Source organism: Aythya marila (genome assembly GCF_965140915.1).
Source record: "Aythya marila genome assembly, chromosome: 3".
NCBI lineage: Eukaryota > Metazoa > Chordata > Aves > Anseriformes > Anatidae > Aythya > Aythya marila.
Window position 1 is genome coordinate 73,475,805 of NC_139044.1, and position 288,358 is coordinate 73,764,162.

Genomic DNA, 288,358 nt, shown 5'->3' on the forward strand with positions numbered 1-288,358 from the left:
CAAGCCTAAATAAAGGTCCTGCAAGTGTAAAGTCTCTCCTTGCTGGTTTTGTTTCAGAAGAGTCACATCATGAGTATATTATTTCACTGCCTCATGCCTTATAAGGGACATTTTTTAATGACTAGACGACACAATTTAACAAACTTTTTCATATCATAGAGAACAAAATGCCATTAAAAAAACAAACAAACACTCAAAGCAGAAAATGCTGAAGCTCTTTCTTTCCATTTCATTAGGAGAAACAAACACTATTTCATTATTTTTTATTCTTTTTTGTTGTCCTCAATGTCAATTCCTACTTTAAGGCCAGTGTGTTCAATAAGACTTCTCTGATAATTTTTCCCCCACACCAAAGAACCCCTTTTTAAAACTGTACATCTTTTTAACAGACTTGCTAAGCTTTCTTCCAAAAGCTCCCTATAGTTTCTTCTCCCTTTCTTTTGGAATTCAGAGAAGGTAATTTGGAGTGACTTCAGTCTGTTATGGATTTTGAAAAGATTCCAGAGGCACAGGCAAGACTAAAACAAGCTGGCAGAATCGATCATTTTAAAGTTTTAGCCTTTAGTTTAGACAATTTTGACAATAATGCTGAAAGAATGTTGGAAAATGTCACAGTCCAGCAAGGAAACTGCTGTATAATGTGTGGTGAATAAATAACACATGAAGAGACACTGGTAAAGGAATCCTGGGGAAGATGATACCTTCAGAATGTTGTCACATTATTAAACCCCAATTTCTGTTCCCACTTACACAGAACTATGTCTGCAGCAATTTCTCTGACCTAATGTCAAGATTGGATTCTTTATTCCCATACATGAGTTTTTACAAAAGGCTCACCTCAGTGAAGTTATTTCAGTGAGAAATAGAGACAGCTCGGGCATTTAGTAAGGGTATACTAGGAACTGAGAGGTCACTGTGACTGTGTTTCACCTGAGCAGTGGGTGCATGACACAGACTGCCAGCACATCTCCCCTCATTGCAGTTGGCAGTGTGAGCCTGGCTACTGGACATCCAGGTGCCTGGGGTTCTTCCCCATGAAAACTATAGGGAGGGGAGAAAGAGGGTTAAGGCATTTCGACACCCCCGTTTGGTTTTCAGATATGGTTGGAATGGATCCTGAGAATGTATATGCCAGAATATGTATCTGTTCATTTGATAAAGTCAGGAAAATATAAATACAATGGCTTGCATAATCTCACATGAAATGTCATTGGGTCTCACAAGAACTGAGTTTTGTTAAAGGCAAGCCTTAAACCATCAGGATAAATTACTGAACATGCTTAACTGGTCAATTCCACAGCAGAAATATGTCACTGGTTTCTAATAAGCCTAATTTGATCATATATGAATTCTTTCACTTTGTAAAGGGCTCAGACTGAGCTGGTGATTTTTTTGTAGCACTAAGAAAAGCAGATTTTTTTTTTTTCTTTCTTACCATACACTTTCTTTTATTCTGTGAACATAAAACAAGTATTTGATTTACACTGGCTGAGCCAGCAATACTAGCCTAACATTTTTCCCCATATAGGATAACCCTACATTTATATTGCTAAAATAACAAAACCTCAGCATAAAGTGCAGACAGCAAAAAATCATAAAGGCAGCACTTCCTGGCTTTAGGGGAGGACAGTATGTGCTATTTTCTTGCCTGTTTTTCCTCATTGTTCGCAAGCTCTGAGTTCGTCACCTGTCATCTTTCATGGGGCATGAGCTTGGCAAAGTCCAAATGCCACACACTGCTATTTTTGCCAGCAGGAGAACTCCTGGGTCTCTGAATGGCTGTCTAGAAAAATTGCTTTTTATGATCTTTTGGTTCAGTTGGCTCTGCGGTGGAGGCCTGCTACAATTGTTTGAACAGTTTGCAATGAAGAGGGCATAAGGAATAAATGTTCTCTGCCTCCCTAAGGATTTTTAGGAATGCATCTGCCAATGTTAAATGTCTCAGAGTTTAATTCAAAGAGTGAAGTGATCTGTCTGACAGTATGCACCTTATCCTCAGAATTTAAAATACATACTCCCTTAGGTTGTTCAGGTTATGCATTTATTTTCGCTTCCTGTTTGGTCTTGGCTCTCTGAGGATTGTTCACTGTCCAAATGAACTCCTGAGGTAGGTATAACATAATATGTACTTCTCTCTGCCTGACGCATGGTTTGGACAGTTTATGCATAGATTTGCCCTCAGGCTCCATTGGGATTCTGCTTGAGATGTCTCAGTGCATCTATGCAGGGCTAAGCAAGCCTGTTGTACCATTTCTGGTTACTTCAGCCTTCATATGGCCATTTGGTTAGCTCAAGCAGCACCAACATTTTCCTGTTTGGTTTATGGCTTGACATTCTAATATTGCAATGAGACAAATTCTTAACTCATCCTTCGCTGGAAAAACTTCTTTGATCTTAGTAAAATAATAGCAAAGTAACAAACTCTCCAATACTTACCTTCTACCTTGAATTGCATTTTCTCAGTCCATCAGTTTTTCAGTCTAGTAGATATGAAAGAACTAGGCACATTTTTAGTGCTAGACAGAAAACTAAAATTTCAATTAAAAAAATATTTTTACTGAATAATTTTTAACGAATATTTCAGTTTAAATTGTTACAACTTCATCTCTTTGCAACTTCTTGCTGCAACAGGCACAATTAATAAGGATGTCAGATTTTAGACTTAAAAAAAATAATATTCTGCATCCCAAACAAAATACTGTTACCACTGGCAACCTTATTGGCTGCTCTAGCAGACAGGCCAGGTGCTGGAGGAGCACGAAGAGCAAACCACTCTCAACGCAGGAAATGACTCCTCTTTGTTAGGACAACGTGGGAAGGATTCTTAAGTTATACATGCATTGTGTAAAACTGCAGAGCCACAGCCTCTAACATAGGTTATTCTACAGTAAATTACTTTTAGAGCAAGCCAGAAATAATCAGAACAAAGCAGTCTATAGCTGCTGTCACCATGCCTCCAATGGGAACTAAATTCACTAAACTGGATTGTAAGAAATAGCAGGGGGCTCAGTTCCTTTTCACTTGTGTCTGAATAGCTGGCTTCACCCTTCAGCTAGGTTCAGGCTGTATTAACCTGTTGAGGGCAACAGTCATCTTCCCTTCAGGCTACAGGGAAAAACTTTAAATCACTTTTGTTAAGAAGTAGTGAGAACTGCAGAGCCATTCCCTGTCAAAGCAGTGCTTTGTGAGCTAAAGGGTGGAGTGAGAAATGGGCTAACAAATGATAAGAGGGAGGTATTGTCTAGTGGAGCCCTTTTTGTCCTCAAAATGCCTCTAGCCTGAGTTCAGGAGAAGAAGGAAATGAGGGATATCCTGAGTGCAGGCCTCTTGGTTTACCTGGATGCTAGCACAGCACACAAAACACACTGAATGGAGATGTGTTTGTCCATCCCAGGTGTTATAAATCAAGTCTCAACTCAATTTGAATTTTGTAATATTTATACTTATAAAAGGTATAAAAGCTATAAAAGGTATAAAAGGCAAGTAAACAGCGCTGGGTGTGCGGGGATTCTACTCTCCACCAATATGCACACACAAACATCAAACATTCTAAATATACAGAACATTGCTTTACATACTAAACCCAAGTATGCCTATACATACATACAATCAGGAAAGAACAATCCTTTAAGTTCCATGACTTAACAGTCTCAATTTTCCATTCCTTTTATTGACTACAAACAAGTCTCCATTTTCCATTCCGTTTGAACAATATGTCTTGCTTTAAGTTGTCAAGCAACTCGGTCTTCAGGCCTTATGTATCCCGTTCTTCCCATATCGAAGGAAAGCATACCCATCTCCTTTTCAAGGCCAATAGGCCTGGGTCAAAAGACACGTCCAGGTCACCAGGGGGCGTAACAGCAAAAGCCTGCGATGGCTGTAGCAGCAGAGGGGCCGATGGCATAGCAGTCGGATCAGTAAACGAGCCCACAGCTCCCTCACTGTCTGGCAAGCCACACGTTTCTGACTGTGGTCCCACATGGCTCTTTAAGGCCTCAGAGATTGCTCGCCAGGTGCCGAGCAATCCCACTGCAACCTTGTCGGTTTTAGTTGCAGAGTCCCACACCTTGACCTCCATTTGGTCCCATAATTCAGGATCGTAAACTGTCCGATTGTTAAGAAGGAGAATAAGCTGTAAGGTTACCAGGACAGTCTTTGTTCCTAAGGACGTATGATTCCCCATAATGCGCAGCTGCTTACCAGCGAGGGGCAGCTGTGTGCATGGGTCAGCTTCTCTCGGCTCTAGCTTCTTCCCAGCTCCGGTGCGCCCATTTCCAGCGACTTTCTGTACGAGCTTCTCTGAGCAGTTTGCTGAGTGTGGCCGAACCTATCTTCATGAGGCGATCAGTGTGCCTGTTCCCGTCCTAGTCTCCGTTCTAATAGCCTGCTCCTCTTCATTCCTTCTTTCTGCCTCCCCACTGACAACTTAACTTCATCACATCGTGTTGCCTTCTTTTTTTATCTTGAGGGCAGGCTCCCCTCTTATACCCTTCTCTCCACAGTAGTTCTTTTCAAAACAACTTTTCATTGGTCAAACATCTTTGAATATAACAACAACAGCAAACACCCAGAAACTTCCATGCCTTAATGGCTGGAGAACAAGCAACCCGAGACTGCATGGAGTCTTCTGAATCACCTTTCTTTGTTCCCTCTAAACTCTTTTATATTCCTGATGGCGTCATTGTTAAGAGTCTAATGTTATCTCAACCACGGGGCTTTCCAACCCCCATGGCCACATTCCCAAATCTCCCCCTTCTTTATTAATATCAACCATCTTCTGGACACGAATTACCACTCCGTATATAACACAGGTGTGTTGGTTTGACTAATCCTCATGCACAACAGAGTCATGCACAGCAGTGAGCTGCATCACTAGGATGTAGGTCCACGTGTCCAGAGGGACCCTCTGAACTGACCAGTAGCGAACACTAGATCAGGAGACTTGAAGTGTCAGGTGCTGGGCATCACCTGAAGCTGAGGGGAAGCCATGCTGCTGCTCTAGGACTGAGTGAGGTGCCAGCTCTTGAGCTACAGTGGGGATTGCAGGGGTGAAAGCATGAACAGCACGTTGATGAGCCTTGAGTAGTCACTCTGTCACCAATGCCATCATGCATCTTCCCAGCCCAGTCCAGGATGGACTCAGGCTTTGCTGCCAGCACAGACTGCAGTGAGTAGCTCTGCTGGTCCTCAGTAGACTAGTGGCCACTGGAGAACTGTAATTGCTGTGGTTGCTCTCCCTCAGATCCCCCCTTCTACCCACCATGAACACACAGATCCTGACTAGCTCCAGGCCTCCAGGGACCTGCATTGTGTTACACACACACAGACAAAAGTTCTTTGCCATTACAGCCTTGTTTTCCTCTCTTTCAATCCTCACTCATCTCTGGTCTGACACATGAGCTGAAGTCTGAGAAAACCTCCTGCAATATATTGCTCCTTCTCTCCCCCTCCCCCCCCCCCCCCCAACACTGCCTAGAGCTTCTGTCTCTGTAAGTAGACTGACAGGAGTACAGTGGTTCACTCAGGCTGCAAAGGCAATGAAAAAATGATCTTTGTCACTAAAAAGAATGGCAAGTTTATCTTCGCCAACATTTTGCATTACTGTAGCACTTTAAACCTCCTACAGTTGTCTATATTTATTGCCTGTATTTCATCTCTTCTCTGCTGTGCCTCAGAAACATCTGCCTGAGAGGTCATCATTTACTCAAGAATATAATAAAATATTTTACCGTGTTTTATTTTGAAATTATACTGAAGAAATGGTACCTTGATCTAGAGGAAATGGAAGATCATAAACCATTAATTATTTAGTTCAGTAGTTGATGCAGGAAAATATTTTTCTCTGAAGATTCCAGAATGAATGAGGGATCATTTTCTGGTTTTGTAATAGAATTACATCAATCAATGGAAAAACAAAAAACAAAAACAATTCATTGAAAAGCAATTACTTAGCAGGTCTCTGACTAAAAGGCAAAAACTTACAGAGTGAGTAAGAAAAGGTAATGGAAAATTTCTTCCTCTTAAAAGCTTATCTGCACGAAAACATTACAGGCAAGGTAAAGCAGATGGGGCCAGCATACAAAAGATGCTGTCCATGACTCACCTGTCATGGACATAGCCACCCTGGTCTGGGAAAACAGACCAGCAGTACTGAATCACACACTGAACAAGGCCAAAGGCTTTCTAATGTATTCTGTATTTACTACAACCATATGTTGTTCAGGAGGAATTACACAAAAGAAAGATATTTATACAAAGTTTTTGTTAATGTTACATATTCCTGTGCCTGCAGACATTGATCCATCTGTAAACTTGGTTTTGAATAAATTATTTAGCAATAATCAGTCACATGCAATCAAGAATAAATCATTGGTTACATATTTAATTGTACTGTCATAGTTCATCTTGGATTATAAATAATCCATGGGCTCAGGTACAGTAACATTTCTATCTCAGCAGAAACATAGACCACTGAGAGCAAAATCCTCTCACTTTTGTGGAAAATTCACTCACAATATAAAAAAAAGACTAATGGCAGCTCTCGCCACAAGACCATACTATAACTAGAGGGCAATCTCTGAAGCTAGGAGGTTGTTTTAAAACAAATATAATAGCTCTTACACAGTGGATAGAAAATATTAGAAGAAGGTTGACAAAGTGGGGTGAGGAAAGAGAAGCAAGAGAATTTCTAGTTAGGAGAGTATCAGTCACAGTAAGCATGGTTAGATCCATGAATATGTTGCTCAGAGAGGCCTCATAATCTCTACCCTTGGAGATTTACAAAGCTCAGAGACAAGGACCTGACCAACCTGATCTAGCATTGAAGTTAACCCTGCAATGAATGAGCTGGTCATTGGACTAGGTAACCTCCAGAGATCCCTACCAAGCTGAATTAATTTGTGATTATACATACTTCTGGAATTTGCTTCTAAAGGGGCTTGAGGGATTCAGATCATATCAGCAGAATCAAAAGAGGATTGGATAAATTAATTGAGAACATGTCCATAGATGTATGGTAAAGATGTGCCTTCTAACATGGATACTGAATGGGCAAAGGGAATAATAGATAAAATAGTGCTCATGCTATCTTCCTAAGTGGCACCTCATATTGACATAGCCAAAGGGAAAATAAAGGGCAAATGAATAACTGGTCTGATCCCATATGGTATTTATTTTTGTCATTTATTCTTCTTATTTAACCCATTTCTTGGTGGCAACGCTACTGCTTCTGTAACTCTAACACTTCCTGGATCTTCCACTGTAGTCCTGATGCTCAAATGAGCTGTCTCAACTACTTTGATCTCACTGTTTTCTAAGTCTCTTCTGGTTTTCTCGAAGTGCCTTAAAAGCCTATCAAGTCTGACTACATGGAGTGAAGTTCCTCATAGGAAATTGAGAACTGATGGATTAATCTGTGCTGTCTTTAGTCTCATGATATTCAAGCTTCATTTATTCATTAAAAATAAAACAAACAAAAACAAACAAACAAACAAAAAAAACCAGCATCTCCTTGCATTGAATAACTACAAGATACTGCCCCCTGTAGTGACTTGGAAATATTGTAGTATTGGTTGTGACCTTGAGGATGATTTTGGACTTATCTGACATCACACCAAACTGTCTGTGATATGTCACTATCGATCTCTGCGTGGGTATTAGTGTACTTAGATATGGAGCTGCTAGAAAGCTGTGCATATGCTGTTTCAATACAGAAATGGAAGAGGACCTATGAAACAAAGAGCTATGATATGAACCTGTCACATGTAACATTGCAGGTGGTGTTCAGTGCAGATGTGAGTAAGTTGGTACAGACTCTAGTGGACTAAAATTTACTGGCAGACGTCAGAGCTCCATATTTTAGGGTTAAGCCTCTTGCCATCTGAAAGAACAGTTTGGAGTTTTAGTAAAGAAGCAGTTTGGGCTCTACCTCTACTCCAGCCCACAAACAGAATCAAATTCAGTGTACATTTAAAACTGAGCCAAAGGTTTTTCATGCATTAATGAAATGAGCTAAAATCGGATAAAAGTTTTAGGTATCAAAGAAATACCTATATCTCAGTATACATTTATTATGAAAAGCCCGTAAAGAAATGTATGTATTTAAACTTGTGTATGAGTCAAACTGACAACTTTTTAGCAGGCCCTGAAGTGCCCTCCCTAAGGGGAGTTCTTTCTTGAGCTGGCATCTGACTCCTGCACTCTCTAAAAGGGTTAATCTATACCCAGGTTTCTCCTGCCCTGAAGTAGATATTGCAGTTTTCTGAGCTATGAATGCCTCCTGGAACTTCTGCTAGGCTAGCATGAAATAACAGACTCTCTAGAGCAGCCCCATCTGTCTATAACATAATGATTCACACATTATTCCTCAGTAAAGGGTAGGGGAAGTCATCACTCTGGGAATTTACAATCCCCTTTGGTCGTCCACTATGCCAGAACCATAACAACAGCTTTCATTATTGTGCTCTAGTTTAAATGGATTATCCCTTTTATTGCTGGCTGCAGTTGCAGTTCTCAGAAATAAACCAAAAATTATTCATTATATTAAAAAATTCTCCAATCTTCATTAATGTTGCTCTCTTTAGTGTTATTTATTGAATGATTAAATTACCATTAGCAGATGGTAACTGAAGTATATAAAATGCAAATGCCTACAATATCAGGCAAGCATATTTTACTGACAAAATTTAATACAAGTGAACATCATGATTGCTCGTTTTTGTGCACAGAATGGAGGATAATGGGGATGCGTACCATGTCTCACTTAGATTAATTAATCTATTTATTCAACAAATCAAGTTGATGCCAGTAGTTTAGTTAACAATATGGAAAGATAGGTGATATTAGAGCATATGTTCTGGAGTTAAAATGAACTTTGTTGCTCTATAATGGAACTTTTTCCCCATGTTTCTTTATTTTAATGGTACACCATCAGAAGCTTAAGGCATATTAAAGAACAAGGCTGTAAATTGTTTCTCAGTTTTATTCTGAAACCTAGGTAATCTCGTTTTATAGAGAAGACTCAAAACATTGAGATAAGGACTCTAAATACTTGAATAATAAAGAAAATGTTCTTTTTCATGTCACCAGGGTCTTCTACATTCCCCATGCAGTTTGTTTGAACATGTACCCCAAACTCCCATTAACTGCAGTTGGGATTAAACAAGCCATATACATTCAGAGTGGTAGCCTTTGCAGATTATAATATAAAGGTAATGGGAAAAATATGGAATATCCCCATTGTCTCATTTCCTGATTCAGCAGGATTAGTTCTTCCTTTATGCATCTAATTCAGCAGGATATATCTGAAGAGTCCTGAAAACATTAGGGTAACCACACAATAGGGACCCCCCGTGCATATATTCTTTCTTAATTTACCTGGGGCTCAGGAAAGATCCTTCAGATTACAGAGACAAACGAAAGTGCTCATTTCAGTGGGTATAGCAGTTGCAAAAACAACTACACTTTCTGTGTTCTTCCTTTCTTCTCTAACCAGCCTGTGATGTTATATCCTTTGCAAACCACAAAGCCAGTTGACTAGTGCACAGGGCACAGAATTATTACTTCTTGCATGAGTAGAAATTTGTGATGCAGACTGGATGTCAGAGGTTTGCATTTGCTTAGTTGCATATTGTTTGTGACAAATCAAATGGAGGCAGTCAGCAATGAGGAGAATGAATATATATGAATACAATGATAACATAACCGAACTGTTTGCAAAGGCTGTATATTGCATATTCATTGGGATAAAAACATAGGTGATGAAGGAGAAGTTTCAGTTAGCTAACATGCAGATAGTAAGAAAAATCAGAGTAAATGTTATCTAGAACATATCTATATAGTGTTGCTGTATGTAAGCTATTTCTACTGCTTTAAGAACAGATATGGATTATTTTACTTGAGGGAATTCATTTACTTTAAACAAACAAAGAAGCAAACAAACATTCTACTGCAACTGCACATCTTGCAAAGCATGTAGTATGGCTTCATGTGGCTCTGCATGTAAACATGCCTGGCTGCTGAGCACTCCCTCCAGCTATGCTTGCATAAGTTATACTTTCATTAAGTTATACTTACATTAGGACTTTTCAGGTCATATCCCAGAGGCTGTAGCATTGAGGAAAGCAGAGCAAGCAGAGCACTTTTCTTTCTCAGAAAAGTGTGGGTGGGCAGAGAAAGACTGTCAGCACAGGAGAAGTATAGCTTCTGCTGTTCCCTCAAAGGCCAATATATTTGCCACTTGAATTTTAGCCAGGATCCTGAGGGGTTTGTCCATACTGCCACAAGGAAGAAGAACTGCTGAAGGATTGAGAAAGAGGTTTTTGTGCTCAGTAGAGCCAGAAAAGGAGTAATGTTAGAGCTGGAAAATAAACTGAGAACTTGATTTCAGGGTAAAGTCATATTAAGCATTAATTTGTTGTTGTTGTTGTTTTTTTTTTTTTTTTTCGTTTTTCGTTTTTTGTTTTTTTTGGAAGAGCTGAAAAATATAAGTATTTAATTTAAATTCTAAAGAGTTTGTTATAGCAAGATACAACAATAGCTTTGTCTGGACCAAATGAACAATAATTAACTAAATTTGACATAATTAACTCAATTAGATCCTTTCTCCCCATTTAACTGCAGCTTATTTCACTTTCAAACAGTGGCTACTCAAACTTTTTTGAACTGAGCAAAAGCAATTTCTCTGTCTCAGCAGGGGTCTACAGCTGCATCATATTTCCAGGTAGGTCCTGGGAAACCCTCTGGTTATACTGGCTGTGCCCTCCCAGCTGTTTCAGTAGAACAAATAAACATAATTTGCAAAGATTAACTATTAGATCTCTGGCAATCTGGCTCCTGAATGACTGAACATTCACTCTGACTGCTGAGAAGATTTAAGGGGCAATATCCCACAGCAGAGGTTCAGTATTTAGCAGCCAGGGCAGAGGTGCAGATGGTTACCTTTCTCAGTAGCATGGCTGTATGCCCAATGCCTGCTGCAGGCTACAGCAAAACTGTGAAGGTCTGAAAAATACACAGTGTAAATATTGTGCAATAAAAATAACAGGGAGCTGAAGAGTTTAAGGGGTCAAGATGAATGGTGAAGTGATGTTGCTGGGGCTGACAACGTGTAGTATTTTACTCCCTATCTACTGTACAGCATTGAAAGGAAAATAAGTGATAAATACTGTGCCAAGGTCATTTTCATGATTTCATCCAGTTTCTGGAAGAAGTAAAACTAAGCACATTCTGGAATAGCTGATCATGCCATGCTGAGATGTACCACAGAATGCTAAGAGTAGGACCTGGATAACCTGAAAGATTGTATTTTCCTAAGATGTCAATGGATGCAGTCAAGCAGATAAAGCTCTAATACCACCAAAACTGTTGCAGAGGATAACTTGTTCAAATCCTAAGAAGCATGGACATCTTCTCCCATGTAACCTGTTTATATAGATGTGTGGCTGGTCACTGCATGTGACCTATGATGAGTCAAAGTGAGGGCATGCTTGGGATGCTAGAGGCACTGAAAAGGGAACAAAGTCCCATTCCTGATGATGCTGACAATTTTCTCTTCTCCCTCATGCTGATCTGCTTAGTACCAAAGACACTAGTAACTATTACTGGGTTATTACTAGTAACTATTACTTCTCTCCTCCTGCCCTTGTTTTGTTTTCATCACACTATATAATGAAGGGGCAGTAATGAATTCAGCCTGGCCTCCACTCAGTAATAATTATGTGCTGTGGGTTTTTTTTTTTTTTTTTTTTTTTTTTTGATATATACAATTGTATGTCATTTTTACAGGATTTGGGTTTCTTTTTCTATCTAGACTGCAAAATGTTTATATCAGAGAAGCCAAGGCTGAAGACATGCATTGCAACTTAAAGCTGTAAGATATATGAAGGTCTTAATGTTTTGGGAAGGGTTTTACAGTTTTGGCCAAACCTAGTGGATATTTCTGAACACAGTGGATATTCTGAACATAGTGTGGTGACAGTCTCCTGTAGGTTTTCTTTTTTGCTACTGGAAATTTTCTGCCCCATCACCTCTTTTGCATGTATTGCATCAATGGACAGTGAGCAGTGAGACTACGGGAGAAACACTTTGACAAAGCTCCATGCAGCAATCCATCTAGCAGGTGTCATTTAGGTTTTGCTGAAGTGTGAGTGACAGGGCTGAGCCCAGATATGGCTTTTTGTACTATAGCAAAGTATCAGCCATTTTATAGTACAAGAATCTTAGTTCGAGTAAAATCATATGCAAATCTCCAAAGTTACCCAGATCAATGTTCTAATCTTTTCTGGCCTAGGTTTCTTTATTTAAGAACAGCCTCACTTCTACATGAAATTGCTTAGCAAACTGAATATCAGCCATAAGCGAATTAATGCCCTGAAGAAAATCTCTAAGATTTTGTAGGTTAGGATATCAAGATTGCTTTAGTTAAAATGAGAAATCTGTCTCTTATTGCAAAACTAGTTTCCCATTGTATTCCTTGAGGGGGAGCTCCAGTTAATGAAAAGAAGTGAGGGTGAAATACATGGAAGAAAAAAAAAAAAAGATGAAGTAAAGGAATATTTTTTAAAGATGCTAATAAGCCAATTGATGGAACAAATCTCTCACTCACATGTAACAAGCTTAATTTTCTAGCTGATACACTGCTTTTCCAGCTGTTCTCTCTCAATTAGTACACTGTAAAGTTCTGTAACAAGGATTTCAATGTCATCTTCGGGGGAGCACAATAGTGCAATCAGCTTCTGTTCTCTCAGCTCTTGATATTTGCATACACTGACTTTCTAAGACTCTTCCAACTCAGAAAGAATATATTACTTTTCTGCGTTTTCCCAGCAACCCTCCTGGCAATAAAAGTTTCTGTGAATATAGTTTTTTTTTTTTTTTAAATATATTTTATGACACAGAAAGAGAAACCTGTTAAATCTTTCTTATTTTAAAGAATATTATTCTTCTCAGCCCTCAAGAAAAAAGATGCAAAAGTGCTACAGATTCTGCATGGAGTACTAACCCATTTCCTTTTGAATATAGTACTACATTTTAAGAGGTTCAGAGGTTCTCACAGTAAGGTAGAATCTTACAACTTTTTCTCTTACTGAAGAGAAAATGTCTCTTACTGAGACATTTTCCTTTTGTTTCTCACTTTTTTGTTTGTTTGTTTGTTTTGTTTGTTCTTCTACTTGAAGGTTAGTTTTAATGCTATTATAATTGCATTCCAGGTGTTAACAATTACTGAATTCTCTACATCCAAGATAAAAAACAAACAGCCAAAACAACTACAACAATAACAACGAAAAACATATTGCCTTGGCCGTCTGGAAACAGATTATCAGCACAGGTGTGCCTGAGCATTAGTTTTACCTTTATAAACATAAAAGGTAGAGGAATGGGTTCCATAAATATTAATTTACTAAAAATTGAGATTTTATGGATTCCCATCCTTATTATGATTTTTTTTGCACCACCTCCCCCCCCCAAAAAAAAAAAAAAAAAAGTTTTTGGATAGGAAAGCCATGAAACACCATGCTATTGATTTACTTTCATATCTTGTGCAATAATACATAAGTAGCAAGTATTTTAATAATTTTATGGCCTTTTCAGTCACAAGGTTACTGTAATATTGCTTTGAACAGCCTTTGGGTAGCGAAGAGCTTGTGTAAAGCTGGAAAGAAAGAAACCTTTATTTCTTTAAGATATATCTATTCCTATCTGAATAAATGCAACAAGATTAATTTCCCTTATGACAACCTGAATATGCTGTATTATTCTTTTACCCATTTTCACTTGCTTTCCATATACAAACACAGGGGGGTTGTGCAGTCATAAGGGAATCATTAGTCTACAGATGCACTTTACTCTTCATTTAAACTTTATTTATTTATTTATTTTTACCTAAACTCTTCATTTGCAGAATATATAGTCAAACACATGTCTTTGATCACGATGATCCTCGTAAGGGGGTGTCGAGAGGCAGGAGACCTTTTCTCCATTAACACTAGTGACAGGACCCGTGGGAACGGGGTTAAGCTGAGGCAGGGGAAATTCAGGCTGGACGTCAGGAGGGGGTTCTTCACAGAGAGGGTGGTTGCACACTGGAACAGGCTCCCCAGGGAAGTGGTCACTGCACCGAGCCTGTCTGAATTTAAGAAGAGATTGGATTGTGCACTTAGTCACATGGTCTGAACTTTTGGGTAGACCTGTGCGGTGTCAAGAGTTGGACTTGATGATCCTTAAGGGTCCCTTCCAACTCAGGATATTCTATGATTCTATGATGATGAGGAAGGCTTTATCAAGAAGGTTGAGGAAAGTTGCCATGCTTACAGGGCTACTTAGCATCATGAATCTTGCCTCTCAGCCAAATGTTCTGAAAATGAGGAGCAAAAGAAAAGCAAAATGCTCATTTGCCTATGCACAAATCAAAAGCTCATCACCTGCTCCATAGCAGTCTTCCACAAACATGTACAGCTGCAACAGCAGTTCCAGCTCCTGTTGTGTTCACGAAGTTCATCACAGTGCAAGATGTCCTCTACTACAGCAAGAATTTCCCCTCTGGACAAGTCTACAGCTCATTGCCTCCTGCCAGCCAGAGCTCAGTGGGACTAGAACAGCTCATTGTTACCTGCTTGCTGCTGTGGTTACAATGGTTGATGTTGAAGTCCGGCAAGTGTTTTGGATGCAGCTGTTTGCTTTCAGAATGTGGTCATGGTGATAGTCAGTGCCATCAGTTGTACCCATGCAGACAAGAAATAGCATGTACTCCAGCTGTGGTTGATATTACCAGGAGTAGAAGGACAGCACAGTGTTAACTGAAGTGAAAACCCTGAAGACAGATTTGTGTAGATTGTATAGCCCCTAACTGATCTGTCTGGGTTTGTTGTATTGCATTGAGTAATAAACAGCATTATGCTTGTGGATTTTGTGTTTCATTGAATAGTTGAATCTGAGGACCTGAAACAAAGTTGCTTGCACAGGTCTTTGAACATGTCTGGCATTGAAGACAGGTAGTCTTACTGCTGCTTATCCCAGTTTTCCAGCACAGGATGACTCCTCAAAGAGATTCTTGTACTCCTGTCCCTGAAGCAGCTCCTACCATTAACTTTTCCACCCATTTTGTGTTGAACTACTCTAAATTACAAAGAGGTTTTGGATATTCCTTTTGAGCATGGCCAACACATTCCTGTGACTGTAGTGGGAGAGGGTTGAGACCTCTCACCTTCATGTGTTAGGGAATGTAAAGTGATAAATTTCCAGTTAGCAAAGGTTAAGGGATAATCTGTTTGGCTTAGACCTGAGAAAAAAGGCCAACAGAGATTGTTCTTAATTGTGAATGTTACATACATCTTAAGCATATTCTAGCTTCTCCGTATTCTTCATACCCTGGTATTATAGTTTACATATATACCAATAAAGAAGAGGTTTGGAGAGTGTTTGTGGCTACAAGTCACTGCCTTGACATGGGGAATGCTAGCAATATGGACCATGTTGAGATAGTGCTCTAGAACAATTTTGAACAAACAGATTTGATGCAGCTTAGATTACTGATAGAAATGTAGGCACACTGCTCAATAGGTTGTTTTCCTTCTAACAAATTCCTGATGCACCTCTTATTGCATCAACATCCTTATTTAAATGAGGCATTCTAGTTTCTCAGTTTTATTTTATTTTCTAGAAGTTTAAAGGATAAAAAATAATTTTGTAATGATTTATTATTTCCTTAAAATATATTTAAATGGTACATAGTTTGTATTTATTGTTTTTCACTTTTTCCTATATGACTATTTTTTTCTTTTTTCTTTCTTTTTTTCTTTCCTTTTTCTTTCTTTTTTTTTTTTTTTTTTTTTCTGTCTTTCACTTCACACAAAGGTGAGATGTTGTCTGTGAAGGATGTGTCTTGCTGCACATAGATTTGTCAGCATTTCCTGGCATTAATTATTTCCTTGATGAACAACTCAGCAATGATAAATTGCTTGTCTAATTTGCTCTGTAACTATCATTTTAAATAGGTGCGTGATCCAACTCTTGAAGTCTTATTATCAATAACCTAAAACTCCTAATGTTTCTCAGCCATGAAACTCTCTGAGAATTTTCATTTGATTATTAGGCTGTAAACAATGGCAAATTAGTCTTCTCCAACCTCAAAGTCCAGAATGTTTCTGCAGGTTACTGCACAACATGAGCTCTTTTGAAAATACTGTTTTAATGAAAGATCTCATCAGCCACGCCCTTGCTCCAGTTATATTGGGAATTTTTTTTGAAGTTTTAGGACATTTCTTTCCATGACTGTAGAAGAATAGAAAAACTGCCTGACAGTCCTCTACAAGTAAAAGCATGAAATGATTCTGTGATGATAGCACTGTAGTTCTTTCATTGTAAAGTCAAACTGCTGGTCCTAGCTGTCTGTGGTAGAGACTGGAACACAGTGACAGCATATTAATGCTGACTAAGTGGTCACATAGTAGTAGGGCTAGCTGCAGCATTCAGGAATCTTTGAGCTTTTACCCCATGACAAACATTGACAAACATGCAGCATGACCTAGATTTTGGCTTAATTTCTGTGGTTCCATATACTTCTACCTTGATAACTGCAGCAGTGAAACCTTTTAGTACCATTGGTCCAAGAGGCTAGGCATACTCACAATCTGGCCCTAACTCTTTGGTATTTCACTGACTTTGATGTTAAAAGGTTCCTGTGTATAGTTCTGACTGCACAGTTGGTAAAAATCTCTGGACCATGGATTCTGACTTTCCATGCATATGCAAAACCCAATAATACAAGAAATCAATAAACAATAAGCTTACTAGTTTGGCATCTAGCATCACTCACAAGCAAACATAAATCAAACAGAAATAAAAGGCACCAAAGAGAGCTGAAGTAGTCCTTTCCTTTGCAAATGTGTGGTTCATTAGGCATACTGTACAAATTAGGTTTAAATGTGTAAACATGAAAAATATGAAGGTAAAAACGTTATTTTCCTTTTATTTTCAATGTAAACATATATTCTTTCTATGGATTAATGCTTATCTCCTGAAAATAAGTACTGGTAATATCACAAAAGTATTTTTATTTGAGAATATTTACTTTTATTATATTTTTTATTTTATTTTTTATTATATACATATTTACTTTTATTTGAACTGTTTTTCTCTGTTATGACTGCTGCCAATCTTCAGATTTACCTATTAGTATGCTGTTCAAAGATGAGCATAAACAGCTGTTTACATAATGGTACATAGAATAGAGTGGAACCCTTTAGTTTGATTTTCATGATAATTTTGTATGTGTTGTAGTTCAGGTATGAGTTGTAAGTATATTCAGGAAGGATTCATACAATAAAAACCATTTATTTTTCAGAACATGCATGTAATTTGCTCATATATGTTAGTTATTTCTTCACAGACCTACTTTGCAGAGATTAGTTGTGTTATAACTCAAGATAAAACACTTCTGATATAGATATTTTTTCCAAGTTATTTTTGTTTATTTAAATGAAAATCTGCTTGTTATTGAAAATAAAAAATTGCTTTCACAAGTTTTGCTGTTCATTTCTATCAACATTTTTGACTTTGGTATCATTTTATAGAGACATTCTTACATTTATGCTTATATTTCCCACAGTTTGGCCTAAAGATTTTTTTTTGAGGCATTTTCCTATTCTCATTGAACAAAGAAATGTAAGGACAGATCTCTTAACTGCTAAGATGTTATTGCTAAAAATGGAGCAATACTTTGCATTTAATACATTTTTTTTTGGTGAATAATTATATTTTGCTCTCCAGATTTCCATCCACTTTTTTTTTTTTTTTTTAAATGTAATATAAATATAAACATATATCTATCTATATATAAGCACACACATGTATATATACACTACTTTACTAATTGTTCTGATTCAAGTTATCTGCTCTGAAGGATCCATGAAGTCTTTCATATCCCAAAGAATTTTCAGGTTCTTAGTTGGAAGCATGGAATATTTATATTCTCTTTCTTTACATTTGCCAGTTACTGATGTGGTGGTAGAGTTACTGTATAAAGAAACTCGATTGCATTTGCAATTACACATGGAGAATGTGGTTGATGGGAAAGAAACCCTGAAGCACCAGTGGAATCTCTCCTGACCCCAATACTCTTCAGACCTGATTCTTCTAAAGCATTGAACACCATGACTACAACTTGTTCTTAAATTCTTAAAGTAGAATCACCCGAAGAGGGGTCATGGTGATTATGTGGTTAATGGCACGCTACCTCTGGGAAGTCAGGTGTTTGATAGACAAATGACTGAAAAGTTGCTTTTGGTAAAATACGCTGATCAGAAGGAAAATTGAGACTACTGCAATGTTAGCAGGTGAGTGTGTAAATCTTCAGCCCAAAAAAAGAAGTGTTACCATCTCCTTTGTTAGGTAGGAGTTGTCCCAGTCAGTCATGCCCGCTAGCTAAATCAATACTATTGACTAGAGCCAATTGTAATTTGGGACCTGTGAGAACAGAAAACAGAAGGTATCTCAGTTTTTAGCTCAGTGATGGATCATTATTGCTTTCCTATCCCCTTTTTGAAGTAGCAGAAATACTCCTGTGTATTTCTTTTTGTGGTGATGTTTTCTGGCCTAATGTGACATTTTGGCCTTTCAACCATATGTCTGTTTGACCTTATGAACTTTTCAGTTTATAATATTTCACCATCTGGCTCCAATCCATTTGCACAAACATTAACTTTCTGTTACTACTTTATCCACCAGTTTCTTGAGAGAAAAAAGAAGAAAAATAACTACATATCTATAGATTCACAAAGAAAGAGCTGCACATCCATGCACACACACATGTACATACACAAGCACACACATTTCATGGAAGAGGTATAATTCACTGTAAGATCATTTAACACACTCTCACTACCTCCATGAATAGATCAAAATGTTGATGGAGATAACAGTTTGACTTCTAAAAACTGCAAGTTTTTGTTGTTTTGTATTTAAATACTTAATGCTGAAGCTATATTATTGGAGCTAGAAGACATTTTGCAGTTTGGTAAAAGTCCAGCAAATATAAATGTTAAGGGAGAAAAATTCTCAAAAATCTCTCTCTCTCTCTCTCTCTTTTTTTTTTTTTTTTTTTTTTTTTTTTTTTTTTTTTGTAGCCTCTCACTTCTCTGATACATGTCTAATTCATTTATTCCTTACTGGTGTGCATTGTCAGGCATGTATGTTACTGAATTTACCTGGTATAAACTACACTGTGCAGAAACGAGATTTGCACTTTGTAGAGAAGAAAGTGAGGCACAAGTTACCTTCTAAAGGTCATATGGGGAGAGTGAAGCAGAGCCAGAAATTCAACCCATAGCTCCTGCATTTTTAGGCAGAGCCTTAACAGTAAGATGAGCCTTCTCTTTTATCAGATCATGTATGTTTCTTAAAAACCAGTAATTTCTAGCTTGAATGCCTAGGGTTAGAAACATAAATCCATATTTGTGTGTACTTTCATAAATATCTTGCCTTTCAGCTTCTTCTCCGGTGTTGCTTCATTTGAGATACTGTTGATGTTTGCTTTAAGTTGTTAAATATATTCTGGAAAGTGGGAAAGCTGTCTGTACACATTTTCTTCCTATATTCTTATTTGTAATGTAGAAATTGGCACTAATACTAATCTTGTGGAAGGGTTCATTTTCTATATTTAATTAGGCAATCCCATATAGATATTCATAGAAGTATCATTGTTCTCAAAAGCTTATACTACATTAATTCCAGACAAATTTATTTCATTTTTCTCACAACTCCTAGCCCTTCACAACCACTGTAAAACATCCACAATCCTGAAATTGTTATTATGCTATCTGTATCCTTTTCATCTACTTAAGACTAATGGGAATCAACTTCCTCTTACTACCTTCTAAGTGAAACATGATTATACCTCTCTTCAAGAGGGCTGCCTACCCTTAAATCAAGACATTTTCTTCTTTTTTTTATTATTATTTCTTTATTATTATTATTATTTTATTTTAAGTGTTCCCATCTGATCTCTAAAAAATGGTAACTAATGCTTTTCTAAAAAGGTGTTAGACTAACTGTTTTATAATCTCTGGAATACCCATAGGATTTTATCTGAATTATAATGTTAAACTAGTCCATTTTCAGTCTTCAGATATCTCTGTTCAACTTCTATTCAGTGATCTTTTTAAAAAAATTGCTACTGAAATTTTCACCAGTTTGCAACTACCATTACCTTTAGAAATCTTAGGTATGACAGCTTATGTCCATTTTCTTGGCTCACTTAACTGGAAAAAAAAAAGGGGGGGGGGGGTTGAGAATCTCAAGTCTTACTCTCAATGGACAGTGACCCTGTCACAATAATCATCTTTAAAGCAAAGGGTTGAAAATGGCATGAAGACTAGATTTGTCTCTCTCCTTTTGTTCTGCTTTGTCCTGTACTTATGGGTAGCTATAGATAAATTCACACTGCTCTTGACTATTTGATATTATTAATTGAGGCTTTTAGTCAATAGGGCTGTCTAATAAAGGTCTTTCATGTGCACTAAAGGATAAATCCTGAGGCTTCTTCATTAAAAATAAATAAATAAATAAATGATGTGCTCTTAGAATATGTGCACTTATTTATTTATTTGTTTATTTATTTTTGTCCTGGAAATTTTAACCCAGTGCAAGCAGTTTTGACCCAGCCATGACTTAAAGGTCCTACCCATAGAGTTAAGGTATGTGGATGTTCGGCACTTTCAGTAAGTCAAGTGGAGTTCCTACTCCAGCTGAGCTGCCAAATGTTTGGATATCTTAGCATTGTCAGCATAACTGCTGTGCCCAGTGGAGATAACTCTTGTGGTGAAGACTTTTGCAAAAGAACAGAAAGACAGCAACCCCCAGACAGCTATGAAAACCAACTTTCATCCTGATAACTGATGGTTCTATGTCCAAGTCAAGGCCAATGACAAGTGGTGTCCCTCAGGGGTCTGTCCTGGGACCAGTTGTGCTTAATATATTTATCAGTGACATAGCATGATTGAGCGCACCCTCAGCAAGTTTGCAGGTGACACTAAGATAAGTGGTGCATCTGATACAATAGAAAGAAGGAATGCCATCCAACGGACCTGGAAAAGCTTGAGAATTGGGCCCCTGTTAACCTAATGAGGTTCAACAAGGCCAAGTGCAAGGTGCTGCACCTGTGTTGGGGCAATCCCAGACATGGGCACAGACTGGGAGAAGAACTCATTGAGAGTAGCCCTGCAGGGAAGGACTTGGGGATTCTGATAGATGAAAAGCTTGATATGAGTCGTCAGTGCACGCTTGCAGCCCAGAAGGCCAACTGCATCCTGGGCTACATTAAAAGAAAAGTGGTCAGCACGGGAAGGAGGTGATTGTCTCCTTCTGCTCTGCCCTTGTGAGGTCCCGCTGCATCCAGGTTTGGGGCCCCCAGCACAAGAAGGATGTGAATCTGTTAGAAAAGGTCCAGAGGAGGGCCACAAAAGTGATCAAGGGGCTGGAGCACCTCTCCTAGAAAGAAAGGCTGAGAGAGATCGGGATGTTCATCCTACAGAAGAGAAGGCTCTGGGGTGACCTCATTGTGTGTTTTCAGTACTTAAAGGGGACTTATAAAAATGGAGAGAGACTATCTTCTCAATGAGATAAAGACAGGATAAGGCAGAATGTTTTTAAGATAAAAGAAGGGAGATTTAGATCAGAGATTAAGAGGAAATTCTTCACTCAGAGGGTGGTGAGGCACTGGCACAGGTTGCCCAGAGAGGTTGTGGATGCCCCATCCCTGGAGGTGTTCAAGGCCAGGTTAGATGAGGCCCTGAGCAACCTGATCTAGTGGGTGACCTATGGGGGTGGGGTGGGGTGTGTGGAACTGGATGATTTTTGAGGTCTCTTCCAACCCAAGCCATTCTATGATTTGATTATATGATTCTATGAACTGATCTGGCAGATAGCACTAAAAGGACTTCTGCAAAATCATATAACAAAATTGGAAGGAGAGTTGATGATACTGAAGGAGACATAATATAAATGGTCTTGACAATGATGGAGCAATTCTGCATACAAACTGATTTTTTTTTTTTTTGACATAAAAAAATTTTTTTTTCAATAAAAGAGTGATATATTTTTGGTCAAAGTGACAATAAAATACAGTCACTCTGTAGCAGTAGCTGGCTTCCTGATTGTTTATTCTCTCACTCATTTTTATGTCACCTGGAAATGGATAGGGAAAACTTTTAAGCTCATCAGTGCTGGTAAAATATTAAATAGCTATTGAACTTTGTGTTTAAAATTATAATTAATTATTAAATAATAGTGTAAAATATCATGCTAATAAAGTTCCAATCAAGTTTTGTTCAATTTGATGACCTTTCCAGCAGAATTGCCATCAGGCATAATCACTAATTCTGATTGTTACTTCGTCTACTTACTTTTTTTTTTTTTTTTAAAGAAGATATCCCTTCCATTCTCTGTGTAGATTTAGTGGCTTGAAACAGATGCACAGCAATGCTACATCACAAGTACAATTTATGTTGCTAACTGAAATTCTTATTTTCAAAAAATTCATGTTCTTGTGACACAGAATAATCTGAATCTCTGTGATAGGTAATGGGGAGTAAAAGTTTTTCTTTATCCTAAAGCACTACAGTGCATTTCTGTAGTGGGGTTTGAGGATAAGATCATAATTTGAAGTCTTAAGGGCTTTTATTTTTATTTTTTATTTAGTTTGTGGGTTATGATTTTTACTTCATAGCTTGACCTATTACTCAGGGATTTTATCTTAGTTATTACTCTGGCCTTTGAATAGAAAACAAACATCTCTGCTTCTGAGCAATGAATAGACAGCTCTCTACTCACCATCATCATCATTATTATTGTTAATTATTAATTTGAATTACAAGTGTATTATTTCTTAAGAATTAAGACTACCTTCCTTTGTAACAGCTTAAAGTCACTTAATTATGAATCCCATTTGACAGGTGTCTTATGAACAACAACAACAAAAAAAGCAGCTGCTATTCCAAAGAGATCTGTGTGAAGCACTGCCATGCTTATCTGTTCTATAAAACTTGGATGGATGGTGAGAGTTGCCAGTGCAGACAGACTTTAGATTACACAAGCTGAGGAAGTTCAAGCCTAAGTATCCAGCTTTTCAGTCCCTCTGCTGGACATAGACTGAGAAGCAGGAAGGGTTGTGAGATTGCTCAGAGAAAAGGAAGTGTTGTGAGATTGCTCAGAGAAGAGAGGGAAGCCTGGCTCTCACAGCTGAGCTCTGAATCTGGATCTCTGAAAAGTTTGGCTCACAGAGCAACAATGGAAAAACAAACAAACAAACAAACAAAACCCTTTGTATGAAGCTGAACATGACTGCTTTAGGTAAGTATTAAAACAATTACAACAAGTCTTTGCTAGGCTTCTGTGTTCTTAACTAGGAAAGCAGAATAGTTAACTTTCACTCTTGAGCTGAGTCTCTGCCCTCATTCACACAAACCTAAGTGTGCAGAATTCAGCAAGTCTCATCAGATAACACAAGCCTGGAACAGGCAGCAGGATTATATAGTTACATGACCTACATTAGAGATGAGTACCTGGAGAAAAAACTATCAAAAAGAGCAAACTACAATATGCATCTTCAGTTTATTTTAGCTCTTATTTTTGTTAAATTTCATGTCCAAATCTTTCTTTGGTATTTTTCGTGAATCAGAGAACTCATGCCTTGGATTATTTATCAATTTATTTTCTCTAGTATTTCCTTTCTCTGGAATACCTGTAAAAGACATTCTGATTCCTCTTAAATGTGTTGACTGGCATTAAAATGTTTTGCTTATTTCTATTGCTTACACTTTACCCTCACATATGGCAACTAGTATATTTTTTTCTCTTTTCTTTTCTTTTCTTTTTTTTTTTTTTTTTCTTTTCATATTTATCATACTTAAAGTGACATCCTTTTACTCCTATTTCTTGTCAAATTGCATCAATGTTTGCTTCTATATATTCTTTCTTTCCAAAGTGTCCTGGTTTTGTCTAGGATAGAATTTTTCTCCTAATAGCTGGTAGAGTGCTGTGTTTGGGATTTAGGGTGAGAATAGTGTTGATACCATGCTGATGTTTTAATTGTTGCAGAGCAGTGCTTACACTAAGTCAACGACTTTTTGGCTTCTCACACTGTCCTGTCCTTTAGCCAGTTTGGGTCAGCTGTCCTGGTTCTGCCCCCTCCTAGCTCCTGCTGCACCCCCAGTCAAGTGTTTGACACCATATCCCACAGTACTCTGTGACTGGCTGCTCGTGACTTGGATGAATGGTCTGTTCACTGGGTGAAGAACAGGCTGGATGGCCAGACCCAAAGAGTCATAGTGAATGGAGTTCAGTCCAGGTAGCCTTTTCTAGCCTAGATGATTCTATTCTATATTTACACACTGGCTGAGTATGATAAGTATGATAGAAATCAATATTGGCAAACCATATTTAGTACACAGCCTTGACCTGTTTTTGAGGATATATTGTTTTGAATGTCTCCAGCAGCTGGTGCTCCCCTCTTTTTCACATCCAGAATTTCCCTTTTCTCTCTGCAGGGCTATAAAATAGGGCTTTACAGAGCTATCTCCCACTAATTTTACTATAGGTGCAGCAGATAGAGACTTACATTAAAGGCAGTTGTATTTCATTCTTTTGGGCTCTGCTTCTATCTTGGATTTGATTTTTATATCTGTGAAAGAAAATAAACTCCTTCTGGATTCTCAGACTGCATTTACAAAAAACTGTAACAAAATAGCTGGAATCAATTGAATATAAAGTGTTACTGCACCTTCAGCTTGATTATATGGAAAGTTGTGCAAGTCAAAAGGACACCAGATCTGTTGAATTGTAACTCATTAAGAGCAGTAAAGGAGATGAAATTAGATCACCAGCGGTACTCAGATCAGCTCCATTTATTTATTTATTTATTTTGTTACTAGGTTTGAAGATTGCTTGATGGATATCAGAGCAGTTCTGTTTCTTTACTGCTTGACCAAACTTCTCAGAGTACTTAGGTTTCCCCATACCATATGAACACATATAATTCTAGCCCTGCAGTTTACTATTCAGAGATGCAATATTGTAGAGTACCTGGCCTAATGTCCCTTCTTGAAATAGTTGTAGTGTTGGTTTCATTGCACAGACTGCTAATGTGTTGCTAAGTTTTGATGGTCCTAAGCTAGCTGTTAACTCACAGATCTAGAACCTGGTTTCACAACCAGTTCAAGGCTGTCACTCCAAGACGTGGGGTAACTGCAGCTCATTTTTTCAATGTCTAAACTTTGTAACCACCTTGTGGAATTTGTGACCCAGCAGTATGTGCTTAGGTTGCCCTTAATGTATGCATGGGCAGTGCTTTCCAGTGATTCAGCTACCAATACAGACCACACCAGCAGTATCATTACAGTATCTTACCTCTCCAAGATTTCATGGCAAGATCAGTGGGTGCTGAGCAAATCTAGCAAGCATTCAAACATGCATTAACGCTATGCCAACACTTCTGTTTTACATTTGCCTGTATTCATGGTTACCTTTCATTCCAGTTTCCTCATTTTGGAGGAATTTGAATGATTGTCCCATATGTTCAAAGAATATCCTAATCATGGTACAGGTAGAAACAGCCTTTGAATGTAGCTCAGTACATTTTTTGGATTAGGCAAAAGCACTGGCAAGAAGGGTCTTGCAGGCTAATTCTTAGCAACAACTAGGAAGAGAAAGACTCTGTAATTATATCCTATTCCTGTGTTCATTCCTACTGTCTTATACAACATGTATAAAATGTATTGCTGCTTGTCGTAGTTTTGGCAGGGATAGAGTTAATTGTCTTTGTAGAGGCTTATATATATATATATATATATATATTTTTTTTTTTTTTTTAAATGAATTTAGTTGTTGTTGAGCAGTGCTTTACACAGAGCCAAGGCCTCTCCTGCGGTGTCTGAGTACATATATTCTGGATTGTTTGTAATACCTAAGTGTCAGAAGTAGAAGTGAATATGACAGCTCTGAAATACTTAATATGAATTTTCAGTATTTCATATTAAAGCCTGTGTGGCTTTGCAAAAGGAAATTTTACAGGATCTGAAATATAGAAGAACTTCTATGATTTGCTGTACTTGTTTCACTTTTGGTATCAGCAGAGAGACTGGCAGTCTACCATGGCAGACCACATGCATGCAGGTGGCAGTTTTGGACTCCAGGATGGAAACATAGTCAGACTTTTACCCTAATCAGCACCGAGTGCAAGTTTCTCCTCCAGTTAATGCTGAGGCCTTTCAAAGCAAATTGATTTAAAAGAGCCTGAAGGTGTAACAGTAACTGCCCACAGTATTGGATATGAATTGTTAATTACTACCGATGGCAATGATAATTACATGTGGTTACCTTTTAGAAGACTGACTTTACCATTCACAAAAAAAAAAAAAAAAAAAAAAAGATAGGCTGTCCCTTTTGATTCATACCAAATGTGATACTTTTCCTTTTTTAAGACAAATGATGATTTCATTTCACCAACCTTATAGGTCTGGACTGCTTCTTTACAAGGCACTGTGATACACCACAACCATACAAAGTAAACAGATTTTTTACTGTTCCTAAAGCCTTATTAGTAGTGGAGTTACACTGAGGAGCTTGGAAGAGTTGGTGAGATTTTTTTTGAAGATGAAGTTAGTAGTAATGCTGCTGTTAGTCCCACCTCTTATGAAAGGCCTATCACTTTTTCATATAGTAGGGAATTGTAAATTAATTCTTCTCTGTCTCCATGGGTTTGGAATAGAAATGATGCCTTCACAGTTCAATGAAGTGGAAAGTCTTTCATCAGTAGAGAATCAGCCAAGGAATTGGATGGCAAAGGCCTCATACATTACAAAACAGTTGTTTGCAATTAAGGCCAGGAGTAAGATGTGCATGAGTCTGTCATGTTTCTTTTTGCTTATTTAATCAGCCTGAGGCATAACATTAGATGGTTTGAAGTGCTATTGTTTCCTTGTCACATCCTATGATTTGCTGTGTATTATATTTACAGTATATGTAATGTACTAAAGGACAACAAACTGTTCAAAATATAGTCATTTCATATTTTGCCTGAATCCTGATCAATAACCAGGACATTTTCACAGAAGCATTAACCTTCTAAAGCACTGACCACTGCTTATAGGGGAAGATTATTTTGAAAATTGCCAGAGGGAATCAGTTAAATACAAAGCCATCAACAGGATGAAATGCTGTGTGCCACAGTCTTTCTCTGCAGTCACAGTGGCAGAGACTGTGCCTCTTTGTGACAGCCTCTGCTAATGTCTCAAATAAATCTTCTGTCTCAAATAAATAAAACGTACATTTCAGTGAGAGCTGTGGATCACTGGGCACTGTGATAGAGAAGTTTGTAGCTGATATAAAGGTAAATAGAGTCAAGGCTGAACAGAAAGCAAACTAGTTACAAGCTAAAAAGTCGGGTAGTTTGGTCAACATCTGCTTCAAAAGTCACACTGCTGCCAGTTTTAACAGAGATCTCAAAACAGCAGGTAAGCTTATTAACAATATGCTGACCAAGGTTCAACAGATGGATGATGGTGTTCTAGTCGTTTCTGTGCTTTTCTTGCACATGTCAATTTGAGCCCTAGGAAAAAGGCTGGTATCCAGATTGATAACACATGGATGTTCTCTAAGGGCTTGACTCTTTCATCAGTGCACTATTGCAGAAATAATTGAAATTCCTTTCTCTATAAATGTAAATTAAGTTAGTGATAGCTAGTACTTCTGAAGGTGGATTTACTGTATCTGTCTCAAAGTTGTCAGAAGGTAAATCAGGCTTTAAAAAATGGATTAACCAGAGCTGATCAGCTGGTAGAAGTGTTATGAAATATCATACATCCAGCATCTCCACAGAGAAACTAGTAAACAAAAGAAAAAAGAGCTCATGGGTAGTGATGACAGTGAGCCTAGGCATATCTCTATTTCAGTACTATGCCTGAGTCTTCAGTAACAAAATTAAGTCCTTATAAGGTAATTTGAGACTATTTAGATCCATGTTGCCAAGGTTTATATATATATATATTTTTTTTTTTCTCTGTGAAATAAATCTTACATGGTGGATTCTAAACAGTGACAGTGAAATAGAAGATTAATAGCACTGTAACCTGGTAGCAAGTTGGTCTCCTTGGAGTTGACAAGTAAAGTAAGAATTTTTTTTTTTTAGATTTCTATTTAAAAAATCTATTTAAAGCATCTATCTGAAGTTCTTTGCAAGCAAGTTCTTGAAAAAGTCAAATTTACTATTCTTTGTTTGGTTCCTGCAGTTTTTCACAAATTTGAGAATGAAGATTGCTCAAAAATCTCCAATAAGATTGAAATATTGTGGCAATTTGTATTTATTTATTTACTTATTTATTAAAAGAATTAGAGGATTTCCAATGGAGGGCAACAAAGGTGGTGAAGGATATAGAAGGCAAGGTATATGGGGAGCAGCTGAGACCACTCAGGGGTCTTAAAGGGAAGGTACCTGAGGAGCAGCTGAAGTTCCTTGGTTTCTTCAGCCCAGAGAAGAGGAGACTGGCATGGAGCTGGGACAGGGGATAGTCAGGCTGAGGGTTAGGGAAATGTTCTTCACTCAAAGGGTGGTCAGGCACTGGAATAGGCTCCCCACAGAAGTGTTCACAGCACCAAGCCTGCCAGAGTTCAAGAAACATTTGGATAACACTCTCAGACATAGTGTCTGATTTTTGGGTGGTCCTGTGTGGAGCCATGAGTTGGACTCAATGATCCTTGTAGATCCCTTCCAACTCAAGATATTTTATGGTTTTATGATCCTGTAATAAAGAAAGCCATAGCATTTTCAGAGTGAATTAGGAGGGAAAATAAAACTTCTATTGCCATATCATTATGTTCATCATCAGATTTTAAAAGCACTACCCAAACTTTTCCAATACATTTTGTACATCTATTATTGCAAACTGGTAAAATAGGAGGGCATAGAGTGCATCTCTGGAACACTTTTTAGTGGGCTCAGTGGGTTTCTGAGTGACTACATAGGACAGGAAGGCACTCGCTGCTACTTGTGATGATCACGCTCTCCTACTGAAGAATTCCAATGACTGAAGACTTGGGGCTTGGAAATGTCTTAATTCTTTCCTTGTCTTTATGCCCTCTCTGAGGCATTAAATATTGGTCACTTTTAGTGACAGATCCTGGTTTGAGAAGAACTTTGCACTGACTCAGAACACAGTTTTACCAATGTTACTCAATTTTTAGATCAGATTATTATTCTGCTTGCACAGTAGACCAAATCAACTCCACGTGGAAGGAGCAGGTGAGCATGAAAGTCAGTGCACAAAAGAGGGGAAGAGCACATTTTGTGGGCAGGGATGTTGAGATCTTAGCAGACAGCAAGTGGGTTGACAAACCACCATGAGATTGTAGGCTCATTCTACAAACCTGGTTTTCAAAGCTATTTTTATACGGCCAGAAGTAGCTGTGTATCCCATTGTAAATAAAAGCAGAGAGACCATTCCCTGTAACATTCAACTCCTGAACTCTATTTGAAGCAGGGTCATTTGTGAACTTCCTGATCACTGAGGGCTTCTTAGTCATTGTGCCAGAACCAGCAGCAGGGATTTGTAAGACTGCCATTAATGAACTAAAAATTAAAGCTAGAAAGACTAAAACTCATGAAATTTCTGAGTTTTGGAGCTTGAAGAGTGCATGACCATTTAAGTGGTAAATTCTTATCTGTTACAAAAGTAATGTTTGAAAAACTCATGCAAGAAAGTAATTTGTTTGCAAAAAATTCCTGGTAAATTTATAGGAATGTTATTCTCTCTGTTATTAATATTTGATTGTTTACAGTGAAATAGATCTAACTTCCTAAGCCATGATTTCAATAAACTTTATTAGCATCTTTGAGCCTATATTGAGGACAGGGAAAGGAAGTTTCTCTAAAACTTTATTCTCATGATTTTTTAGGTTGATTGAACTTTTACTTTTTTTTTTTTTTTTTTTTTTTTTTTTTAATTGTGATCTACACATTGGTCTTACATATAATCAACATCAGAAGGCAAAATCAGTGTAATTTAAACACTTACCATGTACATTCAGGCATTCAGGCACGATATTTTTGCATTCATTTAGCAGTGCGTACATTCTGAATATATCCCTAAGTCATTACAATCCCAGTTTATGTAGCTACTAATATAATTTGGAACTTCAAATAATTTGAATAATATGCATTCATAAAAGAGGTTTTAATGGCTCTATTGCCCAAGTTTATGGGTATACCTCAGGTTCTTGCTGTGGAGTACACTGTGCAGGAGATACTACCAACTGTGAATTTCTTGAAAAGAGCATCGCTGAGTTCTATTTTCTGAAGATTGCCTACTATGGAGTCTGCATTAGTATATCCTCTACCACTCAACATCCCTGCTGAGGTCATCCAGGATAGGAAAAAGAGAGATTTGTTCTAAGTTACTTCCTTCTCTTCTCTGATCTGAAGGCTTCAATCAGTTGCAGAGGCTTCCAATGTGTGTTAGGTCAAGTAGCCAGAGAGCAAACACACAGTAATGCTTCCACAGCTTGGGTTTGGTCAGTGACTGGACTGGCTTGTGACCCTGGGCTTGGACCTTCTCTGTGGTCTGTGTAACACTGATGTCAAGAAGAACATTAATGGTGGAGGGAGATCCTGGACTACTCCAATGAAATATGATGCTGCAAACCTCATCTCTCCTCTATTCTCAGATATCATGGCAGAAAATAATGCCATTAAAATATAGGAAATATGTTTTCATCATAAGTTTACTCTGCTTTCCTTAGGAAAAGACAGTATAATGGGTTAATGGCAAATGAATCACTGATCTCCAAATGTCAGTCCCCTAGCTATCTATATACTGATTTCAGAAAATACAATTTTAAATTTATCTTTCATTTTCTTTTATGCTGAAAATTGTTGTTCTATAGAGTTTAAATAGCAGCTGGGACAATCTGATAAAAATGCACAGAAATATTAGAAGTTTTAATCCAAACATTTATCAGAGCTGTGAAGCCTGCAATTTTACAGTACAGAAAATACAAATGGGGCAATGTCTTTAAAGAACTTGAATGACATAAGTTAACAGCTGCAACTTAATATAACTGTGCATCACTCTGCAATCATAAACTCAAGCTCTGAGCACTCTTCCCAGTCTGAACACTCATGATCAATTTGAATAGAAATGATTCACCCAGGATTTTGGAAGCAAAGCAAAGTGGCTGAAATAAATTATTCACAAATTGCTCATGAGGTAAATACTATAAGGTCAGAACTTCTCAAACCAGTTACGAATACTGCAGCAAAACCCCCATAAACCTGAGTGTGCTTTGGGTGTTATACTGAATCTGAGTATTAAGACTCGTGTTTGACACTTTATTTTCACTAGGTAATGTCAAAAAGACTTGAGGATATTGCACTGAAGTCTCCATGAAAGTGAATCAGTATCCTGCTCTTCTAAGCTTCTTAATGATCCCTCTTACCTGCCCTGATCCCTCTTACCTGCCCTGTTATTCCTGACTATTCCTCTGTGCTTTTTTGAACCAGATTTTTGAACCAAAACTCAATCAGATGAAGGGAGTATACAGCATGTGGAAAGAGGGACAAGCCCTTGGGAAGAATATAGGAACATTGTCAGAGTATACAGGGATGTGATGAGGAAGGCCAAGGCCCATTTGGAATTTAATCTGGCAAGGGATATCAAGGACAACAAGAAGGGCTTCTTCAAATACATCGGTAGCAAAAGGAAGACTAGGGAAAATGTGGGCTCACTGCTGAATGGTGTGGGTGCCCTGTTGATGAAGGATACAGAGAAGGCAGAGTTACTGAATCAGCCCTCGGAAATCTCAGATCCTAGAGACAACCGAGGAAGTCTGGGGAAAGAGGGACTTCCCCTTTGTTAAGGAAGATTATGTTAGAGATCACTTAGGCAAACTTGACACCTACAAATCCATTGGCTGCAATGGAATGCACCCACAAATTATGAGGGAGCTGGTGGATGTTATTGCTAGGCCACTCCAACATCTTTGTAAGGTCATGGAGAACAGGAGAGTTGCCTGAGGACTGGAAGAATGTCACTGTCACCCCAGTCTTGAAAAAGTGTAAGAAGGAGGACCCAGGAAACTACACACTAGTCAGCCTTACCACTATCCCTGGAAAGGTAATGGAACAGCTCATCCTGGATGTCATCTCAAAGCATGTGAAGAATAAGAAGGTGATCAGGAGTAGTCAGCATAGATTCACCAAGGGGAAATCAAGCTTAAGCAATTTTGTAGCCTTCTATGATGAGATTATTGTCTGGGTAGATGAGGAGAGTGCGGTGGATGTTTTCTATCTTGACTTCAGCAAGGCTTTTGACCCTGTCTTCTATAACCTCCTCATAGGCAAGCTCAAGAATTGTGGGATAGATGAGTGGACAGTGAGGTGGATTGAGAACTGGCTGGATGGCAGAGTTCAGAGAGTTGTGCTCAGTGGCACAGTCTAGTTGGAGGCCTGTAGCTAGCAGGGTCCCCCAGGGGCAGTACTGGGTCCAAGCTCATTCAATTTAGTCATCAATGACCTGTACGATAATAGAACAGAATGCGGCCTCAACAAGTTTGCTGATGACACAAAGCTGGGAAGAGTGGCTGAGACACCAGAGGGTTGTGCTGCCATTCAAAGGGAAATGGGGCTGGAAAGGCTCATGAAATTCAAGAAAGGCAAGTGCAGGATCCTTCACCTACAGCACAATAACCCCATGCACCAGTATGGGTGGGGGCTCACCTACTGGAAAGCAGCTCTGAGGAGAAAGACCTTTGCAGTCCTGGTGGACAGAAGGTTAACCATGAGACAGTAATGCTGTCTTGTGGCTGACAAGGCCAATGGTATCCTGGGGTGCATTCAGAAGAGTACTGTCAGCAGGCTGAGGGAGGTGACTCTCCACCTCTTCTCAGCCCTGGTGAGGCCACACCTGGAGTTTTGTGTCCAATGTACAAGAGGGATGTACAATGTACTGTCCCCAGTACAAGAGGGACACGGAGCTACTGGAGTGAGTCCAGCAGAGGACTACAGAGATGATGAAGGGATGGGAGCATCTGTCATATGAGGAGAGGTTGAGAGAGCTGGGCCTGTTTACCTTGGAGAACAGAAGGCTGAGATACACATCTTATCAATGTGTACAAATATCTGAAGGGAGGGTGTCAAGAGGATGCAGCCAGTTTCTTTTCAGTTTGCCTAGCGACAGGACAAGAGTCCTGTCAAGGGTGTGATCCTGTGCAGTATGCTCTAGGTGGGCCTGCTTGGCAGGGGGTTTAGAACAGATGATCTCTGGAGGTCTCTTCCAACCTCAACCATTCTGTGATTCTATGATTTTTCTAAGATATTGCCTACATTTGTCCACGTGTCTCCAAGATTGCAAATGAGAAGCTGGAGGTAAAGTAAGTTGATTTCAATAAGCAGTCTTTGCCTTTTAGACCACAGTCTCTGAGTTAGTTTGTTGTTATTGTTGTTGTTTATTTTATTTGTCTGTTTTTCTAGGTAATTCAAGGAGATGTTGTTTTCAAAAGAGTATTTCAAACTTTGAGGTAACTTTTCCTTTTCATTGCAAATATATCAGCCCTTGGCTGGAGCCTGTTGACAGTAAGTATTACAACATACTCTTAAGCCAGTAAGTATTACAAAAGCCATCTGGAATCTGACTGCTCACCTTAAAATTATGCAAATTTTTGATTGGTTAAAGTCTTCTCTTTGTGCACTGTTAGGTGAGTTAAATGTTTTAGTCTTTATGCATGGACGTGGGCAGGATAAATGGCTGTCATGCAGGAAAACAGTGAGTAGTATTGTAGCTACTGCAGAAAATTTCACATATGCTTTACTGTGTTGTGTTGGCAAGTCTGAATCAGCATGAAGAAAGGGCACGTTGCTCACATGAAGAAAGGGCATGTTGCTCACAGTGCTAGCACATATGATTAAAGATACAGCAAGACAAGTACCAATCTCTCACAAGAGATTTAAAAATCACTTATTTAGAAAACCGATGCTTCCAAATCACTGAGCAAGATAAACAGCCCACAGGGAAAACTTGATCTTATTATAATCCGAACTACCAACTACTCTGCTATTGTAGGTCAGAATTTTCAGATGTTCTGGATACCTTCCAAAACCTGTGTCCTTACCAATCTTTAGGGGCTATTTTTAAATTGCTCTTTCTTTCTTTCTTTCTTTCGTTCTTTCGTTCTTTAGTTCTTTCGTTCTTTCGTTCTTTCGTTCTTTCGTTCTTTCTTTCTCTCTCTCTCTCTCTCTCTCCCTCCCTCCCTCCCTCCCTTCCCTCCTTCCCTTTCCTTCCTTTTCCTTCCTTTTCCTTCCTTTTTTTTTTTTTTTTTTTAAATTATTATATATATATATATATTTTTTTTTTTTTCCATAAGAGTAATGCAATGTATAAGGCATTGAAACACTCATTTCCTCTATTAATTTCTTGTAACTTACTGAATGGATACATGAATTATACGTTTACACGAGTAATAACAACACTGTGGTTGTTTCTGAACAGATGCATATGCTATCGTATAAAAGCAGAAGAATCACAACAGTTTTGCCTGACTTCTGAAACATCACCAGCTTTCAGTGATGAAATCTCTATAACTCCTAGTCTGCTTTGTTTGACTGTTGTTTTGGTTTCAATGGATGTTCTGTGTTTCTGATATACCTGTTTATACCAACAGTTTACAGTCATTCTTTAGCCTCATGGGCTACTGCAACTGAATTAATTATTGCAAAGTGCTGTAACAGAACAGCAATAATGTTCTTTGAGCTGTGTATAACACCGGATTCCCAGACGGTTGAGTTTTTTAATAAACTCAACTTCAATTCATGTATTGGTTTTCTCGACTGTCTAGAAACCAAATATACACATGCAACTCTTACATGTACATGCACATGATTTATCTGGGATAAAGCCCCACAATGATGTACATCAAACAAAGGTAAAAATCAGTTGCACATATAGTTAACTTTAATCCATTCCATTTTTAAATACCACAATAAATTTAATTTTCACAATAAATTAAATAGCCATATTCAGTTTACAAAATAGAATTACTTAGTGTGAAACCAGTATTTACAAACATTGTACACTATGTACATGATGTTTATCTTTGTCGACATACAAGCATAGAAGGAAAACTTATTTGACCTTTCTTTGACACATGATTGACATGCTACAAGTGACACTATGGTCCATACATTAAAACAATAGTGCAAACTCACCACAGGAACTCCAAAACAATGTAGTTTGTATGAGATAAGTTATTCATTTCAAATAATAAGAAAATAGTACTATCCACTCTCATTGTAAAAATTCAGCACTATATTTAAAGTGTCAGTATTCCTTCAACAATATACATACCAAATATAGCCTGAATATTATTCTTTCTCACAGCTTCACATACTTTTGACATGAATTTGTATGGCATAAACTAACATTCTGTTTAGGTCAATAATTATGTCACACAAACACTTCACCAAGCAAGAGGAACACTGACCCTTTTAATGGTGTCTGACTTTGTTTCCCTAAATACCTCCTTTTCCTTTATTAGTATATCTGAAAAGACACAAATATGTCGATGGTAAATTATGTTAGTTACTACTCTGTAGAAAAAATTTATCCCACCGTATATTTGGTCACACACTGCATATGTACATGTATGCATGAAAAGAAGTCACTTTGATAGCCGTGTCTATGAAAAGTGCATATTTTAGCAGAGACATTACTTCATGTCTCAGGTGCAACAGAAAGTTTTGTATGAAGTTTGGGTTAGGGCCAGTTAAAAGTCCTCCCAGTGATCTGGTAAAATTTTTGATTAAAAGGATGAAAGAACTTGCGCAATTTGGTAATGACAGAGGTATCCACCTCTGGATGAATGCGTCCCTTGCTACCTGCCAGGCACTTGTTAAATACAATATTAAATCGCAAACAATAAAACCCTCTGGTGGCATTGAAGTATAAATTGTACTGACTTATCCTTGGAGGAAGATTTAGGAACTTCTCAACCAGCTGGAGTTCTGGTAGTGGTTCTGTGATGAGCCTGTCTCCATCTACTATATGAAATTGTTCAATTGGAAAGTATTTTAACCACCTCTCCAGATGTTTTGTGTAGATGCTGGTTCTCACTGCTTTGTACTTAGTGTTCACTTCGCAGGTATTAGGATCAATTGCCAGCTTCTCAAATTTGTAGTAGGTTTTGTTCTTTCTTTCCTTGCCTTCCAGCACCTGAGTATAATCAGAAATAGCTCTTGTGGTGGGTTCCCTGACAATGATCAATAACTTGATAGACGAGTTCATTTTGTAAATCCTCTCAGGTACTTCCTCAGTGATAAAATATGCAGGGCTTTTCTCAATTGTTATTTGATGAGGGTAAGAAAAAGGCATTTTTTTCCGGTACCACTCAATCCCCTTGGCATAGTTCTCATCATTGTCAAAGAAGTGAATCTCCTGGGAAGCTTTGACCACTGCAGGGTGAAGGTTCAGCATCTCTAGCAGTGCGCGGGTGCCTCCTTTCCGCACACCAATGATGATGGCCTTGGGAAGCTGCTGAACCAGATTGTGCAGTCGTATTTGCTCCTTTGTGGCATTGCCTTTTCGGAACTCGTGGAGTAGCCCTCGCTTGAACTGCAGAGCTCGCAGTGCAATTTCTTCCTGGCCACGGGGTCCAAACTGACCATCGACGGGGCAAAGGGGCTGCAGTCTGTAACCAACAGAAGATGTATTTGTAAACAGAAGCCAGCTTTTAAGACAAGTTTTCTGTACAGCTCATAGAAACCTTTTGCAAGGTGATGTTTTTCAACTTTTCTTTTATTCTGCCAGAGATTAGTAATTAGTGCAAATGGTTTGATTATTTATTCTGGTATTTTGCTATGATCTGTCTGAATAACCCCTTCCTTCCTTCTTCTGCTATTTTCAAGCATAGGCACTGTGATTACTGTTCTTGGAGCTTCTTGAACCTTACCTCACCTCCCACATTACCAACTAATTTGAGATTGCTTCAGCAGTTCTTAAAACATTCTAATATGAATTTTATGTGGTCATTTTGATCCAAAAATCCAGCTCATCTAAGTACTGTCTTTCCAACACTAGTCCTATTCTAGCCCAAATTCTTTCCTCTACTTCCCATTGCATTATTAGCTACTGATCCAGTTAGCTTTTTTAGTGAAGATGAGAAAAAGAGATTAAAAACAACTCTCTAGGCATCAACTCTCAATATTTTCCCTCCTGTTTAGAAGATATCCATTATTTTTTCCCGGGACAAAATCAGAGAGACCAAGGTTTTGAATCAGACATGCTTAGTGAAGAACAAAAAGAAAAATAAGAGAAATTTTCAAAAATACATTTATTGCATCATTATATCTATGATTTTCTTATCACCATTTGTGTATCCTCTCTCTGAACCAACCATTTGTGCTTTAGTGTTTCCTCTGTTACCCCTGTTTGTCTGAGCCATTCTTTTACAATCACCTGCAATTATTTCATGTAATTTCTACTTTTCTAATGCTTCCTTATTGTATTTGATGTCAAGGAATGTAAGAAATGAGTCAGTAAGAAAAATATTAAAATTTTGCTCCTACAGGACCTTGAAAAATCCCTCACTTCCACTCCCAAATCAGTGCTTTGCTCTTTATACAAGTCAATGTTACACTGAAGATGAAATCAGTACGTAGGCAGAACTTCCAAGGTCCTACAGAAAAAAAAATAACATTAATAATTTTGCAGAGCCATGCTCTCCAAAATTAAAGATATCTAAGAACAAAGGTTGCCTAGGCAATTCTAATATGAGCTCACTGTGCAAGTATATTATGATACATTTTTTAAATTACATGACCACATGCTATTATTTTTTCACAGGACCCCTGCCTCAGCCAGTATACCAGATGGGTAATGCTCATTAATAGCTGTTTAGGTATGCAGTATTTATTCTGGTTCCTCAGCATGTGGCCCCTCACTCATTTACTGTATATTATTAAAACCTTGCTTTCAGGACAGAATTATTTATTTCTTTGTGGCATTTCCATCCATCACTGCTTGTTGGGGTCTCCTATTTGACACTGATGCTAGGACAATTGATGCCTGGGACAAAGTAAGTTTGATCCCTCTGCATTACCCAATAGCTGCTTCCTTGGCTATCCAGATGCTGAGAGATATACCCCATTCAGGCAGAGCTGGAGAAATAACCCAGATGAAATTGATGGGTTCACATGAGCTTTAGATAAATCCTGCAGACTAATGACAAAGTGTGATGAGAAGTGAGTATCTGCTATTTCTTTTCTTAAGTTTCTGTTCTCTTCATTTGCTCTCTGCCATCTACTGAGTAAGAGCCTGACTTGGTCACAAAAATTGTTGCAACATGGATGCTAACCTGCCTGAAAGCAACATCTTAAACTACTTGACTGTGATATTATTTGGTCAGACTGTGGTGTGGCTAGTAAGAGTCTTTCTGCTGCAACAAGGTGGCAATTAAAAGCATAAGAAACAGAAGTTGCAATTGCTATCTCTGTTCTTCTATTCCCTCTCCTTCTGTGTATTTGTTATTTGTTTTCAAGCAAAAAGGATTCCACAACAGCAGTTCCAGACCCATCTCAACTAATTTTATCTTTTTCCCTCAAAAAGACAGTTAGCACTGCCTTCAGTATAACACAACAGCTTGTCAAACAGGGTGGCTTCCTTTAAAGTAAATAAATACTTAAGATATCCTGTAGCCTAAGGGAAAGATTGGATGTTGTTAAGAGTTCTTCCTCAACACTTTACATTTCAGTATTTTCACTCTTTCCCCTTTCTTCTTCTCTCTCTAAACAATAAGAATATCCTTTAAAACACCATGGCTATTGAGGGAGTAAACAAGCATCAACTCTGGGTAGTTGAACTCTGAGATACAACTGTTTACCATACTAATATTTTTGCTTCTCTGAGTATTTTTTTTCCCCATTAAAATAACAGAATTGTTTGTGAAGAAAGAATATGTGACATTTATTGTATCATTGAAGCTGTTCTCCCAAAACAGTCAGTTTCTCAAACAGCTATGATAAAACTTCACAAATATTCTTCTTGAGAAAATCCAGCATAGGCAATCTCAGAAAACTATATTTTTGATAAATATCTGTCCTGTTTTTTGGCTAGGATAGAGTTAGTTTTCCTCCTAGTAGCTGGTAGAGTGCTATGTTTTGGATTTAGGATGAGAAAAATGTTGATAACACACTGGTGTTTTAATTGTTGCAGAGCAGTGCTTACACTAAGCCTTCTCGCTCTGTTCTGCCAGTGGGCAGGCTGGGGGTGCAGCAGGAGCTGGGAGGGGACAGACCCAGGACAGCTGACCCAAACTGGCCAAAGAGATATTCCATACCATCTGACGGCATGCTAAACAATTAATACAGGGGTCTGGTTGGGGTGTGGGTACCAGCTGTTCAAGGATAGGCTGGGCATTGGTCGGCATCAGGTGGTGAGCAATTGCATTGCGCATCACTTGTTTGTACACATTGTTATTATTATTATTATTAATATTATTATTATTATTATCATCATCATCATCATCATCATCATCATCATCATTTATTTTCTGTCCTAATAAACTGTCTTTATCTCAACCCACAGGCTTAATTTTTCAGATTCTCTCCCATGTCCCAGAGAGGGAGGGGGGAAGGGTGAGCAAAAGGCTGTGTGGTGCTTAGTTGCTGTCTGGTTTAAACCATAATGATATAAAAACAGCTAAAATAAGTCTAGGTAGGCAATCTTAACAAGTAGTGTTGCTGCCTTCACTGTCTCTCCTTATCCAAATCAGTGGCTAATTTGGTCCCAATACAAATATCACAGTGGCAGGAGATTAGGAGACTGGTTCCAGCATAAGCAATTTGGAGCATCAGAGTTGAGTGTGGAGGCTCCTCATGCTGACAGTAAGAGAATCAAGCAACTTGAAGATTGATCCAGATTTTCTCAAAACTTCTAGGGGAAAAAAATTGTTTGAATTTCTACAAGTGAAGTAGCTCCATGCACTCAGGATCCCAAGGACAGGGAACTTCCCTGGTGGGAGGTGCTCAGTTGATCAGACTTTATGACTCAATGAATCAGATAAGCTATCAGTAATTTTCTAAGAAAACTCAAATAATTCTTGAGGCTGTTAAATAAGCAATCTCTAGATCTCTTCAAGTTTGGACTGTGCCCTAGTGCAGAGGTGGAACATTTCCAGTTAATTAATACTTGTCTCATGTTTTCTAGTGATTCTTTTCTCTGTTTTTCATAACAAGTGCAAATAAAGGGCTTTGTTTTCACAGTGTGTTTTTTTTTTTTTTTCCACATTGGGTAATGCAAGAAAATTAAACTGATTTTTATTGCCATTGGCAACATTATATATGAAACCTGCGGAATTCACTGCCACAGGAGGTCGATGAGTCAAATACTGTGGTGAGTTAATTTTATGGCCATCAGTAAATTCTGTAGATGTGCAAGCATAGACAATAGCATAAGGTTAATTAGATTTCATGCCTTCCAGCACAAAATATACTGTTTCAGGGACCAATAAGGACCTCTGCCTCCATTTCTGGAATCATCTTAATCTCAATGAAGTTTTCACCTCTGGAGCATCAGAGATGCTTTGATCACCAGGGGAAGAAAGATAAATCCTGGGGCTTAATTTGCAATATAGTTAGTCCTAGCTGAGAACATGGCCTCCCTCTTCTTCTGAAGTGGGGATAAGCAGATGAAGAAAGCAGGTAGTAACCCTCGATGGAACTCAGTTGATGTTAGGTATCTCTATTTTCAAACAATTTTCCATGCATTGTTTATTCAGTGTTGTGTCACATGTTTGAACTCAACTAATATTTTCCATGTTTTTAAATAAGATCACTAATAAGACACTCACAAACCGTCTATCAACTTCTGGCAATCTTGAAATCTTGTTTCATTCATTCTTTCAAAACAGCTTTTTCTATACTGTCTTTGTATAGCACCTACAAGAGTAATCCCAGGTCATTGTGAAGATAGTAGAACCAGCAAGGTCAGTTTAGGTAACACCATGGTTACACTGTCAATAACGAGCCAAAAATTGGCCTGGTCAAAAGTGCCAAATACTCTTTGATTACCTCTTCTGGACTTTATACTGCTCTTCAGGAAATCACTTGCAGAGACAATTTACTTATTTAGCACTTTCAACTCTAGAAAATACTGGCTAATTAATGCAGTTAAAATTCTCAAACCCTGCAGCAATCGTTCAAGTGAAATAGTATTCAAAACTTGACGAGCTACTCTGCAGGCTCATACTTAATTTTAACTACCACTGTAGCACATTAATTGCTAGCTCGTAAATTTAGTAAAGATGGTATATAAATACATCATAACTGTTTTGCTGAAAGTAGAGGTCAACACACAGATGCACATAGACTAAAATGAACTACCGTAATGGCATTTTTACTGGATGTTGTATTATTTCTTCTCTGAAAACAAGTGTCAATGTGCTTAGAATACAAATGGGCAGACAGAAATACTTTGACAATGATGACCTGCAACTTAATTTTTCTACTCTGTTCTCCAAAGGGAAGGAAAGACCAATGAAAATCAGTATTAGGATGGACAGCCTTTCAATATATGAGAAGGAAGGAAGGAAGGAAGGAAGGAAGGAAGGAAGGAAGGAAGGAAGGAAGGAAGGAAGGAAGGAAGGAAGGAAGGAAGGAAGGAAGGAAGGAAGGAAAAATAAATCAGACCTTTTAAACAAAGGCTCAGACAATCTGAGCACATTTACAATTAAGAGAGCAGCTACTGAATGACTTACCTATCCAAGCTCCCAACTCTGGCAACTAGATATAGGAGACTTCCAATAGCAAGGCTGCCTAGCACAAAGAGCTTCTGTCTCAGCAACGCCTGCTGTTTGAATAGCATGGCCCTCCATCAATCTTCAGGACTTCTTCAGTCTGCAGAGACAAGAACATATAAAGCTCTCATCAGAAAACAATATGCAGGGTGATGTTTTTAACAGGCTTTTGGTCGGTTGTTGCAAGTAATTAAGCCACATTTGCAAATAATCTTTCAAAACTGCAAAATGAGTAGTTAAAACTTGTTTATTTGTTTATTTGCTACTGTTTCTGTCTCACATAGTAACACCAGGCAGTGCATCTGGACAAGGGAGATAATTCTGTAAGTTATGTTTCAGCTACAACCATCATCACTAGGGCTCTCTAATAGTCACAGCTTAGGGCTTGGCTGTGTTAGAGGTTTGTATAGTAATAGCATCAGCAACTGGGCTTGAAGATCCTGTGCAAAGAGTGCATGGGGCAGGTTTACTGTGTCTCTATTATATTATTAGAATGTTAACCGTACAGAAATCTAAACTACTACATTTCCTGATCTGTGCCAGCAAGTTCTTGGTGTCAGACCTGAGAAGCATGTAGCTAGGCTGGGCACATGGATGTTTTTTCAACAGCAGTGTGACAGTGTGTGACATATCCTGTCAACTCTCCTTGCGTGTCAGCTTTGGCTGGAGAACCCCCTAAGCACTACATCTGCCTGACACCAGCCTTGGCTGTCACCTTAGGACCTGGTGTGATGCAAACTGTTGCCTCTGAGCTGAGAATGTCCTTACTCATTCCCAGCTTATAGGAACAACTAAGCATGGACTTAAATTTCCTTTTCTGATGTGTGCCAAAGATTACTAAAAACCCACTGTCCTGGTTTTGTTGAGATCAATTTTTTTTTTTTTCCCTTCCTTCCATACTAGCTCACAGAGTGCTATATTTTGGATTTGTGATGAAAATAGTGGTGATAACACACAAATATGTTACCTGTTGCACAGCAGTGCTTGCAAAGAGCCAAAGACTTTCCTACTTCTTGTGTTGCCATGCCAGCAAGGACTGTGGGTATACCAGGACCCATGACGGAAGATATCCAGGACAGCTGGCCCAAACTGGCAAAAGGAATATACCATGACTCTTCCCTCAATATTAGGTTGGTACTTGGGACTGCAGACCTGTTTAGAAGACTCATTAGACTGGATGCCTAAATACTTTGTTACTGAGAACTGAAGAGAAAGATCATTCCTTCCCTTCAAAGCACAGATAAAGATGATGCTGTTCTTCACTCTGTTCCAGTCTTGGACTTTCTTATAAATGCACAAGAGACTTAAGTTACAAGTCCCCTCACTGGCTCATATCTCCTGTCTGCCAGATGAATGTTTTAATCACCAAATTACTTCTGTTGATATAAAAAACAAACATAAACCACTAATTTGTCTTTCCCTAGACCAGGGAATATTTCATGTACTGTGGATCAGTTTCAACAAAAGCAGTTTTTTTTTTTTTTTTCCCTTCTGAATTTTAACAACTTATTTTAAATGATTTTTTTGATGTCAAGCCTCTTATGTTTTGTGAGTAAATCTCCCTTTGCAGTTCACTTTATTTTATTTTATTTTTTCCCCACCCTTGGGATTGCATCAAGAAAGACAGGGATAGATTATTAGAAGTATATGACTATATGCAGAAGGTATTAAACAAAGCCAAAGCTTACAAATATTTATTTGTCCTGCCTGACCATACTGTCATATTTTTCGGCCCAGGAAGCTCTCACAGGATTCTAGGATATAGTTTGGCAGCTATCACAAGCCAGAGACCATTCACTCCCAATAACCAGCATTCATGCAGCCTGTCTGCCTCAGTGCTAGGTGAATTGAATGGTAGGTCACTCCATATGGATTGTCTTCAGGGCAGTAGGATAGTCAGACTCAAGCACATTTAATTTATTGGTACAGAGAAAGCCTTTGTAACTCTAACCCATCATCTCTTGCATGCAACAGTGGAGCTCTGAGTCCAGCTGAGTCTGTAATACATGTCTGCTGAGTTAATAATAACAATAGCTCCTTAAATAGTCAAGTCATAGCTACATATAACCTATCATACAGAACATATTGCTTTCCACATAGATAAAAGCAACTCTATAATAAGAACGTTTAAAGATCTTTTTGCAAAAAGAATCATATAAAACAGAGTAAAAGGAGTTTGCAATGTAAGTAGAAAGACAGGAGTATTATAATCCTTTTAAAAATAAATGAGAAACAAAGGTAGAGAGAGATTAAGTGATTTTTTCAAGGTCACAGAGAAAACCTGTAGTCATAGTGAGATTCAGTGTGAAGTGTCTGCATTCCTATCTAGTACCTTAACTACATGATAAGTTTTTTTGTTTTGTTTTGTTTTGTTTTTGTATACTTTTTCTTAACAGCAAACAAAAGATATAAAAATGCTGTATGGAGAAGGAATGCTAGAGATTCAACAAGGCAGAAAGAAACAGTTGAAGATTAATAATTAAGAATAATGCACAGATACTTTATCACTGTTAATATGCTACTGTCAATTACTCTTTTAATTTATTTAATTAAAGAAGAAGGAGGAGAAAGACATGATGATCACGATGAGAATACCAAATTTTCACAGGCTTCCAGTTTTAAGTCCTTCAGTGCTACTCTCTCTAAATAAAAGTATAATGTCTATGTTACAACAATTGGTTCTGAACTTCCTCTCTCAGAAACAGCCCTCTACATGAAACAAAAGTGCTCTCCACATGTCCTCCTTCACACACTCTTGGACTATAGTTAATTCCTCTTTGCAGGTCTCCCTGAGGCTAAGGAGGTCTTCAGGCCATAATGAAATCAATTAAAGACAAAACTGAAGACAAGCTGTTTCAGGAAGTAAGTTCCACATGGTCTTATTCATTCCATATTCACGCGTGCAATAAAATTCAATGAGAAAAACAAAAACAGAAACAACAACAACAACAACAACAACAAAATGTTTCCTTTACTCTGTGTTTCTATGTACCTGTATTTCCACATATGAAAACCTGTTTGGCAGAATATCAAGTATTGAACACTCACTAGAAATGCAAATGTAACATTATTTATTTGATTAAGTATTTTTTGTTATTACTTTCAGCATTTAAAGTCTACAGAAGGAGCTTTATTCTAGAGAGGCTGTGCCCCCTATAATACTTTTCTCAGATGTTAGCTGTTTTCATAAAACAAAATAGAGAAAAATAATATCTCAGCTTCAGAAATGGCTACATCTTGCACTGGATGTACCGAGACAGCTCCATGTGACAGAGAAGACCACTGAAGAAACAGTGCTATTTAAGCCACAGAGTTAATGCAACCAGAATGTGGTTAAGGTGAAGGTCCCTAAGGCAGAAATGTTGGAGACTAACACAGCAACACTTAAAAATGGAAGAAACAAGAATTCTGGGACGCATTATAAGCTTCACAGTTTACTGTAGGGAATGTGCACTTTTAAACCTAACAAGAAGCTGGAAGGCAAGATAAAATGTAATCCAAAGTGACAAGATTTTAGCAGTTAAGCAAATAAGGATTATATTTTTGGAATTTTGATCTCTGTCTTAGGGACCATGACTGAACTCACACACCAGGTTCTGAGCAGCAGCAGGAGGCTTGGGAAAGCAGCAGGCAGAACTTTGCCAGTAACTGGATTCTGAATGTCCTACCAAAAGAGGTGACAGTATACTGCTGCAAATCTCCAGTGGGCTTACATCACAAACACCTATCTTGAACAATCTAGTTAAATATGAAAATAGACAAAGAAAGTCATTTCCTGGATATCCACAATGCACAAGAACAACATAATTCACAATTTAGAACATGTAATTTCTAGAAATGAAACTGTGCTCAACAGAGAAAAAAAAAAAAAAAAAAAAAAAAGATGATTGAGATGTTTTGTGAATTTCAGATGAACAACTAACCTAACCTGTTAGATTGACATGGAAAAGTTAAATAAAAAGGCTTAATTTAGTGTATTGATGCATATGCCTCACTCAGCCCCATTTCCCCTGGGAGAATGCAGTGAGAAGAAGGTGTTTATTGAATGAATTGCCAAGAGAAGACAGAGGAAGACCATGTAGAACTATGATAATAATACCATCTGAAAAGCAGATGGACTATTCCTAAGGAGACAATGATTGTGGTTAGAGGAAGATGTTGCAAGTGCTGGCCAAATAGAGCAAATTTTTGGTGAACTCTCCCACAAATTAATTTTAGGTTCAAGTTACGTCAAAGTTAAATTAAGTTTAAATTAAAGATGTAAAATATAAGTAAAATCAGAAGCTTTATAAATACTTGCTAGATTGGTGTGGAAGTAAAAGGAATGTTTTATGGGATATGGGGCTGACAATATCAGGCAACAGCATCATTCACTCTGGTGGACGTGCCAAAGACCTGAAATGACAATCCAGAAGAAAGCAAGCAGACAGTGACATAAAGCAAGTTACACAACAGGTGCCAATTAGACTGAAGAAGGCATATGCCCTAAGTGTAATTTTAAGAAGCAAGAATACCATGATATTTCAACAAATGAAATTAAAATTACTTAGGACATTAAGAATTTTCCAGAGTACCGAGACAGAAACATGGTGGCAGTGAAACAAATTGCTTTCCCTCTGTGAAAGAGAAGGAATTATAACCCCCTATGCCACTATACAACATCATTGACTAAAATTATTGAAAAGTTCAGTGTGTTAGTCAAAAATTTAGTCCATTGGCTAACATAAATGGGTGAAAATGGGAAAACAAAACAAAACAAAACCTTATCAACAATGATGTCACCACTGATATAAGTCTGAATTTGATAACAAATTTCCAGAAGCACTGAAACCAGTTGTTGCTATAATAACCTTTTCCAAATAAACAGACAATGAAGCAACAACATCATCAGAAAGTTGTTTGAAAATTATCAGAGGGAATTTTTTAGACCCCCAGGGCAGAGATAAGAAGATGCTAAGTGAATAAAGCATGGTTGACTATGGAGAGAAGTGTAAGAAAGAAGGCAACATGAAATCCTTGAATAAGCAGGTTGAAGAGAGTCTTGATGGAGTGATGTGATGTGCTAAGCAAAGTGAAGTACAAACCACTGACAAATACGCACAAAGGAGGCTGAAGAAATAATACATAAGATTTGTAAAAATTGAATTTATCAATCATTTGGCTTTTAAATTATTATTATTATTATTATTATTATTATTATTATTATTATTATTATTATTATTATTATTATTATTATTATTATTATTATTATTTGGCACACCAGCAGGGGTCATCTGTTGACCAACAAATATTTGTCTTCATGCATTGCAAAAATATCTTCGTGTTTATGTAGGATTTAAACAGTGACTGAGAAAACAAGTCATGGAACTGACCACTTGGCACATTTCCATTTCTTTTGCTTTTGCATTATGTTTCTAGGAAGTTAACTACAGCTTCTTGCATTTGTCACTGTCAGTAAAATTCATACAAATCAAGCACTTAGTCTTTGTACAAGGTTGGAAAACTCATAGCGTTTGGGAAAGAATTAAATTTATCCTTCAAATTGTGTGCATCAGCTTATGAGCTCATGATCTGCATGCTCTGGCAGAAATAGCCAGTCATGCACCTGCTCTTCTTTTAGCCTCCTCTTCTTCCCTTTTTGCAAGGTCACCACTGATAACAGCCTAGGCCAGTGGCAAAGAAAAGGTACACACTCTGTATTTTTCGCAGTACCCTATGCTTATACAGTTTAATTGCAACAATACTGCTGCATCATGTGAAATGCACTAGAGTTTCAATGATCATGATAAAGCATAATGTGACATTTCATTAGAGAGAGGGTTTTTCATTCCTAATAGAATTGAATAGCCTAAGAACTGGCAATTATTATTTTATTTTTATTTTTATTTTTATTTTTATTTTTATTTTTATTTTTATTTTTATTTTTATTTTTATTTTTATTTTTATTTTTATTTTTATTTTTATTTTTTTATTTTTATTTTTATTTTTATTTTTATTTTTTATTTTTATTTTTATTTTTATTTTTATTTGTTAACATTGTACCACAAAATAAATAATGAAAACAAAAATCTTTGAAAATATGAGTTTTCTGTGGGAAGGACAAAGGTCTGAGCCTGTACAAAAGGGAATTTCAATTTTAGTTTTTCAAAAATCTTCCTTAGTAACTCATACTTGCAATATCAAAACAAAACAAAACAAAACAACAACAACAACAACAACAAACACAACAATTTAATTGCAGATGAGTAATTACATTTCTTTAATTCATTCTTTTTCTCTCTTAAATACTATAGAATGAAATGGGATGAAGTAATGTTAGTACACATTTCAGGACCTGAAGGAAGAGAAGATGGAAACCCTTTCACTACAGGGAACAAGTTCACAGATTCACATAAATGTCCCTGCCTTCTAAACATGTCCTTTTCTCCTCATAACTCATATTGACTGAAAAAGTGAAACAGTGGAGAAGAAAATGTCAGCAAAGCTGGCAGAAAATAGTAGTGGATGCAGATAAACTCCAACATAAAGATTTCGTATAATCTTATGCCACTGCTGTGACAATAACTTAAAAATACCTTTTCCTATCTGCTATTATAGAGTTTTGACATTTACAACTGCCTTTAAGCTGCCCTTGAAGCCAGTTCTTTGTGTAACAAAGGTGTAATATATTTTCTCTAGAAAGTTTGTTTTACTCTGGGATACCATCCACAAACTCTGCATTTGAATGCAGATATTAGGTAAACAGATACATGATTCTTTCACAGAAGTGAGCACACTATCAGTGCTGAAGGAAAACGTTTGTGATTCATATCCAAAATCTGTCATGGCTGGCTCGGGTGGTATGCCTGGATATCTGGGTTCTCTGAAGCCTACAGAGAATAGTAGAGGATACTTATTTAGTCCATTCTCCATAGGTCATCTCAGTCTAGACTCCCTTAGTGTTCATCTATATGTAGTTTTACTATCCCTAGATATTCAATGTGTCAAATGACAATAGTAGACAAGGTCATAACCAGGTCTTTTTCTCATTCCTTTCTCAGTCTGACCTATTTTTTTTTTTTTTAAATCTCAGTGAAAGACATTGAGCAAAGTGGTAATCGAAAGAGAGAAACAACTGCAAAGCTGCCCTGTGCCAAACAGATCTGCTGCCAAACTGTCAGAGTAGTTAGGAATCTCAGACTCTTTGATGCCCTTGAGGTCTCAGACACATCTGCTTAGGAAAACTGCCTTATTGCCTCTGAGCCAGCGAGGCAAGTGGCTGTGTTCTGCTGAAAGATGACTAGGCTGCCATGATCCATGCTTAGCTACAGTGCTCCAGGAATACTTCCAAGCACATAGATCTTAATAGGACTTCATTAGTCCAAAATACATATGCCTGTCTCCTTGCCAGCATCCTGGAGTATATTACCCTGCATTGCTCTTCATAGAGCATAAGATTAATCTGATAGGGTTAGCCCTTTTCTTCGTATTAATGGTGTTTCCCCAGCTACTTTCCTTCTGAAATCAGCACCTTTCTTGTCTGCTTAATTTCTCAGGAATATTGGAGCTGATGATGCTGTGATAGAAAACCTGTGGAATTGGATTTCTGACTGTGGAAAGTTTATAATAGATACTAATTTCACACTTTTCAAAAGAGAATGCCAGCCTCATTTCTTCCGTCTAGCATTATGACAGCTGCAACCAAAAATTGACAGAGAAGAACTAGGGAACATTGGCACTTTAGGAATCAACAGGGAAATACCCATGAATTGTCCCAAAAGAATTAGGGAGGGCTCCTCCAAAAAGGTGATACAGCCTATAGCCCAGCTATTTTGCCCCTATACCAATGTACAACAGATGGGAAACAAGCAGGAGGAGTTGGAAACCACTGTGCAACTAGAAAACCATGACCTAATGTCTGTCATGGAAATATGATGGGACAAATCTAACAAAAGAAACACAGCAATTAAGGGCTACAAGTCTTTCAGAAAGATAGGCAGGGAAGGAGGGGCATGGTGTTGCTCTCTGTGTTAAGGAAGGGATATATTACGAAGAGCTGCCTCTGAGAAACACACAGAGACAGGTTGGGAGCTAGAGTGTGAAAAGTTAAGGTCCAGATGAATAAAGGTATGGTTATGGTCTACTAAAAGCCACATGATCAAGGGGAGCCTGTTGACAAGGCCTTCCTGCTTCAGCTACAAGAAGCACTGAGCTCACAGGCTCTCATCCTGATGGGGGACTTAATCCCCTGTCTACTCACTGAGAAAGCTACACAGGAGGCTGTAAGTGATCCAGGAGTGTGTCAAGGATAACTTCCTGATCCAGGTTTTAAACAGACCAGCCAGACGAGAAGCATACTGGACCTGGTCCTCACCAGTACATATAAACTCATGAAAGAGGTTCGAACTGGAGGCAGTCTGGGCAGCAGTGACAAAGCCCTAGTTGAGTTTGTGATCTCAAGGAATATGAGACTTGCAAAAAGCAAAGTCAGGACCCTGAACTTTGGTAGAGCAAACTTGCAGCTATTAACCTAGTGGATGACATCCCTTGGGACACTGTCCTTAGGGACAAAGAAACTGATTAGAGCTGGCAGCTCTTTAAGGACTTCAGAGTGCAAGATTTGGGTTTGTGACTCTGTGATCTGCTTCTTCTGCAGCTGCAGATTTCCCTGTGTATCCTGTGGAGCAGTCAGCTCTCTCTTGCCCACCTGCATATCCTTATGTAGATCACTTGCTCATCTCTTTTCGCTTGTCCAAACTTATATCTGGGACTGCTTCACTACGGATGAAAAAACACCACACTAATTAGTATAGAGCACACATTCTGGATCAGTAGCATCAATCTTTTACTCAGACCCTTAATCTGAGCCATCTTCAGCTCAAACTACTCTCCAAAACCTCGTATGAAGGTTTATTTTATATATATATGTATATGTATATATATTTCTTTTTTTCCCCCCATGGATTCACCACTTTATCTTAAATACTTCAGTGGTCTTTCCTCTGGCCTTGGCAAATATAACTTTGCTCCGTTCACACCTATTCTGAACAATGTTGCTAAGATCATTTTTACAGCTTGTGTCTCTGACCACACCACATTTGTCTAGGTATCCTTTACCTGTCTTCCCTTCCTCTCCATGCCTTTCTGTATATTTTTATTTCTTCATGTTCCATGGATTTTGTATTGGGGGCACAGGGAGAACAGGAATGTAAAACTAGACCCCAAAGACAACTCAGTTAATTTTCAAAATGTAAATTCTAGATGCTTATTCCTCTGTAAGTCCTGGTCATAACATCTCCCTAAGTAGTGCTGCTTATTTTAATGATGAAATCTAAGTGAAAATATCAATGCCAGTTTAACCAGGGACTTGTTACAGCACCTTCATGAGAAAGGGAGACCTATTAACAGTTTTCTCTGAAAATGAAAGAGCTGTGATTTTCTGCTCTGCATGTGTTTTAAAGACCCATAATGCATTGCTATATTGGCCTGAGTGACAGCTTACAGTCCCCATTTGGGAGGAAAAAAGGGGAAAAGGAAAGACAGCTCATGTCTGTAGCAACCAGGTGTTACAGAACTGCACAGTGCCAGAGAGTTCCCTATAAATGAGCTCTCTGCTTGCTAAGCAGTCCTGTTTCCCTTGCACAGCCCATTCATCTTCCTCCCACTGGGCAGCATGAGCTGCAGAATTAACTGCTGTCTTGGGGCTATGTTCACTATCTTGCATGTATCCAGCTTGGCAAATAAGCCTGTACCACGGTTTTAAATTAAACAAAGTAACAAACAAAACAAACAAAAAAGTTAACCAAAACCTCTTTGTACATCCTTTACTGGTGGGTTTCTGAGGCAAGAAAGATGCCAGCAGAGAGGTGTGCTTCTGATCCTCACTGCAATCACACCTGAAAAATCTTAGGCTGCTCCTCTGCTGGCAGGAGATGCCTTCTCTATCTGTCTCTTTTGAGCGACTTGAATATTTTTGGTGTACTATTCATGGTCCTTCTCTTATCCTGACTTCACACTAATGCAGCTTGATTGGCTTGCTAGACTAAGTTTAGCTCCATGGAACAGAGAGAATCTAATCCTTCCTTTATGGGTGATTATGATTTAGCATCACTTTCCTAGAGATATATTTGTTTATTAAAGTTAACCTTATTTTTCCCTTATCTAACATAGTGACTTACACCACATGGACTATCCATATTTTTGGATGTAGACAAATTTTGCTTGCATGGTAATATATGTTAGAAATGATGCCACAGCTAAGGATCATCACTTGCATACCACGTAAGTTAGTCATGAATCAGTGAAAGAAGAGAGAGAATCAATGGATTTAGCTAGATGTGAACCTCCAGTGATTTATCCAGGAATTTGAAATAACCTCTGGCCTATGCAGTTCACATTTGTAGTGGTCATTACTCAAGATATCTGTCTGGTTTGGCTACATTTGCCCCTGAAATTCATTTACAGAACTTATATTATAGTGCCTATTAGGGATATGGGCTGGTGGTAGCCTCAATGCTGATTATTTTGTACTAATATAGGAAGCTGTAAAATAATCTGCACAATTTCAAATATATTGTAATGTATTGTTGGCTGAGAATTAACTGCAAAATATCTCAATGCTTTGTTTAATTGTCTTTGAAATGTAAAAAACCACCTCCACATGTCAACTTATGTTCAAAAGAACTTGCATTAAAAACAACTGTGCTACATGTATGAAATAAAGTTAAACTAATTCAATTTCCTATGGGGGAAAAAAAAAAGTTCTCCAGTGTTTTACAACTAGTGGAGACATCAGGGAGTGACATGTTATAAATGTCTCAACAGATGGAAGATTTGATCTAATAATGTAGAAAAAGATACTCACAAATAATTTATTTGTCAATTGGTGGGGGAAAAAAGAGTGAATAATTTATTTGGTCAATATTATTCAATCATCAATAGAGCTGGTAGAATAATTTATAAATTTTCTTATGAATAATTTATTCACCAATTGATGGTAGGAGGAAATTAATGAAGTAAACAATATTCTAATAACACTGAACAGGCTCTTAGACTCAGGCAGGGCAGCCACACAGGATCTGAGGAATGGATTTTGTTCTCCTCAGCCTGATGACAGGCTATGCACCAATGCAGCACATCACCAAAGTGCAGCTGCTCTGTAGCTGCTTCTGCAGTTTGCTGGTAGCAATCACCTTTCCCATCTACCCACCAAGGCCAAGAAATCACCAAAGGTGCCCTGACAGTGCTGGGTGGTTTCTCTGTCTTTGGTGGGGAGCAGCTTGGAAATTTGTCATGTAGTAGTCTGCTGGTGTCTGCAGACCGTCTGCTTCTGACACATGCTAGCAAAGGCTGCAGGTGCCATCACAGCCCTTCAGCAGCTTGAAATGTGTCACACGGTTGAGAAATGTGCTGCACCCTGCTTGTGCACGCAAAGTAGGAAGCAGAGGGTTTCCTTCAGAAAGCCACAGGGCAGTGTCCCTTATTTCCAGACAGACTGCAAAAATAAAAAGTAAAACTCCAAGATAATCTAGGAGAAAAAAACTTAACAGCTTAAACTATTTCATTGTACATCCTTAAAGGGGCAAATCATCAAGCTGCTGAGATCCACAACAGATTTTAAAAGTCTGGTTGTGCAACTGAATCGTGCTGCGCATGAAATCACATGACAAAGTGTTGACATGTAAAGAGTTAAAAATACCCCCCTTGACACCCTGTCTTTTCAAATATGACTTCACAGGCTTGTTACTTTGACAGCTGAAATCATTTCAAGGCAAATCTTATTTGAAAATAATTTCTAGATTTGTGTGTGTGGGGAAATTTAGTAATATTTATTAATATCTTTCTAATGTGGCTGTGTGAGATGGAAGTTTCTCAATGTGTAATGCATTCAGAAACATCCCACTGCCTTCAGACAGAATCCACAGGTTTGCTCTGAGTTCGCTTTATGGCCATTGAATGGATCATTTACAAATCCAGTCTGAACATTAACCAGGAGCTGTAAAAGAATATAATTAATAAAAATAATTTCAACATAGCTTCTGTTGTACTGTAATCTCACTTTGTAATAGCTGGCATAAAGACACAAATAAAAACTAAGCATGAGGATATGAGCATTTTTTTTTTCTTTCTATCTTTTCCCATTTTCAAAGTGCTAAATTTAATGGTGGATATATGTGTAGTTTGGGATGAAAACAGATGCCCTTTATGAATAGACTAAGTGGAGGAATCAGCTGGCTTATGCCCTCTCTCAACTGTTACCAGGGTTTTTCTATCCTTTGTTCCTTTGTTAAATATAAACTGTAAGCAGTGAAAATCAAAAAAAAAAAAAAAAAAAAAAAAGGAAAGTTTATGAATTATACACGGTCACAGAGTTTATTAGTGCTCTGTGCTCAGCCTCTTGGGAGTCACTGGAAGAAGAGCTTTGAGCAATTTCTAAATTTTCATATGGGTTCTCCATTTCTTTATCTCATCCAGCTTTTGATATGGTGCATAAATTATTTATCAGGGCTACCATTATTTCGTTAGCTCGCGTTGTCCTCTGGCACCATGTCTGTAGAACGATATTCATTTTGCATTTGCAATTACTAAACTTAAAAGAAATCAGTTAATTCTTCCTCTCTTCAGTTCTCTCATTTAACAGAATGATGTGTGAAGGACTGGGACGGAAAAAGAATTCCATTTTGACCTTGAATCCTAATTACTCTTTTCATCCTGGCATTTCACCAGAAGTAACTGAAGTTTATGTGGGAAATATTTCTATTTTCCTTTCTCTCTTTCTTTTTTTAATGAGAAGATGTGATAGGAAATAAATTTTTCCACATCATAAATTCACCATTAAAGCTTTAGTGAATTATGTGCTATGCTGGTTAAGTTCAGAGAAGGATCCTCTTTTATATACTTCAAGTCTGTCTCCTGGAAGTTAATTTTTGAAGTATTTCATCTCATAGCCTGCTGGTTGCAGTAAAAGAGACACTAGTCTTTTCCCCCACCAGAGTGTACAATATGTTCACAAACAAATGTTGATTCTGATTCTGCTGAGCACTGCTGCATCCCCACTCAAGGCCACTGTCAGGACTGGGGCTGGATGGTTGTGATGCGCTCCTTCCCCTGTGCTGACAGCCACCCAGGTGAAGGACTCGCCTCCTCTCTGCAATAGGCACTGCTTTCTCAAACGCAAGATCACAGTCTAGAAGAAATAAGCAACATTATAGTGTTACCTAAGATAATTTTACCAGTAGCAGATGTGGATTAATTCATCAATTTCTTTCAGGTAGCAGAGTCTGACCTACAGGTTCCCTTAATTCTTCAGTCCTTAAAGATGCTTCTTTCAGGACTCCATGAAAATTCTTGTTGTTACCTACCTTATTTCTCATTAGAAATATTTATTTTCTTAAAAATCAATGTCCTGTATTACTTCCCTGAGCAATTCTTCTTGAGGGGACAGGAACTTTTAGTCTTGTAAATTTATTAATTGTATTGCGTATGATCAAATTTAATGTATCTAGTAGTCTGTGGGACTGAGTACCCTTAATAACAATTAAGAATCCAAGAAGGTGGGATGATGGCAGGGGCCACATTGTTGCTAACAACAGAATCAAACCCTGGAGAGTGTGGTATGAGAAAGGGTACCTCCTTACTCCAATTTATTGGTCTTATTGTTATCTGTTTAATAGTTATCTACGGAATATGAAGTTGCAGAGATGTCTTTATGTTGTGTTAGGTCAGCACAGGAAGTTTCTAACTTGTTTTATAAAATGTAGACATAAAGTAGGTACAAAGGAACCATGGAGTTGAAGTTTTATATATGAAGAGAACCTTGCTCTCTTCTATTGCAAAGGATTGTTGTTACATTTATACGTAACGTTTATTCTTTCCTTCCCCTTTGAATTTGTAGATATAGTTTTTGCCTCTGAAGGGTGTTTGTTCAGAGCCCTTGACAGATAAAGCTACTCGCAGAAGAGATGTCAGATTAGCCTCAGCAGAAGAAAGTTTCTCTAGCTACACCTTGTCAGAGGAACAGTTCAGCGCCTGAGAACCATGTCTGCTGGGATTCCAGGAGCAATATTTTTTTAATGCAAATACACAACTCCTAGGCAGAAAAATGTTTCCCTGATGTGAGGCCACTGCTCTCCCTGCTCTCTTCACTCCAGCTGCCTGCATTTTTTCCAGGAAGAAGCTTCTGGGCTTCTGCCCAACCTGCCCATGCTCCCAGGCAGCCCAACTTCAGGCTTTGTTCACACTGCTGTGTGAAGAACAAGGATGATTAAAAAGAAATCAACCCTCTACACACATTCACACTTCTTGTCCTAAGCCCTCACAGCTCTATCAGCATATGCTGCAGAAACCAGCCACAGAACTATGAACATATTTGTACCCTTTGATTCACCAGGCAAGAAAGAAAAAAAAATCTTTTATCTCTTAGAACACTAACAGCTTCTTTCCATCTATGAAAATAACAAACACTTGCTTTGAAATGAAGTCTGTCAGCAGAATATTAATGGAAAGCACTTCTGCAGACTAGTATCTAGGATCTACTCTGCAGTGTAAAGGTAAAAAAAAAAAAAAAAAAAAAAAGAAAATAAAGACAACCACCCAGTTGTCTAGTTGTCTCCTATCAGAGAGAGACTGTTCTGCACAACACTGTGTGTCCTGTTACTTCCAAGGTTACTGCAGGGACCAGCCCCAGCACATGGAGTTTCTCTTGTTACTGCAGCCTCTGTAAGGATATAAATATTACACAACAACAGCAGCTGCTAGGCTTATCTCTTGAACAAACAGAAGATAATGCAATTGAGTTCGCTTTTGGCCAAAGAAGGTCTACTCAGAGGGTAACATAATGCTTTGGATAAAATTGTGGATCAGATTATTTGACACCAATTTAATACTTGGGATTCGAGAGCAGGCAGTTGCCGCTACCGTGGTGTCATTCCTATACATTTCCCTACAGTGTCCCAAGCCTTGATGGCTGCAATGTTGTGATAACAGGACAGTTCCTCCTGCCTGTAACTGCCTCTCAAATTGCAGCTTGGAAAACATACACTCCATTGACAACTTCTTCCTCTGCTCAGGGTTACCATTTTTCCACCAGATCCTTCCCCTGCCAGCTAACAGAAGTAATCGAGCTGAGACCTCTGTTGTGACTGGCAGTGCATTGAGCTGTACCAGCCATCTGCTTTATAGAAAGGCAGATGTGTTTGAAATTTCTGTAGAAGAACAATACTATTATTATTTCTAATTAATAGTCTACAAGGACACAAAACCATTCAAAATCAAATTAAATCCCAATCAAAAAAGTCAAGAGTGATTTCTCATTGATTGCATTTTAAAGTCAACCGAGTTGAATTTTTTTTTTTCCACAAGATATAATAGCTTAGTGATAGGTGTTTTTCTAGTGAGATTGAAACTGAAATGACTGTGCTTTTTTTTTTTTTTTTTTTTTTTTTTCTGTTTTCTTTTTCTTTTTTTTTTTCTTAATTTTTTTTTAATGTAATCAATTGTTTAAAGGAAGATCTATTTTAATTAGAATGGCATAGCAAGGTCTGTCAAGCTTATGCTCCTCTGGAAGTTTATTATGAAGTTGTGCAGAAAGAAAAATGTTCTGTGTGTTTACTCTCTCCCAAAGGGCAAGATGAAGTTAAAATGAGCCTTTGTGCCTGCTAGCATATACAGACCCCATGGGTCTCCTAAATTCCTGCTCTGCAAAGGCTGCTGCATACTGAGAAAAGGAAATATCATCGCCTTTCTTCAGAATGGCAGATTAAGTTTTCCCTGGTTCCTCCTTTCTGAGGATCAGACTCTAACATAACATATATGGATGCTAAAGAGCCCAGATGGCTGGTTCAGCTTTAAATTAATAACATCAGCACTCCAGTCAGATGGGGGATGATACAGTTGTTAAGTTTGTTCAACCCCACCCCTTCTGTGTGTTGCACTAATAGTTTAATTTAGTGCTGCTTGCATTCCTCTTGCCCAAATTTAAGGAAACTGTTATTGAATAGCAGTTGCCTGTATTTGGCCACGAATACTCAACATTAGAAGAAGGGATGCTGCGCCTTGTTTCAGACTGTGACAGTTAAAACTCTTGAAAAGCTGTAAAAATATATCTAACAATATTGGAGTTAAGTCTTTTGATGCTACAAGGAGGAGATGTTGTAAAAGTCTGAGTCTCCAAATTCCTGAACTCTTGGTTGCTCATGACTGCATTTCAAGGGGATGTTAGTAAAGGAAAAAAAACCAACACAGTATGGAGCAAGCACTCTGTACTATGCAGGATGAATGAACAAATCCCGAGTAAGAATGATCATGGATCAGTGGAAATCAATACTACAGGACATTTAATGGTGATGCAGGAAAATCTGTATCACTGTGAGTGAATCCTTGGAAAAACAAATCAATATTAAGCCAGTCATTCATTACAGAATGACCATGAAAATGATGTGGTTTAAGTATTAGAATCTAAAAACTGGATAAAGGCATACAATATTCTCCACAGCAAAAACAAATAAATAAATAAATAAATCCACATTTCATTGTATTTGAACAATCCAACTTACATTTTGGGCAGAACCAATATTGAATCTTTGGCACTTGCCTAATGGAAAGAGTGACTTGCAGAGGTGTCTACAATAGCAGAGACGTTATCCTATTAGAGAGGGCCATGGACAGCTGTTCCTGTTTACAGTATAAATTATTTTTTCTCCCATTGTTTCCTTATGTTCTTGAAGGGCATTTAAAATTTCCGGGGAATTAATACATATTTCTTCCTTGTTATTTCATTCAAAATATGAGGAAAGACTGAAACTGGCTTTAGTATGTGTTATGTTCCAGTCTTCCTGATGAGGTGACATCTTTCTGTTGTGGGTCTAAGGCTGCATTCCTAAAGGACAGTACTTTGCACTGGGCTCTGTTACGCTGTCAGAGCTCCAAGCCTATCCTCCAGAGGACTCTTTAGCTCTCTGAGGAATATACCTATATACCATTAACTGTTCTTCTCAATTGTAAAAGTGGTAGAAAACTCATTATATTCTTCTTGCACTATGTTTTCCTTAACTAAATTATATTTGCCACTGTAAAAGACCTATTGATTAATTTAATAGATCTTTTGTTCTTTCTACAGATTGATGTCTTACTTGTTATCTTGCCTTCCTGTGCATTCTTCACTTCAGTCTATTTAAGTATTCTGAAAGCTTTATAAGATTTTTAAAATTCTTTATTATTTTGTCCCTCATGTATCAGTCTGGACAGGGGTGAAATCACACAGGCACTCAGCAACTACCAGCCACAAACAGGTCCTCTCCCCCCCTAGGGTAGTGTCTGGTGCAAAGATGACAAGTGCCAAAAGGATTTGTCACTCAGAAAACTGACATCAGGAACACTGGGCTAAAAGTTGACTCCAATCCCCAACAGGACTGCGTACGAATATATATGATTTTCCTTTGTCTTTAACAGAAAATATTCTGACAGCACTTCTTGGTTCTCATCTCTCTTTCAGCTGGAGCCTTGGGAAGCCAGTCTAGGTGTGAAGCTGTAATAAATCCTGAGGACCACAGCAGAGGCAACAAGAAAACAACTATTATACCAGTGTGATAATATAATGGGTAAAGTGATGGGGTAGGGGAAGCAGGACATAACACTTGATGATAAAAGTTCTCCCTGGTCAGTGTCCTAAATGTCAAAAGTGTCACCAAGCAATTTAATACAGACAGCAATCTGACTTCAGAGCTACATGGTGGAAAGTCATATTCCCCTGGATGGTAGTCTTAAATCACTATCTCAGCCTGCACAGTTCACACTGTACTGAGTATCTAGGCTTTTTACAAATTTCCCATCTGCATACCGCAATTTGCTTGTTGATGTTTAGACATGATTGACATAATTTGACAATCTGGCTTATTAGTTTGCTTTGTAACTATGTAAAACACTGACAATGATTACCCCAGTTGACTGAGGACATGTTTCCAGTGACACAGTAAACAAACGTAGCAAAGGAGGCTTTTTCCAAGTGATTGCTCCAGTCCCCTAATGAGAATGTTAACTTATTTCATCAGCTCTGCACTACACCAAGCTTCCTAATGAATCCTGAAGCCATGCAGCTCTGTTTCTGTTTCTTCAGCTTGGGGTACAGTAGCTAGAATTGTGTTCCAATGGTCTTTTCTCCCATCTTCAGCTGTGTTATAATGAAGCCACTTTTTTTTTTTTTTTTTTTTTTTTTTTTAGATTGCCTGCACAAGGGCATTTCTTTGAAAAAGAAAGTATTTCCAAAATTTAGTTTCAAAACCAAGCAAACTCCTTAGAGGAGTGCTTATAAAAAAAAAAGTGCTTATATAAATCAGTGTCTCTTAATGGAAAGAACATGATGAGAGAATGAGTAATGATAGCTAAAAAAAAATAAGAATGAATCAACCTGCTCATTAACCTGCTTGCAGAGTAAATCCTCTGTGCTCTGAAGGCCAGGATTTAAGACAGTTCCTTTAAATCAAAGTTTTTTTTTTTTTTTTTTTTTTTTTTTTTTTTCTTATGAATACTGTTCTTCTCCTCCCTTCTGTAAGTTATATTTGGGTCTTCAATGGCTATATGTAGGGGACATTTTTCAGGTGACTGCAAACATCACTGCTGATTTATATGGAGGAAATAACACATGGTATTCCCAGGGGAGAAAATCATTACCTTGGTTTTGGTGCATCTAATTACAATAAGCCTCAATCACACTCACCATCTACCCTAATTATCGAGGGAATTGGCAGTGTTTAACAATGAAGGAAAGAGTGCTCCCATGTCCAATTAAGGTTTTCTTTGAGGATTAATAAATCATGTCTCATCAGCCCCACTGACCCAGAGGTGTTAATCTTCACCTTATCACTCTAATCTTGAAGTAAAATTCTGCAGATCAAGAGCAACAGAGTGGTTGAGTTAATTGTTCCATTAAGTTGATGAAGTCTTTATGCCCATGTCCAATAATATACTATTCCCTAAGCATCTTTCCAGGCTCTGCTACAGAACAGAAAACAAATAATATAAAGAGTGCCACAGCCATTGGTTGCAGGCAAGCAGTGGTTTGGACTCTGATCTGTACCTGTTTTATATGACTACTGATGCTACATTCACACACTGCAGCAAGAGAGTGAGAAGATGATATAGAGTGAAGAGAGGTTTTAGCACATCTAAATGCAGTTGCAAAAAGAAGTAAATCATATAGTCAATAATGTAAAGAAGACTTAACTGTCATCTGCCCTGTAAACAGTATCCTTGATTACAAGGCATAAACAATAATGTTTTATTTAAGGGCAAGTATCCAGATATTTTTCTGGTAAGTTTTTCTTATTGACAAACCTACAGTAATCATGGAGAACACAGGAAATTGAGTTAAAATATGCTCCTAACCACTACAACAAATTAGAAAACAAATTTTAACTGCCTTCCCAGTCTACTTGTATTTGTTTGTGTTTCTAAGTACTCAGTCATGTAAGATTCTTTTGGCATGAATATTCACAAACGTACTGAGCTCACAGTAAAAAAGCAATTTCATAAACATTTATTTTCAAGAAGTTCCTCTTCACTATGAGAGCTGAGAAGGAAAGGAAATGGGAATTGTTACCTTTCAGGGCATGGGTCAAATACTTGTGTCACTGAACAAAGGAAGAGGGCAAAAAATGGGATCAAAGACAATAATTTCATGGGGTGGGTAGAGGGGTGAAGGGAGGTGGACTGGATTTGTGAAAGGCTTTTTAATGTATAATCTTTTTTTTTGTTTGTTTGTTTTTTTCCTATTCACACATTATTTCCTTCCCCCCTCTGCCTCTTTTCCTTCTACACAAAACACAAATCTGATTTTCCTCTTGCCCCTCAGTCTAGCCCCAAAGCAATGAAACTCATACTCTTCCAGGAGTGAAAGACTAAAAATGCTGTATTGGATTCAATAGCACAGGAGCATGTGCTTAAAACAAGACAGGCATTAAATGAGGGTTAAAGAGTTAGTTGAGAGGAGATAAAAAAGAGTAATATTTTTCCCCTTTCTGTCAAAAATACAAGCTTTATATATATATATATTCTGAAGCTCAGGTAAAGCCTCTTATGCACTGAATTCACTTCTGAATAAACACCTAAATAAGAAAATACAGCATTAAACAACATGACTGATAATGTTTTTCATAAAGATTTCTCAGAGAATTTTGAACAGTTCTCTTAGCTGCTATTTCATCCATATTATTGTTTCTTTTTTCTTTTTCTCTTTTTTTTTCTTTCCATCTTGAAGATATTTCAAATTTTAGAATGAAAACAGATAAGCTATTATCATGTCTCCTCTCTATGTCCTGTGCTAAGAAATGGGATATACCATTATACTGACTTCAAAGCACTGCATCTGTAAAAATGACAAGTGACTTACACATCAAAGCGTGCACCTAATAAAGCACCCCCACCAGATCATTAAAATGATTATTTTCACCAATAAAGTTTTGGGATAACTTGATTTGCCTCTTTCCCACTACTTGTCATCTTCTCTGCCTTCCAAAAATTTATTATTCAATAAAATACAAGGCATGCAATATTCCCAAGGTCACTCTACCATTCTCCTTCAAGACCTCCACTAAAACTCTCTTGTAGTATAAGAGTATGAAAACAAACAAAGAAACAACAAAACAAAAACAAAACAAAACACAAACAACAACAACAAACCACCACCGCCACCGCCACCAAAACACAAAATTAATCCTCCCTTACCCTCAAGCCTAAGAGGATTCAAACTCACATATCTTACCTCCCAAGAGAATTACAACCTTTCCATTTATGGGCTGGTGTCATTATGTATGTGCATGCATGTGCAAATGTACAGAGACAGAGGGACAGACAGAACACTGCACTACTTCTAACAAAGCTGTTTTATTTTACATTAAATAATTAAGAATTCCTTGGGCTAGAAAGCAGGACAGAGCATGACTAGAGGCAGCAATTAGGACATTCAGCAAGGACAGGGAACACCTCGTTTTTGTTCTTTGCTTCAAAAAATACTCATTATTTAAATCAGTGACTGCTCTAATTTAAATACGTAGCCGTGTCTTTGCCCCTAGACTGGCTGATGAAGCATGTGAGCCCTCGTGTTCCATGTGACTAGTTAGGTACATCAGAAGGACTTCAAGAAAAAGAAGTATTTTTTAAGTCTGCTGCACTGGGGCAGTTTCTGGCACTGGGTATTTGCTAGGGCATGATTTTGTCAGGTCACTGCCTCATTGGGTAACCACAAAATTCAAACACATCTCAGAAAACTCAGGATTCAGTAACAGCTGTATTACTTTTCTGCTGCACTTGTGTTTGACTGGTTCTTCTCACAGGGTGGAAGAGATGGTAAAACTATGTCAGTATCTTTTTCTGGGTAAGCTTTAAGAAAAGCAATGGCACTAGTTCCCCAGGTAAGAATCCTAGCACAAATTGTGAGATATGTTCATCTGATTCATGTCAGTTTGGAACAGTGCTAGGGCCGCATGGTATGATGAATGTGACCTTCTGTCTTACACACCCTTGTATAACCACAAGTCTAAGAAAAACAGAGTGGTTAATGTATATAATTCTTTTATCTTGCAAAGGAATGTTTTAGCAATTTGTGTCAATAGAGAGATTGAAGGGAAATGTATTTGTAGGTTATTCCTTGAAGTCTCTGATATCTGGGGGGTTTCAGAATAACTGCTAACTATTATGACTATTGCATGGGACACTATACAAGTCTCTGATATCTGGCCAGGAGATTAAGGAGACAGGGAGAGCTGAAGAACAACTAAAAAACAAAGCTTGCAGGGGATGTTGCACAAGTCTCTGACATACAGCCAAGTTGGACAATAGAGAGGGGGGAGGAAGACTATGAGCCTTCAGCATGAGAGACCCCCAGAGACCCCCAGAGGGACCACCGGAGACTGATACGCATGCTCCAGTAGGAGGGTTTGGATTCCGGAAACTAATTATAATAACCCTGTTTTTTTTAGAAGTAGTAATGAATATGTATCAGCCTAGGAGCATAAAAATCAGCTGCTTGATGTAATTGGTGTGCGTCTTGGTGGAGCAGAGACTCCTGGTGCACCCAGTGCTGTTTGCTTACCTCTATTCCTTTAATAAATTGTAAACTTTGATTATAGTCCTATTTTGAAGACTGAGCCATCTATTACAAAACCAAAGGTGAATTCTTAAACGAAACAATTGTCTACCCATTTTTCTAGTCACTCTGGTTCACAGAAGTACCTTCAGAACATACCTAAGGTTGGAGTTAAGGGTTACAGGATTAAGTACTGCCAACACTTAGGTAACTCAACTGGGTTATCAAGATTCAAGTCCATGCTCCAGAACAAATAATTAATCATAATTCTCTATTTGCATTAGGTGAATGGATGAAATATCATAGAAATATGTGAAATGTGTCTGGTTCATCAAATATAGAAGGAAGGTTTTGGCACCTAGCTGTAGGGCAGAATGTATGTCCAAGAATATTGAGAGAAAGATGTCCCTCTAGCCAGAGGTAAATGATCCTTTCCCCTTCATTTAATTCCTGGTTTGTCTAGGTACTTTCCTGTGCAGTTCCAAGGTGGAGCACTGCACCAGGGATTGAGGACTCCAGGAGATGTTAATTAAATACTCTACATATCAGTACATGTCTTCTACCTGAATCTAGTTAGGTATAACCTATGTCCCTTCTATTTAATCCTTCAGAAGTATAGAAGGAATATATGTTTCCAAAGTTGGATGAAACCATACAGATTATTTTCAGTTATTGTTCTTAGAAAACAGATGTGTGAGACAGCACTGGAAATTGTTGTGTTGACAAAATAAAATCAATTATGCAAAGAACATTATTATGAGACAAGTAAAATGTTTGTAAAGTAGTTAATGTCAGATTGTTCCTATTCATGCATTTTTAAAATAGATTTATAAAATGCATCCAATTCATAAGTGTTTTACCTTTCATACTTTTTGTTAATTTATTTTATATTAGAATTCCACTAAGTGATTATCTCTGCACATTTTTTACATAGCAGTAAAATAATTTTATATCTTCTTCCATATCCCTCTGCCTCAATTTTAATAATAATAAGTCTGATAGTTATAAATACAAAACTGAAAGCAACCTGCCTGACAAACTAGAATGCATAAAAAATCTGAGTGTCACCATTCTTTCCTAATCTGTGACAAATTACACCAAGTTTGTACAAGATATTACCTTCTTGTTTCTTCTCTTAAAACAAAACAAAACAAACAAATCAAAAACAAAAGCCTCTACATTTATGATTCTCATTTTGTTTCGCAGCAAAAAAGTAAATGAAATTAAAAGGGACTAAAACCTGTTTAAAGTGATGAAAAATGAAAAGGGAACCTTGTGAACACCTTTCTTTCAATTGCTTTTATTTCATCAGCCCATACAACTGGGCATCTATCTATAAATCAGTTGCAGACTTTAAATTCAGTTTGCTGGAGCCATAAAAATGATTTATTATTATTATTATTATTTTTATAATTTTAATCAGCAGGAACCTGAACCACATCAATATGAAATTGATAGGAGTATTTCCACAAACCGAAACATACTTCGGGCTACACTTCTAATTTGCTCCAGAATTTTTCTTGTTTTGGGACACACTTTTCCCCTAGTGGCTGGAAGACTACCAGGTTACTTCTGTGGTACTTGATCTGTTTTCCTGTACAATTTAGAATATTGGACCTGCGGGAATGGGGTTAAGCTGAGGCAGGGGAAATTTAGGCTTGACATCAGGAGGGGGTTCTTCACAGAGAGGGTGGTTGCACACTGGAACAGGCTCCCCAGGGAAGTGGTCACTGCACCGAGCCTGTCTGAATTTAAGAAGAGATTGGACTGTGCACTTAGTCACATGGTCTGAACTTTTGGGTAGACCTGTGCGGTGTCAAGAGTTGGACTTGATGATCCTTAAGGGTCCCTTCCAACTCAGGATATTCTATGATTCTATGATTCTAAGATTTCTATATTTTCAGTTAGAAATAATTCTTTTGTCATTCTGGGGAAACAACAGTTGAGGTGAGAAAGGTGCCAGCTGCAGAATCTGGCACTCAGTAGAGATATGGCTTGCAGGGATTCCAAGAGGGCAAGCTAGAAATTGTCAAAGTATCTAAAGCCTTGAAGAAATGCCAATAAAGTAAATAACATTTATCTCAAGGTTGCCTCCATACTAAATACAACCCTTCTTTGTTGTCTTTTGTCAATTCTTAGAAGATCTGAGTTGCAATAGACTGTCTACCACATCCTGTTGTCACCTCTAAGCAAGGTATAAAAAATTAGTTCATTAGCAGGATTCTTTGTCAAAGACCTGGAGGAGTATTTCTTGCTAAGATGTAGCAAGGTAGAAATTTTAGTTAAAAGACCTAGTAGTAGTTTTTAATCCAGTAGAAAAAGCTATAACATTGATTTAGTGACAATTGCAGTTTGTATTTGATTCTTTACAGAAAAGAAAAAAAAAAAGGGGGTGGGGTAAAGGAGAGGAGAGGAGAGGAGAGGAGAGGAGAGGAGAGGAGAGGAGAGGAGAGGAGAGGAGAGGAGAGGAGAGGAGAGGAGAGGAGAGGAGAGGAGAGGAGAGGAGAGGAGAGGAGAGGAGAGGAGGTAACTGTTATCTGTATTTTCCTAAACTATTTTGTATATCCCTAGCTGAGGATGATGCAAACTCAACAAATAGTATATTTGGATTACATCTCCAGGATCACCCCTTTCTCTTCTGTTAGCATTCACCCAACAGAAAGGATCTTGTAGGGTCTCTTGCTGTAGACTCCAACTTTCCAAAGGGAAATTCTTTCTGTGTCTACTCCATCTGAGTGCATGCCTCCCCAGGGATAGCAGGATTCCCTTTCTGCCTTTTTTCTGTCCTTGGTTCTTGTTGAGTGCAATTTATATCAATACACATTTTTATTGCAAACAACTACTTTTTTTTTTTTTTTTTTTTTTTTTTTTTTTTTTTTTTTTTTAAATTGGGTTTGCTCTGCAAGTATTAGACTACAAGCTTGGTCTGGAAAATTTGTCCTCTCTAACATTTGATTTATTCTCTTTGTCATTTATTTTTCCTCACCTATCTATTTTCTCAAAAAATAAATTTTGTCAACATTGCTGCTCGCAGCATGGTGTCCATACTACCTCAGTAAAAGAAGGAAGTTTGATGTCTGGACATATGTAGTCTTGTGGAAAGGGGTCTTACTTCACTCACTGGCAAGCTTAGAAGTATAGCTAACAGTATTTCCCAGGGGGTGGGGGGTGGTCTTGTTAAAAAAAAAAAAAAAAAAAAGAGAGAGAGAGAGAAGAAGAAACAGAAAAAAAAAAATCAATATTGACTCTTGACACATTTTCATTTACATCCCTGCATGGCTTTCAGTCTGGGCACAAATCAATAAGCAGCTTTTAACACTGCTCAACTAGTTTGTTCTATGTAAAAGAAGAGAGATTTGCCTCAAGTGGCTTGTTTTTCCCTTTGGGCTCAAGGCAGGCTCTCTGCCATTAACACAGTGTGGTTCTTCAAAATGAAGTTGAGTTTATTTGACTGCTCTTTCTGTGACTGATCAGAAGAGCTTGAACTGTAATATTAATCACACAATGTTTTCTTCATCACCACTTACAGTCAATTGACTTTGTACTTAGTGAAAGCATCTCAAGCAGCCAACTCGATGTACCAGAGGGCAAGAAGTCAATAGGAGGAAGAAAGATTTAGTTTCAAAATACACATTACACAGCCTGTGGAGCTGCTGCCACTGAAACTCTGGGCGGTTTATCATGCTGCAGATGCGCTGCTATTACATGTTTGTTATTTGCATGATGAAGGCGTCTATATCATCTTAGTTGTTTTCCTTGAATAAGTCTCCTCAATCAGCTGCAACTTCAAGATCAGTTCTGCATGGGAGATGAAGAGACCAGATAGTTTCTCTAAATTGAGCTGGGTTCAAATACTACTTAGTTTCAATTCAACTGTCCAGATTTCAGCAGAGAACTGACCCATGAAGCAGACACCTTCTGTTTCAGCCAGACTGATGACTGTTACTCAAATGCCAGGCATATGTCATGCTAATACTACTACCCATATGCTTAACAAGTGCCAGTTTGCCTAAGCTACCATTAATATTTCATAGCCACTTGCATACAGTGGGCCTTCTAAAACCACGTCTTTAATATACATCAGATTTTGAAGATAGACTAGGAGTACAGATGCCCAGAGATATAACATAATCACGTTTTCCTGAAGTCTCAGCACATCAGCTCAGAGTATTTCTAGCTCAGGAAGCCTCCACAGAATTTTCCATGCTAAACAAGTGCATATAACACTCCAAAAAACAGCCTAGAGGGTACATTTATTGCATGTAATAACTTAGAAATGTTTTTTGCTGTTTTGTACTCTGTGGGAGGTACAACATGCCATAAACTGGGCAATCATGACCTTTTTTTTTTTTTTTTTTTTTTTTTTTTTTTTAAATGGAACATTTTAAACATGCACAACAAGAGAATTCCCACTTGTATAAATTTGCTCATTGACTGATTTCATTGCTTTCTTGGGGATGTAGTAGTGCAGAACTAATGTAACACCTAGCACAATGCTGACCCTTTGTCTTCTTTTCTTTTTCTCCCTAATTATGTACATGCATAGATATATGTAGTAATAAAATAATGTATAATAAATTAATATGTGTTCATACTGAACGAGCTTCTTATCACCTTATTAAGCAAACCATATATATATATATATATATATATATATATATGTTTTCTTTTGTGAATGAACCAAAGCTTATTGAATGGATAGAATTAGTATAATTTGAATAGAACACATTGAGAATATTTTCCTTGAGACAGATTTTTTTGGTTGTGAATTTTTCAAAATTTCCATTGACTGGCACAAATTATGAAGCGGCTGTCAGTCTTGGACCATGCAAATCAGTTTTTATTTGACAATCTAAGTTTTCTTGACATTAGTCTCTTAGGAGTTTAAAGTTACAGGACAACATGTGTTTCCCAGTGGAAAAGAACAGACTCGTAATAAGAATAAAGAAGGACTTTCAAGGACACTCACAGAGAGAAGATAACAAAGGCTTTCTTTAAGTCTGTATTCTTATTTGGTTGGGAGGGGGATGTTAAAAACATATTATATCAAAACAGTGAAGAAAAACAAATAAAAATAACTGTCCAATTAAAATATAACTGAACATTAATCTGGAATTCAGCTCTGCATACCATCAGTTTTTCACTATTCTTTTTCCCTCAGATCTTAATACAAATAACAACATGCACTTGTTCTCAACTTTGTCCTCTGACATTTACAAAATAGTAGGAAAAACTCATATTAATTGCTTAATTAGGAAGCATAAAGGCACATTTCCTGTGGAACAGATCTGTTTCGATATGACTTGTACACCATGTACTAGTACCAGACGCATAAGGCTTGTACTGCTACTCACCAGAAAGCCCATTAAATGACAAGTCCATAAGAACACTCCAGCTGTTTTACAATGTTTCACCAAGAGGGGTTGAGGCAAATTACCCCTGTTTAGTGGGACTGGCTATCACATAACAGTTAGAAATGCAGACAGTGCACAATACAGCGATCAACACTGTGCTACAGGGCAGCAGCAGTGGGAGGTTGGGAGCCGAGCACTCCTCAGCAGCCCAGTTCTTTCCCTATCAGGTGACAAACAGTGAGCACACCACAACGATTGCAATGCCTTTGCTCAGCTTCCTCCCCACACCTTCTGAAATTCACCGACTACTTAGACACAAAGTATGAGAAGCACTTTTATGTCAAATTTATAGCAGAAATAAAATTTCACATCTATTATAAGAATACTTACAGATCCTGTGATTGTTTTTATACATCTCTGGTGTTATGTACTTACAAAATACTTTCTGAATACATGTTATATAAAATATCAAATGAGCATTATATATCTGTTGATAGAATAAATTGTAACATACAAGATCATCAAAGTAAATTTAAATTTTACGTTCTTGTCAGTTAAAATTAAATTAAATTTTACTCCTTAATTACTGAGAAATAGACTAGTATTGAAGAACTTTTCCCAGGACAGAAACTAATTGCTCAGGGGAGAGCTGAAGGAGATGATGGGCACTTGGAGCTGTGTATAGAGGACAGGGTGAGACTGGAGCTGTCTTCTGGAAGCTTCCAGCTCTATTGCATTAAGCTCAACATGATGGACTATTTTAACTCTGTCTATCCTAGTTCAGAAGTGTAATCTAACAGAGGTAATACTAGGCAAAGTTTCAATGGCAGTGGGGTGAGGCTAAATTGCTCTAAATCTGAAATAGAGCCTAACATTCTTTTCTGGCGACCATACCACTGAAGTGCAACATACGTTTAAGTGGACAGTCAGAGTTCAAACATATGCAGTCAGGCTGGTATTTCACAGAGGACTGCATTTGGAATGAAAAAGAACATGAGGATAAGGCCATGGGACTTTTTCACCATCTGTGATAATCATTCAGAAAAGGCCTGGCACACAATCCGCAGAAGAAATTTTCTCTTTGGGTTACAATTCCAGGATTAACTTATAGGATTCAAGAATTAATTTTTATTTTATTTTATTTTATTTTATTTTATTTTATTTTATTTTATTTTATTTTATTTTATTTTATTTTATTTTATTTTATTTTATTTTATTTTTTTTATGCCTTATGATTGTTCACAGAGGCGGATGATTTTTGTGTGTGGCATAATTCTCGGAATAAGTTGCCATTCAGTATAAACCACTACCCAAAAAATATTTGCAAATGACCAGACACAAGGTAGTACTTAGGCTAATTTCCAGTGCAGTACCCCATTATAGGCTGTCCCATTCTTTCAAATCACATTTCCTGAAATGAAAGATTAAAGACTGTAAAACCTGCCTTGGGTATATCCTGCTGCCTGATGCTACTGTCCCTTCACAGATCATGCTTAACTCAACACTGGCTTTTCTGCCTCCAGGCAGGCAGGGTCAGACCCTTGTTTTCAGGACTGTTATTTCTGCTAACACTGAGAGAATCAGTGCCAAACTATTCATAGCAGTTTCCAATGGAGTCCAAAGCCTGCTAGATTTTTTCTTTCTACTTCTTCTCCCTGTCCCTGGAAATGAATGGTATAAAACAAACAAGAAGCAAGACAATAAAAACAAAGAGTACTATTTTGGAAGAACCTTTCTGATGGGTAAATTAGCTCTTAATCCTCTTGTTTGTTTGTTTGTTTTATGCTCAATACATGACACTTCCAGACTAGAATGCTTTAAAATTCTTATGTAAAAAACATTTAATCCTATTCATTACATGTTCTCAAACATTTCTTTTGACAACGAGCTTCACTGACTAATTATTTATTACTGAGTCAGCTGGGGCTTGCAACACCATTGTTATTAATCAGATCAGGTGTTTTCATTTACACTGAAATGCAATTGGAAAAAAAAAAAAGTCCATTTCAACCATTATGATCCCTGTACAGACATGAATGTGGACTGAACAGAAACCTCTGCAGAGCTGAACATTTCTGGCCTCTATGGAAATGTCAGAAAACCCAAGACAAAGTCCTGCTGATGACTTCTCTGGTTTGGCTTTAAAGGTCAGAAAAAAAATAATTCCAGCCCTGAGACCACAGAATCCAATGATAGTCAAGATACATCTAAAGGAAAAGTATTTGGGGAGCATCCTCTTTTTCATTTGTTTACCATTGTTAAAGAAATCTTAACTTTCAAAATTTTGCAGTTGATTAACTTTGGTGTTACAAAGAGGTTTATTTTGTTCAAAGCCATGGGCTCTAGTTAGGATAGAAATTTAGTCATTGAAAGCTAGGATAGAAAGTTAGGCATCAGAAAGTTTCAGAAAGAGAAGGCTTTTGTGAGAGCTTTTGATTTAAACTTGAGTTTGAGGCATAGGCAATCTTGGACATTTGGCAGTTGTATTAGCATCAGGTGTCTATCACTGACTGCTGTCCCTTGTTCCACTCCAGCCAGGCTGGCACATCACCTGTTCATAGAACTGTGCCACAGCCCCTTCCATGCTCTGTGATCACATCTATCAACTAGTTATAAGCTGTGTGTGACATATTGAGTCCTGGAGCAGGAGAAAAGCTGCCACAGAATCATAGAATGGCTCAGTCTGGAAGGTATCCCAAAAATCACCTAGTTCCAACCCTCTTGCCATAGGCAGGGATGTCACCCACTAGATCAGGTTACTCAGGGCCTCATCCAACCTGGTCTTGAATGCCTCCAGGGTTGGGGCATCCACAGCTTCTCTGGGTAACCTGTTCCAGTACCTCACCTCCCTCTGAGTGAAAAATTTCTTCTTAATCTCTAATCTAAATTTCCTTTCTTTTAGTTTAAAACCATTCCCCTTTATCCTGCCGTTATCTCTTTGAGCAGAGTCAATCTCCATCTCTTTTATAAGTCCCCTTTAAGTACTGAAAAGCCACAATGAGGTCACCTTGGAGACGTTTCTTCTCCAAGCTGAACAGCCCCAGCTTTCTCAGCCTGTCTTCATAGGAAGGATACTACAGCCCCTTGATCATCTTTGTGGCCCCCCTCTGGACTCATTCAAACAACTCCACATCCTTCTTGTGCTGGGTGACCCAGAAGTGGATGCAGTACTCCAAGTGGGATCTCACAAGGGCAGAGCAGAGAGGGACAATTCCCTCCCTCCACCTGCTGGCCATACTTTTGATGCAGCCCAGAATGCACTTGGCCTTCTGGGCTGCAAGTGAGCACTGCCGCCTCATGTTGAGCTTTTCAACTGCCAGAACCCCTGAGTCCTTCTCTGCAGGGCCATACTTTGCTACTCAACAAGGCCTGCATGCTCACAGGAGCAGTATCCCTCTTTTTGACTTGTCAGCAGCATGGCCCTCCATTGAGATGTTGCTGCGTTATGTGTGGAAGAAGTGGACAGGAGAGATCTGCTTTGGATAACCCAGACAAGAACCCATCTGTTTATTTTTATTACCCTCATCCAGACACATGATGGGAAGCAGGTCTATACGAGTATTATCAATAGGTATAGAAATAGACAAGTAGGTGCAAAGGTACAGATGAACATTGCATATCCTACATTTGATGAGATAACTATGTTCTTTTAGCTTGGGTAAAACTTACAAAGCAAAGTAAGGATAGCAGACATGGCTACCCAGCAATGAAAACTTGTTTAGGGTGAAGATATTAAGGTGATATTTTAGCCTACTTTTATGCAGGAAGGGAGTCTTTAAAAGACACACAATTAACTGAACTCTGCATTGGTTCAGAGCAATTAAAAATCTGAAGTTGTTAAGAGCTCTCTGTAGAATAGTGACAAAAATGTAATGACATCTCTTCAGAGTCCAGGCACTAATAACGATGCCTTTATTTTCGTTATGCTTCTCAGGAGTGAGAGATTAAGAGAACAATTTTCCTGCCACAAGCAGACCTAAGAATTAGAGAGTACAATATTGCATTTTTATACTGCACAAAAAAACTTTTAAGATAGTTCTCTAGAGACATAGTGTTAGAGAGATGGATTGTCCACTATAAGGAATATAGGCTTACATGTCATAACATGAGTATTTATTCTAGCATATTCATACCAGTCACACATGTGGCTGGATGCACAACTCCTTCAAGCTATAGAGAGATATTCCACACACTAGTAGTTCTACAGAGCTGTATTTACATGGTGACAAAAGATGTTGAAGTCACAAAATGTTATTACCATTGAGTGGCACCCACCACTGCATTTGGACTAATAAATAAAGCAGTCTGTGATCTTGGAAGTAGTTTTCACCCATACAGCTAAATACTTTTTAAAAAGAGGTGACTATTTTTTCTTATTAGGAATAGCTGGAATGGTGCTGGGGCACTGGCTTAGAGAGTGTTACTTGGCAAGAACCCAAGTGGATGTCGGAAAGCACACAAGCAATTAGTGAACAACTGAAGGATAGTGCTTGAGCCCCTGTCCTGGCACTTAGTGATGTAGGTGCAGTCTGTGCACTTAGTGGTGTAGGTGCAGCCTGAAGCTTTCTTTTCTTTGTCAAATAAAGTTGCTCTTGGACTGGGAATACTGGGGGTAAACAGGCTGTGGGAAAGAAGAGGACTACAGAGATAAGAAAGACCATATGCTGAAGATAAATATTCACATGATCATATTATGCTAAAGACCTCCCAATGACCATCCAACAAACAGTCTGAGTCCTTCACTGAGGTCTTGGACCTCTACTGAGATCAGATAATCTAGAGGGTGAGGAAGGTGAGCGAGAGAAAAAGAAATGAAATTTCCATCCAGCTCTCTGCTCATTTCTTGCCTGAAGGAATTATACTAAATATATCAAGTACTACAATACCTTGTACTACTATTTTTTGGCATTGATTTATTGAAAGGTTCATATTTTTTTTGCCTACCACTAACTTGTACACAGATGGTGGCTTGGTGAATGGGCATCAGTTATTTATATGTATCAGGTAAGCATAAATAAACATGAAACAGATCCCTTCAAAGAAAAAAAGTTTGCAGTTTTGCAGTATTACAGTTCTACAAAATAAAAAATCTCCTGTGTTTGCCAGACCTAGAAGCAAATTGGTTGAGAATCATCAAATATGTTTACGTAGGAAATAAGTTTGTGAAAGGCAGGGATACTTTTAGTTCAATTATTGAGCTCTTCTCTAGAAAGAATAGATTAAAGTGACATTTTAGTTTAATTTTATATTTCCCATGAAGGCTTTCTCCTAACAATCATTTTTTGATGAAATGTCCATTTCAATTTTAAAGAGTTCTTGACAGAAGATTTACCCACCTATTTCTGAAGAAGGAAGATTAATTTTTTAATATTATGATTATTTTGGTTTATTATTATATAGTTGTATTAATATAACCTGGTTTTAGAAAACATACAATACATGGTAGAAAGATGTAAATGAGAAGCCATTTCGTTCATATTGGTATTAAAATATGCAAAATGAACTCATTATTTTGAAGCTGCAAAACTACCAGATATGTGTGGAACAGTGAGGCAAGTGGGGCTGTTAGGGTAAAATGCTGCACAAGCTGCTAAACGGAGGCAGCTTGTGCTGCCATTCAGAAGCACACCAGCTGCAGATCTGCCGAGTTGCTGACACTGTTACAGCCGCATCATTGCTCTCTACAGCTTTTATCAAGAGTAGAGTATGTGCACTTTGGACCAGCAGAAGGAGCTCCTCTGACAGCACCCTGGGGGGCTGTAGTTTCATACTTTGCTTTTCCCTCAGTACACAAGGATAATACTTTCTTTTGCTTCTTGCAGGAAAAACTACTCCTTCAAACAGACTTACCATGATGTTTCTTTACAATAGTGTCTTCCATTTCTGTTTCATCCTACTCTTGAAATTGCAAAAGGAATGAGAATTTTGGAAATTTACGGTAGATAATTCAGATATCCAGTTTCTAATGCTCCTCTTTGTGTGTTTATTATTGTTCTGTCCCTCTCTGTGATAACAGATGTAGTCCCTAGAGACTAGATGTCTCACTACAGACAGCACCTCAGTGAGTCCCCCTGTGATGCTTGCCTTTATAGCCCATCTTCAAGGTGATCAGAATAGAGAAACACATGTGCGTAAGTACAGAATGTAGTTCACAGATTTTAATTTTCAGAAGACAGTTGTTTCCTAGCAGGGAAAGAAAAAAAATAATATATAAGTGTAGTGGAGAGTTAGATTAGGGATTTGTAGTGGTTCAAATTCCTAGAGTTTTTCCTCCGTGAAAAGTAGGAAGGTAACAAAGGACTTAATATATACAATTATATACATATATATGTACATATATACACAGACATATGTAAGGAAAGGTCTGTATATATTTTAAAATATTTGCTTAGAAAATTATATCTGTTTCTATTTAGTTCTGGAGATACCTCATCCCTATATCATAACAAGATCCAATACAATGTTATCACCTAATTTGGATAAATAATATTTTTCGCATGTACCTAGGAACACTGGAAAAAGGCTCTTATATTTAAAATGACTAACTCTGCTGAAGCCATGTTGAAAGATTTCAAGCTGTGATATTTTCTTTATCTCTTATGTCATTTAAAATGTCTTAAAAAATATGTACATCTTACTAGAAAAAATGTAGTGGAGTTTTGGCTTCTGTTAACTCAATGGCAAGGTAGGTATTCTGTTTTCTCCTTTCAGTTTTCAAGTTCACACTTATTGCCCACTCTTTTTTTCTGCCACCTCCTTGTATTTATTTTCTGCTGTACTTCCTGACATGACTTGTGCTTACACTAATTGGACATCTAAATCACAGTGAGAAATTTACATGCTGTATTCTCTAGCTTTAAAAAATGCCAAACTAGCTGAAATGACAAAAGACGTCCAGTCAAGGAAGAAAATATGATGTTTTGATAACAGGATATATAAACCTTGTTATGATCTGTTAATATTGTGACCATTTGGATAGAACAGATTAATGGTATTTGGATAAAACATAGCTCAGAAATAATGTCTTTCTTTTATAAATTCTACAGAAAAAAAATAAAAAATATTCTGAAGTAAAGGTGACAACTCCCTTCGAACCATGCTTGTTGCCCTTATAAGGGTGATATTTCTGTTGCCCTCAGTAAGGGATGTTTTTACATTCTGTAGTGCACTTTCAACTTTTTATAAAACATCTGATAACACTCAGTGATTTATTATAATTGCTTTTATTTAAAATGAAGCCTCATTTCCTATATGCATGTGATTAAACTGGAGAAACAGAATAAAATAAACTCACTCAACATATCAGTAACTGACAAACCAGATTTAATAGCTGGGGAGAATAGCTTGCAAACATTTTTGAATTATTCTCCAAAAGTAAAGCTCAATGTTGAAAGACAATCTTTTAAAATAGATTTTAGCAATATCATGATTTTTGAGGCCTCACTAGATATTCTGTCTGACCTCACTGAATCCAAGTAAATCTTATGTCAGAAGGCTATTCAAAAGGTTGTGGATGTGAAAGGCTTGACATGGTGTTGTGGGCAAAAGAGGAGACCATGAAGCCTCTTCCTCAATTCTGGCACTGGAGGATACTTCACCAGTTCACATCCCAGAGAGCAACTGGGCAGGGAAGGTGGAGCTGACCATTGGGAGGGATCCCATGAAAGAAAAAGCTGCAAAGCGCTGGGGCCATAGAGATACTGAACAACAGTTCTTGAGCATTTGCATCAGTCCAGCTTGATACCTGTGGCTTAGTTGTTAAATCTTTTGGAGATGACTCGGGCAAATATAAGTTCCCTTGTGGTTTTCTGTTGACAGATATACAGTTTTAAATAAATAAATTGATAACAGCATCTGACATCATCAGCTTGTTGATGGAAGTTTTATCTTTTGGCACAAATATTATCTTTAACCACTATATAATCTGGCTGAAAAAAAAAGAAAAAAAAAAAAAAAAGAAAAAAAAAAGAAAAAAAAGGAAAAAAAAAGAAAAAAAGTATAACACTGTGTAAAATAAGATGAAAAGAAGAATAACAGAATACAATGGACATTAGCAGGGAATGACAGTCATTGCATTTAAGATACTTTATTAAGAATCAGGACATCCAAGTCCAGTTTCCCCTTTTACCTAATTATTTATCAGCTTATTGGGGAAGTGACTAAGTCTATCTGTGCCTCAGCACCATATCTTAAAATATTTCCTTTCTTCATCTCATCAAATTAGATTTGAACTGCTCACGTTAGAGACTTTCTCTAGCTATCTACAATGATTAACATAAAGAGGTCTCTTGTACTGAGTGCACTGGCTACATCTGCACTAGTAAATTAAATATTGACATCATACCTTCAATAATATGAGCCTCTAATAGTGGTCATCTATACCTTTAAATAATGTTTTTATATGATACATTCAAATGGCACATAATTTATATAAAAGGAGAAACATTGTCATATATAAAATACTCAAAATACATATTATACACATGTAACAAATTGTATATTGAATTAAGAATATAAAACAATAAATTTTACTTATAGTATCATTTTTCTGTCCCAAGATACATGGCTAGATGTTTAGCCATAATGTATTTAACTTCACAAGATGTTGCTGGTTCATCTCACTTCATAATATAAGCCAGGGTAATTAGCTGCACATTATAAATGCTTTATGTATTATTATCGTTTATGTTGTTTGACTAGTACCATATTTTACCTTCTAACATTTATTAATCTAGTGAAAAAGACCTCCTGTCAATAAGATAGTACTGGACATAAAAGAAAAATGGTTCTCCTTTTAGTTAAATAAGACTCTATGTTACAAAAAAACATGAATTCTCTCTCTGATGTAAATAAACCCACAGCAATTTCAAGGAAGTTATTGCATGAACTCCACACTGAATTTTGTGCAGCCATTTGGGGAAAGAAGTGAAGTGATTTTCTGCACTGTAAAAGCAACTTCTGTCACTTATAGCTACTCCTGGAAAAGACTGCATGGTGGTATGGATTTGATTAGCTCATCTTCTTTTGACTCAGAGACAGGGAAAATGAATGACTAATCACTTCAGGTTGCTGTTTTTACACTGAGGCTATTAAAGAACCAATTAAAAAAGTCAGACAGAAAGCTATATAAATGTGATTATGTTACAATGCTAATACAAGGAAATGTGTAAAGATAATTATTCTGCAGTACAGATAATTCCAACAAAGACTAATCAGAAGACATATCAAACACCCAGGAATCACAATTCTGCCTGAATAATTTTTAACTGGGATTTTAAAAACTTCACATACATTGTGACATTTTAAACAATAATTAGCTGTGACTCTTTCCTTCTTTGCCTTGCATGACATTGCCCTGCAGTTCACAGAAGCTCAGTTTGCACTGTGTTCTGGCGTTAGTCACATCTGGGGTGTAATTCAAAACAGTTTGGAATTTCTCTATATTCCACTGGCTGGTAATAGCTTCGTAGGGACTACCCAACTGTGGACTATAACAGCACTGCACACACAATAGTGTGTGGGCTAGAGGGGAATGCACCTCTGCATCAGGAGATGCTGAATTAGACTCCAAGGCTAGGAATAACAATGACCTTCCAGAAACCCAGGTATAGAAGGGAATACAACAAACAGTAAGTTGAAGTAGTGCCATGCCACCCTTTGTGTCTGATTTCTAGAAATGGGCAGAAAACAGGAACAAACTCATTTATATTGTTATCTTCAAATATATTCACCTTTCTAATGTTCATTTTGAAATGCTGAAGAGCTTGCCGTGTATGCAACTCCTCTTGACCCACTGCAACGCATTTCCTTCTCCCCTTCCTTGTCACCACTCTTTTGTCTGAGTCCTCTCTGCAGTGGTGCTCAGAATAGAGCCTGCTTCTCTCTGCCAGTAACTCGCATTTTATCTCAAAACATGACTCAGTATCGTGCTCTCCTTCTCTTTTTCATTATTTATACCATGTGCCCTACACAAAGTCATATTATTCAGCTCTGAAAACCCTGATGCAATTCAATTCACATCAAAGCAGCCTGTTTGTCAGCTGCTCCATCACCTAAAAACCTCCATATTTACTGTCTGACCTCCCTGAGCAGATCTGCTACTTCCCTGCCTTCTGCCACATGAAAAAAAAAAAAAAAGAAGAAAAACCAAAAACACTTCTGCCATGCTACTTGCAGGGAATTGACTGATTTGATACATAAATTTTCTCTTGTCTTCTCTTTTTCACTGCCTGCTGACTTTTTGTCTCTTCAGCATGTTTGTTCCTCAGGGCAGAAACACTGCTCAGAAAGCATTTAGCATGCACGGAGTGGCGCTTAAGTAATAATTGCCAACTTCACTGTGCACCTAAATGCATAAGGCACCACTGATAGTTTCTGCTTTATTCCAAAATGTATTTTTATACCCGTGCTTTAAACCTTTCAAGAAACAGCATTTTCCCAGCAAATGATGCCCTGTGTGTGAAATAAAACCTTTGAAGAATGGCTTGCTGGGAGCCGTTAATCAAATAATTTAAGGAAAAATTGAAAAGTTTCTCAGCATCTGCCAAGCCCCCATTAACTCAGATGTTGCCACGAGCTGTTTCTTGAGGTGTACAACTCTATTTTTTTTGTTGTTGTTGTTTTTTTTTTTTTTTTTGACGAGCAGAAGGTGTAGCCTGAATGGGCTGTAAAGGTGATCTGAGTTGCAGAATAAAGTACAGTAGCAACATCATAAACTCCTACAAATTGCCGTCTTATATCCTAAGGTCACCAAAAAAGATAAATTCTAAAAATAATTAGGCCTTGATATGACCTGCTTCATGGACTATACCTTTCACTATTTTTTTAATCTTAATTAGTATTTAGCATTTATGCAAGTCTCTGTGATTTAAGATGCTGAGTGATATATGAGTTCAACAGAGTCCTCAGCTGAAGGACAAGTATTTTAGTGAATGTGAGACCTGACCCAAAGGCTATTTCCAGCAGTTTGTCATTTAGTACAGGGAAGGTTAGGTAGGTTACAGTGATATATGATCTTTCATGCTCTGAACCTAACAGCACAGTTGAACTGCTCCTATGGACTTTCATTAATTGTATGCAGGTCTTATATATATATATATAAAATTGCAAATGTTTTAACCTGTGACTGAAAGAGAAGTGAAAACTTAGCCATTAGGTTTGGTCAGTCCACCTAAGCTCCATGATCATATAAGCCTGAATGCAAATTCTTGCTGAGTTTATTTTGCACCCATCTGTATACCAAAAGGGAGAGTGGGGAAATCTTGGCGAGGGCTCTGGGTGGACTCCTGCCAGCATGCTGCATTAAGCAGTCGTGGTAGCAGAGTAGCAGCCAGGGGGACAGCGGTGATAAACAGCACCTGCAAGTGTGCTGCAAATGACACTGGTCTGTGAAAGGGGTGGAGAATAAATGAAAATGGACAAAATATGATGAAAATGGCTAAAAGCCACAAGCAAGAAAGACATATGGGTAAACTTTTCTGCTTACAGGAACAAGTCAGTGGAACAATTCTCTTCTTTTCATGTATACATAAAAAATAGAGCTGTTAAAATTTCAAACAGTGAGAAATGAACATTTTTTTAAACAAGCAGTGTTATGAAAAATTCTGTTTTATTCCTCATTGTTGTCATTTTCCCACATCAACATTTTCCGCTACAAGAATGATAAAAAAAAATAAAAAAGGAAAGAAAATCTGGAATTGACTTACTTTTCTCTAGCCAGCTGAACAGACACCATCAAAAACAAATAAACAATTATTTCAAGTGGCAGTTCATAATGTAGATTATAATCACAAATATTTTCATCAGTAATGTCCCCCCCCCTTTTTTTTTTTATTGAAATCTTTTCAGATGAAAAATTTCCAACAAGCTCTAGGTAAAATATTAAGGGCCTGATTCTCCCAGTAAGCTAGTGAGGCATTTCTGTTCAGCTCGAGTTGCCTTGCATAAAACAGCTGAATGGACAGCTAAGAGTCTGCTGTGTACTCATGTCATCGTGGGTGTTAATATAGCAAGTTTCCCAATGGTGACATACCCTTAAAAGCATCTTAGAATATCTAATTGTAAGTCAAATAGACATTCAGGTACATATGGAGAAGAGTGAGTGGGAAATGAAGCAATGTTTTGCTAACCTTTGTTTCAAGGTCATTTTAGGTTCCCCCTGGTAATAGCTGAAAAAAGTGTGCAGTTTTTGTAAAAAACAAACTCAATCCCCAAGACGGAAAACTTCTAAGAGCTAGAAATTTTGAAAACCAACAACTGTTTTACAGAAAGCCAAGAGACATATCTTTCTTTTGTCCATGCTTTTTGTTCAATCCAGAGACAGAAGTCTGGGGGGCATCCATGGAATGGCACTGCTTGTTTCACCCAGATAAGCTATGGTAGTGAGAGCAGGATTCAGGTATGACATTGAAGAATATACCCCAGTTTACAACCTCTTCCCATTGCATGACACTAATTTGATAATGGAATAATGGTTAGAATTCCCTTAGTCTTGAATAACCATTTCCCATAATGGTTTTCCAAAAGTGAGTAAAATAAGATGTACTTGCTTCTTAATATTGTCAGGCTGATAATCACTAGATGCTTTTGACCTTGCTGCATGCAGCCTCTCCTTTGCTCTAGGACTTTAAGAATTCATTTCTTAGAATTCATTTCTTAGAATTCATTGCCAAGTATGGGATGAATCAAGTGCATTATTACAAGCAACTTAGCATCTTCAGCTTTGGAAAGCAACTATTCCACAGTGCTTTCCACCCCCTCACAACAGACATCTGCATTTCTTCTATATATAGACCAAATAAAAAGCTTTTGAAGGAAGGAAGAGCCCCAGCATGGTAAGCAGCTGCAGAAAATCATGCTGGGAAGCTCCCCTTTTCATGAGTGATTCCTCCTTACATCTGCAGAGTTGTTGATTTACTGCACCTTTTGGGGGGCAGTGGAGACCACAGTGGTGCTGACCACACCTCTTGTTTTCAAATAAGTTGGGCAGCAGCGGTCTTTCACTCACTTGTATCAAGGTAAAGAGGAAAAGTTTTGCCTTTTTTTTTTTTTTTTTAATTTGATTTAAAGTACATGAGACAGCAATATTTCTAGATTCCTCATCTATTACATTATTGTTAACTGAGGTAAATGATGTCCTGCTTATACAGCATGAAACTTTCCATGAAAAACAAACAAACCCACGTGCAATTCACTGTATATCCAACCAGACTTAGATGTGAAAAACCACGGGGCAGAAACACCTTTAACTGTGGTTACTTGCACTGTTTCAGGCAAGGTGCCGTTCAGCATGGTCACAGCCACTCTGCATTGCTTGGTGCTGCAGGGATGTGCAAGAGCCCCCTTCTGCACTGCATACACACATTTTATATGAAAATTAAAAGGTCTTATCATGTGACCTTATCATTGTAAGGAAGTTTTAAAAATTAACACTTGCTTAACAAAGTACTCCTTTAATGGTAATACAATGCAGTATCTCAGAGTGTGGACATACACTTTTGAAGCCTTTGGAAATTAAAATCTGCTTCAGCCTTCCACATTGCTTTAACATTTAAGAATCTTCTGAATTTCCTCTACCAATTGCTGACATTTTACTATTTGTATGAAATACTTGTTATTTTTAACCTAAATCTTCAAAACAACTACCCTGAGAAAATTCTAGCAGACAGAAATACATCTTGAAATTAGAAAGGCCTTAAGGAAATAATAAATGTACAAGGTCTTAAATAGTGTATGAAACTTCGTTTAAAATTGCCATTTACAAATGAGTGATAAGACAGACCATTTGGGGGTTTAAACTACTAAAATTTTTTTGAAATTTCAAATACTGTAGAACATGCAAACCTACAACTTCCCCCAACCCCATCACTGGTCTGACAATGAAGTTATGATTACAAAGGCATTTTCTGCTTTCTAAGACAGCTGCTTTCCAGGTTGCTAGCCCTGAGGGACTCATTCTTGCTCCAAAGAGTTGGACACCTTGTCTAGAGGCAATTATCCTGTAGGTCCTACCTCTGCCTCGTCAACTTATTTGTTAATTCTTGCTTGTGCAAAGGTCTGAGAGTCATTAGCTCCCTTTGAACTCAATATGAATAAAAGTAATTCAACATCAGAAGCCTGACATTATTTTGAATGAAATCATGACATTAGTCAGACAATGAAATGAGTAGATTTTACTTGGTCTTCTGTCCAACAGATATACATTTCAAGCACATGAACATGACCCTCCTATTTAGGCATCTGCCCTGTTCTATGGAGCAAGAAAGGATTTAATAAAGGTGAGGTCAGTTTGGCTGATCTTAGTAAAAAATAATCTTGATATTTCTTAGCACTAGATTATGCATTTAGTGATTTCAAACTTTCCAAGATTTTGAAGACATAGGCTTGAATTTTCCATGTGTGGTGGCTTTTTCAGGCTGCATTTTTGGCATGGAAAATTCATAGTCAATAATTCATCTGTTTCAGAAAATAAGAAGAGAACCAATGTTGAAGAATGAAAAAGTGGAAAAAAAAAAAAAAAAAAAGGAAAGAAAGAAGGAAGTACAAGGCACTTACGATGGAGAGGACAGAGAAAGGGGCATAATTATGGAAGCCAGAAAGGAGAGTAAAAGAGTGAGTATGAGACAAATAAGTGTGCACAGATGGAAAGGATAGGACCTGAATTGGGTGCTAGGATGCTCGTAAAATGAAAATTGATTGTGTTACCATTTTCAGGGTGTAGTATATGACTAGGAGTTATTTCATACAATCTGCTATCAAATTTGTGTACTTGAAGCTGCAAAAGGGTAGGGAATAAAGCAGTATGGTCTCATTGTTGACTCTTCCTGATACATTCAAAAGAACATTAAAGAATTGCCTCTTTTGCTAGTAGAACATGTCTTTGTTCTAAATCTATGCAATTTATCAAGTTTATTGAAGTGGGAATGATTACTTACTTCTCGAAAGTGAAAATCATTAGAGGTTTGCAAACCACTCAGTAGGTTTCAGAATGATTTCAGATATCCTGAGGAGAACTCCAGATACGTAGACCACACCAACCTCTGAACCATGAATTGATTTTCTTGTATTAAGGTCTAAAAAATTGGGAAAACGCATGGAAGCATTTAAATTTTCTGTTTAAAATTGTGTTAAATTGTTAAAGATAAATACTTTTCTCTTCAACACAATATAGGAAGCTGAGTTTCTTCCCTCATTACAGAGGGAAATCCTCTTCTTTTGCTCCAACACATTCTATTCGCACTGGAGTATTTGCCTGACTTCATGTCTTAGCAAAATCATTTCCCTCACTATGCACTCTCAGAGACAGAAAATAATCTTAAGATTTACTTCCAAGGAAAAGCATTCTAAAAGAGTAAAGGTTATCTGAAGGGATATCTGAAAGGTTTGCTGTTAAAGGATCTGTAAAAACACCTGTGAAAGCAGAGTAATTAAGTGTTTTCTGTTAATTATGTTGTTAATATGCTCTATTGTATTAGGCAGCACCCATACATACCTGTCATTAGAAGAAAATGTTGTCCCTTCACCATTAATAGTTTCTAAGTTAGTCAGTCATCTTACAACTATAAATTTGTTCTTGCATAACATTCAGTGACAGATATTTCAAGACACATATCTCTTTTCTATGGCAATTACCAACAACATGGCTACACTCTCAGGTTGATAGAACTGGTTACATGATTGACTATTTCATTAGCAACAGAGAATGTGCTCTAGAAATCACTCTCCAAAGGGTAAGTCTTGCTGTATGAGTGCTCACTAAAGTCAGAGATTGCGTTCCCCCTTTCTCCTCCTTTGCCCCAGCTGCTATCACTGAGCACACTGCCACATGGTGTGGGACATCCCTTTGGGCAGCCTGGGCCAGTTGTTCTGGCCGTGTCCCTTCCCAGCTCCTGGGGCACCCCTACCTCCTCGCTGGCTGGGCAGCACCAGGAGCAGGAGAGGCCTTGTCTCTGAGTGAGCACTGCTCTGCAGCAACAGAAACATCCCTCTGTTATCAGCACAATTTTCATCACAAATCCAAAATACATCATCATACAAGTCTCTATGAAGAAAACTAACTCTATCCAAGCCAAAACCATGACAATTACCAGAGAGGAATCAACATCTGCAGCATCACGAAACCCCCACTTAAGTCAGTTGGAGGTAGGGAAGGTATAAATTAGCTCAACTAAAAATGTCTTAAGAGGTAATCATAAAGAAGTCACATAGCATACAAGGCATTCAAAGGCATTTCAAGTGGATAAGTAAGACTGTTGTTTTAGGTGCAAGTTGAAGACTCACCAAAACGTTTTATTCGGGTGAGAGAGAAGTATTAGGAGATGAAATGGAGCCATAGGAAAAGCCATAAACATGCAGTAAAAGCATGGTCTTGACTAAAGAGGCAACCATGTTTGCCAGGGCTTGCAGTGGGAGCAGTGACCCTGAGGGAAACTGGAAGCCAGGACAGGAGCTCAGGAAGAAAATGGCAAAGCAAGCTATTGCATGTGAAACATCCTCTCTAGTTAAAAAACAAGGGTTAGACTGGATGAACTGCATTTCAGTAAGCTACATTTGAGCCATGCCATGTCATTCATTGTAATCTTTTAAATGTACCTAAATAATGTAAACTGACAGACTTCTCCTAGTACCTAATCTCTGCTACCTGAAAGGAGTAAGCTTGTATTTCAGCTTTTTTTTTTTTTTTTTTTTTTCTTGGGAAGGTCTTCTCTACCTGATTGCTTATTTTCATAAACAATAGCTATTGCAGAGAATTCTATCTTCTGCCAGGTTTGGTCAACGGATTCAAGTTAATAGCCTTCTAGACAAATATGGGAAGCATGTGCAAGTAAAACACATTTTCCTTGGGGAAAAATGAAAAAATAAAAAAATAAAGTGAAAAATTTCATTTACTAATTCACATAGCCTGACATGTATGGTATCGTTTTTTGCTCAGGAGACATGCTCATATATATATCATTTTTTATACTCCTAAATTTCACATGCATACATAAACTAAAAAAAGAAAAGCCTCACAACTTTTTGAGGTTAGTCCATCCTTGGGAAAGAGATGTTTTCTCATCTGCTGGCAAAGCATATTTGTCACATTTCAGGCAAGAGCATCTGAGCATGTTTTAGTTATCTATTTATTTGCTTGCCAAAAAGAACAGATGATGTTAATCACAGCAATGATGGAAGAGAGCATCCAAAAGGTCCACATGGCTTTTGATTAAAGCTTGTTAGATAGCATTTTAACTTCAAGGGGCTTGTTGTTGTCACAGCTCCCTGTAGGGAGGCACCTAATATATCTGTGCTTTTTCATCGAGTAATGCATGTTGTGTGCTAGATCTACTTCTGCTACTTCACATCTCACTTTTTCTATTTAAAACCCTTGGTGATTTCATATTCATATCTAAAGCTTTATCCAGTGTTTTAAAATATTTTAGAAAGCCCCAGAACTGAGTTTTCCTGCTGTTTATACCACAACTCCTTAACTCAGGAGATTCAGCTCCATAATTTGTCCTGCATCATGGAGACATCCTTCACAGGCAGCAAGATTCAACCTCACCTGACCTCCCTTGACTACTATTTCTTATACTGACGTGCCATTTTCCTTTATATACCTATATTACTGTTTGAGCTACCATGGGGTTTGTATTAAGAACTACTTAGGTAGTTCTATAGATGCAGAAAAATTCTTTTGCCTACACTACAGGCTGTGCATGTACCTTTTAGGAAAATATCACAGAATCACAGAATTGAAGGGGTTGGAAGGGACCTCAAAAGATCATTGGGTCCAACCCCCCTGCTAAAGCAGGTTCCTTAGAGCAGGCTGTCCAGGTAGGTGTCCAGACAGGTCTTAAATATCTCCAGAGAAGGAGACTCCACAACCTCCCTGGGCAGCCTGTTCCAGTGCTCCGTCACCCTCACCGTGAAGAAATTCTTTCTCATGTTTGTGCAGAACTTCCTGTGCTCTATCTAGTGACCATTACTCCTTGTCCTGTCACTGCAAACCACTGAAGAGTTTGGTCAAATCCACCTGTCTCTCACACCTCAGGTATTTATAAACGTTGATGAGACCCCCTCTCAGTCTTCTTTTCTCCAGGCTGAACAGACCCAAGTCTCTCTTCCTTTCCTCATAAAGAAGATGCTCCAGGCCCCGTATCATCTTTGTGGCCCTCCGCTGGACTCTTTCCAGGAGATCCCTGTCTTTTTTTGTACCGGGGAGCCCAGAACTGGACACGGTACTCCAGGTGAGGCCTGACCAGGTCAGAGTAGAGGGAGAGGATCACCTCCCTTGACCTGCTGGCCACGCTCCTTTTAATGCACGTCAGGATCCCTCTTGGCCATGAGGGCACAGTGCTGGCTCATGGTCAACCTGTCGTCCACCAGGACCCCCAGGTCCTTCTTGTCAGAGCTCTTCTCCAGCAGGTCATCCCCCAGCCTGTACTGATACTTCGGGTTGTTCCTTCCCAGGTGCAGGACTCTACACTTGCTCTTGTTAAACCTCATTTGGTTTCTTCCTGCCCATCTCTCCAACCTGTCTGGTCTCACTGAATGGCAGCACAGCCTTCTGGCGTGTCAGCCACTCCTCCCACCCAGCTTTGTGTTATCAGTATACTTGCTGAGGGCAGACACTATTCCCTCATCAAGGTGGTTGATGAAGATGTTGAAAAAGACTGGACCCAGCACTGCCCCCTGGGGAACACCGCTAGTCATAGGTCTCCAGCCGGACTCTGCGCCACTGATCACCACCCTCTGAACTCAGCCAGTCAGCCAGTTCTCAGCCCACCTTGCCGTCCACTCATCTATCCCACACTTTATCAATTTTTCTAGTAGGATGTCACGGGACACAATATCAAAAGCCTTGCTAAAGTCAAGGTAGGTGACATCCACTGCTTTCCCCTCATCTACCCAGCTGGTGATGCCATCATAGAAGGCAACAAGGTTGGTCGAGCACGACTTCCCCTTGGTGAATCTATGCTGATTCCTCCTCATAACCTTCTTCTCTTCCAATTGCTTGGAGATGGCATCCAGAACAAGCTGTTCCAACAGATATACACAGATGGGCTGCCCAGGGAAGTGGTGGGGTTACCATCCCTGAAGGTCTTTAAAAGACGTTTAGATGTTGAACTTAGCAATATGGTTTAGTGTTAGTGTTAGGACTTGTTAGTGTTAGGTCAGAGGTTGGACTCGATGATCTTGAGGTTTCTTCCAACCAGACAATTCTATGATTCTGTGATTCTGTGATAAACACAATATACTTGTGTAATCCAAGTTTTGATTTGAAACTAATACTGTTGTATGCCAATGCATATGAGCAGTTGTAGATCTGTTACAGGAGAGGCATTTATTTAAACAGGAAAGGAGACGAGAGAGGTAGTATCAGGAAAAAGGAAGGATTGAAGAGGTGGAATTCACACAGGGCCTCTTTTCAGAGGATGCATTTCCACAAACAAGTGCGGCGGCACACTCTAAAACTTCAGCACAAGGACTACATCAAAATTCTTGTTCTTTCTAGTGAAGAGATTTAATCACTAATGAGCTATAATCGTGTATTTGACTGTACTTAGTACATATGACAACTGCAAAGAATAGGCATAGAATATAATTAAACAGTCTGTTTTCCCCTGGATAACATATACATGTAGCTTGAGTATTCTTCCTAGTTCCAGTACCAGGATGTCCACAGTTCCTCTGCAATAGCACCAATACTTTGGCATCAATTAAAACATCTCAGAAACTGGAGGTTTTCTGTAAGAAAGGTTTTGTGATGGAGAGATATGGGTAGGGTCACACATATTTCATATGATGTCATATGTAATCTAGTGATACACAGTGAGCATATGCAATAATAAATGTGATAATCGTTCCTCCAAGCTCACTTCTGAGTTTCTTTGATATGCAGAACTTTGTTGGATATTCTGACCTAAAAGGAACAAACACAGACCTTTTTCTACTTGACTCAACAGGTTCCAGTGACTGTATCTGGTGTAACATTAAGTACTAAGCATAACGGAACTAAAAAATATAGTAATTACAGAATAATGGGCAACATGTAAAGCCTGCAGATATTAAGATTATTGGTGTGTGTATATGATAACTATGTGGGTGACTTTAATAAGTTCTGCCAATTACACTGGTTGTAATACATATTTGTATGAACTGCAATGTGTGAATATTTGTTTTACAATAGGTGATTATTTCATAAAGAAAATAATTTCATAGGGCAGACATATTGTGTGTTTCAAGGCAGATATTTCTGGTGACAAGGTGTCCATGTAATTCTTATAAATTTATAATTCCTACAACAATTATATCTATCATTGAAATAAAATAAAATAATAAAATAAAATAAAATAAAATAAAATAAAATAAAATAAATAAAATAAAATAAATAAAATAAAATAAAATAAAATAAAATAAAATAAATAACACTGTTTTTTTGTTAAGAACACAAACTTTGCTTTTTAATACTCTTAAACTGTTTCTGCATAAGCTTTGATAGTGTTACTGTCACACAAAACAAGAGACAAAAATAAATGAGCATTGTTCAAAGGTATAGCACGACTAAAAAAAAAAAGTGCATTATTTAATTGAATGATGATAGTTTCGAGTCTTAAGTTGACGTTAAAGTCTTTGTGAAGTAAATGGAAAGATTAATTGCACACTGTATGTACTTCAAGATTGTAAACATTTCAACAGACAATCACGAGTGAAAAACTGACCTGAAACATACTTTTGGCAACATCCTTACTTGTAGCTGTTATGTGAACATATTTTTTTTTTTTTATAGCCTACATAAACAAAAATAGAGGCCAAGGAAAATATTGAATATACATTTCGTTTTCCAATCAACTGTAGCATGACTTCTAAATAGATTTTCCCTTGAATCCTCTTTTGGCTATGTAATTGGTATACACCTTTGATTCTGCCTGAAAAATCCCAAGCCATTAGTTATGTAATCTTTCTGATTATACATATTGCTAGATTTATGGTAAATTGCACTATGGCAGTTTATTTTTCTTTTAGGAAACATTGCATTGATTTACTAACTGGGAATACAAGAAAAAAAGTCTCTGCTGTAATGTGTTATCTCACACAGACAAAACTGACCTGGAAACTGAGCTGAGATTGAATACTAATACTGTTGGTATGAGAAAATTTTCATGTTATTCCAAACAAAAACTGATTGAGAAGAATTACAGAAGGAATCTCATGTTACTGAATGACATGAAAATAATATGGCAGACAAAACTTTGTCAAAAAGTCAAACTAGTGTGTATTAGTAGTAACAACCTAAGTATACATGCACACTAAGACACAGTCATGAAAATCAGCTTTCACTCATCAGAAGAAATGAATACAAATACCCCTATGCAAAATGTCAGCTTAGTGCTCAGGGTAGTTAAAATAACACAGAAATGGTAGAGAAGGACAATAAGAGATGAAACATTATTATGTTACTGTGTGCATTCCTGGCATGCGTACATCCTGAATTCTGCAGATAGTTCTGCTTATGTTACTTCAAAAGAGATAAAGTAGAATTAAAAATTCTTCAAAGAAGAACAATAAAGTTGGTCAATGACCTCCCTAGGAGGGGTAATTAAGTAAACTAGAACTTTTCAGATTTAAAAGGAATATTGTTAGAAGGAAGAGAATATGATTTATGTCTATAAAATCACAAATTGCATGGAGATACTGAACATGGACTGATTATCCATTATTTTTCAGCACTAGGAAGAACCAAATAAGATTATCATTAGGAGATTTAAAATAAACAAAAGAAGGTACTTTTTCAAATAAAGCGTAATTGAGTTGTGAAACTCATGGTGAATGTCAAAAATATAAGTGGATTCAAAGGTAGATTGAAAACTTTCAGTGGAAGATCTTTCAAAAGCTATTAAACACAGTGATGTGATTACAACATGCAGCTCACAGTCTCGCAAATGCAAATTGTTGAGAGTAGCAAAGGTACATGTTAAAGTATCATTCTGTATTAAAGTATCATTCTGTATTTGTCTTGTTTCTTAGTCTTCTCCTTAAAAACAATATATTTATTCTTGCCTGAAATGGTACACTAGATTAAATTAATTTTTAAGCAATTCTGTACAGGTGTTCTGTATGTAGTACATAATTCAAATTTCATTTAAACCAACAAAGTAATTTCATCGACTAAAGGGAGCTGAATTAAGCTATCTGAGAAAATGAACTTCCCAGTATGATGTTTTTCTAATGATATGATAACTAGGCTTGTTAGATTGGTTATTGTAAACTCAAGGAAATGTCAAAGTTGTCCAAAACAAAGAGTGCCTGGAATGTAGCTATTGTGGCTGCAAAGCACCCCCTCATACATTCTGGGTTTCATTTTAAAGCCACATCCAAAAATTATAGTTCTACGATTTATCTATTGTTGAATTTAAGAGATTGGTCAGATGACTGCTTTTTCTCTCTTGAGTGATAGCTGATCTGGTTACCTAACTCTTCATCTGAGTTTATGAATTGCATGGTCAATTGGAGGCTAGTCTGCAGTTTTATGAAATTAAGATATTAATAGATAATTGCCAATCTACAAAATAGAAGTCACCTCCTTTTCCCAAACAATTTGTCTTTATGAGGTAGGCAGACCTTAGAAAGTGCAAATGTAGTGAAATGTGAAAAATGAAAGTGCAAATGAAAGTGAAATGTGCAAAATTTTATTTTGTTTTATTCTAGAAAAAAAATAAGTCTTTTAGAGAACAAGTCATAGGTTTACATACAGAACATGTTCTTAAAATTAATAAATAAATAAATAAATAAAAAGGAAATAAAATCAGATTAGGCCAGAATAATTTTTAAGAGTGTTAACTACTGACATTTCTTTAGTTCTACTATCATGACTGACTCTGTTATGTAAAAGAAGCTAAATAGCAAAGAATATTAACATGAATATACATAACATGAACTGACAAAAATATTTATTTATATGAAACAACAAAAATTTGAAGATAAATCCAGGCGTTTAGCTATAGAGGCTCTCTCTGCAGTCAATGGAGAAAAACAGGTACCTCCCAATGGCCTTTCATTTCTGCCAATGGTACTATTTTAAGATAGATAGTGGAATCACTTGTTATTATTCTCTGTGATGAGAGAGAGAGCTTTAATGATTAACCATCTAACTCAGACTTGATATTTAGCTCTTCTTCAGCCAATGTCAAGTGAGGTGTATCCCACCCAGTTATTCTACTGGGGCACAATTGCAATATGGATATTAAAAATGCATAGGGTTTTATTTCCCCAAAGTTCAGAAGAGTCTCTGAAGGACTTCATCTTAAATCTTTTTCTTTCCTGATGAGGGAATGGGGCAAGAGTTTACCCCAGTTCATTTGCCAAGTTATTAGAAGATCTTGCAATGCAGTCTTTGCTTGTGGACAGCTAAATACCGTTTATGAAACCTACTTTATCCTAATGATGAATTGCTAATAACCTGTCTAGGAACAAAGGTGGAACTAATTGGATTTGTTTCATGTTTCATGGTGAGTCAAATATTATATATAGCTAATATAGGTGAACAAATTAATATGGCAAGAACATTAAACTTCACAAGGACACTTATTGATAGACAAATGTAGGAAATTGAATGGGAAATAAGAGCAGTAGGTTTTACCTTAAGTGTCTGGACTCACTGGGGAGGTGTGAATATGCATTACCCCGACCAAATATTACAATGAAGACAGAGGAAATTCAGCACTGTCAGAGGCAAACATATTACATTTACTGCAGTCTTCCACTACTTGGTAGAATATCTCTCTAGGGAGCTATTGCAGGGCTTCTGCACACTGGGAACAACTTGATGGTCTATGTACAAAGGAGACAGTTTTTTGAAATGACATCCTGCTAAAAGGAAGGATGGGAGCATGAGAACTTATAGGTAAGTGAGAAGAATCTTTTCACTTTTTCTTTGTGTAATAAAAATAAACACTTTAATTTTACATTGATTAACAGTTACTTTATCTTTAAAAATAAGAATGCTTCTGTTAAAAACAAACAAACAAAAAATCACAAAACAAAACAACAGCAATTTCCTTGAAATTAAAGAAGGAGAAGCATGTTCTCAAAAATGCCATTTTTTTTTATTATTGTGGATGCACATACAGAAACATACGGTACTGTTAGAGGAAAAAAAAAAAAGAAAAAAGACTTAAAATGCATAGATATTTCATTATGCATGGAGGTGATATGCACATGACAAAAGTGTTAATACTTCCATCTGAAGTTCCAAGAGGTGCCAATATGTTATCTCAAAGCAGTATGTGCTATATTTTTACCAATTTGGGGATCATTATGTGCTTTACATATATTTATACATTGCTCAAAATGGGCTGATATAATCTAGTTTTACATTTTATGCTCTGGGCTGATATAATCTAGTTTTACATTTTATGCTCTATGTATTTACCTACACACACCCCCACACAGAGTCATGAAAACATATCTTACATATCCTCCAAAAAAAGTAAATAGTAACATTAAAATGCAAAGAAATTAAGATGTCTTTTCTTTCACTATTTTCCTATTCAAGAAAAAAAAAAAGGATTTTGAAAGAAATCCTGCCATAAGTATTTTAATTTTGAATAAAAATATTGCTTAAAAGAAAATAAACACAAAAATTTGAAAAATTGGCAGAAGCCAACTGTCTTGTATTCTGTTAACAATTAAAAAACAAAGAACAACAATTTCTCCCATTCAAAAGGTGAGTTAAATCATCCTGAAAACATCCCTTTAAATTTAAAACCTGAAGTACAGAGTCATTCCAGAGATCTCAATAGGCTGTAAAAATGTGTAAAAATGTTTCTTTCTTTCTTTTTCTTTTTCTTTTTCTTTTTCTTTTTCTTTTTCTTTTTCTTTTTCTTTTTCTTTTTCTTTTTCTTTTTCTTTTTCTTTTTCTTTTTCTTTTTCTTTTTCTTTTTTTTTTCTTTTTCTTTCTTTTTCCTTTTCCTTTTCTTCCTCTTCCTCTTCCTCTTCCTCTTCCTCTTCCTCTTCCTCTTCCTCTTCCTCTTCCTCTTCCTCTTCCTCTTCCTCTTCCTCTTCCTCTTCCTCTTCCTCTTCCTCTTCCTCTTCCTCTTCCTCTCTTTTTCTTTTTTTTTTCTTGCAACACCAGAAGCTCATTCTGCCTCATACCCACAGTGGGCTCTGCCAGCTCTGAAGAGAGTGGAATTCCTCCGTTGCTCTGATACATCAATTTTATAATTTGATTTGAAATAATTAACAAAGTTATAATTTGACAGCTGGATTAGTGCACAGTATGCATTTTCTTCTTGGTGTGTATATATATGTATATACGCATACACAAGTTTTTAAATTCAAGAGTGTCAAAACAATGGTGTAAAACCAATTAAGGATAAAAAAAAAAAAAAAAAAAAAAAAAAGAAGTAAAACTAGAAGTGTTACTTGAATTATTTCTTGTTGTTCACTATTGCCAATTTTTAAATAAGTACTTAACAGACCTTACTGTAACTCTCTTAGCAATACGGTAATTTATTTAATGCACTGTTCAGCAGTTTCTTAACATTAAACTGAAATAGTCTATATAGCGCACATGTTGTGAGCCTCTTTGAAAGCTCCTAAATTTGAACTGTTTACCACTTATGAAAATCTTCATGCAGAGCTATATTTATTAATTACATTCAATAATCCGATATACTAAGCAGGTATTGATTTCTGTGGAAGGGAATATCAAGATTTACTGACTAGAAAGATTAATACTGATCAATTTAAAGCCAAGGTCAATATTTATCTTGAGGAGAAATAAATCTTGATATTCAGAAAAAATGAAAGACTGCTATGCAGTTATTTACAGTCTCAGTGTCTTTACCAGAAATATCTGGAAATCTCTCCTGCTTGGATGTGAATTTCAGGTATGTCATCTTTTTCACCGAGATTGATATGATAATGTGGGAAAAATATTTATAGGACTGGGAAAACTGTCTTTTCTAACTCATCTTCACCAGCATTACGTGGGATATGCTGAATACAATCAGGAAGCATTTATTTTTAAGAATGAACAGATTGGTCAACATAGCCACAGATTTACTGATTTGTGGTCTAGTAGGAAACAGGAACCTCATGATGTACACACAGCAGCTCTGTTCAGCAATATCATTTCAATATTCACAAAGGCCATATTTGAACCATGTGGAGGGACTCTGGTGTGTCCCACATTGGGGTCTGGGTAAGGCTGGAATAGACACCTTGTTGTGGGGCTCGGAGACAGTCCAGCACCATGGTCTCACACACAGCACCCTGAGCTTCTCCCAGTTAAACCAGAACCTGTTTTCCTGCAATATAATTTGTTCTTATCCATAAACCCATTCCATCTCTTGTGAACTGTGGCATTGCACAGAACCTGTTGCAAAGGCATAAAGCAAGAATTCAAGCATTGCATATTATAAACTTAAATAACTACACCATACAGAAGATAACTTCATCAGGGCCTTACCCTCTATGCTGCCATGCAGATCAGCCTAATGAAATGGAGAATGAAATTCAGTAATATCTATGAGGTTCTGAGAGTTGATGGCAAGTTGTCCTTCATGCCTACAGAAATAGGGTTTCTAACAGTGAATGTTAAATTCTGGTTTTGAGAGAAGATTATTTTCAATGCCATTATCTTCCTATCTGAGCTGTAGGTGTTATACACTCTAAACATTTAGGCTGAGTTACAAATCTTTATCTATACACATGCTTGCTTGAAGAATAGTGTCAACTTTTTAAATTGACACTATTTACTTATAGGAAGTTTTAGGAAGTTTTTTTTTTTTTTTTTTTTTTTTTTTAAACAAACAAACAAACAAACAAAAAAACAGTACTTCATACTAAACCATTCTGAGTTAATTGTTCCAAATTAAAAAAAATATGCAGGGCATTGCTGTGCACCTTAGGATGGAAATTTTATTGTGCTGTGAGAGAAGTCAACAGGAGTTCAAAGCACTCAGCCCCCTGCAGAACAGATTATCAAGTGCCAAAATTTCAGAATTCATGCTGAAAAAATAAACTGCTCTATATGCAGATACAGTGTCAAAAATGGGTGGAAGCCTTCATGTTGCTACATCTTCTCCCTTCCCCCAACCTGCTTCCAAAAAAGAAATGAAATGTTGAATTTCTTCTGTCTTTTAGTATTGCTGAGCTCTACATAAATAGGAATACATTCACTGCAGGGTAACAGTGAGATTCAACTATTCCCATTAAAATGCTAATTACCATCCTTTTATAGATTGGTTGGAGAGGGTTTGGGGAACAAAAATAGCATCCAAAACCAGAGATTATCACAGGAAGAAAAAAAAATCAAAGAAGAATACATGAGATTAAAATACCCTTTATTTCTAAATTTAGAAGCCCACTAAAGTGATTCTAACCATTTATTCTCCCTGGAGCTGCTCCATATATTAAACTGATACTGAGAAGCCATGAATTGTTATGCTTCCAAGCACAGTTCACAGTTTGGGTTGTTGCACATTCATATATTTTGTGTCATGACCAAGATATCACTGGCATCTTAAAAGAAGTCCTCCAATCCTTACCAGATAGAAATAATGTGGGACAACAGTATTAAGCAACATAATAATAAAATTACTTGTTATTAAAAACACAGCACAATTTTTTAGAGGAAATATATTACTCAGCTGTAAAATAATATGTTTGCCATTCACTCTAATGTTTCAACATTATGATTCAATCTTCTAAAAAAGCTGACATGGAAAATAACAGCGTAATAAACCAATTCATCATAATGTGTAAAAGAAACTAGTGAAATAAATTGTAATAACCTTTCAAAAACTAGCAGCTTTTAAAAGTATTAATTCCTACTCCAGATAATTGGAAAAGACACCTGGGTGGCCAGGCAATATTTTTTATGGGATTGCTCTGTCAGGGACTCAGATTGTCTTCAGAGTCAGGAGCGATCGTTTAGCACTAAGTGACAGTGAATCTTGCAAATGGGTCTTCCTGGATGGTGTTTGCCATAAATTACCAAACTGAACTCTCCTTCAAGGTCAACCATAAAAGGCAGCAGATATCAAATGGCCTTCGTGGAGAACCAAAGTAAGCTCCAGGCTTCACATAAGCAGGCACTAGTTGTGTTGGATTCTGTAAAATTGACTTTGTATGCTGACAACATGAATTGTTATCAAAGTTTGAAGATGTTCTTAGGAACTAAATAGCTGAAGAATGTAATTGGGAATTTAAATTCTCAGGAAGGACTAGCAAAGGCTGCTCCCTATTACACTGCAATACATGACGCTAAATCAATAACATTAAAATTGAAGATATCAATGTGTTTCAATGCAAACATGGGAACCAACTTCCTTAAGAAAAGTAACCCATGCTATGTCTGTCAACTTATTTTACCTTTTGCCTTTCCCAAAAACCCTTGTCTTTTTTTTTTTTTTTTCCAAATGAATATCAAAATGTTTATATAAATATTATCAGTACCAGTGCTTCTGCTTTGAAATCATAGTTAATGAAAATGTAGTCAGTGGTATTCGTAAGAGCAGCCTGCAGTAGCATACATATGTGCTTAAAAGTTTTTTTTTTTTTTTTTTTTTTTTCCCTCTCCTATGAGATAAGAAAACATCAGCAATGTGAACCTTGAAGTCTTGAAATGGCAGAATGATCTTTACTGCCATTCCTTTTTCTCCAGTATGGGAGATGTGTTGCAATGGAAAAAAATGTTAGCTCAAGTTAACAACAACCAAAATCACCAAAAACAAACAAACAAAGAAACAAACAAACAACAACAACAACAAAAAAGTGTAGGTGATTGTTGTGTTCTGGCCTGCTTTGCAGCATTCACATTTAAGCAGATGTCACTTCTCTCACTTTCCATTGGAAGATCTGCCTGTGGTGCGTTATGAAATGCCAACCAAAGAACACTTGCACTTGGTGCTTCCATAGCAAAAAGACAGGAAAAATTGCGATCAGTAGGGTGTGTTCTTCCTAAAGGCACTGAAAACAGCTGGATATGAGGAGGATGAGTGTCACAGAAGACAGCTACTGCAGGGACACTAGAAGGCCCATGGGACCATGGTGCTGGAGGGAGAGCTGAGGCTGTTCAGCCTCTGTTGCATGTTGGTTGAGGTCATACTGGGGTATGTCACAACCCTATTGTATAATTTTGTATTATATTGTGTAGCGTGAAATCAAGGCTTTTTAAAACTGAACTTTTGGTCGTTTTACAATAGTTCAGCAATTTATTGTCTGAAAAAAGTGGTTGATTATTCAAGAGCCCATGAAAGAACAGAAACATTACTAGACAAATCCAAGGCACTGTAATTCCTGTGACTCCATGTATGAATAAAATGACTTGCAAAGTTTCATACTGTGTATCTACCTTTCTTTGCTCTACAATGCTCCTTTCCTCCCAGCATGGTGAACAAGTTTTTCTCGTGCACACTTTTGTGTGTGATGACACCCAGAACTGAATTGATATTTTATTGCAAAGCTACTTTACTCTTTCCCACCAGCTTCACCTCAATCCTGAGAAACAAAACAAAAAGAGATTCTCTCCATAGCTGCATTTCAGTCAGTTCGGATGTCTCAGCCACAGCCAAAACTAGGTCAAACAGCCTGTTTTCACATCACATACTGACCTCTTAATAATTTTGCTCTATGATATTCCTAGTGGGTCTTAACACAGGCTTTTACAAGAAATAAGATGAATAAAGTCTTCTCCAACACTTTCTCTAATTTCAAAATAAATTGGTGACATAGTTTGAAGTTCAGACTAAAGATGTGCTAATTATACAGGGAAAAATCTAATTAAGCGAATCAGGAAACCCATAGCAACTATTGTCACATTCTTGTATGACAGAAGCATCAATCTGGCAGTCACTGGAGCATACGCTCAATAACTGACTGAACTCAGATCCTTTTTCATCAAGACCTGCAAAGTTAAAATGAGATACCAGCTATGACAACAGTTCAGCTTCACAGACCATATTGCATGAAGCAGCACTTTCTTCTCTCCTTTTTCTTTCATCTATGAAATAGATATATAAGAATATCCTCCAAACAAAATACACTTAGCATACTTTTTTTGTTGAAATGTTATGAAAATTGTGTTCCTTGCTAGTGAGAGGGGCTGAGATTTTAATATAACACAATATACATATATATTCTTTATACACCACTGAATATATTCCATTGAAAAAACACTGAATTTCTAGTTAAAAGAAATGCAAAGATTAAGAGAGTGAGAAAGTGCCAGAAAGATTGAATCTCATATCTGTAGGAGAGATGAAACTGTAAAACCACTAAAAGTTACCACTTCTCCTAGAATTGAGATGCCTCAGAACTAATTTACCTGTCTATAAAAAGAAGTTAAAATATTACGGTAATTTTGAAGGCCTTTCTCTCTCCAAAAAAGAAGGAGGAATGTTAATCTCATACAGAAAGACACACAATTTGTAACACTGTGAAGATGTAGGACCTATTCAGAGTGTGGTGCACATCTTCCCAAAGCTTTTGCAGTTATAAAATTTATCCAAACAACCTCTGGCATGATTAAATTGCTTGTTAAAGATTAGGGGAGTGCTTTAGAAATAGTAAGGTTTTTTTTTTTTTTTTTTTTTTTTTAAGTTTTAAGTGTTGTTTAGGTGGTTGCTAAAACCAATGAACTAACAGAGATTCCATCCCAGAATTCAACAACATGCACAAGGGAAAAAGAAGCAGATCTGAAGTAAGGATTGGTCTATGGCAAGGAACACAGTAATGTCCTACCCAACACCTTGTTTCTCTGATGTGAGAAATTCAGATGAGGACTGGGAAGAAATCTGCAAATAAAAAGAATGAAAGTAGACACTAGCTAGCCAAGATTGTTCAGGACAGAGGTACCTGTAGTGGGAACAGTTCCTATTACATTAAGTTCTGATTGAACAGCCACATCCTTCCATGGGAAATAGTGTGCATAACATGCATCTTCTCATTAGCAAAATTACACATATTGTTATTTGCCAAAAGACTCATCTCCATTTTTCTATGAAGCTAAAATGAGATACACTGGTTGCTCATATGTGAGGCTTACTTAAGAACAATGATCTAAGCATCAGGATAAAAAAAATAATAATCAGAAAACCATAAAACAATTTCTGAGCATGTCTAGGTAATAAATTCATTAAACAGGTAATGTCAGAGATGGATCTCTGCATTCTGCTGCCACTAGGACGTAGTAAGCAAAATAGCACAATAAAAGGACACATATATTTATATCATAGATTATATCATTTTTCTAGATATGTTATTATAGAAATTACTATCATAGATCCAGTTGATTCAATAATACTTGCTGTACTTTACATCTCTCTTTTTTTTTTTTTTTCTACTCAGCTAAAAGATTTTGTAACTTAAAAAGCATTAGGTGCAATTACTTACAAATGGTTTCATAGAATACTGAAACAAAGGATGCAGAAGTATGCCTCGCTGTTCTATAGTTAGATTTCACTTGGTCTCCATGTGATACAGAAGCTTATCTGCAAAGAATGGCTTACAACATTTATCCCATAATTAACTGATGTCCATTTTTTTTGGTATCTTGGATACAGCAGCTCACAACATATTGTTTATTGATAATTACAGTTAGTAATTGACAAAAGGGGATATAGTCACCCATGTTATTACTTAATGTAGATTCACCCCAAGAAGCATCTCTTAAAAAAAAGTGAACAAAGCCTAGGCTTGTAATCAAGTGACTGGAGAACTGTATAAGAACATGTTGCTAATCCATGCACCATGCTCCAGAGAAAGAAGTCAAACAAATGTAAATCCATTAGCATACTATGATAATAACTAGGAGGTAGGAATTCCACATGAATTCACTTAAGTATAGGCATGAAACTCTCTATGCATGAGAGGAAGAAGGTCATTTGCATATTGCTGCTTCCCGGGAACATCAAGTCTTGAAAAATTGTTGCAAGGAGTACTTAAGTCAATGTATAAAATGAAGAAAAGGCACTGAGAAGGCCTTGGAGTCAAGCAGAAAGAAAAATACCGGTGTGGTATCAACAGTCACTGAGAATATTTTTATACTAGTAGAAATTCAAGTTTGTCAAAGACAAACCAGAAATATGCCTGTTGACAATACTGGACACAGGTTTTGTCTAACAGAGATGACAGTATGCTACAACCTTCTAAAGTAAGAGTTACTTTAGAAATAGACACTCTATATGTGAAACAAGCAGATAAAAACACTAGATTTTATTTTATTTTATTTTAATTTTATTTTATTTTATTTTATTTTATTTGTTTTGTTTTATTTTATTTTATTTTGTTGTATTTTATTATTTTATTTTTTAACTTCTGACTTATGCATGCTGCTAGAAACAAAGATTGCTGGTCTGACAATAGAAATGTTTCGTTTGCCAAATCGGTGGGGTCTCAGTTATTCATGAAGAACAAACACTTAGAAAGACCTAATCTTAGAGGTGAAAGGTGTTACCATGATCACTATCCTTTTCTTTTCTATTTTGGCTTGGTCTGGATGAAAGTATTGAAATGAATCTAAGCTGTCCATGTTGCTCACTGCATTCCTTGCTTGAGAACTTTATCAGGCCTGCATTTTGACGTAAGTAAAGGTAACAGCTGTCTGTCTGCGTTTATACTAGTGATGAACAAAACCCTTTGACCTTCATTCCACAGTTACTTTCTGGTACCCGGGGTCAGAGAAGTGGGAAACCCTCTTATATTAATTTTTAAGGCCACCATTTAATTTGTAGCTAAATCCCTGGTGTGGAGTGCATACCACTCAGTACCAGAGACTCTGCTTCCTGATGATGCTTCCCATTATGATTTACAGGACAATATCTTGTGTTATTTACAATCACATGAGCAAATGAATGAATTATTAGTGAAGTGATCACTATAAAACACTGACATCTAATGCAAAATAATGAGAAAACAAACACATGAAATCCTCCCCTAACAATATTAAAGAAACTTGCTCTTTGCTGTGTTAATTAAACTCATCATACATGGATGATAGGGTCATTCATCTTATTAGTTATATTTCACTACCTAATTTCAGGGTATGTTCTTCCTGATCATCAACAAACCCATGAGTAATCATTCCACTTATCAGCTGGGAAAAGTTTTATGTCTAAGCAGGTGTTATATATGGAGTGGTGATTCGTGTCCAGAAGATGGTTGATATTAATAAAGAAGGGGGAGATTTGAGAGTGTGGCCATGGGGGTCAGAAAGCCCCGTGGTTGAGATAACATTAGACTCTTAACAATGACGCCATCAGGAATGTAAAAGAGTTCAGAGGGAACAAAGAAGGGTAATTCAGGAGACTCCATGCAGTCTCGGGTTGCTTGTTCTCCAGCTGTTAAGGCATGGAAGTTTCTGGGTGTTTGCTGTTGTTGTTATATTCAAAGATGTTTGACCAATGAAAAGTTGTTTTGAAAAGAACTGCTATGGGTGAAGGGTATAAGAGGGGAGCCTGCCCTCAAGATAAAAAAAGAAGGCAACATGATGTGATGAAGTTATGTCATCAATAAAGTAGCAGAAAGAAAGAATGAAGAGAAACAGGCTGGCAGAATGGAGACCAGGACGGGAACAGGCACGTTGATTGCCTCCATGAAGATAGGTTTGGCCAAACTCAGAAAACCGCTCAGAGAAACTCGTACTGAATGTCGCTGGAAATGGGTGCACCAGGGCTGGGAAGAAGCTCAACAAGCTGAGAGAAAGTGGACCCACGCACACAACTGCCCCTCGTTGGTAAGCAGTTGCACATTATGGGGAATCACATGTCCTTAGAAACAAAGACTGTCCTGGTAACCTTACAGCTTATTCTCCTTCTTAACAATCAGACAGTTTATGATCCTGAATTATGGGACCAAACTGAGGTCAAACTCTGCAACTAAAAATGACATGGTTGCGGCGGGATTGCTCAGCACCTGGCGAGCAGTCTCTGAGGCTTTAAAGAGCCATGTGAGGCCACAATCAGAAACGTGTGGTTTGCCAGACATTGAGGGAACTGCGAGCTCGTTTACTGATCCTTCTGCTACATCATCGGCCCCCCCACCGCTACAGCCATCGCAGGCTTTTGCTGTTACGCCCCCTGTTGACCTGGACGTGCCTTTTGACCTATTTGCCTTTTGACATGCCTTTTGGCCTTGAAAAGGAGATGGGTATGCTTTTCTTCGATCTTGGAAGAATGGGATACATAAGGCCCGAAGACTGAGTTGCTTGACAACTTAAAGAAAGACATATTGTTCAAAAGGAATGGAAAATGGAGACTGTTAAGTCATGGAACTTAAAGGATTGTTTGTTACCTTTTCTGATTGTACATATGTATAGGTGTACTCGGGTTTGGTATGTAAACACAATGTTAATGTTTGATGTTCGTGTGTGCGTGTTGGTGGAGCGTAGACTCCCCGCACACTCAGCACTGTTTACTTGCCTTTTATACCTTTTATAAATGTTCCTTTTAAAAATATTACTAAATTCAGATTGAGTTGTGACTTCATTTATAACAGAATGGAAACAAAAATCAGGAAACTTACTGCCATATATTGTTGCTAAGAGCATAGGTACTTCCTGTATTGTCTTAAAAAAAAAATAAAAATAATGACATTGTCATTGAACTGAAAGCATTAGATCAATATTGACTTGAGAGCTCTCATAATTCTTGTAGTTTTAAAGTTTAAATGACAGTGCTGAATCTTAAGTGTATGAAATGTAGATGATTTGAGTATTAATTTCTCATTAGAATGGCAAGGATGATTAACTTTATTGAACCTTCACCTTTCTTTGGCAGGGTATTGAAAATTTATCTTAATTTCTTAAAAGTACAGGAAAAGATAACATGAGCAAGTTGACTGTTCACATGTAGATGTTATTTACCTTTAGAGCTTATACAGCAAAGATTTTTTTTTTTTTTCATTTTAAATAATTAGGAATTTTGTGTATTTCCAGTTTGAACGATTTATTATAACAGTATTGTTACTGCTGAAAAGGTCTCTTTATTTTGCAGAAAATAGTATATTATTTGAACAAGACTAGCAAAACACTTAAAACAGCAAAGCTGAAGCTCCACAACAAATTGGAAATCATTTCAAAGAAATAGTTATCTATTGCTAGACGACACTTATGAAATCGTGGAAAGCTTTTTTTTTTTTGTGTTACTGTTTTGTTTTTATTTTTCATGGCAGGAATCATTACAAATAGAATACAAGTGACCTACAGATGATAAATTGCCTTCTAGCTATTTCTTCGTATTTGATTCTTCAGGCTTTTTATTTAATAACTACAGTTGGTTAAATATGTTTACTTATGTTTGAATTTAAAATAATAATTACAAAAATATGTAAGCCTTGATGTTACTGTCACAACTATTTCACATTCATTATTTATAAAAGAGAATATAAAGCATATTAAGTCTTTGATCATTACAAGGCCTAGATGTAATCTGGCTTCTTTGTTGGTTTTGGCTGGTGATTGTCTACAGTAGTCTGTTTATATTTGACACTATTGCAGTGTTCCGAGATGTTAATATACAGCAATATTAGACAACTACAATGGAAATTTCCAATTGCTGTGCAAAATATTCATCAACTCTGTGATGACAAAAAACATAATCACTGTAATTTGGTTGTTCGATATACAATGAATTTTGACTCATCATTCTTAGCTCCCCTTACTCAGATTTCTCTCTCTCTCTTTTTTCTTTTTTTTCTCTTTTTTTTTTTCTCTTTCTTTTTTTTCTCTTTTTTTTTTCCTTTTTATTCCCCCTTTCTACAGAGGTATTTGTTATTTCAGCAATTGTGTGAGGTGCTTTGAAAATAACTGCTTCTTATACTCATGCAACTAGACCTTATCATACAAAAAGTTCACTAATTTTTAATATTACAACTGTTATTACACTGTTATTACAACTGAAATTACACTGTTGTAATTTCAATATCTATACAGTTTCATGGGTTAGGTCGAATAGAAAATGTTTATTCTGGTTGCCTGATATGCCACTCAGACTTCTCTCTGGCAGTACTTTCATTGACATTAATAAGCTTTGGATCAGGATTCTGGTGCCAATAATTGGCTAACTATCTTTAAGAATAACATGGAGCTATCTAGACTGATTTGGTAGTAATGTCTACAATATAAATATCGGACAATGAGATACAGAAATAGAGAATACTCTGCAGAAGTTATTTGAAAAGAAATAGTTCTTAAATGACAAAGACCCAAGGTCATGGCAATGGTAGTGGCACAGGAAATCATGCAGAACAGAAATTCATCAAGATGGGGTAAGAAGCAAACTGTGCACAAACAAGGGCAGGAAGCATGCCCTGGGGAACAGAAGCTGGGGATGTTACTGGTGTGCTAGCATCACCTGCTCCTGGGAAGATTTTGAAAATGGGAAGATTTTGAAAGGTGTCATATATATATATTATATATATATATAATCAACCTCCTTTGGATTAAAAGACCCAGCAAACTCAGCTTAAATTTTAATTCTCTGCTCCATCTTCAGCACATTGAAATGTGGTTAGCAGTAGCAAGTGTTTGTACTAGATAAGGGAATTGTTGCTACTCATATAATTATGCTGTTTCTATAGCTGAGCCCGACAGTGAGGCAGAGCAAGACATAGCATCACACTATTAGGACAGTTAGTGCCTTTGACAAGAATCTATTTTCCAGTGATCAGAGATGCAGTTTCTATTACTCCTTCTGTGCAAGCTCAAACATCAGTGAAACAAACATTTTCCAGAAAATGAGTTGCTTTTAAATCCTTTTTTGCAATGCCGATGCTTTTAATGTGTTTTTATAAAACTCCAACAAAGAAGACAAGTGTGAAGATCAAGAAGAACTGCATACAAATAGCATCCTTAATCTGTATCTGTAATAGGAACTGAGCTTTCTCAGTACTGTAGATGCATATATTTTTTTAATGATGCAGACGAATCCTTTCCCAAACATATTAAGTAATTCAGTTTTTTATTTATTTAATTTTATTTTATTTTTCTTCCTCTATTACCTAGAACAACACCTTCAGAAATCTCAATATGCAGAGTAGCATTCAGGAGTTGTGCACAGTACGTTATCTGAGGTACTCAAGACAGTTTTATTGTTTCAAAACCCTCCCCCTCAAAAACTTGAAAAAAAAAAACACATCGCAATGGACTCACGCGTGCCATCTGCTGGCACTTTCTAAACCTGTTATTGACAAATCCCTCTTTCACGGCCTCTCCTGTGTTTGTCTCAATGACACGAAGCACCCCAATACCTGCTCTGGTCTGTAACAGCTACAGGTGCTCCTACAGGGCAGAATTTCCCAACCAGATGCCCGGCTCCTGAGCTACCCGAGTGTAATAGGCACTTTGTAAATATGCCTTTGCCTGAATCTCTTTCTCTTTAAAACAAATTTTATAAGAATTCTGGTATAACTATTTTTTGCATTACTGGGAAAAGTGTTGAAAAAATACTGAATGAAAAAAATATTTACATATTCCTTCATGAAAAAATATTTTATTTCAGTGTGATTCAGCGTCATACATTCATATGTGTGGGTAAATGGTTTTATGGTATATAGAACATGAATGTTTGGTGCCAGTGATTTATAAAATCTTGTCACAGTAAAAAAAAAAATGTTGAAAAATGCAGTTCCCTGTTATGTCAGCATGCTTCCACAGACAGCAGTTGCTTTCAACATTATTATTGGCTGCATTTTATTTATGCTTTCTCAATCACTTTAATATATGGAAGTTAATTGCAATTTTAAAACTATGCACTTGAATTTAAAAACTTGTTTGTGAATATGTACAAAAAGACTTGTCTATGCACAAATAGGTATATGCATGTATTTATATAAAGATAGATTTAGATGTCTTTGTGTCTATATGTGTGTCATAGACAAATAAACCAGCAATGTCGGAACATTGTAGAGAATCACCAGAACTTTCTTCTGTTTCAAAGTATGTGTGTATACACTCATTCATACAATATCCCTCCCAGTATGTGTGTTAGCTGGCTGAAGAGCAAGTAGCTGAGTCATGTACAGTAGCAGACAACCTGAATTAATGCTCCATGTTTCATGTATACTCAACCTACACTCCTCAGGAGAAGATATAAAATTTGCTGGTATTCTAAGGAAATTGTGAAGAGGCTAAAAGGATGATCTAAGAGAAACATTTTATAGTGAAGGCCCCTTCAGATGAGAAAAATGTATTGTGGTAAAACCAACAAAATTAATAGGCTTCCCCATCCCATCTACATAAACTACCTGCCTTGTCCTGGATGCTGCTAGGGATGGGGTGAAGGCTTATGCTCTCAGCTCCTGTACAAATTCACCAGTTTGACATAAACCATTTACCATATTCTCATTTCTGGCTCATCAAAAATGGCATCAAAATAACAGGATGCAGGAAAGTCTGTTCAGACAACCACTGGAAGAGATTTAAAGCACCGAAACATCTATATAGCCTCTCCTGCCTCTCTTCTTTGGGCCTGTTTTATGGACTTTTTGGAGTAGGACCTGTGTTCCACCCTCCTCCCTCTCCACACATCTCCCTCCCCCTTGTGACCAATGAATTTGTTAATGCTAATAGAGGAGAAAATAAAAAAAGGAAAACATACAATCCTGTACAATCTGTACAATCTGTACAAAAATTCTGTACAATCCTATGTACAGACACCATTACAAAGTTTAAAGCAATGCAAGAAGTTCTTAATCATGTTTCTTGCAGCTTAAGACATGGCTTCTCTAACCCTGCCTCTCAGCATCTCAGTTTGTAGGAATTTAAAGCACATATGATGGACATTCCAGTTTAGAGAATGTACAACACAGTAAAAAAAAGCACAGTAAAAAAAAAAAAAAAAAAAAGCACAGTTAAGCAAAGTAAAAACAAAATCATTTAAAATTAATCTCTTAAAATGATAGCATATGAGAAAAAAAAAAAAAAAAAGATAAATTCTATAGTATACGCAGAAGAAACAGGGTGAAAGAATCTGTCTAATCTCTTACCCTTGCTCTTCCACACACTATTTCAACAGTAAAAGTCTTACATTTTGGATTTCCTTGTTCTATTTAGGTTATCTCTGAAATGGAAAAATAGCACACGTTGGAATTACATTGGTTTCTGAAAATGAATACATTATATGTTTTTAAGAATTGGTTTGATAATCTTATGAACGTTTTAAGGCACTAAACCATTAATGTTAAGCCTCTTATTAAGATCATATTTAGAAAAAATGTCACAGTGACACACTTCTGGGAATCATAATTAAGAGAAAACAGACCAACAGAAAAGATGTTATTCTTCACAGAGCAATATGAGAAGTAACAATTTTTTTTTTCTGTTGCTTATATAAATCATTGGGTGTAATTATAACAGTGTTCAAGGATTAATATTGGAATGTTAGAATGATAACATTTAAAATAATTGCTTTTGTTCCTTTAATGCCCTAGCTTCATTGTTCTTTAATTTTCTGCTTAAATCCAAATGTCGGCATTTAGAAACTTTTAAAAATATTTCACCAAAAAAGCTCATGGAGATATATTATCACACTTTCATTTCTGTCCTGAGGCTATCATGTTTGACAGTGACAGAAAATAGTTTCAAGGACAGTATAATGACAGAGTTGGAATAAATTAAAGGAAAGTATAAACTACTTAGTTGCAGAGATAATTCGCTCTTGTTCTAAAACCATAGTTTGGAATAAATATTTTAGAATGTAAAAATGCCTTGAAAACATATCAGGCTTTTAAAAGGCTGCTACAATTTAATTCACTGATAGCCATGTTTTGAAGGAACATTTCTAATGTTCAGTCACCAGTCTCTCTGTAAATGTAAAATTTGAGTGAAATATTGCTTACATATATATCTACCAGAAGTATTTAATCATACTAAAGCAAGCTCAGCTCAAAATGCCAAGGGTGGTTATGAGTCTGTATGTTTTTTGGGTGATGGGAACCTCTCCTGGCTGAAGGACATGGTAAACACTGTTACAGCTTTCATAGGCAAATAATTGCTTCAGTTAGGAATTTCAGTGCTGGGCACACAATCCTGTCAGAAATCTAATGTGTGATCTAGTATGTGTCATACAACACAAAGATGGTGTTCTGTGCCTGGGCGTACATGTAGTAGCATGTGAAACAGGAGCTGTTTGAGCAGAACAGTAGGAAACACCAAGCCCAGGTATATGTGCAAAATCTTGGCCTCAATCCAGGCTCAGGAGCTGGCTCCTGTGATGAGTAGGTACCTCCATAACTCTGGGACTAAGAAACAAAAAACAAGAAAAATTACTCAGAGAGTAATGAGATGTATAACAGTAACCAATGCATATCAGTTAGGTCTGAACTAACTAAAAACATAGAAAGATGCTGCTTTATTTCAGACCTGAAGGTTGGCTTTCCTAATTTTAGTGCTTTAAATAGTTAGTGTAAGATATATGAGACTTCTGCTGATTTTGTTGTGGCTATAGCAAAATAAAAGTGAGGCTGCTGGTTAATGTACTCTCCAGTGTAGAGGAAATATTTAAATTCCCTCAGGCCAAAGTCCTTTGGTGCCTGTGAAGAAACATTAAAAATGGATCAAGAACTTTACAAACTGAAATAAACAGCTACAGAAAGTCCTTCAGCATCCAGAAGTGGCAACACAAATGTGGATTTCCTTTTCCTTTTCCTTTTCCATTTCCTTTTTTTTTTTTTTTTTTTTTTTTAATCTTAATAACATTGGTGTTGAAGTCCTAATATGAATTCTGAAATTCACTCCAAGTCCTTCATTGTTTCTAGCTGCAATGACTGGCAGGGTGTCTAACATCCTGTAGCTCTTCTGAAAGTCTTAACCATAGTTAATATTTTGTATGGTAACAGCAAATGTTACTGTTTATTACTTTAAAAAGAAATGTAAATATTTTCAGCCTAAGTTACGAGAATTGATTAATGTTGTCAGCTAGTAAGTTTACACACTTAAAGAAACCTGATATTAAATGCTGATTTAATACTCAGTGTTTTCTTTCTATGCATATCAAATGAAGCACTCGCGGTGTGAATTACTGACTGTTTCTGAAAATGTAAGTCTATATGTCTTTCAACTCACTGATTAATATACATAAAGGTAGCAGCAGGCAGTTCTTTCTGAATGGCTATGCTTGCAATGCCTAGATTAAATAATTTTGAAGATGTTCTGAAGAAAAAAAAAAAAAAAAAAAAAAAAAAAGCAAACTCTGAACCTGGAAGAATGCCTTAGAAATAGACTTATTATTATTATTATTATTTAAATGCATTTAGTTTTATTCTACTTACAATAAAAATACCGGGTAGAAAAGACAAAGGATGAAGAAGAATCCCAAACTTTCATGATGACTAGTTTATTTTGGGGACTAATACCATAACTTTTAACTACTGTATAACTATTGTGTCTATAATTACATAAATGAATTCTGTTTTATTTCTTACTATATTCCCCAAATGTCTTGCTGCTTCCTCAAGTGTTATACCCTTTATATTTTTCTTAATACTTCCCCTGTAACAGCCTACTCAAAGGCTTTTAAATAACTTATGCAAGACTTTTTTATTTCCTTTTTTTTTTTTTTTTTTTTTTTTAATTAATCACCTATAAAACTGCATATTCTCTAGATACTATGAGACGAGGATTGCCCCCATTTTGCATAAATTGCTTTTTTGTTATTATTACAAGGCTTATGAGCTCAGCTCCTTGTTAACATGGCTCACAATAAAATCGAGTTTGTTCAGGTCACACTGGAGACTAACACTTGCCCAAAGATATTTCTGTGCTTATTGTCTTTTATCTCCAAGAAATCCTCCTCACTGAGCAATAACATTGTTAAATGTGTCTCCAGTTCACTTGAGTTTGAAAAGAGAGGGCATTTCTAATGTACCTCCTTTTAGTGGTTTCACACAGGCCAAAACTTTGACTTTATGATTTCTTTTGGCTGACTGACAGCTCAGCATCAGAGGAAAAAGAGAAAGCTTTCTCCTTCCCATGTTCACACCCACTACCCTCAGACTTTTTTCATTTTAAGTCCTGCTGTAATTTTGGTAAATCCAGGCTGAGCCCTGCTCGGCAGAGATCCTTTCTACCCAGCTTCTTGGTGGAAGGTAGTGACAGGATCCAAGTTTCTGGTGCTTCTGACCAAAGCTTGGAGTGTCCCTCTGGCATGTTGTCCATTATCAGAAGAAAAAATACACAATGTCACCTAAACTAATGAGGGGTATAGACATTATTCTACATGCACTTGCAAACAAAAGAATATATATATTTCTTAGTTTGTTCTTCAGTCTCTGTTCAAACAGGAGGGCTGCAATTCTTGTAGAAACCAAGCCCTTTGTTTTTAATCAGCCTTGTTAATCAGTTCTCTAATCAATATCCCTGTTTAAACAACTATCCTTTAATTTTGGAACAATTCAGTAACTGTGACAATCCAGTTGTGCTTAATACTTAGTGTATGCTTTTCTCCAACTTTCCCCTTCTCTACAAAATGATGTACGTATATATATAAAGATTTCATATTTTTAATATGCATAACACTATATTTTTCCCACCTCTCACCCTCCTCAGTACATGGGGTAAGCTCTCGTCTCTTTCTGAACCAATATGGACTACAAAAAGAAAGTAGAGTCAAGTGAGAAAAAAAAAAATAAAATTGCTCAAATAAGCAAGGCATGTATATTCATATGTTCGCAATGAAATTCAGCAATGTTTTTAAAATGAGAGAGTTCTGGAGATTTTCCAGTTTTCTTCTGGCACTATCAGTAGGGGATATTTCAAACTGCTGTTTCTTCGTCTCAACTGCAGAGTCACTATTAAGCAATACACAGGAAAACAACCGAGCCAACGAGTCTTGTTTCATTCACCGTATTATGATCAGATCATAGGAATGCACACAACTGTAACATATAATGATGATATAAGGCAAATTTACTGAAAAGAAATTAACCATGTATTTTACTACATTATCAGTTTAACTACTGTTGAGAAAATGTGTCTTGTTGACCGGAATCAACACATGAAATATAGTTTGTTAGTAACCATATCAATTTCCTAATCAACACTACTTAACGTTGACAGAATAATGATAAACAATGTGAAAACAGGGCACATACAAAAAGGCACTCTGTAATATTGAGAGGAAGCTCTCTATGCTAGAACAAAACCCACTCCCTCTTCCCCCCCCCCCAAAAAAAAAAAAAAAAAAAAAGTAAAAAGAAAAGCAAAGACAGACAAGCCTGTCTATACATCCTTTCACTCACACATTATAAGTGTGAAAAGGATATCCAGGCATCATTTGCCACATGCTATGAAGGGCAAATTAAAAAAAATAAAATATCATTTTTTGTCACATTCAGGAGTTTTACAAGTGTGAGTGAAAAAGATGAAATCGGACAGTGGTACACAACAGATGGGCTACATTTCACTTTATACCTCTAATAGGAATGACAGTTTTCTTAAACCTAGAGTTTCCATAATGAAGTTCTTTACAAGCACTAATAGATATACCTTAATAATGTCCATATGAAATGAGAGTATTGCCTGCATTCCTACAAGACAGGGAACAGACCCATAGAGATTCAAGATAAATTGTAAGAAATATCAGCTACTTTGGAAGACAATTTGGAAGGCTGCAGCCTGGCTCCACTCTGCCAGAATTCTCAGGGAATGGTACCCATTGACTGCAGCTGCACTTGCGGGTTGTTTGCTCTTTCTATCAGTAAGACCCCAACTGTTAGCCTTTCAGTTAGTCACAGGGAGAGAATTGTAAATAAAACACACTTAGTGGTCAGCTGTGAAAACATACATTTTTGTCACCTGCCCACTGTCACCAGGAAGCCTCTGTCAGAGGCAGGGAGAAACCAAGGCAGAGGTATACTTCTTGTGGATAGCATTGAAACAGTTTAAGAATTTGCCCTCCCCTGCTGTTACTACCTCCGCCACTAAACTGCTTTAATACCCTCATCAAGGGTTTGAATTTGCTTTGGTACAAAGGCATCAGGCTTGTTCTAAACAACCAGCTGTGAATACAGCTCAGCTGAGGAGGTTGAAACCTCCAGCTAAAGGATAGTAAGGAACAGCTGTTGGGTAGTAACTGCTAAAATTGCTATACCTACTTTGGAAACCTCAGGTGCTGTAATTTTTTTCTTTCTGCATTTTCCTGCCTTAGCTGTCATATAACTCCCATTTTTGTCATGTATGAGACAGTCATTTTCCAGAGATTAGCATATTTTTTCTGAGCATGGTTGGCTTGTTCTCAGTGCATAGTTCCTCCTGTGCAGAGAATGAAGCTCAGATCTGAAACAAATAGTATATAATGATGAACTAAAGACTGAACTATAATGTAGACACTCAGGAGGAGCAAGTTAGAGTTGCATTGGGCTGCACTTATCTCTTGGTTGCTACGTCGGTTACAGGCATTTTAGAACAAAAGCCTGTAATTTCTCCATGTTTTCTGTCTAAGCTTGGCAGCGCTTGGATTTGTATGTAGGAAGGATACTATAGTGTTTTCCCCTTTGGATGAGAGTGCTGTGAAGTGCTCTGGAGCACATAACAGCCTCTCTGGGTCATCAGAGAGCTGGGGAGCACCCAGAGCAGTTCCCCATCTGGCCTTACTGGCATAAGTCTTTTCTCTTTGTCCTAAGAGGGTGTACTACTTTCTGAAGGCCCCACTGGTGAAAAGGAAGCAAACGCTTTACCAGGGAAACAAATGATTACACTACAAAGAAATGCTGTACCTTAAAAAACGTTGGGTTTAGTTCCTGCTGATTGTACTTCTCCTGCTGTGCCATACACTTGCCCTCAGCAAACCTTTGTTTCACTTGGCAGCAATTCTCCCATGGGCTTTACGATTTCTGCCATTTGTAAACTCCACCCTTTTCACTCTCCCCTGCCTATCCTCTCCAGGATTTTATTCCCCTTAAAAGCTTGTTTAAGTTTTCTCCCCAAATTCATCTCCATTCAAGATGATTTTTCACAATTTGTAGTAAATAATAGAAGGAAATGCCCTCTAAGCAGATGTCTGTTCTATTTATGCTTTCATATAATTAAATCACCATCTTTTTGTGCCTTGAAACTTGAAAAATACACATTAATAACACATCTGTAGGGTTACAGGAGTACATCTGAAAGTACCAATTCACTTCTATTTACACACTATACTGAAGAAGCAAAAGGCTGGAGGCAATAGAATGAGGAAGACTGAAATGTTGTTTGCAGTTGAGTCTGCCCTTGTCTTTTGAAAGGCTAAAATTATTATTATTTCCTAACACTGTAGCTCTATGGATTTGTTTGTGTCATAAATTGTGAGGTACCTATTTATAGGTTTTCCAGAATTTTGTCATTTGCCTTGCTTGCAGAATCTGTCTGCAAAAGCTGGAACACACTTCCTCTGTGGAGCAATTACAAGAGTTTCTTGATATTATGAGCATGATCCTGCAACACATCTGGCAGCACACTATGCTACATAAGTTTGTTGCCTCTTTGTATGGGGGATGCCCTAAGGAAATCATCACAAAAGTACCAAAAGAATATCTACTGATGATATCTAGAAAAAAAAAAAATCCTCTAGTAAACTGGGAAAATTGAGAAACTTGTTGAATGGGAGCAAAGGTCTTCAAGCACTAAGGGATTCCAGGAGCTGAGGCATTAAGAAACCGATCAAGCACCACGAGACTGAAGATAACAATGTGGGCATGGCAAAAGTGAGCAATGGAGGAGCTGGAATGATTCATGTGTTTGCAGACCTTGCTCTCTGTTGATGTTGTACTTACTAGTATAGAGTTTATCTTATGCATTCTTTGTTACCTTCATTCATTTTAACCTTCAGGCTGTAAACACATTTATTATGAAAAGAATAAAATTACACAAACTCTGTATGAAGTCCCTGAAATCTTGCTACAGGACTCTTTATCACCTTTCCATTCTCATCACAAAGGCAATGCACCATTTGTTATTATTAGATAACATGAGAGAGAAAGGAAAACAGAAAGGGGGAGAGGGGGAGAGAGAGAGAACAACAACAAACGATGAAGCAGGGAAGATGGACAAAAGGAATAAGAGACATGGTGGTGGGGTTGGAGAAGTTAAAAAAGTGAAAATAGAGAGACAAGCAGAGCAGAGTGATGAGATTCAATTCAGCAACAGCATTCTGTTTTTGAAAAGGTTTTCTCTTGCCTCACTACTTTTCTGGTGTAATAAGGTTGGGGTTTTGAATCATTTTGAATAGTGCAGTGACAGTGATTATCAGAACAGTCTCATGAGTACTTTTAGGCAAATAGTCTTCAGAAGCTCCTCAGTCCATTTTGTCAATTCAATAAGAATTTTAATTGACTATTAAAATACAGCAATACACAATAAAGACATTGCTGTGCTGCTGCAGAAATACTAGCAAATGTGCCAGCAACAGAAAAAGCGATTCTTTACTGTGGGCTTATCAGAATTGCTAGAACAGTGTAAATAGCCTGGAGCAGTGGTAACTGAGGGTATAGAAGATCTTTCCAAATACGCTTTTCTCCCAAACACAAACAAAATAAAGCAAAAGTCCTACAATTAGAGCATTAATTGTGTATGTGTTGGAAAGTTTCCCTTCCCATTACTGCATATGTAATAGGTCATATTTTACTGTGTAATGCAGGATGATGGTTTGCACATTTATATAAAAAATGGTAAAAATTACTAAGTAAAATTGCCATATGATGACACTACATAAAACTCAGTATCTTTGAGCAAATTTGCTCTCTTTATGATTTCCAGAACAAACATCGCAGTAACTGCACAGAGGGAAGATGCAAGGCTTTTTGTGCCCTCTGCTTCACAAGCTCAAAGGTCTGGACTGAATCATGATTTCACCAGAGCCCTGTCACAGCCAGCAGGTTCTTCCGTAGCAGGTTCCTCCAAACACCACTACAGGCAGGAATGGGACACATCATCCCATGCCAGCTCTCACAAACAGAACAGACAGTTACAGCAGTGTGTCAATCATCATGTCAGCAGCAGTCTGTACCAAAATCAGCTCATGGGTAAGGCCAGTGACTTACTGTGACTCTGCTACTGCAGACAGAGCCACTGTAAGTTGTAAACAGACAACGTGTATTTTGCAGAAATGATGTATTCTCAGGAACGTGCATATCACAAAAGCACATTAATCAGATGAATTTGTATTTCCAGAAAACACAGAAATGAAATAACATTTTTCCATGCTGTATTTCGAGCAAAGCTGCGAAAGAAGCAGATAACCTTTCCACTTACTCAGAAGTTTGCTCATTAAACAGCAAACATTTAAGAAGAAAGCATGGCAGACTCTGTCGATGAGCAGCATAAAGACCATACACAGACCAAAAGCTGGATAAATATTACACACTGCTGCTGGTCTCAAAGGGCTTTATTAAAAACAAAAGCATAAGAAGTAGTTCCTGAACAGGATGATTTTTAATTGTGTCCTCCTGGGAAGACTGTACAAGGCTGACTTTCTTGCTTCCCTTGTAGTCTACAGGGACATAACAAGCTCTCAACAGATTCCTTTTGGTCTAAGACCAGTTACTGCTGAGTTTCTGGACTCTAGTTTTTAATAGCAAATTATGTTTAGCTGGTTCTGAGTCAAATGAATTTTTATTGATATCTATTTTACACTAAAACAAATAATTATATATATATATAAATGCTTCAGTGTTATCTATTTTCTTTTAGTGTAAGACTAATAATACATAAACAACAGTGTAAAGCTCACAAATATTGTCCATTAAAACAATGATGACTTTGATGTGTCTGACTGCAGTGGGATTGGTATCCAGTCTGCATTAATTTATGACCTTCAGGAAGCCAAGGAACCTGTTTCCTTGGTACTTTGTACAGTCCAAGTACTCCTGAGCCAGATACAGAACAGGCACCTGGGACAGCACTGTAATGCTGCCCTTTACACCTCTTCATCATCTATGCTCTGCCTTCCACATATGACATATAGGCAATGCAAGATAAAGGTTGAGAAGAAAATCCATAACTGTGCTAATAAACAAACAAACAATCCCCCCTCACTCTGCACCCTCCCCGCCCCTCCCCCCCCCCCCCCCCCATTAAAACAATCTACAAAAAGACCTATACAGCTAACCAAGCTAAACAATAGGAAGCACCAATGGAGAGTAAGTATCTTAGATTTTGATCCTGCCTTTCTGTAATTTTTTTTTGGTTTGTTTTTGTTTGTTTGTTTTTCATGAATTAGCAGAGGGTGCTTTTGTCCCACTGAGATTTGCAGACTAACATCTGTAGCAATAACAATTATTTATCATAAAAGATAATCAGAGGAGAAAGAACAGAGCCCTCCTCTACAATCCTTGGTTTATTTCACAGCTTTGTAGTTAGTGCCAGAGAAAAAACACACACCAGACAAGCAGAGCTCTTTCTCTGATGATGAGGCACCCCCTTAGAAAGAGGTAAACTAGGCTTCAGTGGCCGCTTGGCAGCAAATAGGACAAAACCAGCAGGAGGGCCTGGTGATCTTCAGCTATGTTACCCAAAACTTTATGCCAAGAGGTCTCGGTTTTACAGTCACTAACCAGCCAGATTTTACCCAAACCTGGGGATTTCTACTCACAGCCACTCTATTTCCCCAATTTATGTTTGCTGCAATATGGTAAAGATATGGTATATTCCTCTACCATCCCATTGCCTTACATTGATCTCTCAGATGTTGGGAAAGACGATGAGAGACACGAGATGAAAGAAAAAGGAAAAGCTCAAAACAAACTTACATAAAATATTCATAACTGGCAATAATTACAAACAGAAAATAGGAAATAAAAATTCCTCATAAGTAGCAGTGATTATGCAGTGTCCAAATCATCTATGTGCAATTCCCTCCAGGATATTTTCTCTACAGATTTCTGTTGCTGGAGTCTGAAAGTGAACCAGTTATTTTTGCCTATATCTTCAGCTAGATTTTGCAGCTTTATATAAATGTAGCCTGGTGTTACTAGTAAAATTAAAGCTTTATGCCTTATTTCTACTCTCCATTAAAACCTATAACAAATCTCTGCCTTCTGTGAAAGCAAGATGACATCTCAAATGCAAAAAACTTATATTTTAACAGATAAATTGTCTGTCTCTTCAGGTGTTAAATGTGTTCTTTTGTGCACTCATAAAATGAACTGACTTTTTTTTTTTTTTTTTCCCACTCAACACTTGTTGAGTCTGGTAACCAAAATCTTTATAGAAAATATGTTTAAAATGTTGTTGTTAAAATACAAGGTGAGAGCAAACTAATAACTTTATCCGAAGGCTTCTTAAAGGTGTAAAAAATATATCAATTTCATGTAAAGAAGTGAGGAATATGTTGATTTTCTGGAAATTGCCATTTTTTTTCAACTACATAAAATCATGTTTATTCCAGTCTGTTTCCGTTTCTGTGGTGTAAAAACTACTGTTCTTTAACCATTGATAAATACCAATTCACATATGAAGAGACATGATACATGTCCTAGAACATTCTTATGGGTTAAATATGCAGAACTATTTGATTTGATTTTTATGTTAATGCTACAAAATAAGGTGTTCAGTCAGATTAAGGGTGAAAAAGTTTGTTGAAGTCCACTATGAATTTCCTGAGCCATAACAGTCCTGTCAAATTACAGAAAATCACAGATAATTTACCCTGTTACTACTTTCAGTCATTTTAATTTTCCCGTGAAGTAGTGTCCCCCTCTGATATGAAACATCAGTTCATAGAAAAAAGCACGAATTATACTTCCATGGTGAACTTGTCAGTTTTTTCCATGTGAGTGCTCCACTCAGCTTTGGAGACCACAGTAGCCTTGTTAGGTTTCTAAGGCACCCTAATTACATACATTTGAGATTGCAGAATGCTTTAATTTAAGCCAGCACACAATCAGATGCTGTGCTTTCACAAATATTCAGAAACATCATCTGCCAGGATCAAGAGTAATTGAACTGATATCTTCTGGGTTTTATCTGCAGCTTTGCTGCATAATTCTTCATTTTCTTTGGAACACTTTAACACAAAGAGAGAACATGCCTAGAGTCCCACAGAGGTGTTTTGACATTAGGCTTAATAAAGCATGAAGAACTCATTAATAAATAATGTTCTGCTAGGTTAACAAATAAAGCTGAATGCATTGGCAAGACCCAGAAGCAAATCACATCATGCATGCAGCCAAGTAACTTGTTAAAATGATTGCAATGGTGCCATTTCTTCAGTGTGTTTGGCACAGCCAAACACAACACTGCACAAATAAAAACACTGTGGCATATATGCATGGGCCTTCAATTATAATGTTACCTGTCAATTTTTATCTGAACTCTGTGGCTTGAAGAGTTTGTAAACAAGCATTCATGACATTGACAAAGAAATATCAATATATTGTTAAGCTTTGCTGAGAAAACACTGCTGCCTGGAGTTTCAAAGGAAAAGACCTCTTGTATTCATTGAGCTGTGCATCATCCCATTCCTGTGTCAAAGCTACAAGCTTGATACATTTTACTGCAGACACGTTTGAGTCAGAGCTTTCAAGGCTATGTCAATATTTCCATATGTCCTTATTTTCCAAGGTTAAACATTCTGACAAGTTTTAAAACTGAGGAGAGTATAAGGAGAACTTCTGGCAGCCTGGGGTCAATGACACAATTCCCATCAGCTTCAGCTACAACAGGATTTCATATAGGAACCAGAGGAAGATTGTGGCAACTTGAGGGTCTAGATTTATCCTTCATCTTTCATTATGATGCCTCTAAGTGCCTAAGTTAGGAGCTGAAGTCACCTTAAACTCCCCTTGTAATCAATGCCAACAAACAAATGCTTCCAGAATGTGATTCAGATCTGGGCTGCTGATTACAGAATCAGCTTAAAATGAGCAAGTTCTCAATTTAGAGACTTCTGCTCCATGCTTATGCTTCTAGGCAGAAAATCTCCTCAGTCCCTCCAATGAGGCCAAGTAACAGATTGCACAATTCAAGTTTGGGCCTGTGAGATCTACACAGTTAGTCAGGGGATTAAAAAAAAAAAAAAAAAAAAAAAAGTTTCTTTATTTTATTTTTAGCTTATATTTGAGTTATAGTCATATTCTAAGTAAAGGATTTATGATCTTTAGAAACAGGGACAAAGAATCCAATGCAGGTCTTCAAATATCCATTCTACATTCTTCTCTGTTGATTTACTGTTATCTGTAAGTAATACTTGGACTGAATATTGGACTGAATATAGATTTAAAAAAAAAAAAAAAAGAAAAAAAAAAAGTATTTCATGCCATATATTAAAAAAAAAAAAAAAAAAAAAAAAAAAGCACACAAATTCCAGCATATTTAGAGTGCTTAGAAAAATGAGATTTTTTCACACCTGACAGAGCTGCCAGGTTCCAAGAGTTACTGTGAATAAGAGGATCAGATGAAGCTACAATATCTTCTGCAAATGACTTAAAAACTCTGATATTTTTGATGAAAGCTATAGCTATTTGGTTGATGCACACTCATCTTTCCAGTGATATAAAGTCTCTCTCTCTCTCTCTTTTTTTAATAGTCTTCAGATCCATACCATTTTTCAAACACCAAATTGAAAAGAACTGAACATTTGCATCTGAGCCACAATGTATTCCGTGATAGCATAAGAATACAAATGTAAGGACATGAGGTAGTGAAAATTGAACAGTGAAGTGTTTTAGAGAATACATTTTCTGTATGTAATCCTGTGGATTCACAACCTCTGCTGACTTGGTGTTGGGAAGCAGACTTGCTGTTCAGTACCTGGAGCTTTCCAAGAAATGTGTAGATGTAGAACATAATAGCATGGAGTAGCATGCTATTCCATGCCCCCCCCCCCCCAGAATTACAATGGTAGGTTTCTATATTTAAATTCTGTTTGCACTCTATTTCAGTCATCTAAATGCTTTTAGGATCATGCCAATAATTCAGAAACTATCTAACAACAATGATTTTTGTTCTGAAGAGCATTGTTTTTATTCTAGAATAACTTAGTCTTACATGGCATTGGATAGCAGTATTACTTCAGAAAGTTCTTTCCTTTATGTTTAAGAGGGCACAGCTGACATTTTCGATGAAGCTGCAATGGATATTCACATAATCGCGTAGTGATGTGTGCATATTACCATGTGTTGGAAACGCACCATACAAACAACTGTAAAAGGAATTGCTTTATGGAAAGAAAATATTATTCCTACTTCATTTTGATGCATATCAATCTGTGAGAAGAAAAAAAAAAAGTATCAAAGTATGCTTTTTTGTGCCACATAGTGTATGCTAGCTAGAAAATTAAAAACAGCAAGAAAAAGAGAGATATTTGGAGATTTTCCCCTTACATTACTGACTTAAAAGAAACTTGCAATTAAATATTTGTAAGCAATGTGTACATAATTTTTGTATACTTAAAATATTAAAAATAATATTTGAAGCAATACACAATAGCTGTCAAAACGAGTTTTTCAGGCCCATTAAGATAGTAGTTTTCTTGATCTCAAGCAAGATATCAACATAACAATGAGGGAAAATGCCATCCCCTGTCAGAACAGCAAGAAAGGATCCAGTAAGCTTTTGGTATTCTGTAGTATACACATTTTGTGGCTGATTTTGTAATCTAATTTTAGGGAAGGAAGCAGGACTTAGGCTTTAAAATAACAGTTAGAAATGTACAAAAACAACCAAGCAGATCACCAAACATAAATTCCCCGTGGAACCCAGTACTTTATGGCAATGTTTGTGGTAAATCTCCTAGCAGATCAAAGCAAACCAGCTCTCATTACACCTCCTCAAGAGAAAAGCATTCACACCTCAAGCCCTGGCTTTTAAAGTCTTTATTTATTTATTTATTTTTTGTTTGTTTGTTTGTTTGACAGAGACTGACCAGGTTGACCAGGCAGAATTTTGTGGTCTTCACAGCTCTGGGCTCTGCTGGGACTTACTGGAGCTGGGGGAGACAAGTAGACGCTGAAGTCGATCCATCAGCCATTCAATCCTCAAAGGACCTGGGTTACATAAATGGTCAAGGAAAAGGAATTGCCAGATTTCAGGAGGTGTCCCCTGTGTCCCTTTAGCTGGTCAGACTGCAGTCAGAATTTATGATTATCCCTTATGGTTCGAATATTGAAATGGGAGAAATTCTGCATTGTTTCCATGCCTCCTCTAACAAGCTCTGTCTGTTAAGTACCCCTCTAGGAATATACACACAATTTAGAAAAACAAATGCTTTATTCATGATAGCAATAAGTACAGCATGGCTGTACACATACAAATTGAATAGTAATTTTGCATTTTTTATTTTATTCCTCCCAATAACTACATGTTCCTACAAGTACCTCACGAATGTGCACTGAGTTTTCTACACAGTTCTTAATGGAGAACATTTAAAAAAAAAAAAAAAATTGGAAAGTGAATGAAGCTATGATAAGCAGTACAGCTGGTGAGTCAGTGGAGACTGCTAGGAAGGAATTACCCGGAGGAAAATATTCCAGGAAACTACTTTAATTATGAGGCCCAAGAATTAACCAATTAAGTGTGGTGCTCCAGTTCATATACGAAGAATATATAGACTGGTAATAAATAGGATGACTTGAATATTGTCTGAAAATATCTTCACTTTTGAGACAGAAATTTCTCTGGCAAATCTTTACCAAAAATCCCAAACATGCATTCATCAGTAAGAAAAGCTAAAAGCTAATGGCTTGTATCACTCTTTTGCTTACTCTCAAATGTGAACTGGAGGAAATACAAGAAAAATATTAACGACATATCTTATGTGGGTCACTTTGGGACCTTAGAATAGCCAGGGGAATAAACAAGCATACTGAAGTTGACCATGTTTACACCAACAAAATCCTCACCAGTGAAACTCCAGAATGCCTTTTTTCCTGTTGGGGAAACTGAGTAAAGCAAAGCTCTTTCTGCCAGGGAACAGGTGCAAGATTCTGACCATGAATATTAATGTAGTGTGTTTATGGGGCAAGCAAGGTTTTGGTAGCTGTGCTGCAGGGGTAGCCACTGTGAGAAGAATCCAGAACCTGCCCATGTAAGATAAGGGCCAGTTTCAGTCAGTTCCAAAGGGACCTGCCGCTGACCAGTTGGGCCAAGAAGCAATGTTGCTTATGTCTCTGTGAGAGCCAACATAAGAAAGGGAAAAAAACCTGCTGCACACCAGCAGGTGAGAGACAGGAGTAAGAACCAGCCCTGCAAACCCCAAGGTCAGTGCAGGAGGGCAGGAGGTGCTCCAGGCACACAGCAGAAGTTCCCCTGCAGCTGTGGAGAGGCCCCTGGTGGAGTAGGTTGTCCTCATGCAGCCCATGAGTCCCACACGGAGCAGATCTCCACACTGCAGGCCATGAAGGAGCCCCCGGTGGAGCAGGTGGATGTGGCCTGAAGGAGGCTACAGGCCATGGAGAGCCCCTGCAGCAGCAGGTCCTGGGCCAGAGCTGCAGTGTGTGGAGAGGATCCCACGCAGGAGCAGGGGGCCTGGGGGGAGCTGCTGCCTGTGGGGGACCCGTGCTGGAGCAGTTTCTCTTGGGGGATGTACCCCCTGGACGGACCCATGTTGGGGTTGTTATTGAAGAGCTGCTGCCTGTGGGAAGCCCACACAGGATCAGTTTGGGAAAGATGGCGTCCCGTGGGAGGGTTCCCATGCTGGAGCAGAGAAGAAGTGAAGGAAGTAATAAGTACTATGAAAGAACGGCAGAGACAAAAATCTATAGACTGACACCAATCCCCATTCCCCATTCCACTGCACTGCTTGGGGGAAGGAGGTGGGAGAGGGTGGATGGAGGGAAGATGTTTTTAGTTTTCCTTTGTTTCTCACTTCTCTATCTTGTTAGGAATAAGTAATAAATTTCTTTAATCTCCCTACTCTGAGTCTGTTTTGCCCATGACAATAATTGTTGAGTGATCTCACTGTCATTATCTCAACTCTTGAGCTCTATTGTAGTGTATTTTCTTGCCCTTTCCCTTTGGAGAGGGGGAGTAAGAGAGCAGTTGTGGTGAAACTTGTCTGTCCACCTGAATAAAACCACCACATACCAACAGATTTACAGTTATTTGTCCTCCTTAAAGATGCCTGTAGCTTTTCACTGATGCATTCCAGCAGCTGAGAGAGAGGATGTGGATATACATTCTCCAACTGTGGTCTTGCCTGGGGAGTAGTTCTAGTACTTTCTAGAAGACGGGTTTTAGGAAGAGTGGTTGAGGGAACTGGGATTATTTAGCCTAGAGAAAAGGAGGCTCAGGGGAGGCATTATCTCTCTGTACAATTACCTTAATGGAGGCTATGGTGAGGAGGGTATTGGGCTCTTTTCCCAAGCACCATGTGATAAGATGAAATGGCCTCAAGTTGAATCAAGGGAGGTTTAGGTTGAATATTAGGAGACATTTCTTTACTGAAAGAGTTGTGTGACATTGAAACAGGCTGCCCAGGGAAGTGGTTGAGCCACCATCCCAGGAGGTTTTCAAGAAATGTGTGAACATAGTATCGTGGAGTAGCGTGATTTAGCGGTGGAATTTTAGTACTAGGTTAAAGATTGGACTAGATGATCTCAGAGGTCTTTTCCAACCTGAATGATTCAATGATTCTATAATTTACTAGAAGCTTTCATGTATGTTTTCACCTCTACTGGCCAGTTATTGATTTCAATAGGTTCCTACTGTTGTGTCCTGTTTCACAGATGAGGGATGTTTGTATGACCTCCCAGTGTTTAAGTCACCTGTCTTTCACCATCCTCCCACAAAGTATAAAAGCCTTGATGTTAGCAGATATACAGAACTTCAGAAAGAAAAATTCTTTGTCCAACCTCTTTTCAGTGGTTTGTGGGGACAGGACAAGGAGTAATGGTCACTAGATAGAGCACAGGAAGTTCTACACCAACATGAGAAAGAACTTCTTCACGGTGAGGGTGACAGAGCACTGGAACAGGCTGCCCAGGGAGGTTGTGGAGTCTCCTTCTCTGGAGATATTTAAGGCCCGTCTGGACACCTACCTGGGCAGCCTGCTCTAAGGAACCTGCTTTAGCAGGGGGGTTGGACCCAATGATCTTTTGAGGTCCCTTCCAACCCCTTCAATTCCGTGATTCTGTGATTCTGTTAAAGTACTCTGCAGTGCGTACAGACCCTAAAAACTCACTTGAATAGATAGAAGAGATGCATTATGCAAACAGATTGGGAGCTTTAGAGACACTGCAATTCAGGAGCAGTATGCTTATATTGTAGAGTGTACCAGCCCTGGATACAATGATTTAGATTAAACACTTACAACATGTACACAGTTCTCTATTGATAGAGGCCTTTGTCTTAGAGGCACAGAAGTGTTTTCAAGACTTTGTCACTTTTGCTGCCTCATTTTCTAAACTTGGTAAAAATCTAAGAAAAAAATATATAAAAAAATACCACTGTGTTGCAGATACTTCTGTTTGGAGGATTGGGAAGAGTTCTTCTTGGTTCATTCTTTGGAGCTGCAACTGAGCAACATTCTTAACCCTGCTTTTTCCAAGGATATGAATAGTCTCATTGGAAACTAATGCTCAAAGGCATTCGCCTAGAAATCTTGCTACACTGGCTGTCTAGATCATTTCTGGCTTTCAAATAGTATTGTCTGGATCTCACCCAAGCTCAATCTGAGCCAGATGCTCTTCTCCAGGAGCCACTTTCCTCTAGGCAATGCAACATCTTTGTGATGGCTCTGGTTGCATCTGTGGAAAATGAGATATAGATTTGGGTGTCATCTGCAGAGCCTGCAGCAGCTTAGCCCCTCTCTGAACAGACTTCTGGAAGCATTGGAAAGAGGTGTATAAAAAGGATTTATAGCCCTGTGGTCAGGCTACAGGTGCAGGATATTGGGAAGAAAAAAACAATTTTACCACTGCTGTTTTTGGGTTCTAGTGGAATGAGGTTTTGTGTCTGCAAGGTATACAAGATTGGAATATGTTCACTTGGCACTTAAAGGCAGAAGAAAGATAAATAATTCTTTATCAAAGTCTGAAATTAAAAAGTGCTTGCAAATTAACTACAGGAAGCCAAATTAATGTTATTAGCAAATGGAAACGTGGTCCACAATATAAAACAGAATAAAGAATATTGTTTCCTACTGCAATATATTTTGGCCACTATGAATTTTACATTTAATTTTATGGTACAGAAGGCATTACTGAAAGAACAGCTTTACTTTACAATTTTCTTGCTTAGTAGAGCTGATGTATTAAAAAGGTTAATGTACTAAATTTACATTTTTCTAGACTGATTATTTCTTACACCATTCTCTCCTGCCTTATTCTTAACCTCTTTAAAAAAGAAATGATACAAAATAGGACTTCTATTTGACAGTCTGAGTCAGAAAACTTACTTTCCCTGCCGATTTTCATGCTCTACAAGCTTTGCCATCATAAACCACTTTGCATGTATTAAGGAGTATTATATTAGATGAGGCAATTTAAGTGTATCCCATTTCGCTTGGTGAAACTAAGCAGCTTTGCATTATAACTAAGTTGAGCTAATGAGAATACGCTTGAAGCATGTGTTACCTGGAACTGAAGTTAGCTAGTCTTTTGATACTGCAACCTAAGAGTTTTCAGAATGATGGCAGGAATCCTGCTGTGAGAGAGATAGGAAAATTATTATAATCTGCATTCCTAAATTGAATGAGTATTTTGCTCAGCAGAGGCCTCTTGACTGCAAATAGTCTGAAATTACATCCTGCTGTTTAAAATACTTTTTTTTTTTTTTTTTAAGTGAGTAAAAATGCCCACGTTTTCTCAAGCCAAATAATTTTGAAATTGTATGTGACTAAAATTATGGAAAAAAAAGAAATCTATATACCCTTCATTTCCTCTAGTAAAAGCTGTTTTATATTGTTATTTTTGACAGAAGCATCTAGAATTTGTGGTTTTATACTTTGATCTTAATTATTTAATTATAATATTGATAAAGCTTATTGTATCTCCCTGTAACCCTTCATCACCGAAATAAATTTCATGTTGACAACTTTCTTATTTTGTACAAAGGAAATCATAATATAAGCATTTCATCAAAATCAACTAATGGGTATGATGCTCAAAACACTAGTAAGCTAAAACATATACATACATGTATAAAGACATATATGTATTCAGGTGATCCTGTCTCTCCATCCCCAAACTAGGTAGCTGTATTCTTATCTGCTTCCTGGAATCTATCCCTATCCCATACTTGGATAGGATATTGCATGGGATTGTGTGGGAAAATGCTGCTGGGGAACATGTGAACAGATGGGATGGATGGGCTCAAACTAATGAGCCAGGGCTCAAACTAATGTCCAAGGCCTGTTTTGCTGCTACAAATATGTAGGTTTAGGTTTGCTGAGACATAATGGTTTAGGGGAAGATGTGGTTACTCTGGTGTGAAAGATGGTTCTCAGGAGAGTCACAAGCCAGGCAAAGGTGATGACAAGGGCAGAGACGTAGCTTAAATATAACCCCTTTTCTAGAACTCAAAACACCTTATGTTGAGTTTCAGTCATATTGTTTTGTATTAGGATTCACATATATCACCTAATTCTGAAGTAGTGGATATATCACTTCTGTTTTTCCCACACAAAAAAAAAAATTAAAAAAAAATACAGCTGACAGTAGAAATCCTTTTTCTGCTCATTAGGTCAACCTCCCGTGACAGTGACATCTGTCTTCCTCAAGTGAGGGGATGACACTCTCATCCTCCATGAGGCTTTTGTTGCCTCCAGGACTTAGTCTATATGCAGAAAATGTCCAGGATCCATTTTAAATGTGGGGTTATGCCTAACATTCCCACCTCATGAGCTATCATACCTTTTTGTGTGTGTATGTGCATGTGCATTTCTTCACTAAATGCCCAGTTTCTTTTCACTTAGTAAGCTAGGTACTCATTTCAGCATATCCATCATTTTTTCATTTACATCAAGGTAATTTATTACGTTTGTTACCTAAGCTTCTGTGGAGCTTTGTGAAAAACGCTAGTTTCACTTGTATTCTTACAAAATGAAAAAACCAGTAGCAGAATTCGTCATGGAAAAATCAGATGGGTGAAACTCTACTGATTTTGTAGCCAGTCAGAGAATTTAGCTCATTCATTTTGATTTGCACTGCTTAAATGGACATATCCATTACCTATCAAAGAAAGTTTGTTCTCCGGTCTATTAAATAACATCTGTAATGTCTGTAGTAGCATGAACTACAAAATCAATAAAAGTTAATAATAAACCATTTATTTGCATAATTTACTATCCAAATTTATATATTGGTATTAATAAGCATGTGCTGTAGTAACAATGCTGTAAGGCAAAATTAGAGATACCTAGGATATTTCAGCATTACGTGTCCTAATATAGGAAGGTTCTGTCAATAGTTGTACTTGTAGTTTGAAGACCATGTAATTCTGTATGTTTTGTATAATTAACAGTCCACACGAATGCATATTACACAATTCCCCAGACAAAAGTTCAAACACATATGCAGTGCAATGCAATGGAGTTCACAACACTTTTGACATTTGACCTGCAACTGTGTGAGATATTCACCTCTTTTAAACATGCTTTGTACATATACATGCATAAAAGATGTAAAAAATCAGTCTATACATTAAAGCTATAATAGGTAGATCTCCTATATGAATTTGGCTTTCTTGGGAAATACTTAGGCACTACAGTGAGGGCACTACATAGCACTCCTTTGTATGGGAATCTTTGCCAAGTCTTGCAGCTCTCTTAACCTTCTATTTTTAAATGGGGTCTGTATTTTTGTACCCACGTTCTTGCTTCTACTGAACACCATTACAAAAACTCTCAGTAACTTCAGTAAAACTTAGATGAAGCAAAACTGCATTATTAATTTTTTTCCTCTTCTATCTGGAGTAGACAATTGGTGTCAGTTGGGAAACAATTCCTTTTGATGAAGGATGATATTTTTGTCTTCTATTTACTTTATAGAGTAGGCATTTAGAATACACACAGAAATGCTAGGTAGAGTAGCAGACAGAATGAGATAGATTAGAAAGCTATTATGCAGACGATATCACTAGAATCCCTCCACAAAAACATGAGAAAGTTAAATTTATTCCATGTAGTTCCAAATGCATCAAGATTGAGTACTATCTATTTTATCCAAGGGTGTTCCTGGAAACATTTTAATTCATTGTGTGGAGGATTAATATGAACAAAATATATTTGTAAAACTAATTATTAGAAAAACAAACAAACAAAAACAAACAAACACAAAACAAATCAAATAAGGTAAGGTTAACATAAAAAGACTGAGAAGGATTTTTCTCCCTTTTTACCCACATAGAGCAAATCCTGAAGAATATTCTGAGAAAGACGAAAAACAGATGGCATTCATAGATAAGCCCAAGGTTACATGACTGTTCACTTTCTTCTCTACGGTACATATAATTATCCACATAATTATAAACATAGCCTTTTTTTCCCCCATAAGGTTATGGTGCTGAAAGTCCTCATGTATCTTTATGATCTTGCTACTTTCCTTGTCAGTTATGTGCCTGAGACATCACTTGATATGCACACACATACACACACATTCCATCACCTTTCTGAGCATATATCTGTTTGCACAATGGTTTATTCCACATTTTCAGTCATACAGCATTATGTCACTGAATTGTTCTGATCAAGGGTGATTTCCTGCAGTAGTGAAGATAGATTAATGCCCATAGATTATAAGATGTTTTAACAGAAATCAACAACGAGATAAAGCATTTTAATAAAATATCACAAATTACAGGAAATGTATAGCTGATACGAGGAAGAATTTTGATTTTCCTGATGCATTATCTATGTTTTCAGTATTCCCCTGTCCCACATGTCATCTAGAGGAAGTAAATATACACACAGAAAAACATCTACCCCCATATTCCTACTGACTGTAAACAAGGGCTGTCATGGGAACAGAGATAAGCAGAATACTCTCCTCCTCCCATTTTACCAGTCATTAATCAGATGAATGTGATAGCCATGGACTAAACTCAAGCTCAGAAAAAAAATATAGCAAAAATGGTTGACAGTAATCAAGCTCAGAGCATGTGTAGAGCTTGCTCTTGTCTACTAGCAAGTCATATAGAAGGCTGTAAGTTGGACTAGATCACTACCTAAATTTATTCCTCGGCATTTTAAAGCATAGTCTCCACTATATATATGACTCCATTCACCATTTTATCAATCTGTGCCTTTGTGTAAGCCACAAATAGAAACATATTTTGAGCTGGTAATGGGTAAGTGAATCAGTCCCGAAACTTTAGCCTTTTAAGTAGTACACTAACCTTTGTGTCCTTGTGCACATCCAGAAAGCCTAGTACATCGACTTTTGATGAAGAACATTCAGAAAGAATTTAACACATCTGTTCCAGTGTTCAGTCTCAAGAAGTCTTTAGTGGTTACTGAAAAGACCGGTGAAGGCATAAAGAAACTCCAGATACGCAGATCGAAAAATCAAACATCTCTGCTGAAATGGTATACAACTCGCTGAGCCTGTATGAAAAGAGAAGATGCTAGTTACATGTTTGAAAATAATTAATGAAATAAATAATAAACAAAATAAATTCTCTCTCTACGATCTAAAATAAATTTTGTGCAGCAGGGTCCCACAGGTAGTACTTGCCCACTCAAGTTTTTGAAAGTACTGTCTCGATATCTTGCAAATATTGACAGATCTGGAGGACATTTTAGGGAGGAAAGTGAAAGGGAAGAAAAATTACAGCATATGTGTTTCATAACAGTAAGACCCAAACAAGAAACATTCCCAAGAACAGAAAATTGCAAATTATACATATTTTTAAGTAGGATAAAGGAAAAAAGAATGTTAGATCTTTACTAGCAAGAGGGAAAATACTGTGCATACTACTATTACTTTGCTGACTTTTAATCTTGACATTGACCAGAAATTTATTTCCTGCCATTTTGTAAATCACTGGAAAAATTACTTTTATACTGAGAATAATGCCAAACGCATCTTTAGAAAATGTTAACAGTATTTAGTGAGAATTGTTTGACTGTTCTTGTCTTTTTCCTGTTTTCTTTATAAACTATGGATAATTGTGATCTAAATATGTTTCCATATTGAAGAAGTGGAACACAGACACAAATCATAGAATCATAGAATCATTAAAGTTGGAAAAGACCTCCAAGATCATCAGGTCCAACCATCCCCCTACCACCACTATCACCCACTAAGTCATGTCCCTAAGCACCAAATTCAGCCTTTCCTTAAACACCCCGAGGGGAAGTGACTCCACGACCTCCCTGGGCAACCTGTTCCAATGCCTGACTGCTCTTCCTGAGAAGACATTTCTCCTAATTTCCAACTTAAACCTCCCCTGGCGCAACTTGATGCTGTTCCTTCTAGTTGTATCACTAGTTACCTGCAGGAGGCTGATCCCTAGCTCCCCACACCTTCCTCTCAGGTAGTTGTACAAAGCAATAAAGTCCCCCCGAGCCTTCTCTTCTCCAGACTCAAAAAGAGTCCCCCCAGTTCCCTCAGCCACTCCTTACAGGACTTGTGTTCCAGACCCCTCACCAGCTTTGTAACCCTTCTCTGGATGTGTTCCAGGGCCTTGATGTCCTTCTTGTGAGGGGCCCAAAACTGAACACAGTACTCAAGGTAAGGCCTCACCAGAGCAAAGGGGATGATCACCTCACTGGACCTGCTAGCTACACTATTCCTGATACAAGTCAGGATGCTGTTGGCCTTCTCGGCCACCTGGGCACACTGGCAGCTCACGTTCGGGTGAGCATCAACCAGCACCCCCAGATGCTTTTCCTATGCACAGCTTTCCAGCCACTCTGCCCCAAGCCTAATGCATTGCGTTGGGATGTTGTGGGCAAAATGCAGGAGCCATGTTGAACCTCATCCCATTGTCCTCTTCCCATTGACCCATCCTGTCCAGTTCCTTCTGCAGGGACTTTCTACCCTCCGTCAGATTGACACTTCCCCCCAGCTTGGTGTCATCTGTAAACTTACTGAGGGTGCCCTCAATTCCCTCATCCCAATCATCAATAAAGATATTAAAGAGGATGGCCCCCAACACTGACCCCTGAGGAACACCAATGGTGATCGGTTATCAGCTGGATTTGATTCCATTCACTACCATTCTCTGGGCCTGGCTGTCCAGGCAGTTTTTAACCTAGCAAAGAGTGTACCTGTCCAAGCCATGGGCTGCCAGCTTCTCCAGGAGAATTCTGTGGGAGACCATGTCAAAGGCGAAGTATAGGTAAACTACATCCACAGCTTTTCCATCATCCACCAGGCCGTTCACCTGGTCACAGAAGGAGATGGGGTTAGGCAGGACTTGCCTTTCATGAACCCATGCTGATTGGGCCTGATCTCCTGGTTGTCCTGCATATGCTCTGTGTGACCTGTTCCATCACCTTTTCTGGCACCAAGGTCAGGCCTGACAGGGTCCTCCTTATGACCCTTCTTATAGATGAGTGTCACATTAGCATGTCTCTAGTCATCTGGAACTTCTTCAGATGGCCATGACTGTTGATAGATGATGGAAAGTGGCCCAGCAATCACATCTGCCAACTCCCTCAGCACCCTTGGGTGGATCCCATCTGGCCCCATGGATTTGTGACAGTACAGGTGGAGCAGCAGGTCTCTAACTGCTTCGACCTGAACTGTGGGGGGTTTCTTCTGCTCCCAGTCCCAGACTTCCAGGTGAGGTGTCTGAGTACCCTGAGGATAAGTAGTCTGACTAGTAAAGACAGATGTAAAGAAGGCTCAGACTTTTCCTTATCCTCAGTAGTCATGCGCCCCACTGCATTAAGTAGAGAATGGAGATTTTCTTCGGCCCTTCTCTTGCTGTTAATACATTTATAAAACATTTTCTGTTACCCTTAACCATAGTGGCTAGGCTGAGCTTGTGCTGGGCTTAGTAGACAGAAAGGAAAAGAGACAAACTAAGAAAATAACCAATTGGTGTAAATGTATCACTGCTCTCTATCAAGAGAGCTAATCCTCGCTCAGTCACTTAATGATTTAAAAGCATTTCAAAAGCTCATTGAATTGAAAGCAAAGGGTATTGCCTCATTAGAAACTATTCAAGTGGAGTCACCTACAATACATAAAGGTTTACACAAGCCTAAGTTGGTTCCTGCACCAGGCTCCTTAATAAGAGTGGTAACTCTACATAGCTGTGTGAATCATGGATTCACACATGAATCCTTGGGTTGGAAGGGAACTCAAAGATCATCCAGTTCCAACCCCCCTGCCATTGGCATGGATGCCACCCACTAGATCAGGTTGCCCAGTGCCTCATCCAACCTGGTTCTGAACACCCCCAGGGATTGTTCATCCTCAGCTTCTCTGGGCAACCTCTAGTGCCTTATCTCTCTGAGTGAAGAATTTCCTCCTATCATCTAATCTAAATCTCCCTTCTTTTAGCTACAGGTATGGCTGCACCTGCATCTAGTTCTGTGAACTCCAACCATTGAAATGTATACCTACTTGTTTCCTTCTCTGAACTTGCTAGTTTCATTTTTTAATATATATTGATATTTTATATATTTTAATATATATGTTTGTTTCAAGAACAAGAAAATATTCTGCAAGAAACCTTATAAAACACAAGAAAAGATGGGAGTTTCCTGGTTCTAAAAATACAGTATTTAAAAAGAAACATTCTGTTTGTTGTTCTGTTGTTTTTGTCGTTGTTTTTCAGTTCAGAAAATAGAAAGCAATTAAACAATTGTACATTTTAAGAACTGACCATTCTCCACAGATCAGAGTTACTCTCCTTCAAATAATGCACTAAAACTGATCATGTGCATATGCCTAGTCCATTGCAATGTAAAACAAAATGCATGAGATTAAACCATGATAGAATCATACATGCTGCCTCAACAGAGTGGGACAGAAGGCACTAAATCTCAAAGGATAGAAGTTTTTTCTTTTACTTATCACTATGAACTTACAGTAGTAACAACATAAAGTCTAAGACCAAATGAACAATACTTAGAAGGATGCACACTAGTTCATGTTCATCTTTCTAAAACATTTCACATCTCAGTGTTTTAACTGGAAGCTATGAAACAGTTCAGGTGAATAAAAAGCAGTCAGTTGTTTACATTTCCTTCTAGACACTGCTGTGAAAACAGCACACAGAACAGCTGTAGCTTCTTCCCTGGCTTTGAAGAGGCTGTCCTGGCATTACATATCAGGGATGTTCAGGGAGGCTCAAGTCACAGTCAGAGCTGGTCTCCACAAAAGTGATGAACTTTCCATGAATGCCACAAAAACACATACAGAGAACTAAATAAATGGGATTTAGGACAAAGGAAAATGAAATATGAAATATCTGAAATATCTGGGATGCTTGCTTGCACAGATCTCCACTTCCTGGCTGCTCCCTGATCAGTGAAAATCGTTTTCAGAATAATGTCCCTAGAAATGTACAACCTTCACAGTCAGACTGCCCTAACTTTTAAGAACTCAGGGCTTCCAGTGTTTGTATCTCTGGGGTAAACCTTCCTGACAGGTTGACTTAGGGCAGTAACATTGGTAAGCCCTCCAGCACAGACCTGCAGAGCTCACTGCACATAGTCAAGGAACTCTTGATGAAATCTCCAAAGAATTTCTATAGGTTGCTTCTTCCACTTGCCACATATGGGTGAAGCACAGTTATTCTAAGGGAACCCATCCTCCATTCTTGCGAATTTTGACATGCCACCTAGTACACATTCAGCTGTTATTCAAAATGTTTTAGATACATGTGAAGCCATGATATGTCATCATGATCACCACAGCACCATGTTCATCACTAGCTTTTCAGTTCCAAGTTAAATTTTGATTGTGGAGTGGAATGAATTCCAAGCAACACAGCAAGAAACCAAATACTAGCAACCTGTATTTTCAAAAATATACTTTTTTCCTCTTGAGCACAGATTCAGTGTGACTTGGCTTGGACTATTTGCATCAATGTGTAATACATGTTGCTAAATGCATTATATTAAAGTGTTGAAATTTCAAAATATATATAAACCTCCTGTTGCTCCTGTTGAATTGTCAGTCAAAAAGTGATGTCAGCATACCATGCTGAGTAATTTGTTCCTAATGTGTCAATCTAGTGCACTGTGTCTTTCTATGCATAAGACATTTATAAATAAGTCAAAAAATTCTAAATCTGAACTAAAAGTACTTCAAAAAAATAAAATATGCAGTAAATATCTTGAGGAAGTAGTTTGAAATAGCAAGGTTGTAATGTATGGTTTAAGAGGAAAAACAAACATGAAACATACAGGGACTGACTTTCTCAAAATACGTTCCTAGAGTACAACAAACAAAACCTCATTTATACCTGAATGAAGCTCAAAGTACCACAAAAGTTTATGTATATACCTCTAATACACCATATTCTATATATACACCACATATACTATACACATGTATCACATACAGTTTATGTGATTTCTTGTGCACCAGCTCTGAAATAGTTTTTCAATGCAACTTACTACTTGGGACAAGAGGAGCTGTGCTTCTAATGTAAATTTAGCACAACAGCACAACTATACAGCCAGCTACGGAAGCTGAAGAACTGGCACATGATATACAGAAATTAGTCAGTTTTGTGAGATGATCACTAGTTCATGGAGGAAATAAATAGAAAACTTCTTGGAGTAGACACCACTGCAGACAGAAGACCAATGTAGATTTGCTAAGTAGGAAAACTTTTCCATGTGAGTCAGACAAGGGAGCAGCCAGTGGTTCAGCATCCAAGCCTGTGTGCAGGTAGATGCCTTTCTATGACACTAACATGAGAGACAGCGTAAAATGGCACAAGGATTAGATGGATCTGTGACACTGTTCATGTCACAGCCCTGGCAGCAGAGGTACACCACACTTTCTGGAAAGGGCAGTCTGCAAATGATATTGACCCTTGGCAGCTTTGTGTGACAGTAAGATGAGGAAGATGGTCAGTGAGACTCGCACATATGCATCAGCACAATACAAACAAACAAGCTACCTCAAAGATTTTATGAATGAAGTTTAGGTGCTTATATTTAAAATAGAGACATTTGTTTTGAAGATATTTCTCATAATAATGTATTCCTATGTTCATATATATTCAAATACATGCATTCATAACATTGAATGAATTATTTATGCCCATTATTTATGGGCAAGATGATGAGCATAAAGTCTGTATATATTATCATAAGTACTGATTTTTTTCCCTTCAAAGCCTGAACAAATATTGATATCTGTTGCTCCATCTCTTCAGCCTTACTTCCTAGATATTGCCATGTACTAAATTTACCTGATACTGCCTGCAAGTGGAAGAGAACAGCAGAAAAAAAAAAAAACACTAGGAGTTCTTCATTGCTACGGTATTAGTACCCTGTCTTTCCTGACCCATAAGTTCAAGGTCACTGGCAAGTTCTTCATTATTTTCATGTTAAGCAGTGTGTGAATTGTTCTTGTATAATTGGTCCTGTGTTCTATTTTCTTAACTGAAATTTCCAAATATTCAATTTTTCTGGATTTTTTTTTTTAAGTCCAGAAGAAGAACAACAGAAGATCCATTACTGGAGCACAGGACATACAAGGCAAAACAAAACAAAGAGAACAAAGTTTGTTCATCTTTAAGAAGGGATGGCCAAGGGGAGACATAGACTGCTTTCATGTAAGGGGAAGGTGTGGAGAAAATGCAACCAGATCCTCCTCAGAGGTGCACAGGTGCAAGATGAGAAGCACTGGTCACAAGTTACAGCACAGAACATTTTGCCTAAATAAAAAAAGAAAAAAAAAACAAAAAGCAAAAAACACCATGAAGGTGGTAACCTACAGCAAGTTGCCCAGACAGGTTATGGAGTCTCCATCCTTGGAGATATTCAAAGCTCAGCAGGACAAGTTTGAGCTATCTGCTTTCAGTGGGAGGTTGGACAAGAGATGCCCTAAGGCCTCTTGCCTGAAGCATCTTACCCCACAGATAACTCTGCTGAGCAGAGCTACTAGTTTCTGTGGCAGATCAAACACTGCAGCAGAACAGCTTCCCACAAAATCTTAGGTATTTCTACAGAGGAAAGAGTTTCTTATCTTTCTGAGTGAAGTCCACACAGAAGTACTCGAAATCCCGAACCTCATGCAAACTTAACTATACTATTTGCAGACCTGAGCTGACTCACAAAGATGTACAGGTTTTAGAGAGCAGTCAATATGTTCTCAATGCAAGTATTGCATAGAACATGCATGGCTTATCTTTTCAATACCTTTGCTCATTTAAATTTTCTTTCTCATTTGGGGATGCAGTTGTATCAAGCACAAGCCAATCATAAAATGAGCTAAATGGCTCTCCTTTACCACCTTCCCTCCCTAAGCTGCTAAGCATATAAATTAGATTAATTTATATTTTCTAGCTCTAATTTCTCTGTCTGGATGACTTATTTGTTTCACCCGTGTTTTCATCAGCTTCATTTCTCCTTTATGTATCTGGTTGGGAATGGTATTATTACATTTCCAGACAGGCAGTAAAAACAATCTAATCCTGTATAGAACCTCCTGGGATCTGATTAAATACCCCTTGCCCAAAGGCAGTGTCTTTTGATCTCAGCATCTTGCCTGCAGACCCCTCCTCTCTTGGCTTTTGCAGCTAGCCCCATGCAATGTCTGCAGCTGGTGGAGAGGCAGGAGTTTTCCATAGGCATGCCAAAGGACAACTGCCAGGTGCATGAGGTAGTGCTGTGGGTATGTATTCACTGTGTATCTGCACAACCATTAAAACATCCTGTCATTAACCAGTCAGTTATTTAAACAACCAAAATGACCACCTTTTCAGAATTTTACACTAAGACACTGTCAGCCATGATGAATGCAGAAAAGTTGCCTGTGCTAATAGAATTATCTTGCCGTTTCCTGGTTTCCTTAATAAACACACACAGAAGAATTGCTCTATACCACATAACAGCCATATTTGAGACAGAGCAGCAGTCTTTATTTCCAATTTGCTTTTATGTCAATTCCCATCCCTGCCCAAATGCTGCCAACCATTTTCATATTAACAGCAGATTTGAAAAGTATTTTTCCTTTCCAGACCAGAGGTATTCAGTCCAGACTCAGATGACATGGTTGAAGTTTCACAGTGTTCTCTTGTCACATGTCAAATTAATTAACTCAGTTTTTATTAATTAAATTAAAAGTTTCTGTTATTCAGCTATCTAAAATACCAAACCCAACTGATTTCCTGCAGAGATACTAAGGCACATCGATTCCCACTGCAATTTTTCATTATTCTTTACAGAGATACTGTTCCATATTCTCTACTCCCACTAGAATTTTACTGATGTGGCTGTACTGACATTGGTAAAAATATTATTGATTTACTTTGGTACAAAAAAGATCAGCATCATGCCTATTGGGATACAATAGTTCTTCCCCATTCTTATATTTGCTTTACTTAAGAATACAAAATGAATAATAAATAAATAAATAAATACATACATACATACTTTGCTCAGACAGCTGCAATATACCATTCTGTCTTATGCAAAATTAATCAATAAATAAATAACTATCTGCTCTAAGGTGGCCTGCTGTTCTTTGTGCTTACCTGGAAGAATGAGAACAGTATTAATCTAGCAAAATACTGAGCTAACTTGCTTGTTCATTTTCACATATGCATATTATCTCAGAATCATAGAATCATTGAATCAGTAAGGTTGGAAAAAAACCTCCAAGATCATCTGGTGCAACTGTTCCCCTACCACCAGTACTACCTACTAACTATGCCCCTAAGTACCATGTCCAACCTTTCCTTAAGCACCCCCAGGGACAGTAATGCACCTCCCTGGGCAACCCCTTCCAATGCCTGACTACTCTTTCTGAGAAGAAATGTCTCCTAATTTCCAACCTGAACTTCCCATGGTGCAAGTTGAGGCCATTCCCTCTGGTCCTATTGCTAGTTGCCTGCAAGAAGAGGCTGACCCCCAGATCCCCACAACTTCCTTTCAGGTAGTTGTAGAGAGCAATAGAAAGCATTGGATCTTCTATATACAATGCTGCTTAAGAAATCTTTTTTTTTTTTTTTTTTTTTTTTTTCTTCAAAAGAGGGTGATGGGGATGATGGTTCTCATTAAAAATTGAGAAAGCAATTCAAATGAAAACAGGGTCATCTTAAGCTCCCCCCAGTTGATAACACTCCCCAAATGGGAACAGTTCCAGTCTTATTTCCATTCACATGATGTTGCCAGCTCTTGTAAAAAACAACGGATCCTCTACAACAGACCACTACCAATTGCTGCCTTTTGCTTGTGGTGTTTCATCAGCTGAAACTGATAGGAAGGCTGGGAAAACAAATGAAAAAGAAGGATATGATAAATGAAGATTGTCAAGGAAAGGGAAGTGAGCGACAGAAGCTGCTTCACCAAGAAAGGAAAATGAATGTTTGAATAAAGTTGTTTTTTTTTTTTTTTTTTTTTTTTTTTTCCCACTTTGGTGAATATTTTCCATTAAACATCATATGAACAAGATTATTTGAAACACTTTCTGTGTTTTTTGTTTTGTTTTGTTTTTTGTTTTTAGAAGCCAATTAGTGTTAGTAAGTAAGCATATTACATCTCATGCATGTCAGTTTTGTAAATTAAATGTATATATTTAGGGTGTTCAGGTACCAGTGTGGTAAGAACAACACAGCAACTTGAAATGAGCAGAATGTAAATATATTGAAATAATGCCACTTGTGGTAATGTTTCAGCATGCTGTGCAGAAATGTGGTGGAGCTCCTGCAGATGCATAGAAGGTTTTTTTGGCCACAAAGCTCGGTCAACAAATCTGCTCTTTCAGCTTTAGTTTTCAGCCATAGCTTCTCCTAATTAATCTATTAAACTACAAGTTACATGATGGTGCCAAGAAGTCTTAAAGGCAACCCTTCTGTACCTTTTGTGGTAAAAGCCTTTCCACTTACATTAATATGAATATTTTGCAAAGATCTTGCAAAAGGAGTGTAAGAATTAAGCAGACTTTGCTAGCTCCTCATTCCAGCTGGACATAAAGCACACTGATTTAGATCTGCATGTGTTCTACAAGTTCATGTACCCATGAGCTCTAAGGACACACAGAATATACATTTTCCTACCTGCTCTCACCACTGTTGTCGCAAAAAAATGATGTGTGGATAATAATAATAATAATAATAATAATAATAATAATAATAATAATATGTTTGAATTAAAATAAACAGAGAACAGAATTTCCCACTACCTTGTAATAAAACAGGCATTATTTTCTGTTCTTTTCTGGTGACCAAACCTTCTCCATGCAAACAGGACATGCTCTCTAGGTTTTAATTTTCCTGAAACAGGAGGTACATTTTAATTTGTTCTTCAATGAAAGCTGAGGTTCTTATATGCTCACTTGACTATGGGCTTTAGTGACCATACAAAAGTCACAACAGATAACAAAATGTCGTTGGGCTTATCATAGAATCATTTCATATAATAGCTTATTTTGGAAGAGACCTCAAAAATATCCAGTTACACCTCCCCCGCCACAGGCAGGGATGCCACCCACTAGATCAGGTTGCTCAGGGCCTCATCCAACCTGGTCTTGAGCACTGCCAGGGATGGGGCATCCACAAGTTTTTGTTTTACAGTTCCCCCTAAAGTTAATTTTGCACTACACAACACAAGCTATCAGCAGATTGGTTTGATCTGCCACTGTGTGACCCAAAAAAGTCATCAGTAACCATTCTTCATAAAGCAGCAAAGACCACAATGGATGTCAGAGACAGCTGGATACCAGCAAATGGGAACAGTTTTGTGGGACTAACAAAATTTCAGCTTTTTTTTTTTTTTTTTTTTTTTTTTTTTTTTTTTTTAACTCTCTTTCACTCAAGCTAAAGTGACACTACCGAATTTCAGCAAATCTTCTACTTCTGCCTCTAGTATCTTGAAACATCAAAAGAAAATCATCTGTCAGAAGTGAATTAAATACTAGCCAGTCATAGATGTACTTGCAGCCAAGTCCAGTAGCCCAGCTCTGAGCAGGTATAGATGACACTACCAGCACCTCATATAATACTCCAGCAGTGGCAATAGAGTTCAAGAGTGAGCTCAGTTATGGCCATGTATGGTCTCAGTGCATGTACGAAATGACAGACATATGAGAAAGAGGTTATTCTACTAAGTTTATTCTGTTTATGAGTACTTAATTTATTAGGAGGAATATTTTCAGAAAGATGCAGAAAAAATAATTCTTAAATCAATGTTTGAGAAGATCCATGTCAAAAAGTGCTTTCTTATTTTTTTACATTCTTTTGTAAAGAGACAGGTGGTTCAGAGAACCTAAACCTTATTTCTCCAGAACAGAAGGCTGTGCCTTTGGGCTTATTGCTGTCACAGCATGAAGATAACTTCCACTCACATTCTTCTGAAGCTCAGCTTGCTCACCAGTTACAAGCCCCATGGTCATTCATGTGGTCAATGATTAGCCGTAAAATAAGCTTAAAATTAGACATAGTGAAAAAAAAAAAAAAAGAAAATCATTTAGGAAAAATATTTTTCTGCATTTTGGGGGTCAAAATCTTAAACCTTTCAAACCAGCTTTTGTTGAAAAGACAAAAGAATAATCTTATTCACAAATACATTTATGCAAATGAATTGTATCTCTCAAATGAGTACTTGTATAGACAAACTTTTAGATTCAAGAATTCGTGTATAACAGATGTGGTCATTTAATTATTTTCTATAGACACTTTTCTGATCCAAAAGATTCACTTTAAAAATGTGTAAAATGGACAAAGGTGCATCAGTTTCTACTACATTCAAAATAATTCCTTCTCAGCATTGCTAATTAGGAAATCCCAGCAGAGCAAGTAATAAGATACTCTATAGAACTATTGAGAATCTGAAAAACAGCAAACTCCAAACACTCCAAACCGAATATCTTAAGAACTCCCAGTGCAACAAATCTGTTCCATATGAAAGAGTTACAGCTCTTGTTCAAAGCCTCAACAAATGCAAATATCATCACTTCATATAGACTGAGCTGATGTAATTTGCCATAGCTCCATGGAAGTCAATGATGATACATTGATTTCCAGTAATGAGGGTCTGACCTAAAAAATGATGCATTTATTTACCAAAGCAATGCCTTTTATTTATTTATTTATTTATTATTATTTTTTTATTTAGCTTTTCTCCAGGGGAGCAGAAGTATTGAACTAGCAAATGAGCATCTATACTTTGAGCTGGGAAAGGAGGACAAGAGGAGGACATAAGAAATTCACAATTGTTCCTCTCCATACTATGGATTGAGACAATCACTGTCATAGACATGAAGAAAGAAAAACACAGAAAGTGTTCTGGAAAAAAAAAAAACTTCTGTTGTTTAGAAAACCTATGGTAGCAACTGGGAAACAAGTTATGTAGTTTTATTATATGACTCCAGATACAAACAAAGTTATTTGTTCATCATCAGCATTTAGGAAGAAAGAATAACAAAAAGTGTTTATTTGGCTCAATCTCAAAAAACAACTACAACAACAACAACAACAACAACAAACAGACAAACAAAAAACGGTTTTCAAAATAAAACCAGAGAAAAAAACAGGTGAGTTGAAATAATTAAAATAATTTGCAATCTATCCTGCTGTTTTAGTAGGATTCTTTTATTTATTTATTCCTTTACTTTAGAGTATCAAAGTACTCTATTTTTCTTCTAGACTAAAAGAAACATAATATACAACTTTTCTTAAGAAGAGTGGTAAGTGACCCAGTTTCTGAGGTAACATTCCTATAATTATCCTCTGGGTTTTATGTTTAAAAGATTATCTTGACATTAGGAAAGAAGCTTTTTCTGTATTTTGTTCCCAGTTAAATTTTGAACTCTATGCTTTCACGAAAAGCTAAGCTGATAAAAGAAAAGAAAAGAAGGTTTCATACAAGAGTATGGAAAAAATAAAAAGAACACTTTTAAAGATACAGTTTTCTCTTGCTATTGAAATTTCTTTTTTGGGGTTTATTTTCACAAACAAAGCACTTGCTGAACTACTTGCTTGACACTACTGCCCAATCCAGAACATAGAATTTATGAACAGAGAGTCTCACATACTCTCCTCACTGAAGAGAGCAAAATCTCAGGCACCCTGTGTGTTTGCTTGCCTCTTGTCAGAGGCACTGAGTTTCTTTTGTTTAGAAGCTGGGAATCTACCATGGCTAGGAGTCATGGCTGTGCCTGTATTTAAAGAAAACATTTTACTAAATGTTTGTTTCCTTGGTCATAACCTTGCACCTTAACTGAACTGGAACCTATAACATGGTCAGATAAAAGAGTGTTTTTCATTTTAAAAATTCTTTCACTAGTGTCACATGTGTAAAAATATTGTGCAACAGATCAACCTATGAAAGTAATTTATGCAAGAGAAACTAATTTGCCTGTCCAGATACCAGTTAATAATATACACATACCCAATTTGCCTGCATGCTTTTCTTTCTTGACCAATAATACAAATTCAAATCCTTATTTTATCAGTGATCAAAATCCAGCTGAGGGTGAAATTTGAATGAAATGTTGGTTGCCAGGCCAGATAAACAAAATCAATGTCTAGTTGTTTGCTGATTTAATATCTTTAATAAAAACATACAAACAAACAAAAAAACTCATATTCCAAAGTCATTTTGCTTTTATTCCTATTAGGTGCCTAAATCATCCACTGTGCTAATCATGTAGAAACTGAGACACGGCAGTGCTTGCTGGAACTTGACATGAAATATACCATGAACAGCCTTATTTAAGGCCAGTACCCTTCAATTTTCAGTAAGAGTAACTCATACATGTAATGTTATTATAAAATGTTAATAGTTTTGAAATGTAAAAAGCCGACCATATAATCATCACTTTCTTTTCTACATAATTATAGTCATTTTGTAACATATCCAGAATGTAAACACAGAAAAAATATAATTGTAGTTTTCAGCAACAGATAGTAAAAACACCTTTTTAAACTTAAACCCACAAAGATACTGTCATTACTTATGCTAGTGTTGTCTGGAACAGCAGAAAACAACCCTAAAACATTGTTGTTTTATAAAATGTAGGGATTAAATATGTGACTGAAGCTAGAAATTTCAAAGTTCAAAAAGTAGAACATCCTGAGTGGTATAAGAAAGGTTTTGCATATCATCAGAGGAACAAAGGAACACACAGCACTTGCACAAAGTGGTTTTGATATCAATAGGCTGAATTGTCAAAGCTATGAATCATCATAAAAAAAGTCCCTGTAACAAGTAATACAAGAGTTTCTAAGTAGTCAATTGTGATTTTTTTTTCTTAAATCTATTTAACTTCTTTTAACATTTTTTTTTTCCTGTCAGAATAGTATCATATAATATAGAAAACTTGTTTTGTTTTATTTTATTTAGTTTTGGTGTCCTATTGTACCTGTCCTCGGAAGAACAATAATTGTACTCTTTTCCTTCAGAATTACTAAAAGTCTTGGAGAAAATATTAAGACCAAAAAAAAAAAAAAAACCACACAAAAAACAACTAAACCATGTTTCCTTCAATACTGTTGCTGAATTGATTGGATTTAAAGGTTAGAAATCAGTGATTTGTTCCTAACTTTTGTTAGTGTGTGTGTGATAGTTCCATAATACTGCTCACATTTTATCTACCTTTTTGTTATATTCTCTGAACATGCTTTCATATCTTCAGAAGACAGATAGAAACTAAAGAAACAATATTCTATTTATTTTATTTTTTTTTCTCATCAGTAAGAAAATGGACACTTTTGTGTGGAATAGGTAGGATATAGAAATACAGTATATCACACTTACTATAGTGAAATGCAGCTTGTACAGATAAATCAGCTAAATTCTTTGCTGCGTACTGATCTTCTACTTTGCCCACCAGTAAAGCTGCAACGAATGGGGAACTGTTTCATCCATATTATCAAAAAGGAAATAAGGTTTCCAGAGAGGCTGGGTGGTATAAAACAGAGCTGCATGGCAACACACACATACAGTCCATGGGCTGTGTGAGCTTGACTGATCCAGCAGGTGCATCTGTAACTGCATGAAGGACCCCTAGGATTTCTTTCATTTTCCCAAGTGAAACCTCAGTTCTGAGACTAGCTGGTAGAAACATTCTAGAAACATGATTATTTGAAGGTTTGGCTTGTCTAATATGACACTTGCATACAGGACAGAACTAAATGATAAAACTAAGTAATGAAAAAAAAAATTCATTATTGATTTTTTTTTTTCTTTTAATAAACTAGGATCTATTTTATTATGAAAAGTGCAGAAACTTTATGGTAGTAAATAATATACATGTATAACTCAAAATATATCCTTTTTTTTTTTTTTTATGGATCTTCTGCGATTTTTCACAAGGTCTGGTTTAGCTCTACAAAGCAAATAGTTAAACAGTGAACACAGACTTATGAGATCAGTTGGTAAGCAACTACTTCTTTCTCTTGTCCTAGCACCACCTCATTAAAAATTTGTTGAAAGAAATCTGTTACCTGATGTTTTTTAAAGACAGAAGGTAACATTGTAGTTTTCCAGCACAATCTGAAAACACACTAAGATGAATTCTTCAAAGAATTTCTATAGAGCTTGGAATATCATAAGTGCAAACCTCAAAATCTGTGATGACAGTCAATCATCTTATGAAAGATATTTTCTAAACAGGGCATCTCCCTGAACTGAACTGCTTTGTCAGACTTCGGGCTTAGAGAGCTAAGGATCAATTTAAAAAACAATCTTAGTCAAAGTTGTTGGTGATATCTGATGATAGCAATTACACGTGTTTAAGGTTCCTAATGTCTTCCTATGTAATACTTGGCAAGTGTTACTGTATTTTTACAAAATAATAATTATGGCATGAAATGTCAGCTGTGAAGTACACTTTTTGGGTGTTTTGTATCCCAGAGAAAACTTAATTCAGTGCAAGAATTTATTGTTTCTGCTTAGATGTAAATTAATACTAAAATTACTCTTGAACTGTTGATTAGTAACTGTGTGTTCTCCCAGAACACTAGATCTGTGGTATTCATTTTCAGAATATATGTAAAAATCTTCCTACTAAAAGCACCAGAAATATGGAATAGGGTAAATAGGGAATGGGTTAAATAGGGAAAACTGTACAGAAAACAACACTAGATCCTCAGTACTGCCTACTGGTGAAAGAAATATTTAGAGACAAAGTATAAACTATTACAGTACAATCTTTGGACAACATTGATAACAAGTTGCTGCACTTGGTATGGATGTATGCAAAGCCCAGTAACTACAGTGAACCTACACTGAGAGCACTGAGGAAAAATAAGAAAGGAATACAACAAGATGTGATCAATAAAAACAGATGTTAGAAAAATTCATTGAGGTTGGAAAAACAAATCAGAAAATGCAAGTGATATCTGCACATGTTGGGATGCTAAAAGGAATTTAACAATTTTTAACAATTATTTCTGACACTTTTTTTTTTTTTTTGGTCTTCCTATTTAGAAATGCTTATTTCACAAACACATTTCACATTTTACCACCATGTCCAGCTAGATTTCTTGACAAAGTGGATCCTTGGTTTAGTGGGGGAAGGCTGAACTTCAGCTGAGTTCCATATCACATTCAGAGAACATAAAAATGAACGTTGATGGTGAACATGTACTCTGGGAGTTGTGAGGTGTTGTGGGAAGCAAAGGACCATTTCCAGGAGACAGAAGAAATATAATTTCAGACACAGTACACATCACCTGAAATTCCCTTTTTGGCAGCGTTCCCCTGCACAGAATTTCCATTGTGTTCACAAAGGATGAAAGAACTAAGGTGGTCTTAGAAGAAACTAATAGTAAGCACAGATTTTACAGATGTCTTTCCAAGGAGAGGGAAAGGAAGACTGTGAGAAAAAAAAAAAAAAAAAAAAAAAAAAAGTAAATATGTTTGAGATGCCATTATTGAATACTGACTTGCAGCACCCATTCCCTGCAATCTGACACTTTCCTTTACTGCCTTGTAGAAGAACTGGTCAGCAACAAACTGTCTCATCTTGCCTGACTTACAATGCAGGGTCAACAGTGATGGAACAATGTTAGTCTTTCGTGACCTTTCTCTGACTTTCTCAGGACTTTTTGGCTGATTCTATTGCCATAAGTCCCTAGGATGTTGCAGCCAGTAAAATGTTAGTATGCCTTTCAGAAAGGGAAACTTCCATAATATTAGAGGGCTTTCCTAAGCAGTGGGCACAGATAGATATTCCTTTTCTGCTCCACTGTCTGTCTAAAGGTAATTTTGGAGCCATATGTGCTGGACTACGTGATGTAGAAGCATTAGAGCTGTCTCAAGGAACAGTGTAGTCATGACTGTGCTGTCAGGTTTGCTTAGCAGAATGTATTAGTTTTAGCACAAATGTGCCTTCCTCAGGACCTCCAAGTTGCTGAAAAGGAACGCATTATCTCAACTGAGGACAGGATATCAACATCTTATACATTTCTGTAGCTTTGCTCCCCTTCAGTGTCTTTCACCATGGTCTTAGTCATCTGGGATCAGAATGAAAACAAAGAGAAGACAAAACTCTTAACCCCAAATAATAGGAGTCTTCTGACTATCTTTCTCATCACATATTTTCTTTTCTTCCTCTACCTCCCCTCTCTCTTAGGCACCTCACTCTTGTCCCAGTGCTCTTGTTATCCAAATACTGGGTGACATAACATGCAACTATACAACATCTTTGAAGGCTGAGCACCGAAGATTTGCAGATGAAAAAACTCTCAAACCTCATAAAATGTGAGCAGTCAGTCTTCTGAGCAGTTAGTTAATTTTTAATATGACCAAAAAAAAAAAAAAAAAGTGTTTCTGTACTAGACAAGCTTGTTTAGAATAAACGGTTCATTTTCTTGAGCACTTATGTTAATGGAATTTCTTTGCCTACAGCAGTTTATCTCAGTAGTATAGTTCTTCTGCTGAATAGATACCCAATAAATGCTATTTAAGATGGCTAAGTTTCATTAGTAATTTTTATTGGATCTGGAAAAACAAAACAAAACAACAACAAAAACAAAAAACACATGTATCCCTAAAAAGCAAGGGCTAGTTCCTCAGGGCTTTGATATTAGGTGACGTCTTGCAGGAAACTTTTAATCAGCATCGTTAGAATAGACCAAGTGGCCAGAGAGAGGGTATTTTTACACCAGTGATGATGCTTTTGGCTGCTGTAAATATTTACTGGTGGCTCTCTAGGATCCAATAACTGTATTAAGCCTTTCACTAATGACCTGTTGACAATAATGAGATCTTGGAAATCTATTTCATCTGAATACCTACATGTGGATGCCTAAATTTAGTTGTTTGATATGTGATCTGAATCTTTTTTTCAAAGCAACCCAATGCCCATGAATGACCAAATATTAAATACAGCTTTCAGTCTCCAAAATACCTAAATTCCACATTTACTGAGTCATCAAGTTTGTGTTAAAAATGAAAGTGAAAAAAGAAATTCTTGACTTCCTGGTCTCCCCTTTGCCCATGACATAGACAGTGGGATTGAGCACACCCTCAGCAAGTTTGCTGATGACATGAAGCAGTGTGGTGTGCCCAACATGCTGGAGGGAAAGGATACCATCCAGAGGGACCCTAACAGTCTTGACAGGTGGGCCTGTGCAAACCTCATGATGTTCAACAAGACCAAGTTCAAGGTCCTGTATTGCCAGGGCAATCACAAGTATTAATACGGGCTGGGTGGAGAATGGATTAAGAACAGCCCTGAGGGGAATGACCTGGGGGTGTTAGTTGATGAGAAGCTTAACATGAGCCAGCAAGATGAGTTTGCAGCCCAGAAAGCCAACAATAGAGCTGAAACAAAAGAAGCATGGCCAGGAGGTCGAGGGAGGTGATTTGCCCCACCCTGCTCTGTTCTTGTGATAACCCACCTGGAGTACTGCATTCACCTCTGGGGCCCCCAGCATAAGAAGGATGTGGACCTCTTAGAATGAGTCCAGAGGAGGACCAAAATCAGAGGGGCTAGAGCACCTCTCCTGTGAAGACAGGTTGAGGGAGTTGGGGTTGTTCAGCCTAGAGAAGAGAAGGCTTTGTGGAGACCTTATAGCGGCCTTTTTCTACCTAAAAAGGGGGCCTAAAATAAAGCAGGAGAGAGACTCTTTGTAAGGGAGTGTAGTGATAGGACAAGGACTAGTGGTTAAAAAAAAAAAAGAAAAGAAAAAGAAAGAAAGAAAGAAAGAAAGAAAGAAAGAAAGAAAGAAAGAAAGAAAGAAAGAAAGAAAGAAAGAAGGAAAGAAGGAAAGAAGGAAGGAAGGAAGGAAGGAAGGAAGGAAGGAAGGAAGGAAAGAAAGAAAGAAAGAAAGAAAGAAAGAAAGAAAGAAAGAAAGAAAGAAAGAAAGAAAGAAAGAAAGAAAGAAAAAAGTTAAATTTATATTAGATATTTGGAAGAAATTCTTTATTATGAGGGTGGTGAGGCACTGCCATGTTGCCCAGAGAAGTTGTGGATGCCCCATCCTTGGACGTATTCAAGGCCAGGTTGTATGGGGCTTTGGACAACCTAGTCTTGTGGAAGGTGTTTCTCCTCACTGCAGGGGGGGTTGGAATTAGATGATCTTTAGGTGATTCTATGATTAGATGATTCTATGATTCTATGTGATAGCTAACCAATTTTGGGAAATATAAATGCACCAAGATCCATTAGCTGGAGGGAGCAAGATCCCAAGCTACGAGGATTTGTAAAAATACAGCAAACAGATAGGGCTAGAAAGATAGGGCTTTCATCTTTAAGCAGGGGATGCCATTATACAACACTCACAACAACCATGTTATGGTACCAAGCAAAATAACTCGTGTTCAGCTTACTCTCTTCTGTTTGTTTTTCAGTTATGATTCTATAAAAATAGATATATTACACATCTGTTCAGTAGCAACCCATTATTAAACAAATCCCACACTAGAAAGTCCTCTGCATAGTTCATTACCTAGTAATGAACTTGTCTTTTTCTTATATTTGTAACTCAGGGTATTAGATTCCCCAGGAAGCTGGAGCTGCTTTTAGTTATACAGATACTGTTCCTTAAAGCTATCATACCTTTAGTAAACTGTCCCACACAAGGGAAAAGATCTTATGGTAGAGTCAGATTACTCTGCTGACTGATACCCTCACAGTCGTATATTGAAAAAGCAGAGTATACCTGGAAAATGGTAAGGTGCCAATACCACATCTCCAGTTATCCCATCAAAAAGACTGTCTGACTTGTCTTGCCAAAATGCAAGAGTACATCTTAAACTGCTGCTGCACACTACTTTCTCTGTGGATGCACTCCCATACTTGTTCACTTCCTCCTTTCATAGGTTATACACATCTTTCCTGATTCTATGTAACTGGTTTTGTGCAACTTTTTCAGGGAAAGTGCTGACATAGCAGTTCCGCTCATGGATCAGCTCAAACTGCCAAAACACAAATGCAGGATGTGTGTTTCAAAACACTCCAACTCAAGAAGAAATCTCTTTCTTGACAGATAATGCTGATTTCAAATCTGCACTTTTGTCTACTGCCATTCCTGCAGACAGCACATGACAAGCTCTGTGACAGTGATTGCAATCCCTGGTGATAACAGTGGGATTGTTATCTGCCCTTCAACAGCATGCTGCCAGCAGGAGCCTCTTTAAGCTTGTGAAACATGCAAGGTCACTCTTTTCTTTTTCAAGTCTCCACAAATCTCCATAATTTTTTTTTCAAATCTCCACCAAAAAAAAAAAAAAAAAAAAAAAAAAAAAAAAGTTCTGTTTAGTCTCCCGATGTTTAATTCAATGATTCAACTTCTATGGACAAAGCAAGACATTTTTAATTTTAGGTCATTAACTACACATACTACTCCTATTTTATCAACAAATATCTATTACTTTACACAGCTGCATTAATCCATGTAGCATCCAACACAGGGGGTTATATGGTTGTCTTTAGCACTCCGCAGATATGTGTTTTCCATTATTACTGTACTCAAAAAGCTTTTCTCCCTGGGGGGGCTCCTAATGTGGTATTTAGCTTGAATCCTAACACAGCTAAGCTCCATTAAAACTGTGCACACAGACTCAAGGGCAACTGTAAATAATGCAAAAATAGATCAATACTAATCTTGAATTGTTCATGTATAATTCTAACAGAACTCTTATTTATAACTTCAGCTACATCCTGAGCCATAGGTTCTGACTGGCTGTTCTTTCCAAGCCATGGCAGTGACTGTGGGAGCATTTAACATTAGGGTTACTTTTATGGCTTATATAAGATACACAAGAAGAAGTATATTCTCTCTATGTAAGTACATATAAAGATACATAGACGATATATTCTCTAGAATATATTCTTTTCTTGAGAAGAATAAAGTTAAGGATGGAAAATAAATAACATCTCTTCAGTGTTGTTCATTCTTATGGGGCTTAACTTTCTGATCCTAAAAGATGATTTTGTTTTATTTATCCAGCCCTGCAAGCATAAACACATTTGGAAAATAACTCTGGTTTATTCTAAATCTTAACAGAAACAATCTGTGTTTCTATATCGCACCTGTTATGTTAGTAAACTATTTATGTATGTATATGTTATATCAGAAGAAGTCAACCATTCACAGCTTTTTATTGAAGAAAATATTTGAATCCACTTTTAGACCTCAAAAATATAACCTCATAATAATAATAATAATAATAATAAACATTTAATTCTTAAAGTACATATTTTTCTTTTAAAACTATATTGCTGTGAACAAACCCTTTTAACTTAAAACTCTGAAGTTGTTCTTATTCAGAAAACAGTCTGAATTATACAACTTCCTGGACAGCAAAAAACCTTCCTTCTCCCCCTCCACCTGCCATTCCATTTTGTTTATCTATTGTGTTTTTTCTACCTTTGTTTTTCTCGTTACCAAGTCCTTTTAGTTATATCAACCCAAGAGCTGCATTTCAGGCACTAAAATAAGTGTGATTTTGAGAACAGCTTCTTCCAGGGTTCTATCAGCGTGTTCTGCTCATTAAAAAGTAGCAGACAGATTGCTGATGAAAATTCTAATAAGTAATTTTAAAGCATTAATACCATCAGCTCAGGGTTTTGTTTAACACAGCGAACAGTATGCTGCAGAGCTGGGGATCTCTTTCCAGCTGTCAGCTGACAGTATCCCTGGGTTTCTGTTAATTGCTGACACACCAAGGCAAACAAGTCAGCTAATTCCAGAACAGTGAACTGATTAACTTTGGGTATATATGCATATTTATAAAGAGAGTATTGCTTTTGTCCCAATAACCAAAAATATGCTCAGTCTTAAATAGCAAAAGTTGTGGATTACATGTGTTCCATGATTTAAAAACTAATGTTTCAAAGGTTCAGGAAGCAGTGTAGCAGTCAAGAGTGGGGTTCTACTTTATGAACAGAATTCAGTAATTTGGTAAAGAAAGGAAACAAACAAACAAAAAAAGGCTAGGAAAATAAAGCAATATTGAGGAATATTGGAAAGTGTGCTGCAGGGTTCTACTGTTCTACTGCCTTAGAAACAATAGATGGTGAAGACAAATGGTGGCTAAGGAAACTTCTGATTATATTTTGATCTCATACATGCCTGATCCCACAGTAATCTAGAAAGTGCAGTTTTGGATGGGGCCATGTACGGTTTGTTCCTTATAATGGCAGAGCAATTATAGCATATTTTCAATACAGCAATATTGAATGAAAGGGGCATAAACAGTTCAAAGAGGCTGGAACCCCATATCTAGCTAATAAAAATTGAGTATCTTCACTTGTAAACCAGAAATAGTGCCTTGAAGTTGTTTTCCTAGGCTCACCACTTTTGCATTCCTAGTTTCATACTGGCTCAATTTCAAGAGAGAGTTGGAAGAAAATCCATTAGTCAGTGTTGTTCTGGTGGGGTCAGCTGTGATTTTAAACTCCCTGACGACAGGAAAGGCCTTGAGATTTGGCCTCCCACTTCCTAAACCAAATCAATAGAACACATCTGTGGTTACAACTAGAAGCATTGTGCTGATGAGTGGTTAACCACTGCTTTTTTGTTTCCAAAAAAAAAAAATAATAAAAAAAAATATTATCAGACCCTATTATCTGCTTGAAGATGGACAATAGTGTTTTACTGTATAGTTTAAGTTTACCCTGTATTCTTTGATCAAGATCTGTGTAGATTTATTAGTGTGACTTATCAATGGAAAACCATCAGCTTGGCCACAACTATGTTCAATTAGCTGAGAAAATCGAGGACATTATACTTCATTGTTCTAGGGCTAAGGCCTATAAGTCCTTATTGCAGGACTTCCTCTCCACCATCTCATTTATAATTTAGAACCATTCCACATTAACAGATAAAACTTTCTGTATCAAGTCTTTGCTATTGCCAACTGCTTTTCCTTCCAACAGGTTTTCTTATTGGAAAAACAATAAATTTGGCAATTATTGTAAAGTGTTTTTGTTTGTTTGATATTTTTTTTTTCTCCCCACTCAAATCTAGTCTTAATTTTATATGAACACTATTCTCTCCAGAGATCCTTATGTCCCTTCTGAACACTGTCCACACTCATTAACTTGAGCCATTAAATGCCAGAGTGTGCTGCAGGCAGGAACAGGAATCCTAAAAGATATGTATTCAAATATTAAAAGATGATATGCAATATTTTCTGGTTCCTGAATTAGCAAATCAGCAGAAGAAAGGCTTATGCTTATATAAACTTTTTCAGCTCGAGTGTGACAACATTAATTATCCACTGCAACATGCTGATTTATAATTATGAAATCAGTAATTTAATTGGCATCTAGTGCAGTAAAAACATCCCTGCAAGTGTCATTATCTGAGTGCCGATGCTTGATGCTTTCTTTCTTAGTTAAGCTGTCAAAAAAAAACACATTACTCTGTTAAAGTTTTATACCTGAAAAACTGATAACTATTTGACAAAAAGTGCTACTACCTGACTGCTAAAGACACCATATACACATTTCAAACAAACCAGCTGTCCTGGTTTCAGCAGGGGTAGTTAATTTTCTTCCTAGTAGATAGTATGGTGCTGTGTTTTGGATTTAGGAAAAGAATAATGTTGGTAGCATAGGGATGTATTAACTGTTGCAGTGTAGTGCTTACACTGCAAGCACTAAAAAAAAGTCAAGGACTTTTCGTCTTCTTATGTTGGCCTGCCAGCAAGGAGCCTGGGGGTACACAAGAAGCAAGGAATGGACAGAGCCAAGACAGCTTGCGCAAACTGGCCAAAGGGATGTCCCATACCATATGGCATCATGCTGAACAACAAAACTGGGGGGAGTTTGCCGGGGCAACACATTTGCCTGTTTAGTGACTGTCTGGGCATCTGTCAGCAGGTGGTGAGCAATTGCATTGTGCATTATTTGTTTTATATATTCTTTTGCTATTTCTATTATTATTGCTATTGCTATTGCTATTGCTATTACTATTGCCATTACCATTACCATTACCATTACCATTACCATTACCAGTTATTGCTATTGCTATTGCTACTACTATACTTCATCATCAGGCACATGTCTTACTGCTGATAGAAATAGTGAATATCTTTAATCCCTGAGAGCAGAAGTTGCTGCCAAATCATAAAAATTATAGGTATGTCAATTACTGATTATCAGTCTGACAGTTAGAGCTTCTTTCATGGAAGTTGCAGTTTGTGGTGGCATTCATGTGTTTGTAGGCGTGTGATGGTGCAGAGAGAACTTCAGCTTAATGTAGCACCCACCGAAAGATGACAGTATCTGCTTGAAACAGAGATGAGTAGTACAAGAGATGGGGTCAGATAAGCCAGTTCACTGCACTGGAGGTACTGCATGTTAAAAAGTCCAGGGACTAGTTTTATTTCTGCTATTCCTTTCACTTCCGAACTAGAGATCATAGCTGGAGCAGCAGGCAGCTCTTCAACCTTGTAGACTTGGGTGAAGGGCCTGATCTTCCGAGACACAGTCACACAAAGGGAATATATCAAAATAACCATAAAAGGACAGTGATCTGCATGAGTGATGCTCTGTCAAAAGAAGAATCCAAGTCAAAAACTGGGTACAGCAGGCGGTGGAAGGCAGAAAAGAGAATTAAAAACAAAACAAAATAAAACAAAAACACAAACAACAACACAGTGCTTTAGTCAGTAAATCATTCTTCAATGGTTTCTTAGCCCTGCTCTACTTGACATATTGTGCCTGTGTAACTATTTCTATGATGGAAGGGGTTCCTTCCGCTGAAACTGTTTTTACCTCTGCTGCTGCTAATGCGAGTGAAATACTACCACTATAAGCAGTTCGTTAAAAACTATGGGAATAAGCATGGATAAGTAAGATATAACTGATGACATAACAACATGAGCTTCTGAAATATTTAAGCATCATTTTAAGTTATTGCACACAGGCCTTTTTTGGCTTCCAGACAGAGTTGAAGTGCTACATCTGCTGTGTGTACACGAGGCCATCTACTCAGATTATTTTAGAAAAGTATCAATTCCTTACACTATATGTCATTTTGATATAAATAAAAGTATTCTACTGAAAGCTGCTAAGTTAAAGAGAGCTATAAGCATACCATCAACAACGAAAAATATATATAGTATTACCAGTAGAATGACCTAAGAGGATTCCTGAAGGCAGATATATAACAGAATTTTACATTAAAAGAGCCATTCTGTCAGGTGTATATGGAATAGAATTCAACTTTCAGTAAAAAATGCTAAGCAACAAACTTCAGGTAGGTAATGTGAGTCTGTCTGCAGCCAGTGGAGACAGGCAGATCCCTTGGGGTGACCATCCCTTCCCTACTTAGTGCAACACAGTACCTTTGGGTTTTCTATTGCCAATGTTTTTTGCTTGTTTGTTTGTTTTGTTTTGCAACTCTGAAGTCAGCCTTTCACTCATAGCTCTCTCACATAAGTCCCATGGCAGTGATTTTCCAAAGCCTTGTGACAGTATTATGCCACAATTTTTCTCATATCTTTGCATCTGTAAGCTCACAAATTGTCACTGTGTGTTCTTGTGGGAAACAACCTCCACCAGCGCGAGAATCACCCTTCTTCCACATACCTTTTTGTTACTCAGTGCACACAGTAACATGTATGCACACACATGAAACACAGCTTAACTAGAGCATACCCCTTGTGCCTCAGGTGTGTTTCTGTCAGTGCTAGCAACATCATGTCATTTGCATGACATTCAGCAAAGTTTATGACCCAGTTCCTGTACTTGGGTGATAACAAAACCATGCAGTTGTATAGACTGGAGGAAGAGTGGCTGGAAAGTTGCCTGGCAGAAAAAGACCTGGGGCTGTTAGTCAACAGCTGGCTGAATATGAGCCAGCAATGTGCCCAAGTGGCCAAGAAGGCCAATGGCATCCTGGCCTGCATCAGAAATAGTGTGGCAAGCAGGACTAAGGAATTGGTTGTCCCTCTTTGCTCAGCACTGGTGAGACCACCTTGACTATTGTGTTCAGTTTGGGGCCACTCATTACAAGAAGGATGTTGAGTCGCTTGAGTATATGCAGAGATAGAGCAACAAAGCTGGTGAAGGGACTAGAAAATAAGACTTACAAGGACTGACTGAGGAAACTGGGGCTGTTCAGCCTGAGGATTCTGAGGAGAGACCTCATCATTCTCTAGAACTACCTGAAAGGAGGTTAAGATGAGGTTGGTTTCTTTTCTCAGATGACAAGTGACAGGACATGAAGACTAGGACTCAAATTGCACCAGATGAAGTTTAGATTAGATAATAGGAAGAATTTCTTCATGGAGATGGTGGTTAGGCATTAGAACAGACTGCCCAGGGAAGTGGTGGAGTCCTTGTTTGGGTGTGGCACTAAGGGACATGGTTTAGCGATGAGACTTAGTAGGCCGAGTCTCATGCTTAGGATTGGTGTTCTTGAAAGTATTTTCCAACCTAGATGATTCTATAATTCTATGCCTACAAACAACTTGATGTTTGAGGAGGTCTTGAAGGAAGATAGTTACTAGAGAAATTTGTGTGTGTGTAGTGGTAAATACCTTCTCTGATGAGAGCTGAGCTGGGACCATGGGGTGCTCAGCTGCGGACTTTGTCAGTTTTCTCCCCTTATGCCCATCGGGGATGATTTTTCCTTTCCCTTTTCTGTCTCTCTCATTTGTTTTTATTTCCCTCCCCCCTAAATCTAACTTCAACTGTCAATATATGCCACCAGCTATGGACCTGCTGATAAATCTCTACACATGTGAATTTATCTCATTTGTGCCACAATAGGTGACTGATATTTTTTAGACACCTGATTTTCTGACAGTTGGAGTTAGGTGAAACAAATCCCACCCTCAGGCAGTACTGACACGGAGAACTGGCAGGAGCCCTTTGCTAACATCTGACTTAAATGCTTAGCTGATGTGCACAGCCCTGAAGACACACACTAACCAACACACAGTAGCAATAGGGTAATAGCCTATGCTAGTGGAATAACTTAATTGTTTTTATTCATTCTTACTAATACTTGCCACAGCTTCTGCTTTAATTGAAAGTAAGCCACAGCTTCACAAGCACTTTTAAGTCTTTGGCAACATTAATAGACCTTAATCACGGAAGAATCAGAACTGTGAGAAATAAAAGTTCTAGCTTAGCACTTGTAAATCAAGATTCCTAAGCTTCTTTTATCACTATAAAATTAATTAACCACAAAACAAAGGGAAATAAACATGAAAAAAAAAATATTCAAAAAAATAAGCTATTATTTGGACATCTGGGGAAAAAAAAAAACAAAAACAAAAAAAAAAACAGGATATGCAAAATAATGCAGAATACATAATTCCATTTCTTTGTGTATTTTCATTATCAATTGTCATTACTAAGAAGACTCAAAATGGAAAACATTATCCCAATTTTTAATCACTTTAAATACAAATTTGTGAAGCATCACATAATTACCTTTTATTCTCCCTTTTGTACTATAAGAATAATATGAAAAGAGCTATTTTTAAAGTTACATGCTGCAATATAATGACCATGTATTTACAAAACATTAACAGTTAGTGAGATTCCTCAGCACAGTGATTTGTTACCCACTGTAATGAAAAAGAAGCCAATTCAAAACAGTCACTGTTGTAAAAATACCAACAGCAACATAGGCTACATGTTTTAATGAGAGCCAGAACAGCTTTAAAATAATGGAAAATAAATGTGAATTACCAAAATATTCAGATTAAGTGTGCTGAACATAAAAACCTTCAGTTATGGCATTTTAGAGAGGGGGCAGACCCACCAGACCCCCAGGCCAGGGAGACAGTAAGTGAGACATAGCAGAGCAAATTAGCAACACACAGACATAGTTATGTAGTTCCTGGACCAGAGCTGATTCATATCCAGCCAAACAGAAGCCTGGGGAAAAAGCTAGCCTGGCATAAGAAGTCTGTTAAAACACTTGCTTACTCATTTTGCTATTAGATATAATCCATAATTCAACATTAAGTAGTTTGTTCAAGATACATTGAGAGCATCTGTAACTTTTTGTGTATCCTCTGGTGTGCTTTTCTTAAAGAACTAGCTTCCAGAAGTTATGCTTGCTTAATTGCCAAGCATATTGCTAGTCTTAATAGCTGTGTTAAAAATCTGAAAATATTATCAGAGTATATAAAAACAGAAGAAAAAAAAAAAAAACACAACAAAACAACAACAAAAAATGCAAATGTTGGTGGCTTGTTTTGCCACATTTTTAGATCATGATTTTTGAACTGCGAAGCTTAAGCTAAACTTGAGCTAAATTCTCATATAAACCAGGGTGAACTGGAATTAATAGCACTTAAGTAGGTCTTAAGTACTTTAATATAAGGACATTTTCACTAAATTTCTGGAATTGGGACTTGGTCTGCCTTTTGCACAAACTAATTTAGATTCTATTTATATAAATCTAACAGCTACAAATTAATTCATTCAAGTTTTTCAAAAGTAAATTACTGAAGAAGTAAGTTGAATAAAATGTAACATGTATCTGAAAAAAAAATAAAAATAAGTTACAAAACATTTGAAAAGAAAGTGTTTTCCTTTACATTAAAGGAAATTTACTACATATAAATAGTAAAAGTAGGTTAAAGCCAAGGGAAATCCTTTACCATGTTCAAAAGCATTAAAACTGACATAACATGAATGATTGTCAAAAAGAATGATGGGATCTGGCAATGTTAGTAAATATTAAATAGGCAGAGATTTTGTATAATGTTTTACCATTTTTGACAGTTTATATATCTAGAAAGAAGGCTCATTAATAGTTATAAAATGCAACACATTCACTTTTGTTTCATATTCACTGAGGCACTTCAGAAGCAATGAAAAGATGATTTGGACTCAAGTGAAAGCTTTTATAATAGCTGCCAACTTGACCAAATAATATTTTGAGCAGTCAGGACAAGAAGTTTGACAGTGCACTTAATTCCATAGACAATTAATAAAGGCAATTCAAATAAAAAATTTTTATTCATTAATTTATTTTTATTCTTTATTCAAGAAAGAAGGAGAAGAAATCTGGTATGCTCATGCACTTCTATTTTTCTTTCCTATTATGGACTAAAAGACATTCATTTTATGTACAAATTCTATTTAGATGAATGGCTGCCTCCAAGAATTAGCCTGTGTCTGAGACATCACTTTCTGAAATGAAAAACAAAGTCTTTGACACTGAGTCATTCATTGACTTGGGGCTATGTGAACACAGCATTTATAAGTTTGCTCATTTCCATATATATTTAATAAAATATAGTTGATTGTCACTTCCTGCTTTAGTCAAGTGACACACAGTTTGTGTTTTCAAAAAACACTTTTGTTTCTTTATTCCACCATCCCCCATCTTCTTCACCTCACTTGTTATTTTCTGTTCTGCAACTTTGGACCTGAAATTAAATAATATATTTTTTATTTGATTATGAAGACCAATGTTCCCTTAGCATTTATGGAAAAATTATATATCTATTTGAAAAAGAACATTTGACTTTGTGGTGGTTTTACCCATCTAGGCAGCTGAACTACACCACAACTGTTCTCTCACTCAAAGCAAAAAGGGAGCAAATATGATGAAAAGGGTTCAAGGGTTAGTATAAGGACAGGCATAGGGAGAATGAAGAAATTTATTACCTATTACTAACAAGCTACAGAAGTGAAAACTAAACTAAAACCACCATCCAACTTGTTTTATGTTCCTCCTTGTTCCCCTGAGTGGCACAAGGGAACAGGGAATGGGTGCTGCAGTCAGTCTCTGCCACTCCTTCATGGTCACTCTCTGCCCCTGCTCCCCATGGGATCCCTCCCACGGGATGCCGTCCTTCCTGAACTGAGCCTGAGGGGACCGCCCACAGGCAGCAGCTCTGCAAGAACTACTCCCGCATGTCTCCATACCATGGGGTACATCCTCCAAGAGCAAACTGCTCCAACATGGGTCCAGCTGCTGTTTTGCAGCAGATTTTTCCCCTTTCTTCAATCTGCTCTACCAGCATCGCTCATTGGCTCAGCTCTGGCCAGCAACAGGTCCCTTTTGGAGCCAGCTGGAGCTGGCTCTGATCTGACCTGGGGCAGCTGCTGGGCTCTGCTCACAGAGGCCACCCCTGCAGACCCCTGTTACCAAAAGCTTGCCATTAAAACCCAATACAGACTTACATAAAAGAGAATTAGAACCATAAAATCTCAAATTTCCCCCCCCCACTCTTCCCCTCATTGTAGAATAAAAAAGACAAAATATGATATTAGCTGTAGAAGCTTTTATGTTTTAGCAACCCTTTGATCAGAAAATGTTACTATATTGTCTGAAGATGTACTCCTTCATACAAATCTTCAAGAATAAACACTATGTAAATATACACACCGGAACAAGGAAAAAGAAATTTAAATCTACAAGGCCATGAAGAACAATTTGCTCCTGCTGTCAGCATTAGTGATTTTTCCTTTCTTCCCAAAAGGTTGATTGCTAACACTGTACACCACCACTAGATTATGTTGATGTAGTGAAAAAGAAGCTATTTCATGACCCAAGACTTACTTTGCCTTACTCAATAGAGTATTTTTATCCAAGAGACCATATTCTTCAGGTTAAATATTTTGTTTGTTTGTTTGTTTTTCTAGTTAGTTTTATACTATAATAGTTATTACAAATACTATAATCTGGTTACCGAGAACCCTTAAAAGAAAGAAAGAAACAAACAAACAGAAAACAAACATGATCCCATCACTTTAATACCACACACACAACAACAACAATAATAATAATACATAAAGTTCCAGCCATCCCAGAGGTAAGGAAAAAGGCAAAGTAATAGCTGTGAAGGATGTGAACATAGCATGAACATAGTATCTCATAACATAGGATATCTGTGAAGTGTTTCACTTCACTCAGTAGCTTGAACTAAGACCTACACCTTGGGACCAGAGATGTCCTACATCCAAGAGCTGTCCTAGATCCTAGAGGACAAGGGTAATTGTCCCAACATCTCCCTGTGCCACCCTGGTGCCCCTGGGATACAATCAGACATCACTGCACAGAGCTATATATCAGCTCACCTGAGGCTGATGCATCTCAATAGTCTTCACTGAACAGGCAGCTCTTTCCACACTCTCACAGGTGCCTTTTTCCCTCTGTTTGTGTCTATCCTGTAAATTTTATCTAAACCTGTTTGTGTTCAGACCTGTGCTAACTTGCCTAAAATCTAGAGAGTTTCATTTGTACCAGTAACTTCTAATTATGGATCAAGACATAACACTAAACCACTCCAGAGATGACAATGCCTTTTGCAGCTCCACAGTTTCCCCTGTCTTCCTTCCAGAAGAACAGAACAGACAAGTGCTATCACAAGTCACCACAACCACTCATTTACCACACCATGAGATGCCACAAAAAACATCCCTCCAGAAAAGATCCAAGTGCATATAGAGAGCTGCCAGTATCATTTATTTCTGTTCAGCAGAGTGGCCTCTCTTAACCTAGAATTGGTACCCTGAAACTTCAGTGAAATTGGCAGAGAGTTCTGTGGAGGTGTGGCATGATCAAGGTCTCAAAACAAAATGAGCTTCTTCCCATGCTTAATTAATAATCACAGTTTACATGGGCAGGCAGAAGAGAGAGAAGTTCTGTCTCTATCACCTGTCTCATTGAGATACAGAATTTGTAGGCAATGTGTTCTAACAGAGTATGGCTGATATGTGCTTCTTAAGTTATATAATGACAGCCTTTAGTTATCTGACTCATGCCTTACCTTGCAGTGTTAGGCATGAATCAAAACCACCTCTGGTCAGAACACATTATCCTTTGCTGCTGAAACATCATTTGAGTGGCACCTAAAACACAATATTCAGTAGGATGACTGTGGATGCAGAAAACTAATGTCAAAATGCATTTACATAACATGACAGTCCTAAGAAACATGCCTCTTCAGCACAAAAAACTCATACATGCATGGATCTCAGAAGGATTGTATTCAAGAAACAGATAGAAGTTTGCATATTTTTCAAAATGAAAAGTGAAGTAATAGGAAATAGCCTGCAGAGTGCCAGACAATCCAGATAGATCACCAGTAGCTTACCACTTATTAAGGGGGAGGGCAGGGAGGAAACAAAAACCTAGCAGTGTGCAAAATCTGAAGTCACCATGATATACTTTACTGTTTGAAACTGATATTACTCTATTTATTTATCTATTTATTTATTTATTTATTTTTATTTACAACAAGGTAGGAAAAATCATTGTGATAGGGCAGGAAACACTATCTGTGCAAATGAATACCACTTCCAGTAATGACTAATAACTTATAAGGAGCCTGCAGCAGAGACTGAGTTTATTATGCAGTCTCTTGCCTGGAAACAGCAGCTGGGTTTATCATGAGAATTCAGAACTTCGACAAAGTCTTTCACACAAATGTGAAAATGGATGGGAAATGGTAGAGTATAAAATATTCCATCTATGGCCATTCCTTGCTACGTGGAGGTCAGTAGCTGACTGTTGGTCCCCAAGAGCCTTTAAAGCTTTACTTATGTACTTCTCTCTAAGCCCATAGAGCTCCCAGCTGATTTGTCTCCATCTAGAAGGGAGCAGTGGAAGTCTCCATCTAGAAAGGAGCATGGTCCTCTGTTCTTGGTGGAAGGTTTCTAACACTCACAGTAAGATGTGGTAAAGGCAGGTTCACTAAAAAACTGTGTATAATATGCAAAAACATGGATAACAGAGTACAACATGATTGGAAGAATACATAATTAAAAAGTAAAAAAAGAAAACTTAACACACCAATGGTGGACAAGAGGTAACCTCAGTTATGTGGAAATAGTTTGTTTCTGAAAGCATTGCAATACAGAGCATCACCTCAGCCACAATGAAGTTAACTTGAAAGACAGATGACTACAAGTTCTGATTTATAAGCAAATTTATTTAGTTTAAATTACTGCTTTCCTATCAAGGTAACATATATGTCTTCTCTCACACTCCACATAATGCAGGGAAAAAAAAAAAAAAAAAAGAGAAAAAAAAAACACACTTTTTTACAGCTGAATATCAGACTTCTATTATGCTTCTGATAACAACAGGAAAATCCATGTAGGATTAGTCTTTTTGTGATCTGCACCTAAGAAGGAGACAGCACAATTTTTAGCATAATAACACACTGTTAGATTACCTCTTCCCATGTACCCAGGTCAGGGACAAGAAGAAACAACATCCATGCTTTCCAAAGAACTGCAAATTTAAAACAAACAAACAAACAAAACAAAAACAAACAAACAAACAAAATAAAAACAACAAAAAACCTTCTAGAAATGTGGAAAGCCAGGGTCCCAGAAAGGCACAATAGAACTGAATGTGTATGAAGTATTTTAAAACTGATTTAGGTCTGACTGTGTTAACAGCACCTCTATTAAACCAGACCAAATGACAGTCATAATAGCCTTATCCCCATCACTGGTTAAGGAGCATTAAAGAGATCTGGCTGTCCATAACTCTTTAGCCTGTGCTACAGCTCCATTGCCTTTAAAAGTGAGGTATATACAAGTGAAGGGGAGTAGGGAAAGGCCACATTAACGGAATCTCTCATACAGAATGTCTGATGAACTGGAAATCAAGTACAATTCAAGTGGAACTATTTCGAAATTCAGAAAGCTAAGTCCTGAGAAAAGTCATATGTAAAGGATTTTGAAAGAAATAAAACCACAGGCTATGGTACTGAGACCAAACTGCAGTCTTATTTTTTGACAAAACAAAAAACTATAAGAAGCATACTGAAATTCTGCATTAAGTGATAAAATGCTAAGGAAAATGTCAGAATAAGAACCAAGTGAAAATATGTTTGTAGCTTTGCAATGTCATCCTCAATACCATTGTGCCATAATTTTGATTATGATAATTTTCTAATTGTTAGGATGATGCAGTGGTGTGTTCACTGGCTTCATACATATATCTGTGTGCGTATTTGTATATTTATTTCTATTCCATCTCCTGGATCAAGGAATAAGAAAAGCCCAGCTGAGGAGTTCCCCTGTGACAGGGTTAGCTCAAATGTTTTCCCCAAGTCCCACTGGTGTAAAGGAACATATTGGCAGTGAAAGGACATGGTTATACTCTTCTGGAAACCTCCATCTGGCATGTTTGTCCCAGGGGTGCTGCAGACAGCTGGCATTAGTTTCAATAGGCAGATTCAAATCTTTCTCTGGATCAATGTGTACAAATCAGTCACTTTTGGTCAGAAATCAGAGACTTTTGGTCACTGTGCTCTGCATCAAGTGCACTTTACCACAGTTGAAGAACACAGGTTTCTGTCTTATTTGTTCACATTTGAACCTAAAATATTATCAGTGGTAAAACCAGATAGTCATCATCAGCTTCCTGTCTTCATTGACCTTCTAGAATAGGAAACTGAGTATAAATCCCTTCCAAATGCAATAATTTGTCCTACATTTTTGAAAAAAAAAAAGGAAACCATTAAAAATATAGCACAACCCTTACAATTTCAGGGTATCTGAAGTTTGCTATCAAAAAATACCAAGCCAGTGAAACTGAACCTGGTCTTCTACAGGCAGTACTGAACAGCAGACAGGATCTATCTTCCCTACAACGTTGTCCATGAACAAAATCTAGCTGAAATCATACCTGAAGAATCTGTAAGTTACCTTAAAAGTTTTAAAGAAGTAAAAAAAAAAAAAAAAAGAAAAGAAAAAGAAAAAAATATTACTTCTTTATTTCCTTCTTTGTTCCAGACATCTTGAATTCATATTTCTGTTAATTTAGTTAATTAATTGGATATTTTTTATATAGTGTATTAATATTAGAGCAAAGAGTCAACTTTCAGAAAAGGACTATTATATCTATTATACAAGTTGTTCATTAAGACTGTCATTGTTCAAGACTGTAATGCTATTACAGAAATGTGCACAACACAAATGGTCAATGGTTAAAAATTAAATTGTCACCTTAATACTGCAGACATTATTAGTCCTTGAGAATAATCCCATTGAAATTAGACAGCTCCAAATGTTTATATTTCATTACATTTAACAAGGTCTTTTTATTTTATTTTATTTTATTTTATTTTATTTTATTTTATTTTATTTTATTTTATTTTATTTTATTTTATTTTATTTATTTAAATTTTTTAGAAAACAACAACAATTTGAAACTATTCCAATATCTAAAGCTATTTTGGAGGATACAATTGCTGCTTCCATGTGGGATTTCTTCTAGTGAAGTGAATTGAAAAGCTGTCTTTTGAAACTTAAAAATGTGCCTTTATTTATATAAATATTTCTAAAAGTACGAATAATGATACAGAACTTCTTAGAGAGAAAAAAAATAAAATAAAAAAAAATCCCCTTTATGTCCCCATTTCCCGTTCATGCTGTTTTACATGTCTATCATTCTCTTAATAGTTATGCATCATCAGAGAAGACTGAACACAAATTCCAATACTATTTCTGTTATGACTCGATTATTTTGTGTTAAAATAGTGTCAAATAGAATCATAGAATCATAGAATATCCCGAGTTGGAAGGGACCCTTAAGGATCATTAAGTCCAACTCTTGACACCGCACAGGTCTACCCAAAAGTTCAGACCATGTGCCTAAGTGCACAGTCCAATCTCTTCTTAAATTCAGACAGGCTCGGTGCAGTGACCACTTCCCTGGGGAGCCTGTTCCAGTGTGCAACCACCCTCTCTGTGAAGAACCCCCTCCTGACGTCCAGCCTAAATTTCCCCTGCCTCAGCTTAACCCCGTTCCCGAGGGTCCTGTCACTGGTGTTAATGGAGAAAAGGTCTCCTGCCTCTCGACACCCCCTTACGAGGAAGTTGTAGACTGTGATGAGATCTCCCCTCAGCCTCCTCTTCTCCAGGCTGAACAGGCCCAGTGACCTCAGCCGTTCCTCGTACGTCTTCCCCTCCAGGCCTTTCACCATCTTCGTAGCCCTCCTCTGGACACTTTCCAACAGTTTCATGTCCTTTTTATACTGTGGTGCCCAGAACTGCACACAGTACTCGAGGTGAGGCCGCACCAGCACAGAGTAGAGCGGGACAATCACCTCCCCTGACCTTGAAATATTTATGATATGGTAAAAAATGGGACTGTCAGAGAAGGTCCTATGGAGCATCATATCCAGTTTTCATGTGGTAGTTTTATTACTTAACATTTTAAAATATTTTGTACTAAAGTGTAATTGGTCTTGAAAACAACAACAGAAAACTGAAATGCTCCCTCCTTTCTAATCCCATCTTTTCTTTCCTCAAGACTACCTGAGAAGCTGTTCAAGTTTGACATCTAACCAATAATTAAAAGAAAATAAATAAATGAATGAGATAGGCTGTAAGAGATATTCCCTGTTACAGAACAAGAAAAATACATGTTTTTAATATTGTGTTTAATCCATTATCCATACCCAGAATAGAATGGCTTCACTGACAGAACTTTATTTCCTGCTTCTGTGAGACATTTTTTCCAGTGAGATGTTGAACTGCCTCTCAGCTACCAATATGTCACTTGGCTGAAAAAGCTGCTATCAAAATACATGTGAACTTAATTGAAGAAACTGGACCTTAAAAAAAAACAAACAAACCATACAACAAAGAAAAGCAACAAGAAAAAAAATGTTAAAGGCTGAAGGATGTTGGTGTAGAGGGGAGGAAGCTATATATTGGGATGTTGTGACCAAGAGAGGAAAAAGAAATACTATAATTTCCAGAAAGTATCAAATCATGACTAATGACATCAGATTCTGTAAGTTTCAAAGACATTTGACTCAAACTTTCTATTAGTTTATTTCATTAATATTTATTAAAATAATTTCTTTGTATGTCCTAGAGCTCCTGTATACATATATATATATATATATATATTTCCAAATACATAAATGAATTTTGACAAAATTCAGGTAACAAGTGTAATGAAAGTAACTTAAATGTAATAGTTCTGATCAAAAGCTCCTTGCTTTTTCTGGGAACATTTTCATTGACCTCAGTGAGCTTTGATTGACCTCCAAAGAAGACTCTTAATGTGCTTTGTTTCAAAAACTAACTAAAATATGGAAAATTAAGACTTAGAAGGGACAGGTTTGTAGCTGCTGTAAATTTTCATAGCTCTATTGGCTTCAAGGATGTTTTAGTAAGTAGTAGATGATTTACCTCGAAAATTCACAAATGACTTTCAATCACTTTCTACTACTCTTCCACACTGCACAGACCACATTTTGGACAGTAAATATGAATGTAGGGTCAGTATTTTGAACTGTCATTCTTTATTACCAGCTATTTGGATACCAATAATTTTTGTGCACATTGATTTCCATGTTTCATATGTGAAGTAGATAACAAATCCATAACCCATAAAATGTGCTTCAGAAAAAGATCCACACTGGACATTAGAGCATGTAATTAGGTCAAAAAGGTAGCCAGGTCAGCCATCTTGTCTGGAGTCAGAGACCTAATCTAAAAACATACTGAACACAGCTTGTAGGCATTTTTGCTGGCAAGAGAAGATTCCTGAGTATTTCTTTTCTCTTTTTCATTTTTTTTTATTTTATTTTTTTAAAATATATATATATATTTTTTTTATGAGACATAAAATGTAAAACTTTTGATTGCTATGAGTTATTGTGCTAGGAAGTGAGGTCTTTCATAAGTCAAGAGAAGCATTTGGGAGTTCTGGTAGAGAGAGATTATAAACAAAGTTGAACTGGGAAGCATGTAGTTCTATATCACAGAATCATAGAGCATCTTAGCTTTGAAGGGACCTATGGAGGTCATCTGGTTCAAGTCCCTGCTCAAAGCAGGGCCACCCTTAATGTTAGATCTTGCTTTGACTTTAGATCAGGCTATTGAGCGTCATATATATTATTGTTTTAAATGTCTCTGAAGAAGGACCTCCCTGGAAAACCCATGTGATGTTTTACCACCTTTTATCTGAGAGTCAAAATATTCCCATCCACCCTACCCCCCAGTATTTAACTGAAATATCATTCATTATAATTTGTGTCCTTTTATTTTGAACTTTTGAGAGGAAACTGGTTCCACCTTCTCTATATCCTCCAGGCAGTTGAAGACATCCCTAAGACCTCTCTCGTTTTCTCTTCTTGGGACTCTTCTAAGGACTTTAGCATTTCCATACACTTCATGAGCTCCAGCTACTTTATTATTTTGCTTGCTGTCCTCTGGATTTGCTTCACTATGTCAACATCTTTCATATATTGGGGGCCCCAAACTGGACACATTTCTTCAGCTGAAGTCTCAAAAGAGTTGGTGTTAGGGAAATATGCACTTTATCAACTGAAAATAACTTGTGAATGCAGTCTGGTATTAGCATTCACCACTTCAAGAATACACAGCTAATTCAAGTAGTGCATCACTTGGAAGCTAAAAGAAATTATGAATGCAGTTTCCTAAATATTATGGAGCAAATCCTACTGTGAATACATACAAAAGTTAAAAAACTGCACTTGCAATTAAGAGATGTTTTTGAACTTCTAATGCCTGCATTACTTAGAAGACAGATGAACGGTCTTTTCCTCTGCTGTAACATGTGACTAGACCTAGAGCTTAGATCAGTTTAACTTAAATTATACCTTCTTAGGTTGTATGCTTAGGACTTCTCAGGTGTCAGACTCACTGTTCAGATTCATTTTCTTTTCCCCCACCCCCACTCATAAAATAATGTAGTGTTTTTGTTAGTTAGTTTGGTTTTAGGCATCTAAAAAAAATAAATGTAGTAAGTTGATCAGTATGAAGTTAAGATTACCTGTCCATTTAATTTTTTTGTACTACTTAATTACCTAAAAATAATATTTATTTATAAACTGCAAGTTGTTATTACTTTCTAAATGGCATTAAGAATGATCTAGTAATATCAGAAACCAGTGGTATCACAAACATTTATAAAAGTGTAGGGCTAGACTTAAGGAATACCTTCACTCACGTGAAGAAGAAACTGGATATTAGGTATTTGAAATAGGGCTAAATTCTTCAAATTTCAATCTTCATCAATGTTTTGTGATGGATTTCACATCTTGTAGATCAAATATACATATCAAGCAACTTGAGAAATATTTGCTTTTTTGAGCCTGAAGCCACTTGGAAGTATCATAGGTTTAATTTTTTGTAGAGACTTCTTCAGAATCTTGCCTTTTGCAACTACATCAATTCTTAATCTTGTTTATCAGTGAACTCTAAACACTCTTCAACAAGAAAAAAGGTTGGAAGCCATTTGCAGAGTGGCACTATCAAAGTAATCAAGTTTTACATAATCAAGTTTTTTTCTGTGTTACTTTTTGCATATTCTTTGGATTTTTTTTCATAGACCACATTTCTGTTGGCAATAAATTTAATACAACTGTTCTAGGCCAAGTCAGCTTTTAGATACAGCTTTACATAAAACACAAAATACTTCTTGAATAGTATTTTAAAGACAAGACCTTTCTGAGTCTTACATCTCAGAAAACACCTTGTCGAAGAGATCTTAAAAATTTTCTATTTAAAGAAAAAAATTATGAAATTTAAATCATAATAAGATTTCCCTAGTAGTGACAGCAGAATGAAATCCATAACCTGACTGGAATCTTATTAAGCTTCTCATTCTAAATCTCTGAAGCCATCCAGATCAAAGGGCTTTGGACTGACTTTAAAAGATGCAATTTAAAAACAGACAAACAAACAAACAAACAAAACAAATAAACAAAAATGCATGGAATTATTTGTAATATGAAATAATATATTTAATAAAAGGATGCTATACATCATTTTTTTAAAAATGTATCCAAGCCCCTGAGCTATGACAAATATCTATAGAACATAGTTTACAGTATTATTTGCTTTGTTGGAGCATTGCTGTGTTATGACATTCACTTTGATCTCTCCATGCAGAAATGTCACTGTTGTGGGAGAGCCATGTACCCCTTCTGAGAGCTCCTTGCAGGCAGATGGTCAAAGAACAGGGAAAAGCATGGAAAGAAAAGCACTTTGACTCTAACAAACTACTCTTTAGGTTGCTATAAATTATTAAAACTGAAGCTGTCCCTTGAGAATTGAAGGACTATAATTGGTTTCTGGAAGCTCCCACTGATTCACTCCCCAAAGGAAAAACAGGATATATTGTTATCATCACCATCGGAAAATTTTAATGCATTCATCTGTACCTGGGCTTGTGACTTACTAAATTCTTGCATACAACCACATTGCAGAAAATCATATAAAAATCAAATACTGCAGTAGCTTTCATAAAGCAATACAAATCTAACCTTAGAAACTTTCTAATCTCCACACAATGTTGCTATATAGATAGTTTTAAACAGATCAACTTAACCTTGTGAATCTTTCTTGCTCTGTTTACTTTGTGATCTGTGACTTATGCAAGTACACAGAAATTAAGCATCAACAATATCCATTCTGCTTAACTGACAACGATGCACCTGGTCTAAAATCTGTAAACCCAGTCACCTACCCCACTGCCTCACCTGATCTGAATCACAAGAATTCAGACTTGTCTTTTTTGTAGCAGAAGAACCAGACGGAATATTATTGATGGAAACAAGCAGCTGCTGGTTTGTCACTGACCCCAGGGAGAGTACACAGAAATTTGATTCAGTCTGTATAGTCTCCTGACTGAAACATTGTTAAAGGTTTGCACAGATGTATAATATTATGTAATCTCTAGGATAGGGCATGGTTTTGTAAGATAATTTTGAGGCGTTCTGAACTTTGGTCAAAGGCTAAACATGCTGGGGAGGTCTGCTCTTTAACTTCAAATTAGTAATTAGTGTTGTTTATAAACACTGCATGCATGGTCTTCACTGCAACAACAGAAGAGAAAGCTATAAAAACAGGAGGTGATGAGAAGAATAATATAATGAACATAGTATCTAGAATCATAGAATCATAGAAAAGGTTGGAAAAGACGTTCAAGATCATCTGGTCCAACCATCACCCTACCACCAATATCACCTACTAAACCATGTCCCTAAGCATCAAATCCAACCTTTTCTTAAACACCCCCAGGAATGGTGACTCCACCACTTCCATGGGCAACCCGTTCCAATGCCTGACTACTCCTTCTGAGGAGAAATGTCTCCTAATTTCCAACCTATACCTCCCCTGGCACAATTTGTGGCCATTCCCTAAGGTATTCTAGACACAATAATGATTTTTGATCCTTTTGTGAATAGTGTGGGGATGCAAAACTGCTCTTTTTAGTCTTTTCCAAGATACTTTAAGTGGGATTTTGAATGAAATAAAGAACTTCTTTCTCCTCTTACAGACTGATAAATAGGCCAACACAAGTATTATTTGACTTAATTAACTGTTTGATCCCTGAAGTTATGGTTCCTGTCTCAGGCAGCGTTCTCTGTCTTGGTGGCATTCTGAGTTGTGAAATTTTCATACATCCAAAGGGACCTAGGCAGGCTTGAGTAGTGAGCCCACATAAACCTAAAGAGGTTCAACAAATCTAAGTGCAGGGTGCTGCAACTGGGCCAGGGTAATGCTGGACAGGAGTAAAGTCTTGGTGAAGAACACATTGAAAGCAGCCCTGCAGAGAAGGACTTGGGGATTCTGATGGATGAAAAGCTCAACATGAGCTGACAGTGCATGCTTGCGGCCCGTAAGGCCAACTGCATCCGGGACTGCATCAACAGAGAAGTGGCCAGCAGGTCAAGGGAGGTGATTGTGCCCCTCTACTTTGCCCTTGTGAGGCCCCTTTTATAGTACTTGGAGGTTGCAAATATTGTTCTACACTTCTGTTGGTGTCCTGGTTTCAGTTAGGACAGAGTTAATTTTCTTCCTAGTAGCTGGTAGAATGCTATGTTTTGGCTTAGGATGAGAAGAGAGCTGATAATACCCTGATGTTTTAATTGTTGCAGAGCAGTGCTTACACCAAGCCAAGGATGCCTCAGCTTCTTGCTCTGTCCTGCCAATGGGCAGGCTGGGGGTGCAGCAAGAGCTGGGAGGGGACAGACCCAGGACAGGTGACCCAAACTAGCCAAAGGGGTATTCCATACCATCTGACGTCATGCTAAAAAATATATAGGGGTGGCTAGCCGGGGGAGGGGGGCCGGACTGCTCAGGGTTAGGCTGGGCATCGGTCAGCGGGTGGTGAGCAATTGCATTGTACATCACTTGTTTGTACACATTATTAGTAGTAGTACTATTATCATCATTGTTGTTGTTATTATTATTATTATTGTTATTATTATTTTCCTGTCTTAATAAACTGTCTTTATCTCAACTCACGGGCTTTACTTTCCCGTTTCTCTCCCCCATCCCAGAGAGGGAGGGGGGAGGGTGAGTGAATGGCTGTGTGGTGTTTAGCTGCCAGCTGGGTTAAACCACAACTGTTGGATAAAGGCCTACTTCTAGCTTTTTACTAAATCCATAGAAACACTTTCACTCACATTTGGAGTGCCTGAATCAAACATTTCATAGAGTTATATTACTTATTAAATTGGTGTAGAATATGAAACTTCTGATCTTCCCTTGTCTTTCTTTTAAATAAAATGTTTTTTATGCTTCCCATTTACTTTGTGCATTTCTTTTCTGGATAATTCAAATGTATTGCAATTTTAGCATCTGTTATATGCTGAATTTTCCAATAGCTTTACTATTAAAAATGTATGTTTTAAATATTCTGAATTGAGAATACTACTATCACCAATTGCTGGTCAGTAGAAAACAAGAACCTAGAAACCATCTCTGCAACACACCATTGGCTCCACCCTCCTTCACTGAAAGAAATATGCAATTTGATTTAGAATTATTTACACCTTGATAGTGTTGTGGCTTAACCCAGACAGCAGCTAAGCATCACACAGCTGTTTACTCTCCACACACAACCCCACCCCATCATGGGATAGGGGAAATAATCAAAAATAGTGAAAGTTGTGGGTTGAGATAAAGACAGTTTGTTAGGACAAAAAAGAAAGGAAAATAATTATAATAATAACAGTACTACTACTAATAATGTGTGCAAACAAGTGATATAGAATGCAATTGCTCACTACCCTCTGATTGATGCCCAGCCTATCCCCGAACAGTGGTTCCCTCACCCTGGCCAGCCTCCCCATATTAATTGTTCAGCATGACGTCACATGGTATGGAATACCCCTCTGGCCAGTTTGGGTCAGCTGTCCTGGGTCTGTTCTCTCCCAGCTCCTGCTGAGTGCCCCACCTGCTCCCTGTCAGGAGAAGCTAAAAAGATGTTGGCTTTGTGTCCTGCAACAATTAAAACATCAATGTGATATCAACATTATTTTCATCCTAAATCCCAAACACAGCACACTATCAGCTACTAGGAGGAAAATTAACTCCATTCTAGCTAAAACCAGGACAGATAGTAACTATTTTGTTGACTTTTTATTAAAAAATGAAGTGTGTGTGTGTGTGCATGCGTGTGAGTGTGTGTATAAAATGTCAGTAGAAAACTGACATTTGCAAAAAAACTTTCCTTTGTATAGTTGTAGCTATCTTGTAGAAACTTAATTGTACAAAAAAAAAAAAAGGGTAATTTTCCACTTACACAGAAAACTGAAATCTATGCTCTGAGCCATAGATTCATAGATTTTGACCCTACATTATGTTTTGAAAACTAGATTAAAAGATGAATATTCTTTTATCTGTGTCCATGTTAGAAGAGAGAGACACCGAGGAAGAATGGAAGTAGACAGGATTCTTTCTTTGGTCCATATTTGCCAAAAAAATTAGATAACATGGAACTAATCAGACAGCAAAATATAGTTTACCCTTTAACAAATTAAAATAAATGCTTATTGCTTTAGGCTACAGGTAATTTAATTTAAATCTCATTTGTGTATACCAAATTAAATAAGTTGTAACCAGTGAACAAGATGAACAGGAAAGTCAGACATATTCCCATGGGTTTTATCTTACTTTTCTGCCACAATTTTTTCCCTGTTATTCCTTCTGACACGAGTACATCACAGAACAGTCTGTCTTTCACATGCTTCTCTGATTTAACTTAATATTTGCTGTGAGTTTGATGAGTGAGTATTGGTAGAGTCACTTAAGTTTGCTAATGAGTATCCAAGTGATAAAGACACATAAAACAATTGAGTTTTAAATTTATTTTCTTGCTTGAAATTATTTAAATGATTTTGTGAAGGCATGAAGTCAGGCAAATACTCCAGTGCAAATAGAATGTGTTGGAACAAAAGAAGGGGATTTCTATCTATAATGAGGGAAGGGACTCAGCTTCCCGTATCTTGAGAGGAGAGGAGAGGAGAGAAGAGGAGAGGAGAAGAGAGGAAAGGAGAGGAGAGGAGAGGAGAGGAGAGGAGAGGAGAGGAGAGGAGAGGAGAGGAGAGGAGAGGAGAGGAGAGGAGAGGAGAGGAGAGGAGAGGAGAGGAGAGGAGAGGAGAGGAGAGGAGAGGAGAGGAGAGGAGAGGAGAGGAGAGGAGAGGAGAGGAGAGGAGAGGAGAGGAGAGGACTAGAGCTTATCTCCTATGATGAAAAGCTGTGAGATCTGGATCTCTTCAGCCTGGAGAAGAGGAGGTTTAAGGCGAATCTCAGCAATGATACACATAGATACACAAATGTAGGAAAGGAGGGTGCAAAGAAGATGGAAACAGATTGCCCAGAGAGTTTGGAACCTCCTTCCTTGGAGATCTTCAAAAGCTGTCTAGACATGGTCCTGGGCAATCTGCTCTATGTGTCCCTGCTTGAGCAGTGGGACTGAAGCAGATGACCTCTAGAGGTCCCTTCCAACCTCAATTATTCTGTGATTCTGTTATTATTGATTATCATAGAATATCCTGAGTTGGAAGGGATCCACAAGGATCATTGAACCCAACTCCTGTTGCAGCTTGAACTTCTCCTGTTGCAGCTTGACTCCATTCCCTCAGGTCCTATCGCTGGTCACCAGAAGAACTAACAGAAGACACTCTTTTCCTTCTACCTGCAAAAACGTTAAAGTTTCTTAATTTTCTAAATATGCATGTAAGCATTACTCACTTTCAACCTGCTATGATTTTTTCTTGTTTCATCTGTACTTGAAAATATTAATAAAAGCTAAGGGCATCATGCAGTTTGAATGAATAACCCCCTCCTGTGTCACGGTGACACAGAAGTGTGTCCTCACCCTACTTAGCTGGTGCTGCAATGTGACTTCTGAGTGAAGTTCTGGAGGTCTAGTTTTGCTTTAAGTGAGCAGTAGACTGTGCTCTGCCTACCTGAAAAACTATCTCATTCATGTTCAGTGCAGTTATCATCAATAGCAAAAGGTCATCTCTGTTGATTTGAATATAAAGGAAAAAGAGCAAGAACTTCTTAAAGAGGAACTCTTAACCTCAGAAAGGCCTTCTTCCCTCATCCTGTATAACAGAGCTTGTTGTAGATCTTGTCAGGGTATAATAGAATGAGCTCCTTTGTACATAGCAACTAGCCTATGTGCTGTGCTGAATACAAAGGTCATAAGGTTAAAATGGACTACCAGTGAAATTACAGATATTTTCTCCATCTTTCAACCCTTTTTCAGTGTTCAAAATTTATCTAACTATTTTCTTTCATTATTTTTTTTTCTATTCAGAACTGATCTTGGCTTTCAGTTTAAAATAACAAGGATCAACTTCTGTTAAAAAAAGATAAATTGTAGAGTTCTTGACAGTCTTCCTAAATGCATAAATTACGGAAGCCACTCTGCAGTGGTGAAGCTTTCAATTTTTTTCTTGTTTGTTACTAAAATTCAGTATGTAATTGTGAATCCCATTTCCTTTCTTCTGTTTCTTTTTTTTTTTTTTTTTTTTTTTCATAAATGTGTACAGTGTCAATGTGATGAGATAAGATATATATCAATCCTCTCCTGTAGGTAGCTATTGCTGTTACATTTTCAGATTCAATCTAATTAGCATTCAAAATGCAGTCTAGAAAGATTCGTTAAACACTGCATGAATCAGCTTTTGAAAGTGTTCACTGTACCAAAACCAATACCTTCTGTATATCATGCTGCAGGCTTAAAATGACAAATACTTTAAGCTATTGTTCTTTGTGTAGGCTTGGAATAATTAGCAGTTGATAGACTTAGAAGGGAGGATTCCAATATCTCCTCCAGATACAATTACAAAAACATCAGTAAAGGAATAGAGTATCATTCTAAGTGTTCTTTACAAATTACAGTTTTCACCTTGAGCTTTAGACAAAGATGGACCTGCATTCTTTAAGATGAACTTGATTAGATAAGACAGAAAAGAAAAATGTTTTAACCAATATTTTATATACTGACAAACAGCCTTCAGAAAACCTGCTTGACATGTGTTGTATATCAGTTCAATACTTTTAAATTGTTCATATCATTACATAGTATGCATTATCCAGTACTGTATGCTAGATTTTAACTAATGTATCTGTCATCTGTGGATGTACTGTTTAAGTAAGGATCCACTTTTCTTACTAAGTAATCAGAATGACTACAGTTTAATTCTGTACTTGTTTTCAGCAACCCTATAATGGCAACTAGGAAGAAAGAATCCTTGTAGTTACTGTGCAACTATGAAAGAAATCTCTTTAAAAGAACCATGGAAAGTATCTTGAAGAAACACCAATAATGTACACTTGTATCAAAGGACACATCTTGGAAATTTATGAGTAGACACTATAAATGAAGACCTAAAGCTATTTTTAATAAGAGTGATCTCCACTGAATAATAATTTAGGGTATTTTAAAGCAATTAAGTCAATTAAACAAACCATTGTTTTATGAACATGTCATTTTAATAGTAAACCTTTGAATTTAGTCAGAATTGTGTGAGAATCCTAAGCAGAACTGAACTTTGATTCAGAAAGCTATAAGATGATAAGGAATGCCAAATGAACATTTTGTACACTACAGAAACATAAAGATATAATTTTTTTGGGTATAAAGCTTACTAGTAACAATACTATGAGAATGTATATCTGGACTCCAAACTGTTTTTTTTTTTTTTTTTTTTTTTTTTTTTTTCTCTTAGTATTACATGATGCAATATTGCCATAGAAAAACACAATGTAAGTACAAATTCTTTTCTGTCAATTCAGCAAAAGTTTGACAGACTCAAGCTTTCAACAAGCTAAACATTTTTTTTTTTTAAATCTCATTTAATGTATAATCAGTTTAAGAGAAGGCAGCAACTCTGTAGGATGAGCTAACAGTAATACCAATCTAATTTTAGCAAAAACTTCAAAGGAGAGAAATAGTAAAATAGTGACTATAGCTTTCCATAGATGCAACTCACTTTTCTGAAGCAAAAAAGGACTTGAGGACAAATCTCAAACATCAGCCATATAAATAATGATCATAACCTTTAACTGTTGATATTGCCGGCAACATGAAAACAAATAATAACGAAAAAGAACACTTCATTAGACATTCATAGAGTCATGGAGAATGGCTCAGGTTGGAAAGGACCTTAAAGATCATCTACCTCCAACCCCTCTGCCACATATAAGGATGCCACCCACTAGATCAGGTTGGTCAAGTAACCATCCAGCCTGGCCCTGAACACCTCCAGGTATGGGGCATCCACAATTTATCTTGGAAACCTGTTTCAGTGCCTTGCTACCCTTACAGTGAAGAATTTCTGCCCAATGTCTAGTCTAAATCTCTCCCCTTTTAGTTTAAGACCATTCTCTCTTGTCCCATCATTATCTACCAGAGTAGAGTCCTTCTCCGTCTTTTTGATAAGCCCTCTTTAAGTATTCAAAGGCTGTAATGAGGTCTCCCCAGAGCCTTCTTTTCTCCAGGCTGAAAATCCCCAGCTTTCTCAGCCTTTCTTCGTAGTAGAGGTGCTCCAGCCCTCTGATCAGTAGATGGACTCACTCTATGGACTCACTCTATAGACTCACTCTAACCATATCCTTCTTATTCTTGGGGCACCAAACCTGGATGTAGTCCAGGATGTAGTGAGACCCATCTGGGGTCTCACTAGGGCAGAGTAGAGAGGCTCAATCACCTCCCTCAACCTGCAGATCACACCTTGATGCAGCCCAAGGTCATATCTAAAAGGAAGTTATATGTATCTTCTGGTATTTGCATTTGTTGAGTTTTGATTAGAATTAAGTAGCTTAAGCAACTGGACAAAGATTAAGCTTCCAGATCTTTAGGAATGTAGAACTACACTATTATTATTATTATTATTATTATTATTATTATTATTTAAATTTTGTTTGTTTGTTCAGAAGATTAAAAAATTAAAATTAAGAAAAAAAAAAAAAGAGAGAGAGAGAGAGAGAGAAAAAGGACAAAATAAAACCAGAAAAAAAAAAAAAAAAAAAAAAAAAGCAGTGTTTACAATGTAAGCTGAAGTTGAAGGTAAAGTAGGATTTCAGATGTTGGTCTCTGCAGTATTATTCCTGTTTCTAATTCAATAGATTGAATAAATTCTCCAGCATCAGTCTGTCTCTACCCTATTAAGACATCTTAATGGTAAGCCTAATTATGCTCTGAGTGGACATTTCTTCTTGGTGCTTGTCCTTCACCAATGACTTGTGCTGTTTCCTTAGAAGCTGAATAGATGTAACAGGATGAGGGCACCTATTTAAAACTAAGTGAAGAGTTGAGTCATACTGACTCTTCTACAAAGAGATGAGCTCAAACTCAAGTCTCTTGTCTTCAGCTAGAGAAAAAAAAGTGTTTTTGCCCAATATTTTGCTTCAAACACTTCTGTTAATGTCTTACATTTCTCTTAATTGTTTTGTATGCTTGTTTGTTTTCCAGTCAGCATTTCTGCTAGATTTAAGGAAATTCTATTTAAGTTCATTCTATTGATTAAAATAATAACCCTTTCCCTTCTCTCTCTTTTTTTTTTTTTTTTTTTTTTTTTTTTTTTCCTGTGTGAATATTTATTAATAGTTCTGAGTTACTTGAAATCAATGTCAAAGTTACTTGAACTATACTACAACAAAACAGTCATAGGTTTGCAGTTCTTCAGGTTTTGTTTGTTAAAGACCCTGAAAGGTAGAACAGCATCATTGACATAGGCTTATTTAATACAAGGAATCACTCATGCTGTGGTGTTACTGATTGTATAAGGGAGTTCAAGATGTTGCTGATGGGGCTGCTACACACAGTTACAATGCAGCTTCTCACTGCTTCCCCTGCTACACTGTTGACTTACCTGCTTCTGCTCTTCTGACAGTTTGCTGAACCAGTGCAGATATTAAGTCCTGCAAAAAGTGCAAGCGATTTTCTGGTAGATTAGTGAGCTGAATAAGATTGCTGTGGTGCTGGAAGAGCACCAGAACTCATACAGAGAAGTTGGTAAGAAAAGTGGAAAAAGGGACAGGTAACAGCTGAGGATGGGGCAGGAAAGAGGAACAGCAGAACAGGCACAGAGTTTGGGAATCAGCTCTTTCATGATAGCTGTATGGTTACATTGGTTCAGCTCCATCACCTGCCTGCACTCACATTATGACTTCCTCAATACTTTCTATTTGAAAGGTCTATAATTTGGCTTCTTATCAGGAATCACTGGAAAAAGAAAAGCAAGTACTGTATTGATCTCTTAATGAGGGCCCTGCAGACTATAGTTTAACATTAACTATGCCATTTATAATAGACCAAACTCTATTCAATTTCTCTACTTTTAGCCACTTGTTCCAGTTCCCCCTTGGAGATTTCTCTCTTCTCTGTTATGCTGATTCAACTTTTAATGTGGCTGTGCTCTCAACTGGACATGTGGAACGAAGTGTTGGGTTTAAAAAAAAATAAATAAAAAATAAAAAATCTTACGTCTTGTCCTTAAATAAAAACGTCATATCATTTAGTCTGTCTAATTTATAGTCAGGGCAAAAAGCTGCTGAACTGGCATAAATAACCGTCAGGTCCCAAAGGAAGGCAGGAATGCATGGCTAACCATGGAAGGGGGAGACACATCTCACATGTGATATGATCTTGACAGAATAGGAGCATGGAGAAACTACAGGCTTAGCTCAAGCATCAGTTAAGACTTGTGAACAGTATAGCCATGTGGCAGATTAGGTTGCTTAGGGAGACTGCAAAGTCTTCACTAAAGGTTTCTAAGAACAGATTAGACACAAGCCTGACAGGATATGCATAGTTTATCAGAACTTTGGAGTTTGGGTGCTATAACCTTATTTTCTACCAGTTGGTAAAGTGTTTTGAAATATTGTCACTCTTTGGTTATTACTATATTCTCAATGTATTTTCAAATTAAAGATTTTTTTTGTTTAAGGTAATTTTATCTGAAGTATCAAAAATTTGCTATAAAAGCTTTTTTTTTTTTTTTTTTTTTTTTTTTTTTTTTGCTATAAAGCCATTTTATTGGTCCTGTATCTCCATATCTCCATGACAATTCCTTCCAGCTAAAGAATAATAAAGATCTGAAGTAATACCTACTTCATCTTAAATCAAAAGACTCTAAAGTGTTTTGAACTTGAACATACTTGAACATCCACCTTTTAACATTAGTGGTATTATGTTGTAGAAACATAATATAAAGAGCTGCAGCTTGTGGGAAGCCCAACTAGGATCAGTTTGGGAAGGACAGCATTCTGTGGGAGGGACTCCATGCTGGAGCATAGGAGGAGAACAAATATGAAGGAGAGGCAGAGATGAAGCATTATGGACTGACCACAACCATTCCCTGTTCCCTTGCACAACTTGGGAGGAGGTCATAGAAGAAGGTGGTTGGGGGGAAAGTGTTTTAAATTTTACTTTTAGTTTCTCATTGCTCTAGTCTGTTACTAATAGGCAATACATTACATTACACTTCCTTATGGTGAGCTTGTTTTGTCCATGATGGTAGTAGGTGAGTGATCTCTCTGTCATTATTTCAACCCATGAACTTTTTTCATTATATTTTTCCTTTTGAGAATGGGGAGTGAGAAAGTGTCAGTCATGGTGGTGCTGAGATGTCCATTGGTGTGAAACCACCACAGTTAGGAAGATATTCATATTTGAAATACTCAAAATAACTACAATAGATTAGGACAGAATTGGCTTTTTCAGTGTTTCACATGAAGAAATTTGAGCTAATTTGGATAAGCACTCTATATTTTGTATACTCTATATTTTTCAGGAGCTTATGAAGCACAGAAGAGTGCCTTGTTGAAATGTCTAATCTTTTTCCAGCTTGACTGTTTCTCTAGAGACCAAATCTTTATATAGCCAAATTATTACTTTTTCAAAATATAACTTATTTTGCAAGTGGAACAGATCTGGTCACTCGAGGTTTCTTTGAATTCTTAAGACAGTTTCAGATATCTGTAACGCTAGATATCTGAGTTGTATACAAATGCCAAATCTCTCAGATATCAAAACTGGACCTTTCATTTAAAACTAATAAATGCAATTTCATATCTTTCTAGTTATTAATAGCATCAATACAAAAATAAATTTGGTATTATTAATAAATAAAGTGATGACAAATTAAATGTTCTCCAGACTTTAGAACTATATTTCAACCAAAAATACAGACTTTCATTCGCAGTGTCATATTTTTGTTTACTGAAACAGTTTGTATTTTGTTAGGGTCTGAAGGAATGAAAGCCAGAAGCAAACAGATTCATAAAGCCAAAGAATCTGAAAACCACTCTTGAAACAGAGAAAGTCTGGGGGGAGAGGGAGGAGGGGAACGAAGTGAGAATAAGTGGGACAGAATCATTGCCCCAGCCTTTTCTCATGTGTACAGAATTTCAAAAAAAAGCAACAGCGTATTGTAAATTTGTGCCAAAGCTATTAAGCCATTCCAAAGGGCACATGGAGAGATTATTTATTCTTTTTATGTTGTCTGCATACGTATTAACTCTATACTTATTAATTAAGTGATGACCTAAAATTTGCTTAACCAACAGAAAATTAAAAGTTGTGTAATGTTTTCCATCATAAAGTCCTAATTTCAGTTGTTTGTAACCTTCCCAAATTTGAATGACAGTGGTTTGAAACATTCTTGTTAAGTAGCTGCCTCAGATTGCAATGCTTTGGTAAATTTCAATCACTTTAAAGAAAGAAACTCAGGAAACAACAATGCTCAAAACAAAACAGCAACAACACCTCCTCTAAAACCAACCAACCAAGAAAAAAAAAAAACAAAACAAAAACAGACAACACCACACACACACAAAAACAAAATAAAACAAAACAAATATCCTGTTAGGACAATTTATTTTATAGATTTCAGCGTACCTAATGGCTTGGAAGCAAGACCCTAGATCTTGTGAGATGACTAGTATTGACTGGTTTGGTGGTTTTATTCAGCTGTGCACCTGAACTCCACCACAACCACTCTCTCACTTCTCCACCTCAAAAGGAAAGGGAGAGAAAATACAATGAAAAGTTCTCAAGGGTTGAGATAAGGGTGGAGAGATCACCCAATAATTATCATCACCACCGCACCTTGATGGTCACTCTCTGACCCTGCTCCAGCATGGGGTCCCTCCCACAGGAGGCCATCCTTCCCAGAATGATCCTACATGGGCTTCTCATGTAGAAACTTTTCAAGAACTGCTCCACATATGGGTCCATACCACTAGCTCCGTATATCAGGAGCAAACTGCTTCAACATGGTTTCCTCATGGGTGGTATCTCCCACAAGATCACCTGCTCCTGCGTGGGCTCCTCTCCACCAGTACAGCTCTGGCCTGGGGCCTGTTCCTGCAGGGCTCTCCATGGGCTGCAAGCCTCCTTCAGGGCAAATCTACTTGCTCCACTGTGAACTCCTCCACAGGCTACAGTGTGGAGATCTGCTCCACCATGGGACCCATATGCTACAGGGGGACAATCTGCTCCACCATGTTGCAGGGGGACAGCCTGCTTCACCAGGAGGCTCTCTACAGGCCACAAGGGAACTTCTGCTCTGTGCCTGGAGCACCTCCTGCGCTCCTGCTGCACTGACCTTGGGGTCTGCAGGGCTGGTTCTCATTCCTCAATCCCAGCTGCTGTTGTACAGAAGGTATTTTCCCTTTCTTAAATAGGCTCTCACAGAAACATAAGCAGCATTTCTTCTTGGCAGAAGTGGCCAGTGGCAGGTCCCTTTGGAACTGGCTGAAAGTGGCCCTTATCATACCTGGGGCAGTTTTTGCATTCTTCTCACAGAGGTCAGTGCTGCAGCCCCCCCCCCCCCCAAATAAATAAATAAATAAATAAAATAATCTTGCCAAGTAAACCCAATACAACTGGACACCAAAGAACTTCAGAGGTGTAACTAAGTACACTTAGTAGTGACATGTATAATTATTTCCTTAAGTAAGAAACATTTGGAAGGGAATCTAGAGTCTCAGCTCTGCTGAGATATGCTTGGGTATGTGATATCATAAGAACAGTATTAGAAGGAAGCAACACATTGTCTTTAGATTTTACTTCTGTTTTATTATTATTTTTTTTATATATTTTTTTTTTTTATTTGGATGGACCTGCTGTAAGAATAACTCTGGAACATGATAAAGAGAAGAAAAAGTTGCAAGGTCTTTTGCTTAACCTCCTATGGGAGATAGAAGATGCTTAGTGGTAAGGCAATGCTTCTATAACAGAAACAGAACTTATTTTTATAGTAAAAACACTCTGGAGATTTGACCAAGTCTAAGAATTTTTATGTAAAGTTATAAGAGTTGTTTAAATCAGATTAATCTCTGCTCATTTGTTCTTTATTTTGCTGGTACCAGATTTGCAGAAACTCTGACTATGCAGGTGAAAAAAAAAAAAAAAAAAAAAAGCTGAGTTTTGAGCACTCAAACTGCTGCATAGTATTGAAAAACAAAACAAAACAAACAACAACAAAACAGGTCTTCAACATCTCAAAGTGGACTTCCAAAATCAGTTTACTTCATAAATTTTAATGCCCATATATATCACTTATCCACCCGTAAAATGGATATAGTACTTCTCGCAAGACATTTTGAAGAAGCAGCATTAATATTCAATGAATAAGGCAAAATTGTAATGAAAACCTTAGTAGGGAAAGACACAAGAAAAAACATACCACTATATTCAAAAGAGGCATAACTAATATATGGCTAATATTACGTAAGTACACATAAGAAACTATGAGGACAAAGAATGACACTATGCATCTGCATATAATGGCATGAAAGTGTATGAGGGGAAGTCCAGGTTAGGTATTAGGAAAAAGTTCTTCACTGAGAGGGTAATTGGGCATTGGTACATGCTCCTCATGGAAGTGGTCAAGACCTGCCAGAGTTCAAGAAGCATGTGTCCAATTCTCTCAGACATACGGTCTGATTTTTGGGTGGTCCTGTGTGGAGTCAGGGGTTGGACTTGATTACCCCTGCGGATACCTTCCAACACTGGATATTCTATGATTATATGATTCTGTATCACAAGAACGCTGTGCTGGCCAGTGGCAGAGTGCACAGAGAACAGACTATGACTGTATGATCCCTGTGTCTTGATACACACTCTGTGGAGATGTCATAAAAACTTCATATCTGGTATTTCCTGGAATACCATTCCTTTGCGTGGGAGTGTTTTTTGGTGTATATTTATGTGTATGTATTTCTGTCCAATGTAACTCAGACAGTATTTACGTACAACTGAGATGTATGTATTTCTAATATCCTCTTTGAATTTTAATGTCAGGACAAATCACATCAGAACAGTATCTCAAAAGAAATGACTATTATGTCCTGATTAAATCCCTCACTTCCATTCAAATAAATAAATTTCTAATTTTCACTGCTTCTCATGGAGTCCATTATTAAACAACTTCACTTTACAATTATGTATTTTTCAGCAGATAACAAAACCACCTAGCAACCTAGAGCTTAATTTTGAAGTTATTTTAAGCTATGATAAAAGGAATAGGATTTCAATGTTTACAATAGCCACTATACAAAGTGTTGCTATCAAAATCTTAACTGGAAATCAAGTGATTGACTGTTACTATAGAAGAACTATTGGAATCTTCATTGACGTGCATGAGAAATTAAGTAGCCACTAAATCAATATGATTTATTCAGGGAAGACTAACACGTGACTTTAAAGAAGTTCAAGTGAGGCTGTCCTGCCACATATACACTGAATGATAACATCAACACTGATAACATAACGAGATGTCCCCATTATGGGAAAAAACAAGCCTGGCTTACTGAGGCTTGGAGCATGAGGACATGTTCGAACTAATCACAGGTTAATTTCTGTGCATCATACAGCTGAGAAGTAGACCCAGGAGGAAGCACCAACTTCTTTAGCCTCTAAATTGTTAGGTTTGTTCTCTTCAGTTTTCCTTGAGGTAACTGAATGACTTGAAATTTACAGTAGAGTAGGGAGATAGATTAAAAAATGCCTGCAGCTTCAGAAACAATTTAACGTTGGGTAACTTATTCAGACATTTTACAGCTCAAAATATTTTAGTTTCTCTATAAAGCAGAAAGAAAGAGTTTCCTTTCAATTAAACTTACCTTAAAAACAACTGCAATACGCATATAGGAGTTGCTAAAATTCTGATTATCTTATCCCTGATCTCTATCCAGTATCTCCTGTTTTGGAAATCACACAAACAAACAAGCAAGCAAGCAAACAAAAACTATAATTGTTTAGAACAAGTTGTGTGCTACTACATTTCCACACATTTTTTTTTTTCAGTCACAACTGAAAGACATTGACTTCAGAGGACTCCAAAGGCCAATCTTAGAGGCAGACAGTACATTCAGACAAAATTAGTTTTTTTCCTAGCTAATGTAGCCTGCCAAAATTCTTTCTATTAGTGGCATCTTGGCTTTTCACAAGACTACTGTCACAGTACCCTATAATTAAAGGGCATTTATCTCTCCACGTTCACATTAGTATAAAATTGACTTGTATGGCCAAAAACCTAGTTAAGCATTTGGTTGAGCCAAAATAGTTGAGGGAAAAGATACCATTAAACTCTGTGGACTGTTAAACACATTCTTAAGACTTTAAGAATGTGCTACCTTTAACTGTGCTCACATGTTGCAGTTTAGTTCTATGGAACTTGAATTAAAAATTTATACTATTTAATTCTCATGTAAGTTTTAAGTAGCCTATATTTTCTCTCCTTGAACAGAAGGATTCTGAAGAGTATGTGAAACTTCTGAATTTTTTAATGGAAAGTATGTCTAACTCATTTTACCACCACTGCTTCCTCATGTGTCATTGATTTCAGACAATTTAATGCCAGAAGGAGTATTTGATCATCTAGTATGACCTCTGGAATATCACACCTTATTAAATATCACCCATTTGCCCATTTAGAATCAAATATTTTGACAGGACTGAATTGTTTTGATCTGCAGGTGATTAACTTGTTATGGGCAAGGCTAACTAAGGTGTCACAGTTTCCCAGAACCATAGCAATAGCTAGCAATAGATGGGAAGAACTGGGAAAAAGTATGATATGCTTGTCTAACCCTACAACAGGATTCATACCCTACAGTGCAGAGAAATCTGATATAGACGAGGATCCCTACTGACCAGTGGTGGGAAAACATTCCCTCCTGGTCCCATGATCCTAATCCCAATTGGGATAGTATGTGAACAGGAATGACCACAGAAAAGTTTATCAATTTACTGGTCAGTAACAACTAGCGTGCTGTTCTATTTACAGCCTATCACTAAAACCTCAAAAAAAAAAAAAAAAAAAAAAATCTAATAACCCCAAATATAAATGGACCAGCTTTTCACAAGGGAAAAGTTCAATTTTATGCTGTGCAAAAAAAGTACTTTCCCTTATTTTTGCATAGATCTGTGCACATTACTGCTCTCTCTCAAGTGAGTGTTTTATGAATCATCTTACAAATCCTGCAATGAATTATCTCAGTTATCAAGTATCTTTAGAGAGGAAAACCATGAATGATACTATATTGGCAAAGGGATTACTTAAACTCTTAATATTATTGTTAACTTTGAAATGATTCAACTAGTAATGTTTTCTGCATTTTTATTTTTATAACAATAGAGCCCTAGAGCTGCTACCTAGAAGATGGAATTGATGTAATGAAAGCTTTTAGTCTACACTGACTCCCCAGTTGACAAGGCAGTTACAACTATTCCAGGTTAAGATGCAAATTCCCATTGGCTGAGATTCTGTAGCATGACTGCCCAAAATTTATTTAAAACATGAAAAAGAAGAACAACAAAAATAGTACACACAGAAGCCACCTTCTCAATGACAGTACTTTAAAAATAAAAGAAAACACATTAGTGGCTAAATTTTTTTGAATAGTCTATTTATGGTTGTCAATGGACTCATTCTTCTAAATTTTCCATACTTCATTCCTGGAGAAAATGCTATCCACTCAACAGAAAGCTCAACTAAAGAATAATTATTAAAAAAAAAAAAAAAAAAAGTTTTACAAATTCAATAAATAGTTCTTAAGAATATCAGTGTACAAGTAGTCCCTGCATTTATCACAATATTAAATTTACCCTTCATGGGTATCTCATTAGCATAATGCAAAAACTAATCCATTATTATTGACCAAAAATTCAAACAATAGTGATTGGCATGTACAACATTTTAATGCATCTGAACTGAAAAAAAGGACAAGAAGATGGAGTTCTCCCTGTTTCCAAAAAGACTTTGAACTGAGCTTCTGATTTTGTGAAGGTTATTTAAACATAAGAATCACTTTAAATGCCAAAACTTTTACAGGAGTATAGGTTTTCTAATGTACAGGATATGTGTAAAAAATCTATATCTTTCCAGTTTTGTGTTCAATTGTAAATACTTTTCAGGTATAAGTTAGAAATGTCAAGATCAAGAAATTGTTGTATTAAGTGATTATTTTCAAAGAGATAGAATAACTAAAAGGCCCTGTCTACTTTACTGAGGACAGAGGATGTCTCTCTTTTGAACTTAATAAACATGGGAACTGAAAGTATCTCATATTCCAGAAAAATAAATAAAAAAAAGTCACTTGGAGTAATAACTTCATAAGCTTATTCTGGCACTCTTCAGAGAAGGAAAAAAGCTGTGACAGGCAGGGAAATAAATGCAGGAACAGAAAATAAATGCTAATGAAAACAACAGGTGACAAATCTTGGATAGAAATGAGGAAGAAATACAAAGTAGGACAAGTTTTTGCCAAAATCTCAAATCTGAAGAGATAAGTTTTCTTTGAACATTCTTTTCAACCACTGCAATTCAATTTAATATTTATAACAAATAAATCATTTTATAATTTTCTCCATGTCCTCCCTATCTACATACATGTATATTTATATAGCTATGAAACTTTGCAGAAAATTTTAAAATAAATTTGGAATTCTTAAGATGCAGTGCATGAGTAAGACCTCAGGCAGAGCAAGACACAGCACAAGAGATCAGAAGCTCCAGGTCCTTTCTCAGGTCTCATCAAGATAAGATCATTATTTATTACAGTAAAGAACAAGTTACAAATAACCTGCATTACACATGAAGTGGACCACCAGGTTCACTTAAGTGCTAATCTTAAGTACATAAAATATGTACTTAAAAAAGTGCATAAATATGTACATAAAAAAGTGCTAATCTTAAGTACATAAATGCAATTTTATGTAGCTGCTGCTGTTAGTACCTTTACATTTTTAGTTACTTTTTAAATATATAGTTCGTGTAAGCCCTGATAAGACCACTTACACAATAAAAAGTTGTCTCAGGACTCCTACTCCAGGAGTATTTTGTTCTGGAATATGACAAGCAAAATACTCCTCTTGAGAAGGCAACTTAAGTCATCAGAACTGTACTCCAGCCAATATACTTTACTTCAACACACCTTTCCTCTTCCTATGATAAATAAGTTATCTTGAGAGCCTGGCTGTACTTAACAGGTTTGGCGATAAGTGCTGCCCTGATAGAATTACACCAGCCTCTCCTTTGTAGTACAGAAATAGATCATTCTGATAAAATAGCTTTCCCTGCGGGTACAGCTTAAGTCAACTCCTTTAACAGAATAACATAGCCTATCTCCTATCTTTTTTTTTTTTTCTTTTTTTTTTTTCTTTTTTTTTTTTTTTTTTTTCTCCTAGCTTTTGAACTAGCAACTCTGCTTTCATACTGTTTCATTTAGGGATATTATATCTAGATTGACCAGAAACATAACATCTTTGAATGCTGCTGGTAGAAGCCTGATATTTTTGTCTTAACTGCTTCTTTACATGCTTTTAGGTGTTTTTAGCGCTACGGTTGTGTCAACCAGAGGTTGGACTGTCAGGCTTTTGGCTAATATATGCTAATGTAAATTTGCCCATAAACTGGTGTGATATTCCTTTTCCATACAGGATATGCCTGCTAACACTGGGTGATTACTTAAATCATAGAGTGTACCAGTATAGCTTTTATTGTGTACTAATGCACTAATCTTAATGTCCCACCTGTGGGGCAGAATTGCACTGATTTAACTTAAATTGGATTTCAATCTGGCATAAAGCTTTAACCCACAAATGTAGTACTGTGAATCAGCTGCTCTGATGTTCTTATGCATAATCTTACTCTGCAGCATCCTCTGCATAAGTCAAGAAGCTTACCCTCCTTATTGAAGGGTAACCTGAATCAAATACCTCACATTTATCACGAGCAAATGGAGCATGCACAATGTACAGTTATCATGGAGTCACTGATGCCTGGTAACATATTGTCACCCGGTCACTTCCTAATATGTCAAAGCTGATAGTTATACAGTGATAGACACCTGTGCAGACAGTGAAAAGGAGTATATCTAGGTATTTCACATGAGTAGAATAGATTAGTCTATTGCAATTTTTATGTTGCCACTAGCAATACAACTTAGTCATAGTCTATACAATTTAGACTAGATCTATGTTTTCGTGTTAAACTAAAGCTGCCTCTGTAGCTTCACTACAGATATATTCTTTAATCTACAAGCATATAAATGCATAAATTTTTGACAAGGGATGACATCCTCATCCTAAGGATATTCAAACTCTTTAGAGTCATGAAACAGATTCTTGAAATGGCAGTCATCTACACTGCCTTAAATGAAGGTTAATATATTTTTTTCTTTGCATGAAGTATAGTGATTTGGTTTATGCCTTGACCTCTGTGTCTCTGTTCATATGTCCATGGCTTCATATCTGTGCAAGGCTGATTTCATTCATAAATCTGGTCCCAGTTGACCCATAAAATTATTCACTTATATTTCATTATTCTAACGAAAATGGTGTCCACAAACCAATTTTGACCTATTTAGTAAAGCAATTTAAATTCATCTTTTTGTTTTATACCTATGTAACTTTCCTGTGTGGCCGAGGCTAGAGAAGGAAGTGCAGGTGGCAGAAAGATTTTTTTTTTCCTTTTTTATTGCTGTGTTCTCTTTTTGAAGAGATAAGTGGGAAGAAGGAATTTGCATTTTTATTTAAAGCAACAAAAGTGAATTTGCATTTTACTAAGAACTGCAGTTTTTTTCTCAATGCCTAATAAAATATTAATATTAAAATAAACAACGAAGGCACTGAACAAACAAAAATTTTAATTAGTGCTGCTAAATGATGAATTCAATTTTCTGTTCATATTTAGAACCTTTCAGATGTTGCCCACTGCTCATTTTGGATTCAGGAAAATTTAAGCTTTTAACTACCACATCTAAAACAGAGATAGAGCTTAAACAAATTGAAATAATAAATAAATAAATTAGTTCTCTGCTATCATGAGCCAGAGTTGCAAAGGTCACATCTGAGTTGTGAAAAGTGACTTGAAAGAATATCAGCAAGGAAAAGAAAGCTTTGTGGGAGGATGAGCAGGATTGGCTCTGGGAAGGACTCAGGAAGCTTTAAGGAAAGTTTCTGGGTGACAGCAAAGGAGAGGACAATATCATCTACTTTTCTTCTGAGATTAAGGATTGCTCTTGCTTGAAAGTACCTGAAAGTACCTCTTTTTTTGCTTGGATTCCTACTCTTTCTTTAATATTGATAAAGAGACTAAATGAAACCTTTCTATCCCTCCAGTTTTTGTAGGCTGAATTCTACCAGACATTTCACCATAATTCCTTGGCTTGTGCTAAAGCAGTGATTTCATGTTTCCTTTTTCAGACATTAAATGAGCGTAGCATCACTTTACTTCTCAAAACAAATACCAATATACAGTCTGTAACACATAAAGGCAAAAGGTCTTCATTTTAACTGAGCTTCTCAACTTTCCACTAGCCATTCCTTATATTTAGATCAGAAAGAGCAAGGGGACTTTTCTTATCCAGGGGAAAAAGCAAACAAACAAACAACACGACAGAGCATGAGCATGAATTCACAGAGAATTTCACAGGGAACCTAAAGAACTAGTGCAGGTTTAAATAATGAAATGTGCAGCAGCTTCTGCTCAGATTCCAAAAGGACACTTCCAAGAAGTACATGGAAGCATTTCACTTTAAAATAATAACATAATTATAAAAATAAGCCATTTATATCAATAATAAATTAATAAGAGTACTTTAAAGGTATATTATATTCATTTAATGTCCCTTTGAAGTCTGTATGCTTCATGTACTTCACTTTCTGTACATGTGCAAGAACAAAGACAGTGTCACCATTCATGTTAGCGGTGATCCTCTGTAGAAAACTACTGAAGATTATAATATACTTAATATTCCAGAAATATCTACTTTTCAAGGATATTAAAGGCCTGGACCAAAATTCAACCTCTGATCACAAGTTAGAATTTTATGGAACTTTTTAGCTACATTTTATTTGAGAGCTAGAGTATCAGGAATTTTAGACTAAGAATTTTGTCTATGTGTAGATTTTCAAACTTTAACAATTAATGTACTTGAGTTTTTGTTTGTACAAATTGACACATATCAAGAAATTGATTGTAAATGAGCTGTGCTCAGGACTTCACAAAATTGGATTTTTATGGATATTTCAAGCTGGGTACGCATAAGACATTAGAGTTCAGTTCAGGTGTTGTTTTTTCCAGAAAACTTCTGTCAACTTCTGACAATAGTTTTGACATTTTCAGTGGGAGAAAAAAAATAGTAAAAAATGAATACTTGAGAATGTGTGGTTGAGACACATGTTCTTCTGAACATTTAGTGGAATTTCAATTTTTATTGATCTATGTTGCAGTTTGTGGCTTTTTATTGTCTGTATCCTTAAGGAGAATACTTGCCAAATTGCCTAAAAGAAAGTAAATGACATGCTGGCTGTTACCTCTCTTTTCTATTGCAAATCCTCTGTGCTTAGTAGTGATTTGTTGATCCAATAGAAAACATATTAACTACCAAGCTTCCTATTTGTACAGACATTATAACTGTAAATATTTTCTCCTGTAAGACTAACACATGACCACCTAACAGGCAACCACTTATTTCTCACTCATTGCTGGTTAATCACACAAATATTTCTAAATACATATGGATAAAATGCTTGTTTTCCCTGTAATTATATGCTCACCTGAAGCAACACCTGGTAATCTAAAATCTTGTTTTAATGTCAATAGATCAGTGGCTACCAAGTTACACAGGCAAATATGAAAGTATCATGTTACTTCCATCTTCAAAAATCTCACCCCAAACTGAAAAGTAGAAAGATTAAAAATAAAGAAACAAAATAAAAGATGAAAAGACAAAAACCAATAAGACAAAACCAAACCAAACAACAACAAAACAAAACAAAACAAACAAACAAACAAACAAACAAAAAACAACAGAAAGGGAGGATAGGATGAAAAAACTCTTCTTTGATCCCTGTGAAAATTAGCTTCCAATAAAAGAAATATATGCAAAGTGATAATATTCAATGTAAAAGATCTTAAGTTTTTGACTTTCTGGTGCCCTTTTTTTATTTTAACTGTCTTTCTCCACTTTTGTGTTTCCTTTTCTGTATACTTTACTACTCTTGCAACTTATTTATGTCCTTGGTTGCCTCATGCAAGGTCAACTATTATCACAGCATCCTCCCAAATACTCCCACTCTGTCCTTCACCAAACTCTTAGAATGTTCTGTATACATAACATGATATATTATCTCAATATCTTTGTCAAATAGGGCATTATGCAGAGAGCCAAATAAGCTGTACAGAGTGCTGAACTCCAGTAATATGCTGAGTGTAAAAGTACATGATTGTTTTGTATTCAGATTTTCTGTGGACATCAAACTCTGAAGAAAGACCAAATAAAGGAGCTTCATGAATAGACTTTATAATTTTGTGAGGTAAATCAGGAAGTAGCTGGTACTCAAATTAAAAATAATAATAATAAAGAGACAAAAGGTTTATTTTTATTATTTTTATTTTATTTCTAATTTTTTCCCCCTGAATACAATTGTTGAAGAATACAAATCTTTCCTTTACATGTCATCTTTGCGCAAATTTAACAAGGCCTTGCTGGAAGGCAGCAGGTCTAGCAAAAGATAGCATTTCAACCACAAGCAACACTTAGGAATGATGGGTAGATATCAGGGCACATGCGATTGTTCATACTATCCATAATATTGTTAAACTTAGGAGTAGGAAACTAGGAGACTGATTCTACTCCCAAAGCTTTTATTTTAGTATATATTTTAAATTTTATGTTATTTTATGTTATTTTATTTTATTTTATTTTATTTTATTTTATTTTATTTTATTTTATTTTACTTTATTTTATTTTATTTTATTTTATTTTATTTTTAATAAATAGCAACCAGTATATGGAACCTGGCCTCTCATTGTCTCTTCAAATATTAATATGACTTCAGAATTGAAGCAAATCTGTTAATTTCAGCCTTGTGGGTTCTCTAAGACATTTGTGCAAGAAATCACTTCTTACATGATATTCCCCAAAAAATCTCAGAAGAGAGCTGTCTGGGGAGAATTTTTCCCATAAGCATAATAAAAGCATATGTCTTGAATACTTATTTCGGGGAAGGAAACATATATTGGATATGTAACAGTGCAAATCAGGCATGACTACGTAGTCTTGTTGGATACTAAAGGTAAAAAAAAGACATATAAAAAAGATTTCATAATTGGCTAATCGTTGTTATTTGTTGAGATTAATAACATACAGGACCCTATCCATTATAGCACTCTGTAAATAATTTTCTTTTATTAAAAGCTGATTATCCACCTGTTAGAATCCTTTAAACGGTTCATTGGAAGAGAAGGGAAACTATTCTCTGCTTCAGCCAAGGAGGGGGCCAGGACAGGGTTTCTAGTGTCAAGAAATGTTGCTGACCTGGTAAAGTGAGGGAGCTTCAACTAATAAAGCAGAGTTATGTTTCCTTTCATTCAGATTTCAAATTCTTTGAACAATGAGAATGTAGCTAGGCCTAGCATTGATAAAATCAACTATATCTCATGCTGCAGTAAGACAACACTCACCCTCTCTCTGCCAAAATCTGATCTTGAAAGATGCTAAGCCCCAAATAACTTTTACGAACTTCCAAGGGAACAACAGTTCCCAAGAATTTCTGGGAAAGCCTATCCTTGGCCAGTTAATAGTGTACATATTACAATTATAAGGGGAAAAAAATAAAGCCTTTGTCACCTTGAGGAACGCCTTTTGACATTTATAGATGAATACATGCCGTGTGGTTTATATATTTTTATGTCTTCTGCAAATAGAAACATGTCTAAATAACATTAAAGCCAAGAAAATGCACAAAGACAGAAGATATAATTCCTTTCCCCAAACACATGCCATCAATACTTTCTTTTCTTTTAAAGCTGTGTAAGCATTTATATATCACTCATAAAATTATTCTGCAGTGGGCAGAAAGAAGACCTAAGCATTGTCTATCTTGAAGTAAGTTCTTGTTACATCTGTGTTGCTAGAACAGATAAAAATGCAACTTCCTGTGTCATCAAGGCTCAAGAAACAGAAATACAAAATCTACTTCTGAAACATTGTTAAGATATTCAAAAGGACACTTCGTTATATAACTGCCTCTATAGCAGAATCTCTATTAACTAGTTATGTAGGCATTTTCAGATGCAGTTTGCACACTTACGCCAGCAGAACTTAGTATGGGCTGAAACTTGCAGCAGTAGCTTCTCACACTGTCCTGGCCTCTTCACAGTACCTGCCCATACATTGAAGAAATAAAGATCTTGCACATCTTAACACCAAATAATATATGCCTAAGCATTCCAACTGAAATATGAGAAAATTTATTAGAGATTAATCTGGGCTCTTTATCGGTTTGTAAACAACCACTAATTTATGAGGACATTGCTGGCTGATTTCAAATCTGACCTTTTCTTCCTTATCCTCTAAAATACCCGTGCCCATTGACTTTAATAAGAATTTTGGACATGCAAAAATGCAGGATTGGGTCCATACTATTCAGACATAATTGAAATATTAAAAGGTTATTCCACATATGTAGTGTTCTTGACTGCAAAATTTTATAACTAGAAGTACTTGGAAAGCATTTTTATTGTAGCAAATTTACTACTTGCAGCCAGTGATTTATTTCATTCCCTAATGTGCTAAAAGGTCAATAGCCTAAATTTATCTCAGAGCTTTTCAACAGGTTATGGCTTCTACAGCATGTTCATACATCAACTACCTTTAGATGCTAATGTTCAACCTAATCTCGAAATTTTTCAAGTTAATGGGAATTCCTTTAGATCTGAACTTTGCCTTTTTTCTCCTGTTGTAATCTGTGCATAAAATCACCTTGCAGCAAGATGGTACATTCTCATTTTTTTGCCTTGTTTTGAACAGCTTTTAATTTGGAAAGACTGTCTCTGAGTTTACTGCGCCTGACTGGTTTCAGCTCAATTGTTTCCCTAGCCAACAGAGCATTTCATTTCTCCTGAAGGTCACCGCAAGCTGCCAAGGCTTTGAAACATACCAGCTTTTCATTCATGCTGCAATGTAACATTGCATTACTATTAAGATAAATGGAAGCAGGCATTTGTGTATGACTTTTTCTATCAACAGTTACCAAATTTATTATAATACAAAATAAATTGGGCCATCAGTGAATGAACAACTTGTAATGACATGCCCTCTTTGATTTCAACCTTTTCTTCAAATCACTAGAAACGAATTCTTTCATTTTAGTGATTTGACAATTTTATTTAATTAATTTATTTATTTATTTGTTACAAATTATGCCATGATGTCATCTGCTTGTGGAAATGGCTCTTCCAACTGTAGCACCTCTAGTTGCAACAAGCCAGAAGTGCAGTTAACTGCATGGATCCAAACTCTCCCATAAAACAAATATAGTGGCCATCTGTTGGAGGAGGGCAGCCATTAACAGTTTTAAGAGTCTGGATGTGGTCCAGCATTGTGTATTCTGCCACTGACTTGAAATGATCATTTTAATCAACAATAAACATTTTAAAACTGGGTCATCAGGTAGCTCCAAAGCTTATGTTGTTTGTAATCAATACATACACTGCTTACTCACTGCTAAAAGGCAAGCTACTCCATTCTGTTTTCAAGCTGAACGATTTTTAAGTTTGTGTGCTCTTAAGTTTTCAGAATTCATTTAATATGAGAAATAGCTTAAAACTCTGTTAAGACTCAGATTCTAACTAAAAATCTGAGAATGGAGAGTTTGACAAAATAAACTTATTTTCTTGACAGTTCTGCTGGACTTTTCAACAAAGTAGTAAAATACAGTGTTCAATCATGACCATAAGAATAAAGAATCTCTAGGAATCTGCAATAATATTAATGCTAAAGAAAATACCTTGGATAACACAGACAAAATGTGGAGTCTGTCCAATAGTTATTTTATTCCATTTGAAAGACAAAAGAAGAAAGAAGATCGTTTCAGGAACCTTACATCTTTCCAGTTGAGTATTGTGTTCAAAGTTGGACTTCCGACTGCATATAGAAATTTTTAAGGAATTCTTAGATCTCCTGTGGAAGGAATGGGAAACTCATTGGCTAGATGTGGAAATAAAATAATGTATGCACAACGCTGTAAGTGTCCTCATAAAAGCCTGTCAACACCTTTACTTTTTTACAACTGCTACCTTGGTACTGCGAATTATGCTTGGCTCTGTAATAGTCTTGTCTTACAGATAAATATTTACTAGAATCAAAATCAAGTAATTTAATTTTATTCATGGTTTCAGTCAAAACTAAGTGCAAATCTCAAGCAGTGAATAACTAATACATTGCATCCAGTCCAAGATGGAAAACCTTGGCTGATGATTAGGAACAGAAGGTAAAGGAGGGTGGCTTGCTTTACACTCTCATTTTGTATTAGTTCCTTATTTAAAACTTCATCTAATTAAATACTATATAAATATTAGAATAACTAAGTATTGTTTGCATTTGAATTTCAGGTACAGAAACCTGAAGTAAGCTTCCATGTTTGAGCAATTGCACTAACGTATTTCTAAAGTAAATATTTTAGAAAAAAAAAAATAGCCTTTTGTGACGTTTCAATCTATCAAAGCATCTGTATTACAGATGGGTTACTTGCTGTAAAGAACTAATTAAATAATTCACCTCTGGAATTGATCTGGTCCTAATCCAACTGTTAGGTCACCTTTCTTATACGACTGAAGTTCTGAAATGTAAAAGGAAGCCAAATTATATATAATTATTTTGGTTTAAATCCTTCTCAAAACATGAAGAAAACATGCTCAAGCACACCAAGCCTAGGAAAAAAAAATAATAAAAAAAATAAATAAAACTGATTATTTTAATGTTTTCCACTGAGGAAACAGAATTTTTGATCAAGCACCATGGGTGAATTTTTTATTTTTTTTCTTTTGATCTTTCAGTGGCGTAATTAAAGGCTTAAGTCCTTGAACTTACAGAAAATCTGAACAATTTCTGATCCATCAGGAGGAAATCCTCTTGACCAGTGGCACTGATATTCTGTCCTGAGGATTAAAGTTACATAAAGAATGATTTTGAAGTCATGCTGCCTCAGGCAGACATATTCTGTTGAGGTGGGTGGCAGGTATAAACTGGGGAAATCACCTGAACAACACTGCTTTAACCTAACCTGCGTGGTTAGGATGTATGCAGTGGATGTGTAAGTACGTGTAGTCTTTCTCACACTCTGTTGGGCTGATCCTGGTGACTCTACTTTGTATTTCATATAATTCATTTTACTGGGGTATTGGTTGAAAAATATAATGATAATGATTTACAAGAACTTTTTTTTCTTATTTTAGGTACCTTGACTTGCTGTCCAAATATGAGGTTAATCCAGAAGTGGTGGGCAAGCATGTATTTTTTTCAACAACTTCACTGTTGTATGAAATGGGTGAAAAGAAAGTAACAGAGAGACACTGATTTCACCAACTATTTCAACAATAGCTGGAGGTGGCAATAGTTTTGTGATACATTATTTAATAACCTTTGTTTAATACTTCCCAAAATAACACATAAGATGGGCTTGATACACCTAATTTAGATGTGCCATGTTTACTAAGTGCTAACCAAATGAGGCATAACTGGTTCATAGTTCAGGCATGAAGTATATTGGAGAAAAATACTTCCCAGGCTGCCCAGGGAAGTGGTGGAGTCACCATCCCTGGAAGTCTTCAAAAGACGTTTAGATGTAGAGCTTAGGGATATGGTTTAGTGGAGGGCTGTTAGCGTTAGGTTGGAGGTTGGACTCGATGACCTTGAGGTCTCTTCCAACCTAGAAAATTCTGTGATTCTGTGATTCTGTGAAAACATACTTACTGGGGTCTGCAGAGCTACCTAGAAACCCTGTTTCTTTTTGCTTCTTCTTTGGCTAGAGGTTCTACCCCCACTGCAGAGCCAGCAATGCAGTTCATACAACTGCTTCCTCATCCACTGCAGATGAGATCAGCTTTGTACAGCCTAGCTGATAAAGCCATTTCCATAGCTTATTCATTCTGCCCTGGAAGCTAGCTAGGGATTCCTTCCACCACATCTCTTGGAGGGGCACTGACAAGCATGGAGCAGTGAGCACTGTGAAGTTTTCACCATGGCACCAGGAAGAACCAGGCTACTATTTCATTTCTCTGAGCCCTAAAGGGTGCATATATTGCAGGTCTGCAGGATGCAGACAGCAGGTCTGCAGTTAAGGTAAAAAAAAAAAAAAAAAAAAAGTTCCTATTATTAAGAAAAAAATCCAAGCACCTACCTGAACTTTGCCTAATGCTATCTTTTATTCACCATAATCTTGCTCAATGAAAAACAAAAGAAAACATCAGAAAGCTCTCTCTAGCAATTTATTCTCATTATAGTTTGGCGTCCTGGCTAATTAAAGAGCCTTAGGTGCCAGATCAACAGTGTTTGCAATTTGTTTCTCCTGATATGCTGTTGCATAAGAAAGAGTTAACTCAGAAAGATGCATAAGGTGAAAGAACAGGGACAGCAAGATGTTAGGAATCTCCAGGATAAGATATGTGATATTATGTTGGTTATGTATTAGAAATCCCCAAAGGGATTTTGCAATATTTAGTAATAAGAGCAAACACCATTAAGGGCTTTACAGAAGATGAGATTTTCTGCACACCTCTCATAAAAAATCTATTAGACACAACTGAATGAGATCTCACTTGCTTTTTTTTACTAGACGATACTCTCATCACAGTGTATGTGTGCTCGAATTTTTGCTGTGGTTCACAAAAAGCTTAGTAACTGAGATACACAGATCCTACAGAAATCTCAGGTCAGATGCAATAGTGCTTTTTTTTTTTTTTTTTTTTTTTTTTTTTTAATCCCACAGAATGATATCCCTTGTTCTGTTTTCAGCCTGGATAACTTTTATAGAATTAATGTAGAGAGCAGTCAAATGGTCATGCTGGAGTAATCGAGGAGACAGAGTAATCTGATAGAAGAAGAAGTCCAGATAAATGTGACTGTTTTGTTATAGGTAGTTTACATATAAGCTAAAAGTAGGGAAGTAATTTTACTAGCAGAGCTATTTGTTATACTGATAGAGGACAGCCATCAAGAAAAAATTATGCACACGAAATCCCAGTATAACAACATCTCCAGTAGGGCATTAAGCTGGCACAAAGTACAAATCAGGATCACTCTGAGCACAGTAGCAGAGCTTTGTCACACAGAAAAAGAGGGGAGGCTTGGTGAGCTATAAAAAGTTCCTCTCTAAGGGCTTGTCTGTGTTCTAAAAGCACAGATGTTTTTACTTAAAACTTATATGTCACTGGTGTAACAACTCATGTGAATGGTCTCATAATGGAATAGAAATGGTTAAGTTTGGGGGTTGTTTTGTAGTTTTTCATTTTTCATTCAAATTGAAAACAAAAGAAAACAAAACAAATCCAACTTAAATATATTAAAATGAGAGAATTTACAAATGGACTTATTCCTGTAGACTTACAGCATTTAAAATGCTGTGTTTGTTAACACTGCTGTATTTTCCCTAAGCTGGCAAGACCACAATGCCCAACCACCCCCCTGTAGTCTGACTGTACTGAAAGCAGATGTATTTAAAACGGTATGAAAAATGTGCTGCTGTGAGGAATGTTAAGCCACCTTCTGTCTAGGGCATATAGTAGCACACACCTTCCTCCCTAAGTGCTATGAAGAACTGCAAACTTTTCAGAAGATTACAGAACCAAGAATTGCCAGGGTAGCATAAAATAAATATCCCAAATATGCAAATCCTTCTATATTCTGGAACTAAATACCCTCAAGAATTAAACATGGCAGTTTCCTAATAAGCAATAGACTTTCTCCCACCCACTGAAAAGAAGATAAAGGCTCCATATAACATATGTCTGGATACATTCAGGTCATACATAGTGACATAACACAATATGCCAGAAATTATTAAATGGATTCATATAGTTTGGCAGAAATGAGGAGGGGAATTCATAAAATTTTAGCATATATTCAGCTAGACAGCACATCTTTATTGAATGAAAATGCATATCTAATAAGTGACCACTCACTTAGGAAAGTTGTTCATTGGAGGTGATTTATAATGTTATCAAAAAAAAACAGGAATACAAAGTCTGATTCTTTCAAATGTCAGGAAGGCCTTCAATAAAGTTAGAAGGGCCTGCTGATAAAGCTGTACACTACAGGTAAATTGGTAAACCCTAACAATGGAGATAGAGCAAGCATTATTTCCTTCCTTCCTTCCTTCCTTCCTTCCTTCCTTCCTTCCTTCCTTCCTTCCTTCCTTCCTTCCTTCCTTCCTTCCTTCCTTCCTTCCTTCCTTCCTTCCTTCCTTCCTTCCTTCCTTCCTTCCTTCCTTCCTTCCTTCCTTTTTACAAGCATTTATATATCCGGGCAGATGCTATCATATTTACGTCAGTCAGGATGGTGAAAATATCTCACCCCTCCTCAGCCCAGCTATGTCAGCAAATTGTTTTAGGGGCAAACTTAGTCTAAGAAAAGATATTATCAGAGACATTTTATTCCATTTTAATGTCTTGTTTTAGTAAGGCTTACTGGAAATGATATGTGCTTTGTTGTATTAGATTTTGTTTGCTAGATATCAATATAAATTATACTTAGTATTTCAAGCAATTGTCATTTTGTTTTATCCTGTCACTCTTTTTCTCCCTGTTTTTCCAAGCCCTTCACAACAGTATGCTATTTCAGAAGGTAGTGTTTGTTTGTAGGGAAAGATACAAATACCAGTGCTCAATATTGTATGAGAAAAATATATTCTCAAGTTAAAAAATGCATGATAAAAAATGACTTTTATGCCAACTCTGTACAGAAGTGCACATCTTTAATTAACTTCAAACACTAAATTGTGATTTTTAATTTGCATAAATATAAACATGACAATAAAAAATTTGCATTTCATCTAGTTTCTTTAGGTTTTCTTTGTAGGTAGTGGAGAGAAATAGGTACTTGCAGGACATTTCATCTATTTCCTATTTGAAACAGGCCAAATGAATCACACTCTAAACATGTACCTGTCTTTCTGTTGAATATAAAGGCCATCCAAGTGATACATTATAAATACTGAAAGTTAGTGTTACATGCTGTTTTGTTTAATATGAGCTACCGCTTTAAATAAGTATTTTATAATTACTTTGCAAACACAAAATTTGCATCACCTACAAATTAAACTGATGATATATTCTAATGATGAATTTCCGTGTAGATTCCCATCTTTATTATTTCAAGGGACTTCTACTTCATCTGTTACTAGTTTACAAAGGCTTTGTTTGTTTTTATTCCTAAGCATCAACCAAACAAACTCACCCTGGTTTCTGAAAGCCAAGCTGTGCTCTTTCTTTTTCACACATCATCACCAGTAATAAAGATTCTGAAGGCAAAATTAAAACCCAGCTAATGCTGGGCCACCCCACTGTCTTTAGATTAGGACTACAATGGAATTGCATAAGTGCAATTGACTGGAACTTAAGTAAATAAATCTGGTCAAGCTGAAAAAAAAATAGACAGACTTAGCTCTCTCCTTATTACCTAAGTTGGTCTATAGTCCTGCCAGAAGCCTAGATTTTAAGTCCTCTAAAGTATTCTTTGATAATTAAGGCTTCTCTAATTGGCTACCATTGCTAAATTTAAATGTGTAAAACCACAATGAAAACAACAACAACAACAACAACAACAAAACAAACAAACAAACAAACAAAAAACAAACAAAAAAAAAAACAAACACTATTAAAATTTCATCTTCCACAAGTAAAAAATATATATGTATACATACATGTATATGTCCATGAGTTATAACTAACCAGAATATCCATGGCTAGTTTTCCATTGTTTTGGGCAATTCTTCTTATATAGAGAAATGAACATCCAATTTTAAGCAGCAAGTTAAAGAGGGTCTAAATTGCGAGTTCTTGACAAAAAGTCCTCAAATAAATCAATAAGGAAAAGTCACCCTCCTGAATAACTAAGTGACATAAAACCAGTTAATTTTCCGCTTCTTTCACACAAGAGGGGAGAAAGAAACATGGTTTTCTAGACCCCCTACACAAAACAGTACTACAACAAAAGTCAACTTCAGTACTGAACAGCATAAATTATAGATCCACCTCCCCACAGGGAAATAAATAAATAAATAAATAAAAGTATGTTTCTGTCTAAATTTAGCTGCATAATCAATCTTATGAGGCATGTGGGAAGAATGCTGTTCAAGACAATGGGCGTACTCCAGAGTTCAAGATAAGAAAGGATGGAAGGCACAAAGTGTTAGGAGAGAGAAAACTATAATCTCTTTGACACAAGTGACTATGTGACTTCTGCATGGCACTGGCATTGAGGGCATGAAACAAAGCAATGATCCCTACAGAGTTTATATAACCTCATTTTCAAAGTCACTGAACCCATACATCTCCTATTTATCCTAGTAAAGCAACAGTACTTCAAGTGAAGCCATAGGTCTAGAAGAATGCTTGATTCCTTGCTTTCAAAAAATGGTCCACTACCCAGTCCCTTTGCTTCTGCCTCTGTGAATGTCTAGGTCATTTACATCTAAATTAGCATATTTAGGAAATCCAAAATCACAATGATCCTGAAGAAAAAATAAAACACAACACATTTTTTAATAACCTCATGTTAAGGCAATTTTGCACTTCTGTGTATTTTAACAATATTTTGTTGCTGAGGACTTCAATAAGTACACAGGGGCACTAATTAAAGAAATCAGGGAAGAAAGGGGAGAATTACAAAGAGGTGTTAAATTCCAAAGGACTGCACAAGGCAGAAGATATTGAGAGATGTTTTTGTTTTTCTCAACTAGACTAGAGTTTTGAATTTCACATCTAATGACAGCTCTTCTTAATAAAGCCAATCTATTAATTTTGTAGGCTCTCCAAAGTTATTAGGAAGTGCTAAATGAATATATTACAATATCCACTTTATAAAATGAACCACTGATCCAAGTACAATTTATTCTATAATGGTGGAGGAAACATTCATCTAATCCTTTAATAATTTTCTGGTAACTCTGGAAAAAAAAAATAAAATCTATAGCTCCCATCTCTTTTCAAAAATGGTCACAGGTAAAAAGATGTGGAAGTTAACAATTAGAGGAATTTGAGAAATTAAATTAAATACAGATTATCCAAAGACAGGTGTTTGGCTATAACACTCCAAGTAATATTGGTGTCAGACATCATCATGTAATAGCCACATACATGCACAGTATCTGGAAAGACATTGAAAAATCTTTCTTTTTTTTTTTTTTTTCTTTTTTCTTTTTCCTTTTTATTTTTTATTTTTGTTTTGTTTTGTTTTGTTTTTTTTCCTAATAGCAGATTTCCTCAGTTCAATAATGAAACTAATCACTTTTGACATTTAGGCTGGCATTTTTGCATAAAAGTTTCTTCTTCCTCAATATTTTTTATATTTGTTGATGGACATAGATCAAAGCTTCCAAGAGCTACTTTATGCATTCAGGGAGAACACTCTTTCCACTTATAAATCCATGTTTGGGTGGAGACATAAGTGTGTAGAAGTATATTTACTATTTCTTAGGGGATTTTTTGAGATGCTACACAGTATTGAAAAAGAAGAAAGTGACAGTGGGAACAGAGGGGTGATATTTCTTTGGGGAAAGGGGTGGGTGTAGGCGAGTTCCTATAGGCATACAAGCTGTTGCCTCACAGCAGAGTGACCTGAGAGAGGCAGCAGCTCCCAGCTCCTGCTGAGTTCCTCTGGAGCAGGCAGTCTCATACTGCGACAAATTATCTCTGTATGAATAATATCATTAAGCAAATGCAGAGAAAAAAAAATAAATTACCATTCAGGATGCAACTATTTGCCTAAAAGAAGTGGTAGCATAGTGTTCCACCTCATGACAGTTTCTGCATTCACTGGAAAAAAGTTTTCTTAAAAATAACAACAACAACAAAAAACACACAAGACATACCTACTTAAAATTAGGATGAATTGAAGCGTTATATTCAATTTTATCTATTTTATCTAATATCTTAGAATGCTAAGTAAGGTACTCTGTCATAGCTAAATCTGAAAGGGTACATAATAACAGCATATACAGTTGTGTTTGCTTCAGATTAAGCACTTTCCTAATGCATTACTGGACTGCATAAATGTCTCTTCCAGCTTTCAGTTATTCATTCTAATACACAATGTTCCACTACTTCCACTACTCTTACTGAATATATAATGTAATACAACGATTATAGTTTTCATTAAAACAACTTTCAAAATTCTTAAAGAGTTAGCATCATTCAAAAGCAAAAAATATATTACTTTCATGAAACTTTCAAAGCTGAAGTCAAATTTTGTTTTACACCTTCTTAAGACATTAGCCTATAGTGTTTTCTTCATGATAACAAAGTAGTTTAATGTGATATGAAAAGCTGCTGTTCTTCCAATTTAAGATCATTTGCTTCATTGTCAATGAATATATCCCCTTTTTCTTAATGAGGAGTGATATACCTACTGGGACTTTAGAGATTGGGGCATTTGTAATGGATGGCACAAGATCCAAGCTAGCCCATAAAGCTCTAAAGAGAGATACTCTCTTTCAGTGTAAATTTATTTTTGTTACTGTAAACTTTTAAAAAAGGTTCTTTTATATGAACGTGTGTTATAGAGATATCAGCTAATACTTCTGTCACCTAAAAAATGTTGACTGACTGTTCTTTCCTGTTTCAGTCTGGTCCATAACACTGTCATTCACTTACCACAACCTCTCTATCAGGAGTGATGTATTAGAAAGGGAAGGAAAAATGGTCAAAACCCTAAAGAAGGTCAGACACTAGGTATATATCAGAGAAATCTAAACATCGCAGCCCATTTTTGATACATGATGTTAAGATATGACTGAGATAATTATATTCTTTCCTAAATGGAAGGGAGAGGAGAGAGGTGTGCCAGAGAGCTAGAACTGATCTTTTGAATGTTATACCTTGTGACAGGCATCGCCAGTCTGTACAGCTGGCTTCATACCCATCAGGGACTCTGGTAGAGTCAGCTTCAAGTAGCAGAGTTGTGCTCTGACAGATTACTTCTCATGTCAGTCATGCAGGCTCTGTGACCTGGATGAGAGTCCCCATGTGGCCACCACACTGCTGAAAAGCCAAACTGTCCAGTGAGATGCTTCACGGTATTCTGCAGAGCAGCTTTGCACAACCTCATCAGGTCTGGACTGGATACTTCACAATAATTATTCTTGCTGAGAGACTGGAGTTTTCAAGAGACTCAAGATGACTTTATGTCATCAAGTCCTTATATCCAACATGGATGGCATAAAGGCCTTATATCTATGTTGGAAGAATATATTGCTCCTTCTGTTGCTATTCTGATAGTGTGAGGCTAGAGTAAGATCCATGATACTAGTGATGAATAAATGATCCCTCCAATGGAAAACATGCTGTAGTAAACCTTTATTATTATTATTATTATTATTATTATTATTATTATTATTATTATTATTATTATTATTATTATTATTTGTTTTGTTTTGCTTTTCTGACTCTGAGAATTGCTTTGAGGACTTTTATTTTAGACAACACCTACAGCCCAGAGGTAATAGTGGTGGATAGCACTTTTGAGTTTCTCAAAATCTTGATATTAAACAAGTAAGTAAGTAAACAAATAAATAATGTTACAATGTCATCAGGGAGCATGAGACCATTAAAACTTTTGGACAAGTATCATTAGAGCTTAGGGAGACTGTGCATATGGGCAGGGGTCTCTCCTTTCCCCACTAACCCTCCAGTATGCAGATAATTCTGCCTTGCTGTAGCTGAGACTGTAGTAAGCTACAGCATGAGGTAGCATTGAGCCCTCTATTTTTCCTCCAACTATGCGGGGTTTACTAACTGTCTATCTCAGGGGCAAAAAAAAACAACAAAACACACACTACCATCCCAGGCAAGGGCAATGTTACATTTCTGAGTGATATTATTTCCTGCTTGTTTTCAGTCTCCAAAGAGGGAAGTGTTTAGCTGGTGGTGAGCTGTGCTGCCCTGCCACATAATGGTCTCCTCCCTTTCTTGCAATTTTTTCTTATAACAAGACTGTTTTCAAACCCTTTTTCTCAGTGAGATCCTATCATCAAATCACTGCTTCCTCAGAGCATGTTAAGGGCATGCAACAGATAAGGACCAAGCCATCTAGTTGTCTGTGCTAAAACAGGTGAGGCACTGAGATTCCCCAAGAATATGCAATGCTGATTTAACACCAATGCAGCCTTTGGAAGCTGACTTTTTTCAGATCTCTTCATGATAATTGATCCTTCTGGCTCCAGTTTGTCCAGGAAGGCTACAGCAGCCTGGGCTAACTACAATATGGCATCATGACAGGGTCAAAGAACCAGATCTCCTGCAGAGACCAGCTGAAAGCGCCTGGCCAAAGTCCTGCCAGAATTTGGAAGAAGCCAAGGCCTCAGCCTCTGTTTTCATGGGTTCCCTAATTATCGTGATTTGACTGACTATATAATTCACAGATATGCAGTACACCCACTGGTCAGCCTGGCTGGCATTTTACAGTCCTGAAAACATATCAGAAACACCTTCTGTCAAAATTGTATCACCAGAAACAAATCCAAGTAAATCCATCAGTTCATGGCTAACAAACCTTCCACAAATTCCTTCTTACTATTCATACCACAGAAAAAGACTCATTAACTCTGAATGTAAGTATATTGATCTTCATCATCTCTTGCATTTGGACTGCTGAGTATTTATATTTCATAAGATAAAAGACAGAGAGAACCAGTTCACTGCAGGAATACCTATCCTCTGCTGTTTTCTAAAACACAAGATGAAACATGTCTGTGTAACTGTATTTTTTAATCCTAGCTCTACTTCTAGAATGATCTTATTGGATTTTAAAAGTGTAAATGTGATGTTATGGATTGCACAATGTAGTCTCTACCTTGTGCTGGCGTAATTCTCAGTTATATTATCCAAGCGGCAGGCGTTGGAATCAAGCATAACGCAGAGCTTGTGGTAAAGGGATCGCAGCAACAACATTTCAGAGGGAGCAGCAGATGCTCTGATCTGCACAGGCCAGCTGTGCTGTTCAATAGAAAGGAAAGAGTGCCCAACACCCTGTCTCCCTCCGAGTCAAGAGCACCACTTAATATCCCCAGGCACATCTGTGCTTGAGGACTCTGATTGCTCCTGTCCTCATAACGGTCAGTAAGGTCACCAAAATCTTCAAATTCATTATGGTTTATCTTTATATGGTAACATTGCCATATTACTGTACCATATGTACCACAAGTATCTCATTTAAGTTTTGTTCTTTTACATATAGTTGATTTTACTGTGAAAGGTTTGATACCCTGCAACAAGTAAGCATTGATCTGAATAGGTAACTTTAGCTTTTTATGAATTGCTAACATCTCTACAATTATTGTTCCTCAAAATTGAAAATGTTTCAAAAATTAAACTACAATAAGAAATGTAGACTTTTGTAGAGGGCAATGTACATGCCATACTATATTTGCTAGGATTCTAAAGAAATAATAATATTTTCATTTAAAATTTTATGAAAAGTGTATGCAAAATATTAATTAATCAACTGGAATATAACCAGGACACCAGAGCTGGACTTCCATGCTCCCATAAAAAGTACCATTGCATATTTGTTGCATATTTTTCCTATGACATGAGAGGTTGAAAACTTTGCAGAATAATGCCCAAATGAAAATCAAACACAGTCTCAAACTAGGGCATTGTTTCATTGGTTCCTTATGGGGGAAAAAAAAATAAATAAATAATATCACTAGAAAAATTTGTTTGGAAGATCTTGGATATTTTTTTTTTTCAGTTCTTTAATTGCATCAAAATTGAGTAATAACTGAAAATCAATAATGTAATTCATAAGACAAAAGCCTCCTTTCAAATCAAGAACTTCTGACTTCTGGCAGTGTGATGTGTTGTGGTTTAACCCTGGCAGGCAGTTCAACACCACACAGCTACTTTCTCACTGCCCCCAGCTGGGATGGGGGGAGAGAATCAGAAAGGTAAAAGAGCCAGAACTCATGAGTTGAGACCAAGACAGCTCTCTAGGTGAAGCAAAATCTGTGTGCACAAGTGCAGCAGGACAAGGAATCCATTTGCTTCTTCCCATCTGCAGGCAGGAGTTCAGCCACCTGCAGGAGAGCTGGGCTCATCCGGCAGCAAAACTCCTTGAGAAGACAAATGCCATCACCCCAATGTCCCCCCTGCCTCCTCCTTTCCCTCAGCTGCTATTGCTGAACACGGTGTCACACTGTGTGGGACATCCCTTTGGGCATCCTGGGCCAGCTGTCCTGGCCACGTCCCATCCCAGCTCCTGGGGCACCCCCAGTCTCCTCACTGGCCAGGCAGCACCAGGAGCAGGAAAGGCCTTGGCTCTGTGAAAGCACTGCTCTGCAGTGACTGAAACATCCCTCTGTTATCAACACTATTTTCATCATTATGTGAACCTCTACAAAGAAAACTAACTCTGTCCCAGCCAAAACCATGACAAAGTACAGAAGTCCTATATAGCACCTATTTCTGATACAATGTATGTGGAAACAATTATTAAAAATATTTATTGAATATGTATTGACCACTAATCAAATTCCCAACATTTTGAAAAGATAGTAGATCTTTGATATAGATTTTAGATAGACATCTACAACTCTGATAATTCTTATCATAGTTCTTAGTTGGGACTTTTATGGACTTCAGTAAAACATATAATTAAATACATAAGTCAATCTATATTAAAAGCAAAACAAAACAAAACAAAAATAAAACAAAACAAAAAAACTGCTCTTTTAATATTGTAGTATATTACCCAGCTACATCCCCATCTACTGTCATACATTTTCTGAGTTTGTTACTACTTCATGGGTTAGAGAGGTATTGTTGCAGTTTCCCAACACAGACTGACAGAAATCCCTGTTTCATAACGTGAAGCTCTCAAATCAAATTTTTAATCAAATAAGTTTTTCAGTTTGGGTTTGAAACATGACAAATTTGCTTGAATGACTCATGTTCTGGAACTGAATGTTTGTGCACCTAGAATGTTCCTTTAGGAGATTCAATTTTTTACACATGGAAAACACCTCTTTTCTTTTTGCCTTTGAGATCTTCAAACTTATACTTCTACTTATATTGAAGAATTTCATGCTAAATAATAGCAATGAGTTGATATCTTTATGTTTAGTTGAGTTTCAGTTCTGAACTGTGAAAACAGTTTCCTCTTTAAGGTCTATGAAAATTAATTAGTGATTCTTCTTATTACTTTTAATATATATTATTGATGATGAACACTGGAAAACACCAATAAGAAAATCAGAATTTCTGTCTTCAAAATAAGTCTCTGACTGCATGTGAGAATGAAGTGCATGAAGCATGGATTTACTCAGTAAACAATAAAAAGAAAAAAAAAAAAGTTGCTCATTAGAGAACTTATTCTAATCATTGTACCAAATGAGTCAAGATTCCTTCTGAAAAGGTATAATGTACTCACGTAATTGAAGTCTGAATCATAATGCATCCACGTAAGTGGCTGCATTATGGGCTGAAAGTAAAATATCTGCCATTTGTGATATGGTTGCTTACTTGCTTATTGCTTGGTTAAAAGACAAGCTACTAGTTTGACGTCATGATCTCTCTTTTTTTTTTTTTTCTGGATTTGCATGACTAAAAAAAGGTTTTTCAAACTCCACAACTGAAAGCAGTGGCTATTTTTGAGATCTGTTCTCCTTTTATACAGACAAGCTGTTAGTGCAACCAACAATTATATACATTCCCCATCATTGTACAAAAAAAAAAAAAGAAAAAAAAAAGAAAGGATTACACAATACAAAAAGGATCATTAAGAGAGCCAAAATTAGTCTACTAATGATTCAATATGACAGTTTCATTATGATAATGCAGATAAAAGTGATAGTGAACTCCTTTTAAATTACTTCTGATATGTTCTGAGAAAGACCAATAAACCAACCTAGAATACACTAGCTTATGTTCTTTTGTAATAAATTTATCATAATGGTACATATGTAAGCAGCTATATATTTTTCCCTTTTATACCAAATGTTCAGGACAGTATTTTGATCTAATTATATTTCACCTAATTATAGTTCATCATCAGATTTAATGGTATGTCATGGATTAACAGAATAATTTGATTTCTACACTGTTAATTAGAATGTACATTTACTTGATTATGGAAAGTTATACATGAATTACAAAATTAGTATTTATTTATTTATTTTAAAATAAACACTTATGCCTGTGTCTAAGAGCATCTGTAGACAAAGGAAATTATTCAAAAATATATTTAGATATTTAAAATCAACTAATAAGTTTCTTGGGCAACTATGCTCTACTATAGACATTTTAAAAGTTAAAAATTAGTTTCTAATACATTAGTCATTCAAGTGTGACAGTCTCCAACATAAACTTGGAAGAATCAATGAATTCTCAGGCTAGTTAGGTCCCTCATCTCTTTCTCCCAATACACATCCATTGCACTGAGGCAAAGAATGTTCCCCATCCCCAGAGTTCACCAATGTTTCAGCCCATACAGAAACAAAACTGAGAGTGTGGGGCTTTGTTTCTAGGCTGTTGTGGTGCAAAACCACATGTCCCATATCATCTTACAGGCATGGGATAAACAGCAGGGACTGCACAACCAAATAAAAGAGATATTTTCAGGATTTTATGGGATAGACAAGAAAACAAGGCCATTCCAATCCAGAAGATGCAGCTAATAATCATACAGATGGCCAGAGATCATTCTGTCTAGTCACCTGTATACGTGCTGCTGGTGGTCAGATAGACAAGCTGTTCTGTGGTTCAGTGATAGATGACGTGCTGCTCTGCATTCATGTCTAGCTGAAATCAGTGGTCAAGAGAAGATTTTCACCTCTAGCTTCTGAGCTGGAAATAATATCAGGTCCTCTAGTTTAAATGCAGATGCTGACAGTTGCCATGTCAGAAAGTGTGAGTATGTCAACAACAAAACTGTAGCAGCCACTTTGCAGGCTGCAGACAGTCATGGGGGCAGTGGCATATGACACTATGAGCTGTGCAGTAAAGTATGAATTGTTGAAGAGCGGCAGCAGTCATCCATAGGGACAAGCTGGGATTTCATTCTTTCACAGTGACATAACCATCAGCACTGTTTGCAGACACAGCACGGGAGGCAAGACAGTGCAGTAATTATTATAGTGGGTGAGGAAGACCAGTAAAAGAAAGTTTTTTGTTTGTTTGTTTGTTTGTTTGTTTGTTTCCAAATGCATAGCAGGTTAAGCTTCTGTGGAAAATGGCAGCTCACTATCATGTGGGAATGTCATAGTGTGAAAGCAACTGTAAGAAATGCTGCTATTTTGGGGACGGTTTGATTTAGGAACATTTTTTATTGCTTTAACACCTCACAAGAGTTTTCCTGTCTTTTCCTACTTTTCCTTTTCACTTTCACAAACTCAAGTGCAATCATACTATGCAAATCTATATTCTGCCAGAATTTAACAGAAATATCAGTTACTTGTGCACAATTGTAGAATACTTATAAATATTCAAAGGAAATAAGCATAATATTCAAAGGTCCAAAGTTTCGCAAAACAAGGAAAGACTCAGCTGGCTCCTTGATTATCATGGCCAATATCCAAGTTTAAAACCTCAAAGCATTTTATAGGAGAATTGTGTAAATGCCATAAAGAGAATGAGAAACATATTAGCTTTCCTAGTCCTTTAATCTACCCTCCCCCCATCCCCAGTCCCCCTTTAATAAAAACAAAGAACAAAGTAATACCAAACATCCCCTCTTCATATGCAATATCAGTATAAACAAAAAGTCACTTCCAAAAGGTTGATTTGCTTTTATTTCTTCTAGTGCACTAGACTACTCTGATTTCATCCTGGGAAAGAAGACTCAAGGAAAAGCAACATGACAACTTAATACTGTTGAAAAATAAAATATTGGGAGGCATCTGGTTTGGGTCATAACAGTACAAAATTGGAGTCCTTTAAGTAGTACAGGTTCAAACATAATGTCATAATATTTGGGAAAACTTGGCTTCATATTATATTTTCAGAACCCCTAGACCGATAGAAAAACAGGCCACAGGTGGAAAATATGTAAATAAGATTTTCATCATCTAGTGACTGAACCACATATCAAAGAATGGATAGGGCTAATTAGCAACTAAGGCAGCTGTTGAAAACTTGCCTTACGTGGGAATCTCAAAGGGATGCCTGCGCTGCAGTCCTGCTGGGAGCACAGCTCGTGTCACACCAGCCCACGTAAGGGAAAGCCACCACCACAGAGAGCCTGCTGTGTTCCCACATTCTCACCCAACATGGAACTTGTCTCAGATCACAGGCACTGGGTGGAATGGGCAGGGAGAGGCCTGTTTTCAAAGCAAGGTATAATTACTGGTATGTTGGATATCACAGTCTTCATCTGGGTTTACTGCTTGGTTATACATGAACACTCCTACCTTTCCATGCCACAGATTCTTCTGAGATAGTGGTGAAAGTCCTGCAGTTAACACTACCAGATTATAAATGTTATGCCTGCTCCTATGCCTCTCTTTTAACCCTGCCTCAGACTGTGCTTGGAAAATTACAGTTAGCCAGTTAGTACCTGTTAGGCCACCTAGCTGCACATGTTAATTTTGAACCAAAAGGATCACTGCCTCTTTCAATTAATTGATATACTTTTGCCAGTTCCTCCTGCCATCCTCAGATAATTTCCATACTTTTTCTTAACCATATATGTTCCTATCTATGCCATGAAGAACAGCGTCTACAACAGAACTTCCTCCACAGATCATGATTGTTTCTGTGCTGATGCAGGACATTATCCATCCTCCTCTCTGAGGAGCAGCAAGGGACTAGAAAAAAGTGATGTACATGGGGTGTTGCTGGAAAATAACTGTCTGCATATAGATACACTTTTTCTGATTTCATCCTCAAGGTCAATAAGCATGCCGGGGTTTACCACTTAGTACATGCTTTGTCTCATTCATCATTCATAAATGAGTCAAGAGGGCTCAGGATGAAGGTACTTATGGACACACTTCTGTATTGTGAGTATGAACTCTATCAGTTGCAACTTAGCAGCCTCACTGTTGTGGCTAAACCTTACCCCATCTCCATGCTCACACTCCCCCCTCCTCACACATGCACACACTTCACTTTTCAATGTAATAAAGCTTAAAATCTTAATCTAGTTTAGATTATTAAAAAAAAAAAAAAAAAAAAAAAAAAAAAAGAAGCCTGTACATCTTGCCATAGACTTTACCTTTACCTATACCTGGAATGACTGTTACCAGTGTTGCAGAGGCTTTAATTAACATTTTATATGACAGGTCAAATCTTTAGACCTCAATGTCCTCCTAAAGCAAGGTAAGGGTTCTAAGTTTAGCAATAACTGTGCTCTAATAATGGGATCGTTCTCCTCTCACCATTCTGGAAGCAGAATATGCAAATTACCCTTCTTCTAAAAATCCCCCCCGCCCCGTAAGAAATGAACACTATGGAGTAGCCATCTTGAATTAAATAAAAAAAAAATAATAAAAAAAAAATAAATAAAAAAAGGAAACTTCTACTGTGTTAGATGAGGGAAATTACCTGAAGAGTTCTTAGATTGGATATTTTTAGCTGTTTTTTTTTTTTTTTTTTTTTTTTTTTTTTTTAATATATATCTTTAAAACTCATTTTATGAAAGAATACCCAGAAAAGCAGGTTTCTTGTTTAGAAAAGTAATATAATTTGGTCTTGATGGTACTGTTCAGTAAAATTCCTTTGTTGCAGGCACTGTTCAGCTGGTAGGAGTATGAACTAAGACATGAGATAGATTTATGAAAGTGTCTGTCTTGTCAGAGAGAAGCCTGTGGTTTAAATCATACTAAAAAATGTCAGGAGATAGTGACCAGTTCTGGTACAGACATTTTCCTCTTACTAGTGGAAAAGTGACCTTTTTATGGAGTATTTTAACACTTTCAGTATTATTAGGTATCTTAAGTCTCCTTGTAAATTATTGGAATAGCACACTTTGAAAAAGGAAAATGCACAGATACACGAAAGGGAGGAAAAAAAACAACAACACTCAGCTATATGAAAAGCTAATTCATTAAAATATACATTTTAGGGGAATCTACAGAGCAATGAGCATTAATGATAAAAAAGGCTAAACATTTTTATTGTAATTTATACTCTGGAAATGCTTAAAGAAAATATTGATAATAAATTAGTATTAAATACTTACATAGTAGTAGCTGAACATCTTTCCAAAACTCAATCCCTACTGAAATGTAATCTGTGTGCATCTCTGCATAAGTTGGTTTATGTATATAAAGAGAGAAAAGGACTGAAAAATGTGACTAAGAATTTAATGTCATGCAAGGATGCTCACACTGGCAGACCCCATGGATGTGCTCTTATGAAAAACACAGATGTGATCATTTCATGAATATATGATCATTAAAAAACAAAACAAAACAAAACAAAAAAAAAAAAACACAGATATTTTCATAAGCTTTCAGTGAATTGTACATTGTGCAGGTGTTCTGTGGAGAGAACCTCACCTTTTTGCCTGTTCTGATACCTCACTGAATCACTAAAATAGCATTTGGTAATGCTACTAAAATAACATTTAGTAATCTATAGAAAATTAAAATATAAAGCTTATATATATATATATATATAAGTATTAGAAAAGAATAGGTCTTGGGATGTGACAAAAAAATCTATTGTAACGGTTTCTACAGTCATTTTTTAAAATGCATTTCAAGTAGTAATTCCCTATTTATTTATTTATCTGAGATTAATATAATGAAGAAAATCTCCAGGAAAATTATTTGAAAGATTGGATAATGATTATTTTAAGAATTTCTTATTATCTATATTGTCTTTATCTCACTTTTCTTCAGAAAGTTTCCTATAACACAGAAGATCTTTTGCAATTGATTGGAAAAAATCTGGAATGGCTTAGTTTTGTTGCAAGATTCAGGCTATCGGAAATGGAGACAAAATTCTTGCAGAGGCAAATAGAATGCAGATAGAAAGAGCAATATGACTATTCACACCTAAAATTAGACTATGTCAAGTAGTAAAATCCAATTGCCAGTCACTGTCTGCAAAAAAGACATAATCTTAACTCAAGTTTTTTTTTTTAAATTTTTCTTTGTCATTGTCACAGCTAGACTTTTTTTATTTCTTTGTCTCCCCCTCCCCCCACCCCCATTTTTATTTTAAAAGAAATGACAGAACTTCTCTTCTTTCAGAGAAGCACCAGAGAAATGCCTTTGCCAGGTTTCAGTAAAGACTAAAATGTGCTGACACAGATTCTAAGGTCAGAAGGAAACAATATAATAATCTAGTCTGACCTTTTCCAAAACACATGGCACAGAAAATCAGGAGGCAATATTTGCAATAAAAGTTACTTTTGCTAAGTTTACATTTACGCACAATGACAGCTTTAATTTTCTCTCACTGAATGGATTTTCAGTAGGATTTTTCCAAGGTTATCTGGTGATGTTGCTGTAAAGAAAAACATGAGAGGAAGGTATGAATTGATAATAATAATAATAATAATAATAATAATAATAATAATAATAATAATAATAATAATAATAATAAATAATAATAATAATAGATTTATCAGTTTAAAATATGCTGGCTGTGTATTACGCAATGTCATTTAAGTGTCTGTCTCAGATATGGACTGCATTATTTTCTGTAAGAAATCCACAGGACAGCATTATTCTTCAGTGAAAAGCAGGAAATGCACATTAGGCATCCTTTGTGTTAAATATAGAGGACAATATATCCCTCTCATTCCGTTGCATGCTTAGTATGTTCCAAAAAAAATATACAGAACTACATTTATGCATAGGTTTAAAAAAAATCTTACAGTATTTTTGAAATGCTTTCTTGCTTTCTTTTTGAAATGCTGTGTCTCAGCCAAATGTCAATGGTAATTGACATTGATAATTGACAAAATCCATTGTAAGAAAGTGTTATTTGTGAAATGATTTTGGATGTACCTTTTTCAGCTTTCCAGACTTGGAAGTTTCTTTTTTCACAAGCAGTAAAAATATCCAAGACTTTTGTTTTTTTTAACGATTAATGTGATTATTGAGTTCTCCCTGTATATAAAAAGAGAAACATTTTTCCTTGAACATTCCAGCTACCTACAGTAATAGGTTAATCTAGGAAATTTTATTTAATAGATATTTTCAGAACCTTATAACTCCTTCAAAACTGAGGTTGGCATCCTCACAGTTATTAAACATAACTAAGGTGGTTAGAACTATCCCAACGTTGATATTTTTATGGCTGGCTGGTGTCACTGAGTGGCTCTGTTATATATAGTCTTCCAATCTCTTCTATCAGACTGTTTAGCTTTGGTTATGAAAAGGCAGCAATCTTCATCCATCAGCTTTGCATAAGTAACTAAGGAGTTTGTTACTTTTTGTTTACTTTTATTGAAAAGTAAATTAAAAAATACACATACAAATTAGGTAGGAGTTTGGGTCTGTGACTCCAAGAAAGAACTAGGTGGTTTCTGACCTCCACTCAGGAGAGACATATCTTCACCCAGAAACAAGTTACATGTGGAATAGATCTAGATTAACTGCCATTCACTTATTTTCCATTAAAAAACAAACAAACAAACAAACAAAAACCTGCAAAGGCTCCAGGTAGCTGTAACTCTTCATAAGCAAGTCATGTCAGGGTGCATTCTCACTGTCTGCTTATATGTGCGAGAGCTTTATGCATTATACTCAGTGACATGTCATATAAAGTTTGAGAGGACTTGAGTTAATTAAAAAAGGTAGTTATGATCTGTTAGAATTATAATGACATTTTCAGAGTGACAATGCAAAATCTTTCTAAAGAAATCACAAGACCTCAGCATAAATAAACTGAGTTGATAACATTTATTGGCAGAACAGAGGTATAATCTCATTAATATTTGCAAATTTCAATTACAGGGAGGGCATGAGTATGTTAAGAAGTCACCATTTTCCATTATGATTGCAACAAACACCAATTTATTAATCCATCATCTAATTTTGAACAAGGTGAAAGTCTGATGTTAGTGAGAATGATATATGATAAAGTAGATTATTTTTGCATAGATGTAATGTTACTTTCTTCCCATGACATTGAAATTCTGTGTTAAACTTTGAGAGGGAGGAAAGGGTAAGAAAGCATAGGTCATTCTTCATCTAAGTGAAGAATTGAGATGGATCACTTAACATGATGAAAACAAGTAATACACTATTTTATTATTCAAGATCTGGATCTGTTGGATAACAATCACACTTGCAGTTTACAAAAAACTGTATGTGTATTCCCAAGAGGAAGAAAAAGGTAATTAAATGACATTTTGATTATTTATTTATTTATTTTCCCAGCAAAGATATCCCCAAATGAGAAAATGAACAATTAATCAAACAGGAAGATTCCATTCGCATCAGGGCTCCAACTCATGGAGGACCATAGCTCAAAACAGGTATCTACATATCAAAAGACATAGAGCATTCTAGATATGCATTAGTATCTTCTACACAATTACATGCTTATAGAAATTAACATCACATTTTCTATGCCAAAGTAATGGATTATTTGTGGTTGTTCTTTTTTCCTTCTGTTTTGTTTTGTTGATAATAAAAAACAATATCGTTACTTTATTATTTGCATGATTTGGAGCATATTTGTACCAAAAGACCACTTTAAAGAATCAGGACTGTTAGCTACCTCAACAAACAACCAAAAAAAAGTCACCCAGTTCCTAAGGAGTCAATGATGTTAGACCAGGACAAGGATAAAATAAGCCCTCTGAAGCAAGTCCTGCCCTCCTTCTAGTCAAAGAGCAGAACTGGTGTATTATGAATCACACATCTAGCACAAAAGCAACCATTCAGTCCCAGAAAGAATAGCTTGCAGATGTCACTGCCAGGCACAGTTTGCTGTCAATCTAAAAATAAGACACACGACCTTAGAAGGAACCAAAGAAGCATTCTAGAAACTCTTTGCTAACTGGAGAAGGGCTGGACATATTTCAAAATTAATAAGCTTTTTCCAACACAGAGTATATGGATAATTGTTAAACTCTTTTTTTTTTTTTTTTTTTTTTTTTTTTTTTCCTAGAGCTTTCTGGAGTACTCAGAAAAGACTGGCTCTGTGACTTATCTGAGAAACTAGAGAATCTCTTTTTTCTCACATGCTATGAGACTGTAGCAGCCATCCTAAACTTTTAATTCATTCTACCCCTGAAAGCACAACAGTGAAACACATCTGTTTTGGCATTCTTCATTAAATGTGATAAAGAAAGAGAGATTGGAACTACAGCCTCATCACCTGTGATGGAAGATGTCACTCTGTCTCATCAGGGTGTGCAGTGTGAATGGATTTGGACTCATGGTTCCTTGGAGGGAAGATAAATACATTTGGTGGCAGCTGGTAGAACAAGGAATATATTGAGCTCATTCTCCTTTTCCCTCTGGCTCAAAAAGACCCCGTCCCAGAGGAGAACCACTCCAGTCAAACTGAGTAAGATGTGCTGTGAGCTGGGAACTGTTTCCAGTTTTTCAGAATTTGATTTCAATATTGAGAAGGTTAGATCTAACATATCTCTAAGGCTATCAACAAGAGACAGTTCAGATAAAACAGAAAGGTACAGTTGCTCAAGGCCTTGTTAAAACTACCTCTGGGTAGCCTTTATCCCTAACGATCCAGCAGAACAGATGGCTAATGGGTTGCACTCCTTGCCTGGAAGCAGTAGGGACTTTTGTGCCCAAAAGCTGGTACCATTCTATGGCTGGATGCCCACTGCAATCTGGGGTTTGGAAATATTCTGAGGGCAAGAGCAGGGTCAGACAGGAAGAGGAAGGAGAGGACCAGAGGAGGAACCCAGTGGGTTGGGCTGAATGACAAAGTTTCAGCAATACTTGTGCAATTGAAGAGCCCACAATGGAAGAAGCTGTAAAATATGGGCTGGAGGACATGAGAATCACTATATGATAAGAATCAGTAAAAGGACAAGGTGGGGCACCAGGAGAAGTGAAAATACTGGAGAAAATGCATGTAAAATACTTATACAGAAATTACTTTCTCAAGACAAAGAGGGTGATAATCTTTGCATAATTCCAGATTATAAAAGGATAATTTTCTATAAGGGTTTGAGAGTAATCCCACATATTTGAGTAGGCAGTAAAAAAAAAAAAAAAAAAAAAAAAAAAAAAAAAAAAAAAGCAGAATGGTTTATTCAGATGCAAATATTAAAATTACGGTAACATTGAAATCAAACACTTAACAATCGACAGGGCAGATACTTAGATAATGAACACTAAAATAACTGCTTGTATCTATAAATTCAGATTCTTACCCTACATTTTTATTAATTTTAGCCTGCATATCAATGTGCTATTAGCTGAACTGAGCTCAAAATTCTCTGTGCAGACTTAAAGATAATTTTTGAAAAGTATGGCCTTCTGAGGATAGTTACTTAAAATTCAGAAGGTTGCCCAGGATATCAAAGTGAGTCCAGCATTAGTGTAATTTTTCAGCCTGACCCCCAGAGGCCTACAGACTAAAATGCCAGCTGATTAAAGTGCCTTTTAAGAAACATACTGCACTAAGTGTATGTATGACAGAGTTACATTTTGAGTTATAAGCAGACAGGATCACTTTTGAAGTGGCAGCTGACACAGCTGGTCTAGGACAATTTTGCGAGAGGATGCTAAATGGTTGCAGGACCAGTCTAAGAGATAGGTCTCCATTACCATAATGGCAGCTTCAAGGTTAGTTTGCAAGGGTCAGTCAGGCCTATTGCACACAAAGAGCAGTTGAGAGGGAGGAACAATTTTGGCCAAAGTGACAGCTGCTTTTTCAGAAGGAACATGCACTGCCTTGTAGCTTATAAGAAGCTGTTAGCACCAGTATGATATTGTCACCAAATTCATCACAATCTTTCTCAGTGGATGTCTCAACCTAATATCTGTCCAAAGTACCTTTATAGCATAGACTGAAACATTGACTAGATGCTTATATTAATGCCACAAGTGACAATGTTTCAAGATTGAGGTAGTCTGCAGGGAGATTTGCAGAACTAGAGTGTGCTTTTGCAGCTTTTTACAATAAACGATCTGGATGAAAAGGCATTATCTTTGAGAGACATATGCTTAAGGAAATCTCAAGCTTGTGGTAAAGTCTCTGTCTGGTCCCAGTTTGAGACCAGCTATCCATGAGCCATCATTTGGTAGGAGTTTTTTCTTACCCTGGACTGTGTAACTTGGAGTTACCAGCTGGGAGCTATCACACTCGCAGACCCCACTGAAGGGAGAGAAGGGAAAGACAGGGACACCAGGGGCCTTACAGCAAGATGCCAGGGGCAGGATGTTCTTTAGAACATGAAACACATCTGTGGTTTCTAGACAGGCTTCAGCCACACACCAAAAGAAGCTCCAGGACAGTTTGACAGCTATTTATTTAACTATTCTTTTTAAAGTATCACTGATAAATAAGTTAAACTTTTTAGAACATTTTCATTTCTCTGTAATCATTACTTCCTCTACCTTCAGATAAAATGCACTTGTGTTTTGGTGTGAGTGTGTACAATATATATTTAAGAACAAATTAAAAATCAGTGTCAACAGGTATATCATAATCATACAGTACTTTTTTTTTTTCATTTTTTTTTACCAGGAATCTTACAATATCTATTACTATGCTTTTATGTTTAAATATGTATATGGAATTGCATATGACACATGATTTTCCAAAAAAAGAAGGATTTTAGGGAACTCAGTGATTACAAGAGAAAAGTAAAGTGATTTATATATCATGAAGACCTCTAAAACAAATCTGATTTCAGAATCCTGATATGCTTCGTTTGAATTTTCTAATCAAATAGCTCCTGCTGAGTACTGAAACTGATATTTGACTGTTGTCTATTTGACTGTTGTCTGTTTGTCAGATTCAGATCCAGATTTTTGTAGGTTATGTCCACCAGGTAGCTTATATATGTGCTTACACAATGGTAAAGTCAAAACTCCTTGAAACTCCCCTGAGAGATAAAATCCTAAAAGCCTCACTCAAGAGAACGAAATGGCTAAAAGATTTAGGTTTGTTCTCCCTCCCAAGTTAAAACCACCAAAGGTATTAAATCAATGCAACCTCCATGAGCTCTGACTTAAAGCATTGTCCAGAAAAGCCACCAGAACCTCATGACCTTGGCCCCAGGACTTGGTATAACCACATACCTGCAGTCATAATAGTTGGAGGCCATTATTTTGCTATTGGAAAGTCCTCTCTCTGATAGGAGACTTTTCCCCCAGGAGCACTGTAATTTTTATATGTAGTCTGTGAACCACAAAAATGGTACTGAAGGATTAGCAGTGAGAAGCAGAGTATCTCCTGGGCTTCATGTAAGACACTTTGATTTACCCACAGCCAGATATGTTTTCAATATTTTTCAGGTTGTGTTGCCCCACATCCATGAAACACTCATAAAACTTTGCCAAAGCTCAGCAGTAAAATATGAAGAAAGAGTAAAAAAGGTGACTTGTAGATGTTGCAAAATAAGTAACAGTGATGCTAAATACCAAGAAATGAAAACTTGTGATAACAAGTAAAAATGAAGGTATTTTTCCTCCATAAGTAAATGAAGTATTATTTTTTTATGCAATTAGTCCAGTGTTGTGCATTTACTTATTAAAAGTTTATCCAACTGCCTTAGTAAGCTTAATTTTCACTGTTAGCTGAGGGTGTCTGTATTTTAAAGCTTGAAGGAGTTTGATTTCTGAGACAGCACCTTAAAATGTTTGACATGATTTCTTTTCTGACACACAGAATACGGAATATACTACCAATCAAGCATTTTTGTCTACATTTGTATTCTCTGGCAAAAGTTATTAATATATCTTTAAGAAGTGCTTGTACTCTTACTTTTCTAAAACAGGTTTTTCAATGTTTTACAAAATTCTGACAACAAATGTACTGTAGACAATAACTTTCCTATAACAGCAATTTCTCAACAAACTGGCTTCAGCATTCAATAAGAAACAACTATAAATAGAAACTGCAGAAAAGGAGCTATCATTTCCTAAAACATTTTATCACGTTTAAATCTTCTGGTACTCTCGTAACACTGATGTACGTACCACAGTTGATGGCTATTTACAAATAAATATTAAGCCTGTTTTACATGATTTATAAAAATGTCATGTTCTGCTGTAATAGCACAACTTAAATCAGTGGAGCTCATTCTCATTCAGAAAAAAAAATAAAAAAAATATGTATGTATATGGAGCCATTATACTGATCTAAATACTATTACGACTACAACTATGCAAGTGAATTAAATAGTCCATGATCAACTGTTGTTTTCTAAAATATGTTTAATATATTTTTTTTCAAGGCAATGCCTCATTTGATCCTGGCTGCTTGACCAGCTGCTTCCCAAGGGCTTTCTGGGCATGGCCAGGGCGCATGCCCAGACTTGGGATGGCTCCCAAGAGGCAGGTTAGTTGCAGCCTGTGCTCCGGAGGCTACAAGAGTTTAACCATATGGAAGTGGCCATGATTAGCTGACATCAAGGCTAGAGGGATGCCTTGCGTTATTCAATCATAAAATATAAGCAAAGAACAGAAATGCAGCTGTAATAGGTAAAAATAAAAATAAAATCCACACTTCCAATCAACAATGTGCTGCGGCCAACAGTAAATTTTGCCAATTATGGTCTAATTATTGCTGGAATAAAAGAGAGAAACCCTGACAAATCTGTTCTCATGTGTCCCTGGGGGATAAACATAAGTGAGTGGCCGGCTTCTGCCTATCACTGTGCTGGGGACTGTGCTGTGTCTCCCCATGCTGTGTATTCCATACTGATCCAGTGCACTGGTGCTGGTATACATCCCAGATCAGAAGCAAGCTGTCTCATTTATAAGCATGACTTACTGATACTTTGTCAAGTCACATAAGCAACATATATTAAACTTAAATTTCTGAAGCGGTAAGCTAGGCAAATTAGATTTCTTTCCAAATGGCAACTAATTGTCTTTTAATATCTACATCCTGAGCCTAAATACTGCATGGTCAGAGGACATTCCCCTCTTAAACTTGTTAGAAAGATATGTTTGATTTCCTACTCACTGTTTTCTTTATTTATGGCAAAACAACAACAATCAACCAAACAAGAACACTTTCTTGTTCCTTTCTTTCTGTTATCACCTAAAGTCTTCCTCATTATATGAGTTGCATTCAGGAATAAAATAATAACCAACACTTCACTAACTAGTACCTTTCCAGGAAAGCACCTGCTTACCTTTCCAAGGATCATAGTTTCTTGTGATCCAGCAGACAAAAATGTGATCTATTCTAGAGATGTGTGCTCTAGAACAAAATAAAAGGTATTCTACTCACCAGAAACACATTCAGAGTTTTTAAAATTATTTTTGGAAGTCTTAGAATGACTTTAAAAATATTAAAATTTAGAAATAAAACATTATGATTAGGGACAAATCAAGAGTCTTGTGTCAGTATTTTGTAGTGTTTTTTTTTGTTTTTTTTGTTTTTTTTTTTTTTTTTCAGTTTCTTATTATTTTTTACAAATAATCATTTTATAGCTGGGAAAAATAAAAATAAATAAAAAGTATACCTTGTATACCTTTAATTAGTTTATCATCACAGCACACAGAAAACATGAAAACACACCTTTTCTACGGACAGCTTTGGTTTCAAAGGATTAAGTCTGAAAAATCATACAACAAAGGAATTTCAACCAACTCCCTGATTTTCATCAGAGCTGACTAAAATATTTTCAAAGACAAGACTTTTGAAATTAAAAAAAAAAAAGTTTACTCCAATTTTCATTGATATCATTTATTTTTAAATTTAATACAGAATATTTTCAAAATAATGAAAGAAAAAAGTGGGATTAAGCAGATATTTTTACCATGTGCAAAAGAAAAAAAAAAAAGTTTAATTTTTTTTTTTTTCTTTTTCTCACTGAAATTTCTTCCTGCTTCTCCAGCAAGAAAAACAGAAAATGAAAATGATATACACATATTGAAGTAGCATATACACGTTTTTGGTTCTGAAGCAAACAAACCACAAAAGTTTCTGGTTTTCTTTGTTTGAGAAGAAGACAACTGTCAAATCTAAACAACAGAAAAATCTTTTTCAACTTCTTTTTTTCTTTTTTTTTTCTTTTTCTCTTTTTCTCTTTTTTTTTTTTTTTTTGTTAAATAAAACAATTTCTGTGTAGGTATAAAGCTGGTAAGTAAGGCTTATGTCATGAAATATATCCTTTGTTGTTTCTTGCTAGTAAGTTGTGTAAAAAGGAAGTATCAAAAAATGTCTCTCCAAACACCTGCATCATAAAAAGTCTGTGATAGCCTCCAGGAGACAAGCCAAGGCAGTTACAGAACCATAGGTCTGATATATAAGGGAAGAAACAGCTGTTGATTCATATTTACCTGGATCTACCTCACAGCAGTCATGAAGGAGCTGCTGGGAAAGCAACCATAAGCAATCAGTCCTGAATTTTACGTGAGGAAAGTCCTGAGTGAAGGACTGTATTTCATTTTCCATAGTTGCATGATTCACCTTTTTGAAGCCTGAGTACTTTGATTATATGTAAAGGAAGCACATTTCATTCTTAGGTTAGAAACCACTATGAAAGAGGGGATAGTAATGTCAAATGTAACCAGAACTGTTTGGTATATGTCAACTGCGAGCTTCTAATCCTAGAAGGAATTTTCATTAATTCTCAAATTATTTCTACCTCTGAGTGAAGACTGACTGGTTGGTAATTAGCTAATCAGTCATATTTTCTCTTAGAGCTATTTATCAAAAAAGATTCTAGTAGATTATTTTAGCCATATTTTACTTCATTCAGGAATATAATTTTCCACCAGAATACAAACACATGTTGTGTAACTCTACTCATATACTCTATACTATATCAATAGACCTTTTCCCTAATGCAATTCTCTTTTACTTTACATTGCAGATTAATCCTTTTAGGATTAATGTGAATCCTAGGAATGTGGAATTAGAAATAGTAGAGATTTGCTGCCACTCCTGCCATTATTTATACTTATACAGCTATGGATAGGGTGAAGATGTGCAGCAGGAAATTATTTAAAATAATTTTCTCCAAATCTTCTGACATCATGCCAGAGTTAACTCCACTCAATTCAGGTAACTGTTTTTTCAACATCAGAAATAGATGTTAAAAATGGTATTTACTGTGTTAAATTGAGTATAGTGTTAAATATATCATCTTCTATTTTTCTGCACGTTGCATTCAGGGATGATCTTTCTTTCTTTCCTGGCTCTTCCATATAAGATTATAGCTGTTTTTTTGAGCCATAGAAGGAAGATCTTGACTGTGATTTTAGATGACACTAGCTTGTAGCTGGGAAAAGATCTTTCAGTTTCATGTTTTTCAGGACATAGTGTAATGCTGGCTTCAGACACTGAAGTGAAGATTCATTTTGTTTTCTCCTTTTTCGGGATTAGGGGATTTTCTATTTTTTATTTTTGGCTGCACTGGATATTATTTATAGCCTTGGGTTGAAAACATTCTGCAGGAGAACCATTGGACCCTGTTGTTTTACCTTCAGGAAAGAGTTTAACTACTCTCAGCTATTTATTGTGCTGTCACATCTTCCTCCATGCCTTCTTGTTCAGAAAGAAAGAACAACCAGCAAATTCCTGCTAGGGATGAGGAAACCAGACAATAACAAAGTTGAAAATTATGCATATTTTTATACTGAAAAAGAAAAGAGTGTGTATAAATACATAGATAAATGTGTATGCAGATACACATAAAATCTGGGGCCATCTAGATTTCCAAGACACAAAATGCTTATTTTCTGTCTTTTGTCTTCTTTTGAAGCTCCCAACCTACTATCTTTAGTTACTGTTCCTGTGGCAGGAACATGTTAGGTAACTTAACTTTTGTAATTTTATTTTTAACCTCAGTTGCTTTAATTTTTCCATTTTACTTCTGTCTTAAAGATTTTTTTATGAAAGAATGTATTTTTCCTCTCATGAAATAAAACAAAACAAAACTAATCAGTGTATATTTTAACCTCAGTTTGCCATGTCTCTACTATTTCAAAATTTGTCTCTAAGTTCAGTTAATTTTTTTGCCAAACTCAGTTGTATCTGCATTTCTGGCAAAAGCCATGCCTTCTGTATTATGTGGTACATAGTACATAGTACTTTCTTCTTACATGTGGTAAGAGGAAAAATGCAAACAAACCTGTCTGCACAGAATCTAGGTTGAAGAGTAAATCCATTTCCATTGATGTAAACTGACTCCCATGAGATGCCAGTTTTCTGATGCTGTCATCATAGTAGCAATGCCAGGTTGCAAAGGGAGGTTTTGATTTAAGTTGAGAGTCTGTCAGCTAGTGTAGAAAGTTTACTCGCTGCTGAGCAAGCTAAAGTAACTGTTGTAGAGCACAAATCCTTTATTCGTTGGCTCAGTTTCCAATTAATTATATATAGGATTAATCCATTAATATTAATATTTCCTTTATATACTTTTAAAGAAAAAAATAGCACATATATATGTAGATTATAAATTGGTTCATGATGTCCTTCTACCAATCATTTTTTAGTATTCACAGACATTTTGTAGCGATTTGTGCTTCAGTGCAGAATCCTGTCATCCCTTGGTAGATTTTGAATATTTGTCTGCTACAATAAAGTCTAATAGTTTTATTTATGACAGCCCTTTGGAGACTCCAGCAACTATGTGCAGTCAAGATTGTTCAAGCCATTATAATACAAGATTGTGTTAAAATGATTTGAATGGATAGAAGTTCTTTCAACTCCAAAAGGAATGGATTGATAGACACTGTTCTGTAACATATCAAGGTAAATCTGCTACTTTAATCCCCCAGAAATTTATATTTTCTCAAGCAACATTTGCTTGCAAACAAGGAGATGCATATGGACTAAAGGTGCCAGGGCATGAAAAGTACTGGGGATTAACTTTTTTTTTTTTTTTTTTTTTTTTTTTTTTTTTTTTGTAGCATAAGACATTATATACCAACTCAGGTAGCTTTAAAACTTTTAAAATATTTGGGGATATTCAACAGTTTAAACAGGGTGTCATTCCTTAAATTTACCTCCTTAAAAAATGGCTGGATCTTAAAAAAAATAGCTAGTAAAGTCTACCTTATATAATATTGGTTCCAGACATTTAGAGTTTATTTTGCGGCAATCTTTCATTACAAACTTCATCTTTCAGATCTTGTCTATAATAGCTCATTTGGTTTAGAAATATCATCAAAGACTATTGCTACCCAAATCTTTTTAAAATAGTTAATGGCTTGCAGCACTTATATATAATTATTTATTTATCTATTTTAAGTAGAAACATTTCAAATTTTCCCCTGCCAATGAGAGAGAGGGAGAGAGAGAGATGTGTGACTGACTATATTTCATAAGCACACATTTAAACACTTGAATAAACTTTGGAAAAATATTGCTTTTCATGGTCATTGGTCAGGAAAACATCTGTGTACAACAAAACTGTGTGTGATTAGGTCCCTTTGAGGTTAGCAAATGTTAACTAAAAAACTAATATTTATTTAAGGGTTTTGATGATGTGAATCTTTCTGCAATGATCATTTCATCTACTATGTTAACAATGCACAGTAATAGTTTTTTTTTTTTTTTTTTTTTTTTCAGGAAGAAAAGTTGAACTTACAGATTTGTAATACTTGAGAGAGAGAATGTGTGGTGCTAACAGTATTTATGTAATAGGCCAGAAGTACTAATAAGTACTATTGCTGGAATGGGCAAATGAAATTCATAAATAATACAGATGAACCCAGTCTTGTTAGAAAATGGTGTTTGGCTATTTTTTTTTACAAGACTAAAACTTCTGTTCTCGATTATTTTTTAAATTTTTGTGCAACTGCATTGTAAACCATAACTAAGCCAAACTAGTTTTTCTTCTATATCCACCTTTATTTCATTCAGTCAATGCCGTATCATTTCAGCCTGAACACTTTTCTAGGGAAGACCTATAAAGGAAAGGTCTTGAATGAAGAAGAAATTGAACACATGTACCTGCACAAACACACACACACATGAAAATGAAGTGCAGTTGAGACTAGACATAGGCCAGTGACTGATATTTTAAGTTACATGCGAATGTGGCACTCTTTCCACGTTCTGTTGCACTGCATTTGGATATTGTATGGTTCTCCAGACATGCTATGAATAATTTTACATACCATCTGCTTTACATGCCAGGTTCCATATGTACAATGTATAACCTAAAACCAATATTTTGATTGATTTGAGCTACAGTGGAAGCTTTTTGTTCTTAAATTGTTGGATATAAGAATATAGTCTAAATAAATTATCTGACAATTGTCTTCTGTCATTAACAAATGATAACATTTATTTTGAAAAAGTTTTTTAAAGATGTAATAATCACAAAGTCAGCTTTAAATAATCTCACCATGATTATTTCCTATATTTGAACACTGAGGCCTGTAAACACCTGTGACTGTTCACTTAATAACACAGTAATACAATGCCATAAACATGTTTCAGAGTCAAGAAAATGACAGCAAAATTGTAGTAGCCTAGAAAAAGAGATATCTGAATTAAGATAAGCAGCACTTGTTCTACAGGGTGAGGTTTATAAAGACACTACAAGTGAGTAAGTTATACTTGTTAAACAAGATGAGGTTATAAAGATGCTAGAAGTGAGCAACAGGAATTCAAAATGTTCTCCAAGTGGTTCTCTGTACTTCATTATCTGGCTTCCTTTGACTCTGCCTTATATACTCTAATTTTACATACTCTTCAGTTACAGGTAAAACTAAATTTAAAAAAAAAAAAAAAAAAAAAAAAAACCTTTCTATTTTGCAGATGCTGTCCACAAGAAAATCTGGCTGTATTCCCACATGCACATATGAGGAGGAAATACTGAAACATCAAAGTGAAAAGAATATAGAATTTCACACCAATGGCTCTCAGGACAAAACAGAAGGTTTATTTAAGTATGTATCATAATTTTGTGAACTATTGACTCTCCTCATCCAAACAAGGAAAGAGAAATAAAGATAGATTTGAACCACAAAATAAACAAACAAACAAACCAAAACAGCAACAACAACAAACTGACAATCAACCACAACCACCACCACCACCAAGTGTCCCCAGACTCTTAATACGTAATAATTATATTTTTACATTTGACTTTAAATTGAAATACTATCAGCAAAAATAGATTGTGGCATTATGGTGTGTGAGTAAAGAGCAGATAGAGTAGAGAAAAGAAGCAACAAAGAAATTCAGAATAATTTTTTTTCCATAATGTGTCCCATAAAATATGTATCCTCCACTCCCATATATGATATGTGATAAAAGGCATGTTTGACTTCATAGGAAAATCAGAAATGAATATGACATATAAGGAAGGATTTTTCATCTCCCCTATAGGCAAGAAGCAAAAGAAATAACCAGTGAAGCATTTGTCCATTCTAGAGTGTTTTTTTTTTTGTTTGTTTTTTTTTTTTTTTAAATCCTTTGTAACACGAACATCTTAATCTGTTCATAGTGTGGTACATTCTGTTCAATCACCAATGACAAATTTACCAGATGCTTACAAACAAAACTGAAGGAGAAAACCAGTACCTCAAAGTTTTTCTACACTTGCCTATTAACACACACACTTAGTACAGAAACATTATTATTGAACCTTAACTGAGAAAGGTTATTATTCTTAAGAAACTCTTATTTATCACAATGTAATAGTCAAAGTCTTCATGAGATATGGTCATAATTCTGATACTTGACAAGTTGAGGACAACTAGCAGTACTTCGGGGGTTCTTTCAGCACTCAGATTTGAAAATAAAGTAAAATAAAAGCATTTCTTCACACTTCCTTTTTAAATACATTCCAACCAAGTGAGAGGTTAGTCAGGTTACGGGAGTAAGAATAACTTTTGCCATTATATTCAAATAGCATTTTTTATACAATATTTAATTATATATCTGACTATTCTAAATAAGTCTAAATACTGCACTGAACAGAAGATGTTCAGTGAACTAGAACTTCCATTTGCTAATGGATCTTTTTTTTTTTTTTCTTCATAAAATCTTATTTACAGTCCATATGAATATGGACATTTTAATTATTAAACAGAAGCATTATTTCTTATTTGTATCTGTGTTGTGAAAGAGTTCTTTAAAACTGAATAAGAAAGTAATGCACATTTAGATTTTCTCCTCCCTAGAGGGAGGCTGCTCATGAGTTAAACGCTTATGCAACACCTTTCCTCACACTTTCCTTCACATCTCTCCTATTACCCCTCTACTGAACCTTTCTGGGCCTGATCCACAGGCCACTGAAGTCAGTGCGAGCCCATCCAGTAGCCTCAGAGAGTTTTGGATCTAGTCTCCCACTGCTTCTAACATTTTAGTAAGAAAAAAGATATACAACACCATAATAGTATAAGGTGTGAATCTGATAATATTTTGTAATGTCTGTGTGTAAAACAATGGGCTTCAGTCCATCTTGATGTCAAACACATCAAGAAATCATCCTGATACTTGTTCATTGCAAAGTGGGAATGACAATCCAGAAAATATTTCTGGCTGAGTGCAGCTAAATCTCTTTGGTTAAAACGGCTATCTTTTTGAAATGAAGTTTCTTTTATGCATCTCTCTCACTTCACCTTCTCACAGCCTTCTGCCCAGTCCCCTTCATTTGAAAAGTACTCTGCATTGGCCAAAACCTTCTTTCTCTGAAGTCAACGGGAGAGTGATCATGCCCAGTTTGCAAAACGCAGTGAGAAAAGACATCATTGTCAAAGTTAAAAGTAAGAAAAACATTTTACCAAAATCCACCTTACCAAAACCCACTTTTCGACCTGCAGCACCCACCAGCTTTTGTCTGCCTTTCCTGCACATCACGCCCGGCGGTGCAGCCGAAGCAAAGCCCCGCTGCCCTCTGGCACTCGGCAGCGGGCTGGGACGCCGGGCTGCGAGGAGTTGGCCGTGCGCAAGCCCCAGCTCAGCACCGCTGTGCACTGAGTCGACGGCGAGCGTTTTGCAAACATCGAGCCTTCCTTCCCTGGGGAACGGCCGCTTTTGGATCCCACGGCACGGGACAGGGGCAGGGGAGCGGCGGGCACGGTGTGACAGCGGTGCCGGGGCACCTGGCCGCCTCCTTCGGCAGGTGAGGAGCTCCGGGCTCCACAAAACGCCGGACCCCGCCGGCAACCCCAGGGAACGCCTCCAAAACCGAGGCACGGAGAGCAGGACACCGGCCCCGGTGCACACTGGGGGCACCGTGTGCTCCGAGCCCCGGCTCCGGCAAAGCGCGGAGCGGAGCCACCTCCGAGGTCCCCCAGCCCGGCAAGGCATCCTCCACCTCTCCCCCGTCCCCGACGGACTCCGGAGCGGCTCGGAGCCCCGTACTCACCACGATGCAGCAGGCGACAGCCCGCAGCGCAGGCGAGGCGCCCCCGCCCCGGCCGGTGCCCGCTGCGGCGCACGGACCCCGTCCCTCGGCGCCCACATCCGAACCCCGGGAGCGCAGCTAAAAGTCCTTCTGAGGAGCACCCGGCCAGCCCCGCCACCTCCCGCCTCGGATTGCTGTCATCTCCTCTCCCCTCCCCTCTTCCCCCCGCGCCCCCCCCCGGCGGGCGGCAGCATTATAAAGCGGTCCCTAAGCCGTGAGATCACGCACCGGCAGAGGTGCTGGTCCTCGCCGCTACTTACCGGGCATCCTTCAGAGCGGCGGGAGCGAGGGAGGAGAAGGAGGAGGAGGAGGAGGAGGAGAAGGAGGGAGGGAAGGAGGGAGGAAGGAAGGAAGGGGGCTCCTGGCGGCGCTGCTCGGCAGCCTGGGCAGCTCAGCAGAGTGCTGCTAGTCAGTGAGTGAGTGCCTCGGTGCGTGCGCTGCCGGGCACGGCCGAGCGCGCACTCAAGCAGCGAGGGGCAGAGGGGAGAGGTGGCGGAGTTGAGGGAGCGCAGCACGGCGCGGCCAGGTGCGGCCCAGCACGCCCCCGGCCCCGCGGCCCTCCGCGGCCCCCCGCGACCCGCCGCCGCGGCCGGAGCTGCCGGGGCTGGAGCTGGGGGAGCCGCGCATCCTCCCCTGGTGGCACACGCACCGCAGTCGGGTGGGAGCGGGGCGGGGGGTGAAGGGGGGGGGGTTAAAAATAATATGTATAAAAAGCTTAATAGCCAAAAAAAAAAAAAAAAAAAGAAACAAAAAGGAAAAATAGAAACAAAAAACAGCGCAACTCTCTGGCTGTACTTCCCGGCTGAGCTCCGAGCCCCCCGCCTCGAAGCTCTGCGGTCCCGCGGCACAGGCGCGCTCCCGCCGCGCTGGGAGCCGCCACCGCCCGCGGTGCAGCACGGCAGCAGCTGCCGGGAGCGCCCAGCTGAGAGCCTGAGCCTCTCCCCGCGCACAGAGGAGCCTCCCTCTCTCCCTCCTTCCTCCCTCCCTCCATCCCTCCCTTCTTCCCTCCTTCCTCTCCTCCCTCCCAGCCCGCCGAGGCAGGTGCAGGGCAGGGCCCTCCGCCGGCGCTGTGCGGCCCCTCCGCGGGCAGAGGCCGGGCTCCGCCGGGCAAAGCGAAGGCTGGCCTCCCCGGGACGAGGCCGGAGAGGTTTGGGGGGCTGTTGCCCCCGGGAGCTGCCGGCGGGCCCCAGGAGCAGCCGCGGCGGAATAAGGAAGAGGCGGCGAGGGCCCGCCTCAGCCGGGCAGCGGTGCGGTGCTCCTTCTCCTGCCTGCAAACGTTTCTCCTTCCCCATCCCGGCTCACCTTCCGCCCGAGCGCAGTGACCTGCCCAAAGAGGACCGAGGACGGTGCATCCTTATTGCCGGGTTTCGTGGCGGGGAGGGGGGAGCCGGCGGAGAAGGGAGGGAGGGAGAGAATAATTATAACAATCATATGGAAAGGGAGGGTTGGAGGGGGGGGGGGGGGGGCAACACACACCAAAAAAAGCCTGTTCTCGGGAGAGAAATCCAAAATAGCCACAAGAGCATTGGAAGTTGCTCGCTTTGTGATTCGCATTGTAACACTGCCGCCACTGTCTGCCTCTTCCAGCAGTGTACCCAAGAAGCGTGCAAGATGAGAGAGGGGGAGCTATGTACTTTTGGTGTGCTTGCCCTTCCCGGCTGTAGTTCTCTCCCTCAACTTCTGTGCCTAAAAATAAAAATAAATAAAAATAATAAACAATAAAGATCCCCACAGCCCTCCTTCTCCTCCCCACGCAAGTTCCACGCCTGTGCCCTGTGGAGCAAGGAGCCTCCAAGCGCAGGAGGCCACTGCTGCTATCCCTCGTTCCTCCAGCTGTGGAAATCCAGTGATGAGTGGTGTTGTTTCCAGGAAAAGATCAGATAAAATCTAACTTTTATTTACCAACGACTCATGCCCTGATTTAAAACAAAGCCACCAACAGGAAAAAACAAACAGCACCAAATCTCAACCCAGATTACACAGTTAAACGTATTGAGCTGGAGGTAGCATGGCTGTTTGCCAGAGCTATGATCCATTAACCTCTTTAGCTCATTGTTGGCAGGCAACAGTAGCACACGATCAAATTCTTGTGTTCTAAAGACAAATCATTTTCTTTTTGTAGTAAACTCCACTCTCCCACATTGCAATTAAAAAGGGGTTCTTTAATAATAAAGCAGTAAGAATGAATTACATTGTGTTTTTCAGCTACTTTGTGTTCATTTTCTGGTTTAAAAACATTCTCCCATGCTTAACGTACTATGTACAAAGGTAAACATTGACATATGAAAAAATCATACTTTGTAACATGTATTTTGAACTGTTTTACCTTCACTATTTCATTATCTATTTTTAGACTACGTGCCATTTGAAGTTTAGTTCAATTTCTAGAGAAACAAAGCAAAGCCCAACATATCAACTAGAGTATGAAAATGGGATATATGTCTTTTTTGTTTCTTTATTCCCTATATATGAAATACATCACAGAATCAAAGAATCATAGAATGGCTTGGGTTGGAAGGGACCTTAAAGATATCTAACTCCAACCCTCCTGCCACATGCAGGGATGCCACCCACTAGATGAGGTTGGCCAAGGCCCTGTCCAGTCTGGCCTTGAACACCTCCAGGGACAGGGCAAATAATCTCCAGGGAAGGGGCAATATATGCATATATGTTCTTTAATCCAAATACATTTTCTGAAGTTATATTTTTATACATCACTGTTTGTGCACACATAGATGCTGTATATGTATATACCCATTATATAAATAACATAGTTCAAAATCATTCAAAAAATAATATTGAAAATGAGTATAGAAAAGAAGCAAAGCTAAAACCAGAGTTCTTAAGCCCCCTGCTGAGATCTATAAAAAAGTGGAAAAGCCATAGAATTACTGATACAGAAAGAATATGAAAGATTGCATGTACAAAAAAAAAAAATACATTTTTTTTTCTTCATAAGACATTTTAGCATTAGGCTGACATCCTAATTTCCTAATTGTAATGTGCTAAAATATTTGTTTTAGAAAATCTACATTCATAGAATTTAAATTTTTCCCTGCTTAATGGAGCTGTCTTGTGTGGGGATGGAAGATAATATGTGCAAAAATGAGACTGATCTTGCAAGGATCTGTGGCAAAAACATGGGAAAGATGTTGCGGATGGGTAACAGGGCTAGCTGTGTGAAGAGAGAAGATATGAGAACGTGGTATATAACAGGGGAAAATGGGCCTTGAAATAAAATGCTATCTCATTTGGAGGAAGTGACATCAACAAAAATGCTCAATTCATTTCTCATGGTCAAGTTGTACTGCAAAACACTTCTCATTGCCAGGAGTGTAAGATAAGACCTACGTCATCTCAGGAGCTATACACTTTCCTTCTCAGTGATCATCTACGTCTAAGAAAAGTTCTCCAGAAAACATAAAGAAACTCTGAGAAATGCTAAAAAATCTAAGTTCATGGAACTCACCCACTTCTTGGGCAGAGGATTTTTGTTTTCCACAAGGTTTTAGGGTGTTTTTTTTTTTTTTTTTTTTTTTTTTTTTTCTGGTAGTGGTTTATTTTTTGTTTGTTTGTTTGTTTTTGTCACTCTGACCAACACCTCAGCCATAGCCAGCAGCCACCATGCTGTCTTTGTCTGAAGAAACAAAGATACAGGACTCTTGGTTGCCTATTGCATGGTTTTAACCTGAGAAAATGGAGTCTTGATGTCATTTTTGTTAAGATCAGTAAAAACAAGAACTGACTAACACATTATCAGAATATTTTGAGTGCAGAAGAATGCTTGGATTCAAGGGCAGACTTTTGAGATGAGAAAGAAAATAAGATGTAAAAAAAAAATAAAAAAAGATGTAAATTGGCACTAAAAAAAAAAAAGTGTTAAATTTAGGCTATATTTCACTTGTTTTGGAAGAGTAGTGATTAATAGCTCAAAAATGAATGAGTACTTTCCACTCCTGCAGATAGCCTATTAAATATTGAAGCTAGACATATTTTATATGGTTGTTTTTTATATGGTTGTTTTTTTTCTTATGTTTCCTTCACAAATGTTAAAGTTTCTTTTTTCTTTTTCTATCTCTTTTCCTTTTTTTTTTTTTTGTTTGTTTCTTACTCAAGAGTTTTCAGTGTCATATGGAAGATGTAGAGGGTATATTGCATATGTTGTGTACGATAATCATATTGACAATAACTGATCCAAAGCTGTAATGTTCCTAGCTACACAAGCTTCCTGTCTGTCACATGGTACACAAATAGCTGATATTTGGAAGATATTATTTTAAGGAATTACAAAGTTGGGCCCTCTGTTCTTTAATTATATTCTTTTCCACATATTTCTTTTTCTACTACAAGGTTTTTCTACATCATTTCTTTTTTCTACTACAAGTTTTACTGTATTCATTTTCGCTACTGTAACTTGAAGAAATATGTGTCATTTGTTACAAACATGACAATAAAAATACTATTTGATAATAAAATAATTAGGAAAAAAATGTAATTTTCTGAGAAAAAGCAAATCCAGTGAAATACATCACAGAAATGTAGAATCAGAATGTCTTAGTATGGAATATCACCTAGCTCTCCCCACTCTCTAGTGGCACAGACACCTCCCACTAACCCTGGTTTCCCAAATCCCTACCTAATCTGGCTTTGTACACTTTCAGTGATGGGGCATCCACTACTCTGGGCAATCTGTTCCAGTGCCTCACCACCCTCTGAGTGAAGAATTTCATTCCAACCTCCATTCTAAATCTCCCCTCTTTAGATTAAAACCATTCCTCTTGTTTTAGCGCTATCTGCCCATGTAAAAAATTGTTCCCCATCTTTTTTTATAAGTCGTTTTCAAGTATTAAAATGCTGCAATGGGGCCACCCTGGAGCCTTCTCTTCACCAGGCATCTGAACATCCCCAGTTCTTTCAGCCTTCCTTCATAGCAGAGGTACTCCAGCCCTCTGATCATCTTCATGGCCCTCCAATGTTGGCCTTCAACAACTTTCTTTTGCTGGGGGCCCCAGACCTGGAAAAAGGACTCTAAATGGGGCCTCACAAGGGCAGAGTAGAGGGACACAATTACCTCCCTCGACCTGTTGGCCACTCCTCTGTTGTTGATGCAGACCAGGATGCAGTTGGCCTTCTGGGCTGCAAGCATGCATTATTAGCTCATGCCTAATTTTTCATCCACTGATACCCCCAGGTCCTTCTCTGCAGCAATACTGCCAATGCATTCACTCCCCAGCCTGTACTTATATTTGCGTCTACCCTGATCAAGCTGCATCACCTTGCACTTGGTCTTATTGAACTTCATAAGGTTTGTATGGGACCACTTCTTAAGCTTGTCCGGGTCCCTCTGGATAGCATCCCTTCCTCATACTGGGTCAACTGTGCCACTCAGCTTGTTATCAACTGCAAGTTTGCTAAGAGTTCATTTGATCCCACAGTCTATGTCATTAATAAGGATATTAAACAGTTTGGATCACTATTACCATATATAAGAATGAGAATATTTAAATTCCTATCCTCTATTACAATTGGTATATGACTGTATTGTCTGTAAACTCATTGGCCCCTTTAAACCTTTTTTTGACACTCAAATATTTTCTAAGTAAACAAGATGGAGAAAATGATATTGAATGGTATAGAATGGTTTCTCTTATGCAAAGGAAGGAACCAGGACTATACCTCAGAATACCAGTGTTTTGACAAAATATTGAATTCAGGTTGCAATTTAACATCTGTCCATTAAAATTCATACTATTTTCTCACATGTAGACACATTCTCTCAGTTGTTCAAAAATAATGTAGCTAATGTTAATAGGAATATATTCTGCCCACATTTTCAGCTTTATATTCAGGTTCCAGTAACAGTTCTGTAATTAGAATACAGTGAGGTTTTATTTGTTAAACATCTGGTCTGTCATAAAGGTATATTTTATGTAATGATATCCAATTTTTTAAACCTTGCATTATGTTCCATTTAAAGTATCTTATACACCAACCATCTATTAATTTACAGTAGATTGCCATAAATTTATGGCCTTATTTTATGGAAAAATAATTGTGCTCTTCAGAAACTTCATAAAAAACTAAGATGCTTAAGGATCTTGTAGGATTATGTAAATTAATATATTAGAAGAATAAATATAATTTTAAATAAACCTAACAAATATTCTTCTGCTAGGCTGAAATGTGCCATCATAACCCACTAAAAACATGCTTCACTGAGTCAGTAAATACTATATTTTTGAGCTGTCTGCATATTATTGACTTTTCTGGTTTCTGCAAAGCATTACATCAGATGTCCCTTCCCCCCATTGTTTTTATACCAGAAAAATCAATTCAAATCTTAGATATACAAAGCAACAAAGGTAATCTAACCTTGACAAATTTCAGAATTTATAGCATCTCCTCCTTTATTTTGTTGAAGATCTACTTTGCAGGCTTATTTGCAACATCTGAGAGTTTTGACAACTCTTTCTAAATATACAGGAAAACATAATAAACCATACTAGGTTGAGAGCTAGATTATTTAAGATCATAGTGGAATTTGACTAGCATGTTAAAGAGAGACTTTCATTTTAAGGAAAAAAAAACACCCAAAAATACTAGGCTTTGAATCAAATTTTACCTTCAGATGTCCATTCCTGATTCCCTTTAGTAAGAAAAAATCTGATGTACAAAGATCTAATATAAATTGTAACAGAATATCAATATATACATGCACCCAGAATTATTTGGTCATTGAGCACCCATGCAAATCATTGTTTTCAAAGTTTTATAGTGGTTTTACTGCTCTGTTCATGTCCAAACTAACATACAAGTCCTACTGACCTCTTTTTCATTCATATAAGCATTAATAAAGTATATGGGGCTTGTATATAAGAGGAATAACTCAGCTATTTTACTATCCCTTCCATGTTTGTTATTGTTGTTATTGTTTTCCTTCCCCTGAAACTGCCATCATCTTATCCTGCTTATAGCTTCTTATAACTTTGCTAAACTTCAATGGTCTTCCCTGACATTCTGCATGTTGGAGGTTTACCTCAGGTTACATATTTTTAGCACATCCAACAAAAGCTTACCTACTTCTGAGGACAAGATTGATTTTATTTTGTTTTATTTCTTGCTAATCCATTCCTTATATGACTTACTAAGAGCTATAGTACTTGCAAGCAATAAAGAAGACACTTGTAAGCTGGCAGGGTGATAAATTTAGTTGAGGACCGCTTGGAATCTGCCAGGACACCGCCAAAATCTCCCTAGCTCATGAACATTTGAAAACAGTTCACACATGCTAGTAGCATTTTGAGTTATGCAACTATATAAACATTTTTAACTGCTCTCCATCCAGGTATATTCAGATGCTGCATAGTTTTGTCTCACCCAGTGCTGTTGGTCTTAAGCAAGATTCTGTCTTTCTTATGCCCTTCATTTGGTAAGAACCAAAGCTGCACTGAGAAAGAGGCTTGCTCATCTGAGCGCAAGAATGCAAGCAGTCTTCCCTGTCTGTCTTGGGACTGGGGAGCTGGCAAAGCTGGAATGAAGATAAGGGATTTCAATGATCTTTCAGAGAAGGATCTGAAACCTGGATGAAACTGGTAGTCAGATGACTGAGTTTTACATGACTGAGCTCGAATGACTAACTGATGGGTACAGGAAGAGAACATGAGAAGAGACAACAGATCTGACTGTGTGGCTGTCAGATGGGAAAACTGTGAGAAGTTTATAATTTTAGATATGCTGATAAGGAAAAAAGAAGAAATCTAAATACTGAGGACCATAGCTGGCTAAGTGAAAAAAGTCAGGTGGAAGCAAGCCAGTGAAGATGTGAACATGAGAAAGAAGTCCCAGAAGTTGGGGAGAGAGAGTGAAAAAAGACATGAAGGCAGAAGAAGAAACAGAAGAGTCTTTAATACTGCCATGTGGAACTTGGAAATGAAGCAGTCATCCCAAACTTCAGCATTTATCTGTTATCTTTGAAATCTGTAAAATGTGCTCCTCACTCTCCTCTGGTGCAGCTCTGTACAAGGGATGACCGTCTGCTATTCCTATCAATCCTGGCATTAGCTCTACTGGCAGAAATATATCCTGTAGATCTAACTTTGATCTCAGTGATGAATCTTACTGGTATCAGGCTGTGTTTTTATTATTATTATTATTTTTTAATTCTTCACCAAAGAATAGAGAAGTGATAAAAACTGGAAGAAGAGGGAAAGAAAGAGAAATGAAATGCAAGGAAACATGAGGAAAGCCAAGGAATCATAGAACATCTTGGGGTGGAAGTGAGCTTTAAGATTATCTAATTCCAACCACCCTGCCATGGGCAGGGATACCACCCACTAGATCATGTTAGCCCAGGGCCTCATCCAACCTTGTCTTCAACACCTCCAGGGATGGGACATCCATAACCTCTCTGGGCAACCTGTTCCAGTGCCTCACTACCCTTACAGTGAAGAATTTCCTCCTAACCTCTAATCCAAATCTCCACTCTTTTAGGTTAAAACCATTCCTGTGAACCAAACCTCGTCCTGTGATTATCTAACTAAGCAAAAAGTTGCTCTCCAACTTTTTTTGGTAAGCCCCCTTTAAGTACTGAAAAGCTGCAATAAGGTTACCCTGGAGCCTTCTATTCTTTAGGCTGAACAGCCCTATCTCTTTCGGTCTTTCTTCATAAGAGAGGTTGTCGTGGTTCCGCTCGAGTGGGCGGCCGAGCTCCACCACAGCCGCTCTCTCACTCCCCCTCCTCAAAGAGGAATGGGGAGAAAATATGTGAAAAGGGCTCAAGGATTGAGATCACGCAATAATTATTGTAACGGGCAAAACAGACTCGGCATAAGGAGATAGTAAGATTTATTGCCTACAACTAACAAGCGAGAGAAGTGAGAAAACAAAGGAAAAAAAAAACCAAAAGCACCTTCCCCCCCCATCCACCCTCTTCCACCTCCTCCCCCCGAGCGGCGCAGGGGAATGGGGAATGGGGGTTATGGTCAGTCTACAGCACTTCTTCTCTGCCGCTCCTTCTCGGTCACTCTTGTCCCCTGTGCTGTGGGGTCCCACCCACGGGATGCAGTCCCTGATGAACTGATCCGGCGTGGGCTTCCCACAGGCAGCAGCTCTTCCAGAACTGCTCCAGATATGGGTCTGTACCACGGAGTCCACCCGTCAGGAGAAAACTGCTCCAACCTGGCTCCCCTACGGGCAGCAGCTCCTGCCGGGTCACCTGCTCCTGCGTGGGCTCCTCTACACGGGCTACAGGTCCGGCCCGGAATCTGCTCCGGCAGGGGTCTTCCACAGGCGGCAGCCTCCGTCGGTGCAGGGCCACCTGCTCCACCGTGGTCTCCTCCACGGGCTGCAGCGTGGAACCCTGCTCCACCGTGGTACTCCATGGGCTGCAGGGGGACATCCTGCTTCACCATGGTCCTCACCACAGGCCGCAGGGGACTTCTGCTCCGGCGCCTGGAGCACCTCTCCCCCTCCTTCTACACTGACCTTGGTGCACGGCTGTTCTCTCACTCCCTTGACTCTCCCGGCTGCTGTGTGGCGCAGCGTTTTTTCCCTGTCTTAAATATGCTCTCACAGAGGCGCAAAACAACATCGCTTATTGGCTCGGATCTGGAAAACAACGGGGCCCTTCCCAAACATGGGGCAGCTTCTAGATCTTTCTCACAGAAACCACCCCTATGGCTCCCTGCTACAAAAACCTTGCCACGTAAACCCACTACAGAGGTGCTCCAGCCCTCTGATCAACTTCGTTGCTTTCCTCTGGATCCACTCTAACTACTCCATATCCTTCTTGTGCTGGGGGCCCCAAACCTGGATGCAACACTCCAAGAGGGGCCTCACAAGGGCAGAACAGAGGGGGACAATCACTTATCTTGACCTGCTGGATATTCTTCTGTTGATGCAGCCCAGGATGCAGTAGGCCTTCTGAGATGCAAGCACGCACTGGAGCTTTTCATCCACCAGAACCCCCAAGTCCTTCTCTGCAGGGCTGCTCTCAGAGTTCTTCTCCCAGTTTGTACTCAGATCTGGGATTGCCCCAAACCTGGTTTAGCACCTTGGTCTTGGTCTTGATGAACCTCATTAGGTTCACATGGACCCAATTCTCAAGCTTGTCCAGATCCCTTTGTTTGGTCTGCCTTCTTTCTGGTTGTATTAACTGAATCACTTGGCTTGGTATCATCTGCAAACTTCCTGAGGGTGCACTTGATCTGACAGTCTACGTTGTAGTTAAATATATTAAACAGCACCTATCCCAGCATGGACCTCTAAGCAATGCCTTTATCACTGATCTCCACCTGGACATAGAGCTGTTGACTGGAGAGTTCTGGCTGTGGCCATCCAACCAGTTCCTTATCCACCAAATGGTCCACCCTTCAAATCCATATCTCCCTAGTCTGGAAATCAAGATGTCATGTGGGACTGTGTTAAAGGCCTTACAGAATTCCAGGTATATGACATCAGTTGGTCTTCCCTTGATAAGTGTTGTACTCACTCCGTCATAGAAGGCCACCATATTGGTCAGGCATGATTTGCCCTTGGTGAAGCCATGCTGGCTGTCTCAGATCACGTGTCTTGTATGTGCCTTAACATTGCTTCCAGGAGGATCTTTACCATGATCTTCCCAGGCACAGAGGTGAGACTCACTGGTCTGCAGTTCCCTGGCTCCCTGTTTCTGCCCTTTTTAAACATGGGAGTTGAAACACTACTGAGAAAAAAATATTAATTACACCTTCAGAGAAATTTCTCCAATACCATAGAATCATACCAGTCAATATTCCATATACATACCTCACAAATTAATATTAAATTATTGTAACAGCATTTCCATTGTTCCAATTTTAGAGTAAGGAATTGAAACATAACAAATTAAAGCAGTAATATCTGCAGATTCTGAGATTAAATGTAAAAAAATAGGAATTAACATTTTACTTAATATTTTTTTTTTTTTTTTGAGAGGTGAACAGAGGTGAGCCCTTCTACAGATGAGACACGGTCTTTTAAGTAGTGTATCCAAATATAAAATACTCATAATTTGTGAAAAATACATGAACAGTTCAGTAGCATTGGCTTTTCCACCATTCAGCAATGCAAGATGATAGTATTCTGCTCTTTGTGTCACCCTTCAAATGACTTAAGAATGAAACAATCACTGAAAAACATTCTAAAACATTTTTACTACATAATTTCTAAAGTCAGGAGAAAAAAAAAAAAGGGGGGGGGGGAAAGAAAAAAATGTATGACAGCATTGTTTAAACTGACACAACTCTATCCTCAGAGATGTGCTGTCTTATGCATTGATGAGGAGATGTCCCATAGAAACAAAAAATACCTTCATAATCCATGTCTGAACTAAACTGGAAATCACTTATGCTTCAAACTTAGATTATAGCCAAATATTTATTAATTCTTGCATTATAATGAAAATCTAACTCCCAAAATAACCCATTATTTAAAAGTTTGCTGAACATTTTAGAGCTAAACTGGAAAGGTTTGTCTGTTTTCCAGAAAGTACCTGGAAATTTTCCAGCTTTGAACTTGACACCCTACTTCACTTCTGGTGATGTCATTTTATTTTTTCTGGACACTAAAAATATTACACTTACAGGGAGAGAAAAGATCCAAGCAGAACAAGAGGGAATGGAAATTGCTTAGAATTTCTGGAGCTGGAAACCTTTGCTTCTCTCTCCCAGCAAAAGAGTTGCCAAAATAACTTTTCTTGTTTTCTGATTGAAAACACTGAGGAAGAAGTGAAATATGACAATTTTTCTGTTACTGTCTGCACCAAGAAACTTCTTTGCTAGATTATGCCTTCAGAGAATTTCAACAGGACATGAAATGTTACAGTTATTTTCAAATTCATTTTCCACTGAACCTGAAGAACAAAATCCTTAAGATTAACAAGAACTGACATACAAGAGAAGGGCTTCTTTTTCTCTGATAAAAAACAAAAAACAAAACAAAACAAAAAAAAAAAAAAAAAACAAAAAAAAACACGGCAGGAAGGACTTTTATCTGTAAGAATCTCTAAATTAATATTTCCCCTGAATTATTCCCTTCTTAACTAGGGTATTGTTGACCAGAATGTTTTTGTTTGGCCAAGATAGACAGATTTGTAATATTCCCAGAACAGCTTGGTTAAGGTCATGGCAGCTAAGAACTGTTTTTCTTCATCATTTCTGTAACCACTATCTACTACTGTAGCTATCCTTTATGTTAATTTTACCAGTTCTAGTGGAACTACACTGGAGACCGCTTCTCTAAACTTTGACTGACCTACATGCCTATTTGAATCCATGCATTTTAATAACACTGGAGAGATGCTGAAGAGCTAGGCTCTATGCTCTTCTCTATGGAAATCACAAAATTTAGCATGCACATCTCAGCACCTTAGCTTTGCTGATGTGTTTCCTTCTTGAACTGTTGATCCACAACAAGCTCTGAACAATGGAAACATCTGAATTTCTTTCACTCAGATTCTAGGTTTATGGAAAACAAATCAAACAAACAAACAAAAACAAACAGCCTACCAACTACCAACAAAAAACACCCTACAAGTACGTGTTGAATAATGTTTTTTAAGAACTGCCTGTGAATGAGATTGTTTACGTAGAGCTTAGGGATATGGTTTAGTGGGGACTGTTAGCGTTAGGTCAGAGGTTGGACTCGATGATCTTGAGGTCTCTTCCAACCTAGAAATTCTGTGATTCTGTGTGTGATTTACCTCCATATTTAAGAGATTTTTTTTTTTTTTTTTGGTAAAAAATCCAAACACTTAACATCACATATGTAGTTAAATTTGCATTTCATGATATGTGTACCTGGCAGAAATAGAGAAAGATAAGCAGCACCTTCCAGTTGATCACTATATTTTGAAGATGGTGTACAATTATTTTTTTATCTTTCAAGCTCAGATTTTACAATCTAATCTTTGATATTGCTCAGTTTTATCTTAAGAGACACAGATCACTGAACCTCTATACTTTTAGGTGTTACAGAACCATGTATTACTCTTCTAGAGTAATTTAGAAGCACTGATGCCCTGGAGACTACATAGTGAGAGTGAAGAATGAAAAGGACATGTGTCATGTATCCCATTTCACTGCTGGCTCAGGTACATGTCAAACAATCCCATTCATAATGGGATTAGATATACCAAGATCTCTTTTAAAAGCTTTCTTCCCACGTAAACTGACTGGAAAGCCACAGGAAATTTTGCTTGGTGTAATGTAATAAAAAATTTTATTTCCACCTCAATATCTTTATGTCCATCTAGATTTTTTTTTGTCAACATTATTAATCAATGAGCTTTTTTTTTTTTCTTTATTTATCCATTGATGTATTTACGGACCCTAATCATCTCTCTCTCAGATTCTTTTCTACACATTTTCCTACCAAAATAAAACAGTTTTAGGCTCATCTTGAATACTGGGCCTCTGCTTCTGTTTATTCTATAACCTTCTCTACTTATATTGTCATTCAAGGTTATCTTTTTTGACCAGAAAACTAAATATTGTTCTGCAGGCAAAGTTTAACTAGATCCCAGTGTAATGATACCATTGTCTGTCTGTCTGTCATGGAATCACTTTTTGCAATGCATTTTCAGTTTGCATTTGGCATTTTTATGCTTTATCATACAGGCAGATCATTCATTTAGAGACTGACTACCACATCCCATTCCTACAAAACATTTCCAGTTGATAAGCCTCCAGCATACTGGAGGACATTTTGTTATTAGCTCCATGTGCATGGAGCTAATAGCTCCAAGTGGAGCTAATAGCTCCATGGAGTTATTAGCTACAGGAGTTATGCTTAGCTCTTTGGTATTCCTTTCTAATCTCCTCTGTTCTACCTTCCATGGATTCATGGCATCAGCAAACTTTATAATTACACATCTAAAACTGTGCCAGGTCATTAACAACAAACAAGATGAGTTCTCAGATCATATTTTGAGGAACTTGACTAGAAACCACCTTCTAGCCTGATATTGCTCTGAAATGTCTGCATGCTGCTGTCTGTAAAATAATATATCTTAGTTAATTTTATAATTTCTCTATTAATTAATTTATTTATTTTTTTCTTTTTTCCAAATTTAGGAATAGTTTGCTAAGTACTACTATATGAAATATCCCACTACATTGTATAGAAAAGATTGTAAAATTGTCAAAGAACTAAATGGGTAACAAAAATCCTCATAATACATATAGTTCTAAAGGAAAGAAGAGGCATTATTCACATTAATTTTATTACAATAAGAATGCTTTCTCATCTATATTAAAAATATCTGTGGCTGCTTGTATATTCAAACACAACAGAAGTTATGATTTTGGTGCTAGAATACTTCAATACTACAGTTCATGTGGGGATTCTACAAAATCAAGTCTATCTTTTCTAGTTCTCCAGGAGTCAGGAAAATGATCAATTTCTCCCCCTCCTACTCCCCCCCCCCAAAAAAAAAAAAAAAAAGCGCTATTGATTTTTGTTTTGTTTTGTTTTAGAGAACTCAGCAATTGTGATACAAAGAATAAATATGACATAGAAGTAGGTTGTGATCTAGCCAAGAATCATCCATAGTATGCAATAATTTTATAAATTTTCTCTGAAGTCATGTAGGCAAAATTACTATGGTGGACATTATATAATGTTCCTATAAGATCTTTTTGCCAATTAATAATACATCTCATAATACATCTCAGAACACATTTTTCTTATAATGTAGGCTATATGTTATTTCCTACTCCTTTTCATTACATTTTCTGTCAACATAATTCATATGTCTGTATTTCTTTTGTGACTGCTCATATATATTGCATTGAGTTTGAAAGGGATTATTAAAACATTCATGTATGTTGTATAATTTCTTTTTATGTTGTATAATTTCTTTTGTGTGTAGCTACATGGACTGTCAGTGTTACCATGTCTTGCATTTTATTTATTTATTTATTTCCATAGCTCATGCTCGTCTTGCTAGCTTTATATACGTATTTTCCACAGAGTAACAACTGTTCTCATATTCAGCCTAAATAAGCAATTTAATAGACATAAGTTTTGCTTATTCTTTTCAGAGACAAAAAAAAAAAAAAAAAAAAAAAAAAAAGATATTAATCCAATGTCAAACAGTTTACTATAATATAATTCAGGTACCAAATTGCAAAGTGTTTTTAAGTACTGTACTGTTTCCCTAATGAGACGGATCTCTAAACATGATGAAGGAAAAGAGCTATATAGAATGCATAGCGGAAATGAGGAGAATATTTCTTATCCGTTAATTTATTATGGTGAATTGACATAATGAAAGATGACAAATAGGTCTTTTCTTCATCCACACAACACTTCCCATTAAAATGTGAAAGTTTTCTGTATGAGTGTGAGGAGTAACACATTTAATTACACAAAAGTCATGTGTCATCTGTTGTGCAGGCAATATGGGGCACAAGAAAAAATAAATAGCACATTGCTAGTAAAAAGTTGAAGGAGAACCAGAGACCTAAGCTAACAGTGAGCCTGTGCAGTAGTAGAAGTGATTGAAAACACAGATTTTTATATATATATATATATATAAAATACACATATAATATGTATTATGTTTAAAATCATCTTAGGCACAAAAATTGCATAGACTTTTGTCTTTAACTTTTCTTCTGTCTTGTAAGATGAAACTTGTTGCTGCCAGAGTACTTGCAATGTAGTACAGAGAAATATTTATACCTTATATAAAATAATAATAGGTGCTACATAACAACAACGGTGTATAATGTCATATGTTCTGTTTATAATTTTTATCAAATTATATATACTTATATATATATGTTTATAATATATATAGGTTATTTGTAGTTCGCTGTATATATTTATAAAATATTAAATTATTAAATATATTACTAAATAAATATTTTCATATCTAATTAAAATCTTCACTGAAATTAATGAAAGTAAAATGGACATGAATTTGACCTTGTTCATTTTGATGAACAATGAAACTTAATAATTTACCATGAAACTTGTCCAAAAGAAAGTGATAGGCATGAGTATTATTCATTCTCTAAAAACAGCAAAAACAGTTTCATATTAATAAATTACCAACAAAAAAAGGGTCCTTTTTTTTTTTTTATTTTAAGTCTGTATGTAGTTATAAGTGCTTAATAGCTATCTTTCATCAACCAGTACAGCAGAGACAAATTTGCAATATAGGCAAAGCTAACAGTTATAGCACAGTACAGTTTTTCTTGTTTGATTTTGTTAGGCATGATACAATTTTTATAGTGGTCAAGTTCAAGCTGACATGGAAATTACCATATGTAATTCAACAAAGCTAGCTCTCAGTTAACTTTGAAATACATGCAGTATTGAGGAAAACAAAACAAAACAAAACAAAACAAAACACACACACAAAAAAAAAAACCACAAACAAAAACAACAACAACAACAACAACAAAACAAAAACTCCATTAAATGCATTCATTTGCAGTTTGTGTACTTCTGCATGACACTTCCATATGTTTTACTTTTTTTGATTGCTGTTCATTATATATCAAACAATGAGAAAACAAATCTGTTTTATTAGTACATTGGTTGGTTTTCTTCTTCATCTAAGCACAGTTTTTGTACAGGGTACTGGAATTTCAAAAACATTCTTACCTATGGGTTAGCAAACTCAATGACTCAAAGATCCATTGAGTCTGACAATTTTCAACAAGCTGTTTAGCAGAGAGAAATTTTTCCAAGATGTAGACAGTATTACTGACCTATTATTTTTACTGGAGATTTTTTTTTTTCCCCACAAGATTCAGAAATTATTCTACTCCTTCAGATTACCATTAGTTATTTCTTAAGTTTTGTTTCTCTACCAAGAGAGAAAAAGCTGTACTGCAGCGAGACAAATTATGAACAAAAGTATGAGCACAACCTTCACTGTTGTCTTACTCAAAGAATCATAGAATCACAGAATTGTTTGGGTCAGAAGGGACATTAAAGCTCCAACTCCCCTGCATGGGGGGGACACCTTCTACCAGACCAGGCTTCCCAGATCCCCATACAACCTGGTCTTGAACATGTCTAGGAATGGGGCATCCAGAACTCGGGGCAACTTGTGCCTGTGCCTCATCACTCTCATAATAAAGAATTTGTTCCTTATCTAAATCTACCCTTTTATAGTTTAAAGCCTTTACCCCTTGTCCTATCACTAAGCTCCCGGATAAAGGCTCCCTCTCCAGCTTTCTTGTAGGCCTCCTTTAAATATTTTAGGAAGGCTGCTATAAGGTCTCCCTGGCACCTTCTCTTCTGCAGGCTGGATAACCCCAACTCCTTCAGCTTTTCTTCATAGAGGGCCATTTTCTCCAGCCCTCTGATCAACCTCTTTGCTCTCCTCTGGACTTGTTCTAATATGTTTAATTCCTTGTGCTGGAGGCAATACTCCATATGGGGTCTCACAAGAGAGCCTATGCATCCCTGCCAGCCCCAGGGGGGTTGGAACTAGGTAATCTTTGAGCCACACAGCAGCATCACCCCAGCAACCTGGAAATGACACTTAGGAGGGAAGTAGTCAGATAAGGATGACTGAATGAAATTTGCTCATTAAAGAGGCTGTTGATGGTGTCTCATGAGCAGGATGCCACTTTATTAAATGAAATAACCCTATTGCTATGAGGAGATTGTGTGATGCCCAGCACTTGTGAGGCTGAGGGGACACCTTCCCAGAAGGAAGAGGGGCTGGATGGCAGAACTGAAAAATCTGACCAGCCAGATGTGAGGGTGGTTTTACAGCCTGCCAGCAACTACCTAACCCCAGGCATCCTTAAGAATAGTAACTGCTACTGAGAGATTAGAAAAAGCAGAGTTTTTTCTTGCAGCTTGAACAAAGAGCAACCTCTTTAAAGAAAACTTTTTTTTTTTAAGGGTACTTTGTTTTGTAAATAAGAATATTTCTTCATGACTGTTAAACATGGTCAATCTATTATGTTTATTTTGTGTCATATAGCATCTTTTTATGTATCTTTCTTACTTCATACCTGTTCACTCCTTCAATATTTAGTAATATACTGAAGTGTTATAGGAACACAACAGTTGAGGTAGAAAGCAAATTTTTGAAACATAGAGGCAAATACAATGAATAGTTGTTTTACATTTTAAGGCACAGAAGTCTTCTTGAAATAATTATATACAGTTTTCACAGAAGGATGTAATATGACACTGAAATAAGTCTACTACAGATTATTGTAAATGACATTTCCGTGGCTTGTTTCCTTATGTTTTTGTCTTCCTGCACTTGATTTAGAAAGAGATTCATGGAAAGTCATAATTATTTTAAGAAGGCAGCAGGGAAGAGTGTTTCACCAGGTCTATAAATCTTTATGCTCTACAGAGTACCCTGCTGCCATGTCTGCTTTAACAGAATAAGAGAAGTATATCATAATGCCTTCAGTTGTCAGAGCTTCAGGACTCCTTATAATAAGAAATCACAATTGGAGACAATTTCATTGTAATAGTCTTGGTTACAAAGAGAAAAAGACACCAATTCAGCTGGCACACAGACATGATAGCAAGGATGTGTTCTCTTATACAGTTAAATTATGTGTCAGGTTGGAATATAATACACATAATATAAATATGTCATTGTATGTATTGTAAATGTAAATATATTTATTTATATAACCATATGTATGTATATAAACATATGTACACATTGTATATACATATATATGTACAGCTAGTATGTACATATATACGTACAGCCAGCAAATACAAGACTTAAGAAAGAAAGTGACTACTGAAAATATGGACTATTTTTGGAATATCTTTAATAGTGAAAAGCAGAATGTAAATATTGGTTCCTCTAGAAAAGTAAGAAAAGTTCTAGAAAAGTTTCTTCTGCCTTTCAGCAGAAGAAAATACCATTTATCTTGATGAAGTCCACAACAGATAGCAGGTAGGGGTTTTGCCTTTAACTCTCCTAAACATACCTTTGCAAAAGAAAAAATTCCTTTTCTTTTTCTCTTCTGCCAGACAATAGGCCTTTGTAGGGATTACAGCCCATGAAAGTTTTTTCTGGTGGTTAAATATAGGCATAGATTTCTTGCAGATATCAGGGTTTTGTGGTTCAATCCCAATGGCATCTAAGCATCACACAGCCATTTATTCACGCTTGGGTTTACAGAGAGAACTGGAAAAAAAAGTAAAAGGTTGTGGGTTCTGTTAAAGACAGTTTATTAGGACAGAAATATATATAATATAATATAATATAATATAATATAATATAATATAATATAATATAATATAATATAATATAATATAATATAATAATAATAATAGTAATAACAACAACAACAACAACAACAACAATAATAATAATAATAATAATAATAATAATAATAATAATAATAATAATAATAATAATGTATATAAAACCAAGTGCCACACAATGCGTTCCTTACCACCCACTGACCCAGCCTATCCCTGGGCAGCAGTCCCCTACCCCAGCCAGCACCCCCATATTAATTTCTCAACATGACTTCTTATGGTATGGAATTATTTTTGCCAGTTTGGGTCACCTGTCCTTGTTCTGTCACCTTCCAGCTCCTTGTGCACCCCCAGCCTCTTCACTGTCAGGGCACTGTGAGAAACTGAAGAGTCCTTGGCTTGGTGTAAGCACTGCTCTGCAACAATTAAAACATTACCATGTTAACAACATTTTTCTCATCCTAAATCCAGAACAAAGTACCATACCAGCTACTACGAAGAAAATTAACTCTATCCTAACAGAAACTGAGAAACCAAGACACAGGGAAATCTTTTTATTGGAAGTTTAGAGAACAGTTAGAGAACATAAATATTTCACTTTTTTTTTTTTTTTTTTAATAGTCATAACTTATTGTGTGTTTTGGGTAAGAGTTAAGTTAAATGACTAAATGACATTTCATGCTCCTTCTTCCAACTTTTTTTTTTTTTTTTTTTTTTTTTAACAGTTCTCTATGGGGTTTGACTGGTAAGCAAAAATCCCTAAAACACTTTATCTGAAAGTATTTATCCAAAACACTTTGTTTTAAGAACATCCCAATGTTTACTGTTTCTATTTATATGAAGTCACCTTCTGGTCATTTATGAGGAATTCCTTGCCCAAGAATGGATGTCTGTAGTCTTATTGGCTACTCTGCAAGATAGTGCACTGTTTTCTGAGTGCATATTAATGATACAAATTGAGAAAGAAATAAAAAGAACCAGGAGTATTCAAGTTACAGGAAACAAGTATTCAAATATTTCATTTTCATATATGATTTTTAAAAATGGGAGAGCTAAATAAAACAAAAATCTAAAGAAATAAAAAAATCAGTCAAGAAAAATCAGTCAAGAAAAAAAAAAAACACAAAAAAACAGCTGATTTGACAACATATGTTGAATGGGTTCTAGTCAACACTTTCCAGAAATGTAAAAAAAAGGAAAGAAAGAAAATAAATTAAATGTGTTTTAGTAGTTATGTAAGCAAAATTTTATCCATTGCTGTATCAGACATTTAACAAATAACTGTCCTTTCTTTGACCTGCTTTGCTTTGCCTTTCTCTTGAAATTAATGGTGTGGTTAACAAAAATTGTAAACTTTTGTTACTCTTTTCCCTCACTATTTGTCTTTTTCTATAAGTATGAAAAACATAGATAGAGTAAAAGTATGTCCTTCCTGAACAAAATGTTTGTAATAAAAAATGAGGTAAAATTCAGGAGTTTTCTTTAATGTCAGTCTCTTATCCCCAGCTATTCAAATAAAATATGTATATTTACATATAGATTTATTCTCCAGATTAAACTTTTTACTGTATTTGTTACCTCAAATAAATAAATAAATAAAATCATCAAGTAATATATATTTTTAAAGTAAAGTATATTTAACTTGGCAGATTAGGAAAATGTGTAATCTTCTGTTTATCAAAATCCTATATATTTAGAATGATCAGTAATGCAAGGTGAAGATGTCATAGAATCATAGAATCACAGAATGATTTGAATTGTAAGGGACCTTAAACATCAAATTCCACCCTCCTTGACAGAGACACCTTCCACTAGACCAGGTTACTCAAAGCCCTATCCAACCTGGCCTTAAACAATTCTGGCAATGGGGCAAGGATGTCCTTTCTTAAACTGAAAATAAACCTTTCTTTCATACAATTCTATTTAAATATATATATATATATTTCTAATGATTTCCTGTTGCAAGGTGTAAATATGCTGTGTATTGGTTATGTATGCTTAAATTAAGGAAAGACTATTATGAACTATCGAAAATACTAAATGCATAGATGAAATCATTAAGTCATTAAGTGATGAGAAATAATTTTGTTATTTTTCCTCTTAGAGATTTCACTACTGTTCTGAAATATCTGTAGAAATACTGCTATTATAACCCTCCCTCAAGAGCGTAAAGCTTTGATTCATCAAAACTCAAATGAATTCTTCCACACAGAACCATAAAATACAAGTTGGAAGGGATTCACAAGAATCATCAAGTCCAACTCCTAGCTTCACAAAGGACCACCCAAAAATCAAATCATGTCTGAAAACATTGTCCAAATGCTTCTTGAACTCTGGAAGGCTTGGTACTATGACTATTTCCCTGGGGAGCCCATTCCAGTGCCCAGCTACCATCTCAGTGAAGAACCTGGACTTTGGTAAGGCCTTTGACATGGTCCTAAATGACATCCTTATCTCTAAATTGGGGAGATATAGATCTGAAAGATGGACTGGAAGGCTAAGGGTGGATAAGGAACTGGTTGGATGGCCACAACCAGAGAGCTGCAGTCAACAGCTCTATGTCCAGGTGGAGATCAGTGATGCAGGTGTTGCTCAGGGGTCCATACTGGGATAGATGCTTTATCAATGACATAGACAATGGGATCAAGTGCACCTTCAGCAAGTTTGCAGATGACACCAAGCTAATTCTTGCAGTCAATAACCAGAAGGAAGGGATGTTATCTAATGAGATCTGAACAAGCTTAAGAATTGGGCCCTTGTGAACCTCATGAGCTTCATCAAGACCAAGACCAAGGTGTTAAACTTGGGTTGGGGCAATCCCAGACCTGAGAACAGACTAGGAGAAGAACTCACTGAAAGCAACGCTGCTCTTGATGGACTAAAGAAGGGCTTGAGGGTTCTGGTAGATGAAAATTTGCCTTGAGACAACAGTGAGCACTTTCATCCCAGAAGGCCAACTGCATCGTGGACTGCATCAAAAGAGAAGTGGCCAGCAGGCTGAAGGAGGTGATTCTTCCTCTCTACTCTACCCTACCTGTGAGGCTCTACTTGGAATCCTGAGTCCAGGTCTGGGGACCCCAGCACAAGGAAGACCTGTGTTACCTGTTAGAGCGAGTCCAGAAGCCATGAGGATGTTCATAGGGCTGAAGCACCTCTCCTATGAAGAAAGGCTGAAGGAGGATGGGGATGGTCATCTTGGAGAAAAGAAGGCTCAAGGGAGACCTCTTTATGGCCTTTCAGTACTTGAGTCTCTGGGCACAGTTAGCCCATTTGAGCTGTGGATGCCACATTCCTAGAGGTATTCAAGGCCAGGTTGGATGGGGCTTTGAAAAACCTGGTCTAGTGGGAGTTGTCCCTGCCCTTGGCAGGGAGATTGGAACTGGATGATCATTCTATGATTCTTAAGCTCCTATTACACAATGCCATTCTTTTACTTCATGCCATTCTCTCATGTCTTATTTCTTGTTACCAGAGCGCAGAAATCTGTGCCTTTCCCTCTGCTCCATTAGTGAGGAAGCTGTGGCCACCACAAGGCCTCCCTTTAACCCCCTCTTCTCTAGGCTGAACAAACCAAGTGATCTCAGCTGCTCCTCATACATCTTGCCCTCCAGACCCTTCACCATCTTTGTTGCTCTCCTTTGGATGCTCTCTAACAGTTCTATGTCCTTCTTATGTTGAGGTGCTCAAAATTGCACAATGTACTCATGGTGAGGCTGCAGCAGCACAGAGTAGAGTGGGACAGTTCCCTTGATTTACTAGCAATGCTGCACTTAATGCACATAAAATATTGTTATCTAATGAATAACCCATCTACTGCCATGACAGAGAATTTGTCTCCAAAGACATTGAAAGACTAGTAGAAAAAAAAAAATAGAGAAAGTGTTGCTTTACATCAGAATAGAGCAGTTTTTTTGTTTGTTTGTTTGTTTTTGTTTTGTTCTGCATTGTTTTGTTTTTGCTGAGGGCCCTCCTTTTATGCAATTGGGCTTTGTTTAACAATCCATTTTAATAAGCATTGTTTTTAACAATGTGTAAGTAAGGAGTATTGGTGCCACCAGCTAGAGGCATTAAAATTGCTAAAATATAGAAAAACATAGGATTGACACAAACTTGAGAGAACCCACCCTTGTAAGATTGTTGCTAATCCTTAGCAACCTACTTACTTACTTACTTACCCTTACTGTTATTACTGATTTTGTAATTGTGCTTCTGTTACTGTAAATGACTTAATCTTACCTGGTCACTTTTGTGATCATGAAAATGTTGTCCTGAAATGCTAACTCATGGTCATTGGCATTTAGAAATATGCTATATGAATCTAATTATTTTTATATGTTTCCTATAGAAAGATCATATTTGCACTTATTGAGTCCAATTTTGTCTCATTTAAAATATTTCTTTCATCAGGCTTTATCTATATAAATCTTTGTTTTTATATAAATCTTTGTTTTTCCTTTTGATACCAGTCTCACATAGCTCAGAGGCATATTCAGATTATTGGAAATCTTACAGGCCTAAGTCTGTGTTGTGGTCTCCAGTCTTAAGACTGAAGTAATATCGGTCTTAAGATTGTCATAAGATCAGTCTTATGACTGAAATAATAACAATCCTAATGCTAACAAAGATAACTGGTAAAAGCAAACTAATCTCCTTGAGGATTCATCTGCAGCTACCATTCAGATCAGGACATAGTCCTTCTTATACTCCAGATAGATGTGCCAGTGATTTATTTGTTTATTATGTTTCAAAATCTTTACCAAAACATATCACTTGATCACTTGCCAAATTTAACAGGAGGACTAATAGATGTCACATGTACAGGACTAAGATGTTTCCATATGCTCTCAATTCTTAGTATTAACCTTCCAAAAGGAATTAAATTTTGCAGTATATTTTCTTTAATATCTACATATGTGATGCTTCCCTTAATTAAAAAAATGCACAATCTGATTATATTTTGTATGTATGGGTAGTAGAATACATAAACAGAAGAGAAAAAGCTTGTGTTCAACTATAACAGGTTTTCAAAGTAATTTCAAAGAAACAAACATCATATGTTATGGTTATTTATTTATTTATTTATTTTTTATTTTTTTCTCCAGTGACATGACAAGCTGTTCAAGGTTTTCTTTTGTTTCTCGTAATAGTAAGATAGCTGCTATGTTAGCTAGCTCTTCCATATAGGTGATTTAGATAAGATTAGAGTTTGGTGCATTTAAAATGGAATCAACTACCAGTTCAGGAAGAGGAAGAGTGGGTTTCTAATATGAAAAATTGTCTGCTTCCTTGAATTTTTACCAGTCATGTCATGTTACATTAGACAGAGTAATAGAACATTAGCTGTGTAATGAGACATGACTTCTAAAATGTAAAGGAGAACACATTTTCAGATTGGCTAGTCCTGTTGAAAGTGATAGCTTGCGTCTAATCTGCAATGCTTGTAGATATTATACAAACCAGCTGTTTGTGAATTCCAGATCATTTGGAAATTGGAAGAAGTGTCAAATATGCTGTCAACTTAAAATATTTCTGTATTTTACTTTTGATTTCTAAATAAAAGGAGTGGTTTTTTGTTTGTTTGTTTGTTTGTTTTTGTTTTGTTTTTAGTAATTATAAACTATTTTCATTTAACACTTGACAGTTTTACTTAGATTCTTTGGGCCAGAACTCCAGTTGTATTAAACAAGTTTTTGTTTTACTGAAGTTAATAGAGCTTCAGACATTTAAACAAATTTAAATCCAGTTTATTTTACAGAGGTGTAACTGTTCTGTAATCAATCAAAAATATAAAACTTTATTCGGTAGTTAACAACATTGGACCAAATGTAGTTTCCCTGTTATAAAACGGTAATTCATTGCAACTAAAATAATTGAAATTTCTTATAAACTTTGTAAGGAAAGAGGAAGGCAGATATTTTGTTTTCAGCATAATTTGAACCAGTCATAGTAAAGATCTGACCCTTGAATTTCAAGATTTGAGGCATGTTCTCTAACCACTGAGTTGCCAGAAATTTTGAAGCATGCCAGGTGGTCTCTTCTGTTGCATGACTAATTTGACTAATTTCAAAAGGTTTTCTTTCCTCCCTCTCTTAACCACTACTAAACAAGAACTTTTTTTTTTTTTTTTGTATGCTATCACTGTAGTTTTCAACCATATCCAGCAGCTTTCAAAATTTAAATATTTCTAATATTTATGTCCTTGTGGACAAAATATTAGAAAGTTTAGTACTTGTCACAGGAATGCTCTGCACCATGTATGAATCCTCCAGAACTAAATCACATACATAAACTGCATTTTGTGTCTGGAAAGGGAGAACAAAATGGTTGTCATCTCATAATGGATTCTAAAAACTGAGGTACTAGATTTATGTTTTGTCTGTGTTGAATACCACAGATACAATCAATGATGAAAATAACTCTCTAAGTGGGAATATGAGATTAATTTTCTCAGTAAAAAGAACATTGAAAAAAGGAATGATTACATATGTGGAAATGCACATCTAGAGAATGTCAGGAGATGCAAGCTTTTAACGCTATAAAATCAATCTGCATATTGTGTCCCTTACATCTAATATTTACAAAAGTGATTCTACTTTCAAGTACTTCAGTTTATTCAGAGTGCTGTCATTTCATTAAGATATGTGTGCAAGGTAAAACTAGCTTCCTCTGAAATCACTAGGAATAGTCAATCTCATAAAGAGCAACTAATATTTAAAACAGGAAAAAAAAAAAAAAGACATTTTTCAACATTGATTATAGATGAACATTTATAAGGAAAATGGAACAGACTGAATCTATGAAATATTTTGTATGTAGCTTTTGTGAAACTTTCTTATTTATTATTACTATGCAATTGAAGTCGCATATTTCTATAGCATATTTTACCATCAATGTGTAAGACTTGTAAATATTTGGCTTCCTCTGAGCAGAAAATGCCAAACTACTGAGCTGAATTATATTAGCAAGCAAAGTACAAGTTTCTAGCTGTTCTGCCTTTATTTGCATCTTGGGAATCATATTGCTGAATCCTCACATGGTATCTTAAAAGAGCACCCCTTTATGACCACATTTTTTCTACATATACTTTTTATTTAAAGTTAAGATGTCTCTGCTAACTTACATTTTTAATAGAAGTGATGTCCTTTGGGTTCTTATTAGATGGAATCTAAGCACAAGATTCTCTCATCTGTGGCACTATACAGATGTTTTATTTGAAGGGTAAAAAATCTCTTTTACATTTGCAACTGTGGTTACAGACTGACATTCTGATGTCTTAAAGTTGCCAAAAACATCCAAGTTTTATATATGCAGTTTGAAATCAGTGTCAAAGGGGGAAAAATTAGGAGGAGAAATTAATGTATGACGTCTTTGGACCCTGGTGTAAAGTTTTGCACTCACAGACGTACAGATTTTTTTTATTTATTTTATTATTTATGTTTTTGGGGAGGAGGCAGAGTGGTGTTGGTGGTGGGATTCCCTACATTTTAATAAAACCTTGTACTGGAAAGAGATCTAGAAGCAGACCAAGCTAAAAGATCATGTTTTCGACTGTAGTTGCAGCTAAAATTATATCCCCAAAAGACAAATAAAAAAGACTACCTGCATGCCAGGCCTTACTTCCTGCAAGTTAGTTTGTTTACATCTCTTGAATAGAGATTTCATTATGGAAGGTATTTTTGTATACAAAAGCATAATATAGAACTGTATAGTGTGGACAGCTCATTACAGGCAAGAAGAAAACCCATTATAAACCTTGTTTGAAAGCCACCTTGCCTAGGCTATTGACTTAATGATACTAATCAGAAATTGGCTATGATGTCTAGACTAAGTGAGAGTTAGAGAGAGCTGTCACTGATAAAAAAAAAAAAAAAACAAAACAACAATAACAACAAAAGAACAGCAAACGAACATAAATAAATAACATGAGAAAAAAAGAGCAAGAATCATTTAGCTATCAAGTTAAGTAATTGCAGGATCTCTTTCCCATCTAAGTTTTCCTATTTATTGTTATTTTTATTTTGCTTTTGAAAAATATATAAATAGATGCATACATATTTTAATTGCAGGGGATTCCACTGTAGGATTGTTAACGAAATATACAATGATTTTTGTGAGAGTGCAACGTCTTACAGGTCATTATGCAATCTACAGATAGAGTCATTCTCACTGCAGGCAATAAAAAAAATATAAAATAAAATAAAAAGCTAGGCTACGTAATTGAAGTTCCTCTTCATTATTCTGACATTAGCTAGCCTCAGGCATTAGAATCTGCTCAATTGTAATGAATCGTTAAGATTTCTGTTGGACGAAGGAGAAGATAACACCTCATTTTACTTTGTTGTTTGCGAGATTTTAACAAAATAACATCTGCTATCTTAGATTGTGGATGATTTAATTTTTAAACACTTCTTCCCAACCTTTAATTTTCTGCAAAACAACCACATAAATTATTAATTCATATATATTTCCTCAAGGCGAGCTAGTCTTATGGTCCTTCATAAATATTTAAGAATTCTACTGCAAAATAAACAAAAACTTTCACTTAACTTTTAATTGCAAGTCCCAACAACCAGCAACAACATCATCAGCAACAGCAGACATAAACATTTCAGGTAGATCTACCCCAACTTCAGAAGAACATTTTGATAAAAAGATCTAGCCTTTTTAACTTGTGGAAATCCAATGTGTGTTGCACCAAGTTTGCAAAGGGCGCATTTCATTAGTGAGAAGAAGAAGAAAAGCCTATGCTCAAATTTAATCTGGTCTTGACGTGAAAGACTCCTGTTTCCCAGGAGCACTAAGTGCAGCACACATCTGCACCTGCACATGCACTTTCTCCACAAAGACATCTGTCTACTAATGTGGTGTACTCTCCAGGCCCAAATCTCAGTTGGTGTCTAATTCTGGCATAGGATCTGAGAAGTGAAGGAGGTCTCAAGCTCCAGGGCTGCCCCAGCATAATCCCAGCTGTCACCTAATTTCCTTTCCCCAAAGGAATTGTTCTAATAACTATGGACCACTGTAGATGCTGTAATTCACCCCTCATGAGAACAATCTCCACCTGCCAGTTAAAAAAGCTTTCCAAACCTTTTGGAGTGCTACAGAGATCACAAAAACAAATTAAGGTCTGGGTCCTGTGAATGAAAACAAAATTAATTTTAACTTATTTATAAAGCGTTTTCTGTTTGCAGAAGTGTGCTTCTCCATAAATTTGAACTGGATTTTTCCCCATGTTCCACTCGAGAAAACAGTTTTCATGTTTTAGTATTGATTTGGGATAGATCTAGCATTTTGAAACATATTATTAGTTGAATTTATATATTTAGGTAAATATATTACCTTTAGATCTTTAGATTTTTTTTTTTTTTTTCCTAAGGTAAAATCAAAGAATTGATTTTGAAGGTTCAGGTCATGCATTTCTTCATTTAAGAATTAATTTTATGGTGACTATAACCAAATAAAAGTTCCCCCCAGAAAAGTAAAACTTGACAAAAGTCCAAGCCTGTGTAACAGTGGAGAAATCAAAACATTCTGTACAGTGTAGGGCAGCTCCATCTGTAACTGCTTTTGCTCCCTGTTTTCTCTTCCAGCACCCCAGAGAGCATTTTGGTCACTGCTCATGGACTCATTGAGTCTGACTGTGCTTTCATCTTTCTAATGCTGTCCAGAAGTAATTCCAGGGAAGTGCACAAAATATGGGGATGTGAGAGTGGAGTAAGGGAGATTTAAAACAGGCCAATGAAAGTATTCGTCCTGCCTTGCCATATGGATATTGATTTCTCTCCCTCAGGCTGAATATAATTGCCTGCTCTAATTTAGCATTGATCTACCCACCCAAGTTTCTTAAAGCATTACACAGGCATCAATTAAATTGTTCCTAATACCACCTTTGTGAAGTAGCATAGATATAATTATCCACGCTTAGAAGATGGTGAGAGGTAAAAAGTGATTCGTCCTAAACTATGCAGTGCAACAAGCTGATATTAAAGCAGAAGACAATTATTCCATGCCACGTGACCTATATCAGATCATTCAGAGTTTTTCTAAAGGCAAAATATTTGCTTATCTAATAATTTGGGATTCCAGTGAAACATATTTGGTTCAGTAATGAGTGTTCTAGAAATGCTGCTGATCATATGGAATTAACCTATTGACTTGATTTGTCTGCTTTATGGGTTTTTCCACTATTTTTTTTTCTGCTAGCCACTCAGCATAAAATGTAAAAAGCTTTCATTTTATACGCTTCAGCTCTTGATTGTTGTTTTATTCCCTGTTCAGAATTTCTATGCATTATTGCATGTAAGAAACAACACCTTTTGCTCCTGAGATCAACAAACATGGTTTTGACACTCTGCTTTTTAATGTTATTTTATTAATTTGAGAGAAATCATCTAGTACAGAGTGTTTCACGTACACATCCAATAGCTCAGAAAAAAATTGCAATTTCCAGTATATTTATTGAGAAAATCCAATGCTAATGAGTTAGATAATTCTTTGAATCAGATAATAATTATATAGCAGAGTAGGACTGGGTATCAGATGGAACTTAGCCAGTTTCCCTATGCAATATAAGACCTGAATTTAGTGAAGAGGAAAACAAAAACACTATTATTAGGCTTGTAACCTGTGTGATATAAATTCAAATATAAGGTGGACATGGTGGATGTGAGCTTTCACATGCTGATTCTAGATTTATTTGAGAGAAAAGGAAAATCATATTGATGCTGGAAAGATGTGTAATGTGCATGAACTTGTCATCTATGCTACATTTTTGAATGATTACACAGAAAAACTACAAGAAGGTCAACAGCACATTTCTTATCGTCTGACCTCAATTTTGCTACATTGCTTGATTTGAACCATATAAATCTTTGCATTTTTGGCCAAGAACTTCCTATTTCAGAGTAAATTTTGGGCTGTAGCTAGGGCCCTGGATTAGCTTTTTGATAATATGAGCCATGTTGCTCTGGGCTTCACTGTTAACAGTCTAGGAAACTAGGGATATAAACTCCTTAGGCTGTTTCTTTCAAATAACACTTAATAATGCTTTTTTAATATAATAATAAATTAATAATAATTAATAATAATGCAACAGGTGATGCAAGGGAGGTTAATGAATTCAGTCTTCCCTCATGATGAAGTGAGGTGATGGAAATTAGTTTCCCTTGCTCTACCTTTACTAATGTGATACGAATGAAAAAAATATATGTGTGTGTTTTGTTGTTTGTTTTTAGTTGTTTGTTTTCACAATAAGATCTAGACATGTAGTCTTATGTAGTCTTATACCAGAAGACATCAGTGTGAAGAGATGCTTGTGCCTGGCTGAGGTCTTCCCATGAAGATAATAGCATACAAAAAAATCAGAGACCTGGGTCAAAAGTTTGGACTCCCTCAGCAATACACCCAAATACATGCTCCCTCTCTGTTTCTTACCTATATGATGATGTACTTTCCTGTAAAAAGTTTGGGTTCTAGTCTTTCCAAGGGATGAGCCTTATGGCAAACTGTCCCCCTCGTGTCCCATTAGTCTACATGTACAGCCTGAAAAAAAAATGTATTACATGAGAAATAATATTTTTATCCACTTACCTTATAATGTTTACAGCATGTGATGGTTCTCAACGACTTCAGCATCATCCAAAAAGAGAAAACCTTTCCACCCCATGCTGGTCTCTTTGTCTCTGCTAACACTGCCCATTCCCTTCTCCAGACATGTGGAAATAATACTGTCCTTGTACCAAGACTTCCGTCCTACATACTTGGAAACCTGTGGTGCAGGTAGCCTTTAGGGCAAGGAGAGTAAGAGACAAATTCCTTTTTTGTTCTGTGGTAAAATATTAAACATGAATTTCTCATATAGTCATATTATATGGAAATATTTACTTCTGCTGTCATTTCTTTCCCCTCAAGTAAAAGTGAGTTTCGGGAATATATATTATCAGTGCTCAAATAGCACATTTTGTTTATGTGCTATTTAAAAAGGCAACTGTGCCTGAAAGTGCAATTAAGCAAGAAATGGAGATAATTGCTATTGTTAATTTTCCATTTGCAGAACGAAATGGGGAACTTTCTTATATATCCATATACAAAAAGGAAAGCACAGATAACTTAAATGTAGCAAGTAGCAGAAATAGCAGCAAAAAAATTTGAGCTTTATGGTGTTTTCCAGGAGGCAAGGCAGATAATAGCTTCCTCTGATAAAAGTTCCCCAGTCAGAGAAAAGCATTTAATAGCAGCAATACCTGAAGCTCATACTGTGCAACTTTAAGCATCACCTGAGCTGGGGAACAGTTGGACATATTCATAGGGGCTTTTTTATAACCCCGGGACATAATGTGTGCTCTGATCATTTACAAGAAATAGGAATGCTTTTCATATGCATGACCTACTATGCATTTTACTGGGAAAGGCAAGGTACTTATCAAGATAACACTGACAGGTGGCAGAGCAACTTGAACAGTACAAGATAGAAATTCTCAGCCAGTGGGTGGCAAGAAAAAATGGAATAACGCAGACTGGTGTACGCTGATACATCTCCAATTACAGCCTTCTGATTGCATGAAATAGGACAGTAGGAAAGACCTGGACAGCTAACACCACAAATTCTTTTTTCCCCCACTGGAGTTCCTTGATTTTTCTTACAGTATGCTTTCACAGTGAATGCAACTATGCTTTATGCAGTAACATTCAGCTTTGAAAGGAAAAACCTGAGAATTATTATTATTTTTTTCTTGTCTGTGTACTAAAGAACGATCATTAGATTGTGAATCATGTAGCCACAACTAATCTGTTTAAATGAAGACAATATTTTTCACACATCCTGAGTCATGTTCTCTTTTTACACCATTTTTCCATTGTTGGATTTTGTTTTACCTTCTCCATGACCTAAATAACCCCAAACAGCTCAAAGACAATATATCATCCTTTGGTATCTATTAAGTTTAAAGTAAGCTCTCTTTTTATACACTTTCTTCTCCAAACATGCACCATGATTAAACTTTGATCTGAGCTTTTTATTTTTTGTTTGTTTGTTTGTTTGTTTTTAAGCAAGGACAAGTATTTGATAGATATAAAGAGATGTTTTTTTCTCAATCTCCTTTCTTTCAGTCTAACTACTTTGTAATGAAAATGTTTCACTAAAACTGCTTGCCAGCTTCACTAGCATATTTTAGCCACTTTGGACTATTTTTTCTGAGTCAAAATAGTAAGAGACCCAACCCCACTTTGATAATTATTTCAGATTTATAGTTCTTTTATGTTGGTGTGAACTATTGCATGTCATGGCCACCTGTGCATAAAGGCAGTCCTTTATATTTTTCTATGTATTTAATCAACAATATCTCAGTACTGTGCCGATATCAGTTGTAACAAAACAGCAGGTCAGATCTAAAGTTGTCTTTAACTTCATATGCACATGTGCACATGCACGTGTGAACTATAAATACCCAGACACCTCTTGTCAGACATAACCAGGCTGCTCTCTTTAATCACTTCTCAATAAACTAAAAAATGTTTTAAAAAAACATTTATATTATCTGATAATGCATAGGACTTGCTGTACATTGTGTTAAGTGTGAGTTAATCTCTCATACAATAATGTTTTACCAAGTCTCAAGGTTGGCTGTAGGACATAGCATTTTATCTAATATCACACAGGAGATCAGTTATTTCCCATTGTGATTCCCAATTGGCATCTTGCAGTGAGCTTGTTTACTGCTCCGCAGCAAAATGGATTGTCTGTTGTTAAGTACAAAAAAGCTGCATAAAAACAATGTTAAGTCTTTGGCTTAAGCTGACAAATTCTAGTGAAATCTAAATTAAAGATGAAGTGTCAGAACAGCACTTGTTATGTGCAGTAATATTGTCTTGGAATGGGAAAAGAAGTCAGGGCAGGTAATAGCTTTTGTCTAGCCATTACCATGACAGGCTTTTACTTGGATTCAGAATAAGAACTCTTTAAAAAGTCTTTTCTTTCTTCCTTTTTTTTCTCTCTTTTTTCTTTTTTTTTTTTTTCCTTTTTTTTTCTTCTTTTTTTTTTTTTTTTTATAAACAATGTAAGTGGGGCAGTATGTAGGACAACTTTTAGTCCAATTACAGATAGAAATATTTGAGTTAGTGATGTAGAAGAATAAGATATATAACGGAGATGTTGAATGAGCAAGCCAGCAATGTATTTATAATATTGTCTGTGTGATAGAATCTGCGCTTCAGGAGAACAGGAGGTCTCCTTAACTAGAGGGGCTCTAGATTAACTAGTTTAAAAGGTACTTGTCTGAAATAGGAGAGCAATACACAAGTAGCATTAAAAATCTAGTGTAATGAGACTTTTTGCTTTCTCTGTGCCAACCAGATCCTTAAAGACATCCAGTGAGAGAAATACAACTTAGACAAAAAACTTAAAACAAAACACAACAGCAAGAATGGCAAGCATGTAAAATCAAACAGAATATACTCTATACTGAAGAGGATGAGGAAAAAAGGTATATTCTGGTTTCTGAGAAAAGGTCAAAATTTAGATGGGTGGGTGACAGAAGAAAAGTTCTCTTCAAGAAGGGTGGCCACAAAAAAGATGCCAAAGGAAGGTTGATAAGGTTGTGAAACTAAACAGGAAAAAAAAAAGTTTCAAAAAGAGCTAAGCAATTAGGAGTTTGTACTGTCTCTCCAAAACAAACTAGCCATGTCTCCTCCCAGTACTGCTTCTAGGCACACAAAAAGTTCTGTTGATCAGAAGACAAACTCCTGAGCAGCCTACAGGGGGGAAAGAATGGCTGTGCTCAAATCATACATTTGATAAAGATGGACGATCTTATTCTAAACTCAAGCACACATTGGTGGAAAAGAAAAAAGATTTGCAGAAGTGATATTTCTACTAGTTACTATTCTAGGATTAGATGCAAATCACCTAGCACAGACCATTTAAAATAGGAAAGTCAGTTAGACTTTGTGTATGGACTGTAGAAATAAAATAGCACCTCCAGGCCACCACAGTTCTAATTTACTTGTAGAAATGTCTTTCTATATTGGCAGCTATGCTTCAAAAACAGACATAATCAGCAATACAAGGTGAAGGGTTTTGAAACTGTGCTCCAAATTTAGCTAATTGTCCTTGCTCTGTGTCACCGTGTTTATTCAGTACTTTGATAATAGTAAGATTTTCTCTGTGCCAGGGCTCTTCTAAACAAAAATCTATCCTTGTGAAGCTGTACAACTTCTGCATAAGCACTGCATGGAATAGTTGCTATTTTTTGGTAAGGATGTGGGTTGCAGCTACGGAGAACAAAGTTTGGCTTCTATTTTCAAAGCCTGAGGCTCCAGTCTGCAGTCAAAGCCAAGCTCTTGCTGCTTGAGTTGTGCAGTGTTTAAATAAAAGTAATCTCAGTGTTAAATTCAAGCTCTCCAACCCATAGCAATGAAAATAACACTGTGCCTGGGAATTGCCTGTAGGGATGGAGCCATGCTGCTGGAAGCAGGTGTGTGCATACAAATGGCAAGCAAGAGACAGGAGCTTTCAGAAAGCACTAGACTTTTTGTAGTTCATGAAGATTATGTGGCTCAGCAGTTAGGTCATTGTTGCAGCAATGGATGGCTAGATAAATCCACCTGCTTCCATGCATAGGTCCTAAGAGACCATTAAGAGAATTTTTCTCCATATTTTCTGGCCAATATTTTCTGGCCAATTCTGTACAGGATATTTTTAGACACAAACAAACTACTGTCACTGAACTAATTTGACTCAGTTTCATACTTATTTATGAATAGGTAATACATGTTGTTCTTATTTAAATGAAAAAATATATATATACTCTAATAAGAATTTAAAGTATTTGAAGAATAAAGCTGGCTGTATGTGTCCATCAAGACATAAGAAAAGTAATTACATTGCAAGTACATCCCAGAAAAAAAAAAAAAAAAAAAAAAAAAAAGTTCTTAACATTAAACAAAAACAAAGACAAAGACAAACGAAAATGAAAGTGTCTCTGTGTCAGGACCCTGAGGGCAGCCACAGGCCTTAGTTGCCCTCACTCATGCTCTGCCAATAGGCCTGGGCACCCAATTTGAACTCCGCCTGCAGCTGTTGCTGAGCTGTGTTTTAGACATATTTGTGCCTTGTCCTCAGATGATATTGGTTGAATTTCCTGTGTTGGCTTGACCTTGGACCTGGCTCTTCATCTCACGTTTGTTTAATTTTCACTGGAATATTTATAGAATCCACTACTGTCACCACCCTTTCCTGCTTGCCTCCTTGGGTTGTCTGGGATGGTCAGGATGGTCTGTCCTCAGGTCAAGGACCTTGTGGTCCTTGAGGCTTAATATTTTGATGGGAGAAATAACATGATAATAAGACATATCATGCTGTCCATATGATCTGATAAACTTTGACTTGTACTATTGTAATATTGTAATTTCACATTTTCTCTTCATATTCAAAATTAATTGGTTCATTCTTCTGTGGAAACCTTCCACCCAGTATTTGTTTGAAGATATTCCTAGATGGTTTAAGGTCTTACTTAACATGCAAGACAAATTCTGCATGAAAAAGAGCCAGGAGTTCTTATGCTTACAGTTAGGTTAATAAAGACTTTATTTAGAAGTTCAAAAATTTGGTGCACTGAAATATATATCTTTAAAGCTCTAACATGCAACACCTGCTTACAACCTATAATGTCATCCTATTGTAAGTGAACATTTAATCCTAATTCATTATGTCTCTCTAAACAAGCTGCAACTCTGAAACCTAGGAAGGAGATTTGCTTCTGTTCACAGAGATTGATGCAATTTGTAATTAGAAACCCATACTCTTCCCAGCTGCTGCTGTTGGCACAGTTGCATTTGAGAATGATGTAATATATCTTCTAGTGCTGTACTTCCTACTCTTTTCACTCAAACATACAAGCTTGCAAGCTTGAAACTCAGCAGTGTCAGTCACTAGCTCTTAGTACCTATATAACTTTGTGCAGAGTTAAAAGGAGGTAGCATTAAGTATTAGTGTCATGCTAGAATCCTGTACAGAAGTTTGTTATTAACTGAATAGCATAGCTGAAGGTCAGTAGAAAATGCTTGAAATACAAAGCAGTAGTATAACATAGAATCATATTTTCTTAAATCTAGGTCATACATCTAAAGCTGAAGAACACGACCATTATTACAGAATGGGGGACCGCAAATCTGGAAAGCAATGATTCTAAGAACTGGTTATAGTCCAGGAAAGAACCTGTCCAGGATGATGTTATAGTAAAAGGACAAAATCAATGTTAGGACAATATGCAAAGAAACTCTGACCAATATTTAGGAAATCATTACATAATTTTACACCTACCTATGACTTAAACCAGACTGTTAGATGGAAACCAGTCTTCTTGTTTCTATATATGATAATATAAGCCAAAAACTTTAGAAGAAAAAGAATGAGATTATACTCTATGTTTGCTATAGACAGATTCATAAACTAGAGAAACTAATTAACTAGTTTGAGATAACTTTTAATTACCTAGAACTAGACAAATCTTTAAGAAGTCATACACATCTGTTATTTGTTAAAAGGAAACAGAGAAATCATTAAATTTCAATGAGAGAGCTTCTGAACAAAATAGTGGGTGGTAAAAGGCTAAAGTTTATTAATGATAGAAAGAATAACCTAATTCTAGAAACTGAATAGAAGCAATTTTAAAACATATGAAAGTACAAGTTGCTAAATGTTATTTTCTCACAGAGTTTAATATCTGGAACAACATATGTATAGAAGTCCTTCAACAAGTAAGGTCCTAAAATGAAAATCAGATGTCTTTTTGAAAGATATGCTTTAGTTAGAACCAAGTTAGAGAACCCACTAACTAGATGAAACAATATGAATGAGTTCAGAGTGGAAAAATGAATGATTCCTTTTACCCATAAAAGTCTCTGAAGCCAACTCAAACACACCAGTTGTTCTCAGTAGATATTTTTCTATAAAAATAACTAAGAGCATTATTCTTGTTAGGCCACACACCATTATTTAATTATTTTCCATTCTCAGTAAATTTTACAGAAAAATCACATGCTATCAGGATTAAACACATCTATTTTTTACTGCAGATAACAGACTTCACACAGAGAAGTACTAGAGATATCGAACTGTATATACTCAAGTGAATTACAGCACCTGGGATCAAATCAATGGATTATCTTTGGTATATGTAGGTAGAAACAATCTGGTGGCATTCAAGTGTATGCAGTAAATTAGAAATATTTCTGTATTTTACTTGGAAAAGGAAGAGATTTGTGTTCAGAATTAGTTAAACAGAGAGACTGAATTTAATTGCCAGTCCAGCATCTCTTGTTTAAAGTGTTTTGAGAGCAGCCCTGCATGATGGCACATTTGTGAGGGAGGTATAATATTTTGCTGATCAAAAGAGCTGAGAAAGCAAAATCTTGACTATTTTTGTTGTCAGCTGATATGAGGAACATGAGTTAATGAAATAGGTTTGAGGATTGTTTCAGTAAATCGCTTGCTAAGATAAGTTTCCTCTCATCTACAATGTGGGAAATTGGAACAGAAGTAAGATTCTATAATCTGTTGTCTGATTCTGTATCTGAAACATATGTATATATATTTTACTGGAGCCCAAAACTGTATATGTTTACATTTTTGTTGTCACTGTAGAATATAGGCCTGGAAATATGTGGATTGTTAGTCATAATAACATCTGAGAAAACAAAGGGGTAAAACATTTCCAATTCCCTTTCTTTCCTTTTCCTCTTCTACAAAAATATTCATGTATGGTGTCGCATTAAGGAGCATAAGTTGGTCTCTCTTCCCTGTACATCTGTATAGCTCCCTTGCCATCTGTGAGATGGTCCACATGGGTATCGTAGAATTTATTTCCACATATCTTGCAATTAATATCAAGTGATTTTTTAAACATGTGGCTCAAATTCAGTGGGGAATTTTATAATAAGTTTTTATTTTCCTGACAGTACTTCAAACTAGTATCAAGTATGTAGTAAAAGGGAAAATAGTTGTTGTGGGATAAACTTAAGGGTCATTTTTTAAAAGGACATAGTCAGATGGAAGAGTAATTCTCTCTTCTGAGCTAAGGGATCTATCCTTCAGTCTTAGAATCTGTATCTCAGTAATGTTAATCAGAGATATGTTTGTGTACTGAGTGGAGGTTAGATCATTAGCTGTCCTATTTATATTTTGTTAATAAGTTTTTGTTTGTTTGTTTGTTTGTTTGTTTTTTGTTTTGGTCTTCTATTCTTACTGGGCTTAACCAAATATGTAAATAGGAAGTGCAAAGTTGCCCTCATTTACTGAAAAGGTTGTCATCTGGAAGAATCAAAAGAACAAGAATACAACACTGACTCCTACAACAGAGTCTCTTTAATTCTGTTGATTAACACAATTGTAAATAAAAAAGTGTTGCCCTTTTAATAACATAGTAAACTTCTGTGTAAATCTTGAGAGTGGGAAGATGTTTTATTATATGAGTAGCGTTGCAATTTTATTTTTTAGATAAATGCTAAGTGCAACACCATTCCGGATTCCTCCCACCATCTAAAAGTATCTAAAAGAAAATAAATCCGTGTTATAGCTAACACCACATTCTGTTCATGGACCCCTAAGCAACCTGAATAAGAACATACCACAGCCTTTTTGCCGTTACGGGATCTGACACATGGAAAATGTTTTCCCTGGAGAAACACCCACATAAACACTAATTACAAATCTTGTTCAGATAGAAGTCCGAATCATCCTATTTGCACAACTAATGACAGGGGATGTTAAAGCCAGCACAAGTAGATGGACACAGAGCAGTCACATCCTAGGATCCTATGTAGGCCTACATACAGCAAGACATGAAAGAACCTTGAGGCTGAGTTTAATTTCTGACCAAAAGACATTGCCAGCAGCTCCTCCCTAGCAAAGAAATGGAACCTGGAGCACAGGATGTCTTCTGTTTGTTGCAGACATAACAAGACAGGTTTGCTATGATGTTATTTTTGTTTGTTTGTTTGTTTGTTAGTTAATAAGACACAACTGAGTTATTGTGTTAATCTCAGTAGTTCTTTGTTTTCTTTTAGTTGACAGAAGTGATTACATGGTGCTGTCTTTACCTATATGGGATGCAGAACATCTTATTCCTCCTCTACAGCTAAAGGCAATTAAAATTTGTCTAAAAAAAATGGCAGAACGATGTGTTTAAGGTATCAAAGGCTGACACAATAGAGAAACTGATGATTTTGACCTAACAGTTCTGCCACTCGTTAATTTTCTGAGTTAGATTGTACAATTCTTTAAGAAAATATAATTATAGTGCATGTGTCACTCAAGAACACCGTCAGTCAGGATGCAGTGCATGTATGCAGAGGGCTGCACTTGTCTCCTCTCTTTTCCCTGGCAGGTTCTTGATGGAGGAGAGGTAGATCATATTCAAGACATAAGAACAATTTCTACTTATTAAGTTTTTGTTATTCGAAGAATGTACCTGTTATTAATATCAGATCATTTACTTGTTTCCTCACACAAATCACACATACACTCTCATAACTGCATGTTGGGAGCAACAATTAAGAGGACAACCAAAATGTTAACTTAGTACTCATGCATCAGTGGCCTCTAGGAAGAATAGCATACACCACCTTCTTCCATGTGAGCTGAATCATACAACTGTGAAATGTGTTCATCTGATTCATGTCAATATGGAACAATGCTAGGGCCGCATGGTATGATGAATGTGACTTTCTGTCTTACATACCCTTGTATAACCATAAGTCTAAGAAAAACAGAGTGGTTAATGTATGATAATTCTTGTATCTTGCAAAGGAATAGTCCAGCAATTTGTGTTAATAAAGGATAAGAGAACAAAGGGGTTTCAGAATAACTGCTAACTATTATGACTATTGCATGGAACACTATGCAAGTCTCTGATATCTGGCCAAGAGATTAAGAAGAAGGGGAAAGCTGAAGGATGACTAAAAGGCAAAGCTTGCAGAGGACACTGCACAAGTCTCCGACATCCAGCCAAGACAGACAAAGGAGAAGGACAAGAAAAAAAAGCCTAGGAGGAAGACTACGAGCCTTCAGCATGAGACACCCCCAGAGGGACCACTGGAGACTGATACACATGCACCAGTAGAAGGGTTCAGATTCCAGAAACTAATTATAACAACCCTGCCTTTTCTAGAAGTAATAATGAATATGTAGGCGCCTAGGAGCATAGAAACCAGCCACCTGATATAACTTCCATGCATCTTGGTGGAGCAGAGTCCCGGTGAACCCAGCACTGTTTGCTTACCTCTATTCATTTAATAATTTGTAAACTTTGATTGTAACCCTATTTGGGACTTAGCCATTAATTACACAACCATTGCTATGTCTGTTGGTGGCCTTGCAAAAATTTGGGCAGCTTTTGGTTTCCTGAGTTTACGAGGTCTCAGAATCATCAGGATCGCTGTTCTCCAAAGCTTCTTTCTGTCCACTTAAACTTCTCCTTCCCCCCGTCCCACACCAATGTATTTTAATTTTATTTTATTGAGGAATAAAAACAAAAGTTGTTCTATTCTGGGATTCTTTCACTCCTTGCAAAAAAAAAAAAAAACAAAAAAAAAAAGTTCTTTTCCTTCTTAGAGCTATTCGTAATGAATCTCTTCTGGACGCATTGCTTTTCAGAATTTCTAGTATAAAAAGTGTATATGGAATTAATATGATGTAGCCTGGTTATGTGCAAGTATCACTATTAAAAATGTCAGATATTTTCCCAACATTTACTGCAATCAGTAATTATAGTGAAGTTTTTTTCCAGCTAGGGACCTACAAATGGTTCTTGTTTCCCTATTCTGTATATTACTGAACACCACTTTTCTACTTAGAAATGGAGAGAAAACGGAAACAGCCAAAAAAATTACACAACTAAAAAAGGCCTATTGTTTTGAATCGTAAAACTGCCAAAAAGGTAAATTGCAGGTCTGAAAATGAATTTATTAAAAGAAGATGGAAGACCTGTTTTTTTTTCAAACCTTCCAACAGAGGCACTAAATCAAATCCCAAATCTTCAGTAGCAGATATTAGACGTCAAGCCTACAGCTCCCACATTTATCTCCCTATACTCTGAGTATAGCTTGGTTAATGCTGGAGAGAAGAGAGCTGCTATAATTAAGATGCAAAGACATTGCCTCTGTGTTCTTTCTCACACTATCTATATCATTAGTCCTTGAAACCCAGGCATCTGAGACTTAAAAATCTTCACAAGGGGAAAAATATTAAGGCATAAACTGTTGATAATTTACAATGTATTTAGGAAACCAGAGCATTATGTTTTTACTGATTCAAACAACAACAAAAACAACAACAACTTTATTAAGTTATTCTGTTTGGAAAAGAAAAAAAAATATTAAAAAAAAATAATAATAAAAAAAGATTCATAATTTCTTCTGCTAGCTCCAGTAGAATCCATCTGAAAATGTTTTCTTTTAAGATTCAAACACAAAGCTTTCTACTGTCTTGTTAGATACTGCCGTGTATGTTTCTGAAGAGTGATTTATAGGCCATATACTCTCTTACAAGTAAAAGATTCAAAATGAAAAGGTTCATGGCAAATTAGAAAGCCAACCTAAAAGGGTCAAGTTCAGGCCTAAAACTTTGATTTAGTAGGTTGCTTTCATGCCGCTTACAAATTGATAGAACACAATATAGTTTCTCTTCAAAAGGAAAGAAACACTACACTGAAGAGTCTGCAGACAGTATGGGGTTACAAATTTTATGGGATGAGTCAGCAAAAAATTAAACCTCCACTTACGATATTCTGGCAAACAAACAAATATACAAACAAAAACAACAACAACAAAATACCCTCTCCTCCAAACAACAATAACAGATAGGAATGAACAAACAAACCAAGAAGGTTCACGTGCATAATAGCCTTGTAAATTAATTGGCACATGACATTTACTTTAACATGATATGAATTACCCCTATACAAAAACGGTAGACCTTACAGAATGTCCACTGATATGAACATGCCATTTGGAGACAGTAACTGGAAATTCTGAGTAACTTAAACACTGTTGCAGTATAAATAAATAATTTATAAATACATGTAGATGTAAATGGAGGTGCAATAGGTTTGTAAACATCCTCATAAGCTATTCTGGATGTATATGATAAGAATTAAATATAGATGTGTCTCCATTAGTGGTGTCTGGTCTTACTCTTTTGTCCTAATTTTTAGGTAGCAAACCTGAGGAGATCCTCACCAAAGGGCATTGTGGATGCATGGGTTCAGGGTAGACTGGGAGGCATATTCATTGAGGATTACTCAATAAGCACACACACTGGAACAGGAAATGCTCTGAGATGAAAAATGTTAAAGGCTAGGGCAATTGTAAAGAGAAAAAGCATTACCAGTTCTTACTCTCCCCCCGTTATCTCATATGAGTGACAGCTGGAGACAGCATACTCAGTTGAAGGCCCTTCTGATGTTATTCCTCTGGGCAAGGCCAACCCAAGACAGTTTTTAGAATATACTTTCTTTAGCATGGACAAGTTTGATTTTGATTACCTTCAACTGTTGCTTCTAGTCATATCAACTACTTGCAACTGTTGATCATGCTTCTCTTTCTAGCTACCATCATTATGATGAAAAGTACCTTTCACAGTATTTTTGATAGAAATTGCTAGATGTTATTTATGAATGAATGTCATTTGCCTAGCAGAATTTAGAACTCTTCAACATGTGCTATAATTTTTCTTTTTCTTCTCTTTTCTTTTTTTTTTTTTCATTTTTTTTGTTTTCTTTTTTCTTTTTTATTATTTTTTCTTTTTTTCCTTTTTCATTTTTTAAACACAGAGTAATACATATTGAAACAGATTGAAGGTGTGATTCCTTTGCTGTTGTACATATTGTGTCTAAAAGAACAGCTGTGCTTTTCCCTCTCACTTATCATCCAGACCAGGTGCAACTAAAAATGGGAGAGAAGACAGAGGGCTGCTTTAGTAGTATCAGGAAGCACATTTTATTTGAGTAAAAGAAACAGGTCAATTTATTATTTGATAGAATATGTTTGTGGGTAGTGAGGGAAGTAAATAAAATAAATACATAAAATGATTAAAAAAACAACAACAACAACAACAACAAAAAAAAAACAAATAAAAAGCTAATAAGTATCAGCTTGAACATGGAGATCAAAAAAAAATTATATATATATATATATTAGAATTGTAATTAATCTCTATAGAGAAATAGTGAGGAGAAATAGTGAGGAGAAATAGTGAGGGTGCTCAGAGAACCCTCAGGAGGATTGTGCAGGTCAGACTTGAGATGATTTCTGGTCAGAGTGCAAAAGAGAAGGACTATAGTTTCTGACCATCATTAAAATTTTCTATGATTTTTCAACTTACAACAAATTTTAGCCATTTGTGATTGACTTAGTTGAAGCAGTGTTTCTTGCCTTGCCTTGTCTTGCCCTGCCCTGCTTTGTATTTCTTGCCTTACCTTTCCCTTGCTTTGCCTTGCCTTGCTTTGCCTTCATAGCTTTATAAATTTTACTGAATTTCCCTCTGATCTTAATGTGTCATCATTCGTATTTTATAATACTGGAAATAATGTGTCAGTCTGATGATCAGTACTCCTCCCATATGGACTTGTAGAGTCTTTATTGGACACTACAAGGTGGGACAGCAATAATACGCAGCTGAGGTTTGCCATCAGGGAGTGTTTTTCACAGTTGCCTGAGAAGGTATAGTTGGATAACTATCAAGGTAAAAGATAATTGTAAGCAGGTGCAGATGTAGTTCTCACTAATGTTGTTAGGGTGGGATTCTTGTCACCTAAAAGTCAGAAAGTGCAATAAGGACACATACATCAAGGCTAGTCACTTTGAACTTTCTGGGGAAGAGAAGTACAGTGAGGAGAGAGAGCATAATTCATCTGACCAGATGTAGATGTTTAGTTCATGATGAAAGAAATCTAAGCATATAAATGCCTATTTCTATGCAGAAACTATAAAGAAAGCCCCACTCAGATACAGAAATGTACATTTGGTCAGATGAATCCCATGCAGAGCGCCTAACACAGCAGAGTATTGAAAGGTATTTTCACCCTTATTTGCTGTAGGACTTCCTTTGAGCTCTGGTGCTTGTAATTTCTACAGAAGAGAGAATTAATCTCCAAGGGTTTCAATGGCTGATTCTTTTTTCCTAATATTCTTTAGTTGTTTTTTTCTTTTGTATCCCTGGTGTGAGTGTATATCATGTATCAGTCTTACTGAATTAAAACATTTCTGAACCATGAAAAGAATCTAGAAAAGTCATTCATGCACTTTTTTTTTTTTTTTTCCCCATCAAAAACTTCTTTAAAGCAAGTTATTCTATCTCATTCTATCTCATTAGAGTAACCGAGCCTGTATTTTTTTTTTCTTTGTTGTGAAACCAATAAGGATCTGTATAGCTGCTCAAACATGTCTGCTAATGGAAAGTTCCTTATAAACATTCCTAAACTGAAAACAGAGCAGCCTCTGGAGAGTTTGATTTTCTCAAAAGACCGGCAAAGTGTTAAACATATAATCCTACTCCTGTGTGATTAATTATATCTCAAGTTGCATGAGACAAGCACTGAACTTGCAGAAACATGAAAACCAGCATTCAGCATGAATACACTCAAAAATATGTATGAAAAATAAATTGGCATTCTTGAAATTTCATATGTTGGAGAGAGAAATGAAACTGTATAAATTTACTTCCAAGAACTAAGATCGTATTTGAAACAAGATAGATTGTCTACTTGTTCCCTCTTGCATTTTAGATGAGGTGCTGCCTTGCTGTGTGTGACCTGAAGGAGTTGTTGCAACACAGAAATAGCAACGATACAACTAAGTCTCATTTCTTATGTAGGCATTTAACACTCTTTAAATGTTAATATTCATGCTAACTGCCACTGCTATATTCGACAATTCTCCTTGTCTACCCAGTCTCTAATTTTTCATGTCAAAAAGCATAACAGGACTGGTTCTAACAGAGCAGTAGACCACTTGTCCTACTAAGTTAGCAGAAAATAGTGCTCCAAGAGAAGATCTGAAACATACTTTTTCCTTCTGACAGCCCTCTGTTGGTTGCCATTAAGTAATAAAGAGTTAAAACAAATAAACAACAACAACAAAAAAGGCATTCATTGTTTCAAGCTTTTAGTATATCAGAAATTTGATATTTTGGATACTTACACTGGTGTCAGCAGAGAGTTCCCTCTTTCACAGTACCTCGAGAAATGTTGGTGCAGATGCCTTTCAGCCATTTCTCCATGCTTTTACAATTCTCATTTAGTCTAGAAAATGCACCCAATAATTTAAGAACCTTTTAAGGATACTCTAAATTACAATGTTGCACACACTACTCATGGCCAAGGATCTGACTGAACACTGCACATGCCATTCCATGCCCATTTCATTCCTATGATTCTTCTCTTAATCGTGCTTTTGAAAAAAGAATGAGGACTGGGAGCTGAAGCAATATTTTAAAAACAAAAACAAAAATAAAACAAACAAACAAAGAAAGAATTCTGCCCTGACTATCTAACCTTGACTGTGGCATTTTCTATCAAGAAGATACTCATAATTTCATAATTTCAGGTAATTAAATAACTAGAAAGCCCATTCTGTGCTTGGCAGCCAAAATTAAACTTGTCAAATGAACAAAACCTGCTTAAATGAGTGAAATACTGAGACTGTTATTGATTACAATTGGTTAATTAGATTTAGAGAATATTTTGATCAATGTTTTTGCCTATTGAAAATTATGTTATAAATGCAAACCTTATTTTCTCGCTAGCATGGTGGGGACTGAGGAAGAGGGTTGGTTTGTATGTTTTCTACTGCAAGAACAAAGCTACAGTATGGTAGTTCTGGTTATTTCTGCTCCCAGTAAGAGTAACTATGAACAATTTTGAAAGAACGTGTAAAAAAATAGAAAACATTACCTGATAAAGACTTTTCAGCAATTTTTTATGTTTCTCGGCTTCAAAATGCATATATATATATTAATTTTTAGAACACATTTCAGACAGCCATGTCTAACTTAACATGCTCTTTATTCAATGAAAGAAAAGACTCTTCTGTAAGTTCATGATATAAAGCTCCTCAGAAGCTCAGTATGTTCATTTACCAGATCTGTTTTTAGAATGGCAAATGCTACATTCAAAAAAAAAAGTGTTATATACTCCATTATGTCCAAATAACACTCTACATTTTGATAGATATTCATTTTACTGTGTAGCAAAACAGATCTTTTAATAGTTTTTCTGAAGGTTAATATACACATAATGGTCTACATATGTATTAGTATGTCTACATGCAATAATATAGACAGAAATAAATTAATTCATATTTAACACAGTATTCATGATCTGGGTGGTTGTATTTCTCAGAAAATTCAAAGAGTTTGGATTCTAAGCACCCACTAAGTTTCATTTTTAATGAAAACTGTGATGAAAGTAAACACACAAAATAGATTGCCAGAAGAACTCATTTTCATTCTTTGCATTTTTATTATGTGAAGTCCTCTTATAAATAGAACTTAACAGGAGGAGAAATTTAGATGAGGAATATTGCTGCAGCTACCACTATTATAACTTCAAGGAAAGCAATGCACTGCAACACAAGCCAGACTGGTTTTAAAGTATGTCTAAGTCTTGATGGCCCAGAGATGCCTAGTCTACTGAAAATTTTTGGAGACGGTTTCTGATTATGGAGTGGAATGATAAGCAAAGAAAGTGAGTGGATTCTCCATTTCCTTTTGAACGTTACTGTTCTCCTGAACCCTCCATGTGAGTTGTTTTTTAATTACTATCCAGCAAGTCTGATTACTGTGGCCAACATTTCAAACTTGCTGTGAAGTGGTAGAGACAATTTGTAGATAGAACATGTAAGTAGCTGGAAAGTTTCTTGTATCCAACTATTCTTCACAGCTGCAGAAGAGGCTAGAGAAAGCTCGACCCTTAAGGGTTGCATCCTCTGATCTGGTAAGCTCTTGAGTGTATGCAAAAGATAATTCCCACAAATGTGTGTATATTCGACATGGTGAGCTACAAGTGTGTGTAAGAGCTTGAGGGTTTTGGGACAGAGGGCTTTTAAATACACTTGCCAGATGATTTTACACCTTTGCAGATGTGCTTTGCTGAAAGCATGATGAAGTTCAGATGAATCTCTTCAGAAAAGTGATGGAAATGAGCTGAGCTTCACCCTGATATAGATGTGCATAGACAAGAGATTTTTTAAATCAAGTCAGCTAAATGAAAATAAAGCATGTCCCCTGCAGAGTTGCCAAAGTCAGTAAGAGTGCTGGTAATCTGCTGTATAAATGCCAGATGCACTAGGTATAGTGCCCCAAGGCATTTTTAGTTCATATTTTTTATAATGGAAGTCAAACGCCAAGCTTTATTACAGTAAGAAGTTCAATGTATTTTAGTTGGTGGTGGTGTTTTTTTTTTTTTTTTTTTTTTTTTTTTTCTGTCTTGCTTTGACATAAATCTCAGTACAAGTAAATAAACAACAATCTAATGATTTAGGCAGTATCCTTTCCCAGGCATGACTCTATAGTAAAATTTAAAGGGGGAAGGAAGTTTACATTATTATTTTTTTTTTTTTGTAGTTCAGGCAACACAGGGTCTGACTTTCCATTATCAAGAGGCAGTTTCATAAAACATCTTGCAGTTAGTCATCTTTTCTTGAACAAAGCATTAGTTTTCTAAATAATTAATCCAATATATTTTGACCAATTGACCAAAGATAAGAGATTCAAAATCTTGGTGTTTTGTCAAAAAAATCCAGGTGCTGCAGATTTTCTTTATTTAATAAAATAAGAATGGACACTTAATCTAGATTGAAAGCTCCTGAGCCTTTGGGTCCTAGATGCCAGAAGCAGTCGTTCTTCATGATCCCTTCCTGCTTATTGAGTGTGGGATGCAGTAAGCCCTCTGGAAAGATATTATGGAATATTCTTCTAACGTCTAGAAACCTCATTCTGATTTCTACACTAGAATAATTTATGACCAGTTTCTACCCATTTGTTCTTGTGCCGATCCCATCTTTCAGTTCAAATAGGTCATCTCTTGCCCTGGTGTTTCCAAACCTGTATATTTATAGATCATAGTTCAATATCCTTTTAGCCTCTGTTTTATTAGATTACAGAAGATAAATACAGTTTTACTCTTTCTCTGGAACTCATGGTCCTCTGATCACTAGAATAGCCTTTTTCTTTACCAGTTCTTTGCTGAGCAGTCTTAAATCATGGATATTTCTCCAAAAGTGGTCAACTGTGCTTTCACGTAAAGCCACTTAACTGCTATGGTTCTTTCTGGAAACACCTCACCTGATAGAAGTATGAATTACTTTATTACATTTATCATTATGGTTCAGAATCATTACATACGGGGAGATCCTTTCATTTTCTCATGTTTTGAGCTCATAGCATAAGCTCTTAGTATTAGCCCCTAAGTGTATGACATTGCCCTTTGCATAATTGAATATTATCCTACTATTGTTGCTCAAATTCCCAAGATCATTAGGTCTTTCAAACCTCTCTTGCATTGGAGATGCTTCCCAACTTTGCATTATCAGTAAATTCAATTAAATTAGATTTTTTTTTTGTTTGTACCAATGTCACTATAGAAAACATTAGATATGCCCAGAATTGATTCTTTAATGTAATGCATCTTTCAGTATTTTCAGCTATTCCTTGCCTTGCCTTGCCTTGCCTTGCCTTGCCCTTTCTTGCCTTGCCTTTGCCTTTGCCTTTCTTCCTCCCACGCCCCTGCCCTTGCCCTTGCCCTTGCCCATAAAGGCCCCGGATCCTGCCTTCATGGTAACTTTTACATGCTAACAAGCATGTTCTCCCAAAAAATCAGAAAAAAGAACGTTTCAGATATGTCTTTTTTATTAAAAAAAAAAATAATAATAATTGCCAGATTAATTTAGTGTAATCTAACTTTGGTAAAGTTCTACTGTGTTTTATGATAATGTCTTATGTTTTATGTTTTATGACACTATGACCCTCTTCTTAGATTTATTTTAAAACCTTTCATTCTATTCTGAAGACTTGTATGTTATTGAGATCTGGTGAGTAGGTCAGTATTTGCCCAAAGAAAATCTTCTCTCACATGTACTTTATGAGTTAAAGTCATTCTATGTCCTAAAATGACAAAAGAGTGAAACAAAAAGTCTAGGAGTAGGCACCAAGACTAAGTTCTCAGCTTGTGGATTAATGCCATAATTTTACAATGTACAAATTGAATACCTTGCAAAAAAACCTTTAGGAAGCGACTGCATTGAAGAACAACTAAGATTCTTGCTTAAATTGAATTCTAAATGAAAACATTATATTAACTTCACTTTTAAAACCATTTTTCTAGATTCAAATTGCAAAAATTGTTGTTTATAATGTCTTTAATTAGTTTTATAGCTATTCGTGGTTTCTGATTTTAATGTAAACTTTTTTCTTACAAAAAAAAAAAAAAAAAAAAAAGTTTCACATTTAAAAGTCCCATCCCTAGCACAAAACCAGTAAATTCTCTTATGTATATTCAGAATCAGTACTGTCTTCTGTTAGCCAAATGTTTTAGTTTGCTCCATGTTCCTTCAGGAGCCCGTCAGTTTGAAGTCATCTGATTTTGACTTCTTTGTAATTTGTTTAGTTACAAATAATAGCATTTTTTTAATGTCTGTGAGATGTCTTGTTGCAAACTCACTCTTTCCATACTGCTTTGTACAAGCCTTTCTAAGAGGTTGGAATGAGACAGAGATCAACCTGTTGTGTCCTTTCATATCTCACTGATTTTGAGACTGCCTGGAGACCAGTTTATCATATAAGATATGGAAAACACTAGTTCTTCCTTAATCTGTATTTATCTGTCTAGTGCAATTGTAATCAGTTATGTCTGACTTTCTCTGGACAATCTCAAAAATTTCAGTGGTCGGTAATGAAGAATGTAATCAATCCGTCTCTTCCTGTCTGCTTTCCCACATTGTGGCATCAAATTTCTCCTAAACCAAACAAAACCAAACCAAACAAAAACAACAACAACAACAATAGAGTTAGGCACCAGAATAGTTTTCATTGTGGTTCAGATAAAACATACAAGGAAAAGATGGGGAGATAAGGTGAAACTGTGAAATGCATGTCAGCACCAGTTTTCTCAAAATATTTTTTTTTTCTAAAAACTAGAAAGACTGGGGCTTTTCCTTTTTAGAGAGAAGGTTTGATTTTATTTCAGGTTTGACAATCTAAAGCATACTGTGTAGATTTGGAACCTGACATTCATTTTAAATGGCACGTTTGAAAAAAAATAATACTTATGCTGTTTGAGTAAGATGTTATACATGACCTCTCTACCCAGAGAAGAAGGATGCAAAAATATAGCTTACTGAGAGGACTTTATATAATTTGAGTAAAGGAGTAAATTAACAAAATTATTAAGGTTTCCTGAATGAAAATACCAGAGGTAGGCAGAGCAGAGAAAAAAAGAAAACAGACAGTAATGTTATTAGACTTAATGATATACTTCTGCAACAATTCAGGCAGCAATTTTGATTGCCACCATACAGAGCATGAACTATACCCTTGGAGTTTATGAATTCTTCAATTCCTTAATCACCCACTATATATAATATTATAGGGTCTATAAATGGACATTACTTGATAGTCCCAGAGATGAAGAATTTCAGAAACATTTAAGGTTCAGATCCCTTCCTTACCAAACACTGTCCTTTCAAGAGCTTCCTTGTTCATACTGTGAAGCGTGGAAAAACAAGCAAATAAGCAAACAAACAAACAAAAATAAATAAATAACAAAATAACTTTACTGCAGTATTTTCTTTATGACTGAGTCAGAAGTCTTACGTTTACCAAGTGTTGAATGGTCCTGTGGCAAAACATAGGTTGTGAGTAAGGAAGTTTGTATTCTTATCCTGGCTGTGACCCAGGCTTTGTATGTATCTTTGGGCAAGTAGTTTAACCTCTTTGGTTCTCAATTTATTTTGCAGCAAACTGGGGGGAAAATGATACAGTATGTCTTGTGAAGGTGTCATGAGGGTACCTTCTGGCACTTTTCGATGGAATAGAATGCTCCAGAAAAGCAGATCTTATTACCTTCTAACCTACTCCAGTCTATTAACCATAATTGGAAATAAGATCAGGGGCCTTACCATTTGCCAAGGGAGATGTATGCAAAAAGTCAGTTTGAAGATTTAACTAAATGTTCAATATTAACTATTAAAACTTTCATTAATGAATTCCAAATAGGTAAAAATTCCTTTAGTCCCTTAATTCACTTGCCCTTTTAATTATGATACCTGTGAACACTCAAATTTCAAACAGAAGGTAAATTATTCCTGCTAAGCATCTCCCCTCTCCTTACAATAGTCACTTGGAACATTTTTCTAGGAAAAATCCCTATTTCAGATAAAATCTAAATTCACAAATGAGTGCCAATACTGGAAAGATAAGCTTGGCATCTGGACATTTGAAGCTGCCAGGTGTACCATATATGTGACCACAGCTGTTCACTGTGGTAAACGAAGGGAAAAATGAACAAAAGAGAGACAGACATTAGGCACTAACAAGAGGCAGTACTGTGTTATTATTTTAATTACAAGGGGGTACTGATTTGCTTTGTAATTGCCATGAAAATGGTTGAATGTCCAATATATGCCTGAAATAAAGCTCTGATGCAAGTTTTCAATAGGAATAAAGGCTTCCATCAAGAACGCTGCTGAAACACACTAAGCAGAAGAGGAGAAAAATAGAGTGATGACTTCTTAATATAATTTAGGAAGACCATGATCTATCTCCAAATTGAAGAAGCCATGTGAATAATATGACACAGGAAAAAAAAAAAAAAAATCCATATAATTTATTTCATAATCCGTGCCATAACAACAATGCATCACATATCATCATCATAAAAATAATTTGTTGATGTTGGGTTTTTTAAAGGGAATTATTTGGATTTTACAGTATTTTTTTTCCCAACATGCAATAGAATACATGCTGTATATGTATTCATTGCTCCATCTTAAAACAGCCTCCAAAATAAAAGAACACTTTCAAAATCTCATACATCAGTGATCAGTGGGCATGATTTTGTTTCTGATGGTTTGGGTTTTTTTTGGTAACCCCTTGGTAGTCAATTATTTTGGCACAGCTCTACAAAGTACTAACCAATTACACATACATGTAAGAGTGAGAACAAAGGTTAGGAGACAAGAGTGGGTGGACATCCTGACCCCTCCTCAGCAAAGGGCTCGAAGTGGGTGCAGACAGAATAAGCTTTACTCCCTGCTGTTCTTGTTGCCAAGGAGGCATGGCTCAAAGAGGCCAAAGCAATATTGGGTGCTGATGTTGGAGCAGAGGGAGGAGAGAAGGGCTTGCCTTGTGCAGTACTGTGAATAACCTGCCATAGTTCTAGGTAAGTCTGTAGGTATAACCCAAAAAGCTGGCTAACCAGCTTTTTTCTCAGTACAGCATCTGTTTCAGGGTCACAGGGGGAAGCAAACTTTCTTGTTCAACCACTTCAGCATGCACCATTATGGATTACAGCTGAGAAAGTGAGAATTATTATTTTACATACATACAAGTAGCCCCCAAACTTCCCATTTCCAAGCAGTTCCTCATGTAAGTTGTGCTTGTGTGACACGGCAAAGAAGTTGACGATGCAGGGACAGCCTAGAACTCCTGGAGCAGCAGGACAAGAAAACATCCTTCAGTTTTGCTGCAGTGATCCTTCAGTGATCATGCTGAATGTCTTCATAGAATCAGAGAATGGTTTGGGTTGGAAGAGACTTTAACTGCCTGCCATGGGCAGGAATGCCACACAGTAGATCAAGTCTCCTAGGGCCCCAACCAACATGGTCTTGAGGTGTTCAAGACACCTCCAGGGATGGTCAGGTGCACCCCATCCACTATAATAATGCCTGGTCTCTCAAAAGTATGTCTGAGATTGTAGAACCCCAAACCTTGAGAATGGCATCAGCTACACAGCCAATTGTTCACTTGGGTCTGTTCATCTCCTTCTTGGGTCCCCATCACCTACAAGGAGGATGGAGGAGAACACTACTTGTGCTCCCAAACGCTTCAACATTTTTCTGACATAAGCTGTTCTTATACAATATTTCTTTATCCAAAATTAGGTAGGGATGTGACTTCAGTGAATTACAACAATGTCCAAAGTGAAAGAACACAGGTAAATTTTAAATAAACACTCTGTTTGGAGAAGAGGATGTGTATATCTGAAGTTAAAATGGATGGTATTATAACTGTAATTTCAAAGATAAACATTCAAATCCCAGATCTGCAACTTCAGTCAGGCCTAAGTTGTCTCATTTTTAGTGCAGAGTGAGAACAAGCACTCAGGCTATTGTTAAAGGGTAGCAAAAATGCTATAAATCTACATCCCTGCTTACACTGTGACAACTTATTCATGTAGCTGTCTGCTTCTTTGTGATTTTATCTACAATCTGCACATGTAGATAAAACTAAACTTTGAAATTATCAAATACTTTACAACAGAGTTTAAAACATAACATGTAAAAGGTTATGCTTTTTTAGTTTATTTTTTTTTCTTCTTTGTTTTAAGAAAGAAAACATATTAAGACTCATTCATAAATATCTGTCTAGGAAATTCATAACTGTTTTTTCCTCTTTCTTTGGTTGCTCTCAGAAGACTTCTGGTGTTTTTTCTTCCTCCTTCTCCAAAGTACTAGATGGTAAACACACCTCAAGGGGAAGCCCGCAGGTAATGTGTCAATGAAAGTCAGGCTATTAACAATAGGTACAAGCAGTTAAATCCTTCAGTCATTGACAGTTGCAACACTTTTAGAAAGACTACTAAGACGAGTAAGTATGTTCAGAGTTGTATATATGCCTTTTTGTTAATCTTGTTAATATAAGTCCAGCACCCAGGAATAAACATTTCATCCTTGCAAATATATAATATATATATACGGCTTATAATATATATATACAGTTTCCAGTATATAACCGTATATAATATATATATATATATATATACGGTTTCCAGTACATCCTCCTAAGTTTTGGCATTTTTTTTTTATTAGGAAAACAAAACAAAACAAAACAACAAACTCATAGACTTTTTAAATTAGATATTTTCATAAAGATTTACATTCCAAGAGATATAAGCACACAAAAATGTTGTAATTACTAGAAGTGGTGAAACTGTTATTGGTATATCTGTACTTTCTGCTAGGAAAGCTTGGTATGGAAAAAAAATTAAAAGGTTTCATCGAGTTTATGATTTTTTTTCTGTTTTAATAAGTATCATTACCTGTCATTTCAACAAAGTCAATTTTATTGTGACATATAAAATTTATCATATTGAGTTTGTCACTTCAATCACCCTTTATTAAATGTTTCAGAACATAAAATTTCATGTAAAGGTATGTGAAGATTCTAGGCATCAAAGCCAAAGACCAAAATCTGAGAATTTTTCTGGGGACAAAAATTCTTGCTGTTTGTCTAAAAAAATAAAATAAAAAAATAAAAAAATATCTATTGAATTCTGAGGCACATGTTAAAGTCCCCATTACTTCTTATTTTCAAGGCACCAGAGTTGATAGACATTAAGGTTGAACCAGGAATTCTGAAGAATGTTATCTCAGATTATAGAAACTTTTAATTCTTTGCAGTTTTTCCATTTTCCTCTTCAGCTCTACCTAGCCCCAAAACTAATGTTGGTACATAGAGTGAGTTACAAAACAATCTTTCTTCCTATCATAAAACTATAAAATGTTGGAAAAATAGTTACTGTTCTTGTAATCTTGTCCTGATCATTAAGAAGCATCCCTATTAATTATTTATTTGCTTCCCCATTATATTTAATTTAATTCATCCCTGTTTTCTACCAACATTTTTTTTTTTTCATTTTCTTAAACTATTTTCCTACTGTTTGATATTTTAAATCCCAAATAAATATACATTTACTCCTATTATCAGCTAGGTGCCCTTCTTCTGTGTTAGACTTGTCAATTTTCTTATAGGTCTACTTCTTTAATTTCCATATTGGCTTCTAATCTGTTTTGTCACTCTTCTGTTTCTATTCTTTTTCTCTACTTATCTGAAATTAAAATAAAATTTCATCAACTTGCATTTCTTTGTGACTTTACCTACCTAAAGAGATTTCACCTTGATTGTTGTGTTGGGCAAAGTTCCTAAGATGGTGTTCCCTCATATACAGTCTCTTAATTCAGAAAAATGAAAACAAACCTGAATAATGCACTTGTGTAAATGGTGGCATTAAGGCTCATACATTTTTTTTTTTTCTTATGGATCATTATCTACATTTTTTTGCCTCAATATGCC

The 288,358-nt window shown here is 36.8% G+C and overlaps 1 protein-coding gene across 2 annotated transcripts; it reads right to left on the minus strand.

Annotated features, from left to right (window-relative positions):
• Window positions 1-34,992: 34,992 nt before the first annotated feature.
• On the minus strand, window positions 34,993-232,873 carry HS3ST5 (heparan sulfate-glucosamine 3-sulfotransferase 5). Of its 2 annotated transcripts, XM_082755491.1 has the most exons (4): window positions 232,750-232,873; window positions 130,463-130,670; window positions 41,785-41,923; window positions 34,993-36,720 (listed from the first exon to the last, which is right to left on the minus strand). In XM_082755491.1, exons 3-4 carry the CDS (start codon window positions 41,889-41,891, stop codon window positions 35,790-35,792), a joined length of 1,038 nt encoding a protein of 345 aa, XP_082611617.1. In that variant the 5' UTR covers window positions 41,892-41,923; window positions 130,463-130,670; window positions 232,750-232,873; the 3' UTR covers window positions 34,993-35,789. The 2 variants fall into 2 exon arrangements, with proteins under 2 accessions (XP_082611617.1, XP_082611618.1); XM_082755492.1 differs by lacking the exons at window positions 130,463-130,670; window positions 232,750-232,873 and adding an exon at window positions 125,573-125,584.
• Window positions 232,874-288,358: the final 55,485 nt, after the last annotated feature.

Bases quoted from the DNA above. Each gene is read 5' to 3' on its own strand.
- HS3ST5 (XM_082755491.1), bottom strand. From the start codon at position 41,891: ATGCTATTCAAACAGCAGGCGTTGCTGAGACAGAAGCTCTTTGTGCTA. The intron at 36,721-41,784 runs GTAAGTCATTCA...TGTTGGTTACAG, and splicing joins AGAGTTGGGAGCTTGGATAG to ACTGCAGCCCCTTTGCCCCG.